Raw genomic sequence first — 288,358 nt, 5'->3', positions numbered from 1 at the left:
CGGCACAGCCAGGCCAGTCCATCACGGCCCCAAAACATCTGCTTTCCCCTGGTGGGAGCGGGAGAGTCATGGGCCTGAGGTTTTGGGATCCTGTTTCATGCCCAGGCGGCCCTAAGCCTAATCAAACTCCCTCACCAAAACTGAACCCAGTCAAGGACAGCTGCTATACATTTGGGCGCCTTCCCTCCCGCAGAAACCTCCAGAACACGGCATCCAGTAGCCCCCTGCTGCCTGGGGCCCATCCAAGGTGGCCTGGCCAAATTTCCAAGAGGAATAACAAAGTGAGCCCATGGCCCAGGCCAAGAAGATGGCAATGATGTTCAGGTTCCCAGGTGGCCCCAAGACTTTGGACACAGGCAGGGACAAAAGGGATTGACAAACCACTGGCCATGGTGGGGCTGCCCCAGTGCTGAAGGCTGGTGATTTCCTCCCAAGCCCCACAATGAAAACAGAAGCAGAAACGAGGCTACACACACAAAGAACCCGGCAGGGACGGCTCTCTGGCACTGTGGGAGGGGAGATGCTTGCCAAGGTGCCCACAGCCTCTTTCTCACCAGGCCACAGCAGCGGTTCATCCAGCCTCCCCAAGCCGCACGGCCTCAGTTCCCCACACAGGAACAGTGAGTCTTTCGGAAGCCTCGTCCTTGAACGGCTGGAAAGAGCAGACAGAGGCTCCCCCGGGCCGTGGGAGGCTGAGCCAACGCCTGAGGATCTGGTGGAGGAGGGAGAGCCCAAGGTCAAGGGCAGCCCCACCCCAGCCAGCCTGCACCCTGCTGGAGGTGGCCATGCAGGCCTGCTAGGCGGCTGCCAGACCACAGGCCCCTCCACCTCCCAGCTCCTGGCTGCTGCAGAGCTGAGAAGGCTGGGGCACAATATGTGACGTGCCCAGAACCCTGAGGAGCAGCTCCGAATGTCAAATGGCTGCTGGGCTCTGGAGAGGAAAAATGCATTGACTTTGTTCAAGGACTCATGAGTTGCAATCTGGGCAATGCTGCCAAACAGACCTGACCCAGCCCCAGGCAGGGCGTTCTCAGGGCCAGCAGAAGCCGCCGTGGCCTGTTCACTCTGCAGGTACCCTTTTGCCGCAGGCTGACCCTCTCTCAGGCAGAGAGCTCCCAGACAGCCTGCTACCCAGCTATCACTGCACCCAGGGCACCTCTTCTCAAAACAAGGACAGCGTTAACTGGGACAGGAATGATTTCCACAAAGGCCAGGCCTAATCAGGATGGAGGAAAGATGCTGGGTTTTCTCTGCTCTTTCCAGAGATTGCAGTGGCCAGTGGCCTGGACAACCCCGAAAGTCTTAAACCTGGTCCAGCTGTCCCAGGGAATTGGGAGGCGTGGTGGTGGTGGGAGGGGAGCTCTTGACGCCACCTCCCAAAGTGGTGTCTCTCTCATTGACCAGCCCTATTGGGTGGGGGAGGTTCTTAAAATCTGTGTTCTAAACATCCAGGTAATCATTGAAACAGCCCGATGGCCGTGCAGGGCAATCCTTTCATCCTGCCCTCAGGTTGAAGCTGGGAAAGAAGTGGCAGGACTCAGCGTGATTTTGTGCTCTAGTTTTCTTGAACCTGGGAACCACTGCAGCTTCAAAAGGGACCTTGCCATCAACGTTGGCAGTGCCCAGCCTTTGCGTGGTGGAGGTCTGAGGGCCAGACGCCCTCCTCGCGCACGCCCTTCCTTCCCTCCAGGCTCCAGGTCCAGGAGGCTGCCCGGAGGATTCACCATCCCTGGGTCCATGCAGAGGGTGGCAGCAGGGAGATTGGGGCCGGGCGTTCATTCCCTGGCTCCTGCAGCTTGGCTGCACCCCAAAAAGCCCATCACGGGCACCTTCAGACTTTACTGTTACTGGCTCAATAATGGCCCCCAAAGATGCCCACATCCCCATCCCAGATCCTGGGAATATGTTCCCTGGTGATATTTACACACAGATGTGACTGAGCAGGTGAGTAAGTGAAGGCTCTTGAGATGGGAGTGGCCCTGGGTTGTTCTGGTGGCTCAGTGTCATCCCAGGGTCCTTGAAGAGGGAGGCAGGGGGGGGTCACAGGAGGAGGAAGTGTGAGAAGGAACACAGAGTCAGAGAGAAATGGAAAGAGGCTGCGCTGCTGGCCTGGACGGTGGAGGAAGGGCCATGAGCCAAGGAGTGCAACGGCCTCAGAGGCCACAAAGGTAAGAAAAGGACCCTCCCCTGGAGGTCCCAGGAGGAACTGGCCCTCACACACCGTGATTTTAGCCCAGCGAGGTGTGTGCCAGACTTCTGACCTCCAGAGCTGACAGAGCTGCGAGCTTGTGGTCATCTCACTGCAGCCCGATGGCACTCACACACCTGTCCTCTGTGGATTCCAAGAAAGGACCCCACCCCATCCTTCAGGCTTAGGGCGACGGGGCTTCTCTTTCACGGGTTCCTCGGTCCCTTTGCACAGGTTCCCTGAGCCCCGCCCAAACCTTTTCAGCACTGTGAAGCCCTCGTCCAGGTGCCGTCTCCCTCCTGCTGGGCTCTGACCGATGTGGTCCTGTTCCTCTTGTTTAGGCGACAGTGTTGCCTTCCCCTGCTACCCTGGAAGCTCCCCAGGAAATGCCATCCATGGGTTCTGATGAGCATGAACCAATTGGCATGACCACCAGGAGCCACCGTCTCTCCAGCCCGGGAAGGGCTTGCGTGTGTTGGGGGAGGGGAGGGCACGTGCGGCTGGTCTGAGGTTTTCTCCTGTGTGACATGTCAGATTCCCAGGACTTTTAGAGTTCCGGGCGTGTGTCTTGGGTCCCTTCGCCAGAGCCTACACCAAAGGCTGTGGCCCATGGCACCTGGCACTCACCGTCCCCAGCGTGCTGACAGCTCCCGCTGTGAGAGCCAGGGCCTCTGCCAGGCAGCTTGCTCCCTGTCCACGGGAGAGGCCAAGGGGCCAGGGAGGGGGGCCATGGGAGCAGCCGCTTCAGCAGCAGGTGGGGACAGCGGGACAGATGCCCACTCCTTGGTGCGTTCCACGTTCCACCCTCTGGAGGGGGGTCCCCAGAGGCTCATAGCCTAGTTACCCACAGCGACACCTGCCCATCAACCCTCATCAGCTCCTTGCCTGCCTGACTTGCCCACTCCCCAGGGCTGCCTGGAGTCACCGCCAAATCTTGCTCCCAAGGCCTGCCTCTGGGGGCCCAGGCCCAGAGGCCAGAGGCTGCCTCAGCAACCCTGAAGCCTCTGTGCCGACTCTCATCAGCAGACAGCAGACGGCAGCCTCGGATCAGCCCTTTCTGGCTGTTTCCAGTCTCCAGCTGAAGGTGGAAGGGTGGTTCTGCTGTGTTCTCTTCCTTGGAATTTCTGGGAAAACCACGAGCAGGACTAGAACCCAAAATCTCCATTCCATCATCAATGAAACCCAAAGACACCTGGACCCTGGAAACAGTCCGAGCCTTCCCGATGGAGAGCCGATGAGGACGGGAGAGAAAGGGCCCTGAGAAAGAAGGCAGCTGCCCTGGATCCCACAACCAACCAGAGTGGCACAGAGGCCTCCAGAACAGAGTGTGCCCCAGGGAGAGCCACCGACCCTGCTGCACCTGCTGGGGTGTCCCTGCTGTGGCACCCTCCCTGAGCTCCTTGACCACAGTGGGGCAGAGTGGAGGAGGAGGCGTGCACGGAGGCACCATTGTTGGGGGAAGCAGTTTGTTGGTGAGAGGGAGCTGCAGTCCTGCATGACGTCAACACACGTGACGACATCAACACACGTGACGTCAACACACATGCACACACACTCATCGTTCAGACGGGACTAGCACAAAAACTACACGGAATGACCACAGAGGGTGGCCGCCCAGCGCATGGGTCTTGGCGGGAATGGAAAACAAGCTGCCTCCAACCTCAGGCAGCCTCTTTTTCCTCCAGATCATTGCTAAGTCCCCCAGGGCTGGTGTGCCCAGGAAGCAGGAGGGTTCCCGAGAGCAGCTTTTTGCTCCCAGGAGCGGCAGGTTCCTGCCGCCTGACGGGCAGCTCGCGGAGGAGGCTGGAGTCAGCACAAATGCCACGTTTTGTCGAGACCTTCACTACAGTCTCTCCAGTTGTTTTTTCCTTGAGAAAAATATTGGAAAATTGGTGAAAAGATTTACATCGATTTTATCTATTTATCTTGGTTTGACTTTTTTATTGTCCTTTAAGTTGATTCATTTTTAGTGAAGTGCAAAATAAATTCTCATGTTTGAAGTTTTGGAAAAGTCTGCAGTCCTGGGGAGGTGATTGGTTAAATGCTGTTTGTTGACCGTGGGCTGCAGATGGCTCAGCTCTTACCTTGACAAGGACGGTGATGACGGCAGACACGGGCGCCCGGCTGCCGTGCCTCCCTCCCCGCCTGGCTTCTGCCCGATGCTGCTGCTGAGACCCCGAATTGCCTCACCAGACCCCGTCCACCCAGACACTGGGAGCCCGCGGCCAAACTGGTGTGTCTTGCATTAAAAATAAAACCCATTTATGGCATCTGACACAGGCAAGCCTCCCAGGAGTTGTATGAAAATTGTTTTCCAGGTCAATCCCAACTATTGAAACAATTCACAGGGGGAACAAAGCAAGGCCGGAAGGAAACTCTCCAGAAGATGAGTAAGAGCTGGCTTTCGTGTCTCTTTGGTCCTTTATCTACTTTTATGTGTTTTCCGAATTTCTCATAATGAGAATATTTTGCAAAAAAAAACCCCAGAAATTGCCAGGTTTAGACACTCAGGATGAGCTTTCAAAATAAGTTACAGGAAATATTCTCCCCAGGGGTGCGTCTCTGCTTTAATCAGCTTGTCTGAGAGTACAGAGTAAACCACCAGTGCCGTGCCCTCTCCTCTGCTCTGACAGGGCCGTTATGGGGCTTATCTCGGGAATCCCGCAGTAGTCCTGCGGGGCAGGTGCCATTGTCCCCATTTCACAGACAGGGAAGGCCCCAGGACACACACCCCAGGGCCCAGACCCAGCGCCCATGCCAGGCGCCGTGTGTGCTGTCTCACGGGACCCACGGGGCGACCTGTGCAGCGGGGCCCTCCTCCCATTGCTCGGAGCCTGTGAAGCTGGCAGGCGGCACTGAGGAGCGACCCAGGGTCCCCCTGCTCCACAGCCCACACCCTCCCAGTGAGCCAAAGAGTGTCCTCCAATGCCATGTCTTCCTGCAACCTCAGAAGGTGGGCTTATTTGGAAAGAGGGTCTTTGCGGGCGTGATCAGTTCAACTTAGACGAGGTCATACTGGATCCGGGGCCCTAAATGCAACAGTGGGTGTCCCCATAAGAAAAGGAGGAGGCACGTGAAGACATGGAAGGAAGAACGCCCCGTAACGATGGAGGCAGAGCCTGGCGGGGTGCACCTGTGAGCCAAGGAACGCCGAGGATGGCTGGCACCCCCGGGCCAGCTCCTTGACGCCAGCCCTCTGCTTTCAGGGCTGTGGGGGATGCGTTTCTGTTCTTTTAAGCCTCCGGTGTGTGGCATTTGTTACAGTGGTGACGGGAAACAACGTCTCCATCATTGTTGGGGACGTCACCACAGAGATGAAAATATGGGAAATATGCATCAAGGCAGGGACCCTTGGGAGGGAGGAGGGGAGACAGGGACACAGGGAGACAGGGCGATGGGGAGACTCGAGGGAGGGAGAAGGGGTGGGGGCCAGGCCGGGGGCCAGGAGACAGGGAGAAAGGGAGAAGGGGAGACGGGGAGACGGGGAGACAGGGCAGTGGGGAGACTCGAGGGAGGGAGAAGGAGTGGGGGCCAGGCCGGTGGCCAGGAGACAGGGAGAAGGGGAGACGGGGAGACGGGGAGACGGGGAGACAGGCAGACAGGGAGAAGCTGAGGGAGGGACCGGAGGCCGGTGTGGGCCTCCCAGGCCAGGAGCCAGGAGACAGAGAGAAGGGGTGGGGGCAGCCTGAGGCCAGGCACGGCTGAGTGACGGTTGACGGGTCCTCCCGGCCTCCTTCCGTCCTCCTTCCTCCCCCTTCCTCACTTCCTCTCTCCTCCTGTGTTAGACATTGTTCCCGGCCCTGGGGAGACAGTGGGAATAAGACTAGTCAGGTGCCCGCCCTTATGTGTCCCCACGACGGGCAAGGGGCTTTCAGACACACAGGCAGCAAGCCCTGGCTGCACGGATCCCCGCAGTGGCTGCAAAGTGTGGAGGCCCCAGCGTGGAGGAGGCACCAGGCCATTCCCAGGGCTGTGGAAACGCGCAGGCCCTGGCATGGAGGAGGCACAGGGGGAAACGCGCAGGCCCTGGGGTGGAGGAGGCAACCCCGGGGTGGAGGAGGCAACCCGCGTGGAGGAGGCATGGGGGAAACATGCAGAGCATTTCTTGGGAATCCTTCCCAGGAGGAACAGAGGGGGCTCGAATTTAAACGTGCAGCCTGTGGTGCGTGATTTCCCACACGCCCTTTGCTTTGGAACCCACACTTCTTAACTCCGAGGTGACGTACGTACGCAGAGTGCAAATAAGACGGTGAAACCACTAAAGACAGGAAGGGAGGAGGAAATGGAGCTAGAGGTGGGGGTTGGGGGGCGGGCAGGGCCTGTTTCTGGCCCTCCTGACCCTTGTCTGCCAGGGGACATTCGAGGCCTGGGCAAGCATCTGGAGCGTCACCCAGTACCATCAGTGTCCGGAGGGCGACACCTGCTTTCCAGAAGGAGGGCCGCAGTGGTCTCCTGAGCTGCCGTAAGGAAGGGCCACAGACTCGGGTGCTGCAAAGCTTCAGGAACTCCTCTCTCCCAGCTCTGGAGGTCACAGCCCAACATCAAGATAAGGGCAGGGCCGGCTCCTTCTGGAGGCACTGGGAAGGGTCTGCTCCCTTCCCACCCCAGCTGTGGGAGGCCCTGACGATCCTGGGGGTCCTCGGTGGGCAGCTGCACCACGCCAGGCTCTGCCTCCCCCTGCACATGGCCTCTCCCCTACGTCTCTCTTCTCCCAGCCTCCTAAGGACCCACCCAAACGACCTCACCTCAGCCTCCTCACATCCAATGACCTCACCTCAGCCTCCTCACATCCAACGACCTCACCTCAACCTCCTCACATCTGTAGACACCCATTTTCACAAGGTCACATCCTGCGTGATGGGGCTGAAGCCTTAACATGTCTTTTGTGGGGACACAATTCAACCCAAAACATTTGTCCCAAAAGATTCAGGACTTTAACAAGGTGGAAGAAGTTTAGCACCCTCCACCCCCAGCACAGAGCCCCTGTGAAAAATCTCTGGCTCAGTTTCATGAGTGACCGTAGACCAAGGCCCCCAGACACCAGCAGGGCCGCTGTGACAGGCAGCCTGCAGCCCGCGGAGGTGGGGGGCGACCACCCTGGGGCTGCAGAGAAAGCCCTTCTGCCACATGCAGGGGGCCAGGGTGTCCCCAGACAGCCAGGAAGGTCCAGGTGCCAGAGACCTCGAGACTGGTGAGGGAGACTGTGTTAGTACATACATGCTGCTATAACAAAACACCCAAGACTAAGTAATTTGCAGACAGCTGACATTTCCTGCTGGCAGCTCTGGAGCTGGGAGCCCAGGATGCAGATGCTGGCAGGTCGGTGTCAGGGGAGGCCCCTTTCTGACTGACAGGCAGTGTTTCCTGTGTGTCCTCCTGTGATGGGAAGGGCAGGGATGTCTCCAGGGCCTCTTTCTAAGGACACCAATCCCACCCACGAGGCCACACCCTCGTGGCCTCCTCAGCTCCCAACACCATGGCCTTGGGGGTGAGGTTTCAACATACAAATGTGGGGGCCACAGACACAGGCTGCAGCAGAGGGCATGGGCGGCTCCTCCTTCACCCCCTTTGCATTCACCTCTTCCCCAAAAAAGGCAAAGCCCACCACCCCCCCTGCCCCTCACCTTCCCTTTGAAGGGTCTCCCCAATCCCTGCCCACCTATTTCCCTTCTGGCGATTAGAAAGGGGGCCTTTGATCTAAAGCCTCCTTCAAAATGCCTTGCACTATACAATACAAGATTTTGGGATAAGCAGTGGAGACTGTGTCTCAAGTTTAAACCTCAGGGACTCTGAATCGAGTCAATGCAGGGATTCAGCCAGAATTCAGCCACGTTGGGAAATCAGAACCCAACTCCTAGTGGGTGCCACAAAGTGTGATTTTTAGAGCATTTGAGGAAACTCGAAGACAGCGACTCGCTTATGGCTGGCTGAGGGCAAGTGGCCCGAGGAAGCCAGTGGGGAACGGAGGTTGGGCACGGTCCAAACTGCCGAGAGGGTCGGGTGACCCCTGCACCAGCTGCCCGTGGGCACTGAGGGGAAGGGGCAGAGGGGCCAGCGAGGAGGATGTAGAGTGGGGAGTGGAGCAGCCCACGCTCACACCCCGCACGGTCAGAGGCGGAGGTCAGGGTTAGGATTAGTGTTGGGGCCCCACCATCCCACCGTGGGGCTGAGCCACATGAGCCCAGCAGTGAGGCCGGGGCACCTCCGCTCCCCAGAGCACAGCAGATCCTGAGCTGCTCAACACCCTGAGCCGCTGGGGACCCACTGGGTGCTTCACAGATAAGGAGTCAAAAGGCTGTGGGCCCAGGGCACATGTGTGTGCACACACAACGTGTACACGCTTACACACACAGACACGTGCACACTTACATATGTATGTGCTTACATAGAGACACACATGGACACATTTACACACACAGAGACACACTGGCAGAGCTCGCTGCCTTGCTGGGCTCTGACCCTGTGAGCCTGGATTGAGGTGCAGCCCAGATGCCCTCTTGCTGTGTGACCTTCTCAGGCCGCTCAGCCTCTCTGTGCCTCAGTCTCCTCATCAGAGAAGCTGACGGGTTTACCACTGAGTGCCACGCCGCAGGCCACACCCAGGCCATCCCCCAACCCTGCCCACATTCCCGTACTGCTCAAGTGTTTGCTGGGGACCAGGAAACAGAAAGAAGGCCCTTTCCTCCAGCGCACGTTACAGACACAAGACCCAGATTCACGCCTCATCCGCACCAACAGTGACATTAAAAACCAGGAAGAAATCACTCACCGCCTGCGAGGCTCCGTGGTGCCGTGTCCTGGCTCAATCCGCTTGGCTAACACCCTGCCTCGCCACGATAATCCTGGGGTCAGGAGGGACAGGCCCGGGCACGCAGGGTGACAGTCCTGGGGCCGCTGATTCTCTGTGTGGCCGCGTGTCTTCCTCCAGTTGAGGAAGGAACATTTCCTTCCTTTCCTTCCAGCTCCCTCCTCAGCGCCCTTCTGCAGAAGGAGCTCGGCTCCCTTTAGACCCCTGCCCCAGAAAACAACAGGCGTCTTTTGTTTTATTTTATCTTATTTTCAAACACAGAAAAGTAAACATCGCTCTTATCATTTGAAAGAAAATGATCCACATTAGAAATTATTGGGCAAATGGAAAAATAATAAAAATGCCCCAACCCCCATTCCTCTGCTCGTTCATTCGGCACATGTTCAGGGGGCCCCCAGGGCGGGGCGCAGTGCTGAGCGTGAGATGAGGGCATAATAAGACAGGCAAGGCCTGCACACCACACAGTTTACATTCTAACAACGTGGGCGGACGGCCCAGAGGGACAGGAGAAAAGTCAAATAACCACAAATTGAGATGAGTGCTGTGGAAGGACACAGCGGGCTAGATGAGAGGCAGCGGAGAGCCGTTTTCACACAGTCCCAGCCAGCCTTTGCTCCTGTGCTCTCTCCCCACATTCCTTCAGCAAACAGGGACACCCCAAGCACCAGGCACGGCTTCAGGCATCAGGGTCGAGGCATCATTCCCAAGCACGCATCCTTCCTCAGAGTCCTTCACTCGGCTTTGTACTGGGGGTGTCTGTCCACCTTTCTGCTCCATCTCTAACCATGAGTGAAAAGGCTGTGTGATACTCAGTGATGAAAACACCCCACGTGGTGTTTACTCAGCCTCTCTGTATTAATTCTTCTTCATGCTGCTGATTAAGACATACCCGAGACTGTGTCATTTATAAAGAAAAAAAGGTTTAATGGACTCACAGTTCCATGTGTCTGGGGAGGCCTCACAATCATGGCAGAAGGCAAAAGTCATGTCTTACATGGCGGCAGGCAAGAGAGAATGAGAACCAAGAGAAAGGGGTTTCCCCTTATAAAACCCGCAGATTGCATGAGACTTATTCACTGTCACGAGAACAGAATAGAGGAACCTGCCCCCATGATTCAGTTTTCTCCCACTGGCTCCCTGCCACAACCCGTGGGAATTATGGACGCTACAATTCAAGGTGAGATTTGGGTGGGGACATAGCCAAACCATATCACTCCCCTCTTAGGGGACACCTGGGTTGTTTCCAGTTCTTCCCTCTCACAAATACCACTGCTGGGAACATCATCATGCTTAAGGTTTTTACCCTTGTGTGGCAGGTTTTAAGCAACTGGTTTCAACCCTCTTTTACAAATCAGGATCACTTCCTCTAGCATGGAACCCAGGTGCCGAGTGCTGTAGGGAGAGGCTGACGCTTTGCAAAAATAATACTTTGGGATGAGTGTGGTGGCCCATGCCTATAATCCCAGCACTTTGGGAGGCCAAGGTGGAAGGATCGTTTGAGGCCAGGGGTTCAAGGGTTCAAGAGCTGCTTGGGCAATACAGCAAGATCCTGTCTCTAGAAATTTTTTTTTTTCGGGATGGAGTTTTGCTCTTGTTGCCCAGGCTGGAGTGCAACGGCGCAATCTCGGCTCACCGCAACCTCTGCCTCCCAGGTTCAAGCAATTCTCCTGCCTCAGCCTCCCTAGTAGCTGGGATTACATGCATGTGCCACCATGCCCGGCTAATTTTGTATTTTTAGTAGAGATGGGGTTTCTCCATGTTGGTTAGGCTGTACTCAAACTCCCGAACTCAGGTGATCCACCTGCCTCGGCCTCCCAAAGTGCTGGGATTACAGGTGTGAGCCACCAGGCCCGGCCTTAGGAAAATTTGGAAAATATTAGCCAGGTATGGTGGCATGCACTTGTAGTCCCAGTTACTCAGGAGGCCGAGGCAAGAAAATCACTTGAGCCCAGGAGGTTAAGGCTGCAGTGAGCTGTGATTGTACCACTGCATTCCAGCCTGGGCAACCCAGCAAGACCCTGTCTCTAAACAAACAAACAAACAAAACCAAGAAACAACTTTGATCCGGGCTGTGAGCTCCGGGAATCAATTAGTGGGTGTGTAGCCAGTGCCGAGGAGGAGGGAGATAGAAAACATTACCACACAGATTGTGAAATAAGGATTCACGTTCTGAAACTGCATTTCAGCTGCGGAGGAGAGTGTGTGCCTAGGGCAAAGATGAAACAATGTATTCCTTACTGTGGATCTCAGCTCAGAAAGCATGAGACTGTGATGAGGGGGCTTGAATGGCAGCTCCAAAAGATAAGCCCACGGCCCAGAGACTGAGAGTGTGGCCTCATCTGGAAAAAGGGTCTTTGTAGGCGTGGTTCAATTAAGGATGTTGCGATGAGATTATTCTAGAGTAGGGAGGGCTCTGAATTCAATGACAAGTGTTCTTAGAAGAGAAAAGCCACAAGACAGCGGAGGCAGAGTGGACTGAAGTGTCCGCAAGCAGAGAAGAGCCGGGGCCAGCAGCAGCTGGGAGCAGATGGAGCGGGATTCTCCCTCGGAGACCCCAGAAGGAGCCAGCCCTGCCGATGCCTTAGGACTCCTGGCCTCTGGAAGCGTGCGAGGACGCATTTCTGTTGTTTGAAGCCCCCGGGTGTGTGGTCCTCTGTTACAGGACCCCTGGGGATGCATGACTGGGGCTCTCACTGCTCTCAGAGGGGCACACGCTGGGGACACAGCAGACTGGACGCCGGCCCGCAGACGGGGCAAGGAGCGGCCAGGCCCCTTCTCCGGCACAGTCTGGAGGAAGCGCTCAGAAGGCTTCCCGTCCCCGAGACCATGCATTCTTGCTCGTCTACAAGGCCCTGTATCCTGGCCCCACAGCCTCCTCCGGGAGCAACCACCATGTGAACAGCGAGGCCTTAGCTGGAGCGGAGAGGAAGTGTGGCGGCCAGGCGTGATAGTGGCCCACAGACAGCGTTTCACAAGTGGGGAAGCATTTCCTCTGCACTATCTCGCTCGAGCCCTCACGGCCGTGGGAAGCTGTTTTTATAGATCTGGTGATGACGAAGCCACGGCCAGCAGATGACATTCTGTGGCCCAGCCAGCCCAGGTCTGTCCTTACCCGAAGCCCTCATCTCTCTGGTGTGAGTCCTGCTCTATCCAGGACGTGCCAGCGGGTCCAAGCCTGGGTCACTGTGTCCTGAGCACCCTCAGTGCCTCACAGTGACAACAAGCGGGGAGCAGCAGAAGGGCCTGGCTTGAACTGGGTCCCTGATTAACGCCTTCACCAGTGTTCTGGGTGATCTTCCCTCTGGCCATTCAGGGGCCAGTGCCGGGTGCAGAGTGGTGTACACGGGGCTTACTGGTGGCAGTGAGGGGATGAGTGAGGCTCCCTGTGTAGGGCAGGTAGATCCAGCATTTTGAGACCTGGAGAGCAAGTGGCAAGTGGGAGCCAGACCTGAGCAATGTGTTGGAGAAACTCCCAGAGTTAATCTGGGAGCCAGGCCAGGAAGGATCCCCACAAGGGATGTAGGGGCCTTGTGTAGGGGCCCCACGGCTGCACCAAGGTCTGTGCTATACGGTGGCTCAGAGCTCAGGCCCTGGAGCCACAGACTCAGGTTCCTGTTCGGGCTCTGCCACTTAAAGTGACGTGACCTGGACAGTGCGACCTCTCCCTCATCTTCCTCAGCTGTGAAATGGGACCATAACCGTGATTAGTTCACAGTGTCATGAGGATTAAATGAGATAAATCATGAGAATCAGTTTGCTCCAGGGGTTCAGTAAGTGTTGGATGAGAGCGCCTGGTTCACCCCTGTCCTGTCATGGGTCACACTGTGGCATTCTGTCACCTGGCTGCCATCTGCTTGCAGCACAATGCATCCGGGCAAGAAAGCCCTGGCATTGCTCTCATACGGTGGGAAGTCCGGCAAATCATCCCCAAATCATCTCAGCAGATCTGAGGCCTCCATTACTTCCTCCATTTACAAACAATTCTCCAGGTTTTACAGCAGGGTGGGCGTGGCACTGGCTGCACACTGGGTATTTTCCAATCTTGCTGAAGGATGCGCTCACGCGAGGGAGCCTGCAGTGCCCTCTGCTTCAGGACCCCAATAGCTGGTTCTAGGTGGGAATAAGGCCAGCATGGGGCCATGGCTCACTGAGAACAGCTAGAAAAACTCTATCGGACACACAACTGTCATTGGAAGGCATCGTGAGGCTGCCGAAGTAATGTCAAGTAGCGGAGGACTCTGGAGAGGGGAGAACCAGGTGCTTTCTCTCTAGGGGCATCTGCCAGTTGTGGGCACAGGCAAGAGGCTGAGAATCTTGTGCTGTACCCACGGAGGGCCACTTCTGGGAACAGAGGAAAGAGCTGAGCTCTTGGTGGAGACTTGGGGTGCCTGAAGGACCTGGCCAGGTTTCCCCACAAGTTACATGAAGAAAACTGGGGTTATGTGGAAACGGGATATATGGAAGGCCCCAGGGAAGTAGGTTGAAATTTCAACAGAGTCACAAGGCAATGTTTAGACTTCAGGACCCGTGAAAGACTGGGGCCCCAAGGAACACATCAGGCTTTCCACAGAAAACTCTAAAGGATCAGAAAGCTCTAAGGAGATAGAGCTTACCAGGCTGCAGCCCCACTTGACTCAGCAGAGTACCTGGCTGGATTAAGGAGAGGAGTTACTACTGTCTCATCCTAGCACGAGGAAGGATAAACCCTCTGTGCGGGAAAATAGCATCAGCTGGAGCCTGCATGATGCATTTTATTCACCATGTTTAGTATTCAATCAAAAATCACATGTCATGACCAAAGGCAGGATTACGTGACAAAAAACCAAGAGAAAATACAGATCTTAGAAGCAGATACAGAGATGATCCAGATAACAGATTTCACAAGCAACAACTTTCAAATAACCTCGATTCAAGAACCATAGCTCAGGAAAATAGAGGAAAGGATGAAGAAATTCACCAGAGGGAATTTTAGAATTCTATGAAGAAAAAAATACTAAAAAGAAGAACACAAATTAGACAAAGAAGACAGACTTGGTAAACTGGAAAACAGTTTAATAGAACATAAGCAAATTGAAGCAACAGGAAAAAAATAATGAAAAATATAGAAAAATATGTTAGAGACAAATGGGACATAGTTAAAAGGTTAACATCCAGTAATCAGTATCTCAGAAGAGGTAAGGAATGAAAAAGGCAGCAATATTTGAAAAGATACCTTCCAAAACCCTTTCAATCAGAAGCATGATAAAGACAAAGGCACACCTAGATACAGCATACGAAGACTTCCAAAACCAGAGATAAAATCTTAGATGCAGTCAGAGACTGTGTCTTCCAAGAATCAACAATAAGACTGACAGCCAACTTCTCAATAGAAATTAAGGAAGTGCAGAGGCAATGAAATAATATCTTTTTTGTTTTTTGAGACGGAGTCTCACTGTGTTCCCCAGACTGGAGTGCAGTGGCGAGATCTCGGCTCACTGCAAGCTCTGCCTCCTGGGTTCACGCCATTCTCCTGCCTCTGCCTCCCGAGTAGCTGGAACTACAGGCACCCGCCACCGCGCCCGACTAATTTTTTTGTATTTTTAGTAGAGACGGGGTTTCACCGTGTTAGCCAGGGTGGTCTCGATCTCGTGACCTCGTGATCCGCCCACCTCGGCCTCCCGAAGTGCTGGGATTACAGGGGTGAGCCACGGCGCCCGGCCTGAAATAATATCTTTAAAGTGCTGAAAGATGGTATCTGCCAACCTAGAATTACATGCCTAGTGAAAATCATCTTAAAACTGAAGGTGAAATAAAGACATGTTCAGACAAGTAAAAACTGAGAGACTTCGTTGTCTGAAAATCTGTACCAAAAAAAATATGGAAGAGAGTTCTTAGGGCAAAAGGAAAATGACCCCAGAGGAAAACATGAAATTGCAGAATGGAATAGAAAGCAAACAGAAAGTAAATCTGTGGACAAATATGAAGGAATATTTACTGAATATTAGCTGTAGAAAGTAACGATAGGAATGGATTGTGGGGTTTAAAGTACATATGGAATTAATAATGCAAGACCACAAAAACACAGAAGAAGTAGCGGTTAAGATTCTGGCATTATCCAGGAGTAGCAAAGGCAACATTTCAAGTACCTGTTTTAATCGCTAAGGTAACTACTAAAAGACTAGTAAAAGTTAATAAAGGGAAATAATGGAATAATATTTTTTTATTGATTTAAAAAAAAGGCTGGCCAGGTGTAGTGGCTCACGCCTATAATCCCAGCACTTTGGGAGGCCGAGGTGGGCAGATCACCTGAGGTCAGGAGTTCGAGACCAGACTGGCCAGCATGGTGAAACACTGTCTCTACTAAAAATACAAAAATCAGCTGGGCGTGGTGGTGGGTGCCTGTAATCCCAGCTACTTGGGAGGCTGAGGCAGGAGAATCGCTTGAACCCTGGAGGCAGGGGTTGCAGCAAGCCCAGGTCATGCCACTGCACTCCAGCCTGGGTGACAAGAGTGAGACTCTGTCTCAAAAAAAAAAAAAAAAAATTAAAAGGCAAGATATGAAAGAAGGAAGATATAAAAGAGATGGCTCAAATAGAAAGCTTGGTAGATATAAATGCAAGTATTTCAGTAATTACATTAAATGCAAATAAACTACTCCAATTTAATGACTACAATTATTGGAGACTAGGTTAAAAAAAAAAAATCTGTCCGTAAGCTAATTACAATAGACATGCCTGACAGAATTATAAGACAGAAAATTTGAAAGATAAAAATATGGAATTAAAGATTATTCAAACAGCAACCAAAAGAACTCTGGTATAGCTATTCTAATATTAGTCAAAGCTATAAAGCAAGGAGTATCACCAGAGACAAAGAGGGACATTTTCTGCAGATAAAGTGCTCAATCCACCAGAAAAATATTTGAATCCTAAGTCTGTATTTATTCAATAAAAAATCAAGAGAAAATGTGGCACATATACACCATGGAATATTATGCAGCCATAAAAAGGGTGAGTTCATATCCTTTGCAGGGACGTGGATGACGCTGGAAACCATCATTCTCAGCAAACTAACACAAGAACAGAAAACCAAACACCACGTGTTCTCACTCATAGGTGGGAGGTGAACAATGAGAACGCATGGACACAGGGAGGGGAACATCACACACCGGGGCCTGTCGGGGGGTGGGGGTTAGGGGAGGGATAACATTAGGAGAAATACCTAACGTAGATGACGGGATGATGGGTGCAGCAAACCACCATGGCACATGTATACCTATGTAGCAAAACGGCACGTTCTGCACTGTACCCCGGAATTTAAAGTATAATAATAAAATAAAGAACTAAAATAAAACCATACCTTCTAAAAAAAAAAAAACAAAGTCAAAAGAACTAAAAGGAGAGGTAGACAAATCTACAATCAGAGTGGGGACATTAACACCCCTCTTCAAATGCCCAGAGTCACCCTGACTCCCCTCATATGGAAACTCTAGCTTCTGGAAAATCTAAGCAGAAAGCTAACCAGCCCGCACGTGGAGAACATCTTCTTTATAGGAAATCCTTGCTGTGAGCAAACTGCAGATGGGGTCATCACCAGAAAACCCCTGGGCGTGCTCTCATCAAGAGGCTATCAGTGAATCCTTCCAGGGGTATCACATCCTCTTTACGGAATAGAGTCGGTTTCCCTTGTATTAATTCATGTGCCTCCATGCTTCCCTGGGGTCACTCAGGTCAAGACACACACAGTTCCCTGTTAAATGGAGAGAGGACAGGGTTTGTGACTTCTGCAGCCAAGACAAGAGTAACCACCTAAATCTGAATCTTTCCAAACATCCCCTAAAAATCACACAGATCAGCAAGAACAAAATCACACAAATTCCACGCTTTCAGCATGTCGGCATGACAGAGAATAATATAAATGTTAAATGATCTGCAAATCGGAAAACAAACACCAGTTTCAAACAGAAATATTTCTTGAGCTGTCATCATAAGCCTCTGCAGAAAGCTGGGGGCAAAGGGAAGGGGTGGAAAAGCCACCCAGAAAACAGAAGAGGAGACTGAGCTAAAAGCACCCCCAGAAACAGCAAGGCCACACTAAGTGTGGCAATACTGGGAAAAGAGCACTGACTCCCGGAAAAGCTCTTAGGACATGTGAGAGTGAGGAGCTGATCTCAGAAAGGCAACCCTTTTGGAGGAGGAGGAGGAGGAGGAGGAGGAGGCACCCTTTGCGAATGGCATCGTGATGAGAAGGATGAGGAGAGAAATTTAGACTCCCTGAAGACACACACATGTGGATGAGCACACAGGTCCTTCTCCACACTCACCCCACAGACTTTTTCCTATGCTAACAAAAGGCACTGCCCTTGAAATCTTGTAAACAACTCCAGCCAACCCTGTTCATTATGTGCAAATATGTAAGAAGTCTTCTTCTGTAAAAAAACTACTATTAAAAGCAAACAGAAGCCGGGCGCGGTGGCTCACGCCTGTAATCCCAGCAGTTTGGGAGGCCGAGGCGGGCAGATTACGAGGTCAGGAGATCGAGACCATCCTGGCTAACACGGTGAAGCCCCGTCTCTACTAAAAATAGAAAACATTAGCCGGGCGTGGTGGCGGGCGCCTATAGTCCCAGCTACTCGGGAGGCTGAGGCAGGAGAACGGCGTGAACCCAGGAGGCGGAGCTTGCAGTGAGCCAAGATCGCGCCACTGCACTCCAGCCTGGGCGACAGAGCAAGACTCCGTCTCAAAACAGCTCTGGTCTCCAGCTCCCAGCCCCAGCGACACAGAAGACGGGTGATTTCTGCATTTCTGCTTGAGGTACTGGTTTCATCTCACTAGGGAGTGCCTAACAGTGGGTGCAGGACAGTCGGTGAAGCGCACTGTGCGCGAGCCGAAGCAGGGCGAGGCATTGACTCACTCGGGAAGCGCAAGGGGTCAGGGAGTTCCCTTTCCTAGTCAAAGAAAGGGGAAGCAGACGGCACCTGGAATATCGGGTCAGTCCCACCCTAACTGCGCTTTTCCAACGGGCCTGGAAAACGGCACACTAGGAGATTGTGTCCCGCACCTGGTTCGGAGGGTCCTATGCCCACGGAGTCTCGCTAATTGCTAGCACAGCAGTCTGAGATCAAGCTGCGAGGCGGCAGCGAGGCTGGGGGAGGGGCGCCCGCCATTGCCCAGGCTTGCTTAGGTAAACAAAGCAGCCAGGAAGCTCGAACTGGGTGGAGCCCACCACAGCTCAGGGAGGCCTGCCTGCCTCTGTAGGCTCCACCTCTGGGGGCAGGGCACAGACAAACAAAAACTCTGCAAGAACTTCCACAGACTTAAATGTCCCTGTCTGACTGACAGCTTTGAAGAGAGTAGTGGTTCTCCCAGCACGCAGCTGGAGATCTGAGAATGGTCAGACTGCCTCCTAAAGTGGGTCCCTCACCCCTGAGCAGCCTAACTGGGAGGCACCCCCCCAGTAGGGACAGACTGACACCTCATTCAACCTGGTATTTCTCTGAGACAAAACTTTCAGAGGAACTATCAGACAGCTGAATTTGTGGTCTCACGAAAATCCACTGTTCTGCAGCCACCGCTGCTGACACCCAGCCAAACAGGGTCTGGAGTGCACCTCTAGTAAACTCCAACAGACCTGCAGCTGAGGGTCCTGTCTGGTAGAAGGAAAACTAACAAACAGAAAGGACATCCACACCAAAAACCCATCTGTACATCACCATCATCAAAGACAAAAAGTAGATAAAACCACAAAGATGGGGAAAAAACAGACCAAAAAAACTGGAAACTCTAAAAAACAGAGCACCTCTCCTCCTCCAAAGGAATGCAGTTCCTCACCAGCAATGGAACAAAGCTGGATGGAGGATGACTTTGATGAGTTGAGAGAAGAAGGCTTCAGACGATCAAACTACTCTGAGCTACGAGAGGAAATTCAAAACAACAGCAAAGAAGTTAAAAACTTTGAAAAAAAATTAGAAGAATGGATAACTAGAATAACCAATGGAGAGAAGGGCTTCAAGGAGCCGATGGAGCTGAAAGCCAAGTTTCGAGAACTACGCGAAGATTTCAGAAGCCTCAGTAGCAGATGTGATCAACTGGAAGAAAGGGTATCGCTGATGGAAGATGAAATGAATGAAATGAAGAGAGAAGGGAAGTTTAGAGAAAAAAGGATAAAAAGAAATGAACAAAGCCTCCAAGAAATTTGGGACTATGTGAAAAGACCAAACCTACGTCTGATTGGTGTACCTGAAAATGATGGGGAGAATGGAACCAAGTTGGAAAACACTCTGCAAGATATTATCCAGGAGAACTTCCCCAATCTAGCAAGGCAGGCCAGAATTCAGATTCAGGAAATACAGAGAACGCCACAAAGATACTCCTCGAGAAGGGCAACTCCAAGACACATTATTGTCAGATTCACCAAAGTTGAAATGAAAGAAAAAATGTTAAGGGCAGCCAGAGAGAAAGGTCGGGTTACCCACAAAGGGAAGCCCATCAGACTAACAGCTGATCTCTCGGCAGAAACTCTACAAGCCAGAAGAGAGTGGGGGCCGATATTCAACATTCTTAAAGAAAAGAATTTTCAACCCAGAATCTCCTATCCCGCCAAACTAAGCTTCATAAGTGAAGGAGAAATAAAACACTTTACAGACAAGCAAACGCTGAGTGATTTTGTCACCACCAGGCCTGCCCTAAAAGAGCTCCTGAAGGAAGCACTAAACATGGAAAGGAACAACCGGTACCAGCCACTGCAAAAACATGCCAAATTGTAAAGACCATCGAGACTAGGAAGAAACTATAGCAACTAACGAGCAAAATAACCAACTAACATCATAATGACAGGATCAGATTCACACATAACAATATTAACGTTAAATGTAAATGGGCTAAATGCTCCAATCAAAAGACACAGACTGGCAAACTGGATAAGGAGTCAGGACCCATCAGTGTGCTGTATTCAGGAAACCCATCTCACGTGCAGAGACACACATAGACTCAAAATAAAGGGATGGAGGAAGATCTATCAAGCAACTGGAAAACAAAAAAAGGCAGGGGTTGCAATCCTAGTCTCTGATAAAATAGACTTTAAACCAACAAAGATCAAAAGAGACAAAGAAGGCCATTACATAATGGTAAAGGGATCAATTCATCAAGAAGAGCTAACTATCCTAAATATATATGCACCCAACACAGGAGCACCCAGATTCATAAAGCAAGTCCTGAGTGACCTACTAAGGGACTTAAACTCCCACACAATAATAATGGGAGATTTTAACACCCCACTGTCAGCATTAGACAGATCAACGAGACAGAAAGTTAACAAGGATATCCAGGAATTGAACTCAGCTCTACATAAAGTGGACCTAATAGACATCTACAGAACTCTCCACCCCAAGTCAACAGAATATACATTTTTTTCAGCACCACACCACACCTATTCCAAAATTGACCACATAGTTGGAAGTAAAGCTCTCCGCAGCAAATGTAAAAGAACAGAAATTATAACAAACTGTCTCTCAGACCACAGTGCAATCAAACTAGAACTCAGGATTAAGAAACTCACTCAAAACCGCTCTACTACATGGAAACTGAACAACCTGCTCCTGAATGACTATTGGGTACATAATGAAATGAAGGCAGAAATAAAGATGTTCTTTGAAACCAACGAGAACAAAGACACAACATACCAGAATCTCTGGGACACATTCAAAGCAGTGTGTAGAGGGAAATTTATAGCACTAAATGCCCACAAGAGAAAGCAGGAAAGATCCAAAATTGACTCCCTAACATCACAATTAAAAGAACTAGAAAAGCAAGAGCAAACACATTCAAAAGCTAGCAGAAGGCTAGAAATAACTAAAATCAGAGCAGAACTGAAGGAAATAGAGACACAAGAAACCCCTCAAAAAATTAATGAATCCAGGAGCTGGTTTTTTGAAAAGATCAACAAAATTGATGGACTGCTAGCAAGACTAATAAAGAAGAAAAGAGAGAAGAATCAAATAGATGCAATAAAAAACGAAAAAGGGGATATCACCACCGATCCCACAGAAATACAATCTACCATCAGAGAATACTACAAACACCTCTATGCAAATAAACTAGAAAATCTAGAAGAAATGGATAAATTCCTCGACAAATACACCCTCCCAAGACTAAACCAGTAAGAAGTTGAATCTCTGAATAGACCAATAACAGGTTCTGAAATTGTGGCAATAATCAATAGCTTACCAACCAAAAAGAGTCCAGGACCTGATGGATTCACAGCCGAATTCTACCAGAGGTACAAGGAGGAACTGGTACCATTCCTTCTGAAACTATTCCAATCGATAGAAAAAGAGGGAATCCTCCCTAACACATTTTATGAAGCCAGCATCGTCCTGATACCAAAACCTGGCAGAGACATAACCAAAAAAGAGAATTTCAGACCAATATCCTTGATGAACATTGATGCAAAAATCCTCAATAAAATACTGGCAAACCGAATCCAGCAGCACATCAAAAAGCTTATCCACCATGATCAAGTGGGCTTCATCCCTGGGATGCAAGGCTGGTTCAACATACACAAATCAATAAATGTAATCCAACATATAAACAGAACCAAAGACAAAAACCACATGATTATCTCAATAGATGCAGAAAAGGCCTTTGACAAAATTCAACAACCCTTCATGCTAAAAACTCTCAATAAATTAGGTATTGATGGGACGTATCTCAAAATAATAAGAGCTATCTACGACAAACCCACAGCCAATATCATACTGAATGGGCAAAAACTGGAAGCATTCCCTCTGAAAACTGGCACAAGACAGGGATGCCCTCTCTCACCGCTCCTGTTCAACATAGTGCTGGAAGTTCTGGCCAGAGCAATCAGGCAGGAGAAGGAAATAAAAGGTATTCAATTAGGAAAAGAGGAAGTCAAATTGTCCCTGTTTGCAGATGACATGATTGTATATCTAGAAAACCCCATTGTCTCAGCCCAAAATCTCCTTAAGCTGATTAGCAACTTCAGCGAAGTCTCAGGATACAAAATTAATGTACAAAAATCACAAGCATTCTTGTACACCAATAACAGACAAACAGAGAGCCAAATCATGAGTGAACTCCCATTCACAATTGCTTCAAAGAGAATAAAATACCTAGGAATCCAACTTACAAGGGATGTGAAGGACCTCTTCAAGGAGAACTACAAACCACTGCTCAATGAAATAAAAGAGGATACAAACAAATGGAAGAACATTCCATGCTCATGGGTTGGAAGAGTCAATATCGTGAAAATGGCCATACTGCCCAAGGTAATTTATAGATTCAATGCCATCCCCATCAAGCTACCAATGACTTTCTTCACAGAATTGGAAAAAACTACTTTAAAGTTCATATGGAACCAAAAAAGAGCCCGCATCGCCAAGTCAATCCTAAGCCAAAAGAACAAAGCTGGAGGCATCACGCTACCTGACTTTAAACTATACTACAAGGCTACAGTAACCAAAACAGCATGGTACTGGTACCACAACAGAGACATAGATCAATGGAACAGAACAGAGCCCTCAGAAATGATGCCGCATAGCTACAACTATCTGATCTTTGACAAACCTGACAAAAACAAGAAATGGGGAAAGGATTCCCTATTTAATAAATGGTGCTGGGAAAACTGGCTAGCCATATGTAGAAAGCTGCAACTGGATCCCTTCCTTACACCTTATACAAAAATTAATTCAAGATGGATTAAAGACTTATATGTTAGACCTAAAACCATTAAAATCCTACAAGAAAACCTAGGCAATACCATTCAGGACATAGGCGTGGGCAAGGACTTCATGTCTAAAACACCAAAAGCAATGGCAACAAAAGCCAAAATCGACAAATGGGATCTCATTAAACTAAAGAGCTTCTGCACAGCAAAAGAAACTATCATCAGAATGAACAGGCAACCTACAGAATGGGAGAAAATTTTTGCAACCTACTCATCTGACAAAGGGCTAATATCCAGAATCTATAATGAACTCAAACAAATTTACAAGAAAAAAACAAACAACCCCATCAAAAAGTGGGCAGAGGACATGAACAGACACTTCTCAAAAGAAGACATTTATGCAGCCAGAAAACACATGAAGAAATGCTCATCATCACTGGCCATCAGAGAAATGCAAATCAAAACCACAGTGAGATACCATCTCACACCAGTTAGAATGGCCATCATTAAAAAATCAGGAAACAACAGGTGCTGGAGAGGATGTGGAGAAATAGGAACACTTTTACACTGTTGGTGGGACTGAAAACTAGTTCAACCATTGTGGAAGTCAGTGTGGCGATTCCTCAGGGATCTCGAACTAGAAATACCATTTGACCCAGCCATCCCATTACTGGGTATATACCCAAAGGACTATAAATCATGCTGCTATAAAGACACATGCACACGTATGTTTATTGCGGCACTATTCACAATAGCAAAGAGTTGGAACCAACCCAAATGTCCAACAACGATAGACTGGATTAAGAAAATGTGGCACATATACACCATGGAATACTATGCAGCCATAAAAAATGATGAGTTCGTGTCCTTTGTAGGGACATGGATGAAACTGGAAAACATCATTCTCAGTAAACTATCGCAAGGACAAAAAACCAAACACCGCATGTTCTCACTCATAGGTGGGAATTGAACAATGAGAACTCATGGACACAGGAAGGGGAACATCACACTCCGGGGACTGTTGTGGGGTGGGGGGAGGGGGAGGGACAGCATTAGGAGATACACCTAATGCTAAATGACGAGTTAATGGGTGCAGGAAATCAACATGGCACATGGATACATATGTAACAAACCTGCACATTGTGCACATGTACCCTAAAACCCTAAAGTATAATAAAAAAAAAAAAGACTCCGTCTCAAAAAAAAAAAAAAAAAAAAGCAAAGCAAAGCAAACAGAATACGGAATCAAAACATTTCAAGTGACTAAAAATTACCACCCCCAGTATCAACACAAAGCAGAAGAAAATGGTAGCATAACATAAATTAAATATTCTTAAGCATTTGAGTATATAAAAATCACCTTGTGATATAAAATTTAAAACTAAGGACATAGATGGACCAAACAATGGGAAGAGACAAGGCACAAGTTGATGGAACTGAAACGAGACAGGGAGCGGCGGCTCACACCTGTAATTCTAGCACTTTGGGAGGCCAATGCAGGTGGATTGCTTGAGCTCAGGAGTTCAAAACCAGCCTGGGCAAGATGGCAAAACCCTGTCTCTACAAAAAAAATTACAAAAATTATCTGGGTGTGGTGGCGTGTGCCTTTAGTCCTAGCTATTTGGGAGGCTAAGGTGGGAGGATTGCTTGAGCCCAGGAGGTAGAGGTTGCAGTGAGTCAAGATGGCACCACTTCACTCCAGCCTGGGTGACAGAGTGAGACCTTGTCTAAAATAAATAAATAAGTCAATAAATAAATAAGGGAAGAAAGAAGGAAAGAAAGAGAAGAAAATGATAAAAATCACACTAATGATGAAGACTAAATTAAAAGGTACCCAAAGGAGAACAGATTTGAATGAAAATTCAGGGATACCACTGAAGAAGAGCAGAAAATCAACCACGGCAATAAAAATGAGATGATGAAAAAAGCAAGAGTGTCAAAGATAAAGTGGTTGAAACAGAAGACAGGAGAAGAGCCACTGTGTATAACTGAAGTCATGAAAAAGAAAAATGTAATGCAAGAGAACTCTCAGAGATAGAAGACCTGAAATCAATCTATGCAAGGATTCACCAGGTGCCTGGGGCAATCCATTTGGAACAAGTGATACCGAGGCATAGCTCAGTGAGACTATTAGACATTACATGTAAAGGAAGAAATCCTCAAAGATGAAGAAAAAAAAATGCTTGGGTCCTCCAGACAAAAATATCAGGCAACTTTAAAAGGACAAAATATATATAAATTTTAGCCTAGCATCAAGGAATAAACAAAGCAAGGCAACTGAATTCCATTTGCAGGAATGCAGAAGTCATCCCTAATAAGACCAGCTGTTCCACAAATAACCACCATAATAACTGGACAAATTGTTTTTAAAACATCTGGAGGAATTGGAGAGCATGGAAAAGCATGAAATAGAAGGTGCTGCACATGGGTGAAGGGAACGGTGCTGGGTGAACTTCCCATTTTCATGCCTCTTGCATTAGGGCAAGGCCCAGCTGGCACCACACAGGTGGCAACCATTCTAATAGGAAACTCACAAGCATACCGGCTCGAACAAGCAAAGGACAGAATTTGTGGAGATCTCAGCAGCTGGGCAGTTGGAGGAAAAATCCAGAAAAAGATAAATACAGACAGAGCCCACAGTTCTGCATGTAAACTCTGCCCAAATCCTTGTCTAACACCTGAAGTATGCATGTAGCTAAGTGAATTGCCCATTAAAACAGACACCAAGAAATCAGCACACATCAGAGAAACATGAGAGAACGCAGTCTTTATTACAGAACCCAGGGTCAATACAATGTGTCACTAACAACGTTAGGAATACAGTAAAAGACCATTAGACGTTCAAAGAAACCTATAATGTAACCCCCAGTTTGTATTGACTTTCCCTCCTGACAGCCACCCACCCGGAAGCATCCATGACCCAGCATGAGATGTGAAGACACTGACCTTCCAGAGCCATTTAACTGATGCCTAAGTTGTAGATGATCACCTCCCTGTACTAAGGCTTCTAACCTCTGTCTTCTAGTGATTCTGCATCTCCAAACCTGACAGAGGCAGCAGAATAGATCATAAACACATGGAATCAATACCGTCCGTGTACATCGACAATAACCAGGTGGAAGATCTAATGGTCGAAGACCTCCATTACAAAAGCAACAAATAAAAGAAAAACATTTAAGGATAAATGTTCCAAGAATGTAGGGAAAAACTATTTAAGGAAAACATAAAAATACTCCCGAGGGACACATACAAGCAGACTGACAAATGAGAAGGCATCTCCTGTTCCTTGCTGAGGCCACTCAATGGGCGAAGGCACTGGTTCTCCTGAAGTTAATTCCTACTGCTAAGGCAACCCCGCCCAACACCAATGAGCTTTTTACAATGATGCTAAGTTCATGTGAAAGCCTATATGAAAAAGAAACACGTTAGCACAGTGGGGGCTGGTGAGGGTGGAGGAGGAGGCCCAGCTTTCCCAGGCATTAAAACACACTAAAAAGCTTCTAGAGAGAAAAAACTGTGGGACCGATACACAACAAAACAGAACGGTGGAAAAGATCACCCGGAAATAGACCTGAGGACCCCTGAATAGCTCGTAGATGGTCAAAGTGGCGTTCACGTCTCTAGAACAAAGATGATCTTTTTAAATGGTGCTGGGAGAACTGGCTAGCCATTTAGTAAAAGATGGAATTAGATTGATATCTCATACTATACACAGAAAATAAACTCCAAATGGATTAGAGATCTATATGTAAAAAATTAAACCATACAAATACTAGAAGGAAATGTCAGAAAAGCTTTTTAAACTTCAGCATCCAAATGCAACACAAGAGAAGATGGTCGCATTTAACAATATAAAAACAGAACAACTTTTCCATGGTTAAAAAACACCGTAAAGAAATCCAAAAGACAAATGACAAATTAGGATAAATATTTATCACATACATCAAACAAACGGGAAATAGTTCTAATACAGAGAGCATTATTAAAAATTGAGGGAAGAAATTACCAAAGACCCAATAGGAGAACGAACAAAAGACATGAAGAGATAATTTACCAAAAACCTATATAAATGGGCCTTAAACACATGAACAAATGGCTCAGCATCACTCAAAACAGAAACGTCAATCAGAGCTACACTGCAGTTGCATTTCTCACCTCTCAGATTGCAACAGTGTAGCAGCGTCACTGACAACATGTTCCCATGGGAAGGCTCTGAGGACGTGGGCCTTCCCTTACTTTGCTGGTGGGAATACAAACTGGTAAAACCCTCGTGGAGGAAGAGTTTACTTTTGCATCAGTAATCTCATGACTAGAATTTACTCTGAAGATACTCTTACAACAGTATGAAGATACATTTAAAAAAAAGCAGATGCACAGGTTTATTCATTGCAACATTGCGTGTAATTGCAAAATATTAGAAACAACTGGAATGCCCATAGACAGGAGAGAGGTTGAATGAACTGTGGTATGCCCAAACAGTGGAGTACTATGCAGCTGTAAAAAAGAATAAGGAAGTCCTCTATGAACTCATATGGAGTCATTTCCACGATATGTTATTAAGTGAAAAAAATGTAAAAGACTATCTCTAACATGCCATCTTCTGGGTAAAAGAAAGGGGAAATAAAACAATGCTTATTTTTTGTAAAAAGAAACACAGGGGCTGGGCGCAGTGGCTCACGCCTGTAATCCCAGCACTTTGGGAGGCTGACGTGGGCGGATCACGAGGTCAGGAGATGGAGACCATCCTGGCTAACACACTGAAACCCCGTCTCTACTAAAAATACACAAAAATTAGCCAGGTGTGGTGGCGGGCACCTGTAGTCCCAGCTACTTGGGAGGCTGAGACAGGAGAATGGCGTGAACCCGGGAGGCTGAGCTTGCAGTGAGTCAAGATTGCACCACTGCACTCCAGCCTGTGCAACAGAGCAAGACTCCGTCTCAAAAAAGAAAAAAAAAAAAGAAGAAACACAGGAAGAACAACCCAGAGACTGATGAGACGGTGTGTGTCACAGGAGGTGAGGGACAGTGTTGGGGAGATGGACTAGGAAGTGACATTTCTCCGAAGAGACAGGTGTGTGTGTAGGGTTTTCTTTTGTGGAACCAGGTTAAGTTTACATACTTGAAAGGAAAAAAAGAGGAGGCAGGTGACTCTAAATGGATTGCAGATAGAAACAAAAGAAGCTTGCTGTATTTTCGGCGAAGAATATGTGGGGTGAACAGATGTGTTTTCCACAGTGGGGTGGGTTAGCATTGCTGAAACGATTTTCTGTTTATTCTAGAACTGAGCAAATAAGCATATACGCTGAGAATGGTAGAGGGCAGACCTGGCCCTGCTGGGGAAGGAGTCGCAGGTATTCCAGGTTGGAACTGGAGGCAGCATGGGAGCTCATGGCTCGTGTATGTTAGTGAGTGTGTGTGTGTGTGTGTGTGTGCATTTACTATGGTATATAGATGCAGATATATGTGTGTGTCTTTTCTTGTCCTGTCTTGTCTTATCTGTGCCTGTTTCCTTCCCTCCTTCCTTCTTCCCTCCCTCCCTCCATCTCTTCCTTCTTCTCTCTCCCTCCCACCTCTCCTCCCTCCCTCCCCCCTCCCTCTCTCTCCCTCCCTCTCTCCTTCCCTCCCTCCTTCCCTCCTTCTTCCCTCTCTCCCTCCCTCCCACCTCTCCTCCCTCTCTTTCTCTCCCTCCCTCCCTCCCTCCTTTCCTCCCCTCACACTCCCTCACTGAAGCCACTGAAACACTCTGGACACCGAGGCACTCCAGTAGTAATGAGCACACTAGCACCCACGTCTTGGTTTCTGGATACCTTTTGCCATGAACAGAAGGCTTCATGGGCAAAGTGCCAGACTGCAGCACGTGACAGGGTAAGTGCAGATGAGCTTGGGGTATCTCTTCCTGCTGCAAAGGAAATAATGTACTTAAAGGATGATGGGGACACAGGAATTGGCTTGAAGGGGCTCCCACTGACCAAACCTGGGACAATGTGGGCATCAAACACATAATGATGGCAATGGATTATAACCCATTAAATCTTTAAGAAGCCACGAGTCCATACTAATATAAATATATAAATGAAAACGCAGATAAATGGGGAGCAAGGAAATCTCTTCAGTCATCATGAAATTTAACAAAGTACAGGACATTTATATATTCCCAAGGCAGCTCACAAAATACTTATTCAGTCTGGCAGGCTAAATAATGGCCAGCAAAGACACATCCACCCCCCACACCCTCGAGCCTGTGACCGTGTCTTCATATAGAAAGGGGACTTTGCAGATGGGATAGAGATGTGGAGGTGATGTGGGTTATCCAGGGCGCCCCAGCTGCTATCAGGTGCATCCTTATAAGAGGGCCAGAGGGAGATTTCAGACAGGAGAGGAGGTACTGCGACCATCAAGGTGGAGACGGGAGCGATGTGGCCACAAGCCAAGGAAGCCAGCAGCCCCAGAAGCTGGAAGGGCCGGGGAGACTCTCCCAGGTGCAGGGCGGCCCCGCCGACACCTTGGTTCTGTCTAGGGGAGGCTGATTTTGAATTTCTGGCCTCAGAATGGAGAGAATAAATTTTAAGCTCCTGGTTTGTGGTTCGTTGTTGCAGCAGCCACAGGCACCCAGAGCCACCAGTCCCTTTATGGGGGAACACCTGGCGGCTCCACTGCACCCAGGTGGTCAGAGTTACCCTCTCAGCCAGGGAACGAGGAGGTGCAGCCTCACCTCCCTGCCGTTGCTGCAGCCTCACCTCCCTGCTGTTCCCACAGAGATACCAAGTGGGATCTCTCACCAGGAAGCGCCCGCCAGACCCAGGGGGAAGGGCAACCTACAAACTGGTCTGTTCCCTCCAAAGCCATCGAGGTTTAAAAAGAAAGACGCAGGGTTCCAGGGAAGCAGAGTCGAGTCGTGACAAACCAGCACCACTCTGGCTGCTGGGCTGGACCAGAAACAAGTGTGGGGTTTTGTTTGTTTGTTTTGTGTCATAAAGAACACAATTGTGGTCATCGGCAGCCTTTGAACAAGGTCCGTGGATCTGGTAACAGGACTGTGATCATGGAAGTTTTCCCATTTCCGAAACTGAGCTGTGGTTATGAAAGGGCCTCTGCTTGCTCTTAGGAAGTACACCTGAGGTATCTGCGGGTGACAATAAATCAGTGCAATGAATGGAAGTCCCAGGGGAGGCGCCCAGACCCGCAGCCTCCTGCACTCAGTTCGGGTCTCCCGTCTGTCCAGCGAGTGGGCCCTGAGCCCAGGCCAAGACCCAGGATGGGCCCCAGGGGAGGGGCCGGGACCACGTCAAGTGAAGTCCTGGCCCTTCCGCCTCCGGTGCTGCCGTTGAAGAAAAACACGTCCTATCCCGGCTGGACTTCTGGGTGCCGTCTCTGGGCACAGCTCAGCTTTTCCTAAAGCCTCTGCCCAGCATGGACTGAAAGATCATGGAAAACACAGGGGGTCAGCACAGCTCCCCGCTCCCTGACCAGGAATGGCATCTCTCCCTGGGGGCTGCAGGCCCAGGCACCCCTGTGCCACCGGGGCTGGGGGCTCAGGGTCCTTCTTCAGGCCTGCCATGGGCTGGGGCCCCCCTCCCTCTGAAACCCCCCACTGCTCCCCAGTTCTCCACACCCTCTCAGAACATTTCCCAGGCTGGCCTCATTGCCGACTTTCTCTGGTTTTCAGAATTTCTTTCCAGATCCGTGTTAAAGCCATCATTTTTTCTGGCCTGTGCGAGTCCTCACACACCTCACTCACCCCCCATGACTGCTCAGAAAACCCAGCTTCCTCCCCATAGAAAACGTCTGAAATGATCGCGCGTCTCTGACACCTCGTCACTACACCGGGGACAGTGAGGCGCGGGGTTCGGAAGCTGCTTCCACACCCGTGCCTTGTAACTGTGCTGCTGTTACCGCCGGATGAGCCCCAGGCCCTCTCTTTGCTTGTGTGCGTTTTTATAGAGAATTCCAGCATCACCCCAAGACTGTTCATTCCACTTTCAGGATTGCCACGCTGGAGCTCAGCCCCTTAAGCTGAATGTTACGAAAAAAGCTGAGGTTGGTGTGAGGCTCTTAACGATGTTTGAATACAGGATTAGAATCCTTAAAAATGTCTTCTCAAAACACAGCCCAAATGGGGAACTCTGCCTAGAACGGGGTTTCTGGGCACGGCCCTGCAAAGTGCCCCTGTGCCCTTTAGGAGCCTCCTCGAAGCCCTTCTGTCCCTCGGGGGGCTCCTAAAAAACCCTTCGAGGAAGCCGGGACATAATCAGGTGGTTCTACGAAGCCGATGTTCTGCCGGGAAACATCTCCGCTGCGGTTTGAGGTCATGTCTTCGGATATTATTTTCCTCATTCTCCATTTACTTTCCTAAAATAATCAGCTCCTGAGGATTTCTGTGGCAGAGGGCTTCCAGTAACATCTGCGGCAAAATATCGGGGTACAGGGAATGCAAGCTGCTGGTAGGGGCACCTCACAAAAGGAGGCCTGGAACACGATGGCGATGGACGCAGGCTCTGCTCCCTCGGCACTGCCCCTTCACGCAAGCACTGATTTTTACATTATAAATCCTGGAGCTGGCACACACTTGGGTTTCTATTGAAGGTCCCCAGCACTGTGCTCTCCAACTTCCTAGATGCCTGGAGTCTGGTTGCCAGCACCCAAACTGGAACTTTCAGAGCAAGTTACTCCCTTTTCCACGCCTGAAGGATCCAGGTCTCAAGAGTGACAGTGAAAAGCTGCAGGCTTCTCGGCAGCAAATCCAGTGAACACCCCACTCCAGGACCCTTTAGATTCCAGAAGGCCAAGCAAAGTCATTTGAGACCACAGCGGAGACGGCTGTGACCATCCTGGAATGCCCTCCCGCCCTGGCTGTGTGGGCACCTTGTGCCTGATTCCTCTTAACAGCGTCCTCCTGCGTTCTGGCCAAGGCCGCTCACAAGCATTTTGGAAAGTATCTCTTCCTCCTGTCGGAGAAAATCCTTAGCAGCTTGAAGTCAGACACCTTCTCTCTTCTCTACCCTCCTCCCTCTGCATGGTTTTCCACGAAGAAGGACGAGGAGGGCCTAGCGGTGCTGGCCAAGTGGCCTGAAGGAAGCGGGAAGCAGAATGACAGGGGCTTCCCAGAATCTCTCCTGGTCCACGGGTGTCACGATCCCACTCTGCCCAGTTCCCAGGATGCCCAGAAAAACAGAGACAAGGCCTGGGGCACCCTAGCAGCTCTATGGGGCTTATGGGGCACCTCCGGCTGCTCTGTGGGGTTATGGGGCAGCTCCCGCTGCTCTCTGGGGTTATGGGGCGCCTCTGGCCGCTCTATGGGGTTATGAGACACCTCTGGCCACTCTGTGGGGCTCATGGGGCACCTCCAGCCGCTCTCTGGGGCTTGAGGGACTTCTTTAAGATTGTATTTCGAAACCCACACTTGCTATGGGTTGAGTTGTGTCCAAGTCCTACCCCCGACCTGTGTGAGTGTCGCCTTGTTGGAAATGGGCTCTTTGCAGAGGTAATTAGTTAAGATGAGGTCGTGCTGGAGTAGGGTGGGCCCTAAATCCAATGACCAGTGTCTTTATAAGCGAGAGACACAGAGACACACACACACAGGGAGAGACACAGAGCAGAGGCCATGTGAGGATGAGGTGGGACTGGAGTGGCACAGCCACAAGCCAAGGACGCCTGGAGCCACCAGGAGCTGGAAGAGGCAGGAAGGATGCCTGGGAGACCCCCGAGGCAGCATGGCCCTGAGACACCTGGATTAGGGTCTCCAGGCTGAGAGGGAGTGAAATCCACGGCTTTGGCCCCCGCCCCTGCCTCCACCTCCGCCCCCGCCCCTGCCCCCACCCCCGCCCCCACCCCTGCCCCCACTGTCATTTGTGGTGTTTTGATGCCGCAGCTCCGGAAGCCCCTGCTGCTGTGGTATCAGGAGAGGAGGCAGGCGCTGCCCTCAGGTGACAACCCCGGGCACCTGTGTGCGGACTCGCTGACTGTGGGGGAGGGCCCTGGGCACAGAGCGGGCGGATGAGTAACCCACCTGAGCTCTGAGGACCCCATTCTTCCTAGACCCGGGTCTTGGCCATGTCCAAGGCTGCAGCCCTGTGGGTTGGGGGCTCCTCCCTCCCTGGGGGGTTCCTCACTCTGGGAGCACCTGGGCAACTCCAGGCTGCGACGGACTGGGCCTTCGCCGCCTCTGCCCTTCCCGCTCCAAGCTTCAGACCTGCTCATCCCGGCCTCTGCCCTTCCCGCTCCGAGCTCCTTCTTTTCAGCCTGACCACAGCCCCCGCCCCAGCTCTGATTTGACCGCTCTCCCTGCGCTTGTCACTGAGCACTGTACCTGGATTCGGTGGGGGCTGCCTGCACTGCACAGAGACTGTCACGGCAAAGGATGGGGCGTCGGCTGCGGCACCCGGCTCAGGGCTGTTCCCTCACCTCCAGCCCTCAAGGCCACCACGAGGCCCTCATCTCACCTGGGCTGTGGGGACCTGGCCTGGCCTCCCTTCCAGTGCTCTTGACCCCCGGCCCCTGGCGCTGCCCCTCATCACCTCCTCACCCCCAGTGCTGACCCAGAGCAGACTCAAGAGATGCAGGCAGAGGCTCAGGATACAGCACAGGGTGAGGAGTGAGGCGCCCCCACCACCATCCGGCCACCTGGAAATGCAGACACAACGTTTCCAAAGGTCTCTTCCAGAAACCCAAAGTCCGTTCTACACCCCGGAGCCTCAGGTTCTGAGATGCCCTGGACCAGATGTGCTTCCTGCGGTGCCAGAGCCAGCACCTGCCCCACCCTGGGTCTGCCTGGAAGAACGATGACGGATAAGAGACAGGTGTCACCTGCCACAGACACCTCAGGGGCGCACCTGAGAGGTGCTGGCTGTGCTCCTGGGGACAGGTGGGCACAGCTTATCCACGGGGGCACCTGGAATGGCAATGAGAGGACTTTAGGGCAGGGCAGCCAGAGCCTCACCCTGAGCAGCCCCCAGTCCTGCACCCGAGCCAGAGCGGCCTCCTGCAGCTTTGGGCAAGCTCCCAGGCTGTGTTCAGCCACTTCTGTACGTGGAAAATGAACGGTTGGTGTCTGCCTCACAGTGCAGCCACCACACGACTGGTGTGGGGAACAAGGTGTGTGATCCTTGCTATAACTGGTTCATAGTAATGACAACCACCATGGATTTGCAGGTCTCACACCACAGATGCTGAACCTGGCATCCCAGCCACTCTGGCCACTGCCCGTGGGGTGGCTGTGGAAACATGGATACTCCTGAGGGGAGCACTGCAGGAAGCCACTAGAACCTCAGAGTCAGTGGAGGAGTCTCCTCCAGGCAGAAAGGGAGGAGGAACAGGAGGACACCCTGGACCCACAAGGTGGGCCCGCAAGGGAGCCCCAGGCCATCAAGAGACACCATGGCCCCCACCACCTGTGGGTTATCGAATCATAGTTGAGCGCACAAATGATAGGGTTCAGAGCTCCCCCACCCCCGCCAGCAGCCGGCACCTTAGGGAACTTCTGGCCCTTCCCAGCCTCAGTTTCCTCATCTGTAAACCACAGGCTAACATGAGCAACGCCAGGCACTGGCATGTAAGGGCCTGCTCCGGATGGAGCTGCAGGGACACCCTGGGCAGGTGCGGCCCCACCCCACAGTCCACTCCAGGGCTGCAGGACTAACGGCAGCCAGAGCTGTCTATGCCCGGCCTCCACACCGAGAGTGGTGTTTTAACCCTTTGTTTTCATTTTTATTTATGTATTTATTTATGAGGCAGAGTCTCACTCTGTCACTCAGGCTGGAGTGCAGTGGCACGATCTTGGCTCACTGCAACCTCCACCTCCCGAGTTCATGTGATTCTCCTGCCTCAGCCTCCCAAGTAGCAGCGATTACAGGCTCCTACCACCACACCGGGCTAATTTTTGTATTCATAGTAGAGATGGGGTTTCACCCTGTTGGCCAGGCTGGTCTCGAACTCCTGACCTCAGGTGATCCACCTGCCTTGACCTTTTTAAAGTGCTAGGATTACAGGCGTGATCCACTGCACCTGACCCATCTTTCATTTGTAAAGCATTATTTTCTTTCAAAAGAAGGCACAATGCAGAGAACTAGAGTGAACTGCATTCACCATCTGCCCCTTTCTGGAAAAGAGGTTGCCACCTCTGGTCTGGACAGGTAAACTGAAGCACGGGGTGGGGAGAAACTGCCACTCAGTGGTGACAAGGACAGCACTGGGGACCTGGGGGGTGAGGATCCCCGGGACGCAGAGGGGGCCCGGCCTCTGGCTCCAGCCCCGCTTGATGACGTGGTTCCAAAGAAAGACGGGAGTCAGCTGGCCCGGCCCTCTCGCCCACACACACAGGGGCCCTTGCAGGCAGGGCCGGAGGTCCCCAAGGCCAGAGCCCACCATTCATTCTCCTGCGGCGGGAGCAGCCGGGGGCGGCTGGAGGAAAGCGATCCGAGTGGGCGGGTGGGGACCCCTTTGCGGGAGGACAACAGAGGAGCTGTGGCGGCTCACACGCAGCTACTCATTCTCAGCAGTCTCAGAAGACTTGGACACACGTCTTGTTTATTGGAATTCCTCTGCAAAGTCACATTTTATGCGTTTCCTCTTCCAGTGGCTTTGGAAGTGAGACCAGGCAGAGGAAACCAGCTGCTGGGCCCCGGTCTGGGCCGCCCCTACCTGACTGTGGTCTGACGTCCACCCCGGGGCACTTGCAGAGGAAAAGCAGTAGCATAGGCGGAGCAGAGTGAGGGCCGATGGCGCGGCGCCGTCTCGGGTTGCAGCCCGGCCTCCGGGGAGCACGGCTCCGCTGGGAGAGCAGAGAGACCATAGGGGCTGGAGTGTGTTCGCTTCATGCTGGCCTTTGGTTGCTGGCCACAGGGCAGGTGTGGTCCCTTCTGCGGTTCCTCGGTCCCCTATGGGGCGTGAGCATTGGAGCGTGTGGTTTCTCAGCTCCTTCCAGCTCTGAGGCTTCTGTCCAAGCAACCCAGACAGTGCCCGGACGCAAAAGGTGTCCCTCGTCTCAGGCTGACAGGGAGAGCTGGGCACAGGCCGGCCCTTTCTCCGTTTCCCACTCCGCCCGCTGGCTCCTGCTCAGCCTCTAACTTCTCCCCAAATGCCGCCTTCTGCATGAAGCCTGCCGGGGCTTGGCAGTGCCAGTGCTGCTGACACACACCCCACTGCTGTGTTCTTTTCGGCCATGCCGGGCACTCTTCCCGTCGCCTGTCATCATCCCCCCGGGGCAGGACCCCCCGCCCTCGCCTGTTTGACCGTCCCAAAGCCGGGGGTGGGAGCGGGAGGCATTTGGCGAGGTCATGGAGGGAACAGGGTGGTGAGCCCGGCATGAAGGGCCCTTGCTGTGGGGTCCTCAGCCCTGCCCAGTTGAGAAGGCTCGTGGAACATGTGGAGAAGGCTCGTGGGACATGTGGATGGAGAAGGCTCATGGGACATGTGCAGAAGGGTCATGGGACCTGCAGTCCGGCCTCACCTTTGGAGTCTCCACCAAGACAGCTGAGGACTCAGAGAGACTTGATCTGTGGGACCACAAACCAGCGCCTCTCCCTGAGCCCCCATCCCGACTCCCAGGTGGGGACACTGAGTCCCTGGAGCCACACAGAGAGTGCTGGAATGGTGGTGTGACCTGAGGCTGCCCCAGCCCTATGGCCAGCACCGTCCTCCCTGTGCCTGGCCTGAGGCTCTGTCCCCTCCCCAGTGCCCCCAGCCAAGCACCCTCTGTGGAACACAAAGCCCAGTAACTGTAAACTATGCGGGTGGCCCGAGCCGGCGGGTTCTGGAGAAAAGGAGATGGGATGTTCACCAAAGAATGTCAGAGGAGAGCGGGCTGGGAGCAAGGGCGCCTTCATCAGACAATGGTTGGCACAGGAGGTGGGAGCGGAGTCCTCAGATCCACAGGCCGTGGGGGCAGGTGGATTCCTTCCCGACTGGCCGCTCCCTCCCCAGAAGCCCAGGGACGTGTGGGCCGGCGGATTCCGCAGTGACTGGTGCGCCCTGGCCTGCTCTCATTTGCCCTGTGCGGCAGGATTTCCCTTGGAAAACACCCTTTTGGTACTGACAGTCACCCCTCTGGCAAGCTCCACAGTTGGCTGTAACCTGTTCCTGCCTCCTGGGGTTGTCGGGTGCCAGGGCAGACCTCTGGGGACCCGCCCACGGACGTGTCATCTGCCAGGCAGGCGGTGCCCACACCCTTGACTGTGAGGTCCTCATTCCCATCTGCAGCCTCCTCGCAGGCAACCAGCAGGGCCCTCAGCTGCGGTCCGACTTCTCCTGCCAGGTCACGGTGGAATGCGAACCCTGGTGGGATTTGGGGGAGGGTCGAGGGTCAGACTGGAGCATCGGGTCACAACCCACCTCAAACACGGCCTGCAGAGCCCAGAAGACCCCAAGCCAGGTAACGGAGAACATGAGGAGGCAGCAGCGCCTTGTCAAGCAGCCACCCTGGAGGTGCAAGGGGCCCTCGCCTCGCGTGGCTTGCGGGGCTAATGCTGACCCAATGTGAGCCGCACACAGGCTCACGTCCCGGCGTGACCAGCAGAGCCATTGCTCTCTTTTTAATAAACAGGGTGAGGTTGTGAGCTCTGTCCAAGACCACGAACCACCACGAAACGAAGTCCAGCTTCAAGTCCAGGCTTCGTAACTTCAAGGCCTGGCCAGTTAAAAACCCATTCTGCTCACCACCCATCCGTCAAGAAACCCGTCAGCCTCTAAAGTACACACTCCAGCACTCACCTGCCTTGTCAAGGCCAGGCGGGCCTGCCCTGTCACTGCTAGCCGTGGGTAGACATTTACATTTCAAGTGACAAGAATTAAATCCAATTTAAAATTCAGCTGCGTAGCTGCACCAGCTGCATTTCCAGAGCTCGACAGTCATGTGTGACTCGTGGCCACCTTACTGGACAGTGCAGATCTAGAATGTTCTGCCATTGCAGGAAGTTTGGACAACTGCAATAGCCTCTACCCAGCCCCCCCACCGGAGGAGGCCTTAACACATGTAATGAGGGGTCTGCCGGGCTTCCCCACGTCCCTCAGGCCCCTGCTCCAATGTCACCCGCTGGGGAGGACGTCCCTGACCTCCGCATCTGAGACAGAAGCCCCTCCCCACGCTCCATCCTTTCACAGCTTTTTCTTCAGTGCACGTGATGTGGGATATGTCCTCTTATCACACATCTCACTCCGTGCAATGCAGGCTCCATGATGGCAGGAAAGGGCTCCGTCCTCAGCCCCAGGGCTGGGCACACAGCAGGTGCTCAAGAGACAGTTTTTGAACGAGCAAATGAGATTTCTGTAGCTGTGATGGGTGTGGTGGTTTTAAAATATGCCCCCAAAATCTGACACTCCTCCCTCAAAAGCCCCCTTCTTGAGTGTGGGCTGGACTCGGACTCGCTTCTAACGAGTAGAGGGTTGTGGGCACGCTAGTGTGCAGCTGCCAAGATGAAGTCAAAAGACACACAGGCCTGCCTTGCTCTGCTGGGATCACTGGTCCCCGGGGAGCTGGTTGCCATGCTGTGAGGACACACAGGCAGCCCATGGAGAAGCCCGCGTGGCAGATGCCCACGGCCTCCCACCAGCAGCCAGCACATGCTCTCCAGGTGTGAACATGGAAGTGGAACTTCCAGCCCTGGGTAGCCCTGCGGATGATGGCAGCCCCACGGACACTGTGACTGCGGGACTACAAGGCCTGCACTATCGTACTGGGTGGCTGTCAGACTCTGGGCCCCAGGAACTGTGGGGAGGGTAAGTGTTGAGGCGGCAGCTGCTGAGTTGGGGGTAGTTTTTTACACAGCAGTGGATGACTAATACAATGGGCAAGGGCTTTCTCCCAAATGCAAACTGATTGTGCCATCCCAAATCCTTGGCCCACATTCCCTTGGGAAAGACATCTGCTTTCCTGTGTGCATTTAATCCTGTGGGATAAACATCACTTGTGTACCTGCTGTGTATCCAGCACTGAGAATAGAAATGTTAAGAATCTAGACTAGTGGGTGACTTAGCATGAAGAAGGTGTCCGTGCTAGCTCCTGCTCTAGTGGCCAAAGCCCTGCTCTGTGCCTGTACAAAGAGGCAGGATCCCGCGGTGAGCTATGGTCCATGCCACTGGCTTCTTCCTTTGCACCTGTGCTTCCTGACATCTTTGCTCCACTTGGAGGCCAAAGGGGCAGCTTCCCCTGCAAGTACAGCTTTATCTGGAGGCCAGAAAGGTAGAGACAGCCAGCTTCCTAGGCATGACGGCCTCGGTGATGAAGTCCAAGATTAGATCTATAGGGAAGTGAGCGCCAGCCAGGAGCATCCCTGAAAACAGTCAGTGACCAACACTGAGGGACGAATTCCAGCCGCTGAATAAGACAGTCCTGCTCTGGGGAGCCCAGCTTAGACATGACCCAGGTGAGAGGTGGCTGCTTTTCAAGAGCAAGTTGCCCCTCCTGAGGCATCTACCTAAGGGCATAGGCAGTGCTCCTCATGCCCCACAGGGCTCATGGAGGTGCGGGAACTCTCAGAAACAGCTTTGGCATCGGACAAAACAGCGCTCAGGCTCTGGCTCCTGCTCTGTGTGGCCTGGCTATGTGGCCTTGAGCAGTTGGTGGAGATCTGAGCCTCACTTTCCCATCCGTGATGAGGAGGTGATATCCCCTGACTAAGGGGTACCAAGAGGATTTGGGCAGAGCCAGAGGCCTGCCAGTGAGGGGCCCACAGCAGCCAACCCATCGGCCCTGTTCCCTAGTTGCTTCTTTCCAGCTATTTTTGGTGGTCACTCCTGGGTGGACACTGCTCTACCAAACTCAGTGGAGTGGCTGGAGGGGAAGTGGGTTTTAGTTGGGGCTGTCGGCCACTCCTGGCCAAGGGACAAGGTTGCAGAGTCGATTCTGAACATTGGACATGTTTTGGGATGGGTGTATGTCTGTCATATTGTCAGACACCTGCCATGACTGCTCAAACTCCAATTTCCCCCTGATGGCTTTGCTGGGATCCTTGCCTTCATGAGAATCACAGACGTCATTCAGAGCCAGCTTTTGCACCGGACCTGACCCAGGCCACCTCTCTCCTTGGCACAGGCTGCAGGTCTTGTTCTGGGCCAGGCCTGCTAGCCTGGTGGCCCATAAAGGTAGATGCTGTCCAGACAGGTACTCGGCTTCTAAGTGCAACTTCACGCCGTCAGCGCCACTTCGGGCAAGCCATGCCTCTCTCTAGGCCTCAGGTTCCCCACCTACACACAGAAAGGCGAGGGCTGGCCTCACAGACTCCAATGTCCAAATGCAGATGGATAAGTCAGAGCACAGGTCTCCGGGAAAAACAGAATATTACTGATGTGGCCTGAGACATCAGATGTCTGTGGATCACAACGCAGCCTCCTCTGGGCAGAATAATTCCAGTTTCCCAAGTTAATCGTCTTGGGAGCAAGTGTCTGGGCATCAAACCCTGCTCGGTGCTGTCTCTGGAGCTCCCTCCTACCTTCCCAAACCCACAGAGGCTGTCCTGACCAGTTGACATGGAAGATAAATTATTCCAGAAGAGATTTCCTTGGAGACAGCTCAGGGTGGGGGACCAATGAGAGACTCATGGGACCTTTCCTGACGCGCTGGGCTCTGTTCTCCTTTGCGTCTTGGGACACCCTGAGGTCTCAGAGCAAGAGCACTCTTCCCCCTTTTCTTCAAACGTCCATGGGCCATTGTTAGCTGGGCCCATTCCCTCTCGAGGACTGCCACCACCTTCATACTGAGTCTGATGATATGACAGAGGTACTCTCACCCCAAGACACATCCAACTTTTAGAATCAACTCTGCAACCTTGTCTCTTGGCCAGGATCAGCCGAAAGCCCCAGCTAAAACCCACTTCCCCTCCAGCCCTCAGATCACCTTCTGTTCCCCCAGAAAATCCTCCCTCACCCACAGCCTCAGAGCAGATTATCAGTGTGAACTGAATCATGGATTTTTGCAAAACCACCCAGCGGGGCCCACGAACACGGCTGTATTTAGCAGCACAGCCCCAGTGCAGAGGCTTCAGGTCACACATGTCCAGAAAGGTAAGCCCTGTCACCCCCTGGGCTGCCTCCTGCTTTTAGCTCTCCAGGCTGGGGGATTTTGTTTGTGCACACTGTAAAAATTCACGCTCATCTGAAAGCACGTTCCATGCACATGTAATTTATTGTGAGATCAGCGTGCGATTACAACACAGCCAGCTGTATTCTGAGAACAGGCGGCTTGCGACCAGAGGGCCGCGCCTTGAAGCCCATCACCTCCTCGCCCACATGCATTTCCCATCAGATCTGACAGGCGACAAGGGGAGAAAGACAAGCCCATCCATCAGCCTGCACCTCTGGGGCCTACATGGCCCGGAGTTCTCTGAACTCGTCCAGTGTCCACAGCCCAGCAACACGCATCAGGGCTGAAGAAAGAGAGAAATACTGTTCCCTGGGACAGCGATGTGGACCAGCCCCACCGACTCCCTCACTGCCCGGGTAACTCACTCTATGCTGTGTCCTTGGCCTCCTCTCACGTTACGAAACCCAACCCTGCGCTTGTTTCTTTACTGCCTTTTAAAGACAGAAGAACAGCTGACACTTCCCTTTCGGCCGGCACCGTCCTGGCATGGGGAAAAAGCAGATGTAGGCAAGTCAATTGACATGTTGACAGACCACTGGATCGGAAAATAAATCTACCCTGATGCAAGTCACAAAAGCATGGGGAAGGAGGCGTGGGGGCAGCGTGAAATCCCGGGCACGGCTGCCTCCTGCCCACGCCCAGGACCGGGAAGGGCCACGCAGCTGTGATGTTTTTCTCTCCAAAGGGAATTAATCATTTCCAGACGCCGGCCCAGCACCTGGTGCCCAAAGCCACAGGCCTGGGAGCTGTGCAGGTCTTGTAGGCAGACGACACCACTTAGCGGACGCGATTTCTTCCTGGGTCCCACTGCCTGGTGCATGCAGAGAAACTACTCGCAAGTGGGAAGTGTGTGACTTGTCGAGGCTTGGGACAAAGCTCAGGGGTGTCCCAGATGAACCCCTTCTCTAAAACAAGCAGGTCCCTCCCTGCTCCGACACTGAAATGACATCACAGGGCACTGAGGACGTGGGGCCCATCCCGGGCCGCTGCAGTGCAGTGCCACCTGCAGGCCGTGTGGCCTGCGCAGGCTGCGTCATCTCCAGGCCTGCAGGCTCTCGTCTGCAGGAAGAGGATGATCAGCAGCCCAGCCTTAGAGGTTTGTGCGGGGGGAAATAAACCGAGTAACCAGGGGCGGGATCTTAAAGAGTGATTGCACCAAGCCACACTCTGCAGGTGCCGGGCCACGCTGGGGCCTGAGTGTTTGTGTCCCTCCACACTCATTTGTTGAAATCCTCACCCTCAAAGTGATGGGATTAGGAGATGGGGCCTTCGAGAGGTGACGAGGTTAAGGGGCAGAGCCCTCATTAATGGGATTAGTGCTTTATAAGAGGCTCTAGAAAACCCCCTTGCCCCTTGCGCCATGTGAGGGCGCAGTGAGAAGATAACCATCTACGAGGAAATGGGCCCCACCAGACACTGACTCTACTGGGATTTTAATCTTGGACTTCCCAGCCTCCAGAACTAAGAGAAAGAAACTTCTGTTGTTTATAAGCCACCTAATTTATGGGTGTTTTGGGGGATTTTTTTGGGTTTTTTTAGAGACAGGGTCTTGCTCTGCCACCCAGGCTGGAGCACAGTGGTGAGATCATTGCTCACTGCAGCCTCAACCTCCTGGGCTCAAGCAATCCTACTTCAGCCTCCTGAGTAACTGGGACTGCAGGCACACACCACCACACCCAGTTAATTTTAAAATGTTCTGTAGAGATAGGATCCTCCTGTGTAGTGCCCAGGCTGATCTTGAACTCCTGGCCTAAAGTGATCCTCCAGCCTCAGCCTTCTGAAGTGCTGGGATTATGGGATTACAGGCGTGAGCCACCATGCTTCGCCTCCAATTTACGGTATTTTGTTACAGCAACCCAGATGGACTAAGACAACTCTCATAATCAATATCATCATCCTTATCATCACCACCACCACCACCATCATCACCACCACCACCATCATCATTATCACCACCATTTTCGCCACTATCATCACCACCACCATCACCACCATCATCATCACCAGCATCACCATCATTGTCACCACCATTATCACCACTATCATCACCACCACCATCACCACCATCATCATCACCAGCATCACCATCATCATTATCACCACCATTATCACCATTATCATCACCACCACCATCACCACCATCATCATCACCAGCATCACCATCATCATTATCACCACCATCATCACCATTATCATCACCACCACCATCACCACCATCATCATCACCAGCATCACCATCATCATTATCACCACCATCATCACCACTATCATCACCACCACCATCATCACCACCAACACCATCATCATTATCACCACCATCATCACCACCACCATCACCACCATCATCATCACCAGCATCACCACCACCACCATCATCACCACCATCACTACCATCACCATCATCCTCATCATCATCACCATCATCATCATTATCACCATCATCACCATTACCTCCATCATCACCATCATCACCACCATCACCACTATCATGACCACCACCATCACCACCACCACCACCATCATCACTACCACCATCACCATCATCATCACCACCACCACCACCATCACCATCATCACCACCACCACCACCATCATTACCATCATTGTCATCACCATCACCACCACCATCACCACCACCATCATCACCACCATCACCATGATCATCACCATCACCACCATCACCACCACCATCGTCATCATCACCACCATCACCATCATCACCACCACCACCATCACCATCATTACCATCATCGTCATCACCACCATCACCATCATGATCATCACCACTCTCACCACCACCATTATCACCACCATCATCACCATCATCACTACCATTATCACCTCTATCACCACCATCATCACTACCATCATCATCATCACCATCACCACCATCATCACCACCATTATCATCACCATCATTATCACCACCATCATCACCATCATCACCATCACCACCATCATTATTACCACCATCACCGCCACCATCGTGTGATGACTCTCAATACTGTCCTCATCATGTGTGACTTGGACTGTGGACCAGCCCCTTGGGCTCTGCTCTGCTGACCTACATTCTTTGTCTCTTCTTCCTGAGAAGCTGGGAGTTGAGACACAGTAAGGTGTTGTAGACACACTTATGACCCCAAATTCCATAAGACAGAGGACCTCCCATTTTCTTTTCCTTGTTACAGCATGTCATCTTCCTGCACAAAGTGGACAAGACCTTGACGTCTGTCTCTGTTTCCCAAAAGAGTTACCAAGGGGGCGTTTTCCAAACTACCTGGCTCAGACTTCTTTCCCAGCATGGCCTGGTGAGTGCCACGGAAGAGAAGCTGAGGCTCTACCAGCAGCCTTAGACCTGAAACAATGTCCCTGCTCCATCTCCCTGCAGGAGCCATGCTCACCCCAAACGCTTCCACCAGCTCAGGCTGCATGGTTTCAGCAAGAAGAATTTGTTTCTCACAGTTCTGGAGGCTGGAATTCCAAGATCAAGGTATGGCTGACTTGGCTCCTGATGAGGGCCCTTCCTGATTTGGAGGTGGCTTCCCAGCTGCCTCCCCACGTTGTCCTCACAAGGTGAGAGAGGGAGCTCCAGCCTTTTCCTCTCCTTGTAAGGACACCAATCCCATCATGCGGTCCCACCTTCATGGCCTCATCTAAACCTAATCACCATCCAAAGTCCCCCCTCCAAATACCATCACACTGGGTGTTAAGGCTTCAATATACAAATTTGAGAGGGAGACAATTCTGTCCGTAGCAGGCCCCTGGGGTCCCCATCCCAGCCAGAGTAACCCCACAGAAGCAACCAATAAATCTCCAAAGCCATCACCGTAGCCCACCAAACATTTCACCTCTGCCTGTGTTCTGAGAGTGGGACTTGTTCATTGTTCTGTTTTGATTCTCAGCAGGGCCTATGACCATGTCTGATGCTCAGGGAATGAAGAAGTGAAGAAAGCAGGAATGAATGAAGGAAGGAAGCAGCTCCAGCAATTGGTTCCCAGGCGAGAAGCTGGTGGGGTTCTGACTTCTACCCCGATTCACACCCTTTTCTCCTGCCCTCAGGGCGGTCCTTCTCCTGCCCTTGTTCATTCATCCCCTTCAGCCCTTTCGTATTCTCTTCTGTAGCTGAACCACAAAAAATAAATACATTAGAAATGTTTTCTGAGCGCATAAGATGCGTCGTGTCAATTTCTCTGCCCCAGCCCAGTGGGGTGGGTGATGCCTTTGCAGCCCCCACTTGCCAGGGGCACCTTGTGGGCATCTAGATCTCCAGACCTCAAAGCCAGCGCCCACCCAACTGCAGGGTGCTGTCTGCTCTGTACACATTCTGGGAGCTCCGTGGCCCGGCCCAGCCCAGCTGGAACCTCGGGTGCCCTTCACTCTTCCAAAAGAGGCTGTTTGCTTTCAAAGAAAGGGAAGAGTAGAACTGCAGACTGCATTTGGCTACACAGCCTGAGACTCCTGGGAACAAAATAACCCATACAAACAAAATCCCCAAGGAGCCCCAAGCCTTCACTTCAGTCCACTCGGCTCTCAACACCCTCCTGGTCTCATATTTTCCTTTCTATCCTTCAGAGGAGGGTAGCTAATAAGACTTTGTCTCTTGCCTCTGATAATTGTTTCCTAGTGCCCCTAGCACTGCTATAACAAATGACCACTGACTTAGAGGCTTCCAACCACACACATCTAGTCTTTCCCAGTTCTGGAGGTCGGAGGTCCTAAGGTCCAGGTGTTGGCAGGGGCTGGCTCCCTCCGGACGCTCCTGGGAAGAGCGATGATGAACATCTATTGTTCTAAAGTCCAGTTTGTGGCAGTGTGTTACAGAGGCAACGGGAAACTGATACTCCACAGAAGTCAGTGGGAAAGTAAGACTGCAACAGGTCACAGCCCTCCTGTTTACACAACATACTTCCCTAGTTCAAGCCAACACCCTCCTCTGCTGAGTTCTCCAACAACCTCAGCTCAGCCTCTATCTCAGCCGACCAAATGCAACAGAGATGCTTGTAAAACACAGTCTTGCCTGTGTTGCTTCCAGCCTGGAGTCTTCAATAGCTCCCCATTGCCCTTAGTGCAAACACTGACATCAAGCATGCATTGTGATGCCGTGGCTGTGTGTGATCTCTGGATTTACTTCTCCAGCACATGCCCTTCTCCCTCTCCTTCCTGTCCTCCCTCCTCCACCTCCTGAACACAAACCTCCACTAGTTTCACAAACACGCCACCTGTCGTGTTGTATGAGTTAAGAGGGTGAGTGCCTGGCGTGGTGCTGGGTGCATGGTGGGGCTGTGCTGGCAATGAGCAAGGTGTCACCTCTGGTTCAGCCACTACCCAGGCAAGTGCCCAGGGCTTCTACTTTTCTCCTCTAAAAATGACAATATTGGGCCTGAAATTAGCCTTAATGGTCCACCCCACTCTTGTGAGTTTATAGCAATCAAAAAATTTTGGGCCAGGAAAAAAAATTGCCCAGAAAAACGAGAAGGTTTTGGCCTCATGTATCCAGATTAGCTGTTTGTGTGGACTGACACCCATCACTGGTCTAAAGCCCCCAGCCCCATGTATGGGTACCCATTTCGCAGCACAAAGGGTCGAGACAAGGCAACAAGAGAGAGAAAAGTAGAGGAAGTAACAGGGTGGGTGGGGTGGGAAATTGTGATAAGGATCTCGAAAGTTCCCCAGAGTCTGATTGCCTCCTGGTTGGTTAAAATTTCTGTGCGTTTTTCTTTTCTTTTATTTCCTTTTCTTTTCCTTTTTTTTTTTTTTTTCTGACACAGTCCCACTCTGTCACCCAGGTTGGAGTGCAGTGGTGCAATCTCGGCTCACTGCAACCTCTACCTCCTGGGTTCAAGTGATTCTCCTGCCTCAGCCTCCCAAGTACTTGGGATTACAGGTACCTGCCACCAAGCCCAGCTAATTTTTTGTATTTTTAGTAGAGACGGAGTTTCATCATGTTGGCCAGGCTGGTCTCCAACTCCTGACCTCAGGTGATCCACCCACCTTGGCCTCCCAAAGTGCTGGAATGACAGGTGTGAGCCACTGTCCCTGGCCTGTGCCTTTTTGTATGGCAACAATTAGCACAGAAAACAATTCCCTCATAGGAGCATTTCCCAGCACCCAGTCTAGTGCCTGGCATACAGTAGGAACACAATAGGTGCATGTGGAATGGGTGGATAAATGAACATGCCCAGTGCTTTTCTAGAGAGCGGGTCCCAGGGTCATGCAGACACGCATGTCCAGGTGTCTAAATATCCCTCCCCAACTCCAGTCAGACAGAGACCACGAGAGACCCCAGCTGGGAAGAACCATCACGTCCCCCCACCAGACCTTTGCTCCCCTCTACTTTGTGGTGCTGACACCGAAGCATTACCATCCTTATCCCTCCAGCTCCTCCTTCTGGTGCTATCTGGAGACATGCATTTGGGTTGTTACGATCAGAAATGACAGTGGCAGTTCTGCACTTGGGAAGGTCCAATAGAGGTATAATTGAGTCAGTGCAGCCGGCTGTGTTAGGAGTTACACTTCCTTGAGGCTGCAGAGCCTCTCTACAAAAGGCCGGTGTGTAAGCAATGTCCTTTCAGTGTTTCTGTTTGTTTGTTTGTTTTTTGAGATGGAGTCTAGCTCTGTTGCCCAGGCTGGAGTGCAGTGGTGCAATCTCTGCTTACAGCAAGCCCCGCCTCCCAGGTTTGCACCATTCTCCTGCCTCAGCCTCCCGAGTAGCTGGGACTGCAGGTGCCCACCATCACGCCTGGCTAATTTTTGTATTTTTAGTAGAGACGGGGTTTCATCATGTTGGCCAGGATGGTCTCAATCTCCTGACCTCGTGATCCACCCGCCTCAGCCTCCCAAAGTGCTGGGGTTACAGGCGTGAGCCACCGCGCCCAGCCCCTTTCAGTGTTTTTAATGAGACATCCTCCCTTCATTGGGGAATGTTCTAGACACAAGGTTTGAGAAAGAAAGACCTTCCTTTCCAAAAGGGAAAAAGGAGGCCACATTTGGCTTACTGAGTATCCATTCTAAATGGCATTTGAGGTGCCTCCTATGTGCAGAAGCAGGTAGTGACACGAATGCAGGAGTGGTGCATGGTGCCCACACCAGGGACTAGCATCTAAGGCTGTGCTCCTCAAACTCCACAGACAGGTGCCCCCGGAGTCTCATAGAGATACAGATTCTCGTGCAGTGGATCTGGGCAGCGGGAGGGTCTGCATTTCTAACGCGCTCCCGAGGGCTACAGAGGCAGCTAGCCTGGACTGAGATCCACGTTCCCAGCCTGAAGACCGGTGGCACTGGCCATGCCTGAGAGCTTGTTTGATACTCAAGTTCTGGGGCATCCCAGACCTCCTGCCTCAGAATCCCTGGCAGTGGTGCCTGGGGACCCGGGTTTAACAAGCCTCCCAGAGATTGAGATGCTCTGGCAAGTCTGAGCACCATGGGGGCCAGACCACGGCAACAGCCCATCCAGGAGCTGCACTTCGCCCTTCCTGCGTGCTGTGAGATGTCATTAAGCAGCCCATGCCGTCCTCTAGGCCAGGCACAGCCTCAGAACCCTCCACGCAGCAGTCCAGGCCCCCAGGATGATAGTACGACACCCCAGGTCTACACAGACGCTAAGGAGACAGCAGATGGTCCCCCAAGATGTGTTAGATGCTACCCAAGTGAGATGCACAGTTCCACGGGTGCCCTGTCTGGGGAGGGAGCAGCCTGTGGTGCTCTGGGGGAGAGGAGGTGTTGGGGTGTCACAGGAGAGGTGAGACGTAATCTGGACCTTGGAGGGAAAGGGGGAGTCGTCCAGGGCAGCAAGGAAGGGTACCCCAGGCAGGGGTCATGGCACGGGCAGAGGCACAGAGGTGGCAAAGCTCGTTGTTTGCTTGGAAACTGTGTGAATCAGCTTAGGGCCAGGCCCTGAGCTCCAAAGTGGAGATGGGGTTATGGGAAGAGAACTGGGGAGCAGGGGAGCCAGGAGGCTGGTGTGAGAGACAGGGCCCGGGACACATCCCGGGAAAGCCCCTGCCCACCCGCTTTCCTTCCCAGGCCCCTTTCCTGAGACCCTGCTGGGGAAAAAGAGACAATAGCACAGGAGGAGAAGAGAGGGGTCGATGGGATTTCAGACACTCCAAGATAAACAGGGAAACTAAGAGTTGAGACTCGTTACATTAGCCATGGGAAAAATCACCATTAGGCACTGCATTTTAATACAGCGTTCTGTCTGGTTTTGATTTCACAGATGTAAAAAAAAAAAAAAAAAAAATGCAGGCAATCTAGACTTACGTTGGACTACTTCAAACTGTTTCTATAAACCACATTTGGGATTCTTCCAGCGTTTCTGAGATTCAATTTACAGAGATTTCTTCAAGTCAAAAAAAATTAAAAAGAAAGAAAGAAAAAAAGAACCTAAATACCCTCTGTGGGGAGCAGTTGCTGGGGTCCCGGCTGGTGCCATGTTCCCACAAGGGGCCTCCCTTTCCTAGTGTAATTGGCGTAATTCACATTGTTCTGATTACAGAGGGCCTGTGAGATGCTGCGTTTAGGAGCCACTCCGGAGGTTTTCCTTCCTGCATGCAATTTCATCTGCATTTTTATCAACGAGAATTTTGCTGTTAATAGAATGTGTGTTCTCACGCTGAACGTGAAACTGAAGTCACACACCTGGGCAGGTGCTGGGCCCACAGGTGCTAGCTTCTGCGGGGTCCGGTCGGATCTGGGAGGCCTAGCTTGGAGGCAGCGTTCCTAGGCCACCCCAGGCAAAGAAGAGCTGCTTCAGGGTCCCTAACCTGCGCCACCCACTCAGGGCTCCCCCCACCAGGTGAGCCGGACCCTGTGGGTCTCCACAGACGCCTCAGCTAGTCCTGACCTGCTGGCCAGACGCCCACTGGCCCTGCCTTCCAGAGGGCCCCGCTGCATGGTCTTCACACCCCAGGGCATCCCAGACGCCCCACCTGCAGGGCTGCTAGAACTTTCTTCCGAGACAAAGCCTGCCATTGTGCCTCCCTGGAGCCCGTCTCCGCAATGGGGGGCAGGGTGTGTTGAGCGTCCCGGGTCCAGTGTCTCCAGCGTGTCCTGCATCTCGGGAGCCAGCTCCTCTGCAGCTCAGGCCCCGTGAGTCACAGCCGCTTCCTCAAATGCTTTGGCTGACCACATCCCCCCGCCCCGCCAGAACCCTGGATGCCGGAGCCCTCCCAGCGAGAGCCGTGTTTATTTTACTTTACATACATTTTCCAACACGGAGCAGCTTGAACACATGCAGCTCTTACGCCCGGGCCGCACATCTCAGAAGCCCCGTGTGCAACTCTGACTGCTGCACGATCCTCTGTCGGGGGAGGTGGGCCCGCTGTGCTTCGGGAGGACCCGCGCCCGACACTGATGTCTCAGTGCTGCCTTCTACCTCTTCGTCCCTGCTGGTCCCCTCTGGGAGCAGAGGCGGTTGGAAAGCCCTGGGGCTGACGTGCAGGCTTCGGGAGGACGCGGCCTGCCAAGATCAGCTCCCGGCACGTGATGGGAGCCTGGCTCACCTTCCCCCAGCACACGATGGGGCTGGGGCCTCCCCGGTCGGCCTGGCCTGCTGGAAAGGAGCAGCTCTGTTTCCAGAGGCTTCTGGCGAAGCCCATGGCCTCCCACTGTTGGCTGATTTATAAGGAAAGAGGGGAAAGGCCAAGTGTGGATGCCATTAGCATAACCTAATCCAGACCCCATGACAAGTCCAGGATCCTGCAGCGAGAGGGCATCCTTGAACGTGAAGGACTGCGTTTGGAAACTTGCCCTCCCGGAAGAAAGGTCTCCGGGGCCCCCCACACCCCCCTTGTGGACGCCCCCGGAGTCTAATACACTCCACAGTAAGAACAGCAGCAGCGTCTGGTGTCGGCCCAGAGATCCGGGAGCTCAGAGTGTAGGTACCTGACGGCTTGACTCGTCCCCAGGACAACGCCTGTGAGTGGGAGGGGGGCGCTCCAAGTGTGCGAATGTGTGAGAGTGTGTCTGGGCACACGAGTGTGTCTGTGCATATACTATATTCAGGTGTGTGAGTGTGCAAATGTGAGTGTGTCTGTAGGTCTGGGCACATGAGTGTGTATGTGTGTGTGTGAGTACTATATTCACGTGTGTGAGTGTGCGAATGTGTGTGTGTGTGGGTCTGGGCACACGAGTATGTATGTGTGTGTGCATATACTATATTCACGTGTGTGTGAGTATGCGAATGTGAGTGTCTGTAGGTCTGGGCACATGAGTGTGTATGCATGTGTGTGTGAGTACTATATTCACGTGTGTGTGAGTGCGAATGTGAGTGTGTGTCTCTGGGTCTGGGCACATGTATGGATGCATGTGTTATATTCATGAGAGTGTGCAAATGTGTGAATGTGAGTCTGGGCACACGAGTGTGTATGCGTGTGTTTCTATTGTATTCATGTGAGTATAAGTGCAAATGTGTGAGAGTGTTCTCTGCACTCACAAGTATATAGGTATGTGTTTGTGTGTGCATGCATTGTATTCACGTGAGTGTATGTGAATGTGTGAATGTGAGAGTTTGAGTGTGCCTGGGTGTCTGGATATGCGAGTGCATGTGTGTGCCTGTGTTCGTGTATCTCAATGTCTCGGTGTGTCCGTGTGTGAATGTGAGTGTCTATGCATCGGTGTCTCAATATGTGTGTGCCTGTGTATCAATGTCTGGGTGTGCCCATGGGTGTCAGTGTGACTATGAGTGTGTCTGTGCATGGGTGTCTGGATATGTGTGTGCCTGTGTGTATCAATGTCTGGGTGTGCCCATGTGTGGTCTGAGTGTGCACGGGTGTCTGGATATGTGAGTGCTTGTGACTACCTGTGTGTGTATCCATGTCTGGGTGTGCCTATGGGTGTGAGCGTGAGTGTGTCTGTGCGTGGGTGTCTGGATACATGTGTGCCTGTATGAGTGTGTATCCATGTCTGGGTGTGTCCACGGGTGTGAGTGTGAATATGTAAGTCTTGCATGTGCATGAGTGCGTTCACATGAGTGTAAGGGTCTGTGCATAGGAGCCTATTGTGTGAGTGTGTGCATGTGGATTGCATTTATGTGAGTCCGTGTCTGTGTGTGTGCATGCACGTGTCCCCGCACAAGCCAGCCCGAGAGGGAGTGTCCCCTGAACACACCCTGGCAGCACTTGCAGCGTGACGAGGTTGAGGGAATGTGTCGCTGAGGTCGTAAATGCCTCTCGCACGTCCCAACACGCTGGAGCAAAAGCAGGCCGTGATGCCGGCCGTGCAGCCGTGAAGTCCGTGGAGTGTCCCTAATCACCGGGGGTTCTGCTTTGCGGCGACAGCGGTGCTACTCACAGCTCCAGAACTCTGCAGCTTCCCGCCTGAAACGGGAACGGGAAGGTGGCGCGGGCGTCCACACCTCGAGCCACAGCCGGCGGGAGGCACAGGCTGGCAAAACTGCCTCTCAGTAGTGAGAAGAGACAAACCGAACGCCAGGAGCAGAGGAAACGAAGACGATGTGGCCAAGAAAAATTGCATTTTTCTTTCCAGTTTTGCTAAAATAGCCTTCCCATTAGCTGCGGCTTTGGAGGTGGCAGAAATCATACGATTAACCACGGCGCCCTCCTGCTTACCAAGGGCCTGTCTTTAGCAGGGGCTGCACTGCTGTGCCCTCCTGTCCCTGGAGACTCTGGTGGCCCCACTCCCCACACTGCCAGGCTGGGTGCCACGCTGCCGTCACCCCGGAATTCGGCCTGTGGTGATCGGTCCTCCTTAGCACGGAGCTGAGTTAGGGGCTCGAGAGTCAGTCCCAGCCACGTGAGGCTGTCCCTCTGATGTGAGGGTCGTCTCGTCTGTTTACGCAGGGGCCACAGTGCAGATCCCAGCCCGGGCAGGGGAGGGGCAAATCTATGCCCACTTCAAGCTGCCACTTCTGCCCGCCTCAAAGTAGAGGCTTCCTCCAATGCTGCTTGCTCGCCGGCCCCGACGCCTGCAGGGCTCTTTTCACCACCTCTTCTCCCCGCCTCTAGCTCTTGCTAAGCCTTCTGCTGACCACCTGCACCTGGCCCGGGCACACCAGCAACACGCCCATTCCCACACGCCACCCTGGTGGGCCAAAGACCCCTGCCATCCAGAGTGGGAGGGAGGGCGGGCATCTCTGGGAAAATGAGTTGACTTCACAATGGCTGAGCTTTAAGTAGCAAAGTCAGGTAGATGAACACGCAAGAGCCTGGCTCCTTCTCAAACGTGGCTGAACTCCCCGGGCTGGTGACCCTTGTGTGGAAGTGAGGCAAGCTGCCAGCTTTGGAGTCTAGCACCCCCGCGTCCCTCCTTCCCGTGGACTCCGGCGTCCCCGCGTCCCTCCTTCCCGTGGACTCCGGCCGTCCCCGCGTCCCTCCTTCCCTGGACTCCCCCCCCGCGTCCCTCCTTCCCATGGACTCCGGCACGTGTCCGCGTCCCTCCTTCCTGTGGACTCCGGGTCCCCGCGTCCCTCCTTCCCGTGGACTCCGGCGTCCCCGCGTCCCTCCTTCCCGTGGACTCCGGCACGTCCCGCGTCCCTCCTTCCCATGGACTCCGGCACATCCCCGCGTCCCTCCTTCCCGTGGACTCCGGCGTCCCCACGTCCCTCCTTCCCATGGACTCCGGCGTCCCTGCGTCCCTCCTTCCCATGGAGTCCGGCGTCCCCGCGTCCCTCCTTCCCGTGGACTCCGATACGTCCCCGCGTCCTTCCTTCCTGTGGAGTCCGGCGTCCCAGCGTCCCTGCTTCCCGTGGACTCCGGCGTCCCAGCGTCCCTCCTTCCCGTGGAGTCCGGCGTCCCCGCGTCCCTCCTTCCCATGGAGTCCGGCATCCCCGCGTCCCTCCTTCCGTGGACTCTGGCGTCCCCGCGTCCCTCCTTCCCGTGGACTCCGGCACGTCCCCGCGTCCCTCCTTCCCGTGGACTCCGGCGTCCCCGCGTCCCTCCTTCCCGTGGACTCCGGCACGTCCCGGCGTCCCTCCTTCCCGTGGACTCTGGCACGTCCCCACGTCCCTCCTTCCCGTGGACTCCGGCACCTCCGCGTCCCTCCTTCCCGTGGACTCCGGCACCTCCACGTCCCTCCTTCCCGTGGACTCCGGCACCTCCACGTCCCTCCTTCCCATGGACTCTGGGATGTCCCCGCATCCCTCCTTCCCGTGGACTCCGGCATCCCCGTGTCCCTCCTTCCCGTGGACTCCGGCGCCCCCGTGTCCCTCCTTCCCGTGGACTCCGGCGCCCCTGCGTCCCTCCTTCCCGTTGGGGCCTGTGGCGAACACAGGGAATCTTAGCTCCCAGCAAGCTGGCCTGTGTCAGGGCTGCTCAGACGCCGCCTCCCGCACGCCCATCGCACCCATGGGAGGGCTTAGGGATGTGTCCGAGCCGCAGCAGTGTTGCCTGAGGAAGATGCACAGCTCGACTGTGGCTGGTGCCCACAAAGCTCTGCTCTGACTCCAAGCACTTCCCACAGACCCCAGTCGATACCCCTGGCACACTGCCTGCCGCCACAGTGGACCCACCTACACTCAGCCTCTCCGCAGGTGGCCCACCTCCCTCCCCTCTCCCAACCCCCAACCTCCCAGCCAGCTTCCACTTCCCACCTTTGGCTAGGCTCTCCCCACTCCCTAGAGGACCTCCCTCCCCCAAGCCCATGAGCCGCCTTCTCCAGGGACGCTTCCCTGTCCCACCCACCAGGCAAGGTGGACCCAGCAGGGTCTGCTTTTCACTGTTCGCCACCTCCTATGGTCGGGTCCTGGGCTGATGACTTCACATGCTACTTTTACAAGTCAGGTTTATTGAGGTACCACGTACACACACAAGGCTCACCCCTTTTCGATGTACAGCCGACGACTTGGTAAGAGTCTAGAGTGGGGCACTTCTGCCCTGACAGAGGCGGCCCACATTTTGCCTCTCTGCAGTCAGGCCCCTTCCCGGCCCCCAACCACCACCTGTCTCTCCTCGGTCCCACAGCTTTGCGTCCTCCAGAATTGTCCCGTGAGTGACTCCCACATGATGGAGCCTTTTGTGTCTGGCTTCCTTCACTTCGCAACAGGCTTTGGGGGACCCGTGTGGTGGCACCAGCATCCTGCCCTCGGTACTGCTGAGTTATAGGTTGTAGGACAGGTGGAGGCACCACAGTTGTTCACGTGTTCACCTGTGGATGGGCATGTGGGCTATCCACATATTGTGAGTTAAGCGACTTTAGACATTCGCGTGCAGGTTGCAGTTTCATTTCTCTTGAGAGTGGGATTGCTGGAGCCGATGTTAAGGGTACCTTCAACTCATCCACTCAATTGTCTTCCAAATGGCGACACCGTTTTCCACCCCTGCCAGCAACGCCCACGACTCCAGGCGCGCTGCATTTTCACCAGCACCTGGCAGTGGTGATTCATAATGCTTTAATTGTTAATTTCCCTCATGACTAGTGATGTTAAACATCATATTAAACATCTTAGGTATTATTTCATGTGTTATTTCAAATCTTTTACCTACTTTTTAGTGGATTATATTTGTCTTCTTAGTATTGAGTTATAAGAGTTAAATATTGTGGGTACAAGTCCTCTATCAGAAAAGTGTTTTGTAAATACTTTCTTCTAGTCTGTGGTTTGTCTCTTCATTTTCTTAAGTATGTCTTTAAAGAGCATAAGCTTTTAATTTTGATAAAGTTCAGTTTGTCAATTTTTTCTTTTAGGGTTATGTTTTTGTATCCTATCTAAGAATCTTTGACTATAAAATTATCACAAAGCAGTTTTTTGTTTTCTTCTAGATGTTTTACGGTTTTAAATTTTACCTTTAGGTCTACAACCATTATGATTTAGATTTTGTATCTAATGTAAGGTATAAGTTAAGATTCATTTCTCTCTGTTTTTGGAGACTTATTTCCAGCTACTCTAGAACCATTTGTTGGAAACAGTATCTTTATCCCATCAAGTTATGTGGGCACTTTGCTGAAAAAGATCCATTGACCATATATCCATGCGTTTATTTCCAAGACACTATTTTGTTTTGTTGACCGACATGTTTGTCCTTATGACAATATCACACTGTTTCGATTACAGGGCCATTATTGTACCTCTTGCAAAAATCAAGTGTGAATCTTGCAAAGAAGATTTACAATATTTTCTCTTTCAAAATTGTGCGAGTTATTTAAGTGCCTTTGCATTTTCATATAAGTTTAGAATTAGCTTGCAGTTTCTAAAAGGAAAAAAAGTCCGGTGAGATTTGTTCGTGATTCCATTGGATCTATAGCTCAGTTTGCAGGGATTTACATCTTAACAAGGCTGAGTCCTCAAATCCATGAACATGGTACATCTCTCCATTTATTTAGATCTTCTTGTATTTTTTCTCATCAACATCTTATAGTTTTAAGTAAATAAATTTTGCACATATTTTGTAAGATTTATCATTAAGTATTTCATGTTTGTGATGTTATGGTGAATATTGCTTTTAAATTCAACTTCCTATTGTCCACTGCTAGTATATGGAAATACAAATGGTTTTCATACATTAACCTTATGTCCAGCAACTTTGCTAAATGTATAAGCTCTTACAAATTTTCTGGTAGATTGTTTAGGATTTTCTACATAGATGATCATGTTGAGTGCATATAAAGGCAATTTTATGTCTTATTTCCAATCTGCATGCCTTTCACTTCTTTTCCTGGCTTTATTTCAGTGGTTAGAACCTCTAGCACAGTGTTAATAAGAGTGATGAGAGTGACATTCTGACTTTGTTTCCAGTCTTTCTGCTTTGATCATTATCATATTCTTTCTTCTCCCTACTTTGAATTTATTGTGTTCTTCCTTTTCTAGGCTTTTAAGGGTAGAAGCTTAGATTACTGATGGCAGAACTTTCTTCTTTTCACATATATACATTTAAAACTATAAATATTCTTCCAAGCACTGCCTTGCCAGCACCTACAAATTGTCATATGTATTTTCTTTTTTGCTCAGTTAATTTTTTTTCTAATTTCTCTTTGGATTTTTTGATCTATGAGTCATTTTAAAATATGTTCTTTAACTTCCAAATATTTGAAGAGACATACTATTAATTTCTGGCTTAATTCTGCTGTGGCCACATGTTTCACATAATTTCACTTTTTAAAATTTGTTGAGATCTGTTTTATGGCCTGGAATATGTTCTATCTTAGTGAGTGCTCCATGTGCACTTGTAAAAAAGTGTGTATTCTGGCCAGGCGTGCTGGCTCACGCCTGTCATCCCAGCACTTTGGGAGGCCAAGGTGGGCGGATCACAAGGTCAGGAGATTGAGGCCATCCTGGCCAACACAGTGAAACCCCGTCTCTACTGAAAATACAAAAAATTAGCCGGGTGTGGTGGCGGGCGCCTGCAGTCCCAGCTGTTTGGGAGGCTGAGGCAGGAGAATTGCTTGAAGCCGGGAGGCGGAGCTTGCAGTGAGCCGAAATCGCACCACTGCACTCCAGCCTGGGCGACAGCAAGACTCTGTCTCAAAAAAAAAAAAAAAGAAGTGTGTATTCTGCTAATATTGAAAGTATTGTTTAATAAATGTCAAATCAATCAATTTGGATAATATTGTGATTCAGGGTTCTATATCCTTACTCATTTCCTGTCTACTTGTTCTATAACTTACAGAGAGGAATACTGGAGGACTGTTGAAGTTTCCAATGATACTCAGGGATTTTTATATTTTTCCTTTATTGTGTGATCCATGTGTTTTGAAATTCTGCTGTAAGGTGCAAGCGTATTTACAATTGCTATATTTTCCTACAGAATGGCACTTTTATTTATCTGTTTATTTTTTGAGACAGAGTCTCACTCTGTCACCCAGGCTGGAGTGCAGTGGGACCATGTTGGCTCACTGCAACCTCCATCTCCTCGGTTCAAGCAATTCTCCTGCCTCAGCCTCCTGAGTAGCTGGGATTACAGATACCCATTACCACGCCTGGCTAATTTTTTTATATTTTTAGTAGAGGCAGGGTTTCACCATGTTGGCCAGGCTGGTCTCGAACTCCTGACCTCAGGTGATCTGCCCGCCTCAGCCTCCCAAAGTGCTGGGATTACATGCGTGAGCCAACACACCCAGCCAGAACAGCACTTTTATGATCATATAATGTATCTATTCATCTCTGGTAATATTCCTTGTTGTGAGGTCTATTTTATCTGATATTAACATCTCTGCCCCAGCTTTCTTTTAATAGTTCAGAATATAACTATTTCTGTCCTTTTACTTTCAATCCACTTATGTTTTTATGTTATTATTATTTTTTTTTTTTGTAGACAGCATAGAGTTGGATCTTGCTTTTATAGCTACCCAACCTAAGAATCTGGATCGTTTTATTGGGAAGTTCAATTTAAATCTACCACCTTGACACTTATTTCGTATTTGTCTCATCTGTTCTTTTTAAATAATTTTTCCTACTTTCTTCCTTATATTGGATTGAGTATTTTTTTAAAGTGAAAGCCAATTTATTAAGAAATTAAAGGAATAAAAGAATGGCTACTCCATAGGCAGAGCTGCTGAGTATTTTTTATTATTTCATTTTATCTTCACTACTGCCTTATTTGTTATACCTCTTAGTGTAGCTCTTCATGGTTGCAATAGGGATTATGATAAAGTTACAGGCGGAGCTTGCAGTGAGCCGAGATTGCGCCACTGCACTCCAGCCTGGGCGACAGAGCGAGACTCCGTCTCAAAAAAAAAAAATAAAAAAAAATAAAAAAAAAAAGATAAAGTTACAGCTTTAGCTTCTCAGTCTGTCATTACACCATAACCATATTCTACCACTTCTCATACATGTAGTAACCTGACCAGCATCTGCACTTCCTCCCTCCCATCCTTGGTACTGTCGTTACCACAGATTTGCTTCTGCATGTTACAAACCCCACAATACACTTTTCCCATCTTTGCTTCAGGCAGTCAATTATCTTTTTGTTTGTCTTTTGATATCTTTTTAAAGATATAATCCACATACACAAAATGCACCCATTTAAAGCATACAGTTCCAGAGACCAGAGGTCCTCAAACTCTGTATGGGAATCACACAGGTTCCTGGTAAAAGGCAGACTTCCGGGCCGCTGCTGGAGTTTCTGACTCAGCAGTTCTGGGTGGGGCCTGAGAATCTGAATTTATAGCAAGTTCACAGGTGCCCATTTGTGTGGCTATCAAGGGACACCTGCGGCCGGGCAATTTCTAAAGAAAAGTGGTTTCTTTGGCTCACAGTTCTGCAGGCTGTACAAGAAGCCTGGCATCAGAATCTGCTTCTGGTGGGGCCTCAGGCTGCTCCCACTTAGGCTGGAGGGTGAAGGGGAGCTGTGTGTGCAGAGGGCACAGCAGGAGAGGAAGCCGGACGGAGGGAGGAGCAGCGCTCTTTCAACACCTGGCTCATGCGGAAACGAATCGAGCAAGGGCCTGCTCATGACTGGGAGGTGGGATCGGCAGGAAGCCATTCCTGAGGGATCTGACCTTTGACCCTAACCCCTTTCCGTAGGCCTCACTCCAACACTGGGGATACATTTCAACATGAGATGTGGAGGGGACACACGTCCAAACCACAGCACCAGGCAATGCTTACACTGCGGGTCCAGGGCCCACTCCGAGAATTACTGCTCCAGACAAAATTACACACACGGACCACGCACCCACCGACAGGGTCACATGCCCCTCTTCGGGTTGGGGGTGCGGGGAGGACGGGTAGAGATGTGTTGGGGTGCAAAAGAAAAGTCCTCATGGCCCACGTACATGCTCTGACCCAGTGGCTCTCCAGAAACCCATGAAAGAGGATCCTGAAAGAGCAACGGTGGCCTCCAGGTGAAGGTGGTCAGCACCCTCCCTTTGGCCAAGAGGAGACTGCAGTTTCAACTGAAAGATTGTTCCTCAATGAGTGAATGACTGTGTCTCTCTTCTCCTCACCCCTGGTGTGGTTGTGTCTCCTCTTCAAGAAAAACCAATATGTGGGAAGGCCTAAGTCTGCACAAAACAAATATTTATTTTACAAAATATTATTTTTTGCTATTCTAAAGCAACAAGCTTAAACTTCCTTAAAAACAAACTTCTGGGTAGAGGAAAACGAGGCAAGATGCTGAGAAAAAGTCATCTCCAACTCTGCCCTTCTCTGGCAAATCGAAGTGTCCTCTTGTGGGAGGCAGTGGGCAGCAACACTCCTGTTAGACGTCAGTGCTCTCGGGAGGGGCCCGGCCACCCTGGAGTAGAACTCACTTAGGACCTGGTGCCCCTGTGTCCAGTTCTCAGAATGCCGGAGTGCCCCATTCATAACCTGCAGCCCTGTTCACAACCTGCAGCTCCCCTCCTTCCTCTCCTCCTGGTCTTCAGGTGCTTTTACCAAGGCACCCCCCAGGTCCCCTCCCCACTCTCAAACCCTCCTCCTCCTCCCTCCACGCTCTCAGTTCCCTGTTTGCAGGATCTCCTGCTGCCCACGGTCCAGCCCAGGTCCTCCCCTCTCATCTCCAATTCTGCTTCACGGGCCATGACAGCAGGCAGGCCATGGACTGCTCTCAGCAGTTTGCTCAATGGACTAAGGAGAGCACTCCTACGAGAGTGAAAAAGTCAAATGTGCCTGAGATTCAGATGGGGAGCTCTCAAAGCTACGGAATGCAAGAGTCAACACCGCCTCCAAAGTACAAGGCTGGCCAGGCGCAGTGGCTCACACCTGTAATCTCAGCACTTTGGGAGGCTGAGGCGGGTGGATGACCTGAGGTCAGGAGATCAAGACCAGCCTGACCAACATGGTGAAATCCCGTCTCTATTAAAAATACAAAAAAATTAGCCCGGTGTGGTGGTGCAGGCTTGTAGTCCCAGCTACTTGGGAGGCTGACGCAGGGGGAGCACCTGAACCCGGGAGGTGGAGGTTGCAGTGAGCCGAGATTGCGCCATTGCACTCCAGCACGGGCAGCAGAGTGAGACCCTGCCTCAAAAAGATAAAAAAATAAAAGTACGAGGCCCGGTTTAAACGTAGGAGGAATCTGGTGAGCGAGTTTCACTCTGATGCAACAGAAAAGCCAGGCCAAGCCTTGGCTGTGCCTGGTCTTGGCCGGGGAGCCACAGGCAGGGTCTGCTGGTTTCGGTATCAGGGGCACATCCCCAGGACCATGTCTGAGATGGGAAGCGCCTTGATGGAAAACTGATACCTTTTTCTTTCCGAGTAACTTTAGAACATGTCACTTCAAATATAACTAATATCCTGATTTCAATGGACTTGCATGGAAGGAAAAGCAAGTTCATTTGCCAGTGGGGGTGAGGACTGGGAGAGTGGGGAGCAGGGTGGGGAAGAGGGGCGCATTCCACAAACCACAAGAGCCTGGACACCTCCAGCCTTCAATAAATAGCATTTGAATTTGCTGTGCCTAATTCAACCTTGCATTTGCGTAGTGAAAGTCAGGCCTGCGGTGTGTATAGTTTGGCACATGAGTTCAGCTCTGGTCCCCTTGATCTGCTTCTATTTTCTCACTCTCTCCCTGACCGGCACGCCCCTCTTTTTCTATCCAGATGAGCGAAGGGGTGAATTAGTCCAGAAATGTTTCTGCTCCAGTCAAACATCATTGTCAACTGTCAATCAAACATTATCACCTCTCAGTCACCAGAGACGTGCACAGGTGCCTTCTCCTTTGCCTCAAGCTTTCTGTGACCTGGGAAAAGCCCATCCCATTCCTAGATGAGGCTTCTCTGCCACGGGCCACGGACACACGAGCTACGCCCCGCCTTGCCAAAACTTTCAAGGGGGGATGGAAGAATCTGTCGTTTCAGCATTTACGATCCCGTACGTGTTCCATGCTGCATCTGTTCTGGTTGGGTTGTCTCTCTTTTCAAGGCCTCTTTTGACCCAAACTTACTGCAAAGCAGATGAGTGAGAGCAAAAGCTGCGCTGGGCGTTGGGGGTTGTGGCAGAGGCCGGGGCTGTATGTGGGCCGGCAGGCCACGGGCCGACCCACCACAGGCAGCTTAGCGACCTGCCAAGGACAAACACATGGTCATCATGATGACAACTTTCCCCACCTTCATTTTTTTTTTTTCCTATTTCTTTGAGTTTCAAGATTGAGACTTTTTGTAGCAGCTCTTTAATTTCATGGGAGAGAGGGTGGTGTGTAGAGGCCGCCATCACCTGTCTGCTATCCAACGCCCTACTGGAGAAGCTCCTGGCAGGGGCTGGAGGCACGGCCTGGCCAGGCCTGGCCAAGTTCCTTGGCACTGCAGAACAAATCTCCTTCTTTGACGCCTCTGAAATGTTGAGGGAAAGCACACGGGTATCCCAGCCAGCTCCCCCAGGCCCAGGTCCAATCCATCATGTTCTCTGCACTGCACATCTCTGGGTGGATGGCCTCAAGGAGCAGCGCCAGTGATGTCAGCTCACTCTGGCATCTCTCAAGACAAAAGCACCCCAGGGTGGAGAGCAGGAGGCCCTGCGTGATGATGGACAGAAGGCTGGAACTTGTGAGCTCTGTGCAGTCTGGTACTAATAACTCAAGATCCCCATCTAATGGAAGCATTTTATGAGCTACGGTGGGTGCAGGGTGCCAAATGTCCTCAGGCCATCAGGCTGAGACCTCCCCAGCCCTCTGGGAGTGGAGTAGCCCTGGAGTGGCAGGAGGCAGCTGGGAACTTCTACAAGCAAGAGGGCCTGTGTTTGAGTCCTAGCTTCACCACACACTAGCCACCTGGTGTTTCTGAGCCTATTTGTCATCTATGACTTAGGAAGGATAATCATACAGATTTAGGCAGGATAATTCCTAGATCATCATATAGATCAGGGCAGTGTCCTCCAACTCCAGAATTAAAAGGACCAGTGAAACAGATTTCCTGTTTCTGTTTTACTGTTTCTTCCTTTTTTTCTCTTCTCCTTTCTGGTTGTTGAGTTTAATTTGCTCTTCTTTCTCTAGTTTCTCAAGGTGATAATTGATTTGGGACCTTTTTTCTCTTCTAACATAAGCATTGAATGCTATACATTTCCCTCTGAAGTGTGGCTTTAACTGCACTCTATACAGTATGATGGATTGCATTTCCGTTTTCATGCAGTTCCAAATATTTTCTAATTTTCTTAGTGATTTCTTCTTTGAAACATGAGTTATTTAGAAGTGTGTTCTTTAATTTCAAATATTTAGGTGGTCTCCAGACATCCTTCTGTTACTGATATCTAGTTAAATTAATCCTCTTGTGGTCAGAAAACATATATTGTGTGATTTTAATCTTCTTAAATCTAGTGGGATCTATTTCATGGCTCAGAATATAGTCCACCTTGATGAACATTCCATGTTTATTTTGTGGTTAGAGGGGATTTTCTGTAAGTGCCAATTAAGTAAAGCTGATTGGTAACATTCTTCAAGTCTTCCATATGTTACTGACTTTCCGTCTGCTTATTCTATCAGTTGTTGAGAGAGGGCTGTAATGACATTCTGATGTGTCTGTTGGTGAGGTTACAGTCCCAGTTACCCAATCTAAATCCTAGGTGCCACTGTGCAGGGATTTTGCGTGTGTCACTAAAGTTTATAATCAGTCCATGTTAAGTAGGGGAGATTATCCTGGGAGGGTCTGACTTAATCAGTCAGAAGATCTTAAAAGCTCAGTAAGCCTTTCCCAAAGGAAAGAAGAAATTCCTCCTATGAACAACAGCTCCAGCTTGTGTCTGTGTCATGTCAGCCCACATTCACACTTGCAGACAGCCCTCACAATTACATTAGCCAATTTCATTTACACACACACACACAAACACACACACGGTTGACCCTTGAATAATGCAGAGGTTGCGGTGCCAACCTTTGCACAATTGGAAATCTGCAAATAACTTTTGACTCCCCAGAAACTCAACCACGAACAGCCTACTGTTGACCAGTAGCCTTACCAATAACAGAAATAGTTATTAATACGTATTTTGTATGTGTATTATATACTGTATTCTTACAATAAAGCTAGAGAAAAATATTATAATCATAAGGAAGAGAAAATATATTTACTATTGGTAAAGTGGAAGTAGATCACTGAAAAGGTCATCATCCTCATTATCTTCACATTGGGTAGGCTGAGGCAGAGGAGGAAGAAGAGGGGACTGGTCTTGCTGCCTCAGGGCTGGAAGAGCTGGGAGGAAATCCACCTATAAGTGGACCCTGCAGTTCAAACCCATGTTGTTCAAGGATCAACTACAGACAGATGATAGATAGACAGACAGATAGATAGATAGATAGATAGATAGATAGATAGATAGATAGATGCTTGGATGGATAGATAGATAGATAGATAGATGCATGGATGGATGGATAGATAGATAGATAGATGCATGGATGGATGGATAGATAGATAGATAGATAGATAGATAGATAGATAGATAGATAGATAGATGCATGGATAGATAGATAGATAGATAGATAGATAGATAGACAGACAGACAGACAGACAGATGCATGGATGGATAGATAGATAGATAGATACATAGATAGATAGATAGATGGATGGATAGATAGACAGACAGACACACAACAGATAAATTCTGCTTCTCTGGTTACACTCTGACTGATCTGATACAGGGGTACTGAAGCCTCCAGCTATAATTTTGAATTTCTCTATTTTTCTGTTCAGTTCTATCAGGTTTTGCTTCATGTAAGTTGAAGTTGTAATTAAGAATGTACATATTTAGGATTTTGTGTCCCCTTCATGAACTGACACCTTGATCATTATGAAATAACTGTCTTTATCTCCACTAATACGCTTTGCTAGCAAATCTCTTCTGTCTGCCATTAATAGAGCTACTCTATCTTTCTATTGATTAGGGTTAGCATGATATATCTTTTTTCTACCCTCTTACTTTTAACCTACTTGTGCTTCATGTTTAAATTGCATTTCTTGTAGACAACATATACTTGGATCTTCCTTCTTTACTATATCTTACAATTGTTGTTCATAATTTGGAGGTTAGATAATTTACATTTAATGTAATTATTGATTATGTTTGATTGAAATTTATCTTCTTGCTATTTGTTTTCTATTTGCCCCCATCTGTTCTTTCTTTCTTCTTTCCTTTTTTCATGCCTTCTTTTAGATTAATCGAGGGTCTAATTTTTAATGATTCTCTTTTATCCTACTATTGAATTATTAGCTATCCCTTAATTTTTTCTTTTTATTGAATGTTCTAGAGTTCATAATATGTATTTTAACTTGTCACAGTCTACTTTCAAATGATATTGTTCCACTTCACATAGAGTGTAGGAATCACTGAGCGGTGCACTTCCATTCCCCCAACCCTCAATCTTTGTGCTATTATTGTCATAGATTTTACTTCCACATATACTATAAACTCCAAAATAAATTGTTTTAAACAGTGAATTATTGAGGAAAAATGCGTTTATCTATCTTTTGCATTTACCTCTATAATTACTCTTCACTGATTGGTGTCACTTAAATTTCCATCTGGAATTATTTTTCTGCTGCTGAAAGAAGAAAAATAAAGAAATGTTGAAGAAAGCCTTGAACATTTCTTGTAGAACAGATTTGCTGACAATGAATTCCATCAGTTTTTATTTGTATAAAATAGTCATTATCTCCAGTTTTGAATGATATTTTTACTGAGTTAAGAAAATCATTCTTGGCAGGTTCTCCCCACCAACCCCCTCCTTAGCACATTAAAGATGTCTTCCCATGGCCTTCTGGCTTGCATGGTTTCTGTCAAGAGATCTGCTGTCTCTCATATTTTCTTCCTCTTTACATAATATGTTTTTTCTTATCTGGCTGCTTCTAAGATTTCTGTTTATCACTGGCTTTCAGAAATTTGTTTACAATATGCCTTGATGTGGCTCTTTTGGTATTTATTCTACATGGGATTTATCAAGCTTCTTAGATCTGTGGGTTTATACTTTCCAACAAATTCAAAAAACGCTTGCCCATTATTTCTTCAAAACATTTTTCTGTCCCTGCCTCTCTTCTCTTTCTAGATCTCCGCTTACACACAGGCACGATGCTTTGATATTATCCCACAGGTCACCAGTGCCCTGTTTTTGTTTTTGTTTTTTAAGACTTTTTTCTCTGCTTTGATTCGAACAGTTTCTATAGCTATAGCTATAGTTTCTCTAGCTTGAGACTCAATGATCTTTTCTTCTATTCTGTGAATCCCATCTGGTGTATTTTTCATTTCAGGTATTAAATTTCTATCTCTAAAAGTTTCGCTTGTGACCTTTTATATGCTTCATTTCTCTCCTTACATGACCATGTTTTCTTCTTCCTTCTTGAACATGTGGAAAACATTTTTAATAGCTGTTTAGCATCCTTGTCTGTGAATTCCATCATCTGTCATTTATGATTGATTCCCACCTCCACTCCCACCTCCAATTATGGATCTTAATTTTTTGCATATCTTCTTACTTTTGACCAAATGCCAGACATCATGAAAATTCATTGTTGATTTCTGGCTTTGGTTATACTTCTTTGAATAGTGTTGGACTTTATGTGCAATGAAGTTATTTGGAATCAGTTCGATCTTTCTGAGGCTTGCTTTTAAATGTTGTCAGGGTGGGTCCAAAACAGCCTTAGGCTACGGCTAATTTACCACCATTTCTTAGGCAACACTCTTCTGAGGATTCTCATATTATAAAGTCTTTCCATCCTGGCTGGTGGGAACACAAACTGTCCCCCACCCTGTCCCCCACCCTGTGTGAGCTCCAAGTATTGTTCTGCCTGCTCCTTTTGGGTGGCTGTTTCCCTAGCCTTCAGCAGTTTCTTCACATGCACACACAGATCAGTGCTTAGCCAAAACCCCGGGGGCCCTCTCTGCAGACCTCTGGCACTCTCTCTGGGCAGTGCTTTCCTCTCCAGTACTCTGCCCTCTGGTTCTTGCTATTTGCCCTCCCTGAACTCATTTATATCTCCTCTACTCAGTGAGATGGTCACCTTGATCTCCTCTCCCTTCACAGCAGTGAGCTGGCACCTCCATGGGACACTTGTGTCCTTTCTCGCAGGGATCACAGTCTTGAGCTATCTGTTGTCCAGTGTCTGAACATGATGCTCTGAACACTTCATCCAGTTTTCTAGTAGTTTACAGCAGCAGGAGGGTAAATCCCCATTCCTGTTACCCCGTATTCGTCAGAACCAGATGTCCAAATAGCAGTAAAATTTTGAGTTTTTTTTTAACAAAATCATTTTTTATTCCCACATTTTAAAGACTAACCCCAACAAATACATCACCCTCTGCTGTCACTTTCATTCCATCAAACAGCAGGAAGGACATGATCTCAGGATAAAGACCGTTTTTCCCCAGGGTAATGCAGTGATGAGTCTTCCACTCTTTTATAAACTCTCTACAATGTCCGTATTTAACCACAGAGTCTGCGCATTTTTCTTTTTTTTTTTGAGACGCGTCTCGCTGTCGCCCAGGCTGGAGTGCAGTGGCGCGATCTCGGCTCAGTGCAAGCTCTGCCCCCCGGGGTTCACGCCATTCTCCTGCCTCAGCCTCCTGAGTAGCTGGGACTACAAGCGCCCGCCACCACGCCCAGCTAATTTTTTGTATTTTTAGTAGAGACGGGGTTTCACTGTGTTAGCCAGGATGGTCTCGATCTCCTGACCTCGTGATCCGCCCGCCTCGGCCTCCCAAAGTGCTGGGATTAGAAGCGTGAGCCACCGCGCCTGGCCGACATTTTTCATAAGCTGACATTTGGGACTATTCATTGGAGATCATGGAGACACAGTACCTGATCATAGGACTGCAGAATGTGATTATTTTCATGTGTGTGTATCTGAAGCCAAGATTGTGAGCCTGACATTCTTTGCATGTGTTGTCCTGGCAGAAAGGTAGGGTTCCTGCTTCAGGAGCTTTCTGAGGTGCAGCAGGGCAGGCTGGGCCTGGGGTGGCACCACCAGGAGCAAGTTCTCACACTGAGCTCCTGGGGTGCAATCTCTGAAACATGCTCCGCACAGCTCCAGGTGTTCCTAGGCAAGTGCCTGGGGCAGCCATCACTTCGAATTCTCAACATGCTCCTGGAACAGGTGGCACATGGGCCACCACTACCTGGGGTGGAGCTGGGGCTAGAACAGGCCAAGGCACTTTGCATTATTTCAGGGATTCCCGAACATCACTCACACGTGCACCCTCATGACTTTTGCCAAATCTCCATCATGCCTACCTTGGTAAATGCCTACCTTGTTATTTATTTAAGATATTTCTTTAAAATTAGCTTCTCTCTTGAATTTAGATAAATGTATGTTTAAAAGACATTTGTACTACTACAATGCTCACATCCTAGAGGTTGTCCTAGGGTGAGTGTTTAACTGTGACGCACTTCCCCTCCTGTGCCTGCACCCTGGCCTTCGCGGCAGCCCGGGGAAGTGCCACTGTCCCCGGCTACCCTGGCATTGGGTGTGGAGCGGCAACACTTGCTTACGGTTGGGGGAAAGTCAGTTAGCTTCCGGGGAGGATAGTATGCAGGTTCCCCAAAAAATTAAAAATAAAACCACCATATGATCCTGCAATCCCATCAACGGGTAGCTGTGCGAAGGAAAGGAGATCAGTACATCATCGAGATGTGTGGGCCCTGCTCACAACAGCCAAGAAAGGAACCATCCCAAGGTGGCTCGGCAGACGAGCAGACAAGCAGGGCGTGCTATAGACATGATAGAGCATGTTACAGCCTTTAAAAAGAAGACCATCCTGTCATCTGTGATGACGTGGAAGAGGCTGGAGGATGTCATGCCAGGTGAAATAAGCCAGGTGCAGACACAAACACCACACAATCTCACTTACATGTGGCATCTAAAACAGTGGAACTCACTGAAGCAGAAAGTAAAGCCATGGTTGCCGGGGCTGGGAACAGGGAGGGAATGGAGAGGTGTCCATCAAAGAGTGAGAACTTTCAGTTGTACCGTGAATACGTCCTGGGGATCTAATGCACAGCCTCGTGACTCTAGTTCAGAATAATCGATTGTGTATGTGCCATTTGAGAAGAGCAGGTCCTAACCATTATCACCACACACAAAGGTCACTGTAGGGCGATGGATGTGACAATTAGCTGGATTGTGGTAATCATTCGGCAGTGTGTATGCACACCAAAGCTTCACATTACACGCCTTAACTCTATTCAATTTCCATTTGTCAAATGTACCTCTTTAGATAAAGGTGGAAAAGAAACACAGCGATAGGAAGTGAGGCTGAGACAGGTTAAGTGACTCACCCACAGTCACACAGCAAGTCAGCACCCACAAGTGGAAATCGGGTGCTCTGTCCTCCTCCAGCCTGTGGTCTCTGCACCATGCCCCCTATAAATGCATCCTAAAAACAGCAGCTGAAGTCCATGTAAGGCACACGACATCACTAGTCACTAGGGAAATGCATCTCGAAACCCCAGCCAGGTGCCACTGCACCCCACTGGCAGGGCCAACCCCAGAGAGACTGGTGGGCCCACGTACCAGAGGCTGAGAAGCCATAGGAACCCTCATGCACTGCTGCTGGGAACGTGGCATGGCCACTCTGGAGAATGGTTTGTTCAACATACACACAACAAAGCCCTTACAAACATTCCTGGAGCAGTGGCTGGGTGCTGGGATGCACGGCCAGACGGCCAACGTGAGCACGAAGGCCAACCTGGGCACGAAGGCTCACAGCAGCTCTGTGTCCAATCGGCAGATCCGGAATCAGCCCAAACGTCCTTCGGCAGGTGGATGGACCACCACAGCTGATGCCTCTAAACCCTGGACTCAGCTTAGGACTAAGAAGGATGGAGACAGGCTGCAACCTGGATCGCCAAACGCACTCTGGTAGGTGAAAGGTTGCATACTGGAGAACTCCACCTCGATGACTTTCTGGAACAGGCAAAATCGTCTCCAGGACAGAAATCAGAGGGGGGCTGCCAGGGGCTGGCGCAGGGGAGGGGCTGACTCCCAGGGCACGATGGAGTCTTGGGGAGTGACAGAGCATCCTGCACCTCCGTTTCCACGTTGGTCACACAACGGTACACATTCGACGAAACTCAGAGAGCAGCAGTTGAAAGTGTGGATTTTACTGACGTAGATTACATCCCAGCAAACCTGACTTCAGCAACAACGGGTACATCCTCCTGCACCAATGTCACCTCATCCTTCTGCCGCACGGCAGTCATGCGTGAGCTGGGCCCTGTCCGCCTCCCCACCCTCTTCACAGCCGACCCTCCCACCCACAGCTGCACACACTTCTGGCCCGTCCCCTGGTGTCCAAGGGACCCTAACACTCTGTCCCCCAACCTGAATGGTCATCCTGTCCTCCTTCCCACATCCTTCCAGATGGCGTCCTCCCTACCACACACAAGAAGGCCCCCCTCCTGCCCTTTCAGATTCTAATTCTTATTTTTTGGAGAGGTGGGGTCTCACTATGTTGTCCAGGCTGGTCTCAAACTCCTAGGCTCAAGTGATCCTCACGCCTTGGCTCCCCGAAGCTCTGGGGTTACAGGCACAGCCACCACAAAGCCCAGCGTCAGAGTCTTATTTTTCTACTTAGCTGTCAGCTCCCAGTTTGCTCTGCAGAAGGCCTCCCACAGTGCCATTTGCTAATCCCCAAAGCCCAGCCCTCGTCCCAGTGCTTGCCAAAGAGCAGGTGTGCAACACAAACGATTAAAGAAGCCGGTGGATGAATGGACAGATAAACAGACTGTTCTGGAGAGGAGATGGGGACAAAATGACTTACCTAAGCCCCATTATTTGGCAGGAGAAAAGGGACTATTAAAAAGAAAGAAGTTACCTGGACCCCTCTTGAACCTGCACAAGGTCACAATCCCACATGAGCGACCCCACACACAATCACACATGAGCCAGCCCAGGCCCACAGCGGGCAGGTGACAGGGAGGCCACGGAATTCCCAGCTCAAGGCTGTTGTCAGCCTAGAAAATATGTGGGGAAAAAGACCAGTTCACTTTGCCTGGATTCCACCATCTTTCCCAACAGCCTGGCTTTGCTCAGCCTAAAATCAGTAGAAAATGTTCGGCCAAGTTCAGTACCCCTCAGACACCCACACTCTGCGTTTCGGACCAAACTTCAGTCTTTTGAAGTTGAGATTCTGTTAACACTTGGCTCAAAACTAGAGGGATGGTAAGAGGCTTATAAAAAACATTTGAAAGGCTACCCCAGCGCCAATTAGCTCTTACAAAACTGTTTTGATGAACGAAGTGTAAATGAATCAGGGACACATGGCTCACGTCTCCCTGGAAACGCACATGGGGTTCATCGCGAAGCGGGTGGAGGGGGACCCGCCGGCCAAACTGCATGACAGGTCATGCCAGATTCCAAATGTTTGGGGGGGGGGGCGGGGCAGTGTTCAAGACGCCTGGCTGACATCAAAACACTGCTGGATTCTTCCTTCCTCGAAGCCAACATTATTCTCATTAAAACCTAATCAGATCATCTGCTGTAAGGAGCGGTCCGTCCTGCGGAGCGGTGCAGAGAATCCCTCTGTTACACAACAGCTGCTCTTCCAGCAGCCGGAGGAGGGGGCTTGGTGGCCACACCCATCCCCCATTTGTAGCTCTGCCCGGGATGGGTGCCCCCATGACCGGAGAGATGAGGAAACACAGCGGAGTGGGTCCTGAGATGGAATCAGGACTTCCCCCAGGGCTGGGTCTCTACGTCCTGCCTCCCACCTTGGAAACCTCCCTACCACATTCCTAACCAGGGCCAGAGCAGGAGGTGGCAACTTGCAGGCGTCCAGTGCGGGAGGGAAATCTAACGTGTCGCTCGGTGGGCTGGGGGCAGCGGCGGTCAAGCAGCAGCCTGTACACTGTGGTGTGGGTGCCAGCTGGACGTGGTCGGCGTCAGCAACCAGCTGCCAGAGTCAAGGAGATTCTTCTCGGGATGCGGGGACCCGTCTGGTCAATGGCAGGCCTGAAGAACAAATCTGCGAGCCAGGCATGGTGGCTCATGCCTGTAATCCCAGCACTTTGAGAGGCCGAGGCGGGCGGATCACCTGAGGTCAGGAGTTCGAGACCATCCTGACCAATATGGTGAAACCCCGTCTCTACTAAAAATACAAAAATTAGCTGGGCCTGGTGGCGGGTGCCTGTAATCCCAGCTACTCAGGAGGCTGAGGCAGGAGAATCACTTGAACCCAGGAGGCAGAGGTTACAGTGAGCCGAGATCACACCACTGCACTCCAGCCTAGATGACAGATGAGATTTCCCTCTCAGAAAAAATAAATAAATAAATAAATAAATAAATAAATAACCCTGCAGTTTTCCAGAGAAGAGGGAATTGCACCTGAAGACCACAGCATGGATTCCGCCTGAGAGCCCTGCCTGCCAGCACCTGCAAACCGTGAGCTCGCCAGCCCCTACAGTTGCAAGAGAAAACTCCTAAAAATCACACATATAGAAATGATTTTACAGATATAATGCTATCTGTTATCAATGTGGTGGATTTAGACATAAAATTTTTATATATTTACATATTTTATATACATTTATATGTATTATATATGTGTGTGTGTGTATTTATGATTCTGATTCTCTGGATTGCCCTGATGTACAGAGTAGGAAAGGCACATAGGTTCTGAAACCCAGCCCTTGAAAAACGCCTCACCCAGTGGCGCTATCGATGGGCAGTTTCCAATGCTGACTCTGGCTTATATGAAGTTCTGGGACTGAAAAAACTATTTTTGATGAAACAGTCAGGACAATGGTTGCCTCAAGGGGTGGAGGAGGGACACGGATAGCTGGGAAGAGCCGGGAGGGAACTGCCTGGGGTTCCATGTCTTGATCAGGGAGGGTGCTGAAGGGTGCTCACATTTGCCAAAACAGCGAACTGCACATCTAAGACTTGTGCATTTCACCGCATGGAAATTTCACTTAAAACATAAACAACGATTGCACTCTAGCTAATGAAATTGAGCTAAAACCGTTTAGAGTGAATCATGCTTGCGTCCACAGTTGTTTTCTGAAATGGATCCAAAAATAAGATGGATGGAGGGAAGAAAAGAGGCAGGGAGGGAGGGAGGAATGGAGATTTGATCAAAGTGAGTATAGTTCACTGTTAATGGAATTTAGGTGGTGGGTGTGTGGGTGTTGGCTGCAAAATTACTTCAACTTTACTGTATGTTTGAACTTCTTCATAAGAAAATGCTGGAAAAGAGAATGAACGCAGGCTCTGGGCCAGCCTGTCTGTCATGCATCTCACTCCACACGCAGTGACCGTGGGACGAGGGTCGGCCTCCTCGCTGGCGTGGGCCTCAGTGGCCCCTCGGTGCGTGACTATAGTGCCCGCTTCTGGGGTTGTGCAAGGGTTTAAAAGTTTAAGAACACCACTCAGCCTTAAAAGGGAAGGAGATTCTGACACGCCCCACGAGGATGAGTCTCGGGGGGTCTTTGTGCTGACTGAAATAAGCCAGGCACCAAAAGACAAATGCCGCAGGATCCCACTTACGCGAGGTTCCCGGAGGCATCAGACTCAGAGATGGAAAGGAGGTGGAGGGGCCGGGCTGGGGCAGGGAAAGCAGGGAGTTGGGGTGTAGTGGGGACACAGTTTCAGTTGGAATCAAATAAGTTCCGGAGATGGATGCTGGTGAGGGTTGCACAGCATGAAGAAAGTACTGAGTCTCACAGAACTGTACCTTAAAAGTGGTTAAGATGGTACGTCTTATGTTATGTTACTACGATTTCAAAATTGGAAAAAAGTTAGTGTGCTGAAGCCCTGGCCCGCAGAGAGGGCCGAGCAGTCCCCAGAGATTCTCGCCAGCCGCTTCACGCCCGAGAATCCAGGAGCCCAGAGGTTGAGCAAGGCCTCAGACAGCAGAGCCCTGCATTCCCAGTTTCTGGAAGTTGAGCCGAGTGAGCCCTCCTGAAATGGTGCCCAGGAGAGAGCAGCAGACCCGCAGCAATGTCCTCCCTGGATGGCCTTTCACAGCCATCGGGGACACCAGGTTGAAGGCACAGGGACTTGGAGGCACCAGAGAAGGTTCGGCTACCTGGGGTGGCATGAGTCGGACGTTGGGAGCCAGGGCAGGCAGCACGTGCTTCTCCATGGGGAGGTGACAGGCAGCCTTTTGGGGAGATGACTCCAGTGAAATGCACATGATGCCAGACGGGCCCTGCTGGGTGCCCTGAGCCCACTCACATGAGTCCTGCTGCCTCCACCTTCGGGCTGAGGCCACTCTGGTTTGAGCACAACTGAAAGCCACGAAGAGGATGAAAGGCACACTCGCCCACAATGGCCCTCCCCTCCCTCAGGACCATCGGCATGGCGGGGCACACCACCTGTGGAGGGATAAAAGACACACAAGCCCACATTGGCCCTGCCCTCCATCGGCACCGTAGCATGGCAGGGCACACCACCTGCCGCCTGGCCCTGAGCCAATCTGGAAAGCACACTCAGTGTAGACTGTGACCCTACCCCACAGAAAGTGTCCCTTGCTGGTCCTGCCTCCAATGGACTCATGCACTGTTCAGTTACAGGGGATACTGCAGACCCACCGCCCAGAAACCCAGGGCCCAGCTGCTTCCCTGTGAAGATTTAAGGGCTTTATTCTGACCTTGTGCTGCTTTCTCACCCACTGCCCTGATGGCCAGGCCCTGGGATCCCCACTGGCACAGCCATAAAGCACCGTGAAATCATCTGGCCAGTGAAGGCATTGTGCTGTCATGACCCAGAGCCCACGCCAAACACAGAAAGGAAAAAACTCAGAGTATCAACAGTGCCCTCATTAACAACGAGGTTCAGGCCACATACACACCCCGTCTGTCCATCCACCCACACATTCATCTGCCCATCCAAACATCCATCTACTCATTCATGTGTCTGGCCACCCATCTATCCATCCATCCGTGCATCCGTTCATCCACTTACCTACCTATCCATCCACCCATCCATCTGTACATCTACCATTCCTGCATCCGTCCACCCATCCATTTATCCACTTACCCACCCTTTCATGCATCTATCCACCCATCCACTCATCCACTTACCCACTTATACATCCACCCATCCATCTGTACATCTATCATCCCTGCATCCATCCACCCATCCATTCATCCATCTACCCATCCACATATCCACCCACCCATCTACCCAACTATTCATCCACTTATCCCACCCATCCACTCACCCACCCATCCATTCATCCATCCACCTACTCATACATCCATCCATTCATCCATCTACCCATCCATCTACCCAACTATTCATCCACTTATCCCACCCATCCACTCACCCACCCATCCATTCATCCATCCACCTACTCATCCATCCATCCATTCATCCATCCACCTACTCATCCATCCATCCATCCATTCATCCATCTACCCAACTATTCATCCACTTACCTCGTTCATCCACCCACCCACCAACCCATCCATTCATCCATCCACCTACTTGCCCATTCATCCATCCATCCATTCATCCATCTACCCATCCACATATCCACCCATCTACCCAACCATTTATCCACTTACCCTGCTCATCCACCCCACCCAGCCATTCATCCATCCACCTACTCATCCATCCATCCATCCATTTATCTACCCATCCATTCATCCACTTACCTACCTATCCATCTACTCATCTGTCTGTACATCTACCATCCCTGCATCCATCCACCCATCCACTCATCAACTTACCCACCCTTTCATGCATCTATCCACCCATCCATTCATCCACTTACCCATCCTCTCATGCATCTATCTACCCATCCATTCACTCACCCATCTGTCACACATCCACCCACCCATTCATCCATCTACCCACCCACATATCTGCCCACCCATCTACCCAACTATTCATCCATCCATCCATTCATCCATCTACCCATCCACATATCTGCCCATCCATCTACCCTACTATTCACCCACTTACCCACTCATCCACCCACCTACCAATCCATCCATCCATCCATCCTTCTATCTGTCCATCTATCCATCCATTCATCCATCTACCCATCCACACAACTGCCCACCTATCTACCCATCTATTCATCCACTTATGCCACTCCTCCATCCACCCACCCACCCATTCATTCATCCATCAACCCATCCATCCATACATACATTCATCCATCCATCCATCTACCCACCCACACATCCATTCATCCAGCCACCTATCAATCCACACATCCATCTACCCATTCTTCTACCCAACCATCCATCCAACACCTACTCCCTCACCCACCATCCATCCATCCATCCAACTTTAAAGGGCCTTGTATTGCTATACTCTTGCTACATGCTGAGTTTACAAAGTTCTAATACCCAGCTTAGTGTAGGCACTAAGTGTTTTTTGGATAGCTGAATTGAGTGAATAATTAACATAAAAATAATTAAGATATCATTTATACCTTTATATAAAGGGCAAGAAAAGTGAACACAATCATGCTACGAACGTGATGTATGACACACTACCAGGGTGGCAAGGGAACCTGCCAAGCAAACCAAGACACTGAGAATAAAAGTGGGGGGCACTAAAAAGAATTGTTAACATAAATGCTTTTTTGAAATGCCTATTTATTTTCTGACATTTTTGTGTATTTATTTTTATTGGCAGACTTATAAAACAGTTCTATTTAAAATCTATTATCAAAAATAAATTATTTCAATAGATCTGTATATTAAAGCAAAATGTTTTTTAAAAAATCCTTTGTATTGATTACACTTAAAAAACAAGCAGAATAATTATTCTTGCTGCATATTTACAAACTTCATTTCAGTCTTCAAGCATTTCTGGCTCTAACACTATGTCATTGATGTGTGTTTTTTTTTTTTGAAGAATGTCTTTTTTCATTATTTATTACTTTTATTTTTCATAAAATATCCTCCAATTTTTTTCAGTGTTGAATTTTGTGATGGATAAATTAAAAATTGTTGACAGCTTTGACTCTACTCTGTAGTATGAAATATTTTATTGAAAAACTACCCTTCCTACAAGTCTAAGAGACCCAGGAAGCTCAGGGCAAGTCGGCTAAATGGAGGATTTTCTCAGCTCTCATGTTTCCACGTGGAGACATGTGGCTCTTTCAGCCTGGCTATTTGTGTACATACCATCTTTTTGTCTCCATTCAGAGAACTTTTCATAAACAAAAAAATTGGACAAATCTTCATGCAAAACTCTTCCAAAACGTTGTCTCTCTTTGTGATTCTTTCCAATGTTTCACTAAATTTAAATGCTCTAAAATCATAGGCTGGCTCAGCGGTATTCCATTTGGGTCCAGAATATAAATATATCCAACTTAAAAAATGTGGACTCCATCAGAACACTCTTGCCCAAGTGCAGGACATTCCACAGTAAAACTGTAACACTGCACGCCAAGTCCACAAGCCACGCAAGCTCACGTCATCTGGCTTCCTCGGCTGTCCCTCGGTTTTGCAGGGAAACATTTATTTCAGCTTCTTTTCTTTCCTTGAGCTAGCTTTTTTTTTTTCCTTACAAAACTGATGTTTTCTGGCACAACATTCATTGAATAACTGGACGTTTCTAGTGAAGTCCGAAAAAAATGCAACCAAAATTTATAGAGCAATCACATACAAAAAGGTTCGATGCCCTTGTGAGCCACTTTGATTGACAGAGGCAAGGACGTTTTCTCTAAACGCTGAGTGGTGACAGGCAACAAACAGTAAGCATTGACTGAGAGGAAGTTTGTTTTTTTTTTTTTTTTTTTTTTTTTGAGACGGAGTCTTGCTCTGTCGCCCAGGCTGGAGTGCAGTGGCGCGATCTCGGCTCACTGCAAGCTCCGCCTCCCGGGTTCACGCCATTCTCCTGCCTCAGCCTCTCCGAGTAGCTGGGACTACAGGTGCCCGCCACCACGCCCGGCTAATTTTTTGTATTTTTAGTAGAGACGGGGTTTCACCGTGGTCTTGATCTCCTGACCTCGTGATCCGCCCGCCTCGGCCTCCCAAAGTGCTGGGATTAGAAGCGTGAGCCACCGCGGCCGGCCGAAGTTTGTTTTGTGTTTTCATTCAGCGTCAGTTTTCTCACAAGCATGCTGTGGTCTAGTCCCTCTGCGCCTCCTGAAACCTCCGCTTCTACCGTGTTGGGAACGGATTCTGACGAGCACACGCCTGCAGGCAGCACCGTCGGTTCCAAGCACATTTCTGCCCCACAGATTCTCGCCAATTAGGGAGAACCTTGTGTTCACCATGATACGATGGTCCACCAGAATTGGCGTTTGTAAAGATAAATCAGTGTATCTTTAAGGTTGGACTTTTCAATGGAATTAATACAATCCTTTTTTTTTTTTTTTTTTGAGATGGAGTCTCACTCTGTCACCCAGGCTGGAGTGCAATGGCGCCATCTTGGCTCACTGCAAGCTCCGCCCCCTGGGTTCAAGCGATGCTCCTGCCTCAGCCTTCTGAGTAGCTGGGATTACAGGTACCTGCCACTAATTTTTATATTTTTAGCGCCCAGCTAATTTTGGTATTTTTAATAGAGACAGGGTTTTGCCATGTTGGCCGGGCTGGTCTTGATCTCCTGACCTCAAATGATCCGCCCACCTCGGCCTCCCACAGTGCTGGGATTACAGGCGTGAGCCAGCGCACCTGGCCTTTAAACCTCTTTTTATTTCCTGTGCTGCTCACTGTTCCTGCCCGCGGGCGGCTGTATCTCTCAGGCTCAGTGTATCTCTCAGGCTGCCGGGTGGGAAAAGGTACAATGTCAGAGCCGGGCAGCAGGTGCCAGGCCTCTCCCACCACCAACGGGAGGCACAGCGGTGCCTCAACCCCACCAACAGTGGGAGGCACAGTGGTGCCCCAACCCCTTGTTCTGGACCCACCTGATCCCCAGAGGGAAGATTTTAGCTAAGTTGCTGTGAAAAGAGTTGAGAAAAGGGAAAGGGCTGGTGGCTCCTCTCAGGCCTCGCCAGGCCTCTGCCCATGGCCCACATGCCTCCCGCACCTGCAGAAAAGGCCACGATGGAGCCAGGAGCACGAGGTCAGAGTGCAAAGTGCACAGGCAGCACCCCCTGCTCCCCAAGCACGTTCCAGTGCAGTGACCAACAGCAACACCTCGTTAAAAATGCTGGTCTCAGACAGATGCCAGCCCTAACAAGGAAACCAGCATCTCTTGCTGTCAATGGGAGGTCACTTCAAAAATAAAATCGTTTAAAAACCTGTTACATTCCAGAGAGATAATCTTGCCCACCAAAGTCTCCAAGCCTGATATTTGCTGTCTCTTTGTTCCAAAGGGAGATTGGCAAGCGACAGCCGTTGCTCCTTAGCCCCAGACCCGGTCTCCTTCCTTGTCGCAATCACAGGATTCAGAAGAAAAGGCACAGGGGTCAGCACCCTTCCGTAGGTTCTGTGTGACTGATGAAAGCTGGGTAGGTAGGATCATCCATACAGGATAGGAGGAAAGCCGGCAGAATTCATGCTTCAGGAAACTGAGTCAGAAAGAGGGAAAACAATCTACCCCAGGTGATCCAGGCAGCCTTGGGCCCAAATACCTACCGCCTCCCTCTGCCATCAGACAGGCTGCCAGTTCAGACGAGGGAGGCAGCTCTTCTGCAGGATTCTCCCCTGAGCCTGTGCCGACTCCTCACAATCCTCACTCTGCTATCCCTCAGGGACCATCCTTGCTTTGTGGGATGACAGCCTCACCGCCCACGGCTGGTGACAAGGGACACAGATGGCTGCCCATGTGTCTGTGAAGACGAGAAAGCCATTGCACAATGGGAGGTGAGAAACAGCCCCGAGAATGCGGCAAATAATTTTAAATTATAGGAAAAGCGTTAACATAAACACTTAGAGGCTTTGATGAAACGCAGCTCTGTTTCAAAGGAAAATGCAAAGTCAGAAAAGGAGGCTCAGCTGTTGTTTTTGTTTCAAGAAGCTCATTTAGAGATGAGAGTGGGGGGAAGGGCTGCCCCTTCCCATCCCCTCCCTCCATACGCCGTGCTCCGCACTCATCCATCCGGGCCTTCCCTTCCCAGATCCCTGAAGTGCTTCCATCCACCACGTGGACACGAGATCCACAGAGCCATGGCCTGTCCCCCAGGACTCTGAGAAGATGGGATCAGATGGACCCGTGAGCCGTGGCGCGGTACAGACGGCTCCTCTGGGGCGCTGCGCACTGCACGGGACACACAAAGGCACCATCGCTCCTGATCTTTTCCACAATCTGCAGTGCCCTGAGACCATATGGGCAACCTTGAGGAAGCCAAGGGTGCAGGGGAAAGAGCTCATACAGACAGACGCTGCCCAGCAGGACCGGGCACTGGGAGGGAGAGCGGCAGGGGGAGTTGAGCAGAGGGGCTTCTGCCTGATTCTAGGGAGCCAGACTGTGTCCCAGAGGACAGAAGAAGCCAGGAAGTGTTTCTCAGCCGGTGAGGGATGTGCTCAGATGCTGGGAAAACTGCCCAGAGGCAGGGTTGGTGCCTTTAGCACGCAGGGCTCCCACGCAGTCCCCTTCATTTCCACGTGAGTGCTGAGGTTTACATGAAATTAGGGATGGGCCTCCAGCTCCTCCAAGGCCACCTCAAGCTGGGCGGGGCAGGGGGCAGCCTAGTGAGGGGCCGGGTTGTGGGGCCCTCACCTGCTGGGGAGTGGCCTGGACGCTCCGAGGCTGGAGCACATACAGGAACACGGTGAGTCTGAGTCCTCCCAAAGGAGGACGGTGAGAGTGGCCCGCACAGCCCTGTGAACATCCGTGACCAAGACGGTGAGAGTGGCCCGCACAGCCGTGTGAACATCCGTGACCAGTGCACGGATAAAAAATCGTCTCGTAGGCCACAAGTTCTGTACAAACTGACCCGCCCCATAGGAAGCCCGTCTGGACCAGCACGTGTGCACCTGGAGAGCTGAGGTCCCTGCCCCACTGAGGTCTGGGAAAGGAGGATGGAGGAAGGCCCCAGTAGGTTTGGAACCACAACTTGATTCTGGGCCCCAGGAGCTGGAAAGGATTCTTCCTGCAGAGCTCTGCCCCCTGCACCGCCCGGTGACCCCCAGACCTTGGTCTTGTCTGCACTCTGACTCGGCCTGGCTTCCTCCCAGGGAGGGCGGGAGCTGCTGTCCACAGGCCACAGATCCCCTTCAGAAGAGAGTAGCAGAGCTCCCCAGCAGAGGGGCAGCAGTGGCCACGTTCTCCCATCTCTTCCCCTCCGTTTTCCAGGCTCATGGTCCTGTCCTGCTGACAGTGGGCATCAGCCAGTTTGTCCAGCCCTGAGTCCTGACCAAGAGGCTGCCGGGAACAGCAGAGATGAGGCCAGGCTTCTGCCCAGAGGCAGGCATGTGCCCAAGTTCAAGGTGTGGCAGGGGGTGCTTCCACTGTCGGAGTCGGAGGCCCCCAGCCTGAGCTCTCCCACCCTCCCCATGGGGTCCACAGCACCCCCAAATGGCAGGATGTGGCCTTGCAGCTCAGGGTGGGTGGGGCTGCAACCCAGACACCCTTGCCAGGGCCTGCCCCGGAGGCTTCCCATGCCCCCACCCCACTCTCTAGCAGGCAGAGGACAGAGCCTCGGCTTTGTTACAGCTGCCCCCATTCCCCGGCCTCCCAGCCCCCACCTCCCATCTCCCGCCTCCCTGGTGTGTGGCCCAGAGCCTGCCTCTAACAAGGGTTCTCAAGGTGGGGCCCCAGCAGCAGCACCCCCAGGGGACTTGCCAGAAATGCACATTCTCAGGTCCCACCCTGTACCCTGAGTCTATAGGGCTCAGGCAAGCAATAAGGCATCCCCTGGGGGTGGCACACACCCCAAGAGCAGACCCCCGGAGCATCCCAGCAACAAGACCTGACCACATTGCCGTCCCAGGTGGCCTTGAGCAAAGCGCTCAGTCTCAGAGCCTCGTGTGTCATCCAGGCCTTAGAGCTGCCTCTCCGGGACAGGAGAGGATGAGGGGCCCGTGAACCCCAACGCAGGATCCCTGGTCATTCAGCAGAGACCCAGGCATCCTCACCAGGTGCCAGCACTTTGTATGGGCATGGCACCCAGCAGTGGCGAGGATGGCACGGTCACATAACAATGACACACAGGCAGCCCTGACCTGGAGCCCTGGACCCAGACTCGGGATGGGGGCTGAGGGAAGCCATCTGGGGCCCAGGAGGCCACCAGGAGCGGGGAGCTGGGCATTTCTTCACCAGCCCCACATCCAACCAAATAAACTTTCCTGAGAGAGTCCATCTGCTATGGCACTTTCAGCCCCTGAGAGGGTCTGTCATGGTGCTGTGGATAAGCGCAGGCTTGGGGGCCTTGGGAGGGGGTGGCAGAGGGTGGAGGAGAGATGGGTGCTGTCCCACCCTCACCATGGCTGGCAGACAAGGCTTGCTGCCCTCTGAGCCATAGTGACACAGAGGAGAGCCCTCACCAGGACACGGCTCGAACTGTCCGCATGCAATTTTGCACAGGAGGTGGAATGGGTGCAAATGAATTCCTGGAGTAGGAGAGAGGCTCAGAGCCCAGGCCTCCCTGAGGTGCAATGTCTTATGTGGAAGAAAGTGGGTCCCACGCCTGAGGCTGTGGGGCTCCACTGAGTCCATCAAGCACCGAGGGTTCAGGGAGTAAGAACACCGAGACAGCAGGCCTTCCTGAGAGAGCCTGTGAGGTGGGGGTATCGGCTTCAGCCCCGAGAGAACAACAAGTGCGTGTCCCTCAGTGGCGCCGGCTGCCTGTGCGCCCTGGTGCTCGTGAGTGATGGGTGCGGAGCCTCCAGGACACAGGAGCCCTGCAGAGGGGAGGGGCATCCCTGCATCGGCTGCATGGGCCATGGAGGCCCAGTAAGGAAACCCAGGCACCGAGGCCCATCTAGAGACAACTGTTGGGATTGTGTTTTCTTCGAGGCTTTGTTACTAAGGACGTTTTGTGCCAAATCCCTGCCCCTCACCTGAGATCATCGTCCATGTCTGTGAAAAGACAGAGTAATTATTTCCATCCCTGCTGGCCAGGTTGGGTGTTCGTGGGCCAGGCTGTTGTTGGCATGGCAACAAGACAGGGCTGGGAGTGTTGAAGCCTCTGCCTGCACAGCCAGCTGGGTCATGCTGCTTGCTCCCCACCAGCCAGCCCCCAGCAGCACCTCAAGTCCCTCCAGGAGAGAACATCCCTGTCCTTCCTCCTCACCTTGTCATCACCTGATGCTCCAGGGGTCTGTAGTATGCCAGGGCATGGATAAGACACCCCTCCTGTGAATTGCTTCATTCAACCCTTGTAATAGCAATATGATGCAGGTATTAATTTTTATCCTGATTGCAAAGATATAAATCTAACACTTCAGCTTCTCACATGTAGGTTCAATTGATTTTCAACAAAGGCATCAAGACTATTCAATGCAGAAAGAACAGTCTTCAACAAACAGTGCCGGGACACCTGGATATCCATGTGCAATAGGATGGAGCTGAACCCCTACCTCACACCATACACAGAAATGGACTCACAGTAGATCAAGGGTAAATGCAAGAGGTAAGACTATAAAAGCCTTAGAAGGCAAAGGTATTAATCTTTATCACCCTGGGTCAGGCAATGGTTTCTTATATACGACACCAAAAGTACCACAAGAAAAGAACAAATAAATAAATTGCATCAAAATGAAAACTTCTGTGCAAAGGATATCGTCAAGAAAGTGAAAAGACACACAATGGCAGAAACTACTTGCAAATCACACATCTGATAAGGAACTTGTATCTGGACTATATAAAGCACCTCTACAACTCAATAATAAAAAGACAGATAACCTGATTAGTATATGGGCAAAAGAACTAAATAGGCATTTTTCCAAAGCAGATACACAATGGCCAGCAAGCACATGGAAAGGTGCTCAGTGTCATCAGCACCAGGGAAGTACAAGTCACAATCATGCGAGAGGCACCTCACACCTACAAGCACGGCTGTAAGAAGGCAGACAGCAGCAAGTGCTGATGAGAACGTGGCGACGATGGGGCCCTCATGCACTGCTAATGGGAACGTCATGGTGCAGCTTCTCAAGTTAAACACAGAGTCACCCTATGATGCAGCAATTCCACTCCTCCGTGCACACCCAGGAACCAAAAGCTGATGCCCATATGGAAACTGACGTACCAGTGTTTTCAGCAGTGTTATTTCTAATGGCCAAAAAGTGAAAACGACCTAAATTCCCACCAAATTCATGCATAACCTGTGGTCCATCCACACCATGGAATATGATTCAGCCATACAAAGGAATGGGGTTCTGGTCCACGCCGCAACATAGATAGAGAACGCCATTCGGAGTGAAAGAGGCCAGAGGCAGAGGCCACGTCTTGTGTGATCCCGGTTCTGTGAAACATCCCGAAAAGGCAAATCCACAGAGGCAGAAAGCAGAGGACTGGTTGCTGGAGGCTGGGGGATGGGAGGGTGGGAGTGGCTGCTCAGCGGGGACAGAGTTTCATTTGGGGCAACAAGAATGCTCTAAAATTGATTTGGTGCTGCCTGCACACCTCTATGTCTATAACCAGTCATCACTGACTTGTACACTTTAAAAAGCTGAATTGTGTGGTAGGAAAATTATGCCTCAATAAAGCCGTCATTCAAAACAGTGGAGGTTCAGCAGGGTCAGCAGGGGGCTCTGCACACACCAATGGCAGAAGCAGGACTTGAACTCAGCCCTGCGGGCCGGCACTTACAGCTGCGCTCCATGGCCCACTCTGGACTTGGAGGCTCTGTGTGTGTGTCCCCAGCTCTGCATCTCCTCATCTGTGCTGGCCTAGCCCTGTACCCCGTGGAACACGGTCTGTGAACCAGCAGCGTTGCGGTGCCCAGGTCTGCTGGTGATGCAGAATCTCCAGCCCCACCTGGACCTGCAGACGGGATCTGCATTTTGTCTGCCGTACAGGTGGCTCATGTCCGCATTAAAGCACAGGTTGAACCCTGCCACCCACACCCCACTGCCCAGAAACTCTTGCCAGCTGTTCCTGGATGTAGATGAGTCACATCAGTCGCCAGGTTAGTGAGTAAAAAAGCCCATGATCTGGAGTGAGAAGACCCAGGGCTTAAATCCCATCCGTGCCACTCCTGTGCACAACCCTGCCTGCATTCACTGTCCCCTTGATGGCACGGGCAGCTGCCTGTGATGTGGCAGATGCTGCTCTAGGGACACAGACAGTGATGGACAAATGAACAGAATCCGCCCCATGCAGCTCACAAAATAGCGAGTCTAAGCAGCCCTTACAAACAGGAAAGTCAGCAGCCAGCCCTTCTCTCTGAGCCTCAGCTCCTCCTCAGCAAATGGTGATGGGGATATGCTGGCCTTGGAGGCCAGCGAGGCTTCAATCAGGAAACACAGGGGCCTGGAAATGGCAGAGCTTTCTATGATGGTATCATGGCTCTTCCCAAAGTGTTTTTTGACAGAAGCAATGGGGCAGACCGGGTGCAGTGGCTCACACCTGTAATCCCAGCACTTTGGGAGGCCAAAGCGGGTAGACCTCTTGAGGTCAGGAGTTTGAGACCAGCCTGGCCAACATGGTGAAACCCCATCTCTATATCTCTACTAAAAATACAAAAATTAGCTGGGCGTGGTGGCATGTGCCTGTAATTCCAGCTACTTGGGAGGCTGAGGCGGGAGAATCACTTGAACCCGGGAGGCGGAGCTTGCAGTGAGCCGAGATCACGCCACTGCACTCCAACCTGGGCAATAGAGCGAGAATCCATCTCAAAAAACAAAACAAAAACAAACAAACAAACAAAAAAGATGCTTAGAAAAGCATGAGGGCTGGGCAAGGTGCCATTACATACTGTGACGGAGACTGACCAGAGGACCAGAGAAGCTGGAAGCACTAATTCACACCTCCTATGGATTGAGCTGTGTCCCCAAATTCATACCTTGACACCTTAATTAGGCCCCAGTGTGGCTGTATTTGAAGATGGGGCCTTTAAGGAGGGGGCTCAGGATAAATAAGGCTTTGAGAGTGGGGCCCTGATCCAATGGTGCCGGTGCCCCCCTAGAGAGAGGAGACACCAGGGATTTCTGTCTCCCCTTCTCTCTCTCACTCTCACTCTCCCCCGATGTATGCACAGAGCGAAGGCCCTGTGAGGACAGGGGGGAGGAGACGCCGTCTGCAGGCCATGGAGAAAGGCCTCGGGGAATCCAACCCTGTAGGGCCCTTGACCTTGGACTCACAGCCTCCAGAACTGTGAGCAGCAAGTGCCTGCCTCAGGCCCCCGGGGCTGTGTGCCTTGCAGGTGGCCTGGGCTAACACGAGGCCTCCCGCACTCCACAGTCAGCGACCCTGCTGAGGGCTGCTATGACCTTCTCGCCTGCACATGCCATGTGTGTCCCCATAAGCAAAGGTCAACGTCACCCTGTGACAGGCAGGTGCATCCTGCTACCACTCGGGAAAAATCCTCAGGGCAACGGGTAAATTCTACCTTATTTTCCCAGTCACTGTTTTTCTTCCAAAACATCAGGTAGCATCACCGACACCAAAGTGTTAGCATCGGAGGAGACAACGGAGACTCTTCTAGACCAGGCCATTGCTTTACATGTGAAGGGATACAGGGAGTAGCTGGGGTTAGGGTGCACAGTGTGGAGCCCGGCACCACCACAGGCCGCCTACGAAGGCGAGGGACACCCCGGAACACCCTGGTTGGAGCCTACGCTGTGGTGCAGCCACTTGGCCCCTTCACCTGGTTTCCAGGGGTGCAGAGAGAACGAGATTGGGCTGGAAATGGGACACCCGTCCAGCCTGTGCCGGGCACTGTCCACACCCCCGGCCCCGCCAACCGGCCTGGGGCAGCAGGAGTTCAGAAAGAAATATCCTGTCGTGGGAGGGAACCCTCATGCCATCCCCCCATCCAGCGCAGAACGTCACCACAGCAGCAGACGCCAGCCGGAGCCAGGGTGCTGGGGGCGCGCCCCGCCAGAGCCCTTCACGGCCAGCGAGGTGCAGGAGATGGCATTTGGAGCAGGTCCCCTCGACAGAAACTTGCCCCGGCTCCAAAACCATTAATGAAAACGCCACTGCTTTAAGTCTGGGAAAGCATTAGACGGCGGCTTGTGTCAGAAACACAAAGCAAATCACCGGGGCTGCGGCCTCGCTGGCAGCTCTGCAGTCCTTCCGACCCTCGCCTTCCCAGAAAGGGACAGTTTCTCTGGAAATGAAGAGAGGGAAGCGATTTACCAACTGCTAAGTAATTCTTACATTTTAAAAACATCCATCCAGAGGCCCAGGTAGAGGCAAATGGTTTTTTCCAATTAGCACAGATGTAGTGACAAAGCACCGCAGAGCCCGCCTGTGGACGCCGGCACTCCATCAGGGCTGGCACAGGGCGGCTCAACAGGAGACCCAGCCAGGGACAGATTCCACGGAGAGGCATCCAGCGGGCCAAGCAGACATCAGGAGCACGGAACCGGGACCCCAGGGGCAGCCAAAATCCACAGCTGCCGAGGCCCCGGCCCCAGCCCCGGCCAGCACCATAGAGGGAAAAGCAGCTGCGCGCCCCCAGCCCCAGAAGAAACCCCGAAGAGGAGTGTCGGAAAGCTATGGAAACCAGAGCGTGCCTGTGGGCTGCTCACGGCTGCCCACGGCTTTTCCAACGCCAAAGCCCATCTCACAGGGCTACGCGCTAGCACCAGAGCAAGGTGGGGCCTGGTGCAGAATCTTAGCCAGACGGTGATTTTTTCAACACATTGAAAATGAAATCTTCCTTTCGCTACAGTTCTCAGAATTGTTTTTGCATCCACAGCCTGAGACGCCTGCCCTCCTCCGCCCACGGCCTCACCTCCGGGCCATCCTGTCCAAAGCCAGCTCTCTCTGTGGGGCTTTCCCCACACCCTGCCCCCGGGAGCTGAGATGCAGGCACTTCCATCTCTTCTGTGTAAGAAGGGACTATCTATTGCTGGTGTGGGAACATCAGCTCCTCCACAGAAATATCCTTTACGCAAGTATTTATATATCGGAAAAGGGTTTTCTGAGTTTCTGGGTTCCCATGACTTTGTTGCTCAGAGCAATTCTGCACTTTTGCTGTGATGAATGCGGGGACGTCCTTACTAAGGTGTCTTAAAAATTATTTGAGGCTTCCTGCCAAAGCCTGGGCTCAGGTTCTCAGGAGCTGTAGCTTGCAATTCAGAAGTGGCCGAACGAGGATCCTTCTCGACCAGCAGGTTGGGTTATGGGGAACATTTACAGCAGCAGCCAACTGAGGGTGCACACAAGTATTCTTTGGTTTTCACAGAATGATTACGATACTAATGGTGCCTACCAATCCACACGGAAGACACGAGAAGTGGTGGTGTGACACACACAATTATATTAACAGCAAAGGACTGCAGCAGACGCCACCTTGGCAGAGGTCTCACCCAGAGCCCTGCGCATCTGTGGACTTTTTGACAATTGCTTACAGGTGAGGACCGCAAAGTGAAATTGGATGAAAGCAGGAGAGTCTGCGGCCATTTCTGACGCGTCATTCCATCCGGAAACACTCATTCTCTGACATGCAGCCGCCCAGCGCTCCCCAGCTTCCGTGTTTTAAGCTTTGGCTGAGTCACGGAACACATCAGGCTGGCTGACCACGTGGACGCTCCCGACTGATCACGGCCCGCGCCCGTGTGATCTGGGGTCGTCCCGGCTGACAGTCGAGGCCTGGATGAAGCGCGTCTGCTAGGTTTGACAGTTGGCACCAGTCCCCAGGCGGCCCCTGAGGGTTCCTGTTTTAAAGGAATAAGACTTTGTTTGCAGAGGGGCTGCCCTTGGGCTGAGCCAGCGGACGAGCTCGCTGAGGTCCCAGAAAGCTGCCCCCTGTGGGGCTTCACCTGGACGGGCACTGGCTCTGGAGTCGCGTGTCGCTTGTGTGCCATTTTCATTAGTGAGTCGTAAATTACACATAAGCACTTTCTTCCTGGACTTCTTTGGACGATACTTTCAAACTCCATGGCTCCAAACCCCTTCCCGGGGCCTGAGGAATTCAAACCCCTGCCTCTACCCTCAGTTTCCCCACCGTGTCAACTCACAGCGGCGAGAGATGAATGACGTGACGCAGAATTCCACAGCCTGCCTACCGGAACCCCAGGGCACTTCTACGGCCGGGCCAGTTTCATGTTCTTCCTTAGAGGCTGCTTACTCAAAACTAGTGCCCTCCCACCCCCCGTCCTGAGTGTTGCCTCCCAAAGTCCTGAAAGTCGAACCTGGAAAGCCCAAAGCTCCCAGAATCGGCCCCACCCAGTCCTGGTGCTTCCTGTTCATGGCACTTTTCCCAGGCCGGCAGGATTTTCACCGTGGGGTCCAAAGACCACCTGCAGCCAGTCGCCTGAAGGGCTGATTCACAATGCAGCTTCCCGGGCACTCTTCCAGGCACTGAGAGTCCACCCACAAGAGGGGGAGCAGCTATTTGCTGTCGGCGACCCCTCCGGATGACCCTGACACCTGCCTGAACGTGGAGGCAGCTCAGAGGGCAAGTCTAGATTTTACCCAGATGCTATGGATTGCCCTTCGAAATATTTATACAAAAACGAAAAAACAGCTCTAACTGAATCCAGAGAGGAAAATGGCTCTAAATTGATTTTTGTAGCACATTTTGTAATTTATTTGTTTGGTTTTTTTGTTTGTTTGGGTTTTGAGATGGAGTCTTGCCCTGTGACCCAGGCTGGAGTGCAGTGGCGTGATCTCGGTTCACTGCAACCTCTGCCTCCGGGGTTCAAGCGATTCTCCTGCCTCAGCTTCCCAAGTAGCTGGGATTACAGACATTTACCACTACACCCAATTAATTTTTGTATTTTTTAAGTAGAGACAGGGGTTCACCGTGTTGGCCAGGCTGGTCACAAACTCCTGACCTCGGGTGATCTACCCGCCTCAGCCTCCCAAAGTGCTGGGATTATAGGCCTGAGCCACTGCGCCTAACCAACACATATTTTTTGAACCCAGTGATGTGCTGGGGCGCTGTGCCCCTGCCTGACAGAAGTAGGCAACACCTGGAAAGTTCTATGGGGAGCACAGCAAAGCCGGAGGATGGCAATGCCTGTCCACCTGGAGAGGAGGGGCATGTGAGCAGGGCTTTGAAGGATAAGTAGGAGTTCACTGGGGGCAAAGGAGTTTATAGACCAGTTCCTCAGCCTGTTTTCTGAGGAGAAACCTGAGACTGAAAGACGGAAACAGCCTGCCCAGCACGTGTCAGGGGTAAAGCTGCAGCCAGGAGCTGAGGCCCAATGCCCCAGCATCATCCGTGTCTCCGGGAGCTGCTGGGGGTGCGGGGGGTTCTTCAGTGGTGAGACCACGTAACAAATCAGTCCTCTTGCTACTTTTGGACTGAGTGCAAGACTCGCCTACTTCTTACTAAACTCCACTCCCCAAGCCGCAGCCCTGCAAAGGGTGTCAGGAGAAGCAGAAAGGGTTGTTCAGGGATGCGCCCATCTCTGCACTCAGGCTGTGGTTGCACTGAGACAGGGCGGGAGAGGCGGGGGCCGACAAATGGCCTCTGTCAGGACACAGACACCGGCCCGACAGATAAGGGGCGGCTGGACGGCTTTGGTCTTTTCCGTGAAAATGAATCCATGGAAATCTCCCCCACCCAGCACACACCAGGGGAATTATCTCTGGGCAAGTGAAGGCCGGAGAGCCCACGGAGGTCTCCCATGTGGCCTGTGCACATCTCTTTCCAGGAATAGCACAAAGAAGCGGGCCTGGCTGCTGTCCTTCAAGGAGAATGTTCCACAATATCAGCTGATGTGGTACCAGGAGACCTTGTGTGACCTTGGAGGAAGGACTGTGAGCTCAGCTTCTGACTCTGAACAATGACAAATGAACCAGGCCCAGCCCCTCCTGACCCCAGGGAACACAGGTGGCTTTGATTTAATAAATGGAGCAGGCACAAAGACAGCCAGAAGGACCTGACCTCACCCTTGAGGACGTGCTACGGTGGCCCACAGCGAAGGTCCCTGCCACCCAGCCACGGCCAGAGCACCTGCCACGTGCCAGGCACTGTCTGAGTCCTGAGGACCCTGCAGCGTGTCCCATACATGAATCCCCCTTGCACAAGAGGTCATGGCCACACAGATCCATGCCCGACTCAGGCCAACGGCCCAATGAGAACAGAGTTGGCCCCAGCACGGCGCCTCCCACCAGCCCAGCCCCAGAATGATGACAGCCTCACCGCCACCAAGGCAGGGTGGTGGCAGACGCCTGAGACAGGGTTGCCAAGCCCAGAGGGAGGAGCCCATCCAGGCCCAGATCCGCTGACAGCTTCTGGAAGGGTGTTTGCCTCAAGGACACCAGTGACCTGGGAGCTCAGGGACCCCGGAGAAAGAGTCCCATGAGCTCTAAGGAGCTGCGATTCACAGAGACATGGGTGCCGCAGCCAGGCTTCCACATCGCCCCTCTGGCCAGTTCTGCCCCACAGGAGACCTCCTCCCTTAGGATTCATGATTAAAGAAAGACCTCGCAGAGTGGGACACTGGCGGGAGGCACAGCGCCGGGGCCAACTCTGCTCTCCTTGGGCCATTGGTGTGTGTCCGGCACGGAGCAGGGCGTCCTCTTGTGTGGCTGGACTTCCTGTGCTGGGGGATTCATGTGCAGAACACGCTGCAGGCCCCATGGGGTTGGTGGAGCCGGGAATGAGGCCCCGAGGCAGTCTCTGAAGGAGCAAAACACCACCCGCCTCTGCCCCTCAGTGGGGCAAGTTGGTGAGTTAACACACACTGATGCATGGGAGGAACTGGGGGAAAGCCCCATTGCAGGCTGCAGAGCGGGGTGCAAAGACAGGTGACCACCGGCGTACACACAATGACGAAGGAAGCTGCAATCACTGCCCCCTGGAGGCTGCAGAGCCGGGTGCAAAGATAGGTAACTGCTGCGAACACACAACGACACAGGAAGCCACAATTGCTGCCGCCTGGGGACACCAGGCTGTGGTTTCTCTTCGACACTCAGGTTTCCTCCACATGGGATATTCTCTGAGCTCAGCCGCCTGGTCAGCTGCACGTGGGCTGTGGAGGGCAGGAAGCCCCTGTGATGACCGGGAGGCCAGTGTGCACCCAACATGCTCACAGTCTAATGGGTATGTTGGAATGGCCCAGGGTTGAGCAAGCAGCTGCCCGGGGACTCCCTAGCTGGCAGGGGGCACTGCGTCCCGTGACCACACCGCACCCAGCAGATGCTCTGCGCACTGGCCTCGAGGCCGCCACCTCCTCCAACTCACAGGCCCCTCCCTGAGAGTGAAAGCAGCCAGGCCTCTCCTCCCAGCACCGACCAGAACCTCTCCCGGCTCCCACCCACACCCCTGGGGGCTGGGATTCCATCGGCCTGAATTCGCAGCCCTGGACCCCAGTAGGTGCTCCCCACCAGAGAGCTTCCTGTGTCTCCCGCTGCTGCCAGAACAATGGCCACAGTCTCCGTGGCTAAAACAACACGGACCGACTTTGGCTCTGAAGGTCAGAGGTCGACGTGGGAGTCCAGTCTCCCTGGGCTACAGTGAGGGTGTGGGCAGGCTGGCTCTTCCCCACCTTTCCAGCTTCCCAGGCCCCTGCATCCCTTGGCTCGTGGCCCCTCCTCCGCCATCAGAGCCAGCTGCGTGGCAGCTCCAGTCTCTCCGTGGCCTCATCCTTCTGCCTTTCTCTTCCAAGGACTTGAGATTACAGGGAATCCAGGGTCCTCTCCCTGGAAAGGTAACCTCCGTCACATCTGCAAAGTCCCTTTTGCCACGTGAGGGCACATGTTTGTAGGGTTCAGGGATCAGGACATGGACGCCTCTGGGGCTGTTATTCAGCAGACCCCTCCTGATGTGGGGACAGTTTCTCTGAGCTTGGGACACCCCCAGGAGGCCACCCACGCTGTACCGTGGTGGAAGCCCCACTGCCCTCACTTCCAGCATGCTCTCCCGGCCCCTTCAGCCTTAGTCCACCCGTTGGTTGCGTTCAGCCCCAGAGGTCCCTTCCATCCTGGCAGGCCCATGAGTGCCCTAGAGTCCCACAGGCCCTTCAGACAGCGGCCCCTTCTCTCAGGCGCAAATGGATCTCATGGGCTGGATACCACCCTTGTGCTGTGTGGAGGGCCAGGGAGAGGTGTAAGGAATGCCCCCCACAAATGCACAGCACACAAGAGCAGCCGTCCCCAGGGCAGAGGCCAGAGACGGTGGGAGAGAAGAGCTGTCCCCATCCCTGGGGTTTCTGCTTCGGGTCTTGGCCACCAGATTCTTTCCCAGAAGCCCAGAAAACCCCATGGGGGCTGAGACAGGGGGTGGGTGCCGCCCTTCCCGGGCCTCACCTTAGCTCCGTGCTGCACCTGGGGGCATGAGGCCCGGGTCCACAGGGAGGAAGGATCCAGCCACGGCTGCCACTGCAGGTGGCATGGCCCTCTAGTCACCCGGGCCCGGGTGGGTCGTGGTGCCGCTGGCGCATGGAGCAGCCTGGACTGTGCCCAAGGAGCTGGTGGTTCCAGGATCACAGGCATGAAGGAGGGGTGCACAGCCAGGGCGAGCAGGCAGGCCCTGCACCGGGCGCCGTGTGGAGGGAGGCGGTGCTGGATGAAGCTGCTGTTCCTGTTCTCAAGCCCAGAAAACACAAAGTGGCCCAATCTCCCAACACGGGACTGCGAGGCCGGCTGGGAAAATTCCAGCTTCTGGGCCGCTTCCCAGAGGCCGGACCGCTGGGCCCTGGTCTGAAGGCCCCATCAAGACAGTCACCACTCATCACCCCACATCTGCCACCCACTGCCCTCATGGCCTCGGGCCACAGGAGGCTCCGGCGGTAGGGGCAGCCTGTCCATCTCCCAAGCATCCTTCTGCAGAGTAGTTGCCTGGCTCTGGGGACTGGGGCAGCACCCTAAGCCTGCAGCGAGGGGGTAAGAGGCCCCCTGGGATCGGGAATAAGGAGGATGTGAAAGCCCAGCCAGGACCCAACATCCAGCTCTGGTCTTCACTGGGCCCCTGGGGGAGCCAGAGAGGGGAGCTCTTGCCAGAAGCAATGAGAAGACATTTGGAAGACCAGACCTGGCAGCAGAGCCGCTGTCCTGGGCCCATCGTAGGCGCCTCTGCACCAACAGCGGCAAACCCAAGAGGGCAGCTCGGCCCGGTGAACAGCGGCCAAGCACGAGGCTCGCAGGGGCTGGATGGCAAAGCTAGTGCTGTGGGGTTCCAATGCATGAGTTTGAGAAAGGCATCTGGGATTTGCCACCAATAGCCCAGTGGGAGGGGAGGTGGGGGGAGCAGACAGAGCACGAGGGGCCGTGGTGTTGTGGCCGAGCTCCAGGTGGCGTGCATTCATTTTGTGTGTGTGTTTGAAATGCTCCAAAATAATTGCTTTTAAAATGCTAGTCGGTTGACTGCAAAGCTGTTTCCTTGAACGTGATGCATCACCCTTCTCTGGGACTTAAGGTCACTTAAGGTTTAAAGATTTTTTTTTTTTTTTAAATCATTAAATAGGCAACAATGGGCTGGGTGCAGTGGCTCATGCCTGTTTGGGAAGCTGAGGTGGGCGGATCACTTGAGGTCAGGAGTTCGAGACCAGCCTGCCCAACGTGTTGAAACCCTGTCTCTACTAAAAATACAAGAATTAGCTGGGCATGATGGTGGGAGCCTGTAATCCCAGCTACTCAGGAGGCTGAGGCTTGCGAATTGCATGGGCCTGGGAGGCGGAGGTTGCAGTGAGACGAGATCACACCATTGCACTCCAGCCTGGGCTGCAGAGCGAGACCCCGTCACACACACACAAAAAAGGCAAAAACAGGGCATGTAACTTCCCAAGATAAGAGACTCTAGAATATGGACACGTCTAGAAAACAAGGTGAAAACAGCTACAAAGCCCAACATGTTGAACTTCTAACTTTACTGTCTGAGGCTGAAAAGCAAGGATAGAGCTTCGCCTTCTCCTTAGAGTTCAGGATTTCACTGGGCCACACAGGTGATGACAGAGAGAACATATGTCTTAAAGAGGCTTTGGAATCAAAGGCCAAAAATTAGCCTAAAACATTTCAAATGCAGCACGCACTGTGTCTGTGACCTCATCTGTCCTTGAAAATAGAAAAATGTGCCTCAAAGAGCAAGAAAAATCTTTAAATGTCACGTGTCAAGGGCTAGGGTGGCTGGAAGGACGTGATGTCCTCCGTCCTCTCCACCAGGGCAGAGGCAGCTGGCGTTAATCACACCAGCCCCTTATCTCTGCCTTACCTCATGGCAGGACATGAGACAGCTACGTTGACGCCAGGCAGAGTCCTGTTTTATTCTGGTTACAGCATCTCGTGGCCAACACCGTGCATGGTTCTCGAAGTTAAACATGACCCAATCAACAGACATAGTAGTGACTCGCCGCTCTGCCGGGACCAGAGAGACACCCCCCACCCGCCCCACCACACCTTTGGCCTTGCTGTGGCCTCTGTCTCACCAGCTGCTCACTGCCACAGGCTAGACCAAGCCTCTGCCCTGCTCTGGGATGGCCCCGGGCGTACCTCCTCCATCCCCTCCTCTGGGGTGTGAGGCCACTCCTCACTCCTCTCCCCAGCAGGCGGGTTTTGCCTCCGACCCTGCGCCGTTTCCCCTGCACCTGGCACGTGGTAGACCCTTGTAAATGCTGGCGATGGGCGGGAGGAAGGGCAGATGGGAGGCCCAGAGCCAGGGGCTCTCGGTGGCCTTGGGAAGAGGAAGGCAGAGAACACAGAGAAATAGCGGCGGGTCCTTGGTCTGGTGCCGCTGGCCGCCAGCCAGGCAGACAAGTGAAGATGCAGGAGACACAGAGCCAGTGCATGGCCTGGGAAGCCACAGGGAGGACAAAGGCAGGGGCCGCTCAGAGGACACAGCCAGCTGGGACAGCTCCCCCCAAGGCTGTGACTTGTTCACGACGTTCCCTTAATTAGAGCAAACGTGTGTGATGTTTCTGACAAGCTGTCATCGTTTAACAGCAAGAGACAGACGTCAGACACAAAGGCAGCGTTTTCACCCATGTCTGACGCATGTCAGCCCTGGGCCTGGGCCACCTCCTGGCTTTCTTCTCCCGCTGCAGGGAGACGCATGGCCATGGGCCATGCATGGGGGGAGCAGAGGCCCGCAGGTAGGGGTGATCCCCACTTCCAGTTCCAGGCTGGTGGTTGCGTCTTAGGGGGAAGGAGTGGGGGGACATCTGTATTCCCCCAGCAACAAGGAACACAGCCTCGGCGCCCCACCCCGCTCGGCGCCCCAGCCCACTCTGCGCCCCACCCTGCTCGGGGCCCTACCCCACTCTGCGCTCCACCCTGCTCTGGGCGGTGCCTCCTTAAGGCTGGAGACAGCCCTGAGTGCGTTAAGCATGCTAACCTATTCCATCTTTATGGTGTCGTACAGGTTGCAACGGCTAAAATCTCCATTGACACAGGGGGAAACTGAGGCACAAAATGATCACACACTTGCCCCCGATGCCATGACTGAAGAAGCCCCAGATATGGGCATTCCGTGGGCAGGGCCGCTGAGCCCCCCACCCCCCCCAGGGCTTCTCTAGGTGAGGATTCGGTGAGTGCTCACCAGGTGACAGTGAAGTGCCTGGGGCCCCATCTCAGGCTGTCTCCTCCCATCCTAATCACAGGCCGGTGAGGTGGGGATTACCACCCCCAGTTTTCAGACAGAAAAACTGAGACCTCTGCTTGCCTTTATCCCTGAGACTCTGACTCTGCCACAGAGGCTCTCCCTGAGGGGCCCTGTGCTCTCAGGCCCCTGTGCGTGGAGGGTGACAACGCCATCCGTCCCACCTTCGTGGGCCATGCTGGTCCCAGGCTGCACATCCTGGTGGGGCTGGGGATCAAAGCCAGCACACAGGTGTGACCCACATCAGGGACCCTCGGGTGGGATCCATAGCGACACAGCTGCCACCAGCCGACTCCCCACAGGGTGAGCTGCTGAGCCTCCCCAAGCCTCAGTTTCCTCCTCTGTAAAATGGGGTGGTGACAACAGGTGCTTCATAGACCGGGCAATAGAGTTTGAGCCCCAGGGCCACACCTGGCACATCACGCGTGCTCAGTAAACAGAAGGAGTTCTTCAAGCTCCTGAGACTTGGGGCTCACGCTGAGGTCTGTGCTGTTGATAAGGACCTGCTCAGTCCTGAGACTGGAGTTCCGCGCTTGAGGCTCACACTGGGTTGTTGATAAGGACCCGCTTAGGCATCACTCTGGGCTTTTCAAGGTCCCTTCCATCTATTTCCACCTTTGAGCCTCAGGATAACCCTCGGAGGATTCTGGCCTGCCAACATCATCTGCCCAGCCCGGATGGCAGGGCCAGGGCCAGGAGGCGAAGGTCAGGTGCCCCCATAGCAAAGTAGGGCAGGGCTGTGGCTGAGAGCCCAGGGAATCTGCTCATCCTCCCAGGGCAGCCCTTCCCAGACCACCCGCCCAGCCGGGTCTCAGGGGAAGGACAGCCGATTTATTCTTGCCTTCTTTCCCTGCTTCCCTGTGCTGAATGTGGCCCTGCAGTTTCACCCTGGACGTGCCCGCAGCCATCACTGCGCTGTTCCCCTGGAAGCCTGTTGAGATCCTGGCCGCTGTGGACTATTTCCTATCATCTGCATCAGGCATCTCGAGCTCAGCTCAGATCTGCACACATGCGCCTGTCTGCGTAGCCTCCTGCGGCTACAGTCAGAAATGGCCCACAGGCTTATGGCTGAAACAACTTGAATGCAGTCTCCCACAGCTCTGGCGGTCAGAAGCCCAACCCGGCTCTCACTGAGCTGAAATCAAGGTGTCAGCAGGGCTGGTCCCTTCTGGAGGTGCAGGGAAGGATCCATTTCCCGCCCTTTCTGGCTTCCAGAGGCTTCTGTGTTCCTGGGCTCATGGTGCCTCTGACGTAACCATGACCTCTGCTTCCACTGCCACTGACTGCTGCTGACCCTCCTGCCCCTGACCTCCCGCCTCCCTTCTGCAAGGATGCCCGTGATGACCTTGGGCCACCCAGATGACCAGGATGGTCCCCACCTGGAGGCCCCTCGCTCAGTCTCCTCTGCACAGCCCCTGCTGCCGTGGGAGAGGCATGTCGCGGGCTCTGGGAACTGGGACGCAGGCTGAGCGTTTCATCACAGGCTCCGGGGGCCGGGACGGGGGCACCTCCCAGGGCCTCTTTCCCGGCCTGAATCTTGGCCTCTAACACTGGTTTTGGTGTCTTTTGTTACACAACTGCTTTAACTTCTTATGTAACTGAAGACGTCCAACTTGTCCCTTTTGGGTTTAGAATTTGGGGTAGAAAGTCTTTTCCTCCACCAGAATTATACAACTATTCTATTTTTCTTCTAATATTTTTATACTTTTTTTGCAATTTAGCGGATTAATCTGCACATAATTTATTGTGTCCGTTAAGGTGGGGTTCTAACTTTGTTTTTCCAGTTGGTGGACTGATTGGCCCAACGATGCCTTTGAATGATTCTTTCCTCTCTTTCAAACGTGACCAATTTCCTATATTAAATTCTCTTGTAAAGGGCCATATGCTAGACTTGATTTTTTTGTTTGTTTGTTTTTTTGAGACAGAGTCTCCCTCTGTCACCCAGGCTGGAGTGCAATGGCGTGATCTCAGCTCACTGCAACCTCTGCCTCCTGGGTTCAAGCGACTCTCCTGCCTCAGCCTCCCAGGTAGCAAGGATTATAGGCGCCTGCCACCACGCCCAGCTAATTTTTGTATTTTTTAGTAGAGACGGGGTTTCGCCATGTTGGCCAGGTTGGTCTCGAACTCCTGACCTCAAATGATCCACCCACCTAGGCCTCCCAAAGTGCTGAGATTACAGGCGTGAGCCACTGCGCTCGGCCTCAATTTAAAATCCACTTATCTGTTTCTATACTGAAATTCCTCCTGGATTAACACAGTTTTAGAGTATGTTTTGGTAACCAGAAGGGCAAGGCCCCGGCTTTTCCGCAGGATCTTTGAACATCGCGTCTCTCACGCTCTGCCTACTTGTTTGTAAATCAGTATTGTCGCTGACTTTCCATGCTGCCCTCCGATTTCTAAACGGCTGCGTCCGGCATCCTTTCCTCCACGCTACCCCCCGATTTCTACATGGCTCCGCCCTCCTTTCCTCCATGCTGCCCCCCGATTTCTGCATGGCTCCGTCCTCCTTTCCATGCTACCCCCCGATTTCTACATGGCTCCGCCCTCTCTTTCCTCCATGTTACCCCCCGATTTCTAAGTGTGACGAGGGTCAGAGCGGAGACCGCTCTGCATCCCACATGCTGGAAGCTGGGATGAGCCCGGCCGGGAGGCTCAGAGCCCCAAGGAACCGCATATGCCGTCCTCCTTTCCTCCATGCTGCCCTCTGATTTCTAAATGGCTCTGTCCTCCTTACCAAATACTTATTCCTCTGTATTATATTTCCCTGGCCACTTTTCTTACCAGCTCTGTTACAGCTTCCATTTAATATAGCCAAAGTGTTTTTTTTTTTAATGACCGTATTTTTCATTTAAATCAGTTCTGCCACTTCAATTCCAAATCCATTTCTCTTGTTCTGCCTTTCATTATGACTCCCTCTTTTGTATTAAATAATTTTAGAGAAACACACGTATTTCCTGCTGTTCAATTATTCCCTGTCTGCACGGTGCTGATTCTGTGTTCACTGCACTTGGTCCTGACAGTTCTTTTCTTCCTGTGGCTGTTTATTTGAGCTCGAACTCGGTAGGAGTTGTTTTGTGTATCTTTTGTTGTTGATGCTCTTGTTTGGAGACTGTCTCATGAACGCTGGGTTGAGGAAATGTCCTCATTTACCAGATCCTCTGGCCTGGGGTTCTGTGGATTTCTGTCTTAGGGATTCTGTGCTGTGCCAACAATGCAGTCACCAGACTCAGGTGTTGAGAAGGTCTGGAGATTCTATTTCTCACAGGAAACTTCCTTCCTCTACTCAAAGCCTGGACAGACAGCAATTTTCCTCATCACGTCCCCAGGCCAGGGGGCAAAAAGGTTTCAGATCCACTTTTCACAGCATATGCACAGTTCCTTGGGGCTCTGAGCCTCCCGGCCGGGCTCATCCCAACTTCCAGCATGTGGGATGCAAAGCAATCTCCGCTCTGATGCTCGTCACAATTCTCAGGGTCTCTGAAACACCCTCTCATTTCACTCTTCATTGCTAGTCCTGAAAGCTTTCCCGGTCTTTCTTTCAAGCTTGTCTATGGACTTAAAATGTTGCAGGTTACATGTCACCCAGAATGTCTCCGTGTTTACAGTGGGAGAGGGTCCCCCCTGTCAGCACAGCCTAGCGTTTCACCAGAGGCCTCCCTCTAGCATTTTCCAGGCAGCTGAATGGTGAATAGCCATGCTTACACTGCTTATTTCTTTTTCTTGTCTTATCCCTTTGGCAATGACCTCAGATACAACATAGAAAAGTAGCAGCAAGGCCAACACCCTTGTTTTGCTACTGACTTTAGTGGACATGCTTTAAATGTGTTTCCATTAGGAATAATATCCGATGCAAGTTTATGAAGTTAAGAAGGCTGCTTTTTATGTCTAGTTTACTGAAATCAGGAAGAGGTGAATTTGGTCACATGGCATTTTGAATGGATTTAGAGGTGAATCTGGTGATGGGTTATGTTCCTTTGCAGAACCAACATTGCATGACTACAAATGTCCCTTTAATTCAGATACTGCCGCATAAAGTTTACTAATATTGTCTCTAGGGGCAGATTCCTTTTAAAAAGATGACTTTTCTACTATTCAATCAGGCCTATGTAGAAGGAAGATGAAAATTAGGAGATTTATGTGTTATGTTATTCCAAGAGGTAAGGAAGCTGGGGCTATCTATGACTCTGTGTAATCATCCCTTCACAACCCGCTGGGCACTCCCAGGCAGGCACATCCCCTGCCAAGACCTTGGTGTGGCATTTTGGAAAGTGGGGTGAGGGCAGGGGAGGGGCCAATCCCAGCACTAGGACATGGTTTAAACAGGATTGTGATTAGAAGACAAACAACAGTGAACTCTTGCCAGCGAATAATGATTCACCAAGTACTACAAAATTATGGCTGAGTTTGGAATAGTAAAGTCCCTGCTCTTGGATGCCAAAAGAGTCTATGGAACATTTTAGGATGTGATAGTTTCAACACACCTTGATAGTTTGTGTGTCTGATTCCAAGGTTCTGCTGTCCAGCGTCACAGACACTGAGTGAGATGGGCACTCCCTTGGACCGGGAGTGGTGGAATACCCCGTGATGGGGTGAAGGCCATCCTCTCCAGGCTCTGCTGTTGCCTTAACCCGGCTCTATGGTCTTGGGCAAACAGCACCCCTAGAGCTTTCCAATCCCATCTTCCTCTTCCCACCCTCTGTCTCCCTGGGCTAGCCATGATCTCCCAGCCAAATCTGCAAACCCAGGGCTCTGCACCTCACATTGCTCCCTGAGCCTTGAACATGCCTTCTATCAAACATCTTTCTCCTCCTCAGTTGTAAAGAAGCTCTTCCTCTAAAGACTACAATAACCCCTTGGCTGTCTTTCCCTTCCCTCCTGCAATGAGTTACCATGGCTCAGAGCATAGTTATATACACACAGTTACATGCACACGTGGTGGTATGCATACATCGCTGTGCACACCCCGTGGTGGTATGCATGCGTCGCTGTATTCCTGCACAGTTGTATGCATGTATAGCCGTATACATGCATGGTGGTATGCACCTATAGCTGACACATGTGGTTGCATGCATGTGTGGAGTATGCACACATGGTCATAGGTGCACGTAACTGTATACATGCATGATTACATGCATGCATAGCTGCATACACACGGTTGCATGCACATAAAGCTGTCACACACATGGTGGTATGCACACATGACTGTTTACAGCTATACATGGCTGTCTGCATGCATAGCTGTACACAGGCATGGTGGTATGTACACACAGCTGTATGCACACATGGTCGTACATACACATGGTTTTACACATACATGGCTCTATGCATGTGTGGTGGTGTACACGCATAGCTGTATGCATGTGTAGTTGTATGCTCACATAGCTGTACGCACACATGGTTGTATGCACACGTGGTTATTGCATGCATGGTTGTATGTGCACATGGCTGTATGCACATATGACTTGCACACACATGGTGCATGTGTGGTGGTATGCTCACATTGCCATATGCACACATGGTTGTATGCACACATGGCTATATGCACACACAGCTGTACATGCACATGGCTGTATGCATCCATAGTTACATACATGCATGTCTGCCCAAGGATGCTGAGATCTTTGAGCGTGGAGGACAGAACTTATCTTTGCATCCTCCCTTCCCAGTGGCCAGGCTCAGGACAAAGCCCTCCACAGTCATCACTCAGGTACAAAATGCACCAACCTGAGCACTCACCCAGGCCCTGCCCTGTACTGGACACGCTTGGTACCTGAGAATCATCTAATCTTCTCCACAAAGAAGGCAGAGCTGGCAGGATGGCAGCTGGGGACAGACTGGTAACAGGCACAAGGCGATCTCTGGACGAGATGAGCCATCAGACATCCATTGGTCAGGCTCCAGGCCTCTTCTTTGAGTAATTAGCAAAATGTCAACTGGCCCCCACGGGCAGGGCCCACGCTACATCTGCTAGCTAGGTTTATTTGTGAAGGGCACACGATACGGCAGGTGCTGCTGACCAGGAGCGCACAACTCATTCATCTAAATGTTCAACCTGGCCTGGGGTTACGAATAGCCAGAAATAGACCCTGCTGCCGCCATCTGGACCCAGCGTCCTGGCCAAGCTGGAGACGGCTGCAACACGCCATCCTAAAAGGTCCGGACAGCTGCATGCTTTGAACATGTCTCTGCTTTATCCCAGCAATATGAGTTAACAAAATGAAAATCAGAGTTGTGAGAAGGACATCTGTGCCTGTAGGGCGGGTCGGATGGGATGAGAAGGAGGAGGGCAGGGGCCAGGCTAGAAGACAATGCTGGAGGTGGCTCTACTCCTTGCAGCCTCCCCAGAGCAGAGGAACCTGACTTAACAGCAGTGGCTTGCATTTCACAACGCCTCTGGCACTGCTGTCCAGCTGCACTTTCTTAGGTCCAGGGACTAGGACGTGGACAACTGGGGGACCTTTGTCCAGCTGAACACATAGAATAAAACATGGCTGGCTGGGCACAGTGGCTTACGCCTGTAATCACAGCACTTTGGGAGGCTGAGGCAGGTGGATCATGAGGTCAGGAGATCGAGACCATCCTGGCTAACACGGTGAAACCCCGTCTCTACTAAAATACAAAAAATTAGCCGGACGTCGTGGCAGCCGCCTGTAGTCCCAGATACTTGGGAGGCTGAGGCAGGAGAATGGCATGAACCCAGGAGGCAGAGCTTGCAGTCAGCCGAGACTGCGCCACTGCACTCCAGCCTGGGTGACAGAGTGAGACTCTGTCTCAAAAAAAAAAAAAAAAGAATAAAACATGGCCAGTTTCACAGTGAGATCCCTGAAGACAGATCTGTGCCTGTGGATCACGGGTCCCAGCACCAAGCCAGTGTTGCTGAGGAAACGAATGCCCAGGAATGAGGGGCCCCAGGTATGGGTGCTCCTCCGGGTGTGAGTGCTCCCCTGGGCGTGGGTGCTCCTCACCAACAGCCAACGTGCAGGGCCTTCCTGTGCCCCAGCCAAGGTGACACGAACCCCCCAAGTTTTCACCCCTCAGGCACCCATGTGATGGCCCCTGCCCAGGAAGCAGCCACAGGCTGGCACTGTTGGCCCAGATCGACCCTGGCCAACCCCATCCATTTGGAGTCAGCCCCGTCTGGCGGTGTCACTGACAACAGAGTCAACCGGCCCCAAATTCTTCCCAACAGATGACTTCTCAGTGAGCCTGGAATTCCAAACATTGAGCAGCAGAACAAAGCAGACGACAAATGATGTGTGCCAGGGAGGATTCCTCGGGGGAGACTGGGCTCGGCCAAGAGGCCTTGTGAGATAAAGGAGGGGAGAAATGAGGACACTGAAGATTTACAGAGATGATTCCTTCATAGCCCTGCCCCACGGAATGCTCGGGTCCCCAGGCCAACAGGCTTCCGTTCCAGACGCCAGCAGGGAGTGCCAATTCTTCCCAGGTGGTCAGGAGCCCCTGCTGCCTGGGGCCTCGCCCTGGCTGCATCAGCGAGGCAGGCACATGGGGGTGGAGTGACCCCTGTCCAGGAGCTGCCTGCAGGGAGGAGCACCCTGGGGACTTTCTTTTGAAACAAGATGAAAACTCTGATGAAATGAATCAGTTAACAGAGAGAAAAATGGCAACGGGTATATGGCAAGGAGTAAATATCCTCCATATAGAAAGAGCTCTTATAAATCAATGAGGAAAAGACAAATCCATTTAAAATTTTAAAATAATATACACTGGCAATCAGCCAAAGAAAAAATGCAAACAGCTGTCAATCCTAACTCACAATCAATGACACCAGCTTGCTCCAGGCACAGGCCACTTGCCAGGTGGCAGGGATTTACAAGTGTGGCAACGCCCTGCTGTTGGGGTGAGGAGGCGGGCACACCCACACGGGGTTGGCAAATGGAAACTGATGCGGCTTTTTAGGAGATACTCAGACATCCGCCTGGCTTTTAAATGTGCTTATTCTTGATTCTGTAATTCCACTTCCAGGAACTTACTCTAAATAATTAATAGATGCATATGCAAAGATGGATAAGTGAAGACATGCATTGCAACACGGCATGTTGCAGAAAATAACTACACGGAATGATCTAGACCCATCCATAAGGGGTTTGTGAAATGGATGGTGGTGCATCCACGCAGACCTCTCTGTCGTCCTCACTGTGTCCCCAGTTCCCAGCACATGGTTCCAGCACACAGCATATGGTTCGTAAGCATTTGCCCAGAGACTGACTACAACAGTGCACCGTGCAGCCGTGAAAACGAACAAAGCAGTGTGTCCCGACGCAGAAGGATGGCCACAAAATACCACCGGGTGGAAAACGTGGTTATAAAGCTAAATGCGAAGGGCAGCCCATTTAGATGACAACACATTCAGAAAGATGATGCTCTAACCCTAAGTACTGGAATCGCTGTGATGATTCCATTCATTCGTTCATTCATTCATTCATTCATTTATTGAGACAGAGCCTCGCTCTGTCACCCAGGCTGGAGTGCAGTGGCATGATCTCAGCTCGCAGCAACCTCCGCCTCCTGGGGGGGTTCCAGTGATTGTCCTGCCTCAGCCTCTCCAGTAGCTGGGATGACAGGCACTCACCACCACGCTCAGCTAATTTTTTGTATTTTTAGTAGAGACGGGGTTTCACCATATTGGCCAGGTTGGTCTCGAACTCCTGACCTCAGGTGATCCACCCGCCTTGGCCTCCCATAGTGCTGGGATTATAGGTGTCAGCCACCGTGTCCGGCTGATGTTTCTGTTTTTATGCATAACGTACAATCAGAAAGCCAGGTTGAGGTATTTCCAATATTCAAAACACAAGAATTTTATAACTTTAATATCCTATGAATGTTAAGTTGGTTAATTTAATAATTATTTAATTTTATGTATATTTATTTTATTATTTTATTTATAATTTATTATTTTATTAATTTATTGATTTATTAAAATTTTTGAATGATTTAATTTATTGCTAGAATGATTGAATTTATTGCTTAAATCTGTTGGTTTTGTTTATTTTTAATAGTAAATTTAATACATACATTATTAAATTAAATCTTCCTGTGAGAATCCGCATCCGGCCTGGACTCAGAGCCTCAGGCAGGGTCTGCCATTCTCACTATCTTTGTGAGCTGCGGTTTCCTCAGCCCTTCCCTGACATGCCCCAGGGGCTGCTTGACAGGGAGGGTTGAAGAGCAAAGATGCAATCCTGTGTGCAAAAGACGTTCTCAAGCTGCCAAGCGCTGAGAACGTGCAGGATCACCAGCAGTAATGATTTGACCACAGGAATCATGAGAAATAACCCTTTACTCTTAGGCTGTCAGAAAGAATACCAAGGACGAGGGCGGAAGGAGCCCTGGCAGGGCCCCGTCTCAGTGCCCACCTTCCCGAGTGAGGTGCTGTGGCCGGTACGCTGCAGCACAGCTGGCAGGTGACGCTGATCGCAGGCAGCGCTCTGCCTCAAAGCCAAGTTGCACAAGAAGGGCGGCACCCCCGGCCCCCACCCCGCGTGTGGTGACCCTCCCATGGGAGCTGCCCACGGGTCTCCTTGCATCTCTCCCAGCGTGCCCACCGCACCTGTGCCTACCTGGAGTGGCATGCCTTGGCTCTGAGAGCCCTTCACCTGTGGCGGTCTGCTCGGGGGTCCACAGTGCTGCCCAAGGCAGCTGCTCTGTGCAGGGCCCTCGGCTGACCTGTTTATGTCCAAATTCGCTTCACCCTCCTGTAACTGATGCTGTGCGGAGGCCTCCACCTCTAACTTCACTAAAGAGGAAGCATGGGCTGACACGGCAGATGGCCACTGCCCCGGGACACTCAGCCAGGTGCACAGCCACCAGGCCCAGGAGAGCCGCACTTACGTCTCCGTTTAGTTTGAAAACTTGAATCCGCTCTCGTAAGATGAAAGTTTGTCACCACCGAGAGCACAGGGAAGAATGTGATATGGATTCTTTAAACAATTCTGAAAACGTTTTGCTGACGGTAGCAGAGCTGGGGCCAGCGTGTGTCTCCAAGACCCCGGGTTGTGTGAGTTCAGATGAGTTTGTCACACTGGACGGCCACATGTTGGTGGGAAAGTCTCAGTCTCTCAAGCCACATGGAGCTGGAGAGATGGGGCCAGTCACAGATCCAGCCCTGCCGACTACGTGGCGCGCCCTGGGTGGGCTGAGCACCCAGGAGGGAGTGATGGGGACAACGGAGCTGCAGCCTCTCTTCTGGGCAGCCAGTCACCACGGGGAGCCAAAGGCCAGGGCATGGGGAGGACGAAGAGAACTTCTGCCCAAGCACCTAATGCCTGGGATCACTTCCTGGGTGCAGGAAGGCAGGGGTCGGAGGCTGAAAGCAACCTCCCCATCCTGGGCAGGGGCGGGGGCCTGGCACCGTGGCATGACCCCAAGTGCAGCCCGAGCCAGCTGAAGTCATCGGTATGGCCGGGGCCACAGACGGCGATGTCCAACACATGGAGAGGAGAGTGGCCACGAAGCATCAGAACTCCAGGCTGTGATTCAAAGCAGATGCAGAGGCTGGGAGTGCCGTCCCACCGCTGCCCATCTTCCCACGAGCGGAGCATCGCTGCCCTGTCTTCAGCAGCCCCGGAGATGCGCGGGCCGGGCAGAAGCCATTAGAGGCTGGCAAGGCAGCATCCCACCCAGAGCGCGCAGGTGGGCGCAGGCAGCTGGGGGCCCCAAGCCACCCACCAGCAGGGGAATTCCCCACCAGGAGGTCACAGAGCTGACCCCAAAGCACAGCCATGTCCCAGGGAACCATCTAGGCAACAGCCAAACCCGTCCCTGACCCCATCCCTGGACAGGGTGTCCACCAAAGACATGCAGTGGACGCCGTGCGGCCAGGTCAGCCCCTGCCTTCTGAGAGCAGCCCCTCCCTTCACCGGCACGTGGGGTCCAGGAGCGCCCCAGCCTGCCTCGCCTCGCCAGCTCTGTGAAGTTCACAGGACGCCCAAGCCCAAGGGGCATTCAGGGTTGTTTTCAGAACTGGAAAAACATAAGACCTTCTTTGCCTGACTATGAGAAGCCCGGGGATGGGGTGGTTTAGGAGAAGGCCTAGGCCCCCGGGAAGGCAGCGCCGAGAGGTTCTAACAGCAGGCCCCCCGGGAAGGGAACAAGGGAACGCTAAGAGGTTCTAACGGGCCCCCGGGAAGGGAGCCCTGAGAGGTTCTAACGACAGGCCCCCCAGAAGGGAACGCCAAGAGGTTCCAACAGGCCGGCCCGTCTGCATCCAGACAGGGGTCACAAGGGCTTAGGCGGCACGCCAGCCTTTGTTTTGTTTTGCCTTCTTTTGTTTTGTTTTTCATTTTTTTCAACAGTCTCTGGCTGAGAAAAGCAGTCACTTTTGAAATTTATTCAGTGGGGTGTGATTCTGTGCATTACTCAACACGGAATGGCCCAGACAGCCGGTTCTGCCGCACGTTTGTTTTCAAAATGCCAGTTGGTTGCAAAGCAGTTGATTTGTAGGAGACGATCTGAACACAATGCAAATTTGTGTTTGCCTTTGTGCAAATTCACCCGCCAGAAATGCCAGGCGAACGCTGCGCTGCCCACCGTGGAACCGAGCCACTCAGGAACAGGAGAAGCACATGCCCCTCACACCCTCCTTACCCGGCTGCCCGGGCACCTCGTCCTCATCGGGACACCACTTCCTCCTGTCTCTGCTGAGACCCTGCGGCCACTTCACACCCCACCTCCGTGGGGCCTTCCCACGCACCCACCACCCCAGGCAGCATCATTTCCCAGCGCCAGCGCTGTGTTGAGACCAGCCTAAGCAACATCTGTATTGCCGTCTTCGTGTGTCTGAACCACTGAGTGTGTGGGAGGCTGTGCTGCCTCTCCCTTTTTTTTTTTTTTTTTTTTTTTTTTTTTTTTTTTTTTGAGACAGAGTTTCCCTCTTGTGGCCCAGGCTGGAGTGCAATGGCGCGATCTCAGCTCACTGCAACCTCCGCCTCCCAGGTTCAAGCGATTCTCCTACCTCAGCCTCCCGAGTAGCTGGGACTACAGGCGCCCGCCACCACGCCCAGCTAATTTTTGGATTGTTAGTAGAGACGGGGGTTTCACCATATTGGCCAGGCTGGTCTCGAACTCCTGACCTCAGGTGATCCGCCCGCCTCGGCCTCCACTCCTTTTGTAACCTGGTGCCAGTGAAGTCCTTGAGTGCCGCACCCTTGGCTTCCTATATCCACACGCCCTGTGGTTTTTAACTGCACCGCTCTGCCTTCCTGGTGGTTTCTAGGAACGCCGATGTCACGTTTTGGCAGAACCGACTATACCTGCTGTGTGCGGTGTGCGGTCTGCCCAGAGCATACAGCGAGACCTCTCTGAAGACCGCCAAATGGCCTCGACCCCGGCTTTTGAGGGAGGGCTGGACAGCTCGGCCTCTCGCTTCCTGCGCACGCACCCTGCTGCTGCAAGCTGCCATCTGGGAGGCTTGGCATTCAGGTTAGAGACAAACAGCGCCCAACGGTAAGGGTCCTCGAGCCCAACTCTGCCAACCCACGCATCCGGTTTCGTCCTCTTAATGCAGATCTAGAAATGTTTTTCACTGAAGAGAAAGCTACAGAAACTTCTCCCACTGCAGGACCAGGATTTGATCACAAGCAAGAAAAGCTGAGTCTGAAACTGGTAACTTTTCCAAACCAAAGACCAAAGCACGCCAGGATTCCCTTGGAGGGGCTTCGGTGCCTGGTGTGGCAATAGCCTCCTTTTTCTTTTTTTCTCTTTTAGACAGAGTCTCACTCTGTGGCCCAGGCTGCTGAAGTGCAACGGCACAATCTTGTCTCAAGTGATCCTCCCACCTCAGCCCTCCTGAGTAGCTGAGACTGCAGGCATGCGCCACCACAACTGGCTAATTTTTTGTATTCTTAGTAGGGATGGGGTCTCCCATGTTGCCTAGGCTGGTCTCAACATCTTGGGCTCAAGCAATCCTCCTGCCTCAGTCTCCCAAAGTGCTGGGATTATAGGCATGAACCACCACTCCCAGGCAGCTTCAATTTAACAAAAATATGTTTATCACCTATTGAATTCCAAGCACTCTGTTGAAAGAGGGCAGGACCCCAGATAAAGAAACAGATATTTTCATAAATCAGTGCAATGCAATATAGAACTTGTAGCAATAAAAAAACTGTATGTGCAAAGTACACAAGCAGAGGACTAAGAGTTCTGTCTTCTCGGCTCCACAGATTCCACGTAAGAACAGAGGCAGTGGCAAGACTCACTGAGGGTCTCCTGCCTGCCACGCCCCGCCGAGAGCCTGCCGGATGGCTCACCAGAGGCCGAGACAACCCTAAGGCTAACCCCATTTTAAGATGAGGAGCCTGAGGCTCGTGTTAGTTTGGTGCCTGGCATGGCGCTGTGGCAAAGCTGGGGAACTCATCTCTCTGACCCAGAGCTCACAAGGATGAGCTCCAGTTGAAATGAATGAGTCAGGTACTTTTTGATAGTTGGAGTTTAACGTTTTATCACTGTATTACCGATTGTTTCTCTTAACTCATTTTACATATTCTTCTCCACTTAATACTATATCTATACGCACAGCACCATCATTCAAAGCAAACACGCGTATTTCACACATTTGCAGTGTGGTGCATTTTCCAGTCATTGAAGGTTCTCTCCATTCTTGGTCATTCCTGTGAGCCAGGAGCTTTCTCAGCAGCGGCAGATGCTGGCGAGGGGAGTGCCTGCCCTGCGCTCTGCTCTGCCCACCTGCCTGCCCGTCAGATCCTCCCGGCCCAGGTGAGCAGAGCCCCCGGGATGCTCTGTCTGGACTATCCCAGGAAGCTTAGCAGAGGCCTAGAGGGGCTGGGAGGGCCCCAGCTCTTGCCCAGGCAGCTTGGGGAACCCACAGCCTAGAGGGGTTTACGTGACCAACACATCATGGAGAGCAGGCTCAGGGGCAAAGGGAGACCTGGGTCGGGGGAGAGAAGCCCCTGCCTCTGCAGGAGGGGGTCTCTTGTCTGGGCTGTGGGCTTTCACACCCACAAAGGGAGTGCCCGCACCTTTGCCCAGGAGCTCAGGCCCTTCCAGGTGGAGCACCCTCTAAGCAAAGTGTGAAGTGCTGTGAACCACAATGGCGCCACTTCATGGAGGATCGATTGTATTTGAGGGTTGGAGGGTGAGAACAGCAAAAAATAATAATTCAACCAGTTGGTTATTATGAACATCATTTTCATATTTTTAAAAATACGCTATATCATGGAATTCAATGTAAAACCTCAAGAGACGCCATCCTTGGAGAGGGCTGCACCAGTCTGTGCCCCAAGTTACCCAGTATCACCCCCTCCTTCTCCTGATGGCCCCCCGAGAAACGCCTGCATTCTGGGTGATGTGGCCTTCAGGGGCTCAACCCTTGGTGTCAAGAGGGGCAACCCATCCTCAGCGGCTCAGGCATCTGTGCTGGTGCCATCTCGCCATCTGGGTCACCCAACAGCTGCCATCCTCTGCCCTTCTCCCAGGGCCCAGGGAGTAAAGGTCTCACTCCCACAAAATTCACACAGACTAGAGGCTGGTGGGCTGAGACCTAAACGGAGGCACAGCCCCTCCTGTGCAGAACCCTTGGCCTACACTCACTGCCGTGGCCACCGGCGCAGGCAAGCCTCATGCCTGTGTGTCCTGGAGCTTGGTTCTGGGGAGGCGTTTTGGGAATAAACTCTTTGATCTTCAGTGTTGGGCTGGTCCTTTAAAGTCTCCCTTATTTAACAGAGGTGAGGAGATAGCAAAACCCTCTGGAAATTTGGAGTGGGTGTTGCTTCAAGAAACAGAGTTTTCCTTCTAAACACAGTTCCTGTTGGCACCAAATCCAACCTTCTTCATCTCAAATACAGAATCCAGATGGAAAGGAGGCCACCCCACCCTCAGCCCAGTGCTCAACTCACATAGCGGCTCCCAAGGTAGAGGGGAGACAGGGCAGCCCCAGGCCCTCCCTGCCGCCTCCAGCACTGACGGCGCTCATCACATCAGCCAGGGGAGACAGGGCAGCCCCAGGTCCTCCCTGCAGCCTCCAGCACTGACGGTGCTCATCATAACAGCCTTTCCACTCTCAACAAACGGTTTCACCGTATCTGAATACTGCCCTCCTCCTCCTTCCGCCCCGGAATGCTGTTCACTTATCTTTCTTTAAACAGATGTGCTCATAAGCTGCAATGCAAGTATTGAGAAATCAAACCTGATATTGCTACTGTGAAGGAAAAATCAGAATCGACTGACCAAATAGAAAGTCACCATAAAAATGAAAGCAATGAAATCAAGGTGATAATATTCTATTCTAGTGAGATCCTGGAAGCCAGATGGATTCGTTGCTGAATTCTATTAGACATTTAAGGAAAAGAATGACGTCAAACTCATACAAACTTCTTCAGAAAGTGAAGGAGGAGGGACTGTTTTCCCATCTGTGTTATAAGGCCTGTGACAAGGACAACACTGGAAGGATTCTGCAGGCAAGAGCAGGGCAAGGCCCTCGTGAGCACAGCAACATTCCTCAACAAAAATGAGCAAATCCATCCTAGAAAGCATGAAACTGGGCCAGGCGTGGTGGCTCACACCTGTAATCCCAGCACTGTGGGAGGCCAAGGGGAGCTGATCACCTGAGGTCAGGAGTTCGAGACCAGCCTGGCCAACATGGTGAATGAAACTTCATCTCTATTAAAAATACAAAAATGAGCCAGGTATGATGGCGTGTGACTGTAATCCCAGCTACTTGGGAGGCTGAGGCAGGAGAATCACTTGAACCCGGGGGACAGAGGTTGCAGTGAGCCGAGATCACCCCACTGCACTCCAGCCTGGCCAACATGGCAAAACCCCATCTCTACTAAAAACACAAAAATTAGCTGGGTATGGTGGTGCGTGCGTGTAATCCCAGCTACTCAGGAGGCTGAGGCAGGAGAATTGCTTGAACCCGGGGGGCGGAGGTTGCAGTGACCTGAGATCATGCCACCGCACTCCAGCCTGGGTGACAGAGCAAGACTTTGTCTCAAAAAAAACAAAAAACAAAAAACAAAAAACATATTATCGCCAAGTGAGATTCATCCCAAAAATGCAGAGTTGGCCTTCAAAAGTCAATCAACACAATTCACTATATAAGCAGAATAAGGAGAAAAACAGTAAGGTCATTGTGGAAGATGCAGTAAAGGCTTTGGCAAAACTCAACATCCAGTTACGATTAAAATCTCCAAGCACAACTGGGAGAGGAAATAACTTCTTCAACTGATAAAGAACATCTCTGTAAAGTCTAGAGCTAACATCATCCTTAATGGTGAAATACGAGACGTTCCCCCCCAGGCCAGGGTGTCTCCACACATCACTTCTATCTCACATTGTACTAGGTTCCAGCCAGTACAGTAAAGACAGAAACAAACAATAAAAAGCATACAGGAGAGGAAGAAGTAAAACTGTTTTATCTACAGACAATGCAAATATCTACTTGGATAATCCCAAAGAATTTTTTTTTTTTTTTTTTTTTTTGGTGATGGAGTCTCGCTCTGTCACCAATGCTGGAGTGCAATGGTGCGATCTTGGCTCACTGCAACCTCTGCCTCCCAGGTTCAAGCGATTCTCCTGTCTCAGCCTCTTGAGTAGCTGGGATTACAGGCACCCACCACCACTCCCGGCTAATTTTTTATATTTTAGGAAAGACAGGGTTTCACCATGTTGCCCAGGCTGGTCTCAAACTCCTGAGCTCAGGCAATCCACCCGCCTTGGCCTCCCAAAGTGCTAGGATTACAGGCGTGAGCCACTGCGCCCAACCGGAACTTTTTAAAAACTTACTAGAACTAGAACTAAGCAGGGTCTCAGGATAAAGGCCAGTATGCAAATATTAACAGTATTTCTGTCTATAAGCACAAGCAATTGGAAATTTAAATTTTTAAAAAATACCATTTGCAAAAAAATAAAATACCATTTGCAAGTGAATCATAAAATTCTCAGGGATAAATTTAACAAAATATGAGCTACCATACTCTGATTTCTCTTCAGATCATATAAATCCTTCATCTTTTACAAAGTATGAGCTAGACCTGATAGTGAAAACTACAAAATGCTACTGAGAGAAATTAAAGGAGATCTAAATAAAAAGAGAGGCAAACTAGATTCATGGATTGGATTACTCGACAGAGTTAAGACGGCAACCCTTCCCAAATCGGCCTTTAACTCATTCCAGTCCAAGCCATGCAGGCTGTTTTTGTAGAAATCGACATGCTGATTCTAAGTTATATGGCTTCACAGAATGACTTAGGGAGGATTCCCTCTTTCTCCATCTTTTGGAATAGTTTCAATGGGATTGGTACCAATTCTGAATTTCTGAAATGCAAAGGATCTATAGTAGCTAAAATAATTTTGAAAAAAACAAATTTAGAAGACATACTATCTTAAGATATAGTATAAAACCATAAGACAGCATGCCAGCATAAAGATAGATGTGTAGATCAATCAAAGAAGTCCAGAAATACACCCACATAAATGGTCAATTTTCAACAAAGTGCTAAAGCAATTCTGTAAGGAAAGAACATTCTTCTCAACAAATGGTGCTGGCACAACTACACATCCATATGGAAAAATATCAACCCCACCTCACAGCACACACAAAGTATCTTGAAACGGAGCATAGATCTAATTATAAAAGCTTAATCTAGAAAACTTCTGGAAGAAAACATAGGAAAAATTATTCATGACCCTGGGATAGACAAATATTTTTTGGATAGGACACAAAAAGTATTTTGAAAAGGTTGACAAATTAAACATCGAAAACTTCTATTCTTGGCCAGGCGCGGTGGCTCACACCTGTAATCCCAGCACTTTGGAACGCTGACACGGGCGGATCACCTGAGGTCGGGAGATCAAGACCAACCTGGCCAACATGGAGAAACCCTGTCTCTACTGAAAATACAAAATTAGCCAAGTGTGGTGGTGCATGCCTGTAATCCCACCTACTCGGGAGGCTGAGGCAGGAGAATCGCTTGAACCCGGGAGGCAGAGGTTGCAGTGAGCCTAGATCACGCCATTGCACTCCAGCCTGGGCAACAAGAGCAAAACTCTATCTCAAAAAAAACAAAAACAAACAAACAAAAAACACTTCTATTATTCCAAACACATGATTAAGAAATTAAAACGCAAATCAGCCTGGGCATAGTGGCTCATGCCTTTGATCCCAGCACTTTGGGAAGCTGAGGCTGGTGGATTGCTTGAGTCCAGTTCAAAACCAGCATGGGCAACATGGTGAGGCCCTGACTCCACAAAAAGTACAAAAATTAACAGGGTGTGATGGCATGTGCCTGAAGTCCCAGCTAATCCGGAGGCTGAGGTGGGAGGATCGCTAGAGCCCAGAAGGTGGAGTCTGCAGTGAGCCATGATTGCACCACTGCACTCCAGCCTGGGCGACAGAGTGAGACCTTGTCTCAAAAAATAAATAAAATAAAATAAAAATAAAAAACAAGTCACAGACTGGGAGAAAATTTTGGCCAGATACCTGATAAAGGACTTGCATCCAGATCACAATCAAAAGCTTTTGAAACTCAGCACAAACATCCCCATAAAAATGAGTGAAACTGGCTGGGTGTGTTGGCTCACGCCTGTGATCCCAGCACTGTGGGAGGCCGAGGCAGGTGGATCACCTGAGGTCGGGAGTTCGAGACCAGCCTGATGACCAAGATGGAGAAAACCCATCTCTCCTAAAAATATAAAATTGGCTGGGCGTGGTGGCACACGCCTGTAATCCCAGCTAGTTGGGAGGCTGAGGCAGGAGAATCGCTTGAACCTGGGAGACGGAGGTTGCAGTGAGCCGAGACTGCACCATTGCACTCCAGCCTGGGCAACAAGAGTGAAACTCCATCTCAAAATTTAAAAAAAAAGAGTGAAATATCTGAATAGACGCCTCACAAAGATTGCAAAGATGCATAGGAAAAGATTCTCAAAATCATTAGTCACTAGAAACTGAAAAATAAACTAGAAAAATAAAAAATAAAATTATAATATGCAACCCATCCCTACATCCATCGGGGGAAGACCCCTTTGGCAAGGGTTTGGCGTTGCTGATAAAGTCACACATATACTCATCACGTGGCCCCTCAATTCTCCTCCTAGGTCCTCACCCAAGAGAAATGCAAACCCAGGCACACACCAAGACTTGCTGTTAATATCCATGGCAGTGTATTCCTAACAACAGCCCCAAATTGAAAACAGCCCAAATCTTCATCGACAGGTGCACATGCAAACAAACTGTAGTACATCCAAAACTGAAGCACTACTCAACAATAAAAGGAATGACCTTCTGAGAGGCAACACTGCGTGGATAAACCTCGATACTCCGCTGGGCGAAAGAACGGACACACAGCCAGTGCGTGCTGCCCGACTCCATGGACACGAAACCCTGGAAAACCCTGTCTCATCCAAGCGAGGGAAGGCAGATGGGTTGGGGCATAGATGGGGCAGAGCGGGGCCTTTCCAGGTCATGGGTAGTCTCAGGGTGATGCTGGCTATGTGAGTGCAAAAATGTGTCCACACTCACCAGCATATGCCATTCAAACCACTAAAATCATTTAGCAAAAATAAATAAATAAAAGTGATAGCCAACAAACAGGCAATTTGAGTATCAAAAATATAATAATTGCAGCTGGACCCAATGGCAGGCACCTGTAGTCCCAGCAGCTCGGGAGGCTGAGGCAGGAGGATCACCCGAACCCAGGAAGATAAGGCTGCAGTGAGCTACGATTGCACCACTGCACTGCAGCCTGGGGGACAGAGTGAGATGCCATCTCTAAAATATATATTTATACACACACACACATATATACACACACATAGAGTTAATCATATATACGTATATTATATACACACATATATATACTCACAGAGCTAAGAATATATGCATAAAGTATATATATATGTACACACACATAAAACTGTGGCAGACTAAAGCACACAAATGTGTGTATGAATCCTCCAGCTCCTGACCAAACTGACTGTGTTTGCCTTTTGGAGGTCGCCGGCTCACACAGGGTAGATGCTTGACCTCCCCATTTTATTGACCAAGTATCCAAGTGGCCGCCGTGGCCGTAGTGAGTGATGGAGTGTGATCTGAGTGGCTGCCGTGGCTGTAGTGAGTGATGGAGTGTGATCCGAGTGGCTGCCGTGGCCATAGCGAGTGGCGGGGTGCAATCAAAGTGGCTGCCATGGCCACAGCAAGTGACAGGATGTGATCTGAGTGGCCGCTGTGGCCGTAGCGAGTGACGGGGTGTGATCAGAGTGGCCGCTGTGGCCGTAGCGAGTGACGGGGTGCGATCAGAGTGGCCGCTGTGACCGTAGCGAGCGACGGGGTGCGATCAGAGTGGCCGCCGTGGCCGTAGTGAGTGACCGGGTGCAATCCGAGTGGCCGCCGTGGCCGTAGCGAGTGACGGAGTGTGATTGGAGTGGCCGCTGTGGCCGTAGCGAGTGACGGTGTGCGATCAGAGTGGCCGCTGTGACCGTAGCGAGCGACGGGGTGCAATCAGAGTGGCCGCCGTCGCCGTAGTGAGTGACCGGGTGCAATCCGAGTGGCCGCCGTGGCCGTAGCGAGTGACGGGGTGTGATCTGAGGGGACGCCATGGCCGCAGCGAGTGACGGAGTGTGATCCGAGTGGCCACCATGGCCATAGCGAGTGACGGAGTGTCTACACTGTTAATTTGGCTTCTGTGGAAGTTTGGCAAAAGGGAGCGGAATCACTTTGATGAGAGGACAGGGATGCACCATCTCTGTACGTGTTACCACGAGCCTCTGTTCTAGTGGCCAGTGAATAAAAAAGAAGCATATTTTGACAAATAAATTCCTAATCATAAACCATAAACTTCAGCAAACCTGGGACCTAGTGGGTGAGTATTTGCACAGTTATATCAGAACTGTGCAGTGCAGCCTGCAACTGCCTGGCCAATTTAGGATTAGGAAGGCAGGGCTTTAAAGTTACTGAACAACAGACAAAATGATATATGATTCCTTAGGTCATTGGAATAAATTATAGATAAGCTTAAATATGTATGGAATTTAGCCTACTCAACTCTCACAGCGGCCCAGGGCCAGATTTCAGCCTGTGAGCCGGGGTTGTGACGTGACAGCCAGACTTTAAGGGCCCATCTGGCCAAAGCTGAGCCCTCTTCAAGGTCAATTTTGTTTCTTTGCGGACAATGTCATTCTGGAAGTTCACTGAGCCAGCCCCTCCGACGGCCAGAATCGATACTGAAATGTTCGGCCCGTGACACGGCACTGCCGACAGCGGCTTAGTTTCTCTCTCTTTAACTCTCTGAGTATGTGTTTTGGTTTGGTTGGTTTTTGTTTTGAGTTTAATAATAGGGTGAACTCCTTGGAAGGTCTGGACAAGGACCAAAGTCAGTGTAAGGAGAGCGCCAAGTGCAGCGCCCCCCCCCGACCCCCCCATCCCACTGTGCACGGTACATAGTGGGTGCCTCATGCAGCGCCCCCCCAACCCCCCACCCCACTGTGCACGGTAGACAGTAGGAGCCAAGTGCAGCGCCCCCCCAACCCCCCACCCCACTGTGCATGGTACACAGGGGCCAAGTGCAGCACCCCCCCCGACCCCCCACCCCACGTGCATGGTACACAGCGGGTGCCTCATGCAGCGCCCCCCCGACCCCCCACCCCACCGTGCATGGTACACCTGCCAGTGCGCCCCCCCGACCCCCCACCCCACTGTGCATGGTACACAGGGGTGCCAAGTGCAGCACACCCCCAGCCCCCCCATCCCACTGTGCACGGTACACAGCGGGTACCTTGTGCCACCCCAGTGAAGGAGAGGGTGCAAAACACCCCACACTATGGTGAGGCCTTTCTAGAACCTCATCCAACGCCTGCGGCCAAGAAAGGCCACGTGGCTGAGGACCAAGAAGCCACATGGCCTCCCACCCTCGGGACAGGCCAGGCGGCTCCAGTGGACGCAGCCAGCCGGGGCTCACGCCTGGATTCTAATTGCCCTCGACACGGGCGTCTCCTCCAGGATTCACACAAGACGGCGTCGACAAGCTCTGTCCTCCGAGTTCCATTTTCCAGCCAATGTTCCCAAGGCTCAGGCCTTCCGCCGCGCTGGGAGCTGCCACGTGTCCTGACGTGTCCCAGCACAGTGAGGCCCACCCGGGAGCCGCGGTGACTCAGGCGTTCTGGTGGGTCTGGATGCTCCGTGGACAGGGCGGCTCTGTCCCTGGTTGGGGGCTCTCGCCTCCCTGCTGCAGCCTGCTGTGGAGCTCAGGCTACAGATCCAGCATCCAGCAGCCTGTGACCGCCCAGTCCAGGTGCCCAGCACAGTAACACCGCCCACTTCCTCCAGCTGCCCGGTTCTCGGAGGTGGGGCGCGCCATCACCGCTGTTTCCCAGCCCTCTGGCTAATGCGTCCCACCGGCCCGATGACATCACTCCGGGAAATGAGCACTAAGCTCCAGTGGAGGAATTAGTTCATCATCTGCCATTTCTGTAACCCACATGCAGCAGAAGGCAGGGGCCTGGGCCTCCTGCACGGACCCCAGAGAAAGCAAGTGTCTCGAGGCTCTGCTGTGGCAGGCGGTGGCTCCCCTGGGCCCAGGGCTGCCCCTGAAGATTGCTCTCCTCCTCGGCAACCACGGGGCAGGTCTGCGCTCCCTGGAACCGGGGAAGCTGGAGAATGGCTCAGGGGCGAAGCCTCTCCCTCCACGGTCCACCCACCCTGGCCCCAGCACACTCTCCCCGGTGTGTCCTCCACCCTCCCAGGCGGACTTGGGGGCCTCTTGGTTGTGTGTGGTTCCCCATCCCATTCTTCTCAGAAGAGAGTGCTCTCCTCACGGCGCGCACGGCGGCGGCAGACAGACCCAACACCAGGACCCCACGGGCCGGGACTCCACAGACGGCTGCTGCTTTGCAAATGTGGTCTGACTGAACCATCCTGTCCCAAACAGTGGGCAGGACAAGAACCAGATGTCCCCATCTCTTCCCTAACCCCACGCTCCCAGTTAACCAACACCAGGCCTCAGGGAGCTGGGCAAAACCTTATCAGTCAGCCCTCGACTTCCCAGCAGAAAACCAGGAGAGGCAGCGCTTGGGAACAGCCCAGTGCCACACATCCAGAGCTGGGCCGGCCAGTATGCACCCAAACGCTGGACCCGGTGGGGGACAGTTTCCAGCACCTGTGTCTCCACCTCCTCCACCCCAGCCTCTGTGTAAAACACATCCAGGCTGCCGGCCCCATGACCCAGGAGCAGGTGGTGTTCCTCAGTGCACGTGGAGTGAGACATTCCGATGAAAACTTTGGTATTTGGTTGCTTTGAGCAGTTGGCTTGGAAGGAAAATTGGTGACCAAGAAGAATGCTGAGTTGTTCCCAACAGTGCAAGGTTTTTCTCATCAGGGTCACTTAATAATGACAAATGCCCAGCACAGATGGGCCCCGAAGGTGCACCCCAGGCTGCGGACAGCCAGGCTTCTGCACTGAGGGATGTGGCCTTAAGGAGTGTGGGGATAAAGCAAGGGAGGGAGATAAACCTATAGGAGATCATGAAATAGTGAATTTCAGACCCGCTTCCCAGGGCGCCCAGAGCTAACCATGAGACCGCCTCGGCTGATACAAAGAAGTCTCTAGAAGACATTTCTTCACTCACTATCTATCTTTCTTTTCAAGCTCACAACTCCTCGAGGACTGGACAAACTTTATTTTCATTCCACAGATGGCAAAACAAGCCCAAGAGTTACGAGTGTCAGGGAAGATTGCAAAAGACTTTGAAACGAGCAAAAACAAACAGTGACTCAGTTCCTGCCTAGCGCCCTGCCTCTCATTGTGTTGGGGCTATTTTACAACTTAGTAAATCCTAGAAAAGTGAGAGCAATGGAAACACAAGTGAACTGCATCTCCGTGGAATGCAGCCGATGACCGCCTGGGGATAAAGCAGCTCCGCATCTATTTGTAAACTCATCTCAGCATTCCCTATTGCTTTTCCGTGTGGTTCTCTGAATTCTCTCCCAAACGCCGGAAGCATCTTACTGGTGCCTGCATTAGTTAATGAGTTAAATAAAGTCTTTGACATGTATGTATTCTGTATTTGTGAGTCAGAATAGTATCTTCTTTTAAAAGCAGTCCTTTGACACCAGGGCCACTCTGCTAAGGAAGCCGTAGAGTCGGGAATCTGAGCCTAGATCAGTGCACTCTGAAGGGAAGAAAAGAAGAAGATGAGCCTCCAGGAGCACCCGGGGCGTGCCTGATCCCTGCGCGCCAACACCCTCCTTCTGCAGAGGCAGAGGTGATAGTTGAGCTGACACAGAAAGCAGAGTCAGCCCAAATAGTAGACATTGCTCGCACGGTTCTCTGAGCCCACGGCGGGCAGGACCAGGTCGAGTGGCTGAGACTCTTGTGCCTCCTTCGCTGACACCAGCCCCATCCAAAGGGCTCCCGTCCTCGGGGTGGAGCTGTGGAGAGCCCATGAAGAAACTCAAAAGGCTCCACCAAAACACTGTGAAGAATTCTAAAAAGAACTTAGAAGAAATGTACAGTCTTTAAAAGCTGCAAGGCAGGATTTCAATGAAAAGATAGGAGCCGGGCGGAGGGGCTCACGCCTGTAATCCCAGCACTTTGGGAGGCTGAGGCAGGTGGATCACCTGAGGTCAGGAGTTTGAGAACACCCTGGCCAACATGGCAAAACCCCGTCTCTACTAAAAACACAAAAAATTAGCCGGGCGTGGTGGCGGGTGCCTGTAGTCCCAGCTACTGGGGAGGCTGAGGCAGGAGAATGGCGTGAACCAGGGAGGCGGAGCTTGCAGTGAGCCGAGATCGCCCCACTGCACTCCAACCTGGGCAACAGAGCGAGACTCCGTCTCAAAAAAACAAAGGAATAAAATCGCAGGATGGCGCCTCCCCTCGCGCTCCTCCTCCTGCTCTGCTGACGGGTGCTGTGTACGGAGCCTCCCTTTGCCTGAGCTGCCTCTGAGGACACGGCGGCCTCCCGCATTCATGCGGCTTCCCTCAGAGTCGCTCCAACAGGTCCACCTCCCAGGTCACTTGCACACGGCCAGGGCTCTGAGAAGCTGGGTCCCAGCAAGAGTGCAGCAGTGTCAAGCCCTTCCCCAGGAAAAGCCCCTCTTCCACGGTCCCTGAAGACACGTGCCATTTCCACAGGTGTGAACTGGCCTGAGTCTCAGAGGCCCAGCCTTCCCCAGGGTCTTCTAGGCTGTCAGTGGCTGAGTATTCAGAGACCCGAATCGTCTCTCCAAGTAAAAAAAGATCAAAGGGACGAAAGAGGAATTTGTGGTGATTTTTTCTTTTTGTAAAAAAACTTTTATTTTTGAAATAATTATAGATGCACAGGAAATTGCAGAGAAAGGCAGAGAGAGCCGCACGCATCTGTCCTGGCTGTCATGCGTCCCCAGCCCTCACATGCCCCCAGCTCTCACGTATCCCCGGCCCTCACACGCCCCTAGCTCTCACATGTCCCCGGCTCTCACACACCCCCAGCTCTCACACATCCCCGGCCCTCACATGCCCCCAGCACTCACACATCCCCGGCTCTCACATGCCCCCAGCTCTCACACATCCCCGGCCCTCACATGCCTCCAGCACTCACACATCCCCGGCTCTCACATGCCCCCAGCTCTCACACATCCCCAGCTCTCACACACCCCCAGCTCTCACACATCCCCGGCCCTCACATGCCCCCAGCACTCACACATCCCCGGCTCTCACATATCCCTGACCCTCACGCGTCCCTGACTCTCAATCCCACCCAGCCACACCCTTCAGAGCATCAGGCGTGCCAACACAGCAGCACGCCAGGCCGTCAGCCTGGCATGACCCACAGGGCCCGTTCAGATTCTCCCAGCTCTGCATGCCCTAGTGTGTGTGTGCGTGTGTGTGTGTGTGTGTGTGTGCACGCGCACACACTTCAGGCAAGGCCACTTTATCATACGTGTAGATTCGTGTAACTGCCGCCACCACCAAAGCACTAACCGTTCCCCTTGTCACAGGCTGCCTCCAGCTGCCCCGCTGCGGCCTGTAATCTCCCCACGCACCATCCCCAACCCTGGCAAACCACCAACCTGTTCTCGGTCCCTGGTTTGATTACACCAGTTCCATCAACAGCATCATGGCATGTAGAGCCTTTTTGAGGTTGGCTTTTCCCACTCGGCAGAATTGTCTGGAGATGGTCCAAGTTGCTGTGTGCAGCTGGTCTGTTTGTTTTCATGGCTGAGTAGCGTTGCGCACTGTGGCCGTTCGTGTGTCCACTGAAGGACGCTTGGGTTGTCTCCACTTTGTGCCTGTTACAAATAAAGCTGCACAGTTTTTGGCAGGAAGATACGTCTTCGTTTCTTTGGAATAAACGCCCCAAGAATGTCACTGTGGGGTTGTATGTTAGTCGGGTGTTTAGTTTTGGGTGAAACTGTTAAGCTGGTGTTTAGAGTGGCCATGCCATTTGCATTCCTGCCAGCAATGCAAGTCCAGGCCCTGTGCCTACACCATGACATCGCTGGTTCTGGAGGTCCAGGCCCCGTGCCTACACCGTGACATCACCGGTTCTGGAGGTCCAGGCCCTGTGCCTACACCGTGACATCACCGGTTCTGGAGGTCCAGGCCCTGTGCCTACACCGTGACATCACCGGTTCTGGAGGTCGGGGCCCTGTGCCTACACCATGACATCACTGGTTCTGGAGGTCCAGGCCCTGTGCCTACACCGTGACATCACCGGTTCTGGAGGTCGGGGCCCTGTGCCTACACCGTGACATCACCGGTTCTGGAGGTCGGGGCCCTGTGCCTACACCGTGACATCACTGGTTCTGGAGGTCCAGGCCCTGTGCCTACACCGCGACATCGCCGGTTCTGGAGGTCCAGGCCCTGTGCCTACACCGCGACATCGCCGGTTCTGGAGGTCCAGGCCCTGTGCCTACACCGTGACATCACTGGTTCTAGAGGTCCAGGCCCTGTGCCTACACCGTGACATCACCGGTTCTGGAGGTCGGGGCCCTGTGCCTACACCGTGACATCACCGGTTCTGGAGGTCCAGGCCCTGTGCCTACACCGTGACATCACTGGTTCTGGAGGTCCAGGCCCTGTGCCTACACCACGACATCGCCGGTTCTGGAGGTCCAGGCCCTGTGTCTACACCGCAGCAGCACCGGTTCTGTGCTGGCCGTCCTGATGGGTGTGCGGTGATCCCTGCCTGTGGTCTCAGTGCATTTCCCAACGGCTGCTGGCAAAGGGCACCTGCCACGCCCTGATCGGCCGTCTGCATCCTCTTCAGGGAAGAGCCCCCCAACATCTTGTGCATTCTCACATCAGCTTGTTTTTTCACGGTTGAGTTTTGAGAGTTCTCTATACAGTCTGGACCCCAGGGCTCTAGTCAGGCGTTCTGTCTTTGTGAATATTTTCCCAACTCTGCAGCTTCTCTTTCCATCCTCATCACAGAGCCTTTCCTAGAGCACACGCTTTTCACCTGTGATGGGGAGGCCATCCTGGATGACCAGGTACCCTTACATGAGGGAGACGGCGGGGCAGGGTTTGCCCCCAAAGATGAAGAGGCCACACGACGATAAAGGCCGAGATGGGAGGGATGTGGCCACAGGAATATCTGGAGTGCCCAGGAGCTGGGAGAGGCTGGAAGGGCCCAGAGCCCCCAGAGGGAGTACGGCTCGGCTGGCCTCTTCATTTCCCTTCTGGTCTCCAGAACTGGAGTTAGGAAGTCCAGGAACACGTGCGTCCCCCGAGGCCACAGGGCTCCGGCACCTTTCCCTTTCCACTCCACCGTCCTGGACGGTGAATATTTTTAGCAGAGCCCAAGGCCATCCCAGATAAACCAGGGTCAACTCAGGAGGGAAAGCGGGAGGGGACGGGGTTGTGTGCACTGTGAAAGGCTGACACGAGCCGGAGGGGTGCACGGCGGTGACCCCCGAGCTTCTCCAGAGGAGCAAACCTTGCCTGGTCAGCTGCGACACGTGAGCGTCACACATGTACTTGTCTTCCTAAAGCTTTTTATAATGTGTTTTTCTGATTATGAAAATAATATATATCTATTGTAGATCAGAAACGACAGCAATGCATAAAATAATCCCGCCCCTTGAAAATAAACACAGTGGCTGTTTTTGATGTGCTTCCTGCCACGTTTCCCCTTTGCACACTAAGGTTTGGTTTAAGGGTTAATTAAATGGAATCACACCCTGAACGCGCAGAGCCCAGCACAGAAGACCAGGCAGCATGGTTAAGACAGGCTGGGCAGGGGCAGAACCAGCTGCATTTTCCTGCAGAGCCACCATTCATTGCCCTGCGACCTGGCTGCGTTTTCCTGCAGAGCTACCGTTCACTGCCCTGAGACCTGGAGGGGTGGTGTTTGTTTTTTAAGTCGCCTCTGGGTTCTGCTTCCCTGGCCCCAGAGGCATCATCTCCATGAGAGGCCACGGCAAGAGAAAGGCGGCTGAAGTTTTTTACAGACTGATAAGACATTTCCCCCCGGCCTGTTTCCAGTACCCACTTCCTCCCAAAGCAATGGTGCCCAAGAATTCTCAGTGAGGCGGCCACAAGGAACCAGGTTTGCTGGGCTTGTAGGTGGAGAAGGGGAGGCACCTCATCCCCAACAGCCCCTCTGACCTCCCTGCCCCTCTGTGGGCCCAGCAAGCAGACTCCTGCGCACACAGCAGCATCTGGGGGCCAGGCCCACCCTCACCAGGCTGCAGAGAGGCTCAGACAGGGTCCCCGATGCCCAGGGCAACACTCGCAGAAGCTGGAGGCACAGAGGAGAATGCAGTACCAGAACCACGGCTCCATCTACCCTGCCTCACGGACTGGGAAGTCAGCTGGGCACTGCGTGTTCCCTGATCCAATCTCACCCCAGACCCCGCAGTGAGTGTGGTCCCTGTCATTCTCCCCCAAGACCTCCGCAGTGAGTGAGTGTGGCCCTTACTGTTCTCCCCATTCACACGTGGGCAGACTTGGACACAGAGAGGTGGAGGGACTTGTAAAGGCCATGACGCTGGGGGTGGGGGGCAGGACTGGCTGTGGGGTGGGGGAGCCCCTTCCTTAGCCACCCATGGTGCTCACCAGACCTCCCATCGCACGGCCCACAGCCCTGCCCAGTGCGGCCCTGGCAGGAGCCAGGTGTCCCATCCCACAGCACTCTCAGTGTAGCAAGAACTTTTCTCACACACGGGAGCTTCTCTTTTCAAAGCCAAAGGCTGCACATGCACCTGATCTCCCTGCAGCCTGCACCGGGGGCTGTCAAACCAGCCGCGTGGGTGAAATTAAGCAGAAGGGACGCACGCCTCACAACCGGGGCCTTGCACTGCCTGTCCTAGGGGGCCACTTGTTACCCGTTTAAGACAGGCCAGACGTGACCTACCATAGGCCCTTCAGCTGCGAGAGCCTTTGGGCTTTCATCACAGTCTACGGCAGTAACTGAGACCTTGCCTTGCCCAAGCACAGCCTTGCCCACGGCCAGAGGTGAACTGTCCCTCCCCGAGCCGGGCTTCGGCCACAGGTCCTCACGCCCTGCATCCACGGGGCAGGATCCCTGCTCACCAGGCTATCCTGCCACCAGGCGTGAAAGTGTCAGAAGCTGTGGAAACTCACCAGCTGGAAGAGACGCCCATCACCCACGAACCCACAGCGAACTCACTTTCAACAAAGGTGGCAAGAATGTACACTGGGGAAAGTACAGTCTCTTCCGTAAACGGTGCTGGGGAAACTGGCTACACATCTGCAGAAGAGTGAAACGAGACCCCTAGCTCTCGCCACATACAAACATCAAGCCAAAATGGATTAAAGTCTGGAATCCGAGACCTCGAACTATGAAACTACTACAAGAAAACACGGGGGAAAATGTTTGCCTGGGCAAACATTTCTCAAGCAATGCCCCCACGCACAGGCAACCAAGGCAAACATGGACAAATAGAGCCACCTCGAGTTAAAAAGCTTCTGCACAGCAGGCTGGGAGAGGTAGCTCATGCCTGTAATCCCAGCGCTTTGGGAGGCCGAGGCGGGCGGATCACGAGGTCAGGAGATCGAGACCACGGTGAAACCCCGTCTCTACAAAAATACAAAAAATTAGCCGGGCGTGGTGGCGGGCGCCTGTAGTCCCAGCGACTCGGGAGGCTGAGGCAGGAGAATGGCGTGAACCCGGGAGGCGGAGCTTGCAGTGAGCCGAGATTGCGCCACTGCACTCCAGCCTGGGTGACAGAGCAAGACTCCGTATCAAAAAAAAAAAACCTTCTGCACAGCAAAGAGAGCAATCCAGAGTGAAGAGACACCCCCACAGAATGGGAGGAAATATTTTCAGACTACTCATCTGATAAGGGGTTCATAACCAGAACATATAATGAGCTCAAACAACTCTACAGGAAAGAATCTAATCATCTGATTAAAAATGGGCAAAAGATCTGAACAGACGTTTCTCAAAGGAGACACACCAGTGGCCAACAGGCATCTGAAAAGGAGCCTCAACATCATGATCGTCAGAGAAATGCAACTCAAAACCTGACCTCAAAGGATCTGCCCACCTCAGCCTCCCGAAGTGCTGGGATTCAGGCGTCAGCCACTGTGCCCGGCTGGCACGCCTGTGTTTACTGCATCACTGTTCACAGTAGCAAGATTTGGAAGCAATCTAACTGCCCATCAACAGACACCAGATAAAGAAAATGTGGTACGTACACGACGGAGTACTATCCAGCCGAAAAAAAGAACGAGATCCTGTCATTGGAACAACGCAGATGGAACTGGAGGTTATTATGTTAAGTGAAATAATCAAGGGATGGAAAAAAAACAACACGTTTTCAGCCGGGCACGGTGGCTCCCGCCTGTAATCCCAGCACTTTGGGAGGCCGAGGTGGTGGATCACAAGGTCAATAGATCGAGACCATCCTGGCCAACATGGTGAAACCCCATCTCTACTAAAAATACAAAAATTAGCTGGGCGTGGTGGCGGGCGCCTGTAGTCCCAGCTACACAGGAGGCTGAAGCAGGAGAATCACTTGAACCTGGGAGTCGGAGGTTGCAGTGAGCTGAGATGGCACCACTGCACTCCAGCCTGGTGACAGAGCGAGACTCCATCTCAACAAACAAACAAACAAACAAACAAAAACATGTCTTCACTTATTTGTGGGAGCTAAAAATCAAAATGATTGAACTCATGGACACAGAGAGTGGAACGAGGGTTACCAGAGGCTGGGAAGGGAACTGGGGACACAGTGGGGGGATGGTTAATGGGTACAAAAAAGGAGAAGAAATGAATAAGACCTATTATTTGATAGTACAACAGGGTGATCACAGTCAACAATAATTTGATTGTACATCTTAAAATAAAATCACTGGCTTGTTTGTAACAGGATAAATGCTTGGGATGGAGACCCCATTCTCTCTGACATGATGTTATACGTTTCATGCCTGTGTCAAAACATCTCATGTACCCCATGAGTATATACATCTACGATGTGCCCATGAGAAAAAAGTCTTTAGAAAAACAGCCCATTGCAGACTGGCCACTGCGGGGAGTGGTTTTAGTTCAAAAGCCCTTCCTCACGCTGGCCTCTTCGGAAGTGGCATCACAGCCCCATCGCTGCAGGAAATGGTTTGACATGGGGCGGTGTGGGAGGGGCCCTGACAGTGGGGTTTGGGAAGCCCCACCCGGCCCAGGTGCCTGGGGGCTGAAGAAAAGCAAGGGGCCTTCGACACTGACTGCAGGTGCCACGAGTGCCCGTCTGGGCCGCAGCGTCTTCATCTGTGAAGGGGGCTGGACCGTAAGCTTCCTGAGCTTCCCTGCCATGGACACTGCGCCATCGCTGGCCTGGCTCTGCAGTTTCTAAGGTTTCCCAGTGCCTGTCCCGAGGCCCCACGGAGCCTGGCTGCAGACGCGTGTCTCCAGAGAGGCTACACCCGGCCGAGCTGCACCTGCTGCCCTGGGCCCCTCGTGGAAATCCATTTGTTAGCGCCCACAAGCACCTGCCCAAGCCGCACAGCACTCCCTGGGTTGGAGGCCATTTTTCTCCCCTCCCCACCTTCGATGGAAAAGGCGTTTTTTGTCTAGAGAAGGCACTTAAAGACGAGTGGTTCTGAATGACCACATTATGATTCTCACCTGCAGGACAGCAGCCCACGCTGGGAGGACATCTCTCCGATACAGTTCACAGAGTCAGAGACAGGCCTGGAGTCAGGAGGCTGCACCAGGGCTGGAGAAGCTGCTCACGCCACATGGGTGCGGAGGAGCAGGAGAGGGGCCTTGGGTATTACACCCAGCCTCTGTAAGTAAGAATTGGAACAACCAGGCACTCAGCAACACCTGGGAGAGCCAGCCCCTGCCAGAGAAGACGGACGGAAACCGTGGTAGGCTGGGCAGCAGCCAGCTGAGTCCGGCGTGAGCCGGAGCAGGGTTCTCCAAGCGGGCCGGCAGCGGACCACCTGCAACTTGTCAGCAATGTGGAGCCTCAGGGCCCGCCCCGGCCTCCTGAATCAGAAGCCCAGGAGGCGGCCCCTCCGGGGGTCTGAACTCACCCTCCAGGGGGTTCTGATGGGTACTGGGGTGGGCTGGCCTCAGCCTGGGTGATTGGGGAGGGGCAGTTGGACTTGTGTGTGACTCTGAAGCTGCTTCCAACTCTAAAGTGTTAATGATTTCATGCCTTTGTCGTCCTCATAGTATTTGCATTCTATAAATGAGGAGTGAGGGAAAAAGGAGTCACCAGTGGTGAGGCTCAGGCATTCTGGTGCTAGGTTCCAGGAGGCTGTTTGCAGGAAGAGTTTTCTAGAATCGCCCACACAGACGGCCACCTAGCCTGCCTCCTCCCATGCCACCCACTCACATTTACTCAACTAACATTTGGTAGGAGTCCATCATGTGCCTGGGGGCCAAAGGTGAGCAAGCTGGCAAAGCCCCTGATCCCAGGGAGGAGACAGCGTGGACACAGACGCTCAGCACCTCCTGATCCTGGAGAGGAGACAGCGTGGACACAGACGCTCAGCATCGCCTGATCCAAGGGAGGAGATAGCATGGACACAGATGCCCAGCATTGCCTGATCCACGTGACATCGGAGGCTGCCAGGGAGAAGCCTCATGCCTGGGTCCCAGGAAACAGATCTGAGTCTGGGAAGAGGCTCCTTGGAGCAACACCTGCAGGGGTGTGGGAAGCGGGCCTGGATGCGGTTGCAGCAGAGGCCTCAGCTGAGTCTCACTGTTGAGGTCTCACTGTTGAGGCCTCACCCACAAAGAAGAGAGACCCTCTGTGGATGTCCTGAATGGAAACATGAGGGCCAGTCCTTCCATGCAGCTGGTCCCAGGAGAAGGCATTACGTGGGGTGACACGACAGCCATTTCCAGAGGGACCCAGCTATGAGCTGTCGACAACCCTGGCATCTGGCGCATTTGTTTTCTGCTTTTGCATAACAAGTCACCTCTGAACTTGGTGGCTAAAAAGGACAACAGTCATTGATTATCTTGGTTTCTCTGGGTCAGGAACATGGCGTGACTTCGCTGGGCAGCTGGGGCACAGTCTCACTCGTGAGGCTGCCATCGAGATGTCCTCGCTGGAGTCATCTGAAGTCCCGACCAGGGCTGGTGGCTCGAGGCCTCAGCACTCCCCTTTTGAGCCTCCCCACAGAGCTGCTGGCACATGGCGCTGGCCTTCCTTGGAGCGGGTGGTCTTGGGGAGTGAGGGCAAGAAGCTATGGTGCCCGTGATGACCTAGCGTCAGCACACACATGCGTGGCCCCCCATACAGTGGGCAAGGCCCTGAAAGAGGGTGAGGCCAGGAAAGGAGGCCAACACCCCACAGTGTCACCACCACCTGCTTTCAGGGAAGTCACGCTGAAGTGGGGACCCTTGAGCCAAGAGTTCTCTGGGGAAACAGAGGTGGGGAGAAGATCCTAGGACATCAGCAACTCAACCCCCAAAGATCCTCACCCCCAGAAGTCCCCTTCACCACAGTTTTGTGCAACTTGACAGCCTGTTTCTTCAGGGTGGAAAGAGCAATTGAATTCCGGGCAGCAACCGCAGAGCCCTGTCTACTGCGTGCACCCAGGAGATGTCGGGTGTGACCATTGAATCTCAGTCCAGAATCGAGATGTGCTGCACCAGCAGCTAGACCCAGACGCGCCGGCCCACAGGGATGGCCAGGGCCACAGTGTGATATTGCAGGGCTCACCGGAAGGCGTCCTCTGTGCACCTCCATCCCTGCGTCCCCACAGATGTGGACTCCCGTCCCTGCGTCCCCACAGACGTGCACCCCTGTCCCCACTTCGCCACAGACGTGCACCTCCGTCCCCACATCCCCACAGACGTGCACCTCCGTCCCCGCGTCTCCACAGATGTGCAAATGGCCTTAGTTCTTCAAAGACAAGGGGACAAAAATCCTCAAGAAAGTCTTGTCTACCCTGCATCCACCTCCAAATGACATACAGATCACACGGAGAAGGTCAGACCCTGGGGTCAGCGAGGCCTGTGTGCAGGGCATGGGAGGGCACCTCAGCCCTCAGCCCTCAGCCATTACCAGGTGCCTGGGCTGCCATGACATCACAAACCGAGGGCCTTAAAACGCGGTGTGGAGGCCGGAGCCCAACATGGGCCTTATGGGGACAAAGCCAAGTGCTGCGGTGCTGTGCTCTACTGAGGGTCCTTCCTGCCTCTGCAGCGTCTGCAAGCCAGGCGTGCCCTGCCTTGTGGCTGCTCTGCTGTAATCTCTGCCTCCGCATCTGTATCCCAGGGCCATTGCCTCTGTGTGGGCCGAATCTTCCTCTGCCTCCTCCTTAAAAGGACCCTGCCATTATGTTGGGCCCAGCTGGATCATCTGGGAAGACCTTGCCTCACGACCCTCAGCCACCAGCAGTGCCGTGTATGGCAGTGGCATGGTCAGTTTCTGTGTCTCCACCCAGATGTCACCTCGAATTTAATCCCCATGATCCTCACGTGTGGAGGGAGAGCCCAGGGGGTGGTGACTGAATCCCAGGGCGGTTTCTCCGTGCTGTTCTCACGATAGTGAGTGAGTTCTTGTGAGAGTTGATGGTTTTATAAGAGGCTCTTCTCACCTTTGCTTGGCATTTCTCCTTCCTGCCACCTTGTGGAGAAGGTTCTTGCTTCTTCTTCGCCTTCCGCCATGATTGTCGGTTTCCTGAGGCCTCCCCAGCCATGCTGAACTGTGAGTCAATTAAACCTCTTTCCTTTATAAATTACCCGGTCTTGGGCAGTTCTTTATAGCAGTGTGAAAATGGGCTAATCCAGGCATCAAGCACAGGTTCTGGGGATCAGGGCATTTGGGGGAGCCTTTTCCAGCTGGCCACAGTCAGCTTGTTTGAAGCCTGGGACAGCCATGGCACCTCCCGCGCGGCCCTGAGAGAGCCGAGGCACGCAGACCCCCGCCCGCCTGCCAGCACGCCCCAAAGGCAAAACTCGTGTCCCTCGCTGCTGTTACTTGGATATTACGATGGCTCTTCGCCCCATGAGGCTGAGCTGGCCATGGTGAGGGCCCAGTTTCTGGGATCGAGACGGGTCTGTTTCTACCGAAAATCACCCTAGAGAGGATGGCGTTGCTGCCGCCCCCCCGGAAGGCAGTCAGTGGGATTCCTGCCTGGGGGTGATGGCTTCAGCTAAATTCACCTCCTGGCCTGTGCAGCAATGGCAGGTGGTGGTTGAGCTGAGCTCCGTCCCGTGGCATCCCAGGCTGGTGGCCAGCAGGCATCCACGCCCACCCCAGCCTGCACCTGAATGCCCGTCGCTGGGACCGAGAGCATCCATGGCCCACCCAACCTGCCTTGGCTCATGTGGTGCAGAATGAACGAGGGAGCGTCTGTCAAGGCCCACAGACAGTGGGGGCTACTCCGGGTGCAGCATTGTGGAAAAGCCGCTGGTTGGCCTAGACACGTGGGCCCAGGCAGCCTACTCCTTTCTCTGTTCACATATGCTCTCTGAATCGGTTTTTAAAGGGAAAAAAATTTCAAATGAAAATTAGGCAGGAGGTTGCAAAAATAAATAAGGTGACACCAAAAGAAAGCTCTAGAACACAAGAGTACACAGCGTTCTCCTCTGCTAGACAGCCAATCTCATCTGTGGGAGTTTATCGTACTGCCTCTCAGATGGAGAAAAATTCCTTCAGGAATCCCTGTGCCGAGCCCCATAGGTGAATCACCAGCAGGGAGAGGCGGGCGCAGGAGCCGCATGATGGAAGAGGAGGGGCCATCACAGCTCTGCAATGCGCTGACTCCAGGGTGTGGGGGTGCGGGTGGAGGCTGGAGCACGGCCTGCTGGCGCCTGGCCACACTGTCTCCCTCTGCAGGAACCTGGCTACCCAAGAAGGACACACACTGTGCTGGGCCAGATGTTGCAGATGTGGCAGGGCAATGGGGTCTGGTGTTTAAATCCTCCACTACTCAGAGGTGGCTGACCCGAGAGGCAGCTCCTCACAGACTCCCTGAAAGCAGCTTACTGGGCCGGGGCCAAGACCCAGTCAGCCTGCAGCTTGCAACCATGATGGAGCCTCCCGGGCCAGGCCGGCCGGGCCCTGCTGTCCACACACGAGGTGATGTGAGTGCTTGCTTCCTGGGTGTGCCCACCCTGACTTCTGGGATCCACGGACTTCTCCCACCCAACCAAATCTGCACAAGACGCCACCACGTTGTACACATGCTGTTAACCTCCTACCCAGTCATGGCAGACATCATTAATCAACTACCGAGCTCCCACCAGGGCTTCCGAGTCTTTACAACTTAGCACTCAGGCTTTCAGCTCTTCATCGTTCCCAATTATGCTTATTTGCTAATCCTGCCTGGGGTTGCTGGGTTCACTGTGTCCCCCCGGGCCCTCTGAAAATGCTGTATGTAGTCAAGCACGGTGGCTCACGCCATAATCCCAGCACTTTGGGAGGCCGAGGCAGGTGGATTGCCTGAGGTCAGGAGTTCAAGACCAGCCTGGCCAACACAGTGAAACTCTATCTCTACTAAAAATACAAAAATTAGCCGGGCGTGGTCACAGGCACCTGTAGTCCCAGCTACTTGGGAGACTGAGACAGGAGAATCACTGGAACCTGGGAGGCAGAGGTTGCAGTGAGCCAAGATTGCGCCATTACTCTCCAGCCTGGGCAACAAGAGCAAAACTCTGTCTCAAAAAAAAAAAAAAGAAAAAAAGAAAAAAGAAAATGCTGTATGTGTTATAGAGGCTTTTATAGTGTTGAGGATCAAAACTCCTCTTTCCTTTTTTTGAGACAGGGTCTCACTGTGTTGCCCTGGCTGGAGTGCAGTGGCACCGTCATAGCTCTCACTGCAGCCTTGACCTCCCCAGCTCAAGTGTTCCTCCCGCCTCAGCTTCCTAACTAGCTGGGACTATACACATGCACCACCACACCTGGCTAATTTTTTTAAATTGTTTCTTGTAGAGATAGGGTTTCACTATATTGCCCAGGCTGGTCTCAAACTCCTGGGCTCAAGTGATCCTCCTGCCTCAGCCTCTCAAAGTGCTGGGATTACGGGCATGAGCCACTGCTGTGCCCGGCCAAAATTCCCCTTAATACCCAACTAGTGCACTCTCCAGGAAAAAAATAACCAGAGCTCCACACACTGAGAGTGAAACGCAGGCCTGAAGGAAGTCTAGCTGGAGGCCTCCAGGTGTAGGAGAAAGGGAGGGGTGGGGAGCACCCTTTGTCAGGCTGTGGGGACAGGAAGAAAACAGGATCACAGAAGGATAGGGGTGTCCACAATGGCTGGAGACAATGAAGCTGACGTTTCTAGCTGTTCTTTAGGAATCTTCGTAGCCTCAGACAAGAACAGCCGAGCTCTCATCTGGGGCGGTGCTGGCTGCGTGGACAGGCCCCTGGAATGTGATGCTGAGTGAGGGAGACACTCCCAAAGGGCCACGCGTTGTGTGACGCGTGGCACAGGACCAGAGCTGACGACTCCTGGACTGAAGCAGAGTGTGGCTGGCGGGGCCGGCGAGAGGCTGGGGGGCTTCTATCTGTGGTAATGAAAGTTTCTGAGTTGACAGTGGTCGTGGGTGCACATCTCTCTACGTTCTAAATGGAACTGCACTTTAATGGGTGAACTCTGTGGTATGTGAAGTGCATCTCAATAAATCCCTTGTCTGTTTTATTTTTTATTTTTTAAGATACTGTCTGGGAGGCAGATGACATCCCCATCGGACAGTCCTGGTGCAGGCGAGTCCCGGAAGCTTCCCGGCCAGTGTCTTAACCTCTCTGATGTCCCATTTCTTCAGCCATGAAAAGAGTTGAACGCTGTTTGCCTTGCTGGGCTGTCTGGGCTTTGGCAAGGAGTAAAAACCACCCTACAAACCACCTGGGACAGAGCAGATGCAGGCAACCCCCATCCCTCAAACAGCAGCCCTGGCAACTGTCACACACGCTGCAGCTAAGAGTGACGAACGCGGTGACCATCCTCGTGCCGCGGCGGATTATTCCACTGCCCCCACCTAGCCTCGGTGTCCCAGGGCTCCCGTGGGGTGAGAGGATGATCTCATTCACCCGGGAGAAATGAAACTAGGAACCCCAACTCTCCTGATCCCCCCCAGGGATTAGAGAGGGGGTTTGGGGGGGACAAGGAGGGCAGGCCCCCAAACTCGGGCGGTGACATCACCAGCCAGGAGCCCCAGCACTGCGTCTTCACGCCAGTCCCGGGGGGTGGCAGCTGGCAGCATTTGTGAGTTTCTGAGCTGGGTCTCTGGCAAGGGGCACTGGGCAGCCACAGCAGGCGGAGAGCTCAGACCAGCTTGGTGTGAAGGATGGAGAGCAAAGCGTCCCGTGCCCGGCCTTTGAGATCTCACGGCCCGTGGACTGCTGTGGGGACAAACAGGACCAGAGCCGAAGGGCGGCCAGGAAGCTCTGCATCCCTAAGAGCCACCACACTGGGCGAGAGGCCTTGCCAATGTTTTTAACCAAAAAGCCACCGACACCCTCTGTCCTGTTCCTGCTCTACCTAGGGGAGGGGGGAGGGGCTGGGACGGGCGTCCACCAGAAACCAGCCACTGCAGTGGACACATGAGAACAGCTTTAGCAACTGATGACGGTCCCATTCTTGGCGTTGAAGAATCGCATTACCGTCTGGCATCACATAAAACACGAGAACAAACTCCTATCCATGTCTAAAGAGCTGGAGGAGAGCGATTCCTGTCCTTGAAGAGTCTTTGAACACCCTCATCTTGGGACACCCTTTCCAGAGAAACCAAAGCCATGAGCACTTGCATTCTGCCCCGTGTCATCACAGAGACTGCAGAGACACGAGGCCAAGGGGCCAGGTCCCGGCGGATGGAGGCGGGGAGGCGGTGATCAGGGGCCCCCAGCGGACGCCTTGGTAGCAAGTGACCTGCCACCCCCATCTACCCCAGGGAGGGTTTCTCCTCTTTCACAACCCAATCCAAGCACTGGGTCTGCAAAGAAGCTCTCCTTGAAGTCTGGGAGGACGATGATGGCCATCGGTACCTTGTGATTTAGCCCCTGGACCGCTGTGAGGACAGATGGGACCAGAGCCAAAGGGTGGCCAGGAAGCTCTGCGTCCCTAAAGCCACCACACTGGGCGAGAGGCCCTGCCCATGTTCTTTTGTTTGTTTTTGTTTGTTTCGTTTTGTTTTTTGAGACAAAGTCTCACTCTTGTCCCCCAGGCTGGAGTGTGCAATGGCCTGATCTCAGCTCACTGCAACCTCCACCTCCCAGGTTCAGCCTCCCGAGTAGCTGGGATTACAGGTGCCTGCCACCACACCCAGCTAATTTTTGTATTTTTTAGTAGAGATGGGGTTTCACCATGTTGGCCAGGCTGCTCTACAAACTTCTGACCTCAGGTGATCCACCTGCCTCAGCCTCCCAAAGTGCTGGGATTACAGGCGTGAGCCACCACGCCTGGCCCGGCATGGCCCTGCCTATGTTTTTAACCAAAAAGCCACTGACGTCCTCTGTTTTGTTCCTGCTCAGGACACTGGCAGGTGTGATAAATCGCCACCACATGGGAATTCTGCACCAGTATCTTAGATCACGCCAGATTTCTGCACAAAGCGTAAGGACACTGGGCAGGGGGCGGGGGCGGGGGGGAATGTCACTTCTGAGGCCGGCCTTTCGCTAAGCTCAGCCATTTTTCTTCCCTTTCTGTCACTTGAGTCCCCTCCTGGAGTTTACAGTCCTGACCTGCCACCCTCACCGGGGTCATGACGGAGCCAAGACGCGCCCGCGGCCGACCCCCCGGTGTGACGGTTTTCTGATTATGTCTACACGTCATGGAGGAACCTTCTAAAGGAGTTTCAGGAAGTTTCTGTTTGGAAGCTGCGATTGTCACTTTCGTTCATGGCCCAGCTTTATAATGGGAAACAGACACCTCACAGAAGTGCCAGGAAGGGGTCTGCTTTGAAACGTGTTCAAATAAAAGGATTGAGGAGAGCCTAGTTCTCATAAATATCGTAAAGACACTTTGTTATTGATGGCGCCTGCCTCAGAGTCGCTGTGGGCTGCGAGTCACTGTGGGCTTTCAAGCCCCAAACTCATCCTGCCCCTGGGTGGCCGGGGCACCCAGCCCTTCTGCCTCTACACTTTGTTATTCTTTTCTTTAAAAAAAAAAAAAAAAAAAGCCATAATGAGATGCATATTTAACAATCCGTCCAGCTAATTGAGTCTGTCCATGGCATATCCCAACCCGGGCGCTGAGAGATAAGCCTGTCACCTGGAGCGTGCCACAAACAGGAGAGAAGACAAAGCCAGCAGCTAATAGCAATCGTTAATTCGGGAGGACACCCCTAACCACGTCAGATCAAGGACGCAGACGGACCCTTCTCACCAAATGAATTCGCCTTTGAGCTCTTGGCATTGGGTTCAGCACTCCCTATCATCAACTGGAAAGCAAAATGCTTTGTTTTGCCTGAAAGACGTTCCCAGATGGCACGTTCCCCTGCGTGCACCCCCTCGGTTGCGAGTCTGAAGGCATCGCGATCATCACCACCGTTAATCCGGATGGCCCAATCCCATCGAATCCAGCCTGCATGAAAACACTTCACTTCTGACCTCCTTGACACCAGAGCCGCCCCAGACGCCGCGCACTGCACTTACCCTGGAGCGAGCGGGCGTGCCTGCTGGCGCCTATCCCCTGTGGCGTGTGGCTGAAGAGGGACAGCTGCCCCGTGTCCCGGCTCCACGCCCCAGGTGCCCGCAGCGGCAGCAGCGCGTTGGGGCTGCGTCTCCGCACACTGGCTGGCTCTGGGCTGGGAAGTTTCAAGTTCCAGGCGGTCTGCATTCCCTTCTCCCCCTTCACACACTTAACCCTACCTTGTCTGGTCAAGAGAGATCCAGACAAAATCAACCTTCTGCGTCAAGAGCCACGTCCGGCTGCCTCAGAGGCACAGAGTCTGTTCCTGGCTTTACCTGGCTTTCACCATAAACTAGAAGGAGCGGCCAAGACCCCGGATGCTGCGGCTTTGCAAGGATGAGCGGGTGTTTCCTAACCCACTGGGCTTTTTTCCTCCTAGGCAGCAGAGGGGTGCACCTGCTCCAAGGAATTCGGGATGTCCAGCCCTCTGGTCTCTGGGGGGTCACCCTCGGTGGGGGTTCCCCTGGAGAGTTTAACACTCAGACCCCACTCCAGGCTCAGCAGGGGGCACTGGTTGGGGGGAAATTAATTCCAGCCCACTTCTCAATTCCATGTGGGGACCCTCAGCCAGCCTTGATGCTTTCAGAGCCCTGGTTTCCTCGTTCGTAGGAGATAAACAGCACCCAAAACTGAGCTGCAGCCACGGAGGCACGCTACTGCCGGGCGGAGCACAGGTGCATCAGTGATCCTGCCCGCCTTCCCCTGAGCCCCGAGTCGCCGTGCCACCCACTTAAGGCGTCCTGGGCTCTCATGAGCTTCCAGGGAAGCCGAGTCACAGGAATTGAATCACGGCCAAAATTTAGCCCATAAATAGCTACTGAGCGGCTTCATGCCGGATGGGGAGATGTGAGGGTGGGCACAGGAGGAGGCGTGGGCGCAGGAGGGGGGGCAGGAGGAGGTGTTGGCCAGTGCCCCGTGGGCAGCAACAGGCCACGCCTTCTTGGTTAGGTCTGGACGGCAGATTCGCAGCGCCTTTTCCCACTTTCTACTTTCCTGTATTTTTGTAGTTTGCTACAATGAGCATACATTGCCTTTATAATCAGAAAACAGACATTTAAAAACTGTTTCAGAAGCTCGTCCTGACCATCCCCTCGTTTTCTCCAGACCCCCCTTCCATTGCCTCCACACTGCTGTTTTCTTGCTCGCCTTCTGACGGGCACTTTCCACGGCCCGAGCACCCCAGTTTCACGCTCACCTTCTGACGGGCACTTCCCACGGCCCGAGCACCCCAGTTTCACGCTCGCCTTCTGACGGGCACCTCCCACGGCCAGAGTGCCCCAGCAGCCCCCTTTGCTCCCCTGAAGCAGGTGTGGCCAGTGAGGTCCGGGAGGGAGAGGTGCCCGTCCTTACGGGGCCTCCAGCTTGCGTTCCCCGCGCCTAAACAAAAACTGGCTCTCGCTTCCAGGAAGCTTCTAGAAAGCGCCCTAGCACTATGTTGGAACACAGAGACCCAGCACGCCGGTTTGTGCACCCTCGGCCGCCCCTAAGTGAGGGGTCTGACCTCAAGAACATGTGGGTGCGGCAGGGACCACCCGGGCGACACCCTCCCTCTTCGAAGCCCCAGGCTGCCGGGACACCATCCCATTCTTTTGGGGGCTTCGTACAGGTCGTCGACCACAGGAGGGCGGGAACGGCACCTGGCTGGGAGTCTGCAAGTGTGTGTGGGGTGTGACATTCATCTCGCATGCACAGAGCACGCAAGGAGTAAACGATTCTCATCCTCTGGTACTTCTCTTCCTGTTTTTTAAATTGAGGTGAAACTCGCTGCACATACAATTCACGTTTTAAAGTATGACACTGTAGGTGGCATGAGGCGCATATTGTACTATGCCCTCTGTTTACTTCCAAAGCGTTTTCATCATCCCCAAAGGCCACCCAATGACTGCCCATCCCCTCCAGCCCCGGACAACCACCTATGGGCCCCCGTCTCCGCAGACCCACCTGCTCTGCCATGTCACAGGGTTGCAGTTGGCCATGCGTGGTCCTTGCGTCTGGCTCCTTCCACTTCCATGAAGTTCTCCAGGCTGGCCCACACTGCAGCAGGGATGAGGCCCTCATTCCTCTATGGCTGAGTCGTACTCCTCGGGGGGGAGAGACTCCATGTTGGGTAAGCAGGCATCAGTCCACCCAAGGACATCTGGGTTGAGTCCACCTTTTGGCCATTGGGGGAACTCTAGAGATAGAAGTGCCATTTTCACCCCGACCCACGGTGCTCCCCCTAAAGTTTGAGCTGGAACCACCCACCTCTCAACATGTCCAGACGGTCCCATTTCTCCGGCATTTCTAAGAATGCGCCTGGCGCACATCGTCACCTGGTCTCGATCCCGTGGAGGGACCCTGGAGTTGCTTCTAATCATTGTTCAATGTCTACCCTCTCTGCACATGTCTCAGGAAGAAGGTGGGGTGGGGAAGAGAGATCTCTGGGTGATCAGGTTTTCTCGGGGCTCAGGACGCTGCTCCCAGTTTTGGTAGACATTGGTAGATTCCAATTTCTAGAGCCTCTGGCGGCTCGGATGAAATATCTAAAGTTGGCACAAATGCAGCCATCCTCCGGTGGGGCCCCATCACCCTCAGGAAAGCCAGGGCATCTAGCGGGGAGCTGGGCAGCTCCATCACCCTCTGGAAAGCTGGGAGGTCTGGGCAGCAGGGAGCAGGGTGAGTCCATCACCCTCAGGAAAGCTGGGATGTCTTTGAGCAGCGGGGAGAGGCCCCTGTCATCCTTTGGACATCTGTCATTTGTGCAGAAGCGTCTACATAAGATAGAAGCAACTTTTCCTGTAAGTTTCTTACAAACTTACACCAAGGACAGAGGGTCCTAGAGGAATTGAGGGGCTTGCTGTCCACTTTAAGTGGAGGGAATTCTTTTTCATTCCTTTATTGTCACTAAAGGTTGGATTTCAGAGCAAGCACTCAAACGCATGGAGGAAGAGGAGGGAGGGAAGATGGGAGGAGAGTGAGGAAATGTGGGTGTCCGGTTCCCTGGCTGCGCACTCAGGGGCCCCGAGGGACCACCTGCTTAACAGGCAGATGCCTCTGTGTGTCACCGTCAAAGTGAGGACGTGGCTGAGCCCAGTTAACCCTCAGGACGCCCATGTGCAGCTGGAGCCTTTGCAGTCTCTTGGTGACAGCAGTGACCACATCGCGTCCTCATGCAGGGACCATGTGGCTGGCTTTTATTCTCTCTATCCTTGGGCAGAAAGAGGAGGCAGAAGCGATGAGTCCTGCCCTTCTACCTTCGAGTAGGTCAGAAATGTTTTCATAAGATAAAAGTTACAACTGAAAGAAACAGCAGGTCTCGGTATAAAAATCCCGCGTTTTCAGCCTCGAGTGTGTCTGGGAGAGTGGGAGCTCTGGGTGTTTCTCCTGGGGGCCATGAAGCAGGAGAAAAGGACTGTGGGGCCAATGGCGGCTTCACTTTACATCCGTGTGCTGGGGCTGCCACAGCAAAGTGCCACAAATGGGGGGGGGGGGGTCCATGTGACAGAAATTCACCCTCTCCCTCGCTGGAGGCCGAGTCTGAGAGCCAGTTGTTCCAGGGCTGTGCACCTTCTGAGGGCCCTGGGGAGGCCCCTTCCTGCCTCCTTCAGCTCCCAGCGGCTCTTGGGGTGGGGTGGGGTGGGCAGCCACATGTTCAGAGCTCCCAGGTATCTCCAGGGTGCAGCCAAGGCTGACACCCCGGTCTGGCACTAGGACTCTGATTAGGCATTTTGGACTAAGCATTTCCTCCATGGGGCAGACACAAAGCACACCCCCGGGTAATGGCATGCCCAACCTTTTAGAAGAGTCACCAGTCAAACACTGGCCACCCAAGTGAGAATCAGTGAGATTGCAAAGTGTTTGCATTAGTGAGGGTGTCAGATGGCCTGGCATGTTTAAGTAACCAAAAGCAAATCCTTCTGATACCTCACATGTTGGAGGGGACACTCCAGTGCTGGTTAGAATTAAAACCCAAAGCAGGTCATTGATTCTGATGGGTGTGCCCTGACCCCAGGATCATTAAGAAGGGTTTCAGGGAGGAAAAACAGATGATATTGTCTGTCCCTGGTCCAAATCCATGGTGCATCCCCACTTCTATAGGAATTCTGTGCAGGTCTTTTATATGCTGCTATATTTTATATCTGTTACTGTGTTGCTACACACCCAAAACTTAATGGCTTAGAGAGCAAAAATCACTTTTTATCTCTCACAGACTGTTAGCCAGGAAAGTGGGAAGTGCTCAGCAGAGCGGTTTTCCTCAGGGTCTCTCATGTGGTCTTAATGTCAGCTTGGGCTGCATCACCTGAAGGCTCAACTGGGGCTGGTGACTCCCTCATGAGGCGGATGGGCTGGCGCTGGCTGTTGGCTGAGGGCCCCAGTTACTCTCCAGGGCCTGCCTGATGTCCTCACAGCATGGTGGCCAGCTTCTTCTAGAGTGAGTGAGCCAACAGGCCAAGCGGAGGCTGCAATGCCATTATAATCCAGCCTCAAGGGGAATTCACACGCTGACCACCACTGTACTCTATGCTGACCGCACAGACCAGCCCTGCTGTGTGGGACGGGAGCACACACAGACAAATACAGGAGTTGGGGGGTCACTGGGGCCATCTGGGAGGCTTGCCACCATCACCTGTCCTGTTCCCTAAATGACCTGCATCCCCAAGTTTCCTATTCTTAGCATTGTGTGCCACCTTGAGGGGCTGGGAATGAGCAAAAGTATTGTTTTCTGACAGAAAACATCTCTTTTATATTTAGCAGCCCTTCCTTTAGTTTATCTCTTCCCTCTCTTATTTTATTTAAAAGTAGGAAGAGGCCAGGTGTAGTGACTTATGCCTGTAATCCCAACACTTTGGGAGGCTGAGGCAGGTGGATTGCTTGAACCTAGAAGTTTGAGACCAGCCTGGGCAACATGGCAAAACCCCATCTCTATTTTATAATATTACTATTTAAAATAAACAAATAAAATAAAGTGCAAGATATGCCACCCTCAGTGCCCTCCTTACAAAGCTTGCTAGCTTGATCATTCAGCTCCCTGGGCCACTTTCCACATTACTGCAGGCCATGGTCTTGCTGGTAGAATAAGAGCCCCTATTTCTGGAGGGGTTTGACTGAGCATTCTTGCCTGAAGTCTCCTGAAGCTGTAGTCCTGCATCAGCTGGAGTTGCAGTCTCATTTGAAGGCCTGACTGGGGTTGGAGGAACCACTTGCCAGGTCACTCCATCACACACTGGCCAGTGGTGCTGCTGGCCAGAACTCAGTTCTCTCCAAATGGACCCTGCCATGAGGCCACTTGAATATCACAGCATGGGGCTGGCTCCCCTCGGAGTGGACGGCCCGAGAGACCAAGACAGACGCTGTGGTGCCTTGTAGAGCTCAGTCATGGAAGTTACACGCTGTCAGCTCTGCCATGTTCCACGGGTCACATGCATCAGCCCTGAGTCAGTGTAGGAAGATGATAAACCCCAGGAGGAGTGGGTCAGTGGCTTCATCTTGGAGGCCACAGAGGTGTCTCAGGATTGTCCCAGAAGGGGATTCAGTGACAGGGCCAGAGGGATTCCAATGACTCAACCCGAGAATGACCAGATTAGACAGGACTGATCAGGCTAAGATGATGAAAGGCTGGCTGACGTGACACATGGGACAGGCCCTGGGCAGAGTCCCTGGATTGAAGTCTCCACCCCAGCACTTCCCACCTGGGGTTTGGGCTTTATCCATTGGCAAGGCAGAGATGATAGTGAAACCCAGCCTTCTCCCACCTGTGTGCTGGATGATCAAAGGAGCAAACAAACAGAAAAAAAAAAACAGTAAAGTGCCAAAGAGTCACACTATTATCATTTATTTTTGTTATTAGAATGATAAATCCCTTTAAAAATAAACAGCTTTCTTGGATATAATATACTATACATTTCACCTATATGAAGTACACAATTCACTAGTCTTTAGTCTATTCAGAGTTGTGTGACAATCATCATTATAGAATAAACTCTTATTGATGCTTGAGAGTTGTTGATGATGATGATGATGGAGACAGAGTCTGCTCTGTCCACCAGACTGGAGTGCAAAAATATTGCTATCGTAGCTTACTGCAGTGTCCACTTCCTGGGCTCAAGTGATCCTCCTGCCTTAGCCTTCCGAGGACTCCAGCCGTGAGCCACCACACCCAGCTGAATTTTTTTTTTTTTTTTTTAAGTAGAGGTGAGGTTTTGCTATGTGGCCGGGGCTGGACTCGAACTTCTGACCTCAAGTGATCTTCCTGCCTTGGCCTCCCAAAGTGCAGGGATTATTTTTAGACCACAATGAAAAGTTCCAGTTGATGTTACAGGAAGCGAGCCAGGGAAGTCTTGACCACCAGTCTCTAGGAACCATCAAGTTCAAGCTAGAAAAGGGCATCAGCAAGAAGGGGTGTCTGGAGGCGTCAGGGCTGCGCTGTCTGTGCAGAGAGAATTCCGCTGTGCGGAGCAGCTACACTCCCTTAGGGGTGGCTGGGTATGAGGGCTACGGCCTGTCCTTGAGGGTCCCACCTCTTCCCCAACTCCCAAGATTCAGGGGGTGGGACTTCCCCTAGAACCCTGGAAAGCAGGAAGCACCGACTGCCCGTGGATGCCAGGAAGGAGGGAGTGTTGCTGCCTTTGGACCCTGAGAAAGAAGGAGCATTGCTGCCCGTGGACCCTGAGAAGGAGGGAGCATTGCCACCCGTGGACGCCGGGAAGGAGAAAGCACCAGCCACCCGTGGACCCTGAGAAGGAGGGAGCATTGCCGCCCGTGGACGCTGGGAAGCAGGGAGCACCAGCTGCCCGTGGACCCTGAGGAGGAGGGAGCATTGCTACCTGTTGACGTGGGGAAGGAGGGAGCATTGCTGCCCGTGGTCCCTGGCTGCGTGCCCTCCCCTTGTCTCCTCCACCCAAGAGCGAAGTCGAAGCTCTTTTTCCAAAGCTCTGTCTCCCCCACCTCCTCCGGCTTCCCTCTAAGAGTTCCTGTTGGTGTCCTCCGCCCCCAGTCCATGGTCCCGGAGCCAAGAATTCGTGGCAGACCCCGAGCCACAGCTCACCAGATCATTCGCTCGTTCTTAGACATCTGGGGTTTTCAACTTTCTGTTTCGTAAAGGACACGCTAAGTGCCCCTGGGCAGCGGCTCCTCTGGGGCTCCAGTCCGAGAACCTCGGGGGTGAAATTCTGTTCTCAGCTCCGCCCCTGCCCAGGCTGCTCTACCATCCCATGAGAGGCTGGAGTTGGAAGCTCCTTGACGTCCCGGCCTGCGTGGGTGTGAGCATCCTGCGCACCCAGCCCTCGGCTTCTCAGTACCGTGTTCCATTCAAAGTGGCCAGGACTCCTGGGAGAAATGGCCAGCTCCAGCCTGGGCAGGAAACACACCAGAGGCTTATAGGAGATCGCGACCCTCCAGGGCTACCAGGCCGCGCCTGAGCATTGGGGAGCCTGCTTGATGGGGGTGGGGGGGCAGGGGTGGGAGCTGACAGTGCCAGGAGATGGCCTGGGGCACAAGCGGCCCCATAGCTCAGGCTCAGACAAGCAGCTGGAAGCCTGGTGCGTGTGGATGTTCCCATGGCTTTAAAGGACACCCCACAGAACACGGATTAATCATAATAGACAGAAAGGACAACGTGGCAGGGGAGGCTGCAGACACGGCATCAATCAAACCGTCAGCGTTCACGTCACCAGAGACGGCCCAGGGTGAGATTTTACACCCGCTGCCAGGACACCTGCGGAAGCACAGCCTCACCCACTGCTGTCCCTGCCCACCCAGGATCTCATCACCAGGAATCCAGAGGCAAAGCAGTCTGAGTGCCCACAGCACGGAGGGGCCAGGAGCCTGCACAGGCTGACAGATGGAGGAGACATGGCGGCTTGGGGCAGGGCATGACACCCGCAGACTCTGCTCTCAGAACCTTGTGGGGACAGTGGCCAGGCTGCAGTGGGGCCTAGCAGGGACGTGTCCATTCCCTGATTCTGGTGGTGCTGAGGGCTTGTGAATGTCCTTGTGTGCAGGAAACACGCCAAAGATCCTGGTTGTGTGGACCACAGTGCAGCCTGGCTGCGCACACTGCGCTTCCTGTACCATACCCGGCGCCCCGGCGTCGCCTGCGCACTGCCTCAGTCCGCATTATCTCCGTGTGTAACTCGGCTCCGCCCCAGGATCCGGGGAGGATGATCCCCCACGGGCCTCTCCCAACCTGAGCGGCGCCCTCCTGGCCACTGTCCACTGCTGCCTGAGGTCCTGCCCTAGCAGAAGGCACAGGCTGGGGCGGGCCTGCAAGAGTGAACCCGGTTGGCGAGGAGGGGCCTCCCAGGGCCGAGGCATCTGAGCAGCACCCTGCAGGACGGGCAGGCCCCTTGTGCCCCGGGCACCCGCACAGGGCCTGCGATCTCGTGCATCCGAATGCTGCCACATGGGCCAGAGTGTCCTGGGGGATCCTGTCAGGCGCCCTCCTCAGCTCCTCCACCTTCCACAGTAAGTACTTCGACAGTACAGCCCATGGTCACCCCAAGTCCCTGAGAAGGAAAGACAGCAACACCATGGAGATGGGAGGCCAGCCCTGCGAAGGGCACCGTAGCCCTGGGCACTACCACTCCTGGGAAATGGGGGCCTGGGCACCTTCTTCTCCTCCTTCCTCCCTCCCTCCCTCCTCCCTCTCTCTCTCTCCCTTCTACCTCCCTCCCTCCTCCCTCCCCTCTCCCTCTGACTTGCACCTCCAAATTGCCAGTATTGATTGCCCCCTCCGCCATTGCAACAACCCCAAACAGATATTGATTTGTGTTTTCTGCTTGGGGGCAGAATCACTCCTGTTCCAGAACCACTGGGCCCCCACATTCCCCCACGGGCAGGGACCCACCTCACTCCCCCCACGCGCATGAGCCCACAAGGCTGTGGCCCCCACCCCCACGGCTGCTTGGTGAAATGACAGCCCCGCTCTGCCGGGAGCCGGGGAAGAGGAAGCGGCTGGGGCAGGGAGTCCAGCTTGGGAGCCCTGTGAGCCCCTCTAAGAGCCTGGCCCTGGCTGGAGAGAGAAGCACTGGGATGAAACACACTTTATTCACGGGGGCACAGGATTGCCATCTGCGGCGCTTGTGCTAAACTCCAGCAAAAAGCAGACGCAGGCTTTCCTTCCCGGGTCAGCAGCCCGGGGCCTGGAATCAGCTACGCCCACTGCACCGAGGTCAGCTTTGAAAAGTCCCCACTGCACACCTGCAGCAAAGGCCGGGGGAAGCTGGAAGCTTTGCTAAGGCTGCCCTGCTGTGATCAGCCCGGCCTGGGGCGCCCTGGGGGATTCTTGAGCCGCCCCCTGCACCCCTCCCCGGCCTCCAGTATGAGGCCCTCACTCAGGCATGCCTGGCCCCTGGAGGCAGAGAACCTGGGACTCCACAGAGAAGCCGTGCCCTGCGCCCACTCCGCCTGGATGGGAGCCTGGGCCCTGTGTGGTCACACCCGGAGGTCTTCGCCGGCAGCGGCGGGGGCAGACTCTGTGGGGGTACCCCCTCCTCCAGCAGGGCTGGCCCCAGTGGGGTGGGAGGATGTGGTGGACGACGTGACCTCTAGGAGAAGCTTGGCCGGAGCAGCCGTGGGGAGCAGCCAACGGCTGGGCAGGGGTTCCGTGGCCCATTTCCCATGACAGGCGGCCTGGCCGGGAGGCAAGCACAGTTCCCACCACCTGGGCCCAGCTCCCCAGCTCCGGGCATTCAGATGGGCTCGTGGCCACCAGGCTGTTTGGTCCAAGGCGCCCTGTTGCTTATTCCAAGGGTTGGCAGCCAGCAGGGTCTGAGGGCCACCGAACGGGAAACGTGCCCCAGCTCAGACCCCCTGGCCACGGGCAGGCGGCCTCGGCTCCCTCCTCTCCTCTGGGTCCTTCACCCGCAGTGAGGACTCGGCGCCCAGCACCTTCCTGTGCAAGACGTCAGGGAGTTCGAGACGAGATCAAGGCTGATCCAGGCCTTGTGCGGCATCTGCTCACAGGATCCTGGGGACCGTTTCAAGAGCGTCAGGACACGGAGAATGCTCAGTCTCCCAGCTGTCCCCGCCAGGTAAGAGGGACCGGGGGTGGAGGGAATCCAGGGGGCACGGTGCTCACCCCACTGTCAGCGCCGGCAGACCCCAACACTCATCCCCCAGCCCCAGGCACACAACCCGCCCTGCCGCCCCTTGCCAGGCCCTGCCAGGTGTCCACCCACTGCGGCAGCAGATGGGGGAGGAGACGTGCTGGGTAGGGGCCCAGGCCTGGGCGGGCACTGCCCTTCCTTTCACTCCCCTGCCAGGCAGTGCCTGCACCCACCCCCACCCCCACCCCCACACCCCACCCCCGACCCCCGGCTGGCTGGGAGGAAATGAAATGAGCAGGGCGGTGTCTTTGGTGCTGCTGGGGTGGAGTCAAGGGCCAGATCCCATCGTGAATTTGACAGAAAAGGAAGTGGGTTGCCAGCACAGGTGAGGCTCAGCCAGGGCTCCACGGCTCTCACCCAAGAGCTGAGCTCCAACCTTCCTGGCCCGGCTCCGTTTTCCCAGCTGTGGAAAATGCCTGTCCACCTGGCATGGCTGGGTAGTGCCTGCTTCCCCCACGCCAGCCACGGGCCGGCTCCCCAGTCCTCTGTGGGAGGGTTGCTGGTCTCTGTTAAAAGCCCCCCGGGTGACTTGCATGCCGCCAGGGCCTGTGCCCCCGGGAGACACTCTCGGGAGGGGCCACCACAAGGAAACCTCAGTCCAAGCTGCCCAGCGGAGGCTGGGCATGGCTGTGCCCGCACAGGAAGGCAGGTAGGCGTCTCCAGGGCAGGCAGCTCTCCCCCCGGCCCAGACCCCTGCGTGAAGTGCTCAGCCTGGGTAGGAGGTAGAAATGTGCTTCCCACTCAGCCTCCTCCAAGCCGCTGGAGGTCCCGCTGGTTCCCCAAGTGGCTTCTGTCCTGAGCCGTGGGCTCCTGACCACGCACCTACCTTCACGGTCTGAACAAGAGTCTGAGCCAGGGACCCCGCTTGAGATGGGTACAGAGGAAGCCAAGGGCCCACACAGGTGAGGGGGTCTCAGGTCTGAGCTCACCCAGCGCAGGCTCAGCAGCAGCCTCAGAATTTCCTGGCATCTGCTTGCCTGTGTTGCAACCCAAGTGGGGTGTGCGCGCCGCCTGAGAGAGAAAACACTCGGAGGATTATGTAAGCGCTTTCTTCCCCGGCACAGGGCCGTCTTGGGCACGATGAGACCAGACCATGTGCAAAAGCGCTTCAGGAGAGTGGCAGGAGCTGAGCCGCCAGAGAAGGATGAACCCCTTCTGGGATGCTGGTGGCTCGTCTTGGGGAACGTGGGGCTGGTCAGGATTGCAGGACGCGGAGGGGCGGAGTGTGAATGTGGAGGTACCAGTGCTGCATGATTTTCCAGAATTTCTCTAACCTCTCTGTGCCTTCATTGCCTGACTCGGCTGTTTCCAATGCAGCTGATTTTAACAGCACCTGTTTCATGAGGCCACAGCCAGGATTCTGGGAGGCAAAGCACAGAAAGCCCTCAATGCGGTTTGAGGCTCCAGGGAAGGCTCAGCTGACAGTAGCTGAAAACAGCAATTTCAGCCGCAGAGTCGCCCACCCTGCGCACTACAGAACGAACAAGGGTTTCCAGCTTTGCTCGGATTTGTGGGGACCACTGGGTTTGGACTTTAGGAAAAGCTCATTTGCCTTTGGGCAGAAGTGACCGGAGCTGGGGTCACCTGAGGTCTGGGTAGGAACCTCTCGTTGGATGACGCAGGACCTGGGGAGGGGCCGTCTGTGTGGGGCAGCTCTGGACTCAGACCCATCAATACCTGTGAAACCTGTCAGGCTGAGCCACTGTCCAGCAAGCGAAGAGACCGCAACTGGGCCACTTCGAAGTCATTTGGCCGCCACCTCCGGGTCCTCATAGCCCTCATGTATGTCCCAACGGCGAGCAGGCGGCCAACAGTGCACCCTGACAAGGCACGCATGTACCATCGGGGACACCTGCTTCTTTAAAGTGACCGGATGGTGCCCAGGACCACAAGAACCAGCCTCGTGGCAGGGTGCCAAGCCTCTTTCCCCCTCCACTGTTAACTTTTTTGCCAAGATTCCAAAAACGAAGCTGCAGCTGAAAATAATTTCTTTTTCTTTCATAGCCCAAATGAACAATGGTGTAGAGATTTTCCCATCGCAGAACTGCAGTCTCCATCTGTAGTAGGCCCAGGCGGTGACATGTCTGAGTTCGGGGTGCCTTGGGGCCAGAACCCAGAGGAGCACCCACATTGGCGTCCTAGTAATGTGAACCCTCATAAGAGCTTCAGGACAGCAGAGGCAGCGGAGATGCCGGCGGGCAGGGAGAGCCGGCCTGGCCAGCCCCTCAGGAGTGAGCTTCAGTCCTATTCTAGCTCAAAATGATAAACCTTATCTCAGGCGGCTGCTTGTGACTCCAAGAGACCACCAGGCCCTGGTGATAGCCAGCAGGGTACCTGACATATAAATCCCGCCCACCTGCCTGGCGTGGCTGGGAGACCCGCCCGGGTGCTCTCTGTCTCTCCCTCCCTCTTTCACTGCTCCCTGAAGGCAGCATCTAAAGAGGCTGAGGCTGTCCTGTCGCTGCCCCGACCTCTGGGGAGAAGCCCACAGTTCTGATCATGGACCTCAGACAGGGAAGCGCCCAGGAGGCCTCCGGTGGCCGGGCTGTGCTGCTTCTCCCTGGACGGGCAGAGCTGGCACATAGGAGGCGCTTCACAGGTGACTAAGGAGGCACAGACCCGAGGCCTGGGGGACTGCAGTGTCCGGTGGATCCCAGCTGCCGCCATCAGGCCCATGGGTGGGAGAGCCAAGGGAGGGGCTCAGCTGGGCAATGGGATGCGAGTGGGCGGGGGACACTGCTGGGAACTCCCTTCACTGCAGGGCCAAGAATGTGCGTAAGCAAACCGGGCGGGAGAGCTGCGTGTGGCCTCGGGCAGTCACTCAGCCTCTCCGCCCATTTTCCTGGTCTGTAAAATGGGCCGAAACGCCCGCCCCGTGCTGTTCTGTTCTTTGGGCAATTTCTATAAAAGCTTGGCCCAGCCTCCCTGGCACACGGTTGCTACCTGGGTCACTGTTATTTTCATCCCTGCCCCTGCTCTGTGCTTAGACTGACCTCCCCTGACTCCGGTGAAATCAGCCTCCGCAGGCATTTCGTCCGCCCCTTGTTCGTCCACAACACGGCGAGGCAGGTGTGCTCAGGGAGCCTGAGGCTTTCACGGACGTTAAATGTATGTCCCTGCAGGAAACACGTTTCTGTACAGCCCCAGAGACCAGCAAGTTTAGGGGCTTGAGGGGCAAAGATCCCAAGGATGCTGGTGCCAGGGATGGGGCTGTAGTCATGGGGGTTTGGGGGAAGCGGGGAAGGAGCACCCACCCTGCCAGGACCTCCCACAGCAGAGTCCACTGGGAAGCCAGCCTGCAGGGCCTGGGGTGGGGGCACAGGGAGCCACCCAGCAACACGGGGACGACCCGGAAGTGGACAGAGAGCCCCAGCGGCTCTATCACAAGGCCGCACACGTGACACGCATCTCTCGGGACCGGGACTTCGGCTCTTGGAGGGCCACTTATAGAAAAGAGCCCTCTGCTTACACGGAGCTCACTACCCTCGGTTTCACGGCTGTGCCAAAGTTTAAAAACCAGGACGGAGTGTCTTCCCCACTGTGTAGAAATGCCTGGTGTTCTTTAAATGTGAGATGTCGTTTCCCCACTGGGTGACTGGCCTCGGTTCATCCATCGCACTCACGGCTGCTGGATCCTGATGGTCTCAGATCAAAACCCCCTGGGGAAGATGGGCCGGGCAATCCATCATGCATCTGAGCCTTCAAGCCGGATGCGGCGAAGGTCTAGTCTGACTCCAGGGACCAGAGATGGAGGGGAGCTTGCCACAGCCCCCATGCCATTCTGCTGAGGGGCACCCCTGCCCGGTGCCAGGCTGATGTCCACACTGTCCTGCTGTTCCCACCAGCTGAGCTGACCTCCTGCCGCCAAGCACCCAGAGAGCTGACTCTCGCCCATCTTCCCGTGGCCCAGCTGCTGGGGGAGCCAGGCAGGCACCCGCCCATGTCGGGGAGCAGAGGGAGGCAAGTGCGGGGTGGGTGGGTGAGTGCATGTGGCTGGGGGAGCCAGGCGGGCACCCGCCCATGTCGGGGAGCAGAGGGAGGCGAATGCGAGGCAGGTGGGTGAGTGGATGTGGCTGGGGTTCCCGTGGGGTTTCTTTTGATTGCTTTGGCTGATGAACAGGGAGGCACCCCCAGCAGTGGACTGGAGGTGGGGAGGCGTCGTACAGGTTCAAGGCAAAGGGAAGGGAAGTGGGGCCGCTGGGTGGAAGGAAGAGGCTGCCTGGAAGCCTGTGGTTTCACAGCAAAAATGCAACCAGGTGTGTGCTGCTTCTCCAGCTCTCAGGGACAGGGCAGGCGAAGGTTCGTATCATCTCAGTTTGGGGCTTTGTCTAGGTGAGTCCTACGAGGTGAGTCCTGGGAGGTGCGAAGGGGTTGAGGGTGTGTCCACACAGAGGGGAGCGTGGGTCTGGGCTCCTTGCCCGGCTAAAGGAGGGGCCAGGGGAGCCAGTTACGGGGAAGACGGCAGAGCAGGGGTCAGCGCGATGTGCTCTGCAATCCACGGATGCGGGACGGGGCTCCCTTAATTTAGGTCTTCTTTAACCTCTTTCAGGAAAGTTTTGTGATTTTTTTCCCATAAACATCTTTTGCATCTTTAATTGGAGTTATTTCTTGACATTTCTATATCTTAAGCTTTTTGAATGGTGGCTTTTTAAAGTTTCCTTTTCGCATGACTGCTGATGACAGAAACGCAATGACACCTTGTATACTGACTTTGATCCCCAAAAACGTGCTGATATCTCTTAATATTTCTGATATTTATCCCTGGGAAATATTTTAGGTTTTCTTTGGAAATTGTTTGGAGTTTTCTAGAACACAGTGACATCACCTGGGAATAGTGGGTTTGGTTTTGTCTCTTCGTTTCCACAATGTGCCTCTGGCGTGTTTTCTTTCTCTGCTCCCAAGACCTCCACACAGCTGAACAGAAGCTGTGAGAATGGCACCCCGTCCTGCTCCTGACGATGGGGACGTGCGCTGTGGCTGCAAGGCTTCTGTGGTAACCCTCGATCAAGTCAAGGGAATTCCTTTTATTTTCTAGAATGCTTTTTTTTATTTTTTAAGAGTTGGCCGGGCGCAGTGGCTCACGCCTGTAATCCCAGCACTTTGGGAGGCTGAAGTGGGCAGATCACGAGGTCAGGAGATCGAGACCATCTTGGCTAACACGGTGAAACCCCGTCTCTATTAAAAATACAATAAAACAGCCTTACGTGGTGGTGAGCACCTGTAATTCCAGCTAATGGGGAGGCTGAGGCAGGAGAGTCGCTTGAACCCGGGAGGTAGAGGTTGCAGTGAGCCGAGATCGCGCCACTGCAGTCCGGCCTGGGCGAAAGAGCGAGACTCCATCTCAAAAAAAAAAAAAAAAAAGACAGAGTCTCGTCCTGTCACCCAGGCTGGAGTGCAATGCTGCGATCTCAGCTCACTGCAACCTCTATCTCCCAGGTTCAAGCGATTCTCCTGCCTGCCTCAGCCTCCCCAGTAGCTGGAATTACAGGTGCCCGCCACCACGCAAGGCTGTTTTTTTGTATCTTTAGTAGAGATGGGGTTTCACCGTGGTCTCGATCTCCTGACCTCATGATCCGCCCGCCTCGGCCTCCCAAAGTGCTGGGATTACAGGTGTGAGCCACTGCACCCGGCCTGTTTGTTACTTTTTAAAAGTGTCCAGTTCATCACTGTGGGTTTGTTTCTGTTCTCCGTTATTTACATAGGTTTTTATTTACACTGTTTTCTCTCCTTTGCCTGATTGTTTGTGTGCTGGATACCGTATTTGCAAAATTGCTCACAGACATAATTTAGCATTATCTTCCTCCCAGAAGGATTAGTGTTTGCTTCTGCCTGGCAGCTGGGGACACCAGCCGTGCAAGACCACGTCAATCCAGGGTCATGACTGGGACGATGTGAAGCTGAGTGGCAGCCCTCGGAGACTCAAGGTGCAGCCCTCCCAGGATTCGGCCCAGTGGGAAGGGGTTCACTGGGGCCCCCGCCCTTGGCGGCCCCAGGTCCCAGTGCCCATCCCTCCAGCTGCGAGGCTGGCCAAGGCCCCACACACCCACCCAGGCAGCACTTGCCAGGGCAGCCACCAGCCCAGGAGAAAAGTGACCCCGGGGCTGCCCCGATGCCCAGGCACTCTCTTTGCCTGGTCTCTAGACTAGGAGGGCTGCACTGCCCTGAGACGCTCAGCACATTTGTACATTGCAGTCAGCTTTCCTGTTGACCCCGAGGAGGGCCAGCGGCACTGCCAAGCGGACACCCCCCAGGCCAGGCCCCCGTCCTTTCTTGCCTTCTTTTGGACAGACCATGTATTTTTCTAATTGGAGCTTTCCCCTCTACTAGAGTGGACGTTACATATTCTGGGTGTAGCCTTTCATGGATAAGGGATCCTGAAGTTTCTTTTACATGTGCTAATTCTTATCTTTTTCTGTTTCTAAGCCCTATAAGACCTCTTCTTTTATAAATCCAGTTTTTGGCCTGCCCACATATTTACCACTTCCTCCGCTCTTCCTCCCTTCCCCATCTCGGATCTTCCATCTGGCACCGCGGTCCTCCCGCTACATGTACAGTCTTACAGCGTCTCCTAGTGCAGGTCTGCCCGTGGCCAGTTTTGGCCCTTTGTGTTTCAATTTGTAATTGAAGAATGACATTGTGAAGTGTGCACATCATAGCCCACCGTCTCACGGAGTGAATACATGCAGAGTGGGAAACAATGCCGCCTCCCAGAAGACCCCTGCCTCGCTCCTTCATCTCCCTCCTCTCCCTCTGCGGAGAACGTCTCACCCAGCGACGATCTCATTGGTTTCTGAAAGGGGTTCAGACAGGATCACACTGCATGTCTGTGTCCCACGTCACGCACACGTGCAACTCACTGGTGTGACTGTGGGAGCCGCGAGCCACTCCTTTATGTTGCCGCAAAATCTTCCGTGGGACGAGCAGCAACTCTGTGTTGGTGACGGGCGTCTGAGGCTCTCCAGGATCAGGCTGACCGTGGCTGCTGAGGCCATCCTGGCGGTGTCTCCTGAAGCCCACTTGCCGTTTCTGATAGGCACACCCGATGTGGGCTGCTGCAGCCTCAGTGGCCTCAGCTCACTTGGCAGAAGGCACCGCACCGTCTTCCACCCCACCAGGGTGTGCGGGAGGCCCAGTTGCTCACACCCTCCATGGCGCTGGCCTTTCAAACCTTAGGGATTCTGGCAGTTTTAATATGACCAATGAAGCTGAGCACTTTTTCACGTTTACTGGCCATTTGGAGGCCTTCTCTTAGGTGACTCTTCATGTCTTTGGCCTTTTTTCTTTTTTTGGTAGAGGGGAAAACTCACTAACTGTCAGATAACCCAGCAGCAATGAAGGCAGGCAGGCTTCCGAGGAGGATCAGGAAACCCTGGTGTCTGCTCCTGGCAGAACAGAGTCCACAAATCGACTCATATATATATAACCAATTTTTTAAAAATTTTTTATTTATTTATTTTTTTTTGACACAGATTCTTACTCTGTCACCCAGGTTGGAGTGCAGTGGCTTGATCTTGGCTCCCAGGTTCAGGTGATTCTCCTGCCTCAGCCTTCCAAGTAGCTGGGATTGCAGGCACGCACCACCATACTTGGCTAACTTTTGTATTTTTAGTAGAGACGGTGTTTTGCCATATTGGCAAGGATGGTTGCAAACTCCTGACCTCAAGTGATCTGCCTGCTCAGCCAAATTTTCTTTACCCAGTCTATCACTGATGGGCATTTGGGTTGATTCCATGTCCTTGCTATTGTGAACAGTGCTGCAATGGACATATGCGTGCATGTAAACTAGTTCAGCCATCGTGGAAGACACATGTGGCAGTTCCTCAAAGACCCAGAACCAGAAATACCATTCGACCCACCAATCCCATTACTGGGTATATACCCAAAGGAATATAAATCATTCTACTATAAACATGGAAATTTCCACAAAAATCTCTGCTTGGATTTTCACTGAAATTGCACTGAATGTACCATTTAGAGAAAATGATCATCTTTGCGATACTGAGGCTTCCATTCACCAACAGGCTACATCCCTTTTTGTTTTGTTTTGTTTTTTCTTAGGTTTTCTTCACTTTCCTAGTATTTTATAGCTTTCTGTCCCAGACATGTTTTGTTAGATTTGTTTCTACATAGTTTACATTTCTTAGTGTCTATAATAACATTTGTAAGTGATTATTACAGTTCGTTTCTGGAATTTAGAAATATAATCGGTTTTTTGTATGTTGGCCTTGTAGGCAGGAATCTTGTAAATTCACTTATTAGCGGTTTGCTTGTGAGTTCCTTTGGATTTTCTTCACATATAACCATATCACCTGTAAATACTGACAGCTGCCTTTCTGGTTTTAAAGTCTTTTAAGTTTTTTTTTTTTTTTTTTTTTAAAGACAGTTTCACTCTTCTTGCCCAGGCTGGAATGCAATGGCACGATCTTGGCTCACTACAACCTCCACCTCCCGGGTTCAAGCAATTGTCCTGCTTCAGCCTCCCGAGTAGCTGGGATTACAGGCATGCCCAGCTAATTTTGTATTTTTTGTAGAGATGGGGTTTCTCCATGTTGTTCAGGCTGGTCTTGAACTCCCAACCTCAGGTGATCCGCCTGCCTCAGCCTCCCAAAGTGCTGGGATTACAGGCGTGTGCCACCACACCCGGTCCTTTTAGGCCTTTTTTCTTGCCTTGGTGTGTTAGTGCATCGCACTGAGGGGCAGCCATCTTTGTCTGTTACATCTCAGGGAGCAGGAGAGGGGGGTGGGGGCAGCTCTCCGCTTTCCACCCTTGAGTGGGCTGCTTGTTGTAGATTTCTTATAGATACCTTTGATCAAATTAACGAAGGTCCTTTCTATTCCTGGTTTGCTAAAGTTTCTCTTAACCCATTTATGCCTGAGGTCACCTACTGCTTGGCAATGAGCTCGAGCAGTAGGAGCTAAAGAACTCCCACATGCTTGGTGTTCCAATAATGGAACACTAGGCATAGTTCTTCATGAATGGGTGAAGTTTACAGATTACTTTTCTGCATTTATTAAGATAACCATATAGTTTACCTCTTTTGTTAGTGTGATGGATTACATTGACTTTTAAAATATTATACCAACCTTGCATTCCTGAGCCTAACTTGATCATGACATATCATCCCTCAGTGTCACTGCATCAGGGTTATTCATATTTTGTTTAGGATTGCTTAGGATGTTCAAGAGAGACACTGGCCTGGATTTTCTTTTCTTCTTTGAAACATCCTTGTCGGCATTATACTGCCTCGTAAAACAAGATGGGAAATGAGAGTCTAATGTTTTTTGTTTTTTTGTTGTTGTTTTTTTTGGTTCTGTGGAAGACTTTTAAAAGACCATTACTCTTTCTTAAACATTTGGAAACACATAACATTGAAATGCTGAGCCTGGAGTTTTTCTTTGTGACAAGATATAGGTAAGATTTCTGAAAGACAGGAGCTAGTAAGATGTTCTATTTCTTCTGATAGCAGTTTTTTCCTAGTAATTTGTCAATTGCATCTAACGTTTCCCACTGACTTTTGAGACAGCCTCAAGTTTTTATGTCTGAAGGGTTCGTAGATTCTGACATTGTGATTTGTCCCTGCTCTCTTTTCTCTGACTAGTGTACCAGGGCTTTCTCAAGTGTACCAGTCTTCGCAAAGAATCCAATTTGGTTTTGTTGGTTGTATCTACTCTACGTTTTGTGCCTCATTTCCTTAATTTTTCCTTGTCTTTAAGCTTTTCTCTAATACAACCGTCGATGTATTCCCTGAGTTTTGATCAATTTGCATTTGTCATTCAATTACAAATACCTTCACATGTCCAGTTTTCTTTCTTATCTGACCTAGGGGTTATTTAAATGTTTGTTATTTAGCTCCCAAACATTCAGGGATTTTTCTACTTCTCATTAATTTTTGCCTTAATTCCATTTGGTCACAAAACACATTCTGCAAGCCCCCCATCCTGTGGCATTGAGGTGGCTTCACAGTCTAGTGGGTGGCAATTTGGAGAAGAGCGCGTTCCCTGAGGTTGCTGGGTGTGACATTCCTCACACGTGGCTTGGGTCAAGGTGCTCGTCACCTTGCTGCAGTACCGTGCATCTCTACAAACGTTTTCTATGCCTTGTTTCTGAAGTGTTTGTCATAGTGAATTCCAGGACTTAAAATTGCACGACCCTTGGCTGGGCATAGTGGCACATCCCTGTAATCCCAGCCACTAGGGAGGCTGAGGTGCAAGAATCGCTTGAACCCAGGAGGCAGAGGTTGCAGTGAGCCGAGATCACGCCACTGCACTCCAGCCTGGGTAACAAGAGTGAAACTCCGTCTCAAAAAAACAACAAAAAAAAACAAGGCCGGGCATGGTTGCTCATGCCTGTAATCCCAGCACTTTGGGAGGCCGAGGCAGGCGGATCATGAGGTCAAGAGATTGAGACCATCCTGGCCAACATGGTGAAACCCCATCTCTACTAAAAATACAAAAATTAGCAGGGCGTGGTGGTGTGTGCCTGTAATCCCAGCTACTCGGGAGGCTGAGGTAGGAGAATCACTTGAACCCAGGAGGCAGAGGTTGCAGTGAGCCGAGATCACACCACTGCACTCCAGCCTGGGCGACAAGAGTGAAACTCCGTCTCAAAAAAAAAAAAAAAAAAAAAAAAAAATTGCACAGCCCTTCCAGCCTTTTTCTGCAGGGCAATACAGGGGCTTTAAAACAATTCACTTCCCTTCGTCCATGGCCCAAGTTACACAGTAATGTTTTCCAGTATTTTGTTTTTAAAGTTTCAATGAAACGATGTATGTATGTTTATTATTCTCTTTGTCCATCACTCCATCTTACTCTAGGCACCTCCCCTGGATTCACAGTCCTGCTCTTGAAGAAAAATTCCTAACAATTCCCTGTAAAGGAGGTGTCATCGGAAATGACATCTTTTTTTTTTTTTTTTTTTTTTTTTTTGAGACAGGGTCTTGCCCTGTCACCCAGGCTGGAGTACAGTGGTATAATCATAGCTCACTTCAGCTCAACCTCTTGGGCTCAAGTGATACTCTCACTTCAGGAACTCAAGTAGCTGGGACCACAGGTGCGTGTCACCACACCCAGCTCATTGTTTTTGTATTTCTTTGTAGAGATGGGGTCTCACTATATTGCCCAGTCTGGTCTCGAACTCCTGGGCTCAAGCAATCCTCCCACCTCAGCCTCCCAAAGCGCTGGGATTATAGGCGTGAGCCACTGCACCCGGCCTCAATTTTTGTTTATACATTTTTTTAAGTATCACGTAATTATTTTTGTAATTTTGAGATAATTTATATGCCAACAAATTTGCCCTTTTAAGTGAAGGATTCAGCGACTTTCAATTCCACAACATTCTAATCACCCAAAAAGAAACCCCATGCCCACTGGCAGTCACTCCCAATCCTGCCTCACCCCAGTCCCTGGCAACCATGAACCGGTCTCTCTGCAGTTGTCTTTTCTGGACATTTCATATCAATGGAATTAAACAATAAGTGGTCTTCTGCACGTGGCTTCACTCGGCACAGCTCCTCCCAGTGCTGGCCGGGCTGCAGCACGCATCCGTGTTCTGTTCCTTCACGTGGCTGGATGACGTCCCATTCTTTAGACAGTCAGCTTTGTTTCTCCCTTCATCTGCTGATGGAAACCCAGGTTGCATCTACCCTGTGGCTGGTATGAGCCGTGCTGCTGGGCACATCCTGGCACAAGTGCATGTGTGAGCAGCTGTCTTCAGAGCTCCGGGGTGGATCCCCACAAGTGGAACTGCTGGGTCAGTTGGAGGCGTGTCACCAGCATCCTGAACAACAGGTTCACTGAAGACCCAGCCCCAAACCGAGAGCTCCCTCCTCTGCACCAGTGGCTTCCCCTCCACCCAGCGCCCAGTGGGTGCCCACGCCTGCTGCCTTGCTTTCATCCCATCGCAGGCATCTGTTCTTTCTCTCTGGCTGCTGTCAAAATTATCTTTGCCTGTGATACTTTCGTGTGTCGAGGCAGAGACTGATGTTCGTTTCTCCTTGGGGTTCTATTCTACTTCCTGAATCCTTGAAATGCATCTTCCTTCTGTTCTCTCCATTCTCTCCTTCTTGGATTCCAATCATACACGTGTGGATTTGACTTTCTACACCCTGCCTCCCAGCTGGTCGTTTCTGTCTCCTGGAGAGTGGCCAAGCTCTGGTGACCTCCCGGGAGGCCTCGGGCCTCCTTGTCGTGGCCATCTTCAGAGGTGGCCCCACCACGATGGAGACACAGAACTCAGGAGTGCCGTCCCCATTTCGAGAGCAGCTCATCCCAGACCCTCACCCCCAAGGGGACCCAGCCCAGGATCCTGATGGGGTGCGGCAGGCAGGAGCTACGACCGTCTGGATGGCAACGTGGAACTCCTCCCAGAGAAAGCACAGAGAGGCCCCGCTCTAAGTCAGCGAACACGACTCCACGTAGGCCCCTCCCAAGCCCCTAACGCAACTGCCGCAACGGTGTGGGTAAAGCAGGCCAGGCCCGGCTGGTCACCAGGGATTCAAACTGCCTCCGGCACTTCTATTTGTGGATATTATCTCTGCCTTAAAAAAATGTGTAAATAGTAGGGCCTGCCCCTGTGGCTGCAACTTGCTCTAAGGACCCCAGGACTGTGCCTTCTGGAGCTAGCAGAGCTCTGTGGTTTACGAGAACAAGAAGTTCCACAGCTGTGTCCTAAACCAGGTTTCCCCTCGACAGCTCCTAAGACACAGAAACAGAACTGACTGTCCCGGGGTGCCCACACCTACTGTCTACACAGTGGAGCGGGCAGCGGCGTGGCCTGAAGGCCAGCGAGCCCAACCCCTCAGGGACAGGCACTCTCTGGCGAACCGTCTTGCAGGAGGAAAAGTGTAAGGCCGCTGTGGTCATAAATACATTTTATTTCATTAGAAATGCATAATTACAGTGTTTGAGAGCATTTCCCCTAGAAAAGTAGGTCAGCAATACCCCATCGGAACTGAGAGCTGGCTTTGCAAACACCTGCCTCCTGACACTGAACAGAGCACACAGCAAAGGGCTCCCGTCTCATGACACTGGACAGAGCACACAGCAAAGGGCTCCCGTCTCATGATACTGAACAGAGCACACAGCAAAAGGCTCCTGCTACTCCCCTGGGATTTTTTTTTTCAAATTTTCTTTTTTGTTATAAACACCATAGCAAATTAAAAAAAGCTGTTTAAACAGAAAAATATCATAGTTCTTGATTTCCCGCGCATACGCGACCCTCTCCGCACTGTGCCTCCCCTCCTCCTCCGACAACAGCATGACTCAAACGAAAGGGGTCTCCGGCTGGCGGCGGCGGCTGCTCTCTCAGTTGATAGGATGCTCTTCCCCGCGGAGGCAGCAGCCTTCAGACGCACTTCAGCAGAACACGTGCAGCCGCTGCCTGTGCTGAGGCCGCGAGAACAGGGCGCGCGGGGGCCGGGCGGTAGACGGAGCCGGCGAGGGGCTCCTGGTGCCGGGTGCTGCTGGTGCTGTGGGCACCGCTCACTGGATCTGGATGGCCCCGTGTTCGAGCTGCATCTCCGGCTGTAGCGTGGGCTGCAGGGCTTCGGCCGTCTGCAAAAGCGAGAAAGGAGGGACTTTCTAGAAAAACACCCAGCACTGCATGGCCAGGGGGTGTCATGAACAGCCAGTGACTTTAAGGCAGAATCAGAAACACGCACACAGGAACGCGAAGGAGCCCTGACGGCCCCAAGGCTCACCCGACTTGGTACAGAACGCCTGGCTCCCAGCGGAACGACCCTGGTGCCCAGGGCAGCTCCAGCACATCCAGGCCCCGGCCCGCCCCCCACATGGACTCGGTCACCCCGGCCAGCGCGGCAGCTGCTCCTGCCTCTCCACGGCCAACCCGCTGCCTCACTGGGAAGGAACCCGGAAGTGGAGGACACCCTGGCCCTCCCTAAGGTATTTCCCCGAAGCTTCAGGTACCACTTTGCCTTCTTATAAACACTGTCCCAGTGTTTCAACAAAGGGTTTTCGGGGCAGCTATGTTCCTTCCCTCAAAGATACAAGTTCTGGTCAATGAGTTACAGATAGTAAAAGGACTTTAAGTACGAAATCACAGCTTTATCTTAAAATGAGTTAAAGGAGGTCGGGCGCAGTGGCTCATGCCTATAATCCCAGGACTTTGGGAGGCTGAGGCGGGTGAATCACTTGACGTCAGGAGTTCAAGACTAGGCTGGCCAATATGGTGAAACCTCGTCTCTACATTAAATACAAAAATTAGCCGGGTGTGGTGGTGCACAACTATAGTCCCAGCTGCTAGGGAGGCTGAGGCAGGAGAATCGCTTGAACCCAAGAGGCAGAGGTTGCAGTGAGTCGAGATTGCACCACTGCACTCCAGCCTGGGCAACAGAGCCAGACTCCATCAAAAAAAAAAAAAAGAAAGGAAAAATATATAATCTTGGAATAAGTCACTCATCCTCCAGCTCAGCCACACGGAACATGCCCCAAGTGGAGGAGCCCACTCTAGGGCTTCCGTGCACACTCCCAGAAGCTTCAGCTGGAGGGCACAGGAACCACAAAGGAAGAGCCAGGAGAAGCCACGAGCCCACGGCCGAGCCCACGGGAGGAAGAGGCCTGGCAACTTCTACTATAGTTAAGGTCCTGCTTCATTTTATTTTTTAGAGATAGGGTCTTGCTCTGCTTCCCAGGCTGGAGTGCAGTGGTGCAAGCACAGCTCACGGCTGCCTCGACCTCATGGGCCCAAGTGATCCTCCCACCTCAGCCTCCCAAGTAGCTGGGACCACCAGTGCACACACCACCATGCCTGGCTAAATTTTTTTGAGATGGAGTCTCGCTCTGTCACCCAGGCTGGAGCACAGTGGCACAATCTCGGCTCACTGCAACCTCCGCCTCCAGGGTTCAAGTGATTCTCCTGCCTCAGCCTCCCAAGCAGCTGGGATTACAGGCACCTGCCACTACACCTGGCTAATTTTTGTATTTTTAGTAGAAATGGGGTTTCACCAGGTTGAGCAGGCTGGTCTCGAACTCCTGATCTCAGGTGGTTGGCCTGCTTCAGCCTCCCAAAATGCTGGGATTACAGGCATAAGCCCCGTGCCCGGCCCCAGCTAATTTTTTTACGTTTTGTAGAGATGGAGGTCTTGCTACGCTGCCCAGGCTGGTCTTGAAGTCCTGGGCTCAATCAACCCCCCTGCCTCGGCCTCCCAAAGCACTGGGATTACAGGCATGAAACACTGCACCTGGTCCAGGTTGTGCTTTTTCAAGACAAAGGTCAAATGACACTCGATATACGGTTACCTGGATGGAGGAGGGGCCTTCCAGGGTAGGATGAGGGGTCAGTATGGGGACTGTCTCCTGAGAGCCCGGCCACAGCTGGGAAGGCCTAACAGGAAGGGGTGAACCTCAGCTGGAATGGAGGAGCCACACCAGGGCCCTGGGGTGGGTGGCCGCCGGCCATGGGAGGCTGGGGTAGGGGGGCCACTGCCTGGGATGCAAAGCCCCTTCCCTTAGACAGCTGGAAAGGCAGCTGTGGACTTGGGTAGTTGGGACAGTGGGGCACAGGTCTGGGCTGGCTGGGAGGGACTCACTTGCCCTCCAAGGACAGTGGCCAGACCCATGTTCCGGGCAGACGCTGGTGGAGGTGCTGCCTCTGCTACAGATGGTTCAGGGAGCCTATGACACCCACAGGCCACCCCGCATTAAGACGTGTCTTCCCCCCTGCAAATGGCACCCCCCTACCCTCCCAACCCACTGCTCCAGGGAACAGGCCCCACTCTCCACTTTGAGGAATGGCCACCCCCACAGGCCAGCCACCTGCCTTCCCTCCTAAGGGAGCCCCATCTTCTCAGAGCCAGGCCCTCACAGCCGAGCCACAGGTTTTCCTAGAATTAGCTCATGTGCTTGACCCTGCTCTGACCAATGGAAGATGCAAGGCCATTCCCAAGCATGACTGGGGTGGGGGCTTCATGTGGATAAGGAGGCTCAACCAGAAACCTGTCTCTGTCGGGTGCAGTCACCCCTGCAGAGTCACCATGAAGGCCTTCGGTCACTTCCCAGTGGGGCAGAGCTAGCCTAAGGACAAGCTGAGATGGTAAAGCAGAGAGCTGGGCCCTTGGTGACAACCTAACGCACCCTGCAGCTGTCTGGCCTCAGATGGGCAAACCTGCTCACCACCAAGCCCAACCATGCTGGGGTTTTCTGCGGGGAAAGCGGCCCGTTAAGCATGCCGTCTTCCTTGGCTGTTAGGATGGATCCTAAATAAATCGTTCACCTGGGGACTGCCAGGGAGGGCATGGTGACAGAGAAAGCTTACAGGAAGCTAGGGGTGTAAACACCAACCAGGGGACAAAGCTTTCTTCAATTCTGAAATTAAAAATGACCAGAAGCTTATAATGCAGCAGGACACCCTCAGGCATGGCCCCCACCTCTAGTTTCCTGGGCGCGGACCTCACTGCCCTCCTGCAGCGCTCCTATCTGGAATGGCACGAGGGGCCGCCACGCGTCCTCAGCATTGGCTGAGGCAGCCACGCCTGACTGTTCTTCATGGACAGGCCAAGGTTCACACCACATAAAATAAGCGCTGCCGAAAGAGTTTGCCTTCACCATCCCACCCACCCCCCGCCCACTGCCTGCGGGTTCTGTGCCCATGGCCCTCACGTGCTTCCAGCCCATCTCCAGTGAGGTTGGTGACAATGTGGAACCAAACACCACGCAGAGTACAGGGCGTGCCTCTGTGCGGGCCACTGAGCCCATGGGCACAGAGTACAGGGCATGCCTCTGCAGGGGCCACTGCGCCCATGGGCACAGCAGGAAGGCTCAGGCCAGAGAAGGGGCCAGGCCTTCTACAGGACACGGGTCCTTAAACTCTGGGCCCGCAGCTGCCCCACTGTGAAGAAGACATGAGTGTCAGGTGAGCACTGACATCATCACACGGCTGCCGTGGCTGAGGGACTGCAGAACTGCCCAGCCTGGCGACCTGCGCACCCTGGTGAGCGTGAGCTCTACTGAGCCCACTTCTTCAGCAAGCGCCTCCTGAGGAGGACACCTCTCCTCCCGAGGGCTGAGGGGCACCGAGCAGGGAAAGGCTGCTCAGACATCTAGGATTTTAATTCTAAGCATTGAAGGTGGATGGCGTGAAGACACAGGTGGATCACCAGCGCTGGGTCCACAGAAAGGAGAAGAACAGACCCAAAGACAGCAGCCAGAATGTTCCAGAAGGGCTGGGCAGCAGCCAACCACCAGGCTGGAGGTAGAACAAGGACAAGGTCCCCGCTGGGCACGTTCCCAAAGCAGGTGGCACGGAGGCTGTGGGGCCAAGACTGCTCCTGGATGCAGGGCCACCTTCCACCTCCTGTGTTCACAGCAAACAGCCCATGGCCTCACGGGGCTCGTCTGGGCCTCGGCCACTCTGGAGATTTGAGCACAGCCTCACCCTCGGGCTTCCGCCTGCGAGGTATGGAGATGCTGGCCATCAGCCCATCGGGCCATCCACAGAGCACAGGAGCCCTGCCCTTTGTTTTGGTGGACACTAGGGTCACAACAGCCCAAGGTGCTGGCTCTGCCCCACGCTGAGACCTTCAACGAGGGGCAGGGAGCTCTCAGGCTAAAGGGGCCCCCATGCTCCCCAGCCCACAGCAAAGGGCTATGTGGTAGGAGGACAGGGCAGAGCTTCACTTCTGCCCCTGAATTTACAAACGTTTCCACAGGACACTCTCAAGAATCAGCTGGAATTTGGAACTGGGGCAGGATCTACCATCTCACCTTCACATTCATGGTGTGTGTGAGACGTAGAACCCTCAGATGGGCATCCATGTCCGATCACGTGCCCTCCACATGGGAAGAGTCACGAGAAAGCCTCAGGGCCACGTGTGCCCGGTGGCAGCGGCAGGCAGCCGTGCCATCACTTCAGTGTCCCGGCGCGGGGCCCCAGACTCACCTGCGCCCCGGCCGTGTGGTCACTCACCGGCGCCAGCTGCACGTACTGAACCTGGATGTCACTGCCCTGGAGTGGCGATCCATCCACACCTGCCGCCGCGGGGTCCGAGGAGGCCACGGCGATCAGCTGTGCACCCTGCAGCACCTGGAGGGAGAGACATGGGGGCCCGTCAGCGGCGTGGCCCACAACCCCAACCCACACGGCTCCACAGGCCGCAGACCCCAGCCCACAGGCACTGTCCCCTGAGCGGCAGGGACACGGCCTCAGGGCCACACCGAGGACTCTGCGGCACATCCTGACCCCAGTCGCGTCAGATCCATTGAGAGAGTGCCATCAAGTCTCTGCTGGATCTGCAACTCCCCCCTCAAGCACCTACAGAGCGGACAAAAGGGAAAATAAAAAGCAAGGCAGAGCTTCCAGAGAGAGAGAGCGCAACAGCAAATGCCACAGAGCCTCCTGGAAAAATCCCATGGCAACCATGGAGAGCACAAGTGCTCCCAGAGTGCCACTCAGAGCTAAAATCCACGCCAGGACCATGAGCGTGAGGCTGAGACCCAAACCCTCCCCATTCCCAAGGCAGAGTGACCTCAAGGGCTCAGGGAGAGCAAAGGAGCTGCTGGTGGGCACTGAGAACCCAGGAGAAGCTCACAGCAAAGTGAGGTCCAGTTCCAAGAGGGGCAGAAGTGAATCCTGGTGGCAGAGAGCCCCACTGGCCCTCCCGACCTTGTACTGCATCCCAGATTATGGGATGAGAATGGCGGACAGACGAGGCCCCTGGGTGGGCTCTGGTGACCCACTTCCCACTAAATCCACTGGGCGCTCCAACATCCAGGCAGGCAGCTCCGGTATCAAGACGGCCCAGGCAGGCGGGTGGGCAGCCCCAGCCCTGAGGGCACCTGACACGAGCCGTGGGGTCTTCACTTGGGGTTGCATCCCACTATGGGAGGACCAGGAGATGCATCCCACAGCTTCCACACAGAACCGCACTCTATGCACTGGGAGTCTCACCAGTGGCCCTGGGAAGAGGAGCAGCCCCGGTCGCAGGGTGCCCCACCCGCTGGAGCCTGGACGCGGCGGCCCCCACTGTGGGACCTGCCCTGGACAATAGCAGCACTGCACAGAGCAAACACGGCCCCCGCAAACACACTGCAGAGGCAGCCCCGGACCAGGGCTTTCACCTGCAAGTGCTTTTCAAGACTAGACTTCACCTACATGTGCCTTTAAAAATAGTTACGTTTCTAAGCAAAGTTCACCTACAATGCTAGAAGACAAGCCTTTTAAAGACACAAAGTATAATTTACTCCACATCGAGGTTAGCAAGTACGGCGCCCAGAGCAAACCTGCTGGCTGCTTTTGTACAGCTGTGAGCTGAGAATGGCTTTTAAATGATTTTTAATGACAGAAAAAAATGCAAAAAAATATGTTGTGCCACATGACAATTCTAGGAACCTCCATCTTCAGTGAGCATCTACAGGCCTGCAGGCCCCCCACGTGCTGGCCTGTGACGACTCAAGGGCTGTGGTGAGCAGCTGTGATGAGACCAGGTGTGCCCCCCAAAGCTGAAAAACCATCCCCCCTGGCCCTTTACAGACAAGCCTGGCAACCCTGCCAGCCACCACTTGCGAGGGGACCAGCCTCGGGGACCAGCCTCGGGGGAATGGCCGAGCCATCAGAATGAACCTAAGGAGCGGTCGACCTTCTGCCTCGGGATTTTGTTGTCTCAAACAGATGCTATACACGAAGGAATATGGCCAGAGTCAGATGTCCTACTGGATTCTGGGGTTTCTTTACCCGACAGCCCCTACTGCAAAGGCCCTCTGAGTCCAGGTGTCAGAGGCCAGCCCGACATGGTCCCAGGGATTAATTCACTGTGCAGCTGGCCCTTGAACACCACAAGGGTTAGAGGCACTGACCCCTTGTGCAGCTGAAGTCATGTACAGCCTTTCACTCCCCAAAACTTTACTAATAGCCTGATGACCAGTGGCCCTACCGATAGCAGTCAATTAGCAGGTATTTTGTGTGCTGTGTGTACCATCACCTGTATTCCTCTAATAGAGTAAGCGAGGGAAAACGTGGTACAGGCGAGAGGAAATATGGCTGCTATTCAATAAGCGGAAGTGGATCTTTATTAAGGGAAGTGGATCGTCATCCAGGCCTTCGTCCTCACCGTCCGCATGCTGACTGGGGCTGGAGGGAAGAGGAGGAACAGGAGAGGCTGGCCTTGCTGTCTCAGGGCAGCAGAGGCAGGAGAGATAGAGGAAGTAGAAGAGGAGGCAGGCACACTCAGTATGATTTTTACTGAAAAAAATATCCACGTATAAGTGGATCCTCATGGTTCAAACCTGTGTTGTTCAAGGGTCAACTGTAGTCTTCTTACAGGGAACAAACGTTCGTCTTTTGGTGAGGGACAGAAAGAGCAGAGCGTTGTGAAGTGTGTGCATTGACATCAGAGCGCTGACAAAGGGGCTGCTTGCCCTGGGGTCCAGGTGCCATTTACAGATGAGAAAGTGAGACCTGGGCGGGGTTAGGAGCAGTTTAGGGGATGGGCTTCCATCACACAGCAGGTGGGGGCAGCGTCCATACAGGAAGCACCTGGGTCCCTGAGGCACTCTCCTGGGCCACCACCGTCCATGGTGGGGCAGCTCGATTACCCTCCGGCTCCCTCCAGCCTGCGGTTCTTCAAGAGGGAGTGGAGAGAGAAGGCAGGGACTCTGTGAGGGGAGGGCTCGGGCGTGGGTCTCCCCAAGTCCTTAGAAAATACAGCCTGTGGTTTTAAAACAGCATTCTAGTTTTTGATGAGCAAATGCCTTACATTTTTTTTAACAATGAATTTGTCAGTGGAAAAGAAGAAAAAGGCAGGTCAATGAGCTGAATGTCTGGCTTGCAAGAATTCCACCTTTCTGCTGACATGAAATAAACACGGAGAGTAGCTGGTGCACCGAGGAGGAGGAGCCGCCAGCACAGCTGCCCCTTCCCATGATCTTTACAGAGGCCCCGAGGTCCCGCAGCGACAGCACGCCATTCAGAACCCAGCCCGACGATGAGAACACTGAGGTTTCTGGACTCTGTTTCACAAGATGGGGCAAGCCCACTGGAGCGCCCTCCATCTGGGCCTGGGGCTGGAGCTGGGCTGCTTGCAGGGACAGGGGGCTGGGCTGGGTGCAGGGACGGGGGTTAGGCCGGGTGCAGGGACAGGGGCAGGAAAGAGACAGCAACTCCCTGTCAGCCGCAGAGACTCTGGCTCAGACCACAAGGCTGGGGACAAGGGCGCCCAGGGAGGTGGAGCCCCTGGAGAGAGAACCTTCTTCCCAAGGAAGGAAGGGAGAGCAGACATTCCTGCCGATGTGCAAACCCACCAGTAACTTTTCAGTGATGCCTGGGAACAGACCGGGCAAGGCTGCACTTGCAAAGGGGGCTGGGGAGGAGTTCCGCACTCAGTTCCACCACGCGCCCAGGCAGTCACTCTGTCCTGGGTGGATCCGCAGCCACCCACGTTCCTGCCCCAGACCCCGGGATGGCGCCCACTGGAGGAGGCATGCAGCACCCGCACTGGTGGGCTCTTCTGTGAGGCCCTGCACTAACTGCATTTCCCACTCATCACAGCACAGGCACACTCCTGGCCCCAAGAAAGTTCCGGGAAAAATATCCTCAGGGCTGTCGCAGAGGTGTCTCAGGGCTGCGAATAAAGCAAGCTGCCTGAACCAGTGTTTCTCAACTATTCCCACCAGGCCGAGGCCTTGAAAACTCCTGACAGGCAGGAAATGGTCTGCGTGGCGCAGGGACTTGACTGGTAACTCCCAAGCGCCCGCCCACCTGCCTGCCCTCCACGACAGCACTGGGACCCTGGCGCATGCCCAAGGTTCGTGCCAACCAGGTGACCGCCAGGAAACCCAAGCCTGGGGCGAGCAGCAGAGGAGCACACGGCAAGCCCGCACCTCCTCCATCCCCAGCTCTCAGGAGCCTGTGCCACACAGCCGAAGCTCTGCAGCGGCCACAGGTGGGCCGAGTGCACGATGCTTTCCACTTCGGGCACCTCTGTCAGACACCCAGCTCTAAACTACGTGTGAAAACAGAAACGAAGTGCGTGGCCACAAGCAGAGCAATGCCACTCCAAGCACCTCCTCATCACACACGCGGCATGTCACGGACTGACGACAGTGGGGGGAGGGTGGGTCTGCTGGGGACGGAGGGAGCATTGACACAGTGGATGCTACGGGGAGGCCCTGTACAACGTGTAACTGCGGGAAGGCAAGGCTCAGCCGGGAGCATTGTCAGGGTCCCCTCATCTCAGGGTGTAACCATGCAGGAAGAATGGAGTGGGGAGATTGACAGGTTGGGTGGAGACCTGGGGTTTACCCGGGGGTGGAGCAGGGCGAGGTCAGTGAAAGGGCGGAGGACCAGGACTGAGGCAGCCGGCCGTCCAGGGCAGGGGTGGCCAGAGCATGGCAGGGTGAGCACCGTGGGGCGCGGGGGGTGGCGGGCACTGGGGAGCGGCTCTGAATGGGAGTGGCAGCACCTGACCCCCTTAGATTTGGAAATAGTGCCAAGGAAAAAAAAGGACTCTGCAACTCTGGCATAAAATACCCATAAAGTATCTCAAATCAGGTTTGAGCGGTAGCAGTGCAGCAGGTGGGGTGGGGCTGGCCGAGAGCTCCTCAGGAGCTCCGTCTTGCGGCGGGGGGGACACGCAGCAGGGTGCAGGGTCACAGCCTGGTTCCAGCTCGAGTCTCCTCCCTGAGGGAGGCCCCACGTGGCGTAGGTGGGAACCATGCAGCATGGGGCAAGACACCTGGGTGACACTGGCTGGGGGCCGAGAGGCCAAAAACTGTGATGCCCCACACCCAGCCCAGCGGCTCTGACCCCCTCAGCCCCATGAGACCAGCCACACAAGCCAGTCGGCCACTCCACTGGCATCAAAGCAAAGAACACACTGAGTGGCAGGTGGCACAGAGCTGCAAAGGGTCAAAGGTCAGCGGCTTCATTTTGCTCACACACCTGGGCCCTAGGACCCCGCCACGTGCTGTGTGTCTAACACCAATTAATAAAAAAGAGAGCGAGCGTGGATTCCTATAACTGGGTTTCCAGGCAAGGTCAAAACTCACCAAAATAATTTGCCTGGTACCTCCATCCAAAAATGTCTAGGCTGCTGTGGCAACGTGCCCCGGCCGACGGCTCTGACCTCTGCCCGGCAGAGTCACCCTGCCTCGCACAGCCACTGACAGCGCCGCTGCCTCCCCTCCACCCTGGAAGACCCTCGAGTCTCCCAAGGGAGTGCGAGAGGGAGCGGCGTTTTGAAGGCTGATGGCAAAGACACACAGGCAACGTAGGCAAGATTTGGCACCTTCCTGGGGGAAAAAAAAACTGAACAAAATGATTCAATGTTTTGAGTTTTTCAAGAATCTATCAACAGAAACTTCTAGTTTCCTCCTTGATTTCTGGGTTAGGATTCTCTCATTTCTGCCTCAAAACTACATTTTTCCAGGCAGTGTGGTTTTACTTTATGTGAACAACACAGCTCAGCTGAAAATAAACAGAATTTTAGGCAAAAGGAGCAGGAGGCACTTGTTTTTGGGAACAGAGGCCACAGTGTCAGACACCGAGTCGAAGCTGGGTTCCTTCGAGCTCCTTCTGAGGCGGCCAGGCCCCCAGCACCCAGCAATCCACAAGGCAGCAGCAGCGCCACAGAGAGAAACGACACCAAACTCCCAAGTTTCACTCAAAGTAAAATTACCGCCTGTTGGTAATGTCAGCCTCAGGGGTGAGGAATGTTCCCTGGACATTCACTTCCCGTTAATACATTTATTGGGCAGTTCGGTTCCACGTTCGTGAACCTCATCTCAGAGTCTAAAAGCTGTGCACCTGAGGGATCCCCTGGCAGGGGACCCCTTCATGAGGAAAGGCTCTTTCGAGCCCTTGGTGCTCTAAGGAACGTGTCTGGGAGAAGCCCCATCTGCCCCGAGGCCGCCTCGCATGGTCACAGCTCACCCTGCACCTGCCGCAGTAGTGGGACGGCAGAGGCTGCCCGGACGCTATCCCAGGCTTGTAAAAGCCACAGGCGCAGGCGCACGCCCTCTCCCGTGCTCCCGTCCCCACCAAGAATCCTAAGCTGGGCAGTGGGCCCAGGAGGGACAGGAAGGAGGTGGAAGGCAAGCATGGCTGGGGTCCTCCCAGAGGGGAGCTGCTCCGCCGGGGACACCGTGGGGCTGGGATCCTGCGGGCCTCCCGGGATCAGGGTGCCCTTCCACACTCGCTTTCTTTGTGCTCTACCCGAGCAAGCATGCAACCTGGTCCTGCCACCAGCCCAGTTCCCCTGAATAAAAACAAAAGCAGAGCCGGTCCCTGCTCTCCTCCCTCCTAGGTTGACCAGTTCAGCCTGAGGGAACCATCACCACTTGCGCCATCAATTTTCTGAACAAAAGATGGCGAGAAATTCTTCCCCCATTCCTGTTGTGTCTTCAGAAAGCACCTGCAAGCGCATCTCACCCCAGCTCGCTGTGCTAGGCAGAGCTACCCACCCCACAAAGACACCCAGGTCCCAATCCCTGGGCCCTGTTTAGGTGTTACTTTACATGGGCAAAGGGATCTCACAGATGTGGCTCAACTGATCACCCTCACATGGTGCGATGACCCTGGATGGCCAGGTAGGCCCAGCATCATCGCGGGGGTCTTTAAAAGCAGAGACTCCTCCCAGCCACAGAGGGTGGGAGAGATGGGATGTACAAAGGACTCACCTGGCCACTGCTGGCTTTGAAGACGGATGGGGCCAGGAGGCAGGGGATGCGGGTGGCCTCTAGAAGCTGGAAAAGGCAAGAAAACGAATTTTCCCCTGGAGCCTCCAGAAGGACCAACCCTGCCTTGCTTTCAGCCCACTGAGACCCAGGATGGGCTTCTGCCCTCCGGTAAAGCCACGGGGTCTGTGGTCATTTGTTACGGCAGCCACAGGAGCCTCCAGCCAGGTCCCCAAAGGGCTCTTTATTAAAACATCAAATTCCCAAACAGCAAAAACAACAGAAACAAAAGGCCTGGCAGTCCGTGCCTTCAGGGCAGGCTGGCAGCTGCAGGGAGAGCAACCACTTTTTTCCATTGAAAGAGTTTGCACTGTAGGAGTTTTTAAGAGCCAACACAAAAATTGGAGGAGGAAAAAAACTGAAATGTCCTCTATAACTCGTGTTCCCCTGGTGGCCACTGGGCTCTAGCCGCCTCCCAGGGCCTCCTGACAGCCTGAAGGTCAAGGCCCTCAGAAGCTGAGGGGTCCTGGCTGTCTCCTATCCCAGCCGGAGGAGCGCCCTGCGGGCAAGAGAGGCAGCACCCCCAACTGCATGAAGGCACCAGGCTCCCATCTGGCACTGCCAGCCATGAGAGCTCCACGGGAATCTCGTGTCTGGCAAAAACATTGTTGTTTTTTAAGCGAGGAAGGCATGTCCAGGAGGGGTCCCCAGGCCTCCTTGGTGAGTGCCACGTGGTGCCACACAGGCGCCCAGCCTGGCGATGCCCTCTCCTCGGCAAACCCTCGGCCAACCCAATTCCGGCCTGGACACCTGGCCGCATCCTGGGAGCATCTGTCCATGGGAGGCAGGTGGGTTATTTTGCTCATTCAAGGCCCACTCGTTTCTTGAACCCTAAGTGAATGCGCACATCTGTCCTCCAAATAAAAGCCACTCTCCCAGCTCCATGATGCCACCACTGCTTCCAAGGGTGCTAAGGGAGATGAAGCCACTGTCCCTGGCCACAGGGGACCACAGGGCAAGGGTGCAAGGGACGCACAGGGTGCTGGGAGCGCCGCCACGGAGGCAGGCCCCGCTGTGGACGCACACCTGCCTCCCCATCCACCGCCTCGCTGTCCACCCCCCTCCACTCTCCCCCTGCTCCCCTGCGCCTCTCAGGCCCCCGACACCTCCTGCCCCAGCCTCACGCTCTGCTGTCTCTGAAGAGAGCCCCCGACCCTGGTCCCCCAGCGCCGGTGCCTGCTTGTGGTTGGCCCCCACGAAAACACGAGTTCCAGGGCAGCAACAAGGTCTGTGCCTTTGTTCCCCACAAAAGCCCCGGTACCTCTTTCTTCGAATCTTAAGTGTACATTAAGTGTTTCGCTCATTTCTGAAAAACTTATCCAAACAAAATCAATGTAGAAACATTTGAAAGTCATGACTTTTCAAATGAACTCCCAGTTGAGAACATTTTCTACTTTTATTTTCATTCACCACTTGGGTATGCCTACCTTCATGGTTATTGTAAAGCTGCAAAGTTAGATTCTGAGGTTTCTGACATTGTAATTCTTCCAACGCAATGAGCTGCATAGATTGTGTGAAAAGTCGTGTCACTGGCAATGATGGCAGGAACAATATCACTGTCAGGATGCCATGACGTGCCTTCCACAGCCAGAGGAGGGCAGAACCCTCTTGGAAATCAGCAACATGGTTTCCCAAGTCTCATTAAGAAAAGCTGTGATCTGATCTTAAACTCATCTGGTCAAGGGATCTTTTAAAATGTAAAATGATTACAAAATCATCACAGGAGCTTGTGCACAGAAGGCGAGATCAGAAATGACCAGCGGTCACCCCACGGACGGGCTGAGAGTCGAGACTGGGAGGGGACTCACTTTCTCTAAGGACCTGGTGGACTGTTTCATATTTTTGCCATATGTGCATTTCATAATGAAACACTGAATTCCTATTAACTAACCAAGGATGCTGAGCCAGGCCACGTGGAAGGGCAGGGACGGGCACAACAACACAACTCCTTCTGGGACCAGCTCTCAGGCCAGGGCAGAAAGGGTCCACAGCGGGGAGGGCAGGGCCGAGAGGCGAAAGCCGAGGCACTGGGCCTAGAAATAAGGGAACCGGGATCAGCAGATCCCGCAAGGGCAACGCCGTGAAACACACAGAAATGAAGGCACAGCGTGCTCTGAGAACAGTCACATAGAAGGCCGCGGTGCAACCTTCACTTGGCTGGGCTGCTGCAGGCTGAGGGCACCTCCATGCACTGCGCAGCCTCTTAAAACACATGGGAGGCTGAGATATAGTTTGTTGATTTGGACTTGATTTTAAATTGGTAATGAGTAAAACTCAGGGGTCAGCTCTTAAATGTGAAGCAGCAAAAATGAGGTCATGCCCGGGTCCCTACAGAGTGCTGCATGCCCCAAGATGAGCACCCTGGGATCCGTGCAGTTGATCCTGCTGCCGGTAGGATGGGGCCCTACGATGAAAGGACCCCCAAGTCTGATGCAGGCCTTCAGGGGTAGAGCAGGCTGGGCCGAATTCCCACTTAGTAGTGCCCAACAATGAATGTTCAATCCCTTCTTTCCTCTCCCTGCCAGCTTTATGTCTGGAGCAGGGCCCCAGTCTCAGGCATTTCCAAACCAGCTCTGGAATACAGAAGCTGCTCACTGGAACGGACGGTGTCCTGGCTCCCAGGCTCCAGGGACGCTGGCCTGCGGCTAAACTTGAAGCAGACTTCCCAAAGGGCAGCACTGCATCATCTCAAGAGAGGCTGTTGGTTGGGGACAGGGCTGGAGACACGTGCTACTTTCCCAGCTCCATTCAGAGGGTTTTCCCCTGAACGTTTTTGAAACAGAGCCAGTTGTTTTCAGATAAAAGAAAGCAGCAGAAGGTAGAAATGGGAGCAGCCTACCGAGGGAACCCCGGCCTAAAAGCACTGCATTTTGAGCACACACATCTGGTTTCCTCTATCTACTGAGAATGCAGAAATTCTGTGTAATGCCCAACTGAGATCATGCTAAACTGGTGTAAATCTAAGGGCAATGCAAGAAGCCCAAGGACTTCTCAGTACTATTTAGATACAAAATCCTGAATCTAACCAAGAATCCACTCAGATGCAATGCAAAACCAAACAAAAGAACCCCACCCCCATGCATTTAAAAGACACACTCTGAACACTGCTGAAGTGTGTGGACAGAAGCGAGCATGGAACCACTCATCCACAGGTGTGCTGGAAAAGCCAGGAAGTCCTTTGTTTTTGTCATTTAGCTTTGAATCCAACTTGTTAAGGTATGAGGGCTGAGACTGTAACCAAGGTGCCTTTTAAAATCTGGATGTTCACTTCAAAGTAGCTTCCTCATACTAGAAAAATGAGGTGCTCAGGCTGGGCGCGGTGGCTCACGCCTGTAATCCCAGCACTTTGGGAGGCCGAGGCGGGCTGGTCACTTGAGGTTGGGAGATCAGCGTGACCAACATGGAGAAACCCCGTCTCCCCTAAAAATACAAAATTAGCCAGGCGTGGTGGTGCATGCCTGTAATCCCAGCTACTGAGGAGGCCGAGGCAGGAGAATTGCTTGAACCCGGGAGGTGGAGGTTGCGGTGAGCCGAGATCGTGCCATTGCACTCCAGCCTGGGCAACAAGAGCAAAAACTCCGTCTCAAAAAAAAAGAAAAATGAGGTGCTCAGAGAAAGAGGCTCATCCCAGTGATGCCCCCAACTGGCCTAAAATCTGTCTCCTACGTTCCTACAAGAAATGCCAAAAGGCCACATCATCATTCTTAAGCCTTTAAACCCACTGATGGGAATACTGACATGTGTCCTTAAATTCCATTTCTAATGCTTTTCACAAACCAAATCACCCATTAGTGGATGGTCAGAAACAGAGCACACACGGCAGGCCAGCGGAGGCAAATGTAGAAACCTGCTTCTCCTGGAGAACAAGAAACAGCACACAGAAGCTTCTTGCAGACCTCAGGGTTTAAGTCAACTGATCCAACGTTTTAGAAAATCGTCCTTCAGGCCAAAAAGGCTAAATTTCAGAGCTAACAGGCTAAGAGCTATAAGCCAGATTTACAGCCCAGAGCGATGGCAAGATGCCCCAGGGGACCCCACATTCACACAAAGGTGCCTTGTGGCAAGCGGTAGGCACAGCAGTCTCCGTGATGCTCTGCGGCTGGCTCCAGCGTTTCAGCATGAACCTCAGTCAGGCACAGCCTCGGGAGAAGGCAAAACAAAGGCTAAAAACTCGAAGGAAGGAAGTGGAGGCCTGCGGGTGCTTGCCGCCCACCCCACCCTTCCAGCAGGACGGCGCTCCTGGGAGTGACCTTAACCGTGTGTGTGTCTTGGGGTCTTCTGACTGACTGGGGCAGGGTGGGGGACGTTTAAGAACACAACCAAAGTCACCCAGAGGCCTGTGGCGCTCCCCATGGACCACAGGCCTCTGGCTTCTGGATGGCGAGAGGGAGGGTGGGCCGGCAGGGGATGAGGAAGAGTGGGAAGAAAATAAGGATGTATCTGCATGACACGTGCACAAGCCTGCCATCACCGTGGCACTGCTCAGGCATCCCCAGGAAAGGGAGAGGGGCAGGTCGGGGAGCCCAGCCAGGCTGCCATCCAGTTTCACACCTTGAGGGGCTGAGATGCCAGCCCAGAGCTGACGGTGAGAAGAGCCTCCCCCACACCCCCCTGCAGAAAGAGGCCACCTCCACGTGCCTCCACGCACCCTCCAGATGGCACCGTTCTCGTGGCTCTGGTCATTTCTTTAACTTGGAAAACTTACTGTATGGCACAAAAAATACGTTTGAAGCCACCATGATAGGGCAAAAGAACAAACTTCTAAAAACACGTGATCCAACGTTCCCACTAAACTAACTTCAGTCGGAAGCCTCCGCACAGGATCACTCGCGTGTCCAACGTCAGCTGATCTCCCTCCTAATCGTATGGAAAAACGTGGCTTTTAAACAGAAGGTGGGCCAGCCTTCCCAATCTCAGCCCCACACTGACCATCCGAGTGGAGGAGTGACAAGCAGGCCACGCCAGGCTGAGGAGACCCAGAGAGATCCCTCGTCAGGTGGGCTCTGCCTGGAGGGCAACGCACGGCAGTCTCTGCACACACTTCAAACTATGTTATGCTTAGAAACATACGGCCTTGCCACTCGTGCCGACAGGTGGTTGCTATGCGCTGGTGGCGAAGAGCACCTTTGTACACTTCTCACACAAGCCGCTCACACTTTGGCACCTTCGGCCACAGCAGAGCACCCCTCACTTGGGTAAGTCAGAGCACCTGCCATTTTCAGAGGAAGGCGCAGAGATGGACAGCTGCGCCAAGCCAGTCTCACCATACACTACACAGAGAACCCCACCATGTGCCAACCTCAGCCCTCCTGGGGTGTGTGTGTGCAGGTCTGGAGCCTGAATGTGAGCCTTCCCCACCAGGCTGTGGCTCCAGGTGACTCCACCCCAATGCCGGGTCTCAAGTGCATCTGACCTAGGCGCATTCAGCGGGGTGTCCATGACTGTGAGGTCTCACACAGGCAGCAGAGGAGGGGGCCTGGCGTGTGTCACGTCCGACAGTGCAGCTGGTAGGGCCCTGACAGGACGCGAGGAGTAGCACACATCTCCGTCGGGAAGCCCCAAAGCACCCAGAACCCCACCAAACTCACATCTTCCTGCAAAAAGCTTCATCTGTGGTGTTGAGCCAGGGCTCGGCACACGCCTGCAGGAATGTGGGGCCAAGGCGAGGCGGTGGCCATCATTCTGCCAAAGATGGTATGGCGATGGGGAGGGTCCTGTGGCCTGAACCGTGTCCCTTAAAAAGCAACTCTCAATGACCTCTGGTACCTGTGAACTTGGGCTTAATTGAAAACAGGGTCTTTGCAAATTTAAGTAAAAGTGAGGCCACACTGGGCTCAGGTGGGTCCTAACCCAGTGACAGGGGCCTTATGAAAAGAAGCAGATTTGAACACAGAGAAGCAGAGGAGGGGTAGAGATTGGAACAGTGTGGCATCAAGCCCAGGAACAGCAAGCACTGCCGAGAAGGGAAGGCAGTTCCCCCTCTCCACACCTTCACACACCTCCCCGCTGCCCCACCCCACCTCCCACCCCGCCCTTACAGCACAGCCTCCAGGAGCATCCAGACTCTTCTCAAGGTCATGCCCCGCCACCAGCAGGAGCATGGTCCTCAGCACTGCGGTACAGGGGTTCCGACCAGGCAACATCCCTGATACACACCGGGCGTGAGGGACACCACTGGAGGAGCAGCTGCCGAAAGCAGGAGCAGCAGCTCAGGGGCCGACCAGGAGGCAGAAGGAAAAGCCGGCAGGGGCCCCTTTATGGGCTTTTCGTTGATCTCACTTTGGGAGTCAACGTAAACAATGCCCTGAATGTTATAAATAAGAGATTATCTACACATGAAAGTAATTCTAGGTTACTTTTCTACCCTTGATGCATATTTTATGTGCAGAGCCAATTATGCAATGCAGCCAAGAGCAGCCATGTGTCCAAGTTGCTTCTTAATTACAACCTCCCAGTCCCATGGTCTCAGATACCACAGGCTCCCTGCAAACCCCGGGGCAGGACACACACGTTTCATCTGGGGCTGTGACTCCTTAGAGAAAATGGAAAGAACGATGGTGGTGGGTTTTATTAAACCTTTGCCAAGTTCCCCTGTACTGCCTGTGTGAGAGGAACAGCCCGTCCGGTGGTCGGAGTGAAGAGGAATCCCCCGAAGCTCTGGTCTGCGGATCAGAAATGGCCCCTGTGCTTGAGTCACTTAGGAAGCCACAGCACTGCCGTGGAGCTGGGCCCTGCTGCGGACCAAGCCCCATTTTTACACCTAAGGCCTTACAGGGCCCAGGAGGGAGATCAGTCAACGAAGGCGCCTGACATTAGCACGTCGCGGCCCTGCCCGCCGTCCTCCTCGGGCCCACCCGCGTGAAACCCAACTAATTGCAAGCTCCCGTTTGAGGAAGAAAGGGATCTTTGTTCGCACTGTCCTTCAGTTTCCCAAAGGCCAGTGAGTCAAAAAACATCAGCTTCTCCACCAGGCACCTCAACACACTTTAGCACCAGCTTTAACGTTTCAACCAGGCACCTGCACAGTCCTGCATCTACAATCTCTAGATGAAAGACTCCTCCTAAATACACAATGAATTTAACAGCCACTCAGCGGTTCACTCTCAGAGTGAAAAAAAGGTAGGAAATTATATTACGCTTGAACCCTTTCTTACCGTGTAACTCCGCCGCTTCACAGTTTAAGGGGACAGGACTGTGACTTCAATCAGGCTCGCTGGCCCACACCGAGCCTTGGTGCCTGGCTTGTCGGAACACAGGCGGCCACTCGCTGCCCCGCACCGCACTGTCCGGAAAGCGCTCGCTGCATGCCCTGCACCTCCTCACTGCGGGCATCTGGCCAGCATCACTCGCCCTGGAGTCCAGGGTGCAGAGACAGGGCTAGCTCGAGTCACTGCAGGCCCCGCCCCCGCCCAGATGGCCCCGCCATCTCCTTACTTGTCAGAAGTCAGACTGTCTCGCACAGTGCCGCAACTTCCCTTCTGGGATGTAAGAACCAGGACCCAAACACTGCCAACATGAAGGGTGTGAAGAACATTCTTCCAATTTTACACAATGTGGGCCAGTCAGAGTGCCTGCATTTTGCACGAGGGAAAAGCTGGGGCCTAAACAAAATCAGCATGAAGAGACCTGAGGGGTGTTTTCCACTCCTCGTTTCTTGACTCTGGCAAGGTGAACATGTGGAGGGGACCGCAAGAGTCTCCAGGGCATCCCCCTGGAGAAGGCTCACCTCCAGCCACCATCCTTCCTCTGGAGGCCAGGAATCCTGGTGCAGCAGCAACGCCCAGGTTTCCTTTCGCCAGCAGCTACGCTGGTAGCCTTCCAGAAGATAATTCTTGGGGCAAAACAGTCCTACACATCCATTAGCTGCTCCGCACAGAGGCACCCAAAGCAAGAGGCGTGCTGGGTGAGCTCCTGGTAGCTGGCCTGTACCCCACATTGAAGCGTCCCATGCCAGCTGTGTCAAGTCGCTCCCTCCCCCAACGCGGCAGGCCTGCCCACCAGAAAAGGCAGACACGGCTCAACAACGGCAACAGAAAAGTCTCAGAACACCCAAAGAATCACCAAAACTCCCTTATTCAGAAAAAGTTCTCACATTTGGATCCTACCAAAAGAATATGTAAAATTATTCAGAAGTCACACTTTTTCTGCTTATTGAGTTACAGAGTTTTAAATCAGTACTGTTCTATATGTTTTCATGATTAAAGATTTGGTGAACATAAGCCGTAGTTTTAAATGGCTCAAACCAGAGTATTCCCAAATGTTTTCAATGTGTGCATCATATAACTAACTGCTGACGTGCAACAGTCCCCATTGTATTCATTCACTCAGTGATCACTCGGTGTTGCTAACTATACTACACTGGGTATGACAGGTAATAGAAATGAATAACATTTGAGTTTTACATTATTTAAACTCTTTTACTTAACCTTTTAAATACATATTTGAAAATGGTAAAATTGATCAAAAACAATCTTCAAATCATCAGGCCTGCCACCACTGTCTGACATCACAGAGTGTGATGCGGGGCTAAACAAAAGGGCCAGGAGTGCAGGGGCCAGCGTGAAGCGTGGCCAGAGCAGTGGGAGTGTCTCAGGGGTTGTGATAAAGACACTTCAGCTTCAGCTAACAGTGAGCCCTTCGAAGGCACCATTGTTTCAACTGAGTAAAACACTGAAAATGTACATTTCAGTCATCATTTCATCTAAGTTCTCTCTCTAAAAAAAAAAAAGAGAGAGAGAGAATACGCTACCCAGCCAAACACTTTGTCCAGCTTGTCCTGGGCCCTTGCCTGACTTAAAGATTCTTCTGTGCTGCAACCACAGACAGTGTCCCAAGAAATTCAACAGGACAAAAATGATAGCCCTCAAAATAGTCCACCTATTTTACTGACTAGTCATCACTCAAGCCTGAAACTACCTTCCTTGCTGCTTGCCAAAACAGACAAAGAAGCAAAGGAGCAGAGAGTCCTTGGAGTTCCACAGCCACTCCACACTCTCAGAACACTCTGCTACATACGGCAAGCCTGTTAGGGGACACAAGGACCCCTCCAGTGTCAGAGCCACAGGCAGGAGACACCAAGGCCTCCCTTTGTAAGTCAGGGCCCCATCTCCCCAGACAGGGCAAGGAACCTGAAGAGCCAGCTGTCCAGGTGGGCCTGAGCCCCTCAACAAGGCAGCAGGAGGCATACAGGCAGCTCCACACCTTTCCCAGGGGGTTCCTTGGGACTAGTCAACACCAAACTCACTCCACTTCTGACCTTTTATGGTTTAAATTACATTTTCCACCATTTCTGGTAGAGAAGGCTTTTCCATAAGAGATTAATTCCCTGAACCACTGAGAGTCTCCAAGATTTCTGCTTGTGTTTTGGCATATAATGCAGGAATATATTTTCTTGATGGGAGCATTTTTATTAAAAGTGACACAGGGTGTGTGTCTAGGAAGGTGAAATGATCCTCCCTCTGTGACAAACCATTCAGAGTGGCCTAAAGCCTCCTGGAAATACAAGAGGCCATTTTTCAGCTATAGATAAAGACACCCTGCACACACACACTCCTTCTCCTTACTCTCTCCAAAAAAATCCTACACGTAAAACGTTGGACATTTCCCATGTTTCTAATCTTTTTCCCAGCTGGGTCTAGAAGGCCTTATTTCATGGAAAAAGATTCTGAAGGCCTCTGAAACTTACACTTAAGCAAAGTATCAGCAGGAATACAAATGCCAAAGATGGGAGAGAAGCTGAAAAGCTTCAAGGTCACCAAGCCTGCTGTCAGCTGAACCCTGATCAAGTCATTGCACATGTGCACAGTGGGAAAGCCCTGAATCTGTCACTGCTTTGCTTAACTTTACTAAATACACATGCGTCATGTGTACATACACATATTCAATTATTCAGGGGTGTGTGTGGGGAGGGGGTGGGTGGGTGTATGCATTAGAGATGGGTTTACCAGAACATACACAAAATACCTCCTAGCTTTTCCAGTGATTTCACATTGTTTAGCCTACAAACATATATAAGCTTTGTTCGTGCACATCTTAGGTAACGTTAGCTACAGCTGTTTAAAAAAAAAGGGGCAAAAAACGGCAAAAAAAAAAACTATTAAAATACACACGTATTAGAAACAGTACTAAATCATTTCATCATTCATGATCTAAGCAGCATGATTAATACTCAAGCCTTGAAATGTTTCCCACGTGACTGAAAATCTTCCAAATATAGAGAAAGAACTGACCCAGATTTAAACATCTCAATAGATATAATATCCCCTAGGAACAGAGTTCGGTACTAACCGTTCAAAACATACTACACGTTGGATTCAACCTGCAGAATCCAAATTCAACACTGTGAAGGCTTTACCCTGAAGCAACACTGAGGACCTTCCATTTCTATCACACCTAAGCTACACTACTCAAGGCCTACATAGTAAGGACAGAAGCCACGCCCACTGACCCTCCATAAACATTCCTATGAGCTGGGCAAAGGAAGCAGTGTCATTTCAGTGTCGACAGGAAGAGGGTGAGAGGCCAATAAGTAGACAGATTAGAAAACAACTCAGGATAACCAGGAAATTCACTGGACCCCTTGACGGTGCTGGTGCTCATGCTGTTGATGGCTGTGATAGCACTGGGAGTGGTGGTGGTGGCGGAGGTAAGGGCAACGGAGAGGGTGACAGGGACAATGGTGGTGGAGGTCATGCTTGTGATAGATGTGTTGTTGCTGGTAGTGGTGGTGAGGATGAGGGACATAATAGTGGTGGAGGTGGTGGTGGTAGTGTTTGTTAAGGTGGTTGTGTTGGTGACGATGATGCAGATAGCAGACGTGGTGGTGGTAGTGGTTGTGTTGGTGATGATGATGATGGAGATGACAGTAGAGGTGGTGGTGGTAGTGGTTATTAAGGTGGTTGCACTGCTGATGATGATGACAGTGGTGGAGGTGGTGGTAGTGTTTGTCAGGGTGGTTGTTGATGATGATGATGATGATGGAGATGATGGTGGAGGTGGAGGTGGTTGTGTTGGTGATGGTGATGATGGAGATGACAGTGGTAGAGGTGGTGGTGGTGGTAAAGGTGGTTGTGTTGGTGATGGTGATGATAGTGAAGGAGGTAGGGGTGGGAGTGGCTGTTAGGGTGGTTGTGTTGGTGATGCTGATACGATGATGGAGATGATAGTAGTAGAGGTAGTGGTGGTAGTTTTTGTTAAGGTGGTTGTGGCTGTGTTGGTGATGATGATGGAGATGATAGTGGTGGAGGTGGTGATGGTAGTGGTTAAGGTGGTTGTGTTGGTGATGATGGAGATGATAGTGAAGGAAGTGGTGGTGGTAGTGACTCTTAGGGTGGTTGTGTTGGTGATAATGATGGAGATGACAGTGGTGAAGGTGGTAGTGGTAGTGGTTGTTAAGGTGGTTATGTTAGTGATGATGATGGAGATGATAATGGTAATGGTGGTGGTGGTAGTGGTTAGGGTGGTTGGGTTGGTGATGATGATGGAGATGACAGTGGTCGAGGTGGTGGTGATAGCAGTTGTTAGGGTGGTTGTGATGATGGTGGCAATTATGATAATGGTGAGGATGATGGAGGTGGTAGAGGTGGTTGTGTTGGCAGTGGTAGTAGGTGGAGGTGATGATGATGGTGGAGCTCTGGGGGATCTGTAGGCAATGTTCAGGAATCATGAGAGTTGAGTTCTCGATGTATCCCTGACTTTAACTCCTTGAACGGTCCTGGAAAAGCTCCTGTCTACTGTCTTCATCTCCAAAATAAGAATAGCACTCAACCTAGTCACCAAACTTAATCTCATTTCTCTTCAGAAATGCAAGACAGGTGAAGATACAGGAGAAAGCAAGTCTCTAACTTCAGAGAGGGGCCCCTGAGCTAATGCAGGTAGAGCGCTAGCTTGCAACAATGCTTTAGAAGGTGTATTTCAGCTTTCTAAGGATGAATTGGATATGCCAGGGAATGTCCATACGCTGCATTTGGGCTGAAGTGACCTCTGATGATCTTTCTTGTGTTTTGTTTTGATTTTCTTTAGTAACAATTTAGTAGTAACTACAACAACAAACACACCAGCACGTGTCCAGGAATGCGTGCCTGTCCTTGGCTGTTAGAGTGCCCAGTGAGAGGAACTCCAGATACAGTGGTCCAAGAGGTATTTGAGGTCAGCTAGTAGCAGCTACCAATTCCAGAAACATACTGATTTGGAGTATTATTTCTTGGTCATGTGAGGAAATGTTTAGGTCTTCACTTTATTTTCTTAAACTCCTCAAATAAATGAGATGAATGGAATGCAAATGATACCTCAGAAATTGTATAAATCTGGATTTTTAAAATCTAGACTTTTTAATACAGGAAAGAAAGCTCTAAGTCTATTTAACAATTATTATTTAATGATGCATCATTATAAAAATGTACTTATCATCAGCCGAGCTGTCCCCAACAAAGCACATAGTTAATAAATCAAGAGAAATCCTGAATTTCTCTATGCAGATTTTTATGTCAGGTGGATGGGCTGCTGTCTTCCTGAGATCACAACACTGGAGCTCACAGACCAGCCCCACAACCTGCAACTGTGGTAGGGAAAGGCACCCCTGAGAGAGGGAAGCGTGGCTCACCGAATCCATATCTACGTGGGAACACATCGCGCTCAGCACTGCAGCAGTGCCTGGGAATGGCCGCGCTTCCCGTGTGCCTACCACGCATGGGGCACCGAGGCTGAGCCCGAAGGAGGCATGGGCTCCTGCAAAGCCCATGCTTCCTACAAGCTCGCTGTGTGCTGGGCACGGGTCCTGCCCTTAAGGGGCTCCACACCTACACATGCAGGGCAGCGACAGGCCCTGAAAGGTGCCGTACCCCTCCCACGCCCTGCAGGCCGCCCCACACCTGAATCTTTTCAAATTCAAGATTCTGGCATGGACATTTTGGCCCATCCGTGAAGGGAAGCGCAGTTTCCAGAGGTTCGAGGGGTCTGCGGCCTCAGCCCTAAACCACTGGGGAGCCCCCATCCTGGAGCCTTGATCTCATGCTGTGAGGCCCACCACTACACGGGGAGGGACCAGGGTGCTGCGGCCAACAGCTTGGCTGTGGCAGCAAGAGATCACGGGAGAAGAGTGACTGCGCAGCTGGCTATGCAGGCCAACACCCTCGTGTTTAGCGTTCTACAGAGCTCTGGGATGTCTGCAACCTACCAGCAAGCACATGAGAAACAAGCAGGTTGGGTGTGGGGGCTCACACCCATAATCCCAGCACTTTGGGAGGCTGAGGCAGGCGGATTGCTTGAGCTCAGGAGTTTGAGACCAGCCTGTGCAACAGGGCAAAACTCCGTCTCTATAAAAACAAAAAAATCAGCAGGGCCTGGTGGTGTGCACCTGTAGTCCCAGCTACTCGGGAGGCTGAGGTGGGAGGATAGCTTGAACCTGGAGGCAGAGGCTGCAGTGAGCCGTGATTGCACCACTGCACTCCAGCCTCGACAACAGAGTGAGACTGTCTCTAAAAATAAAAAATTAAAATTAAAAAACAGCAAATACACACCCCCCACACTTATCCAAATGATGGGTTTCTGAGTGCAGATGCTCTGACACAGTCGCAGCTCACTCGTGCCTGGTCCTAATTGCCAGGTCTGGACAAGACGCCTGTGGGCTACAACGACACTTAGGCCGCTGGCAGTTCAAGATGCTCAACACAACCATTAACAACTGCGTGTCTTAAAGAGGCACAGCTATTAGTTTAAAACCATCTTGTCGGCCGGGCGTGGTGGCTCATGCCTGTAACCTGAGCACTCTGGGAGGCTGAGGCAGGTGGACCCCTTAAGCCCAGGAGTTCAAGACCAGCCTGGCAACATGGCAAAACCCTGTCTCTACAAAAAAAATACAAAAATCAGCTGGGTGTGATAGCCCGAGCTGTGGTCCCAGCCACCGGGGAGGCTGAGGTGGGAGGATCACATGAGCCCGGAAGACAGAGGCTGCAGTGAGCCAAGATCACACCACTGCACTCCAGCCCGGGCAAGAGGGCGAGACTGTGTCTCATCGAGTAGCTAGCTAGCTAGGTAGACAGCATCTTGGCTATGTTTAGCTGGAACTGTCCCTGTTAATCTTCACTGACACATCAGGAATAAGACCGGAGGACAAGGATTCCCATCCCTGTGAACGTGACTGAGAAGCTCACCAGCCGGCCACGCCCACACCAGCTCTTTCCTGAAGAGGGTTCTTAATTGGAAGACTATCATATCATACTCTAATTAGAATAACACATTTCCTATGCTATATGTAATCTAAATCCCCAAGAAAACAATTGTCTGTAAAGAAATCAGAGGGAGGAGGAAACACGTTTTCCTTCTGGCACACTGAAACGCATTAGAGATGTCTGGTGTTCATCGGATGCCGTGTGGCTGGGGCGTTGTGTCACTGAGCGTGTGGCCACAGCCCTCTCCATTCCTGGAGTGCCTGAGCCCAGCCATCTCCCCCATGAATCCACCCGAAAAACCCTCTCAAGAGCTGTGGTGTTTATGAGAGATACTGGTTTTGTCCCTGGTTCCTGGCCCATAACTCCCACAGCCCTGGTTCGTCTCTTGTTATGATGCCAGGTGTGTGGGCCTCAGGGGTGGGCTCTCACCCTCCTTTCACTCTAATGATCGCCCGCTTGCTGACTGTGGGTCTTAAGACCCTCCCATGAGAGGGTCCTGCCCTAGACCCTGGGGAAGGAATGCTGATGTCATGAAGTTTCCATAAAAACCCAAGAGGGCAGGTTTGGTGAGCTTCCAGGCAGCTGGTCCACCAGGTCCTGGAGGATGGTGCCCAGGGAAGGCCTGGAAGCTCTGTGCCCCTTCCCCCATACCTCGCCGGATGTGTCTCCACACCTATCGCCTATGTGGTATCCCTTATGATAATAAACACAGTAAACAAAAGTGCTTCCCTGAGCTCTGCAAGCCACTCCAGCAAATTAATCAAACCCAAAGACGGGTCATGGGAAGCCCAACCTGAAGCCAGTTGGCCAGAAGTTCCGAGGCCCGAACTTGCGACTGGTGTGGTTGGGAGGCAGTCCCCGAGCCCTCAACCCATGGGATCCGACGCTCTGTGTCAGAACTGAGTTAGAGGACACCCAGCTGGTGTCCACTGCTTGCCATGTCCAGAAAAAAACCCACGTTTGGTCCCAGCAATCTTTTTGTGTGTTGATGATGGTCACAGTGTGAGAGCAAAGGAAACGTGGTCCGCAGAGCTTTCCCAACACGAGAGTCCAGTGCACCATGCTGTCTTCAAAGACCCCGCACCCCACACCTGACGACGACACTGACTTCAGAGCCTTCAACTGTGAGGTCAGAATCTGTGGTGAGCGCCAATTCGATACCAAGAACACTGTTAGAATCGAGTCTTTTTAATCTGTTAGAATCGAGGTTCCTTTCTTTAATCTGTGGTGAGCACCGATTCCAGTACCCGAGAGAACATTTAGAATCCACCTCCTCCTTTCCCTTTAATCTGTGGTGAGCTCCGATTCAATACCGAGAAACCACTGTTAGAAATCCCACGTCCCTTTCTTTAATCTGTGGTGAGCTCCGATTCAATACCGAGAACACTGTTAGAATCCACCTCCTTTCTTTAATCTGTGGTGAGCGCTGATTCGATACTGAGAACACTGTTAGAATGGATGTCCTTTCTTCTGGCCCCTTCTTTCCTCCATTACTGAAATCCAACCTCCCATATGGTGTCTGCGCTTTATTTAATTCTACAACTGTGCCACAATCTCCTCAATGAGGCGGATTAGTTATTTCTCCAAACAATTAGATACTTCTGGAAAATTATTTTTAGTTGGCTAAGTCTTCAATCACATCAAATTAATCAGAACCATAGCAAATGTACCTCTTGCTATTTTAAACTCTGATAACTGACTATCCTCTATATGATATACCAAAATTCTACTCATATTTCACCGCCCAAATTGAAAAACTAGTATGACAAAGTCACGACCAGCTGCTGAAGCTACACAAGTCAGAGGACCCAGCAGGCCTTGGCGGTCTTTCAGCAGGCCTTGCGCGTCCCATCACCCATCAGCTTTCCTGTCTTCCCCAGGGGACAGCCCCCTAAATCCCAATGTTTGCTTCGGCCAAGCCCTTGCGGACCCTGCTAATCAGGGTTAAATTTAGACAGAATCATTAAAATTTTTAAATGACAGTACATAGTCATAGCAGTGTAAAAAGAACGCACAGTCAAACCCATTTGGGTGCATTACTGGCAAGTACACCAAACACAGGAAGGAGTTCACTATGTACTACGTTCCTAGCTCACTGGTATTTTAAATCCTCTGAGGACCTGAACATGGTCTGCAGGAGTGCTCTGCGCCCTGTGGGGAGAACGGCTGTTCTGACTATTAGGAGTACACTAGGGTTGTTCCCACTAAGAACATCAGACTCCGGTGAGGCCCGGCACCCTGAATTACGGCCCTCCTGGACATGTTCAGGAAGAGTCTGGATTTGAATAAGGAGGCCACCTACAGCCATCCCAGCTCACGCCCATGGGCACTGATCTTTGAGCTCCAATGAGGGCTGAAAGAACAGACATGCACCATGTTCCATTCTACCAAGCCTGACTGATGCGCACCCAAGCGGGGGTCAAACTCAGCTTCCTGCTTTGGGGGAAGGAGCAAGGCCCATTCACTGACGTGCATGAAAACACTGCCTTGACTGACACTCTCACTTCCTAACGGAGATGTGGGGAGAAACTGGCAGTTTTCGCCAAGGAACTGGGGCAAGCATTCTTGGCCCTTCCCCACCCTGGTGGTATCTTAGTTTGGGCCCTTCCCCACCCTGATGTCCTGCGTTACGTGACACGCATCAAGCCCAAACTGCTGGCAGCCCTGGGAGCTCTGGCCTGGGATTTTAAACAACGCAAACAATCCCACCTCCCACCCAGGACCGCACGAGCTCATGGCTGCCTAAGATCACCAAAACACGTTCACATGATACGGATTTTTTTTTTTTTTTTTTTTTTTTTTTTTTTTGAGACGGAGTCTCGCTCTGTCGCCCAGGCTGGAGTGCAGTGGCACAATCTTGGCTCACTGCAAGCTCCGCCTCCCAGGTTCACGCCATTCTCCTGCCTCAGCCTCCCGAGTAGCTGGGACTATAGGCAGCCGCCACCACGCCTGGCTAATTTTTTGTATTTTTAGTAGAGTCGGGGTTTCACCGTGTTAGCCAGGACGGTCTTGATCTCCTGGCTTTGTGATCCGCCCGCCTTGGCCTCCCAAAGTGCTGGGATGACAGGAGTGAGCCACCGCGCCCGGCCAACATGATATGCATTTTAAAGAACACAAACACCACATGGTGAAACCCCGTCTCTACTAAAAATACAAAAATTAGCTGGGTGCGGTGGCGGGCGCCTATAATCCCAGCTACTCAGGAGGCTGAGGCAGGAGAATCGCTTGAACCCAGGAGACGGAGGTTGCAGTGAGCCAGGATGGCACCACTGCACTCCAGCCTGGGCAACAGAGCAAGACTCCGTCTCAAAAAAAATAAAAACATTTTTAAAAAATTAAAAAAAGAACATAAACAATGCCAACTCCCACCCAAGACTGCACGAGCTCACAGCTCCCTAAGAGCACTAGAGAACGTCCACGTTACGCTCAGTATTTTTTTACCAAATCGTTTACCTCAGTGAAAGAATGACTTTGTAGTCCAGACTGCTTTACAGTGATGAGGTTCAGATGATCTGCTTTAAAAGGTTCAGTCCTGGTCATCATTTTCACAAGACAATACTTCTAGTTAATTAATGCTTTGAGTATGCAGTTTTAAAACAGTGTCTCTAAAATCACACACACACACACACACACACACACACACACACACATTCACACATGCAAAAGGCAGAAGTGTAAGGCCCACCTCCGTGTCAGGAGGCTCTAAGGGCCGCGGTCCAGTGACATCACTCAAATGAGCAACTGTTACTCCTCGTATGTGTACAGGGTAAAGCTTCTGTCTGCAGACCACAGCCCGCCTACTAACCACCTGGGCGCCAGTGCCTGTGTGGTCAGTTTTTGAGGATTTGCACCACCCCTCCCTGAGTGCTGGACTGTGGACGGCACCTGCCAAGGGCAACCCAGAGGCTGGTGAGTGCCAGGTGGGCCATGTGTGCCCAGCGAAGCCCACCAACTTCCTGAGCAGGTGCTGCTGCCACCCCACTGCGGTAAAGAGGGCACTGAAGCATGAGGAAGCCACAATGCTGCATCCCAAAACGCCAGACACTGAGGGAGCGGCTGCCCTGAGACTGGGACCCATGGCAACTCTCCCACCCCCTAACCATCCAGTTCTCTCCCAAAAGATCTGCCAACCACAGCCGGGCCCTCATCTGTGGCCAAGAAGAGTATTTCAGGAGGGGGCCTCAGGGAGAAGAAAGGTGCTGTGGTCAGGGTGGCCCCACACCTCCAATTCTCCACTGTACTCACAGGCTCCCCCACCTCTGCTGGTTTGAATGCCCGGCATAGCAGGGCTCTGGGGGAGGTGAGGGGAGCGCTTCTCTGCCGGGAATGAACGAGGGAGTCCAGCACGTTATGTCCGACAGGTGCTACAGAGGGAAGAAAGGTCCTTCCTGTTGCTGGAAGAGCCTGGGCTCTGGCCCCCATGGGCTGCCTCCGCTGAGGCCCCTTGGCACAGCCCAGCTGCAACTGAATCCTTCCTTTGGCCCCGGCCTCTCCTGCAAGAAACGCTCAAATGCATGCATCGACAACTCTGTCAGAGGCTTGTGGATGGCGTGGATGGGCATGGACAGCAGCGGCAAACATCGAGCCATCTTCCATCCCATGCCCACCATATGACCAACAGAAGGCCAGCCACACCAAAAACCTGACTGCAGTTCTCAGGAAAACTTCATTCTAATGCCCAAGTGACACGGATAATCCTAATTTTCCTGATCTAGATGAGAAACAGGGAAACTTCATTCTAATGCCCAAATGACACGGATAAGCCTAATTTTCCTGATCTAGATGAAAAGCAGGGAAACTTCATTGTAATGCCCAAGTGACACGGATAAGCCTAATTTTCCTGATCTAGATGAAAAGCAGGGAAACTTCATTCTAATGCCCAAGTAACATGGATAATCCTCATTTTCCTGATCTAGATGAAAAGCCCTGAGAAGCATGCTAAACATTTTTTTAACTAGCACATTTATAATCATTTTTCTTAGACTTGAATGTGATTTTTTAAAAAGCTTCCCAATTCAAGAACAATTATCTTTTGATTTATCAAAATATGAGAGGAAGAATATTAATATTTGCAGTGTAAACTTTACATAGTTGTAAATTTTTTTTTTTTTTTTTGAGACGGAGTCTCACTCTGTCACCTAGGCTGGAGTGCAGTGGTGCGATCTCTGCTCACTGCAAGCTCTGCCTCCCGGGTTCAAGCCATTCTCCTGCCTCAGCCCCCCGAATAGCTGGGACTACAGGCGCCCGCCACCACACCCTGCTAATTTTTTCTATTTTTAGTAGAGAAGGGGTTTCACCGTGATAGGCAGGATGGTCTCGATCTCCTGACCTCGTGATCCACTCACCTCGGCCTCCCAAAGTGCTGGGATTACAGGCGTAAGCCACCGTGCCCGGCCCATATAGTTGTAAATTTTTAAAAATTACTTAATTACACAGGTGCAGTGGTGCACACCTATAGTCCCAGCTACTCAATTACAACTTTTAGAACTACAAACTCTTAAGAAAGAGACATTAGCGATCATCTATTCCAGTATTTTTCAAAGTGTGGGTTGGAAAACCAATGCAACGTGTCATAGCCAGTTTTCAAAGAGACAAAAAGGAAGAGAAACAGAAAAGCAGAACAGAAAACAGAATAAAAAGTATTAGTGCAATCAGCACGCAGTAATACCGTTCTGTGGGCCTGTTCCGACCGTGTAAGTGCACACACGTGAGCGAGGGAGGAGGGCTCTGGAACCACAATGGAAAGCTGCCTTCTCGCTGTGGCCTGCTGTCCTGTGGATCTGTTCCGACTGTGTGTGTGCACATGCATGAGTGAGAGATGAGGGTTCTAGAACCGCAATGGAAAGCTGCTTCCCGCTGTGGCTTGCACAGATGCTGGTAGAGTCCAGCCTCATCACTCCAGAGGCAGCATCTCTGCAGAATGCGAGTTGGCCTTTACAGGGAGTCTGCCCAGGTCACGCAGCACTGGCTCAGGGTACCCACAGTAGCAAAGCAGCTGCACCAAGATGCGGGTATGACCAACCAGTGGTTCCCCTGCCAGCCCCCTGAAGTGGCCAACTGGTCTATCCACCTTATGCAAAAGCTCCCATGACCTCATAAAAAAGCCATCAATTTTCATTTAAAATCCACTCAAAAATAAAGTCATCCACCTCCCTGCAAATTTCAATCCTCACGACTCTTAATTTTTAAGGGCTTTTTTTGTTTTTCAGAATCTTCTGAAAATCTGCACCAAATTAAAGATTCTATTATCCTTACCACTAATTGAAAATTCAAATTCCTTAGACAATAAATTATTTTACACTCCTGGTACCGTCTGTCTGAATGTACTCTCTCCCTCTGTGAATTGCTGGCACACCAGACTGCCTCTCCCAGCTCCAGGGAACTTCAGGGAATTCCACATGCCCCTGATTCTGATCTAATTTACTATACGAGCCCTGTCCTCTATTCAAACCAATTCTGCAATCCCTTAAGTTAACCATATGGGCAATACAATAACACCTCTACCTAAATCATTCCGAATTTCTACTATGATACCATTTGATCTTCATGCCCAGAGCAGCAAATGATTAATTTCAAATACCCACTGAGCAACAAAGCCAACACTACGGGGATTGTCCAGTAAAGGAAAATGCTGTCCAGATGCCTCACACCCCCATTGAGGCAGGGACAAAAGAAATCAGCACAGTGTAGTCAGCTGACAAAGGAGCCACTTCTCCACAACTCCACTCTCAACGAAGAAGCACCCACAACACAGCTACAAATGCATCTAACCAGCCAAAGACCCAGGCTCAGCTCTACACAGCTCACCCCAAGGAGCTACCCATGCTTGGAGCCATGACCAGAACCAGCCACTGCCTTTTAATTTCAACCCCAACAGCAGTGGCTGTTTGGCTTCCCTGGAAGGCAGCAGATTAGGTGCACGATGAGGACGCGGCAGAGGGCGGGAGGCGAGGAGGGCAGCACACATCCACACACACAGGGGCTCCGCTCCACAGAGCGCCAGACTGAGACTCTCGTTTAGGCACCTCCCACAGTGACCTGAATGCTTGTTCTTACGTAAAGTTGTTATTCAGGAGGAAAGATAATACACAACCTTTGAAACCAGGCAAAGTGGTTCCAAATAATTTTTTAAGTATTTTAATTTTTTGAAGAACCATTGAATTGTACACTTCATTTATTTTGAGACAGGGTCTTGCTCTGTTGCCCGGGCTGGAATGCAGTGGCACAATCACGGCTCACTGCAGCCTGGGCCTCCTGGGCTCAAGCAATCCTCCTGCCTCAGCCTCATGAGTAGCTTGGGACTACAGGCACACGCCACCAGACCTGGCTAATTTTTTTTTTTTTCTGTAGAGACACGGTCTCGCTATGTTGCCCAGGCTGGCATCAAACTCCTGGACTCAAGTGATCCTCCCACCTCGGCCTCCCCAAAGTAGTGGGATTACAGGTGTGAGCCAGCACAAAACAATTTTTTTAAAGATTCATCTGCAATTTCAATGTCAGTGTTCTAAGGAATCCCTTCACCTCCTCTTCCCTCTCCCAGCCAGCGATGCTGGAACACTGGGGCATGACAGCATGTGCACCTAGAGGTCAAAAAGAACAATAAGGACAGAGATAGCAATGGAGTGGAAACTGGTCATCACGGCTGGGCAGCTGGCAGAGCGGAGGCCACAGGGGCCCAGAGCTGAGAGGAAGTGAGCGCTCCTGGAGGGGAGGCTGAGACACAGCGCTGGAGAGCACGGCTCGGGAAGGAGGAAGAGGGCACCATGCAGCCAGTGCGTCCCCACACCTGCACACCCACCACCATCCCCCGAACCTCATCTTCCCAAATGGCTCCTTATGAAGCCTCTGGTGCTCTGCCAATCTTTCCAAACTTCTTGCCCACATTTGGGATGCACCGTCCGCTACTGCTACCCCCCAACACTGGTCACAGGAGGCTGAGCACTGGGGGCTCCGTCCGACTTCACTGGACCCGGGTGCCCATGGCCTCTGGCCTTGCACAGGCAGTCACCCTCCCCATGGCTGTGCCATTTGCTGTCCTGAGGCCTCGGTGCAGGTGGCTCTCCCGACTCCTCCTACTGTGTCTCTCACCCTCCTACTGTGTCTCTCACCCTCCTACTGCGTCTCTCACCCTCCTACTGCGTCTCTCACCCTCCTACTGCGTCTCTCACCCTCCTACTGCGTCTCTCACCCTCCTACTGCGTCTCTCACCCTCCTACTGCGCCTCCCACGCTCCTACTGTGTCTCTCAAGCTCTGTGGTTCTTGCGCACTCCCAGTGTGCCCAACAGGGCCTGAAATGGACTCTAATCGGCATTCCTTAGTGCAGGCTCACGCTCACCTGCAGAGCACCTGTCAGCAGACAGCCTCAGCCAGGGGAGCCCTCCCAGACTCAATGAACAGCTGTGAGTCCCACCCTGCCTGCAACCCAGCACCAGATGTGAGTGCACACCACGACTGTCGGCAAAGAAGCCAGAGGATGCGGGCGTCGTGGGCTACAGGGAAGGAAGGCCAAGGCAGCGCTCCTGGAACCTCAGTATCAGAGCGGACGGAGACGTAACAGCAGAAAGAGCGTGAGACGGGGCATTCCATCTCTCAGCAACGAAGAAAAGCAAGGCTGCTATGGACATGAAACTGACCACATGGCTTCAAATCAGGCGATTCTTCCTATTTTCTACTCAGACAGCAAATGGCAACTGTGGGATGTGACTAGAATCTCTCAATACTTAATTTGAAGAAAACATGACTCAAAAAGAGTGGTCCCCTGGGAGCAGGTGACACAGGGTCACACCCATGCAGCACAATGGCGCTTCCCAGCACCGCAGCCACCAAGACCCTCCTGGAACTGACGCTGCTGCTGGCTGCAGACGTGGCCTCAAACCCGTTGCCCCAGCAGCAATCGACAAGCACAGCGCACATCCCTCCCTCCGTGGAACTAAGAATGGAGGCTATTTTCAGAGAAGCTGTCCACTGATTCTGAAAATAATCAATTAACTGCAAGAAGTAACAGCAACAATCATCTCAGAAGTGGGATAGGAGGAGAACAGCAACAAGTGTGAGCCCAGCACAAGGAAAGGGGGTGGGGTGCAGGATGTGGGGCACAGGGCGCAGGGCACAGGCCCCGGCCCCAGGACAGAAAATGGATGGCCGGAAGAGGGAAGGCCTGGCCACCCTCCCAAGAGGATTTCTAGCTGCTCTGTCAGATTCTGAGTCTGTTGCCACATAAGCATTCTTAAATGACAGTTGGAACTAGGGAATCAGAAGAGAATACTAAGCTAATCCTCAGTGATCTAGGAACTTGAAGCAGCCGCGTCCCTTTCTTTGTGTTCCCTTACTCCAGTTGGGGTGCTGTTCCTCGCCTTCCCCCAACCGCCTGGAACAAGCGTGGGCTGCAGGATCTCCCATCAATCAAGCCAGTGCTCACATCAGGGCAGGCCAAGGGCCTCCGGGACAGGACGGGGAGCTGAGCCATCTGCAATGTCACATGAAGGATGTTTCTGAGATCAAGTCTGGCTGGAGAAGAAAGAGCCCTAGACCTGCGTGCACTATCCTCCTGTGGGCATGGGGTTGGGGAGGAGAGCGAATGGGCCGTGTGACCCCCGCACGGCTCGGGGCTTCTGTAGGCACGGGAACGGGGAGGAGAGTGAATGGGCCGTGTGACCCCTGCGCTGCTCGGGGCTTCTTAGCCCAGTCGACAACATCGAGGCGAGCGGGCTTCTCTGTGCTTTCTGAAACATCCTTCTGTCTCCCAAGTGTGTGGCCAGCCCGGAGGACGAAGCCTGCATGAGCAGGGTGTATAGCTCAGAAGGAATAAGAACTGGCCAAATGATGGGGAAAAAAAAGAATTTCCACAAATGGAAAACGAGGGGGTTCGCTACACAGATTGACCAGAAAAGGCAGCTTCAGATGAACACAGCAGTTTCTTTAAATTGCACAGCAGTTTCCTTCCAAAGAGAAGCAGGGGCCATGTACCGAGATTCCGCCCGCTACCCTGAGTGGCAGCACCCGCCTCTCCTGAAGCCGTCTTTGATTTGAGGTCCGAGAAATGTGACCGATAATAGGAATCAGGAGCATATGAGAGTTCACAAGGGGAAAAAAAAAACAGGTGATTTATAAATTATTATTTGTTTCACATAAAAAGTGGTACTACGGCAGCTTTATTCATTCTGCGGTGAGGCTACTTAGAGAGTGGGGACTCGGAGGGGCCACGGAACACGCGGGAATGAGCAGCGGCTGCGACCCTGCTTGCAGTGCAAAGGCACGTGGGACAGCAGCAGTGACAGAGAAACGAGAGACACCAGAACAGAGTCTTGTTCAGAGAACTCCAGACAGCAACTCCTCCAGTGTCAGCCCTGAGTCCTTCCTGAGCTCAGATCTGTGCTGGAGCCGACAGGCCTCCATGCCTGCTGAGAAGAGCTGGAATCTCTGTCCCCACAATAGAGTTGGGAGAATTCTGTCTACAATCATAAACAGAAGCACTGCAGTAATACAGTGTAAAAGCCTGGTTCTATCTTTAAAATTCCACGTGGATTTTGTTCAGGGGTAGGGAGAGGAACAAGGGAATATCGAAGGTGATGTGCCTTACTTTTCCTAGGAATTAAAAGTCCAGCAGCCTTTCAACTATGATACAGTTCCACTACCGGCATAACCATAAACCACTATGTTGCAGAAAACTAAGACGGACCGCCGGCTGGGAGTCCCGTCCTCTGCTGCCCCAGTGACCGTGAGAACCACGGGGGAGAAAGGCACGGAGAACTGACCTGCACTGCACTGACCACAGCCTCATTACCCCAGTGGAGTGAGCACAAAGCCACAAGTGTGGACTTAAAAACTGCGCATTCCTTTGGCTCTTTTCTAGAGCGGCAATTTCATACTTACAGACGAGCGATGCTGCAGGACTACCTGAGAAAACCTCGTGCTGATCTTTAAGATGAAACTTTCCAACTAAGAAACTCTGACATAAGCCAGTTCTGGAGGGTCTGCAGCCCTTCTCCCAAGGTGCCTCTGAGGGGTCAAGGGAAAGCCCACGGGAGCACGTGCCCTTCTGTCCCCCTCTGTGTGAAGCACCTCGCTCCGGGGGTGCCGGGGTTCGGTCGGGTCAGAGATCGGCAGGGCCTGGCCTTGACAAAGGGAATGCATGCAGGTTTCTCAAAGGACAGTGTGCTGTGGTTTTGAAAAATTCGTATGATCTTTCTACACAGTGAGCTCTGTTTATGGTTCTCACTGTCAACTTCCCAGCTTCTGTTTTACGAAATGGGAAGATCACCCAGATTCTTCAATAATGATCCAGAGGTGACAGCCGTCTCCTGAATAGAAAAGGTCTTCACCAGGACCCGGGAACACACAGCCTCAAAACCACCAGCGAGTTGACTCTGTCCTGCACAGCAACACCCTCCCCGGGACCCGCACCGTCGGAGCACATCATTTCGTAAAGACCACGCGTACTGGGGTGTTCAACGAACGGTCACTCTTTTTGTCAAGGATTAGAAAGCAGGCAAGTTTGTGAGTTTGACGGTAATACAGAGGAGCGAAACCACCTTTTTCTAACAGAGTTATCTGTGCAAACATGACCACCACCAACATCTGCATGTGTGTGCAAAAAATAACCATCTGCATGGGGTGGGGTGGTGGGGGTGGGAGGGCACGTTTGCACCACAACGCAAAAGCTGCCGAAATCCTACGGAGCAGGAAATGTAACCCCCAAGCCCCGCCCTCCCCCTTCCAGGCTTGTGCATTGCCATGGTGAGGAAAGCCAGTCCTGCCCTGGGGCCCACACTGAGAGGCCTTCGCACCCTCGCTCCCTCCCGTGAGAGCCCCCACCCCTCGGCAGCGCAATGCCCGCATGTACGTGGGGACCAGGGCACCCACCTGACCGTCCCACCCCGTCCCGTGAAAATCCCACCCCTCGGCAGCGCAACGCCCGCATGTGCATGGGGACTGGGACACTCACCTGACCGTCCTGCCCCACGTGATGGATCTGGAGGTTGCCCTACAAAGAATGAGAGGAGGAGACGGTCATGAGAAGAAACACACCAAGACACCCGCAGACATGGGAAACACACCAAGACACACCACAGGCCACTTGAGAATAAAAAGAAAAACACTAGTTCTGCAAAAATTCAACCTCCAGTAGCAACAAAAGCCCCAAAACAAAATATTTCGATTTCTAGGTACTATTTATTATTTTAAAGATGAACAAACAACTCAAAAAGCACTGTACCCATTCCCCCACCCTGACCCCAAATGAAAATGTGATTTTTACTTCACTTTTTATATTGAAAGAATCTGAATCTGACTCACAAAATGTACAGAAAGCAGCAGAGAGAGGTCCTATGTGCGTGTCGCCCAGCTTCCCCGAAGGGGGACACCTTGCTGAGCTGTGCGGCATCACCACGCCAGGACACGGGGTGCACACAAGGAAGCAACTCACTCAACCACAGAGCTACTAAGAGCTCTCCAGTTAGAAATTCATTTTCATTTGCTGTAAAAAGGAATTGTTTCATGTCTGTTAGACCCTGCTAAATGTTTATTTGCAGATATCCTGTTTTAACAAAATAATTTTAAATGAACACGGTATGAATTTATGATGAGGAGACTGCATACTGTCATTTATCACAAAGCCATCATTAGTATTATCAGCAATTTCTAACTTCTGCATTCAATTCCTAATGAAAACGAAAGACAATCACCTATACAAGATGGATTCAGTTTTGAAAACTGAAGAGGATAAAACTAATAATAAAAAATTGAAATTCGAGTAGTCAAGATTTTTTAGCATAAACTATAAAAAGCAAATGTGCGTTTTTTTTCTTTTGCTGCTGTTTCAATTTTCCTGCATTTTCAATGACTCTAAGGAAATTAAGCATTCCGACGAACTTCACAGGCTTCCAGGTATTCAAGAACTCTGGCTGAGCTCTCTGACAGTGAGCTTAGCCTCCCAGCCCCAACCTGTCTGTGCCTTGAGAAGCAAACCTTTCCCTGCCCCTCAAAGGCAGCTCCTGCACTGGAAGGTGCTACTGGGATCCTGCACCTCGCAGCCGCTCAGGCCCCCAACTCCTGCACCTGACCGCGCTGAGCTGACAGGTGCATCTCCCGACATCTCCATGGAGATGGTCCCTGACACACCCACAGACATAGAACCAGGCCCTGCTCCTTCCTGGACACTCTGGCCTCCTGGGACCGTCCCCCACCTGCTCCCCGCCCTGGTGCTTCCTTCCATCCATCTGACCACATGTTTCTTAGCGACCTGGTCATGTCGCTGTGTGGATGAGCCCACTCATTCCCAGTCGCTCACGGCCCCCACATGAATTCGTTCCTCCCCTTTCACCTCATCCTCATTCCGCCCTTGGAACCCTTATGCATGTGCTCCCCTCTCAGGATAACCCACTGGGAACTGCTGGTGTCCAAATTAAAGCCATAGCCAGCAGACACGCCTGAATCCCTGGTGCTCCACATGAGCATGTGTGCATGTGTCCACAGTCTTGCTCACGGGCACTTGGGCAGGAGCCTCTGCACCCGCTGTGAGTCCCCGAAGGCAGGGCTTCTCTCTCCTCTGCTCCCCCACAGCACCTGAACCCCGCACGAGCTCCCAGGAAGCCTGGCACGCCAACATCTCCACGAGTCCCCTTGACCTCAGCACCCGGGCTTCCTAGTCTCTGCTGGTGGTGTGTGTGGGGAAGCCTGAGATCTTTGTAGCGACGTACTATTGTGCACCAAACACAAAGCTGGTGCCGTTGTCACGACCTAGAAACAGCTATGTTCCTCATCCCCCAGGGCGCACCACGGTCGCTCAGTACAACACGTATGTGCTGCTTAGTGCCCTGTGCCTGCTGCTGCCTGTGCTATAGCAAACAGCCCAGAGTCGAAGGCCGGTCACCAGCCACAGGGAGACAGTCTTGCTCTGGCACGCAAACATGGAGCACTGCAACCGGCCGGCCTTGGCTTTCCAAGAACTCAGACCGTCACTCCCGCCTGCACATTCCAGACCCCAACAGCAACTGAGCCCACGGTTCTGAGTGCGTGGCCGGGTAGAGCTCCAGGAACTGAGACAACTGAGGCAATCACAGGCCCGGCAGGTGCATCAAGGGCTACGACCAGCTCTCAGGACTGGCAGCATCACCTCGTGGGACTCCCCACCATCCCGTAAAATCGGCACTAATCCCGTAGAGGCCACCAGGAAGCTGTGGTGAGGGGGTAGGTCAGGTCACCTGTGCAGGGGGAGACCCCATCTCGGCCACACTGGGGGCCTCCCCTGGCAGGAAGGGTAGGGCCAGACAGGGAGAGAAGGGTACTCAGAGGGCACTTCCAGCCAGGGGCAGAAACATCTACCCAGGAGACCTTTACCAAGACAGACCAGAAGCTGTGGAGACCAACGGATAGGAGGGGAGGCAGTGAGGCCACAGAGACTGCAGGCCCGCTATGTGCAACCTAGAAAAAGAGTCCTGCAGCCTTCGCCCACGTTCCCCGTCCTGGGGGCTCCCTGCTGCCCTCGCACTGTGACACCGACGAAGGTCGGGAGTAAGCAGGCACGGAGCATATGGGCATGGTGCCTGCAGGGGCAGTGCTGCGGCAAGAGCTGACTCACCTCGCTGTCCTGCGTGATCTGGACTTGCTCCCCCTGCGGCACCTGGGCAATGTGGAGGTGTCCCTGTGGGATCCGCAGCAAGAAAAGACACCAAGAAGCATCAGAAGAAAATCAAAAGCAAAGGAAACAAGAAACATCTTCCGGAATGTTTGCTCTTGATTATCTGTTTACAATTCAAAAAGATAACTAAATCCTGAATAGTGCAATATAGCCTGTGGTCACCTCTTTAAGCTTTTGGTTCACAGTAGTCTCCCTCATCCATCAGGGTTTCAAGAAGCACCCCCTCCCCCCACCACGTGGACGCTAGAAACCGTGGATAGTGCTGAACCCCATATACGCTATGCTTTTTCCCGCCCATAGGTGCCACACAGCTTGGACATGCTGGACAAAGGAAGGACTCACGTCCCGGGCGGGACAGAGCAGGACGACCAGACTTCATCATGCTACTAGCCAGAAGAGTATGCAATCTGAAACTTACAGATTGTTTATTTCTGGAATTTCTCACCTAATATTTTCAGATCACAGTTGACCATGGGTAATTAAAACCTGGTAAAGTGGAAGTATGGGTAAGGGGGGGCCACTGTGTAACACAGAACATTTTCCAGTACTTCACAAAGGAGCAATAGGTCCCAGGAAAGATATTTACATCTTTAAATGTTACTAAACAAGTAAATTTTAAAATGTGCATGACACACAGAAAAGAGGGGAAACAGAAAATCACAATGACACCTCTTTTCAAATGATACGTTCAGCTCTCTGGGGATGCTGGGGGGCTATGCAAGCAGTATGTAGCTGCAGCAGGGGAGCTGTTTGCGTGCCTACACTCACAACAGGGCAGGCAACGTTTTTCAAATCAAAGAAACACTCGTAAGACTATTTAAACAGTTTGAGTAAACACTAATAAATGTGATTCAAAAAAAATCAAAGAAGCCAGTGTTTATACATACGGGCAGACAAATAATTCCTATAAACCTATAAATGAAATGAATACTCCTTATCTTATTTGAAATTCTCTCTTAGTCAAAATGGATCTTAAAATAAACTCCTGTAGAATGTTCTATGTAAGCCTTATGACAAACTTATCTACTCTGGAACGCTTTCAAAGAACTTCTTACTAACAAGATGAGAGGAACTGTCGTTGTGAATGTCAAATTAATAAGCTTATTAAATAAGATTCACTATTCATAACTGTCTCATCTCCTTTGGAAGAGGAAGGGTAACGCCCCCTCTAAAAGCCCCAGAATTTTCTGGAACTCTTCCCTCTTCTAGACAGCATGCTGAAGCCACACTGAGATGAGAGCCACGCCCCACTCTCAATAGTGGAGGACCTTGTTTCCAGGAGAAAGCCCTGCTGACATGGAGGCACACGATGACCTATCTTCAGAGGTCCCAAGGGGGCTGGTGCCACTAAAAACATTGGCGATGTCTAGTGGTACATGTAAAATTTCTAGTCACCCAGCAGAGCTTCCACAAAAGTCTTCCTTCCTTCTCAGCCACCCCCTACTCTCATGCCACAGAATCCAGGAGGTGTTTGTAGAGGGACTTCACCCGGGAGCCAGCCCCTAGGCTCATCAGGCTGACCACAGCTTGGGCCACAAAACCCGAACAGAGAACTCCGCATGGGCAAGGCAGGACATTGACTTGCTGCTGGGACAGTGCCTGCCCAACCTGGGTGTGCTGAGTAACTCCAAGGGAAACGCTGCATGGGAACAAATGACCTCAAGCTTTTGCCACTGATCCTAGAAGGAAATTACTCTTTCCCTCAGTGAGAGGGTGCCCGCGCTTCTGAACTGAGAAATATTTCCGATGCTTCCCAGCAGCACGAGCTGGGGCAGGGGCCACTGCACAGCCGGACCCTCGCAGCTGACTGCCCGCCTGCCTGCTGGCAGGACTGAGGTGAGCTGAGCGAACGCCCCACCCCACCATGTACTTCAACCCCTAGGCTCTGCAGCAGCCGCCCCCACCTGTGAAATGTTACGAGCTCATGGCCACGATGACCTCTACTTTAAATGGGGACCTTGTGCCTCCTCCCAAGCTATCACTGTGCTCCCGAAACACAGCGGAACCGGTGGAAGCTGCCATGGCCCTGCCATGGCCCACCCCACAGCCCCCTTTCCCAAGGTGCGAGGTGGAGAGGGTACGTACTACTTGCACCTGTCCGTCTTCTCCGATCTGGTGGATCTGCACCTGCTGCGCGTTGGCCAGTGCGTAGTGCAGGGCCTGTGGCTGCGGCTGTGGCTGCGGGAGCTCGCTGGCGGGAGGTGGGGTGCTCATCATCGGCTCTGTGGGGGCAACAGGTGTGAACGGGGTGAACGAAAAGTTTCTTAGGCATTGCCTTGTGCGGCATGCGTGCACCCCCGTCCCTCACTCTCAACTCCCACAGCAGAGAAGAGGAAATGCTTCATTTTTCCTCGACTCGCTTGTATCTCCACTCTTCTGCAGAGATCGCTACGAGTGAGTCTTAGGAACTGAGGCTTCCGACATGGAATGCAGAAGGGCCTCAGAGTGGCGTGATGCTGCTGTGACAAAACCCCTTCTAGTCCCCAACTTATTTAAATGAATGAAGCTCTTAAAGTGGACATTAAAAGCTGTTTCAGGCTGGCAATATTTGTCCATGGGTAATTAAACTAATAGAGCAAAAGTCTCATCCACGCACTTAAAGATACATTTCCAACAAATTTTACTTGCCGTGTTTAATCAAGATGAGATATATTTGCTTTGATGTACTGTGTATTAATTTTCACTGTAATGATGTCTCAATCATAATTATCTTAAACTCTTAGAACATTAAGACTGCAGAAAAACTTTTTACTTTTCAATGTATACACATAGTTTTGTTGCAGAGAATTATAATGACTAATTTAAAAAAGCTTTTAAGCATAAAAATGTAGTAAGAAGGGCCAGGCACAGTGGCTCACACCTGTAATCCCAGCACTTTGTGAGGCCAAGGCAGGCGGATCACCTGAGGTCAGGAGTTCAAGACCAGCCTGGCCAACAACATGGTGAAACCCCGTCTCTACTAAAAACACAAAAATTAGACAGTTGTGGTGGTGGGGGTCTGTAATCCCAGCCACTCAGGAGGCTGAGGCAGGAGAATCACTTGAACCTGGGAGGCGGAGGTTGTAACGAGTCGAAATGGCACCACTACACTCCAGCCTGGGCAACAGAGCAAGACTCCATCTCAGGGGGACAGGGGAGGGAAGCAGTAAGATGAAATTCTGTGAGAGAAGTAGAATGTTGATATGAATGAAAGGAGAAAAACGAAAGACATAAAATTTCTGATTACTAAACAGAACCGGGCCAGGCGTGGTGGCTCACGCCTGTAATCCCAGCACTTTGGGAGGCCAAGGCAGGCAAGATCACTTCAGGTCAGGAGTTCGAGACCAGCCTGACCAGCATGGTGAAACCCCGTCTCTACTAAAAATACAAAAATTAGCCAGGTGTGATGGCACGCGCCTGTAGTCCCAGCTACTTGGGAGGCTGAAGTAGGAGAATCACTTGAACCTGGGAGTAGGTGGTTACAGTGAGCCGAGATGGCACCATGGCACTTAGCTCCAGGCAATAGAGCTGGGGGGGGGGGCGGCAAGAGAGGGGAGGGCCGGAGAGGGGAGGGGAGGGGGAAACGAAAAGCTTTCCATGTATTTTTTTACCAATAGCTAATGGTAGGTATTAAATTGCCATAGTACATAGATTCCACTGAATACATTTTTTAAAGTAACAATAAAATGTTGGGTTTTTTTTTTTTTTTTGAGACAGAGTCTTGCTGGACTCTGTGCCCAGAGCCACTGTGCCCAGCCACATAATAGAATGTTGATACTTGCAATAGGCTAGAAATTGCCCAGCTACACTAAATCAGAATCTGAAATTTACGAGATTCGAAGGAGACTCAACATGCCCACCTGCATGTTGCACGTGGAGAGCTTGGCTCCAGCCAAAGACCCTGACTCCGCCTGAGCACCTCCAGTGATGGGTCATGTCCCAAAGCAACCACTGCCAGGCTCCACGTGCTCCATGGCGCCTTCCTGTCTGCCTGAGCAGTTACGGAGCACTCACCACCACAGGTCCTCGAGCAAGCCTTGCGGACCCCAGGAAGAAAATGACAAAATCCCAGCTGGGCTGAAGCCCACCTCCGCGGACCTGCTGTTCCTCCACTGACCCTCTTAGCACCTACAAAACCAGCCTAATTCTTCACTTATGCGCCGCTTCTCCAGGCATCTAACCATTATCAAACCTTGTGAAATCTCAATTTCTAACCGTTTCCCCAAAGACAACGGTTTCCAGCCCACTGCCACCATGACAGTCTGTCGCTGGACAGCTCCACCCAGCGGCTCCAAAACGCTCCACTGGGGCCACAGGGCAGACAAGCTAAGAATGGGTGTGCTCCAGAGTGTACCTTCCAACCACAAGGGCTCCGAGGAAGCTCCTGCCACACCAGCGCAGCCAGCAAAACACTCAGCTTCACACGCCGTTACACCACCGTCTACTCCTGTGCAAAGGCTCTGAGTCTACACTGCCAGCTATGAAATTTCAGCTCATTAAATTTACCCTTTCAAGATTCTGGTATCCTAATGATGCAGGCCAACATATCTGGCAGTCGTCAGGTTATATAACAGCAGCTTCTTGCTCACTAAGGTCCTGGCAAGTCATCTAACTTGGGTTTTGATTCCCCATTGGATGAAGCAGACCGCTAACCTTTCCCAATGCACGTACCCGAAACACATGGAAGGCAAGCCTGGCAACAACTCTCCTCGCTCCTCGAGTCTAGGAGTTCCATACGGTTCTTTTTTATGTCTTCTATTTCTCTCCTTGCTATGTTCCTTTTTTCCTTTAAATTCTTGAATGTAATTTTAATAGATTTCAATGTCCTGGTCAGTTAATTCCAGACAGGCTCCCTTCCTATTTGCTGATTTTCTGATCACAGGTCACAATCTCCTGCTTCCTGGTACTCTGGACTAGATACTGGAGATTGCGAATTTTACTTTGTTGGGTGTCTAGGTTTTGCTGTCTTTCTTTTAAAAGTGTTGTGACTTGTGGTTCGATGTGATCTTTCTCAGGCTGTCTTAAGCTCTGCCTTTATTCTAGGGATAGTTTAGCCTGCCAGTAGGCATGGCCTGCTAGTGCAGTGACTGATCACTGAGGATTCTCCACTCCGGCTGATGGGAATCTAGCCACCACCCAGCCTGGTGTGAGCTTAGGAACCACTGAGCTCATGCCTGCCTTGGAATCCCACAAACACCCATGAAGGCCCCTGTGTAACCCTCTGCTCTTAAGAACTTGATTCCACAACTTTCTGCTGTCTCAGCCTCTCTCAACTCCAACCCATCTCCTCCATGCAGTGATGCAGCTGTCTTTGCCTGGCATCTCCCTGTCCCTCCTCTCGTGTTCCTTCTCTCAGGATCACGGTTCTGTGCTGTTGCTTGTCTAATGTCTTAGGACAGCCAATTCACAGATTTTTGTCCAGATTTCAATGGCAAGAGAATTCAATCTGGTTCCTGCTACTATGCCTGACAGAAATCTCCTCTCCTTGATCTTTTTTTTTTTTTTTTTTTTTTGAGACGGAGTCTTGCTCTGTAGCCCAGGCTGGAGTGCAGTGGCGCAATCTCGGCTCACTGGAAGCTCCGCCTCCCAGGTTCACGCCATTCTCCTGCCTCAGCCTCCTGAGCAGCTGGGACTACAGGTGCCCGCCACCACGCCTGGCTAATTTTTTTGACATTTTTAGTAGAGATGGGGTTTCACCGTGTTAGCCAGGATGGTCTCGATCTCCTGACCTCGTGATCTGCCCGCCTTGGCCTCCCAAAATGCTGGGACTACAGGCGTGAGCCACCGAGCCCGGCTTTTTTTTTTTTTTTTGAGATAGAGTCTCACTGTGTCACCCAGGCTAGAGTGCAGTGGCACAATCTTAGCTCACTGCAACCTCCGCGTCCTGGATTCAAGCAATTCTCCTGCCTCAGCCTCCCAAGTAGCTGGGATTAGAGGCATGCACCACCACACCCGGCTAATTTTTGCATTTTTAGTAGAGATGGGGTTTCACCATGTTGTCCAGGCTGGTCTCGAACTGCTGACCTCAGGTGATCAGTTTGCCTCAGTCTCTCAAAGTGCTGGGATTACAGGCATGAGACACCATGCCTGGCCTCCCTGACTTTTAAACAACATTTTTTAAAACTATAAAACTAATGCAGTGCTTATTGGAAATAACTGAGAAACTACAATGAAAGACAAAGGGAAAAATAAAAATTATCCCACTACCTAGAGATAGGCACTGTAAAAATGATCACACATAAATTTTAATCAACTTCCACATATACCTATATATTTGCAATAAAAATGGTATCATGCCATAAGTATAGTCCTCACATCGCTCTCTGCTGCCTAGCTGTGAATATTCAAGAGCAGAATTCAAGTCATGAGCAATATTCCTACAATCGCATTTCAATAGCCACAGGTTACGCTGCTACATGGTATTTCAGTGAATGCCCTTAACCCACACCCCAGGACTGCTACCTCTCTCAAGTCCCAAGGCAGAATTCCTCATTGTAGTAGAAAGGCCTAGAATAGAAGAGCTTCTTCAACACAGGTCACTCAATAAAGCGCTGCTTTAGGGACACAACTTGTGTGGCCCACTACAGGCAGCCACCTCCCATCCTCAAACCCCTGGGCAGCAGCTGAGGCCGAGTATCTGATAACTACCAAAACAGCCCGGGAAAACCACTTCCTGAAGTCCAGTTCAGAAAGAACGAGGCCTCGGGAGAACTCCAGGTGATCTAGTCTGTAACTCCCACGACTTCCAGAACAAAGGGTTCCAGCCGACAGACTCCACTGAATAGGAGAGCTGGCCCTGCCCACGGCTGCCCTCGCATCCTGACCCCAGCCCCGTTCAGAGCTCAAGTTCCAAGAGTCGCTGCCAACGCAGCTACTGTGGGGAGCTTTAAGAGAATAGTTTTCATTCAAATACTTATTAAAATATTTTGAGTTATCTTGGGTGAAAGGCAATATCAAGTCACATTGTCATTCCTGGTGAAAATTCTCCCAAGGAGAACAATCCCCCCAGCAATGCCCGGGAGGCAACTCAAAGAGAACTGTTTCCATTATCTTGTGGATAAATCCAACTAAGGCCATGAACTCAAAGTAAAAATAAAGCACAATTCAGAATCCACCCGACTCCCTCACCCGGAGTCACCAGGCAAATCGTGAGAATACAATGGCCGGCAGCCCCACGCAAAGGCTTCGGCCTCCTTGCCCCCATCCAGAAGACTTCCAGGAGGCCCAACAGGCCCTCTGTCCCTCACGGAGGAGCCGGTAGCAGGCCCGAGGCTGTCTGTGTGAGGGCGCACAGCGCCAGGCACAGGTCCTGCGGCCCCACTGCTCCGTGTGCACTGCACAAGCCTCTGGCCTCGGCTCCCGGCCATTGTTGGAGCTGCCGGCCACGCTCTGGCTGCCCCTGAGGGTACCACCAGGCCAGCTGCCCCGAGCGGGTAAGGGCGGCCTCTCCTGCAGCACGAGGCCTACCTGAGGGGCAGTAGGAGGATGAGTTGGGCGTTCTCCGTGAGAAGCTCTTGACCGCCAGGCTCTGGCCCCGCTGCTTGCGCCGCCACGCCGTGCGGCACTTGGAGTCGATGCTCTGCTTGATTCGGTACCAGTCGGATTCTGTGATGCCAAATTTATAGAAAAGGTGACCTGGAAGGACACATCCAAGGAGAAGCGGTGAGGCCTGTTCGGGACAGCCACCAGGAGCTGTCTGGCTGCAGGGCCGGGGCCCACTGAAGAGACCTCACCCAGGCACCCCAGCCCGCCGGGCCGGCCCCGTCTTCCTGCAAGGGTCCGGAAAGGCCCACCGCACAGAAGGTGCTTGGCTGGCCCACAGGCGGGGCTCCCCATGAGATATAAATGCTCACTAAGGTGTCATGACACGCTCTTTCCATTTACTTAACTTCTTGATCCCTCTGACTTGGTTGGCCCACACCAAGTGCACACTTGGGGCTCTCACAAGATTCCGAGACCTGAAGTGAGGAGCGCCTCTGCCCGGCCGCCCCGTCTGGGAAGTGAGGAGCGCCTCTGCCCGGCCGCCCCGTCTGGGAAGTGAGGAGCACCTCTGCCGGGACGCCCCGTCTGGGAAGTGAGCAGCGCCTCTGCCGGGACGCCCCGTCTGGGAAGTGAGAAGCGCCTCTGCCAGGCCGCCCCGTGTGGGAAGTGACGAGCGCCTCTGCCAGGCCGCCCCGTCTGGGAAGTGAGGAGCACCTCTGTCTGGCCGCCCCGTGTGGGAAGTGAGGAGCGCCTCTGCCAGGCCGCCCCGTCTGGGAAGTGAGGAGCGCCTCTGCCAGGCCGCCCCGTCTGGGAAGTGAGGAGCGTCTCTGCCAGGCCGCCCCGTCTGGGAAGTGAGGAGCGCCTCTGCCTGGCCGCTGTGCAACCTTCCAAGTGTGAAGTGACAGCCTTCTTTGTAGAATGAATGAAGACACTGGCACTGATTATATAACACCTCGGCAGCTATCTCAAGTCGTTGATGGTGGAGGTATTGGAATTATAGAAGAAAGCAAACATAAAAATTTGACTAAAGGCGATTTTGTGACTTCTTTCTATTGGCCCTGGCAAACCAAGGTTATTCTGGATGGAAATAGCCTTGAAAAGGTGATATATATATGAACGTATCTGATTTTTTTCCCCATATAATTCTTACTTTGTGCATTTGATATTCAGTTGTGTTTGCAATCACGGAAAAATAAAAGCATATAAAAAAAAAAAAGATTCCCAGACCTTCCACCCTCCAGCTTCCCTCTGCCCTGAACTCATAGCAGCATCTAAGGTCCTGAATGCCCAGAGGGTGATATCAGGGACCTCAACAATTGAATCAGAACTCGCTGGTCCTCTACCTACTCAGGCCTGCTGGGCCACCCCCTTCCCTTCCTTCATGTCTTGGCTTCACCATCCCCCTGGATAACCACCTGACCCACCCGCCCTCCTGGGCTCCCACCCTCCTCCCACTTGTTTTGTGAGAGCACTGACCACCTTCCGGCATTTGGAGAATTCATGTGTGTATTGTTACTCTGTCCCCCTCACAAACACAGTTTGGAGAATTCAGGTGTGTATTGTTATTCTGTTCCCCTCGCAAACACAGTTTGGAGAATTCAAGTATGTATTGTTACTCTGTTCCCCTCGCAAACACAGTTTGGAGAATTCAGGTGTGTATTGTTACTCTGTCCCCCTCGCAAACAGTTTGGAGAATTCAGGTGTGTATTGTGAGTCTGTTCCCCTCGCAAACACAGTTTGGAGAATTCAGGTGTGTATTGTTACTCTGTCCCCCTCGCAAACAGTTTGGAGAATTCAGGTGTGTATTGTTATTCTGTTCCCCTCGCAAACACAGTTTGGAGAATTCAGGTGTGTATTGTTATTCTGTTCCCCTCGCAAACAGTTTGGAGAATTCAAGTATGTATTGTTACTCTGTCCCCCTCACAAACACAGTTTGGAGAATTCACATATGTATTGTTACTCTGTTCCCCTCGCAAACAGTTTGGAGAATTCATGTATGTATTGTTACTCTGTCCCCCTGGTAAACACAGTTTGGAGAATTCACATATATATTGTTATTCTGTTCCCCTCGCAAACACAGTTTGGAGAATTCAAGTATGTATTGTTACTCCGTCCCCCTCACAAACACAGGGGCCTTTGTTGTGTCCACCCATGGGGGTCAGGTACCCAGAACATTCTGGCGCACAGTGGCTGCTCTTGTGTAAATAGTGATTACAAGGGACTGCAAGACACCCTCCCCACCGCTGCTCAAGTCCGGGGATTGCTTATGTCATTCCCGACGCCTCTCTATCGTGCCTTCTCAACTAGAGCACAAACTGCTTACGGGCAGGGCCTGTGTCCTCATCCCTGGAGTCCCTACACCACAAGCCGAGTGGGCACAACCTACTCTCACTCTGGGGCCAAAGCTAGGTGCATCATCTTCCTGGGGCTCACCGTGCACACAGCAGAGAACTGTCCTGGAACCCCCAGTTCTCTACCACCTGCGCTACGGAGAGCTCTCAGCACGCCCTGAGCAGCATCCAGAGATGCCCTGTATTCAACAAGGAGAAAACTGAGGATCTGAAGGCCACGGCAGAGCAGGTGATAGGATGGAGCCAGCGCCCCACTGCGCACCCGGCCACTTCCCATGAGGCCACAGGACCCCTCCCCTGTAGCGATGACGAATGTGGGCATGATGGGAAGGGCTCTTCAATGCAGTGGCCTCTCTAGCTGGCTCATGCAACTTCACTAATTCACAGGAAAATACATGGATGGAATCCAAAATTGTAGTAACAAAAAGATTAAGCTGAAAAGTGTCCTGTTTCGACTACCAAGAGCCTCAAGTTCGAACTCTACTGCCCAAACCCTAAAACTCTGTTCCCATTGAGACTAAAATGGTGGAAATAATTAAAACAGAGGAAGAAGTGTTTGGGTTTAAGTACTCTATGAAGTATCAAAAGTCCCTCGGGTTTTGGAAACATGCCTCTTGCCTTTTTTATCAGTAGATACTTGAGTCACGTTTTGACTCTGTATAATGACAACCAACCTGTCTGTGCTACAGACAAAAAGAAACCAGCCAGGACGGTGGGATTTGTAGGATGAGAGGGAAGAACACCCTGAAGTCGTTTCGGCACCATGTTTTCATCCTCACGCATAGAAGAAGCCATACATGAAGCAGCACCTCTTTGGCTTCCAATTTTCCGGTCATCTCTAAAATAATCAGTCACCCTCAGATCTTGGCTGGGTGACTGGGGCGCCTCAGGAAGCCACAGGCTGAGCAACTTTAGTGATTCACGGAGGAACCCCAGCCACTGGCTGTGGTCATGGGGGAACCCAACCATTAAAATCACTAGGAAATCCCTACAGGAGAGCCCGGCTGCTGCCAGAGGTTGCACCACAGTTACTGGAAAACCCAGCTTTCAAACTGCACTTCAGCAGTTTCAGAAGAGCCCAACTACTGACTTCAGATACAAAGCAGCCCAGCTGCTGCCACCGGGAGACGAGAAACAGCCATCCCACCAGCAGGAAAACGTCTTTGGAGCATGAGTCGATAAAAAGAAACATCCTCAGAACCGCCCTCCCGTGACCCTCCCACCTTCACAGTCCAGGAGAAAACTTCCATAGACCTCCAAGGATGAATGAGTCCATACGAAATTTACAAACGGGTTAGTAACAGGAAAGAAGATAAATCTACAACACCCAGGTGTATAGGTAAATGAGTGAAAACATTCACATTTAAATTCAACTTTGTAAAAATCAAGTTGCCAGTTCAAACCCTGACTCATACCTATTAAATAAAAGATAGATATTCATCCAGTTACCCGCCGCCGAGTTTCCACTGTCCTCAGACATCAAATTATCTAATTCCTTCCGTCTGCGCTCCAGGCCCCAGCCTGGGCGAATGCCCCCTGCCGGCCACCAAGGAGATCCAGAGAACGGACCAGCCGCCCCAGTGCTGCCCGCAGAGCGCGGCGCGTGAGGAGGGGGAGGATCTTAACATGCACAGATATGGTGCAGGCGCCGCCCGCAGATGCTACCGGACAGCAGCTGGTGCAAGCGCCTGCTTCTGGGCAGCCCTCGGGGCTCGGATTCCTTTCCCTTTTCTGGCAGCACTGAGCAGCCGCACTTAACAGGGAGCGGGAAAAATCCTATCATGATGGGATCAAAAGATCACCTTGAATTTAACTGCCATTTTCCACTTTAAGCATTTGATCTCAGGTTATCTGACGGACTTTTTTTTTTAAAAGCCTCATGAAGTAGGAATGTCACTACTCTCATTACTTTGGTTTTGAGGCAAAAGCCAGAAAAAGGAGAAGTGATGTGTCCAAGTCCAATTACCAGTTAGGAGTGAGCACCGGCCTTAAAGTGCAAACTTCCTGGGCCCAGCAGGTGGAGAAGCAGTGGCCCTCACTGGATCCTGAGAGCCCATGAGAGGTGCTCGGGGAGACGGGAAGAACACACACAGCCCCATACACGTGCCTCTGCTGTCCTGAGCTCCCTCAGCCCAAGGCACCCGCAGCCCCTGCTGCTGGGAAGCCTAGTTGGACTTCGATCGAGGCAGAAGTCTCCCCTGCAGCAGTGCCCAGGACACAAGGAGAACAGACGTGCTCGGCATCCAGCTGCTGAGGCTCACGGGATCCCCACAGTGCGGCGTCACCTGGCAGCAGAACACCCTGTCTGGCCTCAGTCCCTGCTTTCCCTCGCCATATGCCCACACCACGCCCACCGAGGCCCCTCAAGGCCGGGATGGGCTGGCCTTCCAGGCTCAGCCAGGCAGCATCCCTGCCACCGTGCACGTCTCTATTTTCCTGGCGAGCTGTCCTGCAGTCCCCAAAAAGCTAAAGAGTCTCCATTACACCGTTAGCTGCCTTCCCACTTTCCAGAACCCCCGTTACTGACTCTGGTGGTTCAAATCATAAGCTGATTCCCAGCTCTCCATCTGTGGGGCCATGAGAGGCACTGTGGGAAGCGAGACGAGAGAGCCAGGAGGGCTTGTCATCGTGTGCCTTGGTGGGTGGCATGGGGCTTTATCAGCCACAAAGGAATGAAGAGCACCACCTGCTAATGCACTCTCATGTGCAAGGGAAGGCAGCACAACACCGAGTGCCAACAACTGATTTCTTCAAATTACAGACTCGACGTTGACAGCGCTGCCTAGAAAAACAAAAGGTATCTCGAAGCCTCTGCCTGATGGAAGCCAGCTGACACGCTCCCTCCCAGTGGAAGCACGCGCAGCCCACGCCCCGCGCACCTCACGTGTCCAGCCTCCAGGCCAAGCCGGCCACCATCTCCAAGCCTGCTGACTCACTCTTTTATGAGAAAAAGTGATGGAGAGACACCTGTCCTCAGTCTGTTAGCAAGAGAGCCCCTCACAGCCACCTGCAGGACCATCTCCAGGTCATAGCATCCAGGTCACCTGCTGAGAAGGAGGCTCTGCTCACTTTTCTGCCTGGAGCCCACACTGACTACATGTTCCTTCCGGCTCTCAGTCACCGTGAGGCGCCCAATGTCCCACGACAGACAAACACCCACCCCTGCGTGGAGTCCACATTCTGCCCTTAAGGACACATACAGGGCAGCCTCACCATTTCACCTCACAGACAACCTGGAGAAGAGATAACACTTGACCACCCCTGTCCTGTGTCCTGAACAGTGTCACCACAAAACTCCTGGCCCAGGACCCCGGAATGTGACCTGACTGGGAACTAGGGTCTCTGCAGATGTGATTCCTTAGGTTGTGATGAGGTCATCCTGCAGGAGAGGGAGCTCCAAATCCAGTGACTGTCCTCGTAAGGGGAGGGACACAGAGGGAGACACGGGGGGAAGACAGCCGTGGGGAACACGGGCAGAGACTGGAGGGATGCGGCCACCACCAGAAGCTGGGAGAGGGAAAGGACCTTCCCAGGCAGCATGGCCCTGTCCACACCTTCATCCAAGGCATCTGGCCTCCAAACCTGCATGAGAACACAAGCCTGTGTTCTAAGCCAGCCAGGCCGTGAGCTTTGTCCCAGCGGCCACAGGAACCTGAGGCACCCTGCAAGACACAACGGGGCCAGGACGCACACCTGCACTCACAGGGACAGGTGCGGGTGAAGCAGCCCGTCACCCGCTGCTTCCCGCTAGGAAACACCACCTGCGCTTGGAGTGAATGATTTGAAAAGAACTACAATCATCTGACAGGTCAACCTTGAAGGCATAACTTTTCACTTTGTGCAAATGAATCCAGTCTTTCGGTAACTGCTAGGAGGTCTCATGGGGATCAGCCATCCACAGCAGCAATTCTTTAGATCAGACGAGATCGGGTGTATTCAGGATGACATGGCCATAGACAGCATTTTTCAGAAAAGCCTTCAGATCCGGGGTCACCAGCTTGGATGCACAGTCCAAGCAGAGGCGTAAGTGAGCCGTGGATAGAAATCCTAAGAACTAAACCAATTTATCTTCACAGAGAAAACAGGCGAATGCTGCTGTCCTGAGAGCACATTCCTTAGGAAAATGCTCCAAGGTTTTCCAAGTTGCAGTAATATGCTACTATTGCATAAAACACAAATTTGGTTAGCTGCCCAAATTCGGGGGGTCCACCAATCCTTGAGAACCCTAAGAAAGCCAACACCCCAAAAAGCAAATTTCTCTCTCTCCCTCTTTCAATAACCTCATTTCCTCATTTTGAGAAGGTGGTACTTAGAGACGTTACCTACTGTGTATTTCAAAATGTAGACTTTTTTCTCCAGAAAAAGAAAGAAAATCTTTCTGCTGACAAATAAGGAGAAACTTAAATCACAATCTTCTCCCTCGTGAGCTGCCTGGGTTGAGTGAGGACAGCTGCAAGCCTCTGACTGCTGAGGCTACAGGCGTCACTGCGGGCTCTGAAGCAACAGCAGACGGTAAGGTGGGGCGATGAGGCCAATTCCACTCCTGCCGCTGTTCCAGCTGGGGCCTGGGAGGTTTGGTCCATGCATTTATTTGATTTGTTTTGGTTTTTTGGGCAACAGTCAGCAATAAGAATGAAACTGGGCCACAGGGAGAAAAGGTAAAGCCATGCTTTTAACATTTCAACGATTCTATCTAAGCATGAGCAACACAGGCACGTGTGGCCTGAGGCCGGGGGAGAAGGAAGGGTTCCCGCTCCAATCTCCCTCCGGATTTCACTCCAGGGGAAGGGAGCCCGGCAGGTGTCGCCCACTGCCCACAAGGGCTGGTGTGAGGGAGGGCCGTGCTTTCTCAGACCATACAGCAAGTTTCCTCACCATTTGGACACCAGAGGAGCTGGGCACAGGGAGGCACAGCAAGGGCCTATGGTCACACAGGCCAAAATTACAGGCGCTGACTCCACCCCGTCGGCCCCTGCTCCTGTCCCACAAGACACTGCTTTGAGGCCGGGCGTGGCGGCTCACGCCTGTAATTGCAGCACTTTGGGAGGCTGAGGCGGGTGGATCGCCTGAGGTGAGGAGTTCTGAGACCACCCTGGACAACATGGTGAAACCCCGTCTCTACTAAAAATACAAAATTTAGCCAGGCATGGGGGCAGGCGCCTGTAATCCCAGCTACTTGGGAGGCTGAGGCAGGAGGATCGCTTGAACCCGGGAGGCAGAGGTTGCAGTGAGCCAAGATTATGCCACTGCACTCCAGCCTGGGTGAGAGTGAAATGCCATTTCAAAAACAAACAAACAAAAGACACTGCCTTGCCCGTGAGCTGCCAAGGGGGCGGGTGAGTGCTAAGAAGTCCAGGTGCTCACAGAAGCCACCCTGGGGGGGAAGGTGGGCAGACACCAGCGTGTGGCCTACAGACTCCAGGCTCCTTTCTGCCCTGCCTGCCACCCCTCCCAGGGCTTCGCCCACATGGCTCCAGCAGGACGGCTCGCTGGCCCCCTGTGTCCACACTGTCTAAACACAAAGCCATGCGCTGGGCCCTCTGAAGGCCCAGGTGGTTTTCCCCCTCAACAGTGAAGACTCGGAACCTCCACCCACTGTGAGTATCTGTGACAGACAGAGGCCCCGGACCTGCCTGCCCAGCTCTCTACCTGGCGAGGACACAGTGGCCACCTCCACACTAACGCTGCCCACGCCTCTGGACAGCACAGACTCTGCAGTCGCTCAACAACACAGCTCCTGCCAAGCAGGCAGCATGTCCAGGCCTGTCACCCTGTCACCCATCCTGCTGGGGACATCACATGCCTGGGGCTGCAGCCCAGGACGCGTGCGAATGCCACAAGCTCGGAGACACAGTGGAGCTCTGGAGACGGGCTGCAGCAAGCCCCATCTGTCTCCTCCTCTGCAGCCCCGTGACCTGCTCTCTGCACAGTGGCTTACCTGCCTGCCCACGACAGCTGCACCGACGCCGAGTGACAGCATGGCGCACCTCTCCCCATGATGCCCTGAGCATGAACGTGGCATCTCAATGTTCTGAGACACTTATTCACGCTTTGTGAATTATTTAACAAATATGGCAAATATACACGGAATCAGGAATCCCTCTATTTTAAGAAAACGCACAGGTTTCTCAGCCTGAAAAAAAAAATGGAAGCCACACGTGTGTCGTGACAGAGCTCTGGCTGCTGACACAGCACTGTCCGCAGAGCTCGCCACCACCCCACCCACGGGCATCGGCAGAGCTCGCCACCACCCCACCCCTGGGCACCGGCAGAGCTCGCCACCACCCCACCCCCGGGCACCGGCAGAGATCGCCACCACCCCACACCCGGGCACTGGCAGAGCTCGTCACCACCCCACCCACGGGCACCGGCAGGAACCCTCATGGCCCCCACAGGCTCCCGCCAAAAACGCACACAAGTCCACCATGTGGGCTTCCCATAAACACAACTGTCTGTGTGCAATTTGGAAGTGTATGATGGCAGGTAGTCCCCACTATACAGAAATGGACCGTCTCCCACAACCCACAGCGATGACTATGAACTCTCGAGTTACTGTGAAGCCAAGCCTTGCCCACGTCTCCAGAATCCCCGCACCCCGGGAACTCCTGTCCCATGGCACAGCCCCGGTCCATACCCAGCAGTTGCTCCAGGCCCCTCCACATGGCCCTGTGGACAGGCCAGCCTTCCTCATGCAAAGTCACCCTAAAGGTCAGCCTCATCATGACCTTCCCAAAGCTCGGCTCTAGAGACCAGAATTCACTGGGCATCTCCAAGGGGCCGGGTGCTGTGAGCAGGCCCAGGAGCCCCGCCCCGGAGGGACTTCCAGCAGAATGACGGTGCTAGCGGATGCCCCTGCCAGAGGACCGTGCTCCAGAGCCCAGCTCAGAGCCTGGGAAGGCAGGGCCAGTGGGCCCCAAGCCATGAAGTCCAGCGGCCTGGCGAACACAGCCAATGACCTGAGCTGTCTGGAGGACGGCCCCGAAGCCAGCAGGCCCAAGGGAGATGGTGGTGGCCCATGCCAGGCTCCCACTCCCCTCTCCGGCCTCCAGACCCCCATCGAGGTTGGCAGCACTTCCCAAGCAAGGAGAAGCTCAGCAGGGAAGGTCAACTCATAGCCACGACACGCAGGGAATCGGGGCGTGCCCCATTCTGCCCCATGCAGTGCCTTCCACCGCCCCACATGGACTCCCTGAATACAGACACAGCCACCCCGCCGCCATGGGCTCTGCTCTGAGTACTGCCCTGCCATGCCCCTGGCACCTCGCTGGAACATTCCCTCTGCTCGATTAATAAAAAGACCAATCGCAGCCAATGCTCTGAAAGCCCGAGTCCTTAGCCTGACATTCCAAGGCACCGTCTCCAAGGCAGAGCCAGCCGGCCTCCAGCTTCACATCCAAGGCCCCTGTCATCTCCACGGAGGAACAGGGACTCCTTACCTGGGAACGGGGCCCAGCCTAAAACACCACTGACCCACACAGCACAGCATGCTCATCCCACATGCCACCATCCTCTCCAAACAGCACCCGCTCCTCTCTGTCCAGGCTGTGCCTCCAACCTGTAGCCCAGCCTGACACTCCTGCGACACCCCACAATGCCACCTCTCAGGTTACAGACGCTTCTATCTACCTGACCGCACGCTCCGCCATCAGGGCCATTTCTCATTCGTCTACGTATCTCAACGCACTCCACCTGTGATCCACACAGCAGGCACCAGCACGAAGCAACCCCTGGGTTTCAAGCTGGAAGCACATCACGTGGTCAGGTGCGCAGATGTGTGCTCTTGGCCACGCCATGCTCTAAAGCAGAGCGTGGAGGGTGTGGTGGGCCTGCTGCCCACCTCTGAAGGCAGTGTCCTGTTGGAGCACAGCCACGACCATGTGCTGACACCTCATCTGTGGCTGCTTCCAGAGCTGAGCAGTTTAAGAGAGACCCCAGGGCCTGCAGAGCCTAAAACACACGCCGTGTGGCCCTTCAGAAGAAGGCTGAGGGTGACCCCTGCCCCATGACCCTCTGATCCTCGTGACCTACTTTACTCCACCGCTGAGAAGCTGTGCGGAGGCCCCACGTGTGGTCTCCCAGGCAGTTATCTGAGACGACCCTCAGGGTCCAGGATGGGCACCCGCCGGTGTCTGACAGCTGGGGCACACGCCCGGGACAAGACATGGCGCATGGGAAGGTGCCATGACCTGCTCACACGCATGTGGGTGGGACCTGGACCCACCTCTCAGCAGCTTCCAGAAAAACCTGCAGTCAGCACGACCCCCCCATCTTACTCTGACCCCACTTTCACAGCAGCTACCGAACAGCCGAGCCTTCCACTCCCCACTGCTCCTGACAGAGGCTCACGGGCCACACCGTGCTTCCCAGAGGAGCAAGGCTCCTTCCTGCTGGAACAGTGGCCCCCGCACGCTGAGCTCCTGGATGCTGTGTGCTCCGCCCTGCTCGCCCTGTTGCGAGACCAGATTTACATTTCACGCTCCCCTGAGGCAACTCTCCGGAGCCCAGATTGCCAGAGGCCGCTGCACCCTCCCACACCCTCCCGCCAGGGGCCTCGTGTCTCTTGCATTTGCTGCTGCTTCACTTTACATCTTCGTTAGAAGCCAGGAGGACGGCTTCTGAAGCAGACGGACTCTGGAGCAAACGGACCATGGACGCTGCCAAGGAGGACCTGAGCGCCCATCAAACGCCATTGAAGGGCAGTACCGCAATTGCCAACTGGAGCAAATCCCGCTCTTCAGAGGGGAGGGAAACGTCACAGGCCGGGCTGGACACGAAAATCAGGCTTTGGAGCTCTCCTGGCTCCCATCACAGCCAGGTCAGCGCTGAGGCCCTTGCACGGCTGCCGAGGCCCAGCCCTCTTGGAAGGAAGGTGGCAGGCGGCACTCCACCTGCTGCAGAGAGGCTCAGGGGCGCCTGGGTCAGCGCGGCCAGGACGGCAGGGAAGGCCCCGGCTCTCCTCCTCCTCCTCTCTTCCTCAAGAGTGGCCTACAGACAGGAGGCGAGGGGTTTTTCACCTTCTAAGGGTGCACAGTAGGTATATATATTATGGGGTATATGAGCTATTTTGGTACAGGCATGCCGTGCGCAATGAGCACATCAGGGTCAACCGGGTATCCATCCCCTCGAGCACTGATCCTCGGGCTGAAATTTCAAACTGCCTGGAGAAACGCAGCCCCGTGCTGCTGCTATGGATGCCAGCGTCCTCAGCATTGAAATGTGGGTCCTGACCCAGCTCCCCGCACACCCCAGTCCCCCAAGGCGGGGCCCAACTTACACCGGATGCCGTAGATGGTGAGCGGGTCCAGCTGCTTCTTCCCGTGCTTGCCCTGCCCCGAGAGGTTGGACACGGCCTGCACCTCGCGGTGGAAGAGGTAGTCCAGCAGCGTGAGTGCCATCTTCTCGGCCGTGCGGCAGTTGGTGCTGATGTGCAGCATGTCAGAGGGGATGATGGCGCAGCGCACCCGCATCTCGGGGTTGTTCTCGTCACCCAGCCAGGTGCCATTGGGGTAATCCTCTGAAAAAGAGAAAACAGGGTCCTCAGATGGCCAAGGCTCAAATAGGCTCACATTCAGGACAGCAGAGCGCTCTGCTCAGACACACCCGGGAAAGGTGCTCCTCACAGGGCTGGCCAAATCCCTTCTAACTTGTGATGCAGTCACCAAGAGCGCTGGAGCCTCCGACTGCTGCCCAAGAAAGAACTGACACCGAACAGAAACGATCCCACTGCCCCCAGAAGCGGCCGAGGTGTCCTTCCATCCATTGCACATGGATCGATGTGGCAGGTAGGCCACGTCCTGGCAATCCTCCTTGCTCTGCACTGAAGGCCGGCCCCTCAGAGCTGAGCCTGCCCTGCTAACACAGTGAAGCAAGCAGATCGCAGCGCACCTACCCCCCACCCCGCCCCTCACATCTGAACCTCCCAGGACGGCCCTGCCTGCTGCTCACAGAAGGCTGGTGGGTGTGTGCCCAGCAGCAGGAGCCTCTGCAGCCCCCAGGGGGAGCACAGGCCCAAGTTCGTCCTCAGGTCTGGAAGAGCTGACATCAAACAAGCTCTGGTCTCAAACACCAGGTTCTCTTCACAGACCCAGAAGGGTAAAAAGCTTTAAAAAAATAAGAACATCAGTGTTTGCCCACACCTGGAAGGGGACCACTTGGCACACCTGTCTCTGGGACAACACAGGCAGACGGCACAGGCAGAGGAAGCAAGAGCAGAGGGATGGGCAGAGGAGACAGGCAGAGGGACGGGCAGAGGTAGCACGGGCAGAGGGCACGAGCTGAGGGAGCACAGGCAGCAGAGGGACGGACAGAGGGGACAGGCAGAGGGCATGAGCTGAGGGGCACGGGCAGAGGGCATGAGCTGAGGGGGCACGGGCAGAGGGCACAGGCAGAGGGGGCGAGCAGCTGATTACAGAGCTGCTCAGTAATCCAAGAATAGCCGAGGGCCTGGGGTCAGTAGGGCTCACAATGAGACCCACGGTCTGTAAACTTTCCAGGGTTCCTAGCACTGAGGCTCATTTAATGGGAACTCTGGGTAGATGAGGGTGGTCCAGCGACACCAAGCATCTCTGGACTTAGGACCTGGAGATCACAAACAGAGGACCCGAGGCAGGCAGCAGGAAGGGCAGCAGCATCCTGAGCCACCGGCCTCCCCGACCATGACCCGCCCACACCGGGACGTGAGTGATGCAGGACCAGTGCGAGGATGGTGTGGGGACAGTGGGCAGGGGCTCTCAAGTGTAGCCACCAAGCTGCTAAAGATCCCTGCAGCCTCTCTCAGGAATTAACAGTGCTGAAACACACTTAGCTGAGCTCTCTGTGGTGAGATAATATTTTTAAAGTAAACACTGGACAAGAGTTCAGTTGTTTTTCAAACAGTGAGTCAAAAACATGTCAAAGTGTCACTGAGACCCTACAGGAGGGATGACGTGTGCTCTCCATGCCCACACAGAGAACCTCCCTGACTTAGGATGACAGCCAGCTCCTGGGAGAGCTGCCACCCACCACCTCCGTCCTCCCCAGGCTCCTCAAGGCAATGTCGGGGCGGCCGCTGAGCTCATCCTCTCGCAGGCTCGGGACCCACCGAGGGCTGGTGTGCAAACGTCCAGACCCAGTGCACCCAAGGCTGGCTGTGCCCTCCACCCCACACGGAGCTGCCCCAGCTCTGGGTGGCTCCTCCTGCACCGCAGGTCACAATGAGCCCTCCCTCCACAACCACTGGCCTCGTCCAGGCCTCAACACTTCTTCCTGGCCTTTTTTCAGCACCGCAGGAGACTCTGACTCTAAACTCTGCCCCCACCAGTTACCCAAAGGCCACCTGGCCTGTCCTCCCAGGAATCTCCCGCCTCGAGCGTCCAGCAGGACCCAGTTTGTGCCAGCCTGTGTCTGCGGCTCACAGCTCCACGCTCTACGCTTCCTGCTTAGCAGAGCCACATTATCAGTGCTGACCCACCCTAGTCTACTGGTTCCCATCCACACCTGTGTCCACGGATTTCCTGTTGACAACATCACTCCCACCTCACTCCTCTAGGTACTAGAGATTTTCAGGCGTGTTCTCAGACCAGCGGCATCAGCAGTGGCAGGGAACTTGCTGAAAATGCTCATTCTCGGGCCCCACCAATCACAGGCTGTGGGGTAGGCCCTGCTTAGCAAGGAGGTTCTGAGGCAAGGGGGGTTCTGACCTGTGTGAGGAGGCTCCGTGTGTAGAGACCATGAAGGATACCACTCCTGGCGCCTCCTGCACCAGGAGAGCACAAAGGCCCGCTGAGCTCTGACGAGTGTGGGCAGCGGTCTAAGGACGAGGCATGGGGCAGGCCCACGTCACACTGCACTGAGGGAGGGCCCGTCCTGTTGGGCAGGCTCCTGAATCCACACTTCCACCACTTCAGAGGCCTCATTTCCTCAGTCCTCACAGTAACCCCAGCAGCTGAGCCAGCCCATGATCCATCTCACAGGAGAGGTGCTCAGACGTCTGCAGAAATGAATGACCCTGATCGAGGTCGCAGGCCAAGTGACAGGCAAACGCTCTAGGCCATGAGAAGTCCCTGCCTACTAACAACCAGTGATTCACACATTTCTAGTGTCTCTTCCTAGAAAGCTGCCCATCCTCAAAGGCTCCGAGTTTAAATGATGCCTTTTCTACACTGAAATGCAAGGCACTGTCTCATATCTGCTTCCTGATATAATTTGCTGTATTACTCAACTTTTTATATATTCAGAATTCCCTATTGGGGGGAAAAAGGGAAACAAAACGATGATTTTAAAATCCCCGCCTGGAATTTGTACTGTCAGACCACAGTGAATAGTTATTAATTTATCCTTTTTTCTTAGGCAGTCTATAGAAAGGAATTAACCAATAATTGAAATACAATCTTTTTAAGATCCCTCTTTCTCCTACTTTCATTTGAATGCTGACTTTCCAAGAACAGATGAAACAATAATTCCAATAAATGTTATCTGTGTGTTGTCCAAGACCGAAGCCCTAACTTCCATGAACATCTTGCGAAGCGCAGTTCCACGGTCACTTTTCAGGTGATGGCTCAGAGTGTTCCTGTCCCTGGGATTCCACACGTTAGTCCCCTGCAGTCACAGAGGGGACGAATGCCAGGTTTCCGTCTCCAGCAGGACAGTGAACAAATCAGAAGGCCATCCTTTGCAAGTCACGGGGCTGCAGGGTTGTTCAAAGCCTTAGAGCGTGGTGTTAATTTCCACAACACAACCAAGTCCATGTCAGTTCAGTTCAAGGTCAGCCTCACCATCTCCAGGTAAGTCTTCAGAGAACAGATTCATGTTAGATATGCCATCCACGCCAAAAATTAATTTTCATCTGGCTTTTGCAAGGGCTTACTCAAGCTGTTTATGAATTTCAAAAGCAACTCTGCATAAAATGAAAAAAATGGTTCCAACAATGGATAACACAGAGCAAACCCACACAGAATTCCAACCTAAAGGCAGCACCGGGCTGCGTCGTTACACACATCTCGGCTCCAAATGCTTCCAGCGCCAGGAGGCGATGAACCATAACTGTCAATAACTCATCTCTCCTATCTAAGGTAGAGAATGAGAATTCCATGTGGAATGCATGAGGCATTTTATCTGTTGGGCTCCTCAGAATTATTTGCCCCACAACAAAATATGTGTTGGGGTATGCCAGGATCCTGGGGACTCGGGACACCCCATAAAGGTAAGGCTACATTTGTCCCAAACACGCCAACTCTGGCCATCTACTGGCTAGATGTCTACGATGTCACATATGGATGCTTCAAAACAACCTCCATTCCCATCAGGTACTAGTGGATGCTTAATGAATATTTGGGATGGGAAAAGGGGAACAGAAAGATTAAAAGGGGAGGGGAGAGGAAGAAGGGGGTACCCTGAACAGCAAAAAAGTCCACACTCCTGGAGGACAACTTTGAAAAACAGGTGGGCTCCTGATAGGGTGGCCTCGCTCTATAATCAGGGACTTTATGATTATGTGACATCGTATTTAAGGATTTTAGACACCTGTAACACTGGCATTCCGCAAGCTACACATTACAGAGACCTCAGTTTAGAAACGGAACACTACTATTTTCTTTCAAAATGCTTTTTTGGTGTGGGCTACTTTTATTTTGTTTTTCTGAGTGGGCTGTTTTCCATCAACAATTCTACTGTAAAGATTTTGCCTGTAATGCTTAAGCATTTCTTAAAGTGAAAAATAATTTAACCCCGAGTTAAAAGGATCCCGTGCCGCCAGGTCACGTGGAGAACCTGAGTCCAACACCAGTCGGCGGCCGAGCTCTGGAAAGCTGAGCGCCTCTAGCGCCTGAGAAGTTTGCTCTCCAGGCATCTGGTCTCACAGGGCAGGGATGGAAAGGGCGTCTTTCGGGATGGGGGAGGTGGTAGGGAGGAGCCTGGGTGAACTCCTGACTGCTCAGCACCAACACTGTCATGGATCAAGACTGCTCCCGACACCTCCATCCTGGGGCACAGGCTGTGCATCCAGAAACTCAACCCAAGCTGCTGAGACGCCATCACCCCCACTCACTTCCCCAGACTGCCCTTCCGGCCGCTCTGTGGCACTCAGAGCCGCGACCATTCTCACGCTGCTGTCTCCCGCTTCCCTTGGTTTTACTGTGGTCCCTCATCTCTCTAAAGTCCTACTCTTACCAGCGATCAACTCAGGACTGCCATGAAAAAGTGTTTCCCTGTTACCTCACACATACAGCACTTATGTTAAAAACACTTACATAAGATGAATTCTGTAAATAAATGTTCGAGGAATGTTTATAGCTAAATGTTCTTCTTTCCCTGCGCACGAATGGCATTCCGTGGACTGCGAGGTCTGTGAATCTGCACAGCACAGCGTGGCTACACGTTCTCCTTTCCACGTGCATGGCTGACGGTCGTGGACTGCGAGGTGTGTGAATCTGCACAGCACAGCATGGCTACACGTTCTCCTTTCCACATGTACGGCTGACGTTCATGGACTGCGAGGTCTGTGAATCTGCACAGCACAGCGTGGCTACATGTTTTTATTTCCATGGGCACAGCTAACATTGTGTGGACTGTGAGGTCTGTAAATCCGCACAGCAGTGTGGCTACATGTCCTTATTTCCACGTGCATGGCTGACGTTCCATGGACAATGAGGTCTGGGACAACGAGTTCAGCACAGCGTGCCAGTAGCAGCTGCAGGATGGCCACAGTTGACAGCTCTCACAGCTGCCCAACTCTCCCAGCTGTGCCTCACCAGCCTTCACCGGCATCACCAAGAGCTACCAAGTAAGTCATTCTACTGACTGGGAAGTCCATGGGACCAATTCCTGGCAATAATTCAATTAGAATTCAATGACAATCCTTCCCCCACTGAAATGAAGTACCTAACATTTTGTGTGTAGGATTAGTCACGTTTTGTAACAGTTATCAAATGCACACACAGCAGGAATTTAAACTCTTGATTAAGAACCTAACTAAATCCCTTAATGGACAAACAGATCCCATGCTAGGTCCATTTTAGCTCAACTTGTTTCTCTAACTCAGCTGGCAGCTTAGTCCTTGAATGATGAGGCCCCACACAATTTCAAGTACAAAACAAAGCTATGAGCACACCAAGACCAAAGCTACTGACAAAAGGCAAACACAAGAATGAAGACACAGTCTACTGTTCCCTGCTTCCAACAGTCAGGAGCTACTGTCCTTCTTATTCAAAAGAGACACAGTCTACTGTTCCCTGCTTTCAACAGTCAGGAGCTACCGTCCTTATTCCAATGAGACACAGTCTACTGTTCCCTGCTTTCAACAGTCAGGAGCTACCGTCCTTATTCCAATGAGACACAGTCTACTGTTCTCCTGCTTTCAATAGCTGGCAGTTACCATCCTTCTTATTCCAGTGGAGTGTGTGTAATGACAAATGGAATTACCTAAGTGAAAAAAACTAGAATAAAATGATATGGTATCTTTGCAGTGCAATAAACTGACTCCAAATTTGACACAAAACAGCACGTCAATTCACACAAGCCATATGGAATTCATAAGAAATAACCGTTTTGAAATTTATGGTTCTCTAAGACTTAAGGCACTTAAATACTTAAACGAGAAGCCAAGAACAATCTGTCTCCTACGGCTCCTGTCTCTTATCAGGGCCTAAAACAACTAAATACAAAGACAAGCACACCCCCCTTTGGCACTTCCCATATTCCTAATGCTTTCCCTCGTAGAAACTCGCTGATTCACCGCCTGCCCAGGTGCTCTGGGACAGAGGGCCACAGGCAGGAAGGTGCTGGCCCCATTCTCGGCACATTCGCACCCCCCATGGAAATGCTGAAGAGAGGATGCCACTACGGGTTGAGAGTAAATCCCACCTAAGAGACATCAACGGACTGGCTATTTTCCCAACATTTACATATGCAGCAATCATTTAAAGGTGACTTCCTCATTTTCACCAAGCCACTATGCCAAATAAGGCAGCTCAAGCCGATATTTTCATAACACCGACCCCACTAGGATATACATTCCCTAGGACAGAGTCAGTGAAACAGATTTATTACAAAAAATATTTCCTCCTAATGGGATGAGAAAACAGAATGGCTCTGGATGATGACCTCTCCTTCAAAATAAAGTCAAATTTAAGATGAGAAAAAGTTCTGCAATTCACCCCAATCCTAACAACCTGTGTTGTACAGCAAAATTATGTTTGATGAGAACAATCAGTGGCAAACATGGCTATAAAACTCTGCTCAAAGCCTAGCTAAAGAAAAATGTCTTACACAAAACATCAAAAGAACTTAAACTCAGACACAAAGAAAATTTGTATTTTTCCTTATAGATACAGAATAATACTAAGTAAGCTCCAAATTTGATATCTTCTCAAAAGTTCATTTAGATTTTTTTGTTTTTATGACCCTGGACTCCCCAGAATTACCAAGTTTTTCTGCCTTAGCTAACACAGTTTAAATCAAACAAACATCAGGCCTGAACGGGGTGGCCAGATCTATGTGGGGATTTACACAAAATCCACATCGAAAAATAATTACAACAATTAGTCTGTCGTTACTGCAATGTGATTTTCAATTCCCATGAAAATGAAATCAGGAGCATCCCTCCTTTCCTCAAATTTAATGTGTGAAAAACTCCATTGCCCTGATCCTGCAATTCATACATACACAAAAACCTGCACCTCAACGTTCACAGCAGCATTCCTGAGAACAGCCAAAAAGTGCAAACAACCCGGATGCCCATCAACTGGTGATGGATCAAAAGAATGTGGGCCATCCGTACCTCAGCATATCATGCAGCCATGAAAAGGAACAAAGCACTAGGGCAAAAGCTACAATGTGGGTGATGCTACAGGATTCCATTTAGAGTCAAGGTCCACAACACGCATATCCACGAGGACGGAGACGAGTTGGGTGCCGGGGCTGGAGGCTGGGAGAATGGAAAGTGACTGTTGATGGACACACGGCTTCTTCTGGGGGTAATAAAAAATATTCTAGAATTAGTCCGAAGTGATGACTGTACAACCTTGAGAATATACTAAAAACCACTGAGATGTATGCTTTAAAACAGTCAATTTTATGGTATATAAATTACATCTCAACTTGAAAAAAAAAAAAGATCAACTCAACCTCTCTTTCTGTCTTCCCGCCATTCTGCCATCTGAATCCTAGAAATTTGTATTAGAGGTAAAAGCAATTTTTGTGGAAAACATTGTTTTCAATGTTTCAGATATGGTAATGAGTCTTCCTAACAGGAAAACCTTTGTTCAGTAGACAAATCAACATCGAGTTGTTAGGAAAAATCAACAACTCAGACACAGAGGCAGAAAAACTTTGAGTTCTTCCTAGTAAGTAAGGAAAACACATGCTTTACAACTCCACGCACAAAGCTAAGTCTGTTTGGTTCTTTCTTTTCTCCACGCTGTAGTAACTGACAGTCATCTGGTCACTTACGGTGACAGGATGAAGGGCACACAGAGGCTCTCAGGGGAAGAGGGCTCTGAAAGGCACACTGGGCAGGCCGAGGGCCAGGCAGGAGGGCACCTCAGAGCCCTGCAGGAGAGAAGCCCCCGCTAGGAGTCCAAGTAGGACAAACAGGTTGTCCTTCCAGATCTCGGGGGAAATGGGCAGTGCATCCTGTGCCATGGACCCCGTGGAAGCTGCGTCCTCGAGCCCAGCGACCTGCCTCTGAGAGCCCATGTCCAGACACTGATCCAAGGATGGTTTTCTTGGACACTGATCCAAGAACACAACGCAGGCCAATGCTAGTTTCAATAATGAAAGGTTACAGGGGGCCATCCGTGGAAAGCATCCAGACCCGATGAAATAAGCAAAACTGGCTAAAAATGACTCTGTCCATCTGCACTAACGTGCAAAGATTTCTACTGTGTAGGGGAAAGAAGTGAGTTATAAAATCATGAAATCTGCACAAAAAAACCCCAAAAGGTTTAGAGATCTCAGAATGGTGGAATCACAGTTATTTTCCCTTTATTCTTCATTTTTATAGTGTATCACTATTTTTTTTGTTTTTGAGACTGAGTCTCTGTCGCCCAGGCTGGAGTACAGGGGTGCGACGTCAGCTCACTACAACCTCTGTCTCGCGGGTTCAAGCAATTCTCCCGCCTCAGCCTCCCAAATAGCTGAGATTACAGGCACCTGTCACTGTGCCCAACTAATTTTTGTAGTTTTAGTAGAGGCGGGGTTTCACCATTTTCGCCAGGCTGGTCTTGAACTCCTGACCTGATGATCCACCCGCCTCAGCCTCCCAAAGTGCTGGGATTACAGGCGTGAGCCACTGCGCCTGTCCTATACTGTATCACTTTTTTTTTTTTTTTTTTTTTTTTGGGAGACGGAGTTTCACTCTATTGCCCAGGCTGGATGCAATGGCATGATCTCGGTTCACTGTAACCTCCACCTCCCAGGTTCAAGCGATTCTCCTGCCTCAGCCTCCCGAGTAGCTGGGATTACAGGCACCTGCCACCACACCTGACCCAAATTTTGTATTTTCAGTAGAGACAGGGTTTCTCCATGTTGGTCAGGCTGGTCTCGAACTCCCGACTTCAAGTGATCCGCCCGCCTCAGCCTCCCAAAGTGCTGGGATGACAGGCATGAGCCATCGCGCCTGGCCACTGTATCACTTTTTTAAAAAACAACAAAATTTCTTAAAAAGCAAAACAAACAAACAAAAAATCCTACTGGTGCTCTGGCCAAGGAAAGAAGATGCCTGGGACGCACCTTCTGAGTTCAGGGTGATGAGGGTGACGTTGCTCCCAATACTCTGGCTGCCCGCCTGTCCACAGCTGGACACAGAGTCGCTGGCCTCCGAGCCGCTCTCCCCGTCTTCGTGGTGGCTGTCTTCTTGGCCGGGCACCTTCACCACAATGGTGTTCTGCCGACGCCCAGGCACAGCGCTAAAGGGAAAAAAAACACACCAGCCCGATGTAGTAAGAGCCGCAAGCAGCACGCGAAGGTCAGCGCTTTCCTTATCACAAAATCTAACTCTGCATGGACCAGTGGATCACACAGCCTTCCCATACCGCTCTCTCTACCAAGATTAATAGCAACTCCATGGGAGAAAATGGCCTGGGGCTGAAAGAAACCGTATAAAACAAAACTTAACCATTTAAAGAAAATATTTGTATCACAAAAGAAGCAAAATCGTAACTCACTGGGACTCAGGCCTAGCATGCTGCCTTCTGAGTTCAGCAGTCATCCCATAAAATGCTGGTTAAGAGTCTTTTTTCAGGTGAGGTTAAAGGAAAGACTAAATGAGGAAAACTGCGCCCAGAGGCCTGGGTCAATTCGACCCACGCTGCTGGGCTCGCTGGAGGTGGCTCTGCCTCTGCAATGCGAGCAGCACTCCCAAGTACGCCCATGGGCAAAAAACCCTGAAGGGGCTTAAAAAACCCACTGAGATCCCATCGGAGCTGCCATCATCCCAAGGGCTGCTGACGTGGAAGGACAGAACACTGCGAGCAAAGCAGGGCGAGGCCACCTCCACAAGTGCTCAAAAAAAGGATGATTTAGAGACTTACTACTTCCCTTTTTTAATGACCCTTTCAACATCCCCTACCGTGGACTGCTACGCACCACGAGAAGAGAAAGGAGCACAATTTTTCTATTTGCAAAGTCAAAAAAAAGGGTGTTGAAAACAGTGGCTGCACCCAGGGGAGGGCACTGCACTCTGCACTTTCTGGCCTGGATTCTCTAGAGCGCTGGCCACGGTGAACCTGATCTCAACACTAGCCATCTGCCTGGCTGACCTCAGCGCAAAGCCCCTGAGGCACAGCTGACCCCGGCACCTCCTCACCGCCCATCACCAACTCCCCTCCCTTCACCCCACGTATCAGACCCTTGCGACCACAGCTGCGGCCCTGGAGAACTAAGCTGAGACAACACAGAAAGGGGATGAAGCTGGAGGAGGAGCAATCCACAAAGGAGATTGAGAGAAAAAGCAAATAGAACTTTGTGAAGACACAGATGGGAAAGAAAAAGCAACAGCATCCTCGGGGGTTCACGCAGCCCCGGGGGCACTCCTGGGGACAGCAGGGCCTGGATGCCAGCCAGAGGCCACTGCACGGCCTTCCCCTCACACAGAGCGGGGACGGTGTCTTCTGTCCACTCCCACCTCTGACCAAAGCTCCATTCAAAATGTCTCAAGAGAAAAAGGTATAAGAAAAAAGTCATGAACTCAACATGCCTGCACCACTTAGCAACCGTGGGAGAGGGCGTCTGTTTGCCTGACACGCTCTGCGCAGACAGACGTGAGGACCACTGAGCTAGGTGGGAGGATGAACGCTTTCACAGACTGCTGTGAGGAGACAGAGCCAGCCCCCTCCACAACCCTGGCCAGCACGAGACACAGAAGTCCCCGGCGGCAGCTGCCCCTGGTGTGGCTGGACTCAGTACTCAGCATCGCCCAGCCTGCCCTCCCCGACCTCAGAGAGCTGGGGCGGTGCCTGCCAGGCTCAACCCTGTGACCACAGAGATGAAGCGTGTGCTGGACTGTGCCCTGGCTTGGGGACGTTGACTTATTCTCACGGGACTCCTCACAGTGACAGGGAAAGGTGGGGTTGGTGCCGTGCTACTGACTTGCTAATGACATTTTCCAGGGAATCCGGTGCCCTGCTGCCCAAGGGGTCTTCCATCTTGGCTACAATGGCGTTCTGCCGATCATTGTTGAGTATTACTGTAGTCTGGGGGACGACGCTAGGGAACAAAAGAATCACAAAGAAAAAGAAGGCCTTAAAACAACAACATTCATGGTAAGAGCACATAAGAGTCATTCAACACAGTCCACTCCCAGGGACCCGCACTGAGGGGGAGGCCTAAGAGTCATTCAACATAGTCCGCTCCCAGGGGCCCGTCCTGAGGGGGAAGGAGCCCCAAATGCTAAGGAAGAATAAACTGGAGATGGGGTTTTTAGCAGAATGTAACTTTTCCTAACTGTTGGTGTTGTCTGCACAACTGGATAGCACAGGACAGCTGGGCTGAGGATGCTGAACGTGTGACACAGAATAGACTGTGACTGCACCAGCTGTTATCACACCCAGTTAATAAAGCTTCTAGGGTGGCACACTTGCATGAAAACCGGCTTGACATTTTCAGTCCCTCCATCCCAACTCATTCCTATGGGACAGATCTAACGTTCGTAACCAAGTAAGTGTTGGTATCATTCCACAACGGTAGCGCCCTGGAAAGAAAGGGGCAAACATCACATTGGACTTGGGATGGAAGGACACACATGCTGCCTCCAGGTCCTGCAGGAACATGTGTGAGCTACAACCAAAGGGCTCAGGGTTCTGCTTTGAAGGAAAAGATTCTACAAAAGAACAGACCATGGCCCAGAAACCACCAAGCCTGGCGCCACCCTGGAGGAAGCACGAATGTGTTCAGACAGGCGGCAGCTAACACAGCTTCATCTCAAAGTACAGACTCACCCACAGTTTTCAATCATGCGTTTTTAAGCCTTAGCTCTTTCTGGTCACAAGGGACCTCTAAGGAACACTTTGTTGTGGAAGGCTAGGGAGAGAAAGCACTAGCACTACAAATACAAAGTGATTATCACCTGACAATAAAACACCATTCTTGGATTTCACTCTCCAAAAACCAACCTGGGAAGCCTGCCTTTGTGTGATTTGCACACAGGAAATTCCAGCTGCTATCACTGTAACTGTCCCCACACTGAGTGCAAGCACAGCACCACGCCATGCCCAAGTAAATCACGGAACCATCAGGTTTTCTCCTAAAATAAAGGCATAATCAGCTGCATTTCATTCAAAAATATTATTTTTTAAATTCCTCTACTTGTTATTGGTGACACCTAACGTTAACACAGCAAAACCTGACAAATGACCTATAGGTCAGGTATGAAAAGTAACCCAGGTGGCTTCTGGCTTGGTCACCAGTCACCTACAGGCTGTGACAGTCCTATGCTCCTCAGAGATGTAGAACTGGAGAGGCTACCTGGCTTGCACGAGCTTGATATGTTCCCCAAGTGGAGGCTATGGAACACTGGTGCCCCCGGGATCCTAGGCTCACAGCATGTGGGAAGGCTGGTATCCTCGGGATCCTAGGCTCACAGCATGTCCACACACACATGCATTCTCTCTCTCTCCCCATGAGCAACTGAAGAAGGACGGTGCTGCTGAGTAGCCAACAGTCCCCTAATGACTATTCACAGCGGCCACTGGCACATCAACAGTCTGAGAAGAAATTTTAATAGAGTAAAATGTATTCAGGCCACCATTTGGCAAGGTCATTTGACCAAATATACCTTTTTTTCCTTGAAGATCCTTATTAACATGAAGGAAATCATAGTCTAAGACAACCAGCTCCCAACTGGAATAACGTGCCCCTCGGGTGCCCCACAGCTTTCTGGGGGGCTCATGGATGCAAACAGCTCTCAGCAACACAGTCTCCAGGTCCCCACCTTCCAGAACGTCCTGTTTCCTAAAGATGACTCTCCTTGAGCGAGCATCTCAGTGTGTGTGTTCCCTTCCACAAAGCCCTTTTCCCACCTAAAAAACAACCTCTGCTCTGAACACACTGGACGCACCATCCACCTAGGGCGCAGACCCCAGGAGCCAGCACAGGGCCACCTGAACACTGGCACGGGCGTGACAAAACCAGCAGCTCATCAGCTGACTAGAAAGCCCTTGGTAAGTCAGCTGGGTTGCAATCCTTTGCTTTTAACAAAATAGACGGAGATCATCAAAAACAGTTTCTGACGACGGACCACTGAGACCCCTGGCACACAACTCAAAGAAGCCAAGGACTCCTTCCTCTCCCACATATTACTGATGTGACCCAAGTTTCCCAGCACCTAGAGCTATAAAACCAAAAACAGCAGGACCAACGTGGAATCCTGTCTCCTCTAAGCCGTCAAACATAACCATCCATCGATTCAATAATTAACCAAAAAGCCCTACCCAGCTCTTCAAAAACACATTCCCAGTATTTTATCATCAAGAATTAGTTCTAAGTGGGTGACATATTCACGTTGTTTTGTTCAACCATTGTAGTAGGAACTCAATCCAGAAGGTTTTTTTGTTTTTTTTTTTTTAAGCCCTTAGGGCCTTGTGTTTAGGAACATAAATTTTTTCAGCTTCGATTTACATCCCTATTTCTGTTGCAAAGGCATACGACAGCCAGGCTAACAGGATAAAATTTTGCGAGGGAAATGAAATGGAAATGAAAGTTCAAAGAACAGAAAAGTGATGTAACATTCGACTGCCAAAAGCTCATTGGTGAGACGTTCAAAATGCATCATGATATTTAGATTATAATGCAAAAATTAAAAAAAAATCAGTTTTGTTTTTAAAGATCAATATTTTAATATGCTGTAAAAGTAAATTATTTTAATGTTTAAAAAAATGCCAGAAACTACACGCTTTCAACTAACGCAATTTAAATCAACCTCAAATTGCACAAAAGAATACTTTTTTTTAAATTATGGAACATCTTTATCACATTAAGGAGAATGAAGTCCCTATGTAAGGACTGATGTGGAAAAAGTGCCACAAGAATACTAAGCGACAGAACACACAGATAAGTACAGCCGCGCATGTGTGTGCATGGAGACGTGTCTGGAAGACAGGTAAGTACAGCCGCGCATGTGTGTGCACGGAGACGTGTCTGGAAGGACAGGTAAGTACAGCCGCGCATGTGTGTGCACGGAGACGTGTCTGGAAGGACAGGTAAGTACAGCCGCGCATGTGTGTGCACGGAGACGTGTCTGGAAGGACAGGTAAGTACAGCCGCGCATGTGTGTGCACGGAGACGTGTCTGGAAGGACAGGTAAGTACAGCCGCGCATGTGTGTGCAGGAGGGGGGGGGGGGGGGGGGGGGGGGGGGGGGGTGTGGCAGGAGACGTGTCTGGAAGGACAGGTAAGTACAGCCGCGCATGTGTGTGCATGGAGACGTGTCTGGAAGGACAGGTAAGTACAGCCGCGCATGTGTGTGCATGGAGACGTGTCTGGAAGGACAGGTAAGTACAGCCGCGCATGTGTGTGCATGGAGACGTGCCTGGAAGGATAGCAAGAAACTGAGAAGCAGGTCATCGAGCCTCAGGAGCCGGGTCCTGCAGCATCTTCACGGCACAGACAGCAGCCCACGCAGAGAAGCTATTAACCTGTTCAAGGCCACGCAGCCAGTGAATGGCAAAATTAGGTCTGAGGCCAAAGTCCCCGTGACAGACAGCTGACATTCCTAACCAAAACCACTCACTGCCCCCACAGCCCTCAGCACCTTTTCATCCATTTTGCCATCTCCTTATCATGCTTTAGTTTTCTGTGTGGCCTTCCCCTGTATAGGGGTCCTTCTGTTCGTCCAACGATGCCTCCCAAAGTCCCTAGAAGAATGCACTGGACATGGCTGAAGACCGTTTGGGACACGGAGGAATTCAAGAGTAAGCTTCCCATTTTGGAGGGAAATGCCTCTCGATCCGCTGGTTCACACGCTGCTGCTCTGCATGCCAAAAGCAAAGATTGAGAATCCCAACCCAGAGCAGAATCCACTGAGCAGGATGCCAAAAGACAGCCTAGAATGTTCTCATCCACTGGGCGGGGTCAGTTCTGAATTCCACCAGGAGGTGCTCAACTAAAGGTGACTTGAAGTCTGAGGGCTGACTGGTGGGAGCCGGCAGCCACCATGAGACCCAGACGAGAATGGGCACTCAGGGACTCACCAGGAAGTAACAGTCCTGATTCTGCTGAGCTCAAGGAGTACTGAGTGCTTCATGTGCATGGTCTCACTCCCAGCCATCCTGGCTATTTTACCCACTTTACCACGAAGACACTGATGTTCAGAAAGATCAGGATCTGTCCTAGGTCTCACCATTTATTGGTGACAGAAGCTGTGTTCCAAACTAAGTATTTCTCATGCTTTTAGTCACTTGCTGGACAAGAACAGCAATGATCCTATTTCAACTACTGCTACAACTCACCCTTTCAGTGTTTGAGGTTTTTTAACTGTTTTACTTTGATGGATTTAAAAGAAAACCTCTTCAGCCAGGTGCGGTGGCTCACACCTGCAATGCCAATACTTTGGGAGGCTGAGGCAGGCAGATGGCTTGAGCCCAGGAGTTCAAGAGCAGCCTGGGCAACACAGTGAGACCCCATTTCTACAAAACAAAACATCTTCCACTTTGAAAGCTGTCATGGCAAACATTTTCTATGCTGAGCTTATAAAGTGGCCTTCCATTTCTCTTCTGCTTCAGGGAACCACCTCATCACAGAGCCCTAAGCACCTGCCCTGTGCTCTAGGCAACTGGCATAGTGGCCCCTGTTGCTCGTGGACCACATAAAATGGAGCACATGTGAACAGACATCAAGAGGCTTTATTCAAGTACATGCAAAACAAGCCACCAAGATAAGACATAAAATTAAAAATCTTGAGAAATGAAGGATTTAAACTACTTTCACAAATTTGTGTTTGCCATGTTTTCTTACAAAAGGAAATGAAACTAAGTTATTCTGAAGCAGAGACTTAAAAGCTTATGCAGTGGTTCAGTGCAGACAACAACACAGGGAGGAGGGAAGGACGGGAGGGCAACGCTGAGGACCAGAGCCCAGCCAGCACCCAGGACGAGGGCCCAGCAACACTCAGAACCAGAGCCCAGCCGGCACCCGGATGAGGGCCCAGCAACACTCAGAACCACAGCCCAGCCGGCACCCGGACGAGGGCCCAGCTGGCACTTCACAGCAGCAGAACATCCGACCCATGCAGCCAGTGAGCAGAACCCGAGAACCCTCACAGCAGAAGTTAGCATCGGAAGCCATCTCCAACTAAGGGGCACAGGCAGCTGAGACGCCGGGTGGGTCCCGGTCTCAGGCTGTGACTAGGCTCCACGAAAGCTGTCGAATGTGGAAATGACGGGGCGAGAGAGCCACCTGATCTACAGCGGTGACTCCAGACACCGCCATGGGTGCCTGCTGGACACACACCTCTGCCTGGGCACAAATGATCACAGGACAGAGAACAGACATGACTCTGTTCTCCACCTAACCCTCAACTCACATGGAGAGGCCGAGAGGATGACCTAAGGAGAAAGCAAGCACCAACCCTCCAAAGATGAGTTTAAACAACTTCCAAATGTCCCAGGGCCAAACCTGCTAAATGTGCATCTAACACGTCTGCACTGAACGCTCAGCAAGTGAGAAGCCCACCCTGGGCACCGCAGGAACCCCAGCCTCCAGGGGCTCCCGCTCCAGCTCACCACATGAACAAGGCTGGGCGCGCTGCTTCCCCTCAGCGCCCCGCTGAGCCCAAGATCTTGACCCAGAGCTCGCTACCTGTGGAGTCAAGTCCTCAACCACTCCCATTCACGCCACAGTATCTGGCTGTTTTCCACAGCAGGGAGAGGAGGAACTCCATCAGAATATCTGACGTATATTTGAACAAGAACAAGTTTTTGTCTCCTTCCCACCCAGAGTGCAGCCTCACCACGTGACACTCTGCCGCCACCGGTAGGCATCCCTTTTACAATTCAAAGTAATTATCATCAAGTGCAGGTTAGAAAAGCTGATACTAGTTTTCTAATTTTTATGAATTCTCTCAAGGAAAAGTATTTCAACAACAGCCAGGTAAAAAGAATTAAGTAATTTCTTCTGCTTTCTACTTATTAGGAAAAAATGGACAGATTTCTTTTAAACTCCAGTACCTGTTCCCTGAGAACATTTTCTCCCATGGACATTTATGCTCCTACATAACACACAAGGACCACGGCCAAATAAACGAAGAAACTGGTTTGATGTAATGTACTTACAAAAAGAGGAGCTGCTCAGAGCTTCAGCAGGAGGAAAAGCAGGCCCCCCAAAACCCCCCAGGCCAGGGCAGCCCACAGCCTACTTCCCTTGCCGTCAGGGGCTGTCCCGGGTGCCCCCGCACATCCAGACTGCATTTCCCAAGCCCCTTCTGTGCACACACAGCCCTGTGGCCAGACTCCATCAATGGACTCTGACAGGCGAGAGGTGTGTCACTTCCAGGAGACAGGTTTTAAAAACAGGATGCACCTTTTCATGTCTCTCCCCTTCCCAGACTGAGGACCCCAAGGCCATAGGGTGAGCACATGATAAAAGGCTCAGGCATCAGAGGCACCCAGTGCAGTTGTGGGAGGACCAGAATCGCCCACATTGCACCCTGAACATAAGCAAGATGCACCCTCCCACTGTGCTAATCCCAAGTCCAGGGGACCCTCTACTGCCATGGCTCATGTCACCCAATCAGTACAATCAGCATTCAGACTAATCAAACATTTAGTAAAAGTAAAACCTGCTTGCAGGTTTGAGGGGCTTTTTATTTTATTTTTATACATGGGGTCTCACTATGCTGCCCAGACTGGTCTCAAATTCCTGGTCTCAGATGATCCTCCCACCTCAGTCTCCCGAGTTGCTGGGACTACAGGCCTAAGCCACTCTACCACGCTAAAGATTAAAAAGTCATAAAAACATGATCTAACAAAAAATACCCAGGGGTAAAAATAAATAGGCATTAAAATTTTCTTCCTAATATCTAATGAAATAAGCAAAACAGAATATAAAACCAACTATCCAAATAACCACTGCACCAGAGAAACGGGACTAACCTAATGTAACAAACTTTAAAACCTCGTTGCTAAAGAAAGAAAGAAGCTTCTAGCTTCGGGGAATTGGCTTTGAAAGGCTCCAGATCTAACTCCTGACGCTGCTCTCCCCAAGGAGCCATGCTTGTGCTCCGACAGAGGTCAGCGACTTCCACCTGACAGTCCCAAATCAGAGGGTGAGCAGGTCAAGGATGGGTATGTCTTCTTCCTCCTTCCTAGAAGCTACAGAAATGACTACTAGTGAGAGAGGGAAGCAGTGTCAGCACTGACTCCACAGAAGTCAGCACTCAGCAACGGCACAGGATGCGGGGCTCCTAGGCAACGTGTTTGGGTGAAAAGCTGCCCAGGGCCCTTCGCATGCTCAGAGGACGCCGCGCACCGCATCCTGGTCTCTAACGCCAGGGCCCTCCAAACACCGCATCCTGGTCTCTAACGCCAGGGCCCTCCAAACGCCGCATCCTGGTCTCTAACGCCAGGGCCCTCCAAACGCCGCATCCTGGTCTCTAACGCCAGGGCCCTCCAAACGCCGCATCCTGGTCTCTAACGCCAGGGCCCCTCCAAACGCCGCATCCTGGTCTCTAAGTCCAGGGCCCTCCAAACGCCGCATCCTGGTCTCTAACGCCAGGGCCCTCCAAACATCGCATCCTGGTCTCTAACGCCAGGGCCCTCCAAACACCGCATCCTGGTCTCTAACGCCAGGGCCCTCCAAACACCGCATCCTCGTCTCTAACGCTAGGGCCCTCCAAACACCGCATCCTGGTCCCAAACGTCATTTTTCAATTCATGGAGAAACGGCTGATTCTAGGCTGGGACAGGCACTCACAATGAGCCCAGAGAAGCATTTCGTAGGGCTGTGCAAGTAAAAAGTGCTCAGGCCGGGCATGGTGGCTCACATCTGTAATCCCAGCACTTTGGGAGGCCAAGGAAGGTGGATCACCTGAGGTCAGGAGTTCGAGACCAGCCTGGTCAACATGGTGAAACCCCGTCTCTAATATAAATACAAAAAATTAGCCGGGTGTGGTGGCACGGCCTGTAATCCCAGCTACTTGAGAGGCTGAGGCAGGGGAATTGCTTGAACCCAGGAGGCGGAGGTTACACTAAGAGATCGCCCCACTGCACTCCAGCCTGGGCAACAAGAGCAAAACTCTGTCTCAAAAGGAAAAAAAAAAAAAAACACTAATGATGAAACACCTACAGTGAAGAGGGAATGGAGGGAACGTCAAGGGGCACGGGAGCCAACTGATGGGCTGCCAATGGCCAAAGCTGGAAGGATGTGAGCACCAGAATGAAGCAGAACTAGATTCTAACCCAGAGTGTAAAATACATCTCCACGAGCACACACTGATGGAAACAGATGAGTGAATAAATGGGAAAGAAGAGACGAGCCTCCCGGGTACACTGACAACAGTGTCTGTGATGCTCCACCCTCAAGAAGGTGGCACACAACTCCCCACTCCTTAACTGGGTGATGGGCACAGCAGCTTCCTTCCGAAGTGCAGGATGACAGTGGAGTCACTTGACTGTGGAAAACGCTGAAGAGCACACCTCAGCCAGGTGACCCGCATCAGCATCAAGCACTGAGTCCTGCTGACCGTGCTGGCCTGGACAGGATGTGACGAGAAGGACTTCACCTCCGTGTCCTTCCTCCCCAAAACCCGTGACCCCAGTCTAGTCAGAAGACAAATTCCAACAGAGGCACATCCTACAAAATAACCGACCCAACGCTCCTCAAAAAGTCACCAAAAACAAGGAAGTGTGAGAAACGGTCACAGATCAGAGGAGCCCAGGGAGGCTTGGCAACGGAGCATCCTGTGGACCCCCAGACATGGAAACATACAGTGGGTACCATGAGGAACAGTGTTCCGACGCACTCTAGAATTTGGGGGAAAAGAAAATAATCTTGAGAGACACAAACAACACTAACTCAAGAAATTCTACATTTATCCAAGTTTTTTTTGTTTTGTTTTGTTTTTGAGGACTCTCACTCTGTCCCCCAGGCTGGAGTGCAGTGGCGCTATCTCGGCTCACTGCAGGCTCCGCCTCCTGGGTTCAAGCGATTCTCCTGCCCCAACCTCCTGAGTAGCTGAGACTACAGGCACCCGCCACCACACCCGGCTAATTTTTGTATTTTTAGTAGAGACGGGGCTTTGACTCATTAGCCAGGCTGGTCTCGAACTCCTGACTTCAGATGATCCACCCTCCTCGGCCTCCCAAAGTGCTGGGATTACAGGCCTGAGCACCACGCCTGGCAGTTCTATATTTATTAAAATAATTGAATTTATTATTAAAAACCTAGGCTTCACTGGCAAATTCTATCAAATTTTTTAAAAGAAATAAAACTAATCTCACAGAAACATTTCCAGAAAATAGACAATGAGGGGCAGCTTCCCAGCTCCGTTGCTGAGGTCAGCATTATCCTGATAACAAAACAAAGACATGGCAAAAAAAGAAAACTGCAGACTAACATGTCCCACAAACACAGATGCAAAAACTCTTCATTAAATATTAGAAAACTGACAGTATAGCAAAAGCACAATACACGTAGATGAAGTCAGGTTTATGACAATAGAAATGCAAGGTTCGGTTAGCATTCAAAATCGACGTAATTCACTTTAACAAAAGAATCAAGAAGGATCACCATACCATCATCCTGGGAGATACAGAAAAGGCATGTGAAAATCCAATGTCCATTCGTTCATGCGAAAAAACTCCCAAGAAACAAAGAATAGAAGGAAACTTCTTCAACCTGATTAAGAGCATCTGGGAAAAACATACTGGTAACATCAGACTTAATGGTGAAATGCTGGATGCTTTCACTCAAAGATCAGGAATAAGGCAAAAATATTTTTATAAAGAAAATACACTGAAATAAAGATCATGGCCAGCACATTAAGGTAAGAGAAGGGATAGAAATTCTACGGGAAGAAGCAAAACTCTATTTAAAGGTAACATAATTATGCATATTTTAAAAAAATCCTACAGAAAATCTAAAACAAGTTCATTTAGAAATGACACAGGATAAAGGTCAGTAAAGAAAAATCTATTGTACTGCTACACCCTTCCAATGAACAACTGGATACTGAAATTTAAAATACAATACCATTTATGATAGCATCCATAAGTATGAATATGATAGCATCTGTAAGTATGAAGTACTCAGAGACAAATGTAACAAAATATGTACAGGAGCTGAACACTGAAAACTGTATAACACTGCTAAGAGAAATTAAAGACCTCCATAAATGGAGAGACATACCACGTTCATGAATCAGAATACTCAATACTGTGACGTCGGCAGTTCCCCCAAATTGATCTACAGATTCAATGCAATGCCAATCAATGAGTTATGAGTTATTCTAAAACTAGAGAAGTGCTCCAAATTATTAGAGTGTGCATAATCATTACAACACTTAAATTTATGTTTCTCATTAGTTTGGTTATTAGATTGTATCTCTAAAGCATACGATTATGTGAATAACTCCCAAAGTTGTATGTATGTAAACTGTATCATACGATTACGTAAATAATTCCCGAAGTTGTAGGTATGTAAACTGTATGTTTTCTTTGGCTAGTACTCAGCCCTAGCATGTAGAGGGTGTCACAATTAGGTCACCAAAAGTATGCAGCTGGCCGGGCGCGGTGGCTCACACCTGTAATCCCAACACTTTGAGAGGCCGAGGCGGGCGGATCACGAGGTCAGGAGATCGAGACCATCCTGGCTAACACGGTGAAACCCCTGAAACCCCGTCTCTACTAAAAATACAAAAAAGTAGCCGGGCATGGTGGCGGGCGCCTGTAGTCCCAGCTAGTCGGGAAGCTGAGGCAGGAGAATGGCGTGAACCCAGGAGACAGAGGTTGCAGTGAGCCGAGATCGCGCCACTGCACTCCAGCCTGGACAACAGAGCAAGACTCCGTCTCAAAAAACAAAACAAAACATAAGTACGCAGCTGTGCAAGGTAGTATAGACCAGTCAGGAGGAGAAATCACACGTACACGAAATTAAACGAAAGCAAACAAAATTCAATATTAAATAAGAAAAGAATTAAACAAAACCTTAGCTGAGACCAAACCATTTCTTCACAATTCATGCAGCTCTCCCTTGAGTTTGTCAGATTCTAAAGCCTATGAAATGCTATAATTTTTCACTAGGAATGTCAATGACCCAAAACTGAAAAAACTGGTTTACCCTGGCCGAGACCTCTCGTGCTCCCATGCCAGAACCGAGATGCTCAAAACCAGGCCTAGCTCTACATAACACCCCAACAGCCTTTCCACAAGTATCTATCAATAAAATAGATAAAAGACCCTCTAGGAAATAAAATAAAAGACACTCTAGGAAATAAAACAGAGAATCAGCAACCAGCATGCTAGAGGGAATTAAAATCATTCCTTAATCAAATATTTCAATTATCCACAGGTCAACAGTCAGTTCTGAGGAAAAGAAAAATTTCTCCTCCACTGAGTCTTACATGACACATCTCTGGAAGACATACTTTAAAACAAATCACACTTTTAAAAATTTCCAGAACTAGTCTTATACAGAAGCCTATGGTTTGTAATTGTTGTAAAATTATAGAAACATGCTAGTTCTTTAATTGTTTAATGTTCTTAAAGATAAACATCTGTGACTTTAAAAAGCAGATTTTAAAATCTATTTTTTAATTAAAATAAACTAAAATAAAATTAGCTTGTTTTTATTTTTAAAAATAATTTTTCGAGTCAGTATGTTCAGTTAATGAAAACAAAGCAGCAAATCCTGAGCTGTGAGCTGTGGTCTGAGCTGCCCAGTAACCAACTCCACAGGTGTGCTGGGCACACAGAGCCCTGTCACCCGCCCTGTGTCCTGGATGTGCGCAACCGCGCGGGCCTGCATCCCTGCATCCCCTGACGGGCAACACTCCATGCTCTGCTGCATCCTGTTTACACCACTATCTCTGTCCAGCTTCGAAGTACAGACAAAGGATGTTAACATTTACCTGTATAAATGTGAGCATGTGCGTGCCCTGGATCCCTGTAGGCCATGTGACATAACGAATGCCCCAACTGAACTGTCCACACTAGCATTCAAAGGACAGGCCCAAACAACTTTAAAGTTAAAACCTCGGGTCACTACACCAAAATTACAATGAAGCAAAATCCAAACTGATGGCGCACCTGCAGGAAGAAAATAAGCCCCTACCTACAAATCTTAAAAGACCATTTTTCTTGTCCCCAAGTCGATGACAGCTGTTGGATGAGGCCCATCCAGGTGACTCGCATTTTTATTACAATGATTCAACTTTAGCTTCAAATAAAAGGGGCTTTCTTTCTCTTTTCTTTGTTCTAGAAGTTATTTAAAGAATCTCATTCAGGTGTAGAACCCAAAAATCTGGATCCAAAATGCCAAGTGAGGCAAGAAGTACTCCACTGCCTTCTTGTGTTCCAGAGAGTAAAAGGAAAGAATAATCAGCTCTCAGCAGTGACAGTACAGACCAGTCAGTTTTAATGAGAAATAACCAACAGGTGGGGTGGATTTCAACACACAGAGAGGGGGCCTTAGTGACGCCCCTGCTGCTGCAAGGCTGTGCCCACCCTTGAGGGTTGAGCTTACTCTGAGCAGATGCAGCCACTCTAAACAGAAAGGCAAGCGATACTGCAGGGGGTAGCTCACACTCTCTCGGGGGCCTCGTCACAACTCAAAGCCCCTTTAAGGTGTCTGCATCTGTGCTGTAAGATTACACTCGGACTTCCCAGCATATGATTTGGATGTAATACTGTCTGTGACTTACATACTTCTAATCGTCATTTAAAATATTTGAGTCCCGGCTGGGGGCAGTGGCTCACACCTGTAATCCCAGCACTTTGGGAGGCCGAGGCGGGTGGATCATGAAGTCAGGAATTTGAGATCAGACTGACCAACATGGTGAAACCCCATCACTAATTTAAAAAAAAAAAAAAAATTAGCCAGGAGTGGTGGCGGGCACCCCTAGTCCCAGCTACTCAGGAGGCTGAGGCAGGAGAATCACTTGAACCTGGGAGGCAGAGGTTGCAGTGAGCCAAGATCATGCCATTGCACTCCAGCCTGGGTGACGGAGTGAGACTCCATCTCAAAACATCTGAGTCCCAAAATAAATAATCCATAGAAGCACCTTATTATTCGCAATGCTAACCAATTTTTAACTTTGGAGACTTTTCCTTTTCAATGTTCCACTGCTCAATTTTAGACAGACAATTCTCATTCACTCATATGTGTTTACAAATTAGTAACTTTCTAATTTAAACATTCTTTTTTTCATTGACATACTGGGATTACGTTCTTATCTGCTATTTCTCCCCAACAATTTTCTGTCAACAGCTTTCAACTGTTGGCAATTTTTATTTCTAATTTTCAGGACTTATATAGAAAGATACCAGCCTGGCCAACATGGCAAAACCTCATCTCTATCAAAAAATACAAAAATTAGCCAAGCATGGTAGTGTGCACCTATAGTTCCAGCTACTCGGGAGGCTGAGGTGGGAGAATCACTTCAATCCAAGAGGCAGAGGTTGCAATGAGCCGAGATTGCACCACTGTACTCCAGCCTGCATGACAGAGTGAGACTGCCTTTTAAAAAGAACTTACATGGAAAGAAATGCCAGACTTAATAACATCTTTTTTTTTTTGAGTTAGGGTCTCGCTCAGCCTGGAGCGCAGTGACAGAGTCACAGCGCACCATAGTCTCACCCTCCCAGGCTCAAACAATCCTCCCACCTCAGCCTCCTAAGGGATTATAGGCGGGTGCCACTGTGCCCAGCTAATTTTTTTTATTTTTTTGTAGAGATGGGGGTCTCACTATGTTGCCCACACTGGTCTGGAACTCTTGGGTTCAAGTGATCCTTCCATCTTGGCCTTCCAAAGTGCTGGAATTACAGGTGTGAGCCATCGCACCCAGCCTCCTTCTTTAAAAGTCATTCAAATATACCATATTTAAAACTTTACTATGAAAGGAAATCACTCCAGTAGGCGTGGTGGCTCACGCCTGTAATCCCAGCACTTTGGAGGCTGAGGCAGGCAGATCACCTAAGGTCAAGAGTTCAAGACAAGCCTCGCTAATGTGGTGAAACCCTGTCTCTTCTAAAATTACAAAAATTAGCCGGGCGGTGTAGAGTGCATGCCTGTAATCCCACCTACTTGGGAGGATGAGGCAGGAGAATTGCTTGAGCCTGGGAGGCAGAGGTTGCAGTGAGCCAAGATTGCGCCACTGCACTCCAGCCTGGGTGGCAGAGCGGAGTCTCAAAAAAAAGGAAACCATTCTTACATTTTCTTGTAATTTTGAATAGAATATATTTGAAATAGGATTTTAAATAGAATATTTTTTATCCTATTTAAAACTATGAGAAAATAGAAGAACAATTCTTCTATTAATCTTAATTTTTACAAACGATGGTTTTATTAGCAATATTAATAATCCCCATGCTGATACGCAATAAATATATTCTACAATAGGTTGATTTTGCCTTGCCAATACGGTTCTTTCAAACCGGAAGATCTCACACATCTGGGTTAAGTGGATTGTGCATCTGAGTCAGTATTAGGCAACTTTCTTCTTATTTCACCGCTTGTTGACACGCAGACAGACAACCACCACAGGTCCGTGAATGACAACATCTGCCCCCAGCAGAGGGAAGCATGGGGGATTTCTGCCGCGGCAGATCTGTGAATAACATCCACCCCAGCGGATGTGTTTTCGTGAGCACAGACACTGTCACCCTCAGAAAGCAGGAGGACCCTGGGCCGAAGCAGCCCCAGAGGAGCTCCAGGTCCTCTTCCTCTTATCTTAAACTAGAAACTCAGATGGAAATGAATGCGTGACTTGGCCAAGGTCACCTCAGTGTCTTTCAGGGCAACTGTGACAGCCAGAGGCCCAAGCTCCGCCCTGTGCAGATGGAATCCAAGCAAGGTACCCTCAAGGCTAACCCACAACAGAAACCACACTCTAGCCTTTGGAGTTCTTCACTCAGGAACTTCACTCCCCATCACACATTGTCAGTGGTGGAATCTAACGACCAATTTTGTCAACACTTTTCCCAAGTGGTGACAATGACCTGCCTAGCACTGGCACAACGTGACAAGTGACAAGTGACACGTGATGGGCAGCCATCCGCCAGCACGCAAGGCTCCAGGGGCAGGAGAGGTTCGTTCATCCTTGTGTTTAATTCCTTAGAACAATGGTTCTCAATGCAGGTGCCCAGGGGTGCTTTGAGATCCCGTGGGACATCTTCAGTGGTCAAGATTCAGAGAGTACTGGAATTTGGCAGGCAGAGACGTCCTTCAATGAGCGAGACAGTCTCACCCAACAAAAACTCTCCACACACAAAACTTACAATGAACCAGAACTTCATAAGTGGAAAACATGCTTCTAACTCTCTGAACCCAGAATCTTACTCTATTCAACATTTACACACAAAACATTTTTGCACGGTCTTACTATGACTTGAATTTTCCATGAATTCAACTATTACATAAGTCTAGAAAAAATTATACTTTTCTTTATGTGAAAGTTCATTAGGAACTGCTCACCATTCTGTAATATTCCATCACCAGCTGGGGGCTGAACTCCCAGTGTCACACCTGGGTCCATCTGCAGGGACCGCCCCCAGTCACCAGGACGCAACACACCAGGTGGGACATCCGGCTGTTTCACGGCCAACCATCACCACGTTGAAATGTGTTGTCTTATTACACAATACTATCACATTCATTCTCTATAGCTAGGGCAGTCTATTAATTATAAGTTATAAATTACATTTTCTTTTTTTTTTTGAGACATAAATTATATTTTCTAAAAACTGCATTTTAGGGTAAGAGGACATTACCCCAAAAAACTATCCTAAAAAAAAGGCATTGGGTACAACAGCTTTGCACACCTGACCTGGGAGCCCAACAGCGTCCCTGCACAGAGGACACGGTAGACAAACTCCTGCTGGGGGAAAACACGTGAGTGACAGCATTTGTGCAGGGCGAAGGCCCCGTCTCAGAGTAACACGTGAACGATCCCCAGCTCCTGCCTGCGAACTGAGATGCCAACTCCACCAGCAGCAGCGGAGCTTGGAAGACGGCCGGGTACTGTTTCCAAAACCCCCGACACATCCGAGAGTTCAGAGGCACCACTGCTTCAGCCAGCACAGCAGCCATTATCTGGAGCTGCCCCCAGACTTCCCACACTCCCTGGAGAGGTCCACAAAGCACCTAACCCAGCGCCAACCACCAGCACACACGGGCAGGGTGGCACCCGCAGCACACACGGGCAGCAAGGTCACCACAGTCCTTCTAGGCTTGCTGCGGCTCCCATTCCTCGGCGTCCACATGTCCTCCCCGGCCCCCCCACTGCCTTCCCACCATTCTGTCTCCTCCCAGACACACCGGGCAGAAGGCTACGGCCAGGCCAGGGAAGCTGAAGTGAGTAGCGCTCAGTCAAAAGTCCCCTCGTCAAGCACAAAGCCATGCCATGTCCACTGCCTTAAGCAGGACTTCTTTCTGGCCAGGTGTGGGGAAGGCTAGCGACACCAGAGCCTGAGCTTCAGCGCGACTTGTCAGCTGTAATATCTGGCAGGAAGCCTTGGATGAGTGGACACCAAGCAGGTCCGAGACTTTCTAAGACATCATAAAGCTTCTACTCAAACAGTTCGCAAACTACCACACAGCTTTCTAAGATTAGACCCATTAGACTCTACTTTTTAAAAATAAGCAAAATAAAAACTGCGGATTTGAATGAAAAGTTTGATATATTCATGTGAAATGTATAAACACCACATACGAAGAAAAACATATCTAAAGACCAGCCAGGTAGAGTAGGAAAAAGGAAAGAAGCACATGTACATCTTCTAAGATCTGGTGGGTTAGTTCCAAAGCAAAGGTGCATGGGTCGGCTTTATGTGCAAAGGAAACGTGAGGATGACTTCAGGTCATCCTGGCAGGATGCCACGTGTTCGGTTTTGGTCTAACTAAAGTCAGCTTTGGTTAGAAACTGCCGAGACTGCTGAGGCAGACACCGCCCATCTCCAGCAAACTGAGCCACTAAGCTGCGGGCCTGGGCGAGGAGGTGACCCGCTTCTCCCCAGGTGACCTGAAGGCCCCGGCACCCTGGTCTGTTCTTACCATCGCACTTTGTTGCACGTCTGGGTTGCCCCGAGAGGGGAGCCGGCCACCATGGGAACCTGGATGGGGCTGTGCTGCTTGTTCGTGACCAGATCCAGCTTTTCTTCTAAGGATTTACAAGTAGCCTCCAGGGCTTGCAATTTGGCTTCAATGCTATCCAACCGCAAGCAGATTGTCTGGTTGATGGAATACAGGAATGACTGGAAGTGAAAAAAGACCGGCTTTAGGAAGGGTCTCCTGAATTGTAGGAAGACAACCCCAAGAAACACCAAACAGCTATTTCCTGATCTCAACTCCATCTAGTCAGACAGAACAATCCCCACACTGGAACTAGCTCGTGAGCTATGAGCCACAAACATGTGAGTAACGAGTTCACATTTTACACACGAGTCACACGTCCTGTTTCAAATGTGATGATTTAATCATGGTTTCACTTCTATGTGCAGTTGCAATTCTTTGATAAGCCCATTTAATTTTAAAAAAGGATATACTTTAATATGTTATTATTAATCAGTAAATTTACACATAAAACTAGTCAAATCTTCTCAAGAATAAAAACAGATTACACCTAACATCAAAACAGCATAAAAGCCACAGGCCATGCACATTCACCTCACACCCTGCTGCCTAATCGGAAAAGGTGATTGGATCCCCTGTGGCCCTGACTTGGGATTTGGTCCGGAGGCTCCCGTGGGGCTCTTGAGCAGCAAGCTTGCCACCTAGTGGTTGGCAAAGCCGGACTCCACATCTGACCTTTCCGGCTGAGTCTCCTCCAGATTCCTAACTCCAAGTAACCACAGTGAGCCGTGACGTGCCGCACTCCAAACCCAAGAAACAGAGAAACACACAAACCAGAAAGACAAGAACTTCACTTCCCCAGCTGCCATCCCAGCCAGGAGCCACCATGAGCACATGTGGAAACGTGTTAATCACGCAGAATTGCACTGTGCAAAACAGACACCCTCTACCAGGTCTCACCAGCAGACAGAAGGACACTCCTTCGGGTCTAGGGAGGGACAGGTTGGGGGAGCGCCCACCAGCCCTGCTTAGTAGTCAGGAAGGCTGGCACCTGCCTTAAGAATCAATAGCTGAAAATCGCACAGAATTTGTGTTTCGTCTTTCTCTCTCCTTTCCTGCCCACGACCTAAACAGTGTGGGGCCCAAAGTGCACACATCAGAAGGAAGGGGGAGGTAGGCTTGGGATAGCAGGGGCGGCACTGCGGCAGCCACTGAGAGCTGGCCGTGGAGCTTGCAGCACAGGGGAGCGGGGGGCCGGCCCACATTCACAGGGAGGCAGGAGGCCGGCCCACACTGGAGCTGGAACAGCCTTCCCACTAACTGCAGCTGACCTACAACACTGCTTACGCCCACTCTCCTTTCTGATCTCAAGGGAATCTGCAGAATATCAAAATTACAGTGATATCATACATCATGTAGCTGGCATGGAAACCTGGTATACACAGTGGCAGGGACAGCGCTGCAGGAGGGAAAATCCACATATTGCCCAACAACTCACCTTTTCTCAGGTCACCACCTCTCCTGGCAAGATTCACCACGGGGTGCTGATATAGACAGGAGCTAAAGAAACCAACTGAAACTCACCCTCCCTGACTGACTACTCTGTGTTGAAGGTGCGTGTGAGAGAGGGAAGGAGCCACAGCATCAGGTGGACCCAACCCACGTGAAAATACTCAATCAGCTTATCTACAAAGGAGGCAGGGTGCATGGCATGACAAACATGCGTCGTCTTGAAAAGCAACAATAGGTGGCTGAATCCCTGGATGGCCACGGATAACCCCGCTATTTTCAACAACCGGAGAACATCAAATGTTTGGCTCTCAAATTCTTTAAACAGTACACCCATATTATTTTAATTCTGAATTACAAATGATTCTGCCTGGGGTTTTGGGGAAAATCACTCTTATATACCAATAAAACAACCTACAGCCACGCACACGACTCTATGCAACTCGCATGCAACCGGGGACCCAACCTCTTCTCAAGAGTGGGACAAGGACAAAGGCAGGACCACTTCCATGCCCACTTTATCTATTTCTGTGCTATGTGTAATAGATGTGGCTTCTGATAAAATCACAGGTGCGTTTTATTTAGGGAATGATAACACACTGTTCACTAACACAGCCACGTCCTATCCATTGGTTGGAAACAGGCATTTTACAGTGAATTTATTTGTAAGTTTTTCATACACATTGACACTGCTTCTCCTTGTTAACAAAACAAATTAAATATTACCAAACAGACACCCTGTGTAAGTAGAGGAATTCCATGAAAAGGGACTTTGGTTTTGTGTTGCTCTCATAACCTTCTCACATGTGCCGAGATTTACCTCTGTGACTCTGCAAACACTGGAACCAGCCAAGCAAATTCAAAGATCCAGAAATAATCAACTGAATGAGCAGTTCCCAAGAACCCCATCTAGTGAACTTCAGAATCTAAGTGACGTAAATGGCAGACACAGAAGTCATTCATCACTGGTAGAAAGTTCACTTTCCTTCCATCCAAGATGGGCCTGCAGGTGTGTGGGAAGATGCCTCCTTCAGCAGCATCTCAAAGTAAACAATTCTTACTCTTCATGCTCTTCAAGAGAAAAAATGGCTCACACTCTTCTGTAGCGGGCTGCCAGGTGATATGGCCACATCCTAAAGTGATACATCCACATCCTAACCGCCAGAACCTACCCATGTGGTCTCCATGGAAACTGTGCAGATGTAATTTAGAAACTCTTTGGGTCTGTGTAGATGTCATTTAGTCAATGAGATCAATCTGGATTGGGGTGGGCCTTAAATCCAATGACAAGTCCTTACTAGAGGAGAGAAGGGGAAACAGTCACAGACACACAGAGGCGGCAGCAACATGAAGAGGAAGGCAGAGCTGGAAGGAGCCCCACAAGCTGAGGCAGGCCTGGAGCCACCAGAAGCTGGAAGAGGCAGGAAGGATCCACCTTCTAGAACCTTTGGAGGGAGCGAGACCCTGCCTGCATCTTGGTTTTGGATCTCCGGCCTCCACAGCTGAGAGGCTACATTTTTAAGCCATCCCATTGATGGTGATTTGTTACAGCAGCCCTTGAAATCTGCAGTGCACTACACATAAGAGAACACTGCAGTGCACTACACATCACAGAACAGAGTCAGATTTTTACCTTTATAGACGGATCCTGGCAATTGATTTCTAGTCGCTGGCGTTTCAAAGCAGGTTCGTCTTCATCTGTCACTACATGATTCTCCAAAACAACTGAAAGCAGTGACGGAGAAAAAAAATGTTTAACATGAAAAGTTTTACAGAATTATTTTAACATTAAGATAGTAAACAGTGCTGACACCTTAAGGTTGAATGAGAAATAGCAGAACCTATTTCATATTTTACCTTTTTAAACTTATTCTCAGTCAGGCAAAAAAATAGGATAACTCCTTAATCCCAAGAAAAGCCCAGACACTGGGTAATTAATGTGCCACTGAGTCAGCCCTCACTCCAAATCTGGAAGCTTCTGACTTCTGACTCAATGCTCTGTGGGGCTGCCCCATTTGGTTTGATAAAACCCAATCAATAATAATGATTTCTTCCCAACTTTACAATAAAGTTTTATCTGTTGGTCACCTCATTCCAAAATCAAAGCCACTCTATCTGCAGGTCCACAACTAAAATGGGTAAAAAAACACTGACTATCACATGTCATAAGTGCTGATAATCAAAACAGTCTCAACCTTAACACACTAAGTGACAGAACCCCAACCCTCCCAGGCACAGCTGAGACCAGCTGCCCCCATCACACAGCAAGCGTCAGGTGATTGTCACGGCTTCCCACAGGATAAGCAACTCAGCCTCAGCCCAGGGCGGCCACAGTGTGGTCCCAGCCTCCTTCCTTTTGTCTAAAACTGACTACAAAAACAATGTCAAAGATAACCTCAAAATCAAAGACCAAAATCGGCCACAATTGCCTCATCTCTGCAAATCACATTTCTACCTATCTGTGACCCTTCTAGTCCTTTTCCTTAGACCTAGTCAATTTTTAAAAATTTACATATTTGCAGTTACACATAGAAGTTTAAGGTCAACAGTTCTTGTTAAAGATTGTACGTTGTGCCATGAGTGTTTTTTCTTCCGATTTCCTTGCCTGAAATGACAGTGGGAACTGTCTAGTGCACTCCTACCATGCTCTACTCTACACGCTCACACATTAAGATAAACAGACAGCATACATGTGGGAGGTGAGAGACCATCCACCTCATCAACAGGTTTGTCTGCAGCCTTCCTCTTCACTGAGCCACAAATATGGACTCTGGGTTAATATTAATCGTTTTGTTTGTTTGTTGTTTGTTTTTTAAGAGATGAGGTCTTGCTATGTCACCCAGGCTGGACTCAAACTCCTGTACTCAAGGGACCCCCCCCCCTTCCCCACCTCAGCCCGAATAGCCGGGACTATCCAGGTTAATAGCTTTAAGTTTTTAACAGTAATACCAGTGTGTGGTATTTACAAAAATGAATGCCAGTATATAAGAATAGATACTATATACATGCATACATATGAGCATGCTTACTGTAACACTTCTGGTAGAAAAAAATCAGCAATCTGAATGCTGGCCACTGGGAATACCCTTCAGCACATGCACACCTTGGCACACCATCTACTTTCAAGGGCACCCACACCACAGCCAAGCAGGATGACCTCACTGTGGCCAGATGACACCTGCCCTGCTCTGCTGGTGCTGTGCCCCAGCCCTTCCCATACTATCAACCCTCCAGCCACCTCCACCAGGGAAATCTAACCACCTTCTGTCCAGCCCCACTCAAACGCCGCCTTGTTCGGGAAGCCATTCCTGGAAGGGCCTCAACTCACACCTGTTTATACTGTGACACCAACAAGGTCACAGCACCCATCCCATAGCAGACCACCCTCCCAGCACCTTACACACAAGGCTGCCCACAAATGTGGGGGAAGCACTCCTGGCTGGCATTCAGATTCTCCAGGTGCCAGAGGAAAGCCAAGTGCACAGGCCTCTCTGGTCCCTGCCTCCACCTCCACCAAAGCAACTCCCCTCAGATGTGTTACATGGATTGACATTCCGAAGAAGATCTTAACAGGAAAACAAAAAAGCGTATCCATGCCTTTAAGCCTGTACACACTAGATGATTCATCGCAAAACTCTAAAACTTAAAGATGCTGAATCGTCCCGCAGTCCTAACAGGAACCTCACAGGTCCTAGGCAAAAGCAGTCAAATCTGATCTAACTGGTGGGAAATTACCCAAAGCCAAGGACCACTGTCGGCTGATTCTGGTCTTTGATTTTGACGTTATCTTTGACATTGTTTTTGTAGTCAGTTTTAGACAAAAGGAAGGAGGCTGGGACCACACTGTGGCCGCCCTGAGCTGAGGCTGAGTTGCTTATCCTGTGGGAAGCCGTGACAATCACCTGACGCTTGCTGTGTGATGGGGGCAGCTGGTCTCAGCTGTGCCTGGGAGGGTTGGGGTTCTGTCACTTAGTGTGTTAAGGTTGAGACTGTTTTGATTATCAGCACCTGTGACACACTGGTCACACACTGGTCACACACTGGTATTACTGTTAAAAACTTAAAGCTATTAACCTGGATAGTCCCAGCTACTCAGGGGCTGAGGTGGAGGGGGGGTCCCTTGAGTACAGCACACCGCTCTGCCTTCGGCCTCATGACTCCTCAGAGGCAGGGAGCGCGTCAACCATCTCCACCTAAGCCTTTGCAGATGAATTCTCACTTAATGAAACTTTTAAAACTCCATGCCTACAAGTGCCTGTGGTTAGTCAAAGGTTCTCAGGACCTCATTCTAAGGCTCTTTACTGTCATTGGAAACTGGTCATCGCACCAGGCCTGGAAGAACAGAGAGAGACCCTCATACTCATTACTCTAACCTTTTAGTTTGCTGAGAAGAAAACAAGTCCAGAAAGGTTACGGGACTTCTCTGGGGTCACAGAGCTAGTTTCATCATAACAGCAGAAAAGAGGTGTGCAGTAACTCCAGTAGTGACTCTACAGGTAGTGGGACAGCAAGTGACATTTATTTTCTTCTTTGTACTTTGCTGCTTTTTGTATGTGTTGCTTTTTATAATTTTGTACGCATTACTTTTAGAATTAGACAAAAGAACTCCTAGTTCATTTTAAAGATATCACAATCAGGCTGGGTGCAGTGGCTCACACCTATAATCCCAGCACTTTGGGAGGCCGAGGTGAGTGGATCACCTGAGGTCAGGAGTTCGAGACCAGCCTGGCCGACATGGTGAAACCCCCATCTCTACTGAATATACAAAAATTAGCCGGGCATGGTGGCGGGCGCCTATAATCCCAGCTACTTGGGAGGCTGAGGCAGGAGAATCGCTTGAATCCAGGAGACAAAGGTTGCAGTGAGCTGAGATCACGCCACTGCACTCCAGCCTGGCAACAGAGCAAAACTCTGCCTTAAATAAATAAATAAAGATATCACAATCAACTGCAATGACACGCCTGATGCAAGTCACAATGTTTGCATTCAGACAGGTAGAGTAAGCACAAGCCATGGTCGGTACACACCAAGTCAGATGATCCCAGAAGTCTTTCTTTTAAATAAAAATAAGGAAAAATTGGAAAGACATACACGTCAACAATTTAAAAGCTGCTATAACCAGTAGAATTATGGAAAATTTTTATTTCTTCTACCTTCTTGACTATCCTGTTAAACTTTATTAGATGCATACTTTCGAGACGAGGAAAGTACCTTAAACCCACTATGAATGCAAATGTGTTTGACACATCAAGGTACCTGCAGCTGTGCGCACCTTCTCCTGGGCCAGAGACTGCAGGCTTTGTACTGAGGCAGGCCTCAGAGCTCTGCGCACAGTAGGTTTTTTTGTTTTGTTTTGTTTTGTTTTGTTTTTTGAGAAAGAGTCTCACTCTGTCGCCCAGGCTGGAGTACGGTGGCGCGATCTCGGCTCACTGCAACCTCCACCTCCTGGGTTCACGCCATTCTCCTGCCTCAGCCTCCTCAGTACCTGGGACTACAGGCACCCGCCACCACGCCCAGCTAATTTTTAGTATTTTTTTGTATTTTTAGTAGAGACAGGGTTTCACCGTGTTTGCCAGGATGGTCTCGATCTCCTGACATCGTGATGCGCCCGCCTCAGCCTCCCAAGGTGCTGGGATTACAGGTGTGAGCCACCACACCTGGCCGAAACAGTAGGCTTTTAATAAATACTCAAGAAATCGTAGTTCTCAGGCATTTAAGGAATAGAGTTGGAACAAAATCAAGATTCGAAATTATTTCTCTAAGCCTTCTTTGGGCCACAGTCTACAAAGAGAGATTTATTGGGGAAGTAGGCTGTCAGAACTTTAATGCTTCTGAAATCACTGAAAATGATGTAACTGGAACACTTTTATTTTACAAGATTACACTGTATGTTTTCTAAAGAAACTGTCATTTGCCTTCTAAACTAGAAATAGGGATTTGTAAAATAATGTGTTGTGATTGTGTGGAAAACTAACCAACAGCGCTCCTGAAACGCTGCCTTCGTGTTCCCCTGGGACTGCTCACCTCACCCCAAAACTATTTCTACTGCCCTCCCCTTCCATACTACAACTAGTCTCCAAAGGTAGTTTTCTCAACTAACAAAGCAAATAGATCATATGAACAGACATCAGACTTTCTTAGGAGATTTCTGAAAATTCTCTCTTCTGGGGGAATAAACTGTCAGCATTTCGATTCAAACATTCCTGAAAGAATAACCAGGCAACCGAAACACTCAGTGACTTAACTGTGGTGGGCTGGTCACTTCAAACTTAACGGAACAATAAAACATATACTACTTTATGGAAAAAAAAAAAAAAGAAGAAGAAATCTTTTTAAAACAGTAAGTGTGGACAAAGTGTTTTCACAGATGAAGAGATACAGTTCCTGAAATTTAGGGTTTCATTTCTCAAGGGTCTCCTAAACAAACAAACAGTTATGATTTCAAAGTAGACATGTGCCTTTAACATCATTTTTAAAAATTACCAGCCTTAGCAAAGGTGTAGAAAAAACTTCTTCTCAAGCACTTCGGTGGAAGAATTAGTAAAACATTTCTAGAAAACCTGTCAGTGTCTTAAAATTTTAAACACATGTAGCAACTCTACTTCTAGGAAGTTATCTATTTGCCAAGATATATATGCAAGGATCTTCCCTATAGGGTTGTGTATAAAGGAAAAATCAGACAGACTATGCCAGGAGCCCTCTGAAAGAGAAGAGTCAACTGTGCAGAGGGCACCTGTGAATGAATCCTGCGGAGCTGCTAACAGAGCAGACTTACACGCACACAACATGGTGACGACGCACACAGGGGATTACACACACGACATGGTAAGGTTGCATGACACTGCACACAGGGGATTACACACACGACACGGTAAGGTTCCATGACGCCACACACAGGGGATTACACACACGACACGGTAAGGTTCCATGACACCGCACACAGGGGATTACACACACGACACGGTAAGGTTCCATGACGCCGCACACAGGGGATTACACACACGACACGGTAAGGTTCCATGACGCCGCACACAGGGGATTACACACACGACACGGTAAGGTTCCATGACACTGCACACAGGGGGTTACACACACAACATGGTAAGGTTCCATGACACTGCACACAGGGGGTTACACATACAACATGGTAAGGTTCCATGACACTGCACACAGGGGATTACACATACAACATGGTAAGGTTCCATGACACTGCACACAGGGGATTACACATACAACATGGTAAGGTTCCATGACACTGCACACAGGGGTTACACATACAACATGGTAAGGTTCCATGACACTGCACAGAGGGGATTACACATACAACATGGTAAGGTTCCATGACACTGCACACAGGGGGTTACACATACAACATGGTTAAGGTTCCATGACGCCGCACACAGGGACGCGGCAGGGGAGAGTGTAGAACACACGCACACCCCCGAGGAGCGGGAGCGGGGACAGCCCTCGAGACAAAGTGTCACAGGGGCCCCCTCCAGAAGGGAGGTGGTGTTGAGGCTGCAGGGGCGAGGGAAGGGAGGGGCCGACGGTGTTCATATCTCTAGGATTCAGACTTTTCATACGCAGCATGCATTACTTTTTCTTCTACTTAAAGAAAAGAAAATAACATGAGCAGCTTTTGGTTTTTAAAGAATAAAGAGAATAACATTTCACCTACTGTCCCACAGCTCTGTACCTGGGTGGTCAGGGCTCAGGTCTTCCACTGCAATCTGAACCACATCCGCCAGGTCGTGTTCCGACATCATCCAGAGCACAGGAGAGTGGCCAGTCAACACGCAAGAGTTCAACTCACAGCGGGGCTGGCTTTTGGTCACCTACCAAACAGAAGCAAAGGAGAAGGAGAGGACATTAACCATTGCTACACGTGAAATTATGAAAACCACGAGCCGTGCGCGTGTATGCAAGAGGCCCTGAATGTCTGTGGAGTTTTACATGCAGGGTTCTTCTTGCCGCAAACTACCAAAAGGTTAGTTTCTTTGAAAATTAACAAAAAGTTGAAAACGCCACCCGCTGCCTCTTTCCTTAACCACTGGACAAGCCACCCAGGGCCTCTCCATTTCCACTGCGTTCCTCATGCCCTTCCAAAGCCACCTTCCCAACACTGGCTTGGAAACGTCCGCTCCCTCAGCCCAAGTCTCCAGTGGGGCCTGATTGCCTACAGCAAACACCCTGTCACTTCCTGCTCCCGAGGGGCCTCAGCCCTGCTACAGTCACCACACCCCAGAAAGCAGCATCCCTTCCCACCCACACCACCGGTCTCCATGGTGATACGCCATCTCTCCTCCCAAATCTCTCCCAGCTGCACGCTTCCATCTAGACTACAATCCACACTCCGTTTCTGCTACCCCACAAGCCCGGCGGAGTGGCAGCACCTCTGTTCTGCTTCCTTTCTGCTCTCAGGTTCTGTCCTGAACCTGAGCATCCTGCCACCATGACCAAGGAGGAACCATCTGTCCTGTCCACAGTTGTGCTGTCCAGGGCGGGGCTGTCCCCGAGCCTCGCACAGTGTCTGAAACACAGTCAGGGGCTTTACCCCAGCTCCTGTGACACTCTGATTAGGCCTCAAGAGAACTTATTTTCCAAAGTAAAAATAAGGCTGCATCATTCAAACTATGGTCTATGGACACACAGATCCGAATACAGTACTGCAAAATAGGATGTCGTAGAAATGAGGAATGAATGTGACCATAATATTTTTTATCAGATTATACTTTATATTTTAATTATTGACCCATATATGGCATAAAGTAAACTGTCTTCCCTGAACTACACTACACACTTCTTGAGGGCAGAAACCCTGTGCCCAGCTCTGTACAGGGTACAGCTCCTTTCACCAGGAAGAGTCCGTTCACTGTCCCTAACCACAACCCCCCATCGCAGAAGGAAAAGTAAGGTTTTCAGGTCACATGGTTTCAACTCTTGAGTCTATTCACAACTTCTGTTCATGGATAAGTCCCAACAGGAATGAAATTACATAAGCAGGCCTCACACGTGTCCTTAAATCCAATATATAATGCAGTTCCTCCTCTCCTTTGTCTAGATTTAAATTTTACAGCTTAAATGGCAACTCTAGAATTTTTTTCTTTTTTTCCTTTTTTTTTTTTTTTTTTTTTGAGATGGAGTTTTGCTCTTGTTGCCCAGGCTGGAATGCAGTGGTGCAATCTCGGCTTACCTCAACCTCCACCTCCTGGGTTCAAGCGATTTTCCTGCCTCAGCCTCCTGAATAGCTGGGATTACAGGCATGCGCCACCACACCCAGCTAATTTTGTATTTTTAGTAGAGACGGGGGTTTCTCCATGTTGGTCGGGTTGGTCTTGAACTCCTGCCCTCACGTGATCTGCCTGCCTCGACCTCCCAAGGTGCTGGGATTACAGGCGTGAGCCACCGTGCCTGGCCTCAACTCTAGAATTTCTTGGGGATAACGATTTGTGGAAGAAGAAGCCAAGTGCTGTCTTAAGTCTTTCTTTATAGAGTAAAGGCAATATTTTTCATAAATGTGTGATCAAATACACGATCAATAAAATAGCAAAGGTGTTTTTATTCCCACATTACAACTTTACAGAAGATTAGATGAACTGAGGAAACATCAATTAACTGTCCTTAACAAAAAAAAAGAGCTGATGACAAATAACTGGAGGGCGAGACACAAAGCCTCAGAGTGACCAGTGCTTAACCTCTAAAAAGTCCAGCTGGGAAAGACGGAATGAGATAGATGTTTAAGCTCCCTAAATCCTCCCATACAGACACACAGACCTCCAAGGATAGCAAAACCAAAATCCAAGTCAACACCGACAACAGAACAAGGTGACAGGATATTCCTCAAGAACCCCAACCCAAGCAGATGGGGACACCGGAAGCCACAAGGTCAGCATGGCACACGGGCATAGGATGGAGGAAGCAGAGGGAAGCAGGAGCTGGGCCAAGAGCAGCAGCTGCCGGATCGACCAGGAGACCCACACAGGGGCCTGCAGGGCTGACCCAGAGGCCACAGTGTTCTGGACCCCAAGCCCTCTCAAAATGCATTATCCAAAGCTCCCTTTTAGGCTAAATACATTGAAAAGAAACTGCCTGCAACTGAACACAAAATGTGCAGGACGTGGAAACTAGAGACAAAGGAACATGAAAGCTAATTAAAGGTGGGAGGGAAGAAGAGAGCCTAGAGAGATGAGAAATGAGCTGCTGCATTTTTAAAACTTCCTAAAAACAACACAGGAAAGAACCCCAAAACACTGAAATTAGAGAAACGATTCTAAACCAAGCCTCCCTTCTGAGCATTCACAAAAGCAAAAGTCATAAAAATGAGCAACTGAAAGTACTGAGGCCAAATATCATGCAAAAATAATGTATTTCTTAAAATAATAAGAAGCAAAATAACATCACTGCAGACAACAAAAACATTCTAGAAACGTGTCCCCCAAAAAGATGAAAGCTAAAAAAAAAAAAACTATATCTTTATAATTCAAAACAAACTGAAATACATTAAACACATAACATACCATTAACCAGAAACCAGCATTAGAAAAACTCAGAAACAAGGTGCTAGAACTCAGAATATATTAGAAACAAAAGAAAAAATAACTTCAGAAATGAAGATTAAATTACAAGAACCTTAGAACAAATAAACACAATGGTGCCTTAAGAAAAACAAAATGACAAAATTTTCAAGAATAAAAAAGAAATGGAAGAGATGAAAAAAGCTCAAGAAAAAGCAGCACATAACACAGGAAAAGAAGACCCAACATATGTATAATAAGAGATGCTAAAGATTAAAAACTGACCAGGCACAGTGGCTCGCACCTGTAATCCCAATACTTTGGGAGGCTAAGGCAGGAGGATCATTTGAGGTCGGTAGTTCAAGAGCAGCCTGGGCATGTACTGAGACCCTGACTCTATAAAATATTTTTTAAATTAACTGGGTACAGTGGCACGTGCCTGTGGTCCCTGCTACTCAGGAGGCTGAGGCGGAAAAATCACTTGAGTCTGGGAGGGCAAGGCTGTGGTGAGCTGTGATCGCACCACTATACTCCAACCTGGACAACAGAACAAGAACCCGTCTCGAAAAAAGAAAAACTAAAGCAATGAAATGGAATACTAAAAACTGTAATTCAAGAAAGCTCTCCAGAAAACAGGAGGGAGGGTGCTTGAAACTATTCATGAAAAGGATACACTACAACCTAGGGGAAAAAACAAAAACAAAACCACCAACACCAAGACACAACACCAAGATACAGCCCAATAAAAACACTATTTAAAGAAAAATTCTTTAGCCATCCAAGCAAAAGACTAGGTGACTTATAACAGAAAGAAAATTAGATTATCAAACTCCAACAGAAAAAAAAAAAAGGATTAACATATTTAAGACACACAAGGAAAGGACTGTGAGCCAAGAATTTTATATCCAGACAAAATTACTTTCAAGTATAAAGGCAGCATCCAGTCCTCAGAGAACAGTATTCCCAAAAATCCCCTCCTGAAGGCACTGGCAACAAACAAGCTTCGGAAAACCAAACCACAGGAGAGGCATCAGGAAAGGCAGCTAGCGGAGCACCCTATGTCCACGCAGGACTGAGACAGAGGAGATGAAGGAGCAGCATGCAAGGCTATGTGCTAAACGCAGACACAATGTAACTGCTTGAAACTGGGAGGAATTGGGAGTACATATAAGAAATAAATGTAACAACTTTCAAAAACAAAAACCAGTTACAATGTTCAGTGGCCATAAGGAGTGGTAGAGTTCTTTCTGAGCAATTTTCAAAAACTCACAAAAACAAATGTTACAATGTTCATTCAGTGGCCATAAGAAGTGGTAGAGCTCTTTTTCTTTCTTTTTTTTTTTTTTTTTTTTTTTGAGATGCCGTCTCACTCTGTTGCCCAGGCTGGAGTGCAGTGGCAGGATCTTGGCTCACTGAAACCTCCGCCTCCCGGGTTCAAGCTATTCTCCAGCCTCAGCCTCCCGAGTAGCTGTGATTACAGGTGCCCACCAGCACGCCTGGCTACTTTTTGTATTTTGGTAGAGACGGGGTTTCACTCTGCGGCCAGGCTGGTCTCAAACTCCCGACCTCAGGTGATTCGCCCACCTCGGCCTCCCAAAGTGCTGGGATGCCAGGCGTGAGCCACCACGCCCGGCCGATAGAGTTCTGTCTGAGAACGCCTTGCCTTGTGTGCAATTCTGTCATCCCTGATGCCCTTGTGAACAAGGAAAAGCAGACTATCAACAATGGTAACAACTTCACTGGGTTGAAAGAGAAATATTTTTAAATTCATGAGTTCATAATATTATTAAGCCTTTAATTTGTTTAATGGTAATAAAAAGAAAAAATCAAGCATTTATTCTGCCTTTCTATATAAATCATATCACTGAAAAACCAAATCATAAGCAATAGAATGTTTCTCTGTATAAAAGTATTCCAACAAAAGAACAGCCATCGTTTTGCAATCCCTGATGAATTAAGAATCTAGGTAACAGAGGTGGCTGTTACCATCAGAAAAAGAAAAACACACACTATCTGCCTCATTAATGAAGAATTCAACACCGTCTATGTGGGAGGCTGCCCTACCGAACCAACAAACATGCTGAATCTAATTAAGCTTCTAGAATCCTAACATTTTCTAAGTGACAGGATATACAGAGGCCAGAAGCAAATGCTAAACTACACCGCAGAAATGCAAATAGGAAAATCAAAATCAAGACTAGGAAACTCAGCCAAGCGTGGTGGCTCACATCTGTCATCCCAGCACTTTGGAAGGCCAAAGCCGGTGGATCACCTGAGGTCAGCCTGGCCAACATGGCGAAACCCCATCTCTACTAAAAACACAAAAATTAGCAAGGTACGGTGCCACATGCTTGTAATCCCAGCTACTAAGGAGGCTGAGAAAGGAGAATCGCTTAAACCTGGGAGGCGGAGGTTGCAGTGAGCTGAGATTGCGCCACTGCACTCCAGCCTGGGTGACAGAGCAAGACTCTGTCAAAAAAAAAAAAAAAGACCAATCGACCTAATCGAAAATGAGCATAAGTAAATGAAAATGAATTCACACAAAAATAAGTTATGTAAAGATAGTCAGGCCGGGAGTGGTGGCTCATGCCTGTAATCCAGCGCTTTGGAAGGCCAAGGTGGGCGGATCGAGAGGTCAGGAGCTCGAGACCAGCCTAGCCAACATGGTGAAAGCCCGTCTCTACTAAAGATACAAAAAATTAGATGGGCATGGCGGCGCGCACCTGTGATCCCAGCTACTGAGGAGGCTGAGGCAGGAGAATCGCTTGAACCGGGGAGGCAGAGGTTGCAGTGAGCTGAGATTATGCCATTGCACTCCAGACTGGGTGACAGGGTGAGACTGTCTCAAAAAAAAAAGTCAATTGTGATGTGTCATTTTTTTTAAAAAAATTTAAACAAGACAGCATTTTTCACCAATCAGATTGGCAAAAATCACAAAATATGACACACTTCGCCAGACGATATCAGAAAACATGGCTGTTGCACTTTTGCTAGGGGTATAAGTGGGTACAACCTCTTTGAAGGGCAATAGCTATCAAAATGCTAAATGGCCACAGCCCTTAACCTGGTCATGCCCCACACAGCATTCAGCCAGCACAGACATTCACATATGTGTGCAAAGACCTACATACAAAAAACAAAAAAACAAAAAAACAAAAAAAAAAACGCAAGTCATTGTTTTTAGCAGCAAAAGAATGGATGTTGCATTGCATAGCTAAGGTGGGGGGGCATATACCACGCAGCTTCAGGAGTCAACAAGAGCCCCTGAAAAGCGGCTCCCAAGGCGCAGGATCCCATGAATATCAACGGGGCAGGGCAGTGTGGACGAGGGCAGTGCAGACGACATGCTATATTTTTAAGAAGTATGTTAGATACGCACAGAATATTTCCGGGTTAAGAGATACAAGACCGACAACAGCCTGGGGCATGGGTGAAAAGGAAATTATTTTTCACTTTTCATCCTCTAATAATATTTCCATTTTTATCTTGTGCATTTATCACTTTTCCAAAAAGAAAAAGAAGTATACTTTTAAAAAATGATCAGACAGGAAAATATGCAGATCTAAGCTGTGGGGGGAGGGTCCATTCCAACTCCACCTACCCACGCTCATGTTCTTCAAACACTGGTGCTAGGATCAACACTAGGATCTTGCTCAGCCTTCGGAGCTGCTCCAGGGAAGCAGAAGCCACATGGCCTGACTGAGGGGCCCTGTCAGGCGCAACTAGCATGAAACTTAGATGGTGACGCTAAACCTGTGTCCTCTGAAGAGGATCTTTCAGCTCAGAGTCGTCGGTAGTCAGCTTGAAGATCAAAGCTACATGTCACCAATACAGCCTTCTTTTTTCCAAATTAAGAACCAGAAGCAAAGATTATTAAAGGGATAAACTAAACTTTTTTTTTTTTTTTTCTTGAGACGGAGTTTCACTGTTATTGCCCAGCCTGGAGTGCCATGGCACGATCTCAGCTCACCGCAACCTCCGCCTCCTGGGTTCAAGCGATTCTCCTCCCTCAGTCTCCTTAGTAGCTGAGACTACAGGTGCACGCCACCATGCCAGGCTGATTTTGTATTTTTAGTAGAGATGGGGGTTTCACCATGTTGGGTCAGGCTGGTCTCGAACTCCTGGCCTCAGGTGATCCACCCACCTCGGCCTCCCAAAGTGCTGGGATTATAGGGGTGAGCCACCACACCCAGCCAACTAAATTTCCTAATGAAACCAGTAGTCCTCAGTCAAAAGCCAACCAACCAAATTTAAAGGCATTGGTGCATTTAAAACATTTTGGGGTCACAGGTTGCTTTCAGAACCTTTAAAAAAAAAAAAAGGCAAAAAAAACTATAGAAGCTTTTCTGGCCAGGCGTGGTGGCTCACACCTGTAATCCCAGCACTTTGGGAGGCCAAGGCGGGTGGATCACCTGAGGTCAGGAGTTCGAGACCAGCCTGACCAACACGGTGAACCTGTCTTACTAAAAATACCAAAAAAAGGCCAAGCACGGTGGCTCACACCTGTAATCCTAGCACTTTGGTGGGCCAAGGCGGGCAGATCGTGAGGTCAAGAGTTCAAGACCAGCCTGACCAACATGGTGAAACCCTGTCTCTACTAAAAATACAAAAATTAGCAGGGCGTGGTGGCGCGCGCCTGTATTCCCAGCTACTCGGGAGGCTGAGGCAGGAGAATCACTTGAACCCAGGAGGCGGAGGTTGCCGTGAGCCAAGATTGCACCATTGCACTCCAGCCTGAGCGAGAGTGAGACTCCATCTCAAAAAAAAAAAAAAAAACATTGGCCGGGCGCGGTGGCTCACGCTTGTAATCCCAGCACTTTGGGAGGTCGAGGCGGGTGGATCACGAGGTCAGGTGATCGAGAACCCCGTCTTTACTAAAAATACAAAAAATTAGCCGGGCGTGGTGGCGGGCGCCTGTAGTCCCAGCTACTCGGAGAGGCTGAGGCAGGAGAATGGCGTGAACCCGGGAGGCAGAGCTTACAGTGAGCCGAGATCGTGCCACTGCACTCCAGCCTGGGCGACAGAGCTAGACTCCGTCTCAAAAAAAAAAAAAAAAAAAAAAAAAAAAAAATTAACTGGGTGTGGTGGGGCATGCCTGTAATCCCAGCTACTCGGGAGGCCGAGGCAGTAGAATCACTTGCACCCGGGAGGCAGAGGTTGCAATGAGCCGAGATAGTGCCACTACCCTCCAGCCTCAGTGACAGAGCAAGATCCATCTCAAAAAAACAAAACAAAAACCAAAAAACAATAAAATAAAATAAAATGTACAATTAAATTATTATTGCTGGCCGGGGGCAGTGGCTCACATCTGTAATCCCAGCACTTTGGGAGGAGAAGGTGGGTGGATCACCTGAGGTCAGAGTTGGAGAGCAGCCTGGCTAACATGGTGAAACCCTGTCTCTACTAAAAATACAGAAAAAAAAAAAAAAAAAAAAAAAAAAGAACCTTTTCCAGGAAAAAGTACAGACAAAACTCTGCAAAGTTTCAGAGGCTCCCCTAATCCCAGAGACTCCTAGCTGCTGGTGCCAGTACCTACTTTCCCCAGAGCTCACGGAAGAGCCCATGACATCTAGGGGAGCGGGGCACCAGACACGTACTTCCCTTCCCAGCCTGTCCCACAGCAGGCTGCAACACAAGCCTGGACATATGGCAGCCCCCTGGGAAACCTCCTTCGGGGCCCTGGCCTCTGGCCTTGTCCCTTCTTCCGTGCTCCTCCTCCTGCTGGTGCCAGGCATGGAAGGAGGCAGAAGTAGCTGGCACGAAGGAACAAAGCCCTGGAAGGAAGGAGCCCAGGCCCCTCCCGTCGAGGGAGCTGCCACACCGGCCCAGGCTGCCTGCCTCAGACTTCCTCAAAGCAAAGGAAAATAACCAACCACCTGGTTCAAAACAGGGTATTCTGGAGCCCACCACGTGCAGCCAGACTAAACCCAAGGATATGCCCTGAGGCCCTTCCACAAACAGCCCTGGGTCCAGAGTGTCCAGGTGAAATTCCTGCCTCTGTTAAGGGGCTAGTGGAAATAGTTTTAAATGCCCAATTCAAGCCTTTTCCTAGTTTCTAAAAGCTCTGCAAGTGACTTCAGAAAATGCTCTGAACTCACCATAAAATCCTGAATCCTAACCTCTTCCAAATGAGGACACCACACATTATTCGAGTTGTTTACTCAAAACGCCTCCGTCGCCAGGATCAAGAGTCATTTAAAATTCTGCTAACAGTAAAGATTTCAATAGAAAAAACTAGGGCAACAAGCCCAAGAAAACTGGAACACAGCAATGCCTGTGGTTGCTATTTTGGCAAATTAAATTTGCCATTTCTCAGAAGTCCTGGGGATAGTCCAGTCTTAATACAATAAAACAGCTGGACTGAGACTAATGCTCAAGCAAGTCTCTTACTGTGACGACTATTCAGAACCCTATCGAGTCCACCAAGAGATGCAGGGCTCAGGGCGCATATGGGAAAGCAGGGCCTACAGCCCAGAGTAACACCCTGAATGTCCAGTAGAACAGGAGTGGTGAAGAATCCATGCCCATCCAGACTGCCAGACACCACAAAGTCATTCACAGGGATGAGACTGATTTAATTACATGCACCAAAATGGAAAGATCTCCAGAATATGACAGCGAGAGGAAGGCATACAAATGGAAAGTTGCACCGCGGTGTGGACGATATGATCCCAGTTCTGCTTCCTAAACATGGTGTCCACGTGTGGTCATCTGTCCATGTGTGCAAACACATACAAGACAGTCGGGGATGACAAACAGCAAACCTCAGGCTACCCAGAGCAGGGACGCTCCAACTGCGCGAGCCCCACTCTCCTGTCCACTCTGCCCTCCTGGGCTGCTGAGCTTTCCATAGGCCTTATTCCATAGGCCTTACTTATTTATTACCTGCGAAACTGTTTCTAAAACAAAGCGACGTGTCTACAGATGAGGCCAACTACATCAAATCTTGACAAACTTTACAGAACCATCTTTAACCCGGCCTTAAATCCACCTCTCAGCCACCAAGGCATGGGAACCCACACATCCGGGCAGGGATGGGGAGAGAATCCACATCCAATCAACCTCAGCTGCGCCTGATGCCACGGGCCCCGCCCAGCCCTGCCCAGCCCTGCCCAGCCCTGTGAACTCTCCCCTGCTCCTGGACCCTCTGTGCCTCTGGCTCAGTGGGTGAACCTGCTCTCCTCCCTCTCACTTCCCAAGAATGCGCACTCCTGCCTCCTCGGGCACGTGCCCCACACCCAGTCAGCACCCCTCCCTGGTCCCTCAGCATCACCCTCGCACACCCTCCCCCCACGCTGCCGCCCTCCCTCCTGCCTCTCCAGCCCCAGCCCCATTTCTCTGTTCCCTTTCAGATAAAATTCCTCAGAAGCCCCGCCTGTACTTGCGGTCTCCATTTTCGGTGCTCACATCCCCTCCAGATCCCACCCGTAGGGCTGTCACTCAGTTACTCGCCCAAAACTGCTCCAGCCCAGATGCTGCCCCCACTCTCCCCACCACAGGGCCTGACTGGGCTCATTCCGGCTCCTCCCCATGCTGTCCTCCCTGCCCGGCCCCCACTCCTCTGTCTCTCTGCTGGTCCCACATCCACTTCCTGACTTGAGGATGCACGCCCAGGGCACAGCCCTGGGACCTCTGCTCAGCACTGACCCAGCGGCTCATCAGTCTGTGGCTTTAGATACATCTCCACGCCGATGGCGCATATCACCCTGCCAGCTCAGACCTTGCACGTGAACTCCAGGGCCACACAGCACACCACCTACTAGGCGCCTCCCCTAAGGGATTGTCTCAATTCTAACACGTCCAAACTGAGCTCCTGGCACCCACCCCAAACCAATCTGCTTTTCCCATACTTTCTACCTCAATTTAAGGCAACACCCACTTCCCAGATGCTCAGGCCAAAACCTCAGTCCTCCTGGGTTCTCCTCTCCTTCGCCCTGATCTAGCCTCGTCTTCCCAGCCCGGCACTCCCAACCTGGACCCAGGCCGCCCCTCAGACCTGGCTCACATGCAGCCATCTCACTGTCACCTGCACCTCTGCTGTGATCACGATCAAGAGCGCTCAAGGCGTCACATAAAAACACGTGCCAGGCTATGCCCCTCATCTGCTCTAAGCCCTCCAAGGCTTTCCCATCTCACGGGCCCTCTGCAGCCCCTCGGGCTCTCCTCCCCGCCACGCTCACTTGGCCCCTGCATTTGGGCCTCCCCGTGCTCCTCAGTGATACACCCAGCTCGGGGTGCTACTGTGGAGCTGGCCGCCCCTGCACGCCTCCTGGACGCCTCAGCAAAAGTGACCTGCACAGCAGCCTTTCTTGCTCTACTGTCTGACTCACTACACATCTGAAAGGTTTCTCTTGCTTAGCGTCTCCTGCTAGACGGTGAGCTTCACGGGGGCAGGAATTGGCATGGCTGTGTTCACAGCTGGGCACCAGGCCTGGCCTGCACAGCACCCAGTGAATACGTTTGTGATGAGTCCAGTGAGAACACACCACTGATGTCATTCCCCAATGCACAATGATGAACGTCAGAAATTCTATTTAAAAACCATGGATTAAGGTTTTCAAAGTGTGTTGTACCCACGTCCTGATTTCAACAAGGACTGTGCTATAAAGTTACTAATCTAACTACTCAGTTCATGAATGTGGAATCAGTGTGATTGACACGTCTGATGAACAGTGCCAATCCACTGTCAGCAAAGGCTAACGGCAGCTGGTCATCAGGTGAAGCAGACAGCTGCAAAGGTATTTAATTTTGCTATTACTATTTCAAAAATATTGGACACCCATAAAACAAAACCACAAAGCCATTAAAGGAAGAATAAAAGGAAACCCACTGTAACTGAGCATAAAACTTGGCTTTAACAGTCAAAAAGCAAACTGCCATAGATTATCAGTGTCACATGAAAAACGGCAGCAAGAAAAGTTAAGCCACGCTTCCTGTGCCCAACACTAGGGCTTCCTTCAACACCAGGATCTTCTCCGTCGCACCTAAGCCGCATCACATGCATCATTAGGGGTGATACAACATAATGGGTTTTTTCCCGTCAGTATTTTTAGGGCACACATTCTTCATAGAGCTGTTTCTTCTAACAACCCTTAAGAAAAGCCCTAAGGCTGCATCTGATTTGGACGCAGTTATTTCCACAGGAAGTGGAACAATATAGCCCAGATGTGTCACCTCCCAGAGCGGGGCTCTGACATGGTGTGAATCACAGCACCTACCCGTGACCAGATCCAGACAGAGCGGCCAGTCTAAAAAGATGCATTCCACAGCCACAGATACTCCTTACATGTCTTGAAGGGGCCTACCTCACTTTACAGATGACAAAAATATGAACTGAGTATATTCCCTGCTGTAAAAAGTTAGCACAGGGCCTGGCCTGCACTGCACTCGGGAACTAAGGGAGGGGAACGCCCAGAACAATAAGCTCACAGTGCGTGCGACCAGGGAGAGAAGACGCTTGAGACGGTAAAGTGACGACGAGGGACCACGGCCACCAAGCTCCCAGCCCGTCCCCAGCTCGTCCTAGCGCCCTTCTCCTCGGATGACTTCCGTGTGGAGACTCCCAGGCCACCTGAGTTGGAATGGCAAGTCCAAAGAGCCATAAAAATTAGGACAGGAACTCCCACTTAAAGACGAGACTAAGTGGTACCTGGTAAAAAGCTAAATCTCCCGCAACGAGAAAACTGCCATGAAATTAATCGTTCCTTTTAGTCAAATCCTCTCGGGATGTAAGTCTAGAAACAAAGAAATAATGAGAAAGGCAGGATGAACTGACACGAAGAAGTCAATTTTTATTAAACTGAGACATGTGAAAAACTCTCAGCTTACTTCTTTTGCCCTCAATCAGTCTGAAGTGGAACGTACAAGAATGAGATGGGAAATAACGGGAAAGAAAACTATAGATGACTGACCGGATGCTAGATAGGCGGGAAATCAGAAAGAAGCAAGAACACTTCTCCCGACAGCTCCCATTTACTCTTGGGGTCATTCGGGCAACACTGCTTTTTCTTTAAGATGGCCCTTCAAATGTGTGCTTGCCGGGGAAAGGGAGGAAAAATTCAAATTTGTAAGTGAGTGGTCAAATTCCAAACCCGAACATATTAGCATGCATAATTTCACCTGAGCACGCATAATTTCTAGGGACGCATCTTAAGAAGCGTGTAGGCTCTAAGGCAGTAGTTCTGACCTTCTGGCCTCAGGGTCCTCTTCACCACCCTAAAACTACTGAGGGTCCTGAAGAGCTTGCACTTGTATAGATTATACCTATCAATATTTACCATATTTGAAATTAGAACAAAAAATGTTTGAATATTTGTTAATTCATGTAAAAATCATACAAATCAACACATTACATATTAACGCTGTCTTACTCCATTTTCTGTTGCTATAACTGAATATCTGAGACTGGTAATTTCTTACATAAAGGAAAGAAATGATGTGTTTCTTTTTTGTTTTTTTTGTTTTTTGAGACCAAGTCTCGCTCTGTAGCCCAGACTGGAGTGTAGTGGCATGATCTCGGCTCACTGCAACCTCCACCTCCCGGGTTCAAGTGATTCTCCTGCCTCAGCCTCCAGAGTAGCTGGGATTACGGGCGCACGCCACTGCACCAGGCTAATTTTTTGTATTTTTAGTAGAGACAGCGTTTCACCACGTTGGTCAGGCTGGTCTTGAACTCCAGACCTCAGGTAATCCACCCGCCTCATCCTCCCAAAGTGCTGGGATTACAGGCATGAGCCACTGCACCCACCCTAAGAAATGTATTTCTTATAGTTCAGGAGGCTGAGAAGTCCAAGGTCCAGGGGCCCCATCTGGGGAGTGCCTTCCTGCTGGTGGGGATATGAGAGACACCCAAACTGGCTTTTAGAACAGACCCCCTGTCATGACCACTAACCCACCACAAGGAGAGCCCATTAGTCTATAAACGCACTAACGCATTCCTGAGGGCTGAGCCCTCGTGATCCCATCACCTCTTAATAGACCCACCTCTTAATACTGTGACACTGGGGATCAACTTTCAACACGAGTTTCAAAGGGGACAAACATTCATAGTATATACAAAACATGTTTTATGAAAAATAACTATAGCTTCCAAAGAACAACAAAACCTCAGTGAGAAGAGGGATATTGTTGTACATGTTTACAAATCCCTAATGCCCGGCTTAATTGAAAACAACCAGAGTTTCCTATCTGCTTCCACTTGTGGTCTGCTCTGATACGTTGTTTTGGTCGATGCATATGACAAAAACGCAGCCTCGCCAGGCGAAGTGGCTCACGCCTGTAATCCCAGCACTTTGGGAGGCCCGGGGGGCAGATTCTGTGAGTCCAGGAGTTCGAGACAAACCCGGGCAACAAGGCAAAACCCTGTCTCTACAAAAAGTACGAAAAAATAAAATAAAATGCAGCCTTACAAGGAGATGCAGTTAGATAAGGGAAAAATATTCTAAAAGCCTCTTCAGATAATTGTGGAGATTCTTCTTTAACACCACACGAAAACGCAACAAGTGTGTTTCATTTTTCCTTAAAGGCTGTTTGCAATATGGAATCTGAACTGTATCCATGAGCTTCTGCACTTTATGGCTTTAAAATCCATTGGCTTGACTTGGACTCTAAATGGATCTTTTACCCAGGCATGATCCTGCATCAGTCATCTGGAAAACGCTGGTTCACTGAGTCAGGCAGCTCCTGCAAATGTTGTTCAGTCTGTAATATCAAAAGCACACGGTTCATCAGCATTAGCACTGGCATCCTCTTTACTGGGAGCTCTCGGGCTCACGGTGGCAGAGACAAACTTTCCAAAATTCCAACTTCACCTGACAGCTCAAATTTTATCACTGGCAACAAACACTGTTAGTTGACTTCTTTGAGGTGACAGGCTAACTTCATTCATTTAGTAAGAAATGTCAATAATTTGTCAATTATTCTTTTATAGTGTTCCATGAAAAAAGCAGCTAGTTCAACTAGCAACTCAAATAATCCCTCAACAATCACCCAACTTCAAAATACAACGAAAGTGCTTTCCGTGGACTTTCCGTTTTATCAGAGCAGAATCACTGATTTCGTGTAACAGCTCATCTGCTGTGTTGGCCGAGGCACACCCAACACTGTGCCGTGAACTTGTGTCTTGTTAGCAACGGGAGAAACTGGGTACCAGGCACAAAGGCACTCCCTATGCTATCTCTGCCACATATGTATACATCTCAAACTGTTTCAAAATAAAAGGTTTGCAAATAAGTATGTCTTTAGGATAAAAATAACAAAACCCTGCCAATACACGATGTGCCCCACCTGCTACCACCAAATCCTTGCCTGCCAAACTCTTCAAACACATTCCAAACCCTCACCCAAGCCCATCCTCAAGTGTGGCTCTTCCCACTCGCTGCTGAATCCCAAGCAAGCCATCTGGGTCCAGATCCACCATCAGACTGAAATTCATCTCCCAGGTGTCACACAAGAGCCCCACAAGCAAGCTCCTGGCTGCGTGAGCACCTGCACTCGGCCAGTGTTTCGCATCTCCCCTCCCTGTGGCCATCCTCAGGGTCCGCGGGGCCTCTGCTCTGCCCCAGAAGCCCCCAGGTGGGCAGGGGGTTCGGCTGGTGTGCATGAGGGCCAGCCCCCAGTGAAGGTGCCCCTGGGGACCATCTCTTGGGGGGGTAGGGGGTGCCAGGGACACTTGTCACCCCCGGGTCTCCATCTCCTGCGTTGACCTCTCCCCGGCACTTTCTTCGGTCCAGGGTTTCAACCCCGTCTACGCCATGGTCACTCGATCAGCCACCCCAGCACTTCCACAGCTGAACCCTCCTCACTTCCCTGTTATCTTTCTCCCCAAGAACACCACCAGGAGTCCCGGCCACCTCCCTGCAGCCCCGCCCTCATCGTCCTGCTCTCGCCCTTCCGCATCCCGAGGCTCCTCCCTCTCTGACTCCCCCTCGGCCCACCCCCTCACCTGGGACCTGGGCTCTCACTGAGTACCCTGGCACCCATTGCTCTGAAGGGTGGCATCGCCCCTCTGCCACACACACTCCGATCTGACCCTCTCTTTGTCCCCCAATGCTCCGTGCGTCCCTCCCAAAACCACACGGGCTGCAGCAGGAAGACCATGGCCGCCAAGCCCTTCTGTGGCTGAGGCCAGCGCTGTTCCTCCAGGGGGCCCCCTCCCCGGAGAGCCTCCTAGTACCAAGCCTGGTCAGCCGCCTCCGTCGCTGGCAGCCTCACACCTCAGCTCCTCTGTGCAGGGCCCAGGCCTCGCCCCCTCCAGCCACTGCCTCTCTACACAACCTCGTCTTATTCCTTCCCAGGGTAAACACACTCTAGGTCAGGGGATGGCACGTGAGGGCCCACAACCCAGCCCAGCTCTCCACCTGCTTCTATGCAGCCTGTGAGCCAGGAATGGGTTTTACATTTTAAAACAGAAAAATAACAAAATAATCCTATTTCATGATGAGAAAATCACATAGAAGTCAAATGTCAGTGTCCGCAAACAAGCTGCCTGCTTCTCAGCACAACAGCAGAGTCGAGTGGCTTCACAGTGGCACGACACATCCCACGCCCCACACGGCCAGAAACACACTCTGACCCCTCACAGAAAAGCGTGCCATCCCGTTCTGGGCCTTTGGGATCCATTGGTGAACTCCACAAAGATCTCCACCCTCGTGGGCGTGCATGGTGTCACCACCCAGTCCCCAGTGTACGTGCGAACATCATGCTGAGGTTGCTCCCCTCACTCCCAAGGCCCCGCAAGGTTCTCCCTCCCCCATGACAATTCTGTCTGTCTGCAAAGAATGGACCCCAAAGCCTCCACACATTCCGGGCCTTCCCCTCTGCAAACACTGCTGGGCTGTGAGTTTGTGCCGCTGAGCTCACCGGTGGGTTTTCTACTGCGAGGTTATCAGTCTGATCTCCACAGAGATTAAAATCAACTTGGACGAGAGGCCACACAGTCAACTACAGCCACCTCTAAGCAAGTGGCTTAAGGGGAAGAGTTTTGTTTGTTTTTTCTTGAGACAGGGTCTCACTCTGCTGCCCAGGCTGGAGTGCAGTGGCGCAATCATGGCTCACTGCAGCCTTGCAGCCTCCAATTCCTGGGCTCAAGTGATCCTCCAGCTTCCGCCTCCCAAAGCACTGGGAGCTTTGGGCCACCATGCCTGACCCAGTGAATGGTCTTTTAAAACACACTTTATACACTACATCCAGAGTTACCCAAATTCAGTCAAATGCTGTGCGTAACCATCCGCTAGTAGACACACATCACAGAAGAGTGGTTTCCACACTCTTGACTGGGGCCTACGATAAGAAGTTCATACAGTCATCACTGCAAGCTTCCTGAGTCGATACCTACCCCTTAGCCACTCCGAATCATGCTCCTTTTATCCAAGGCACACTCCATTTTATCCAGTATTCTTAACGCTGGCCATGGCCCACTCAACTGATTTGGGTTCAGACCCAAAGTCTGAAAAATAATGCACTCAAAATAAGACCAACGTCAGTTTCTAGGGACTCAGAGTTCAAGAACATGAGGGAACGTGGCACAAATGACCAAGGACCATCACCTAACATGACCTACACCACAAAGAGGAGAACCAGAAATTAAAGGACAACAGGCCAACTATTGCAAACTGTGTTTGCCCACTGACAGCCACAACTGTTGGCTGGGAAACAGGGCACCCAGCCTTCTAAAAACACGTAGGGTGCGAACTTCTTGAATCTCAGGGAAGCATTTCGGCACAAAACGCAGGCTGCCAGTGGCAGCACTCTGCTCAGGGACCCACCCCCAGCTCCCACCGACACAGGAGCTGAGCTCACTTGAGGATACGCGGCAGCAGGGGTTGTCCGCATCATGGCCTCCACCGCCCACGGAGCTTGCAGCATGCCATGATGACGGCAGGGACCGTGGCCCAATTCCCCCCGCGTCATCTGGTGAAAGGTGAAGGCGTTCTGCCGTATTTACGGGAAGCGCATTCACACCGGCAAACAAATGCCAAGCGCGCACCAAGTTCTCCCCCCACCGGCTCCATCCAAACGCGTTTCTACTTTCAGGAAGATTAAGCTTTGCTTCCAGATATTTGATGACTTTTCATCTCGAGGGAAAAGGAAAATCACTACAGGCCACAATGGCCTTCTCTCAGTCACAGAAGGTAACTGGTCATTAGCGAAAGGTTTGTCAGTGCAGGGCCCCGCGGCAGGCCTCCGTGGGCTTGGCTCAAAACGGCCCCAGGTCTCCTGACAGGACTCCACACCAGCCCACCCGGTCCACACAGGATCTGGTCTCAACCACGACAGAATGTGGACACAGACGAGCAGAAGGGACGTGACTGCGGCCAATACCCACCCCCGCTCCATTCTGCCCAGCCTTCCTCAGGTGTTTCACTGCAGCCTCCTCTCAGCCTTTCACCTCCTCGGCCGCCTCCGCTCCATATGTCCTTCCACAGCTCCCACGCTGTAAGCTGCCAATCTGTGGGTTCCGACTGGAGCACTGCGCCATCCTCCACCACCACTGACCCCTTCCCCAGAGAGACACCTCCCACGGGAGCAGCGAGTCCTGGAGTCTGCTCCACCGTGGACGCTGACGATCCAGAATGTTGAATCAAATTGGATGGTTGTTGACGAAGTGTAGACGCCAAAGATGCAGAGCGGTTCTTTCACAACAGGAATCAAGTTCATGTGACTTCGCAGTGTCTCGACACACCATCTGCTGGCAGCTTAGGAGTTAACACTCCGTGCACATTTTAACCAAAGACAGTCACAGGCTCCTGCCACGGAGGCCCCTGGGGTGCTCCTCTCTCTGAGACCCCAGAGAGGGGGCTTCTGGGACGGCACTTCATCCTCTGCACGGGGGTCAGGATGGAGGGAGGGGAGAGTGTTTCTCTACTCCCTGAGGATGGAGACATCCTCTCTTCCAAAGGGTCAGGCAGAGTGGAGTGTTGTACTACAGACAAAGGGGAGTCCCAGGCAAGCCCACCAGGACGTGCAGACGCAGAAACCTGAGCTTGCCTACGATTACAAGCAAAGCAGGCTGAGCTTGCCTACGATTACAAGCAAAGCAGGCTGAGCTTGCCTACGATTACAACCAAAGCAGGCAGCTCTGCAGGCTGGGAAGGCCGCGTACCAATCGCTCGCCCCATTCTTCTCCTGCAGGGGCTGCAGGGCCCCAGGTGCAGCTGAGAACAAAACAAGCGTAGCTTTTTCAGAGCAAATTGCAACAGTGTGATTCCACCCAATACTGTTTTCAACTTCCTGAAACTCCTCCCCACAGCCCCCAAAGTTCCGGATGGTTCAGAGCACTTCTGCTGACCAAGTCAAATGATGTCCTGCTTTCACCACCATCATCCGTGTGAAGAGAAAACACAGACATTTATCTACCTCAGGCACAGGGAGCGCTTTCTAAAGCTTTCATTTCAGACATTCCCATTGAGACCCTCAAGTTGACTTTCCCCAAGAAGTCTTTCCTTCAAAACGAGGAAACGTTTAGTTTCTCTAGATTGCAGTGGCTAAACTGGTGCTGTGAGTTACACAGTCATTTTCTTTTTTTTTTTGAGAAGGAGCCTCGCTCTGTCGCCCAGGCTGGAGTGCAGTGGTGCAATCTCGGCTCACTGCAAGCTCCGCCTCCCGGGTTCACACCATTCTCCTGCCTCAGCCTCTCCGAGTAGCTGGGACTACAGGCGCCCACCACCACGCCCGGCTAGTTTTTTTTGTATTTTTAGTAGAGACGGGGTTTCACCGTGGTCTCGATCTCCTGACCTTGTGATCCGCCCGCCTCGGCCTCCCAAAGTGCTGGGATTACAGGCGTGAGCCACCGCACCCGGCGTACACAGTCATTTTCAAGTCAGCCTTGCAACGCCACGTCATGCCAATCACTTAATCGTGTAACCGGAGATTCTGGGATTTGTACAGTATCATTGCAGATGAGAAACCCAAAGGCTAACAAACCTGACGGGGGAGCTGCAAGACCACAGAGGCCCACCGCCCAGCATCTGTGCCTGGAGCCCCAACCTGCTACTCCCTCACCTCCCTCAAGGTTGTGGGAAGCCCTTCCCACAGGGTACACCCATCACCTGGCCACCCGCCTGCAGGAAATTCTGAGCCTCCCTGTCTTTCAAGACCCGGACACTTTTGAGAGGCACTGGCCAGGACTGTGGTGAGCATCCCTCAGGTTGGGTGCAGCATTTTCTCATGATGAGACTGCATTTCTGGCAACACTGCCAGAGAAGTGATGTGTCTCACTGGGTCCTTGGTGTCAACGTCTTATGACTGATGGTGTTACCCTGATCACTTGCTTCACACAGGATCTGCTGGGTTTTTCCACCGACAGGCTACAGTTTTATTTTTCCCTTTGTGACATGTATCTTGGGGGAGATACTTTGTGACTATGTAAATATCAGACAGAAGGACATTAAGGAGACATGGCAGCCACACGCACCAGCCACCCCACCAGTGAGGTCCTGGAGGGGATCCCAAAACAGCAAGAGGGCATTGGTGCAAAACCGAAGTTCGAATAAGGTCTGTCATTTAGGCAATAATGCTGTGAACTTTCTGGAGTTTATATGGATGCCTGGTTATTTTTTGCATCTTTTCTGTAAAGTCAAAAACTACCTGAAAATTAAAAGCTGACCAAGCTGCAGTCTGATTCTGCATGAGAACCTGGGTGGGGCCTGAAAGTGCATTTCTCACCCATACCCAAGTGACGCTGATGGTTGCTCTGCTAGCAAGGTTCTGGCAGACAGAGCCCACCGCACTACGCACAACTTCCCAGGGACAGTCAGCTACCATGCAGCAAGATCATGCTCCCAGTACGCTCGCCACTGCGTCACTGCAGGCCCTCCTGGACCCCAGCAGGGCAGACGGCCCACTTGGCATGCTGACCCAGCGAGGAGCCAAAGTCAGGGTCTTTGCTACCACACGGGTCTGCGGGGCCTTGCCCAGGTACGCTGGCAGCCCTCCAAGGCCACAGGGCCAGAGCCACCAGCACACACTGCAATTCAGAGGCGGCTGTGGAACGGTGGCTTGGCACCTCATCCCGTTGACTGTGGGCAATTACCAAGGCCACAAGGAAGCAGGAAGGTGGAGTGAGTAGAACAGGCTTGCAAATTCCTGCTCAAGGGGAGTGACTGGCCACACGGGTGACCTCCTCTCACCCCATTAACACCATCTTTAATAGAGTGTTATAAACCCACAAGAAAGAACACACTCCTGACAGATGCAGAGGACCCGATCAGGGCAGAAGGAACGCACCGGGGGCACAGGCGTGGGGCTCCAAGCCTCGCAGAGCCCTGCGGGCAGGACAAACCCACACCTGCCAAGTCGGTCCCGCACAGGAGAGCTAACTCCCCCACGGCCAGCAAAGGGGCCTTCCTAAAGAAGCGGGAACAGCCCAGAGAAAATATCTGCAAGTTGGTGCTCCAGGTCCCAGGGTGACAGGCTCCAATCACCCGAGGGGAAAATGGACTCTTTCAAAAGCACCCCACAGACCCGGGGCTCTCCGCCAGCTTCCTCCTGCCTCAGACAACAGTAAAGATCAGTATTTGAGGAGGACGTGCCATACAGAGGAAGAAGCCAACACTTTTTTTTTAAGTGACATTAGTGGAAACAAGAAATCAGAACAAAGGAGAACTGAAAAGAATCCTTACTAGTTTCCATAGAGTCATGGAGATAAGGCATTTGTAAAACAGTATGCTACCATGAAAAAGAAACAAGACAAATACACGCTTGGAAATTAAAAATTTGATTGTGAAGACGTATTAAAGCCCTCTCCCAGAAATGAGGAAAAACAAGACACAGAAGGAAGGATAAAGACGCAACTCCAGGGGTCCATGCAGAACGTCCACCACAAACGAACTCCTAAGACAGAAGAGCAAAGCTGGAGAGAAGAACTTCTCAGACAGAACACCAGAACTTCCCAGAGCTGAAGGACAAAGCACCAGAGTCAGAGTCCCCGGCGTAGGAATCCACACACCTCAGCACACACAAGGGTAAAACACCATTAACACCAAAGAGAAGATCCAAGAGCGTTCAGGGAGGGAGACGGGTCTCCACAAGGAGGAAGAGCACTTGCCAGGGGTGCCTGTGGAAACGAACAAAACTGGGATGAAAACATTCCTGAACACACCCGCCCCAGAAGAAAGGAAAATATCAGGTTGGCTCGTGCGCAGGCTAACCCATCCAGATGAGAAAAAGGACAGGGTCTGAAGGAGGAAGGGGACCTGACCCTACCCTCGAAAATTTAAAACAATATAAGGAGTCGATGGGAACAGAAAGTGCCAAGAGAAAAGCCATGACTAACAGAAAAAACCACGCTGTACAGGAAGGGAAACACTCAATTTGTCTGTGAAGAGAACAGTATTTGCGTAGGCCTAACACAGACAGTCCAGGGGATAGAAGAGGTGGGATATGACAGAAGGGCTCCATCACCCCATCGTAACAGAGTCAAGGCTGTGTAAAACAAAGTATCAGCTTAGAGCTAGGTGCAGTCACTCACACCTGTATTAACGGCTACTAAGGAGTCTGAGGATCCACTTGAGCTCAGGAGTTCGAGTACGGCCTGGGCAACATCTGGGGATCCTATCTCAAGAAAAAAATAAACAGGATCAGCTTACTTATTGCTGTGGAGAATGACCTAGAGAAACCACTCAAGATGGAAACCTCTTTGAAGAACGGGGCTGAGAGGTGGGGCAGGGACCATTGCTTTTCATTGTAAGTCTTTCATTGACGTTCCTATTGTATACATCATATTGATTAAAATACTAAATATATGGCCTTTTTTTTTTTAAGAACACTGGCTTCAGACAGACTGAATTCGAACCCTGGCTCTGCAAATCTGAGCAAGTCCCTTAGTGTCTGCGGGCCTAATCACCTCATCTATAAAGTGGGGGCAGCCTCTGCCTCCCCGGTCATCATGAAGCACCCGAGATGTTGAGCTGCCCCCACGCAGCGTGGAATCACAAATGGAAGCTCTTTTTTAAAAAGATTAAAGCCCCAGGCTGGGCAACAAGGCGAAATCCCCTCTCTACTAAAAATACAAAAATTAGCCAGGGGTGGTGGCGTCTGTGGTCTAAGCTACTCAGGAGGCTGCGGTGGGAGGATCACTTGAGCCAGGGAGGCCGAGGCTGCAGTGAGCCAAGATCACGACACTGCATTCCAGCCTCGGGGACAGAGTGAAACCCTATCTCCAGCCTCGGGGACAGAGTGAAACCCTATCTCCAAACAATAAAAATATTAACGCCAATGATGACAGAATCCAACATCGCAAGAATATATTCTTATTTTAATTGCCAGACACGGGAAGTGGACCTACATACATAATTTTACCGGGTTTTGGTGTTTTCTTCTAGCACTGGATATCTGCGAGCTGCGTGTTAAATGACCAGATCCAGTTTTTATTTGATGTTTCCTGAGCTTACTCAGAACCACTCACTACTCCAAGTTATTTTTCTGTCCCCCAAGAACTTCCAGCTAAAAGTGGACCCTACAACTGCCTCCTCTTATCAATTATTTACTGTAGTGCGAGTTCCGCCATCGCCATCAGGCCCTGGAGTACATTCCTGGGCAGAACAGGCAACTCCAAACAGGGCAATTACCTGTTCCACATCAACAACTGTGTGACCCGAGCCCTCCCCGGTCAGGGTGCAAGCTCGCTACCCTTCAAAGCCCACACTCGCTCCGCTTGCTCACAGTTCTTCAGGGATGATGTGTTTCTCCAACAGCAAGACAACCCCTACCATCTCATCAGTGAGGAACATCAGTCCTCTATCAAGGCAGTCTCTCCAATGTGCTCACACAGTGTGGATGGAATGTCATCTACTTTCTGCATCCTAGGGGGAGAAAAAACGGCCACCTTTCTTAAGGACTAGATCACAGAAATCGCACAAACGTGCTGGGGAGGGGGCACCCCGAAGTCCTCGTTCATCGGGGCCCCTCGGGGGACGGGCTGGGGTCCTCGCCGAGGTCTGCGGTCGCCCCGAGAGCGCCCCTTCCGCTGCCTCGCCAGAGACTTGCGTGTGCAAGTCCTGGGCTATGGGGCTCCGGTCCACAGCCACGGAGGAGACATAAAAACGATCCCTGTCGCTCCCCCCTGGCTGGCAGAAGCGACCCCCTTGGGAGACTTTGGTCCCCAGGAGAGCCCGGGAGCGGTTATAGGCCTTTCCAGTCTCCCCGCCGTGGCTCCGGGTCCTTCCCGCGGGGCGAGGCCCGGGACAGAGGTGGGGAGCGCGAGGCCCCCGGGTCGGGCTGCGGCAGCCGCGGCTCAACGGACGCCGGGCGCGGCGGGGCCGGGGGTGCAGAAGCGAGGAAGCGGGAGCCCCTCTTCCGGGGCGCGGCCGGGGACGGGGAGCGGGGCCCGGGGGGCGGTCGCCTTGCCCGGGCGGTTGGCGGCAGCGGGGCTGCGGCGCGGGCGGCCCGGCGGGCGGGAGGAGGAGGGAGGAGGGAGATCTCGCTCTCGCTCTCGCCCCGCGGGAAGGGGGAGGCGGAGGCGCGACCGGCTGCGGGAGCTGCAATTACCGTGTGGGCTGCGGAATTCTCGTGGTGTTTGTCGGGGAGATGCGATAATGGCGTCCGTCCTCGCGAGAGAAGCCGCCGCTCTGCGCAGGCGCCGCGAGCCCCTCCCCGCGACGCTCGGCTCCCGCCCTCCGCGCAGGCTCACTGGGCGCGCGGGCCCGGGGGCGGGGCCCCCCTGCGAGAGAGAGGCCTGCTGCGCGCGCTTTTCCCGCTCGGCCTCCCGGTGAGCATGCGCAGGCGGCCTTCTTCCGCGATGGTACCGGCTTCCCAGGGCTTTTTTCCCCCCGTTTTTCGCCCATATCCATGGCCTGCGTGAGAAAAATCACCTCAGTGGACGGTCTGAGGAATTTGCATCTTCTTTGAGACGGAATGAATAGGCATTAGCTCCCTCAACTACTACACCTCCCAGGTTGCCCTGCGCAAGCTAGGAGCCATGCATTCGGGGACTCGTAGTCCCTGCGTCTCGGCCATGCCTGCCGGGACTTGTAGTCTCTCCGGACTCCGGTCGCCCGTCCTGTCCCCGCACCAAGGGTTGCTGGGACTTGTAGTTAACGATCTCTCAGGTGGGCTGTGCGCCCTCAGCGGGTCCTACCTGCTGCTGCGGCGGGTCCTGCCCTGAGGTTCCGGAGGGCTTGGTGGCGTTTTCCCAGACATAAGTGGTCAGGGGTCCCCAGGGTCTATCCAGAGGGGCCTGAGTGCACGCACGCGGTAGTTAGCACACGCGGCAATTATTATGGTCTTAGATAAGTCCTATAGGTAACACATAATATAAATAAGTGATGGCGGCCGGGCACGGTGGCTCACGCCTGTAATCCCAGCCCTTTGGGAGGCCAAGGCAGGCGGAACACCTGAGGTAAAGCGGTCGAGACCAGCCTGGCCAACATGGCGAAACCCTGTCTCTACTAAAAATACAAAATTATGCCGGGCGTGGTGGCGGGCGCCTTGTAATCCCAACTACTCAGGAGGCTGAGGCAGGAGAATCGCTTGAGCCCGAGAGTCGGAGGTTGCAGTGAGCCGAGATTGCGCCACTGCACTCCAGCCTGGCGACAGAGCAAGACTCTGTCTCAAAAAAAAAAACAAACTGATGACGTGAATGTGCACACGTTATATTTTATGTAGAATAAATGTGCAAATGTGTGTTTGTGGGTAATCACAGGAAAAAATTCCCAAAGTATAGGGCAGTTCCCAGAAATGTCATTCCTGGTTATCTCCCTGTGCTTATCTAGGATTACCTTGCCTTTCATTTTCTTCTTTATACTCGCCTCTGTTTCTTGAATTATTTGCAATGAGCAAGAATGCCTTTGATCTCCCAAACACAGGGCAAGGGAGCTATTTTCACTGGGAAAAAGAAAATGCTGGCCGGGCGCGGTGGCTCACGCCTGTAATCCCAGCATTTTGGGAGGCCAAGGCGGGTGGATCACGAGGTCAGGAAATCGAGACCATCCTGGCTAACACGGTGAAACCCCGTCTCTACTAAAAATACAAAAAAATTAGCCGGGCGTGGTGGCTGGCGCCTGTTGTCCCAGCTACTCGGGAGGCTGAGGCAGGAGAATCACTTGAACCCGGGAGGCGGAGCTTGCAGTGAGCCGAGATGGTGCCACTGCACTCCAGCCTGGGCAGCAGAGCGACACTCCGTCGCAAGAAAAAGAAAAAGAAAATGCTTTACCTTGAATTTCCTGCCCAACTCCATTTTGCCAATAATAAAAACAGGATTCAGCGCAGTCACGAGCTATGCGATCTTGGGCAGCCTTACCGCCAGAATTAGGCTCGGAGGTTCCACTGAGGCTGGTGGCTGGGTTACTTCGTGGCAAAAGTGCCTTACAAACACTCCAAGGAGGAGCCTTGGCAGAATGGCAGCGCTGGGACAGGTGCTGATCTGAAGATGGGACCTGTCCTTTTTCAACATGAAGATCAGCTCCAAAGAGATTAGAAAAACTGCCCAGCGAGGCCACAGGGCTGGAGAGAGGCAAAAGCTGAGTTCGCAGTCCAGAACGCCTTGCTTAGAGTGTGGAGTCCACTCACATGGAGGGAAAGGGTGCGTGCGGTAGCTGCCACAGAATATTCCCTCCGGCAGTGGGGACAAAACATGTTCTAGGGAGGCACGCCTTTTGTCTCCACCTCCACCTCAATCACGGCTGCGTTCAAATATTAATGCTTGCCCATGTAAGAATTCTTAGCATCCACGCCTGAATATCTGGCTTGAAAACAGACAAACCCAGGGTGTTGTTGTTCCTGTCATTTCAAAACATCCCCAAGTCCGTGTCTGGAGCTGCCTTTCGCCTATCCCCAGGCCTTGTGCAACGCTGGGCTCGGCGTCATGAACAGGTGTGAATGAACGAGAGAAGGAACTTGTGGGCAAAGGTGAACCCATCTGTGACCATCCAACGAGCTACAGTGAGGTTTGTTGAAGGCCACTGCTGACTAGGTCATGATCAGAAATTAACCCAATCAAAACTGTGATTCTGACTGTGCTGCAGTTAGTGATTGTTTTGTTTTGTTTTGTTTGCGTCAGGGTCTTGCTCTGCCATCCAGGCTGGAGTGCGATGGTACAATCAGAGCGCACTGCAGCCTCTACCTCTCGGGCTTAAGTGATCTTCCCGCCTGAGCCTCCGGAGTAGCTGAGACTACAGGCATGCACCACCACCAGTGCCTAACTTTTATTTTTTGTAGAGTCAGAGGTCTCAATATGTTGTCCAAGCTGGTCTTGAACTCCTGGACTCAAGCGATCCTCCCGCATTAACCTACCAAAGTGTTAGGGTTACAGGCATGAGCTACTACACTTTTTTGTTTTTGATGGTTTTGATTTATTTTGCTGCTCAGGAAGCTAAAAGAGGAAGGTATTGTTCAATATTGGCATATAGTTGATTCACCGTAATTTTTTTTTTAATGGAGTAGCTAGTCATCAGCAAAGACAGCTGTCTATAGTGAAGGTTCCCTCACTCACTAGTCGGTACAAGGATCCAATCTGGTCCCCTGGAGTTAATGAAGTTACAGTCACATTAGTGAGGGCATTATAAGAGGAGCAGGAAGTGCACTCTGGCCTGTGTGGCACCAGATATGTGGGCCACTTACAAGTGGGTGCACTAGGCCATTCGTAAAGGTCACAGAGGGGCCGGGCGCGGTGGCTCACGCCTGTAATCCCAGCACTTTGGGAGGCCGAGGCGGGCGGATCACGAGGTCAGGAGATCGAGACCATCCTGGCTAACACGGTGAAACCCCGTCTCTACTAAAAATACAAAAAATTAGCCGGGCGAGGTGGTGGGCGCCTGTAGTCCCAGCTACTCGGGAGGCTGAGGCAGGAGAATGGCGTGAACCCCAGGGGACGGAGCCTGCAGTGAGCCGAGATCGCGCCATTGCGCTCCAGCCTGGGTGAAAGAGCGAGACTCCTTCTCAAAAAAAAAAAAAAAAAAAAAAAGGTCACAGAGGTCCTTTTGTCAACACCACGAAATGCCCACGTCAAGAAAACCCTGGAACCTTCTGGTGGTTCCTTTTTCTGAGAATCTGAGAATGTCACTAGGGTGGAGAAAGAGAAATTAAACATGATGCACTCAGTGGCCCAGGAAAAGCCCAGGAGGCCGGGTGGAATGCTGGAACGCTGAGCCTGGTTGTCCTTAAGTGCGAGGAGTTGGAGTTTGCCTGGCCAGGGCTTAGAGTCTGAGCCTTCCCTGGGCAAGTTGCTGAGGGTCTCTGGCCTCGGTTTCCCACTCTGGGAACTGGTGTTTAGATCTCACAGCTCGCAGGGATATTGGGAGGGGTCCATGGCATGGAGGTGATGAAGCATTTAGAGTCCGATTCCGGATGTGCTCATGTTACCATGGGCTGAGTGACCAAGAGCCGGGCACGTTTCACTGTAATCCCTATTCTTTGTGAAGAACAGGAAGATAAGAGGGGTTGAGCGATACACCTGGGGTCACACAGCCATAGTGGGGGTAGAGACGAGAGGAGGCAGGTGGTGAGATGTGGCAGCAAAGGTAGCGAAGGCGCAGCTGCGTCCTTGTCAGCGAGGAAGGGGTGTCGTCTTGCTCCTGAGGCAATGGGGAAGACTTTACAAAGTTTGGGGCCAGAGTGGGTAGGATCAGATTTGTGTTTTGAAAGGTCCATCTGGCGCCTGGCGCGGTGGCTCACACCTGGAATCCCAGCACTTTGGGAGGTCAAGGTGGGCAGCTCACCTGAGCTCGGGAGTTCGCGACCAGCCCAATCAACATGGTGATACCCCGTCTCTACTAAAAGTACAAAATTAGCCGGGCGTGGTGGCGCATGGCTGTGATCCCAGCTACTCGGGAGGCTGAGGCAGGAGAATCGCTTGAACCCGGCAGGTGGAGGTTGCCGTGAGCCAAGATCGCGCCACTGCACTCCAGCCTTGACAACAAGAGCGAGACTCTGTCTCAAAAAAAAAGGAAAAGTCCGTCTGGCTGGAGGGCTGGAAAAGGAATGGGAGGAGGAAATACATCATCCTGCATGAATCTGTGGAGAGCAGTGGAGAAGGCTGTGACAGGCTCCAAGTGAGAGACGGAGGCTCGCTGCAGGGGGTTGCAGTGCAGACAGGATGAAGAGAAATGGACAGATTGGAGAGGTTCCACAGGGTGAAATCCACAGGACTTGCCCATGAGCCCGATACTGGGAACAGCTAAGGAACAGTCCAGGTGCTGTACTGGATGGTAGACACACAGCTCCTGGAGGTGGGACACTGGCCGTCACGGCCACTGCCCATGGTCGTGAGGACTGTCCCTGAAAACACATATTTGCAGTTGTCTCCCCAGGAGGGCTCCTTCTGTAATTCCTCCTCCTCTCTCCCCCGCCCCCAACTTTGCCACTTCATGCAAGGGCACCGTAAGGGTTTGAAGGTCTCACTGGAAGAGGTCAGCTTTGGGGTGAAGTAGAGCCCTGAAAGGAGACCCCACTGGGAAACAAAATGATGATCCAGGGGTGACGGGAGGGGGTGGCAGTCAGCACCACTCAGCCCCGCCTGGCATGGATCCCACCCTCTCCGCGGACAGGCCACACGCTCTGGGCCGTCAAGAGAGACCAGGACCCTACCCAGTCACTGCTGTGTGGATACGGTGCCCTCTGAAACTGGGGAAGCAACCTACGCTTCCTGCACCTTACCTTCCTCACTTGTAAAGTAGATCAGCAAGGCCTCAAATATGGGAGCCACTTGCAAGTGTGTGCACTAGGCCATTTGTAAAGGTCACAGAGACCCTTGCTATCTGCGTAGTAACATGCATTTGAGAGAGAGAGGAGAGAGAGAGAGAGAGACTGGCGTTGCTTCGGCCCAGCAATTTTGCTGATTTCTCCTTTGTCTGGGCCAAACATATGGCCAAGCAGCCTCTGTGGTCTGTTCTCAATCTAGGCTGATATGAGACCCTCTGAAAACACCAAAGCCTGCACCTCCAAGAGTGCGGCCAGGTTCAGCGGCTCCAGAAACCCCTGGAGTCCACTGCACGGACTCTCTCATCTCTGTCTCTGACTCTCTCTCTCTCTCTCTCTCTCCACCGCGTCCTTCCCATCTTTGGGCTTGGTTTTTCCCCATTTTTTTTTTAGGCGGAGTCTCCCTGTGTCACCCAGGCTGACGCGCAAAGGCACGATCTTGGCTCACTGCAACCTCCGCCTCCCGGGTTGAAGTGATTCTCCTTCCTCAGCCTCCCGAGTAGCTGGGATTACAGGCACCTGCCACCAAGCCTCGCTATAATTTTTGTATTTTTTTAGTAGAGACGGGGTTTCACCATATTGGCCAGGCTGGTCTCGAACTCCTGGGCTCAAGTGATTCTCCCACCTACGCCATGCCAAAGTGCTAGGATTATAGGCATGAACCACCTCGCCTGCCTGGTTTTTCCCCATTCCTGAGCGGGATCTCAGGAAGGGGTCCCAGCAACTACCAACAGGTTTTTCCAGTTCAACCATTGCCTGGGAGAGAGGGCCTCTTTCCTCATCATTCCAGCAAGTGTCCCGGGGGCAATGCTTACTGGCCAGGCTGTGTACCGGGCAATGACCCCCACTCCGAGTGGCCAGTCCTGAGACATGTCTGGGGGAGGGGTCAGCCTGGCCAAGCCTCGTGGAGGGCAGGTGGGAAGGGCTGGTCTCCCAGAGCAAACCCAGCAGCTGCCAGGGAGAAGAACTGGGTGTGCGCAGGAAGAAGAGCTGGGTGTGCGCAGGCAGAAACAGCACCAGTCCCCAGCGGGGTCCCTCAGGGCTCTCCTCCTGCACACGTGAACGCTGACGTCAGCACTGACGTTCTGTCCGGCTGGCAGCTCTCTCCTCCTGTCTGAGAACAGTCTGCAGCCGTTGATGCGAACTCCCCAGGAGAGGCTGCGTACGGTGCAATTAATCCAGGCCACCCAAGCCAGACAGCTGATTAACATCTCAACAGGGGCTACTAGGTGTTCGAGTCGTTATTAATGAGAAGTTGCCGCTATGAAGCAGTTGGTGGAAACGTGTACAAATCCACACAATCAGTAAAAAACGCCTGTGGGAAATGGACCCATAAGAAGTCCAGCGGCAGTGACGGTAACCCAGGGTGCCAGGGAACCGTTGCTTTTCCGACTTGCTGTCTTCCAGGCTCTGTCGGTGGTCGGCATGGCCCGTGGAAATCAATGAGAACTTGCCCATCAGAAAACATGAAGAAAACCCAGGATATTAGCAAGGGAAGAAGAAAAGAGGATAGCTTGACCACCTCTCAGAGAAAGCAGGGGGACTCTGAGATCATGCAACAAAACAGGAGGGAGCTAATGAGAAATCTAGGCAGACGAGAGAAAAATGATAACTGGCTATTTGGAAAACCTGGGTGCTA

General features: G+C 51.7%; 2 protein-coding genes, 1 long non-coding RNA gene and 1 pseudogene across 24 annotated transcripts; 2 read left to right on the top strand and 2 right to left on the bottom strand.

Annotated features, from left to right (window-relative positions):
• Positions 1-40,744: 40,744 nt before the first annotated feature.
• On the bottom strand, positions 40,745-41,679 carry LOC105739407. The gene is made up of 3 exons (XR_001115317.2): positions 41,450-41,679; positions 41,097-41,212; positions 40,745-40,895 (listed from the first exon to the last, which is right to left on the bottom strand). It is a non-coding gene; the product is annotated as an uncharacterized LOC105739407 (long non-coding RNA).
• Positions 41,680-147,489: 105,810 nt separating this feature from the next.
• Positions 147,490-149,536, top strand: LOC115837595. The gene is given in 5 exon segments (XM_030823897.1): positions 147,490-147,804; positions 147,806-147,902; positions 147,905-147,997; positions 148,000-148,108; positions 148,110-149,536. Coding segments are annotated over 5 exon segments (855 nt in total). The 3' UTR covers positions 148,351-149,536.
• Positions 149,537-159,931: 10,395 nt separating this feature from the next.
• BANP (BTG3 associated nuclear protein) lies at positions 159,932-281,655 on the bottom strand. 22 transcript variants are annotated; one of them, XM_030819988.1, is made up of 15 exons: positions 281,575-281,645; positions 280,797-280,889; positions 257,271-257,409; positions 251,208-251,299; positions 248,048-248,247; positions 230,940-231,056; positions 229,083-229,258; positions 219,652-219,891; positions 208,012-208,179; positions 202,651-202,787; positions 200,506-200,577; positions 197,872-197,910; positions 171,702-171,767; positions 164,971-165,114; positions 159,932-160,628 (listed from the first exon to the last, which is right to left on the bottom strand). In XM_030819988.1, the coding sequence occupies exons 2-15, from the start codon at positions 280,815-280,817 to the stop codon at positions 160,557-160,559; spliced, it is 1,683 nt and encodes a 560-aa protein (XP_030675848.1). In that variant the 5' UTR covers positions 280,818-280,889; positions 281,575-281,645; the 3' UTR covers positions 159,932-160,556. The 22 variants fall into 22 exon arrangements, with proteins under 22 accessions (XP_030675848.1, XP_030675833.1, XP_030675935.1 ...); XM_030819973.1 differs by having other exon boundaries at positions 257,253-257,409; positions 281,575-281,605; XM_030820075.1 differs by lacking the exon at positions 280,797-280,889 and having other exon boundaries at positions 257,249-257,409; positions 281,575-281,655.
• A 6,489-nt stretch (positions 281,656-288,144) lies between these two features.
• On the top strand, positions 288,145-288,328 carry LOC100603116 (annotated as a pseudogene).
• The last annotated feature ends 30 nt before the right edge of the window (positions 288,329-288,358 follow it).

Source organism: Nomascus leucogenys, chromosome 2 (genome assembly GCF_006542625.1).
Source record: "Nomascus leucogenys isolate Asia chromosome 2, Asia_NLE_v1, whole genome shotgun sequence".
Taxonomy (NCBI): domain Eukaryota; kingdom Metazoa; phylum Chordata; class Mammalia; order Primates; family Hylobatidae; genus Nomascus; species Nomascus leucogenys.
Note: the sequence above shows the minus strand (reverse complement) of the source record. Positions and strands in the feature narration are given on the sequence as shown.

What these genes read in the sequence shown, in the direction of transcription:
- BANP (XM_030819954.1), bottom strand. Translation starts at nt 274,923, where the DNA reads ATGATGCGGACAACCCCTGCTGCCGCGTATCCTCAA. An exon ending in ACGTGCAACAAAGTGCGATG is followed by an intron (nt 231,057 to 248,047) that starts GTAAGAACAGAC and finishes TTTGTTCCCTAG; the next exon opens with CGTCGTCCCCCAGACTACAG. An exon ending in ACGTGGGGCAGGACGGTCAG is followed by an intron (nt 171,768 to 197,871) that starts GTGAGTGTCCCA and finishes TGCCTTTTCCAG; the next exon opens with CTTCTAGAGGCCACCCGCAT.